At 38.8% G+C, this 224,754-nt stretch overlaps 1 protein-coding gene across 4 annotated transcripts; it reads left to right on the plus strand.

The window, feature by feature from the left end:
* Positions 1–101,830: 101,830 nt before the first annotated feature.
* On the plus strand, positions 101,831–221,472 carry PDE7A (phosphodiesterase 7A). Of its 4 annotated transcripts, none has more exons than XM_030794982.1 (13): positions 101,831–102,531; positions 162,328–162,388; positions 165,367–165,450; positions 187,798–187,949; positions 190,136–190,199; positions 195,984–196,079; positions 200,955–201,055; positions 208,499–208,630; positions 208,833–208,924; positions 210,994–211,057; positions 211,483–211,579; positions 212,210–212,290; positions 216,332–218,144. In XM_030794982.1, exons 1-13 carry the CDS (start codon positions 102,394–102,396, stop codon positions 216,535–216,537), a joined length of 1,368 nt encoding a protein of 455 aa, XP_030650842.1. In that variant the 5' UTR covers positions 101,831–102,393; the 3' UTR covers positions 216,538–218,144. The 4 variants fall into 4 exon arrangements, with proteins under 4 accessions (XP_030650842.1, XP_004090782.1, XP_003268403.1 ...); XM_004090734.3 differs by having other exon boundaries at positions 101,832–102,531; positions 210,913–211,057; positions 216,332–221,472; XM_003268355.4 differs by lacking the exon at positions 101,831–102,531 and adding an exon at positions 156,221–156,280 and having other exon boundaries at positions 210,913–211,057; positions 216,332–221,472.
* The last annotated feature ends 3,282 nt before the right edge of the window (positions 221,473–224,754 follow it).

The following is a 224,754-nucleotide window of genomic DNA, read 5'->3' on the forward strand; positions in this document are numbered from 1 at the left end:
CCAAAGCAGGGCATCCCCATCACATACTTACAGTTCACTTCTAATTCCCCAAGTTCAGATGCAATTTACCGATTAGGGCTCATTCTTATCATAAAAAATGATGCTGGTGATATAGTTAACACTTCTACTTTTTCCAGGCTACCAGGACAGAACTTGCATAGTCAACCAATGTTCAAGTCTCCCAGAAGAATAACAGGTTTTGTTAAACTCTTTGTTCACAAATAGGTGCTTTCATTATCCCTATTTTTCCAGTGAAGAAACTGATGCACAGAGTGTCAGGTAACTTACCAAGATCACATAGTTCAAGATCACAGAACCAGACTCAGGCATTTGGCTCCAGGATCTATGCTCATAAGTGCCACATTGTACTGCTTCAAGCTTTATTTTCTTTTCTTACAGTGGAGGTAGTGTTTACATAAATAGATCCTGGGTTAATACCCCTAGAATATTAAATGATAAACCTGTGGCCACTAAATTAGCCATAATGCTGATTTTATCTAAGATCTTCTCTATTTCTGTGCCCTGGGGGAAATTTTTCAAAGCCCCTAATTTCCATGGGGTGGGGAAGTCCCCAGGATTTCTGGGAACTTATGCCCTCTCACCCAGTCCCCTGCACCAGAACTTACTGTCTCTACTTTCTTACAAAAATTCTGATGCAGAATTTGGCCAGTTTTTAATGAGATTTGATTTTCACAAGAAATCCAGTCACCGCAAGCTTTTTGTCAAATTTTCTGAATGTTCATCAGGTCATAGGGAGGAGTTACCCTGTGCGGTTCATAATATTCCACTGAACGTGGCATTTCTTCATGTCCCTTGTTCTCTCTTTCCTCTCTCTCACTTCTCTCTCAGCGCCACTCTAGTTGCAAACACATTTCTCCATGTCTTCCTTCCTTCCTCAGAAGACCTACAGAGACTTATTTCTCTTAACAGGCTTCTCAAGGCTCTACCCATAATAAAGGTGAGCGCCCCCCCCACCCCAAGAGGAACCTATGTAGCATTTGCCATATAGCATTTTTCTTTCTCTTTATACTGTGATAGAGTCAGCTGCTCAATAATCAGCTCTAATAAGGCTCTTGGGGACTCTATCTGATATCAGCGATGTAATCATCAGAAATGTGTTACTAAAGATATTTGTTTAGTGTCTATTACATTCTTATATTCTACTTTTAATTTTCCTTTCAGTGCAGCCAACTAAATGGTAGAGAGAGCAGTAGCAATTTTGTATTTGTTGTTTAGCTGGGATCACACTTTTCTTGTAAACCTCAAACTCTGCAGCCCAAGAATCATTTTATCCATTTGCTCTACTCTGTGTCATCGAATGCTCATTAAGTCTGGACATAAAGGAACTTCATTTACAATACTTGTCTTTGTTAATATTTGGCCAAAGCTGCAGTTGGCAAATGAACAGACTGAAACATTTCTTCTCTCTTTCTTTTACTAATATTTTCAAATTTCCCATGTTACATAATTTAGGTCAGAACTAAAATTTCCTGTAAGACTTTGTATTCACTAGGTTTTAGTTCAATTCAACTCTGTAAGCATTCTGAATGCCTGTTCTTTGCAAGGCACCATGCTAGGTAATGGGAGAGGTGCCAAGATGACTGTTGGTTTGTCATTGACCTGGAGAAAGCCTAGTAGGACAGGAAACATGAACCCAAATAACTGTGACATCAGGTAGATTATAACCACACTAAGAGAAAGGTGCAGATCTTGTGTTATGGGATTTTCAGAGGAAAGAGTGACCACATTCAGTTGGGAAGATCAGGAGATAGCATTAGGTTTGTCTTTAAAGACCAAGTAGAATCTCGAGAGACTAGAGTGATGAGGATCATATTCAACAAAAGCAAGTGCCTAGAAGTGAGAAAATAAGGGATGAAGTGAGCGATCAGCAGGATGGGCTTGGTGTGATAAGTGGGAAAGATAGGGCATATTTGAAGGATGCTGTCTCTAACCAGGTGCAGTGTGGAAAATCTGCCTTAAAATAGTGAAAATAGTTGAGGCTGGAAAACCTTCCAGTCTTAAACTTACGAGTAGTCTCACCCTCTGGGGTGAAGGCTAGAGTTTACCATTGGGGCCAAACTGCTAAGTCAGTTTTTTACAAACATCGTTTCAATGGGCCTTTTAATTATGTAGGTGTAAGGGCAAGTACTCACTATTTTTCTTAAAGAAAGCCGAAATGCGGTGCAGTAAACCAAATGCAAATGCTCTGGACAGTCTATTTAGTAATGGAAATTGGGTGTATCTTAAGCTCAGTTATGTTCCTGCAGAGGTATAAATTTTTTTCCCTTAATCTAGATTTAGAATTTATGTCTGAAAAATGCTGGCTGTTCTTGGGAGATGTGTTTATGGGTTCTTGTCCAGCATTTGTTTATAGGAGATCAGGAATGAAAGCAGGGCTATATTAGGGTTCATGTGAAAGACCATTCTGCGCTTCACCGCATGCTGGAGAAAAGGCTGTAAAGGAATTGCATCTGGCTTGGGGCCGTGCTTCCAGGCTGCTTCTGGTTGTCCCACATTGCTGTTACATAAAACTGGACAGCCTAACTTTAGTCAGTGTGGTCTGGGAGGAATGGACTTGCCGAGACACAGAAGCCTAATTCTTTAGAGGTGGGTTAGCAGGTAGAGGGAGAAGACTCCTTAGAGTCAGTCTTCCTGGGAAGAAAATCCTTCCAAATCAGAAAACAAAGTGGTCACTGGCTGGGGTAGAGAATGATGTTTTCCCTTCTCCAGGCCTGGGGATCTGTTGGATCCGAACTGTCTAGCATGGACGTCGCAGAAGCACACGTGCTAGACTGAGCAGACCCCTCCACGTGGAGGCAGGCCAGCATTAAGGCAGAAATCATTCTATTTAAAGACTCTCAGATGGTGATTTAGGATGTGGGCTTGAAGAGTAGTAATGTTTAGCAGCAGTTTGACATTATTCTTTGTATTACACTTGTGTTAACCTCAAGCCCTGAAGTTTTATGTAAAAGCCACAGCCTGGCCTGAGGTGTGCCGCGGGCAATGAAGAAGCACCCATCTAATGGCCATGGGGCTGCAGTGCACTTTCTCTGAGGCATGAGAGGATTGAGCAGAAATAGCTGGACTTTCTTTTGCCATGGAGGAGCACAGTGGCCACCACGTGGAAAGCAGGGACAGCGCCAGAGAGAACCAAAGAGACTTACTCCAGATCGCACATGAGGCAGTGTCCAGGAACTCCACAAAAAACCTGGCGAAATACCCAGCCAAACGCAGCTGAAGGACATTCTACACACAGGCTGGTACCCCTCAGGAATGTCCATTTCATCAAAGGAACAGAGAGGGTGAGGACTACTCCAAGGACAAGGACATGAGAGGCATGACAACAAAATTGAAGGGTGTGATCCTGGACTGGCTCTTGGATCAAAAAAATAAACGCCCTAGAGGACATTTAATTATTGGGATAATTGGTGAATTGTCATATGAGGTGTATGTTGGGTAATAGAAATGTGTATTGCTGATAAATTTCCTGAATTTGATTATTGAATTGTGGTTATGTAAGAGAAAGTTCTTGTCCTTAGGAGGCATTTAGAAGTATGATCAGGTATTTAGGAGTGAAAGGTCAGGGTCATATTGTGTGAAAGTTATTTTCAAATGGTTTAGCCAGAAAGTTAATAATGGTTGTGTGTGTGTGTGTATGTGTGTGTGTGTGTGCATAGAAAGAGAGAGAGAAAGGCAAATGTGGCACTAAAGAACAATAATTTCATGAGTAATTACTCAATGCATAATAATTTATTATCAAAAGTGTGACTTTAGTATAGAAAGTAGACTTTATTTACATGTATCAAATGGCATATCTTGGTAAGGTCTGCACCATATACATCTTGTTTATAATCCTTAACATTCAGAGGCACTTTGATAATCATGCATAGCACGTAATATTGCATCCCTTTTTCTCCATCTTGTAATGGTGATTTAGATGTAGAGCTTTCTAATTGCTTGTTTCTTATGTTATGGTGGAAAACGAATGTGTTGTTTGGCATGATTGCTTCACTTGCTACCCTGAAAATATATTGACTTCAATCATTTTTGGTATCCCTAACACCTAGCAATGTCCTCCTAATGGTGGTTAACAAACAAATCTACTGCATGGACTGAATAGCTGTATAAATAGCACGTAAAGGGGGCAACGAAGTACCACCAGGTTAAGAGATACATAGCATGGGCATCTCCTGATACGATCAGTGGACAGACGCCATCTAGAAACATCTCTTTCCACTTGTGTGCCGTGGTATCCTCTTTAATCCAGATTCACAGCTGACTTTAGACCTGGTTCCTCTATGACTTGGAGACACTCTAGTCTTATTCCTTCCTAGTAAGGGATCTCAGCAAATGACTCTCCTTCTGAGCACTCCTTGTTTTGGCATTTGCTAAGTCCATTAGTTCAGTTACAACCCTTGAGTAGGTGAAAATTTTGACCGTCACCATCCAGTTTATTCCCTAAAGCAGACTTTTAAGTTAGAGACAACAATGAGTCAGATGTCAAGCCTATTACAAATTATTGACCAAAACACAGAATTCTTGACTGGAAAGAGATAACTATAAAACCTTCCTGGTTGGGAATGTATCCAGTGGGAGACACATGTTGTAGGCAGAATAGGCAGAGTAGAATGGGTACATGTTAGCTGAAGCCAAAAAAGAGTATCTGTCCATTTTAAGGACTATAGTCATCTTTTTGCTTTTCCTCCTGTTTTTGAGGTTGCCATAAATATGCACATAATTCAAAATTCCTTATGTATCAGCGAGTATTTTTTAACTTACTCTCCTCCCAGTATTCTCACATTATTAAAATTACATCTTAAATATGATTTAGGTTTTTTTGTTTTTAATTTTTTTTATTTTTACAGTCAAATGATAGGCATATTTTTATGGGGTACATGAGATATTTTGATATAGGCATACAATGTGTAATAATCACATCAAAGTAAATGGGGTATCTATCACCTTAAGTATTTATTATTTCTTTGTGTTATAAGCATTCCAGTAACACTCTTTTATTTTAAAATGTACAATAAGTTATTGTTGACTGTAGTTATCTTGTTGAATAAAGATCAAATACTAGATCTTTATTCATCCTATCTAACTATATTTTTTGTACCCATTAATTATTCCCATTTCCTTCTCCCTCCCAAAATGTGATTTGATTAATGAATAAACAAATAAGACTCCAGACCAAGAAGTGCTCAGTTCTAAGTGTGTTACTCCAATGTATGATTGATTTAAATATGACCATCCATTTTATACAGAAAAAGATTAAGGGCAATAAGGGTAGTAATTCATAGTCAGAGATGAAGAATATGGCAGGCATAAATTCATACCTGGCAGCTGGTAAAAAGTTAATGGATAAAAAGAAAAAACAACCAGTCATTTTCTATTTCACCTTGTTGTCTCCCTAGGTGATGTTTATCAGATTCTAAAAGCTAAAACAAAGGCTTTTGTTAAGCCTTGGATGAGAGAGAATTTTATGAGAACTCCTAGCTACCAGAAGCACTGACATAATTGAGCCACTATCTGAAATTGTTGTGAACAAGAAGATAAATATTGGGTGAGGGTGGGCAAATGGGAGATTCTGAGTAATAGAAAGACATTGTTAATAAATTTATTCGACAAAAACTTATTGAGATCCTTCCTATAAAGAGAACTTTGACATGGTTCCCAGAGAAGGGAGACACTCAACAGACAATACAGTAAAAATTTGGAAAGTTCAATGACACTGATTTGTATAGGACATTATTGGGCAACCAGAGCTGTTGTTATCAGCACGGGTTTATAAGTCAGACAGGCTAGAGAATGATACTGGCTCTGCCATTTACAAGCTATGTGGATCTGGAAAAATAATTAAACTACTGTGGCCTTCATCCTCCATCTGGGAGTAAAATCAACTCCATAGGCTTGTGGTAGAAATTCAGTGAGATAATATAAGTAAAGCACTTAACACAATGCCTAGCATAGGGGACACACTCAATAAAATAATAATTGGGAGTCATTATTATATCTTTGAAGTATGTATTGGTGATGTTAATCCTGGGCAAAATTCCAAAACTGATGGTCAAATAGTGCTTTTTTCAGCATCTAAAAAGAAAGCATGTGACCACTGACAGCTACAGTGGGTTCATTAACAAATCAGCTACAATTAACCTCGTTTCTTTTTTGTGTGGTTACCTCCACACCTACTTACTAGCAAGTCATATAAAAAGAGGTAAATAGACAAAGTGCTAGTGGGTTCAGCAGGACACACAGCAAAGTCTCATCAACCACTCTATGAAGTGCATGGGAAACCCAGGGGCCAGTGATGAACAGCCACATGGATCTGCATGTGGTTGATTGTTCGCACCAAAGGGGGAGATTCTGCATGTGGTTGATTCCTCTCACCTGGAGGGCAGTTGGTAGGACCACTGTGCTACCCTTCCAGTTCAAAAATTTCATGGACAAATTAGAAAAGAGCACTGATTTGGTTTGGCTCTGTGTCCCCACCCAAATCGCTTGTCAAATTATAATTCCCAATGTTGAAGAAAAGGCCTGATAGGAGGTGATTAAATCATGGGAGCAGATTTCCCCCTTGCTGTTCTCATGATAGAGTTCTCATGATAGAGTTCTCACGAGATCTGGTTATTCAAAAGTGTGTATCACCTGCCCCTTTGCTTGCTGTCTCCCACTGGCCATGTGAAGATGTGCTTATTTCCCCTTTGCCTTCTGCCATAATTGTAAGTTTCCCGAGATCTCCCCAGCCATGCTTCCTTCAAGCGTGCAGAACCATGAGCTAATTAAACCTCTTTTCTTTATAAGTTACCCAATCTCAGGTAGTTCTTTATAGCAATGTGAGAATGGGCTAATACAAGCACTGATGGCAGTCTGACAAAATATGACTTCTCATTAGATAAAATAAGTCATCTGTCTCATGATGGATTGAGGACCCAAAAAGACCTCTCTCTACAGACCAGAAAAATGAGTCTAGGCCCTTTGAATTTTTTTCTAAATTTAATTTTCAAAATAGATGTGGTTATCATAGACTACATGGTCTGAATTCACAGAGAATACAATAAAGTGTAAGTGTTCTGCTCCATACTAAAAGCAAGGAAATGTTAAACTACCCATCTAACCATATATGTAGGGATATGTTCCTTCTATAGAAAGGGAGGGCTGGGCACAGTGTCTCATCACTGTAATCCCAACACTTTGGCAGGCCAAGGCATTAGGATCACTGAAGCCCAGGAGTTCAAGACCAGCCTGGGCAACATGGCAAGGCCCCATCTCTACAAAAGACAAAAATAAAAAATTATCCAAATATGGTAGTATGCACCTATAGTCCCACCTACTAAGGAGGCTGAGGCAGGAGGACTGCTTGAGCCCAGCCCAGGAGTTCAAGGCTTCAGTGAGCTATGATCATGCCACTGCACTCCAGCTGGGGTGACAGAGCAAGACCCTGTCAAAAAAGGAAGAAAGAAAGGAAGAGAGAGAAAAAAAAAAGACAGAAAAAGTGAGAGAGGAGGAAGGAAGGAAAGAAAGAGTGAGAAAGAGAGAAAAGAAAGGAAGGAGGGAGGGAGGGAAGGAAGGAAGAGAAAAAAGAAAGGAAAAGAAAGAAGGGAGGGATGGAGGAAAGAAAGGAGGGAGGAAGAGAGGAAAAAAGAAAGGAGGAAAGAAAAAAAGAAAAAAGCAAGCAAGCAAGAAAGAAGAGAGATGTAGCATGTAAATCATACAGCTTGTGACTGTGTTACACTAAATATGCATATGACATAATAAGAAGTAAACTCAGTTGCTTGATGTCTCAGTTTTATCCTTTTGATAAATAGTTGAAACTAATACTTGGTGACAAAATATAAGCTTTCTCTGATTTTTCTGATAAGCTTATATATTATAAGCTTATATATATATAATAGGCTTATCAGATTATAAACAGATTTTGACCTCAAGATTAAAAGTATTTTCTTTTCCTAAAACAATAGATTATTCTAACTTTTCTTTAGCATTTTATAAAATTGATGTGTATGTTTGCATAGCATATGCCTTAATAATATATATTTGACTTCTGTTTCCACAGAGTTCTTATAGGTTATGTTGTCTCAAAAATACAGTGTGTTGTCTCAATGGAGAATATAGCATGTACTTAAGTGAGCAAGTGCTTGTTGCAATCTTTCTACTCCTTGGAACTTCAATCACAGCCTTTCCAGATCTGAAAAAACCAAGTGAATCTATATGATAATCTATGTGCAAGCCACCCAAAGGGGCATACTTCTGGAATACATTAGTCCCTCCTTGCATGGGGTTGACTTTGTAAGGGAAAATAACTGATTAGGCAGCAGCCTGGTGCCTTATAATTCAGAACCAGCAGTGATCAACTTTGCTGTGCTCACATGAAACTTTTACTGGGTAGAAGAATAGTGTCCTCCCATCCCCCAAATTCATTTCTTTTCCAGGACCTTGGAATATGACCTTACTTGGAAAAAGGGTCTTGTATTAGTCCATGCTCATGCTGCTATAAAGAACTGCCTGAGACTGAGTAATTTAAAAGGAAAGAGGTTTAATTGATTCAGAGTACCATAGGGCTTGGGTGGCCTCAGGAAACTTACAATCATGGCAGAAGGTGAAGCAAACATGTCCTTCTTCACATGGCAGCAGAAAGGAGAAGTGCAGAGTGAAGAGGAGAAAGCCCCCTTAGAAAACCATCAGATCTCATGAGAACTCACTTACTATCACAAGAACAGCAGGGGGAACCACCCCTATGATCTAATCACCTTCTATGAGGTCCTTCCCCCAACACATGGGGATTATAAATCAGATTACAATTCAAGATGAAACTTTGGGTGGGGATACAGCCAAACCATATCATTCCACCTGCTGGCCCCTCCCAAATCTTGTATCCTCACTTTTCAAAACACAATCCTGCCTTTCCAACAGTCTCCAAAAGTCTTAACTCATTCCAGCATTAACCCAAAAGTCCAAGTCCAAAGACTCATATGAGAGAAGGCAAGTCCTTTCTGCCTATGAGCCTATAAAATCAAAAGCAAGTTAGTTACTTACAAGACACAATGAGGGTACAGGCATCGGATGAATATACCTGTTCCAGATGGGACAAATTGGCCAAAATAAAGGGGCTATAGGCCGAAGCAAGTCTGAAATCCAATAGTGCAGTCATTTAACCTTAAAGTTCCAAAATGATCTCCTTTGATTCCATGTCTCACATCCAGGTCACGCTGATGCAAGACGTGGGCTACCATGGCCTTGGGCAGCTCTGCCCCTGTGGCTTTACAGGGTACAGCCCCACTCTGGACTGCTTTCATAAGCTGATGTTGAGTGTCTGTGCATTTTCCAGGTGCATGGTGCAAGCTGTTGGTGAATCTACCATTATGGGGTCTGGAGGATGGTGACCCTTTTCTCACAGCTCCACTGGGCAGTGCCCCAGTGGGGACTATTTGTGGGCTCTCCAACCCCACATTTCCCTTCTGCACTGCCCTAGCAGAGGTTCTCCCTGAGGGCTATGCCCCTGAAGCAAACTTCTGCCTGGACAGCCAGGCATCTCCATACACCGTTTGAAATCTAGGTGGAGGTTCCCAAACCTTAATTCTTGACTTCTGTGCATCTGCAGGCTCAACACCATGTGGAAGCCACCAAGGCCTGGGGCTTATACCCTCTGAAACAATGACCCAAGCTGTACCTTGGTCTCTTTTAGCCATGGTTGGAATACAGCCCACCAAGTCCCAAGACTGTAGGAAGCAGCAAGGCCCTGGGCCTGGCCCACGAAACCATTTTTCCCTCCTAGGCTTCTGTGCCTATGATGGGAAGGGCTGCCTCAAAGGCCTCTGACATGCCCTGGAGACATTTTCCCGATTATCTTGGCTCCTTATTACCTACGCAAATTTCTGCAGCTGACTTGAATTTATCCTCAGAAAATGAGTTTTTTTTTTCTATAGCATTGTCAGGCTGCGAATTTTTTGAACTTTTGTGCTCTGTTTCCTTTTTAAACATAAGTTCCAATTCAAAACCATATCTTTGTGAATGGATAAAATGGAATGATTTTTATGAGCACCCAAGTCACCTCTTGAATGCTTTGCTGCTTAGAAGTTTCTTCTGCCAGATATCCTAAATCATCTGTCTCAAGTTCAAAGTTCCACAGATGTCTAGGCCAGAGGAAAAGTGCCATCAGTATCTTTACTAAAGCATATCAAGAGTCATCTTTATTTCAGTTCCCAACAAGTTCCTCATCTCCACCTGTGACCATCTCAGCCTGGACTTCCTTGTCCATATTGATATCAGCATTTTGGTCAAAGCCATTCAACAAGTTTCCAGGAAGTTGCAAACTTTCCGACATCTTCCTATCTTCTAAGCCCTCCGAGTCTCTAGGAAGTTCCAAGCTTTCCCACATTGTTCTGTCTTCTTCTGAACCTCCAAACTGTTCCAACCTGTGCCTTTTACCTGATTCCAAAGTCACTTCCACATTTTCAGGTATCCTTATAGCAGCACCCGACTCCCTTGGTACCAATTTACTGTATTAGTCCATTCTCACACTGCTATAAGGACATACCCAAGACTGTGTAATTTATAAAGGAAAGAGGTTTGATCGACTCACATTTATGCAGGGCTGGGGAGGCCTCAGGAAACTTACAATCATTGTGGATGGGGAAGCAAACATGTGCTTCTTCATAGAGCAGCAGGAAGGAGAAGTGCAGAGCGAAGCAGGAAAAGGCCCCTTATAAAACCATCAGATCTCGTAAGAACTCACTCACTATCATGAGAACAGCATAGGGGAATTGCCCCCATTATCCAATCACCTCCACAAGGTCCCTCCCCCAATACATGGGGATTATAATTTGGATTATGGTTCAAGATGAGCTTTTGGGTGGGGACACAGCAAAACCATATCAGGTCTTTACAGATATAACTACTTAAGTCAAGGTTAATTCATACTGGAGTAGGATGAGCCCTAAATCCAATCTAACTGGTGTCCTCATAAGAAGAGGAGAAGAGACACAGACACATACAGAGGGATGATGATGTGAAAACACCGAAATGCACAAGGAGAATGCCATTCAATGACAAAGGCAGACATTGGACTGATGGATTTACAAACCAAGGAACACCAAGAATTGCCAGCAATCTAGAAGCTAAGACTATGTCATGGAACAGATTCTCCCCTAGAGCACTAGAGAGGGCATGGCCCTGACAGCACCTTGAGCCCTGTCTCCCTTTGGCTGGCTAGTCTTCAGATAGAGTTGTCCTTCCTGCCCCCTACACTTTGTTCTCCTTTTGATAGTCAGAGAGATCTTTCTAAAAACGTAAATCTTATTATGTCATTCCTCTGTGTAAAATACATCAATTACTTCCCCATTGCCTTCAGGATAAATCCCTAATTTTCTGGTCTGTCCCCAGCTCACCTCACCTTGGGCCAATCTTCCCCCCGTAACTTCTTGTCCAGTCATGCTGCATTTCCAGGTGCTCCTGCTCATTCTCCCGTTGGCCTTTGCGCCTTTATTCCCTTTGTCTGGAGCATTCTTCCTCCTCTCCCTCCCTAGTGCCTCCCAACATCCCTTCTCCTGGCTAATGCTCTTCAGTCTTGGCTTAGACAACTCTTCCCAGGAGGCCTTTCCTGCCCCTCCTAAGTGCTCTCTGTGAACTTGATGCTTCGTCCAACATTTTTCATCACCCTGTGTTGCAATTGCTTGTTTATTTGTATAGCAAGCAGGAATTTTACTCTTCATTACTCAGGTGCAAAAAAAAATGTCACATTCCATTATTCCTAAAATTAAAACTAAATGTGCTCCTAATTCTCAGCCTCTTGACTCATGAGAATTTAATCTGTGGGCTCCTTCCCCACCCCACACCCTCATGAGATCACCCAAGAATTCTGAATTTATGCAACACCAGAAAACTGTTTCTCCACAGAAAATTGATGCTGCAGTTGCATGCTGGTCTGGTGTACTGGTTCTCTGGCAAACTCAGGGACCACTCCACCCCCACCCCAGCAATCCTCTCCACCAGTTACAGAAAGACCACAGGACCCTCAAACCTACTCAAAGCCCCAGCATGTATTGGCCAGTCTGGACTGACTTTCCATTAAAGCAGAGATTCACCTGACCTTACAAACCCCACCCCACTCCTCAACACTCAGCAACCCCTCAAACTCCTTACCTTCCTTCTGTATAGGGAAACCTGTACTTCCTCCCTCCCCCATGCGTGCACACACAGCTAGGCACTCCTGTCTTTCCCATTTAAGTCTCTTTTCCATGTTCTGAGTCAAATCATAATATTCCTCCTCACCCAGTTAGAAGCAGAAAAGCATTTACTACCACCTTGGATAGGTTGGGTATAAGGTGAGTGGGCCCTATAGACACTATGTAGGGCTCTCCATCTGCTGGGAAATTGAAAAACATCTAGACCCTCATTACTCCACAGCCCCCATCCGTCTACCTCCTATCCACCCACCTTGTGAATTAAAGCAGCAAAACAAAAGCAATACAAATAACAAGACACCAGTTACATCTGTAAAAATGCTCAAATGATTACAAATTGTTTTTCTTCCTCACTAAAAGTAGTTTCCTGAGGAGAGAGAATGCTCTGTTGTATTGGCCATATAGTCAGTGTTTTAACCATTACTCTATACTGGTAGACAACAAACTATCTTTAGAAAATGGACAAACTTGCTAATAATTAAATAGTATAGAGTAGAGGTAAAGAAGCATAGAATTAGAGCTAGGTTTGAGCGCATCTCCTGATAAGTATAAACCTGTGATTTTAATGTATCTAGAATGTTTGACAACTAGAGAGCACCATTTTTGTGTATTTATTTATTTATTTATTTATTGGTATTGTTTACTCTTTTTTCCCCCTTTAATTTTTTTATTATTATTGTACTTTAAGTTTTAGGGTACATGTGCACAACATACAGGTTTGTTACATATGTATACATGTGCCATGTTGGTGTGCTGCACCCATTAACTCGTCATTTAGCATTAGGTATATCTCCTAATGCTATCCCTCCCTCCATTTTTAAAAACATCTTCTCCTCTATACAACAAAATTATTTACTGTACATTCAGGTCATAATTGGTAAATGATCATTATTTTCTTGATTAATGTTTAGGTTTTAAGATGCTTTCTTAGACCAAGTAGCACCCGAGTGCCAAGGCACCTTGGAGGGTACTGAGCCACAGAATCAGCAACGTGAGCAACATCTGCTTGATCTGCCTCTAATCTCTTGGCAAATGTTGGAGGTTGAAAGTGAGCGTGGAGAGGTATCAACAGTGTTTAATCTTTAAGCCTTCCTCTCTGTAAAGTTATAATGATAATTTTTAGCATCTTTTTCAAATGGAATCTATTAATTCTCAGAGGTAGCTCCTGCTTCTGCATCATGAAGGAAGTTGCACTTGTTCCCGCAGAAACAGGATATCATTGACCACATCTGACATGACAACACAGCAAGGAAATGGAGCACCTTTGGTAAGTGCACTAGATCAGCTACTGCTACAAAAGTTGAAAAAGAATAACAAGAAAGAATTAGAAAGCTGGTATATATGTGCAGAGCACACAACAAACAAAATAATTACTGCAGTTTTCAGTTCCAAAATTGACTAGAAACTTAATATCCTTTTGATTTTAATATTCATTGGTTGTAGGGAATAATTTTTTCTCACCCCAGCATAACAGGCAAGCTATTTAGAACATTAAATTCTATTATAAATGATGACTACCGATAGGGATCCTGGGATCTGGTTGCGGTCATATCACCAGAATTTAATAGGAAAATTATTTTTTTCTAAAGAGAAAAAATTTTAAAAATATTGAGACCTGTTGTTCAAAAGAAAGTAAAGACAAGTGATATAAAGAGGATTAGATTCTTATTTGACACGCTATAAATAAATAATCCACAGGGACTGTGGGCAGAAGTTTTTGGACTGAAGGTCATTTTAGAAGGCTGCCATTTGAATGACAAAGTGGGTTTTTTCAGCCCACCTCCACCACAAACACACATCTTTTTTCCTAAGCCCTGGTGTAGGTGTAGGGGGGAGTTTTTGAAGTGTAACTCAAGTTTGAAGAGACAGAAATCATGTGACCTTAATTAGGTACAGGAGTCTTACTAACAAGAGGAAAGTGAAGGAAGAAAGGCAGGAAAGAAGAGTAGGGAGAGAGAGGGAGAGAACGAAAGAGAGGGAGAGAGATTGAGAGAGACCTAAACTACATTTTCAATCTTTTCTATTCAAATTTTGGTCCAAGAACCGCAGCATATCATCACCCGGAGCTCGACAGAAACCCAGGCTCTCAGCTATCCCCATCCCCTACTCTCCAGCCAAGACCCGGGAGTCAAAACCTGCATTTTCGCAAGGTCCGCAGGTGGTTTGTAGCACACTGAAGCGCCAGTAGCACTGTCTTTCAGAACTATGCCAACGCCAGACAGTGGCAGGGACTCAACCACACTCTGCCCCACATAAGGAGGTTGACAGAACGCAGAGAGGGCCCAGGGACGGGCCCAGGGACGGGGCCCAGGCCAGGCATTTGGGGAAACACAACAGCAGGCACAGCCCAGGGGGCTGAGTCTGTGCCCAGCGACCTGGCTGGAAAGCAATCCCAAATCTCTCCCGCTCTGAGGACTCTGTGTGGTTAGAAATAATCTCTGGAAGCCAAAGGGCTAAGTGACACGTTCCCTGTGTGCCTGTCTGGCTATCAGGGACGCCTCTTTGTTGTGAATTCTGTCACTTCCTGTCGCAAGAGAGCTTTGGAACTGAAGTTACTCTTGAGAGCATCAGGTAAAATTTTTGAATTAAAATAAAACCAGCTGGCCAGGCGCAGTGGCTCACGCCTGTAATCCCAGCACTTTGGGAGGCCCAGGTGGGCGGAATCACTTGAGGTCAGGAGTTTGAGACCACCCTGGCCAACATGGCGAAACCCCGTCTCTATTAAAATACAAAAGTTAGCCGGCATGGTAGCTCATGCCTGTAATCCCAGCTACTTGGGAGGCTGAGGCAGGAGAATCGCTTGAACCGAGGAGGCGGAGGTTGCTGTGAGCCGAGATCGCGACACTGCACTCCAGCCTGGTGACAGAATGAGACTCCGTCTCAAAAATAAATAAATAAAACCAGTTGACAAAGGAAGCTGTGCTGGAGTAATATAGATTTTATAATAGGAAGGAGCACATGGGAGGGCTCCTGACTTCTCGAGAAGTGACTGTCATTGTGGAATAGGCGGGACGTTATAAGAGGTGGAGACCCTGCTGGCTACTCCAAGAGCCAGGTCTACCTCAAATCCCGAACTCACAAACCTACTAGTGAGTGCTGAGCACCTCCTCCAGCAGCCTCATACAGGGAGATGCCAGGAAGAACCAACAAGCCCACTCCACCCTGGTGGAAATAGCTATTATTCCACTGGTAATCCATTTAGACCCGAAAAAAGGAAAATAACAGAGGCCGTGAATAGAATGATTCTTTAGCAGGTGTATTCCCAATCCAACATTCTGCTACAGCCGAGATAAATAAACTGAAGTTCTGCTGAACGAGAAGGGACGTCAGTACAACCTAAAATCATTTGCCAGAAAATATGAAAATATAGAATCTTCCTTTTCTGGAGGGTGGTCTCGAAGCCTCTCACCAGAAGAACATACCCGCGGTGGGGACAATGGAGCCCACTGAGCGATGCAAGTTGGGCTCCACTGTCAGAGTAGCCACACCTGCAGAATGGGACACGCTTTGTTTGCCCTAACCCAAGGCCAGATTTCCTTTTAGTTAGAAAAAAAAAATGGTTTTAAGTAAGAATGTTATGCAAGGGATAGAGTGGCGGGAATCGTAGAGGAAGATCACGTCCAACAACCACAGTGCATCACAAGTTCTTGGAACCTGCTGCTGCCTTCATATTTGGCACTAACCAGCCTATTGTCCTGTCTAGACAAGTGCTACAGGCTGAGTAAACAGGGAATTGCTGCATAAAGCCTCTATTCAGCCAGAATGAAAATGTGTCAATGTGCAGCCTTTTAGAGTCCAAGGGGGCCTTTGTACAGAGAAAGAACTGTTTACAGTCACTTTGGTTTTCAATTAGTATTCACTTATTAAGGCTACAAAATTTAAAACCCATCTGCCTTAAATTTTAGGTGCAATTTACAAGGCATTTTATTTTTTTGAAATTCTAATAAAATATGAGTCACTTTTAGTTATTATTTTATTAATACCTGATTAACTTAAGCTAAACAGGCTAAATTCCTTTTAATAGCCATTCCCATTTACCAAGTTAGTTAATCCTCCAAGTTCTTAGTTATTTCCATAAGCATTTTAACTATATTTGCAAATTTCACATATTTAAGGTTCTCTTCTAGGAGTTCAAATGCTTAAAGGGTAAACTAAACATTCCTTACAAGCAATACAATTTTACAATCTAATAAATTAGACTACAGATAGATAGATATTGATATAGATATATTAATGCACCACATAATGACCACATACACCAACGATGGTTGTCCCATAAGATTAAAATGGAGTTGAAAAATTCCTATTGCCTAGTAATATAATAGCCATCATAATGTCATAAGGCAACACGTTACTCATGCTTTTGTGGTGATGCTGGTGTAAACAAACCTACTGAGCTGCCACTCCTATCAGAGTCTAGCACATACAATTCTGTACAGTACATAATACTTGATAATGATAATAAATGACTGTTACTGATTTACATATTTGCTGTATTTTTACTGCTAATTTAGAGTGTACTCCTTCTACTCAGAAAAATAAAAAACTTAACTGTAAAACAGCCTCGCACAGGTCCTTCAGGAGGTATCCAGAAGTTGTTGTTGTCACAGGAGATGACAGCTCTATGTGTGTTATTGCCCCCAAAGACCTTCCAGTGGGACAAGATGTGGAGGTAGAAGACCGTGATATTGATGACCCTGACCCTGCGTAGGCCTAGGCTAATGTGTGTGTTTGTGTCTTAGCTTTTAACATAAAAGTTTAAAAAGTAAAATAAAATAAGTTTTAATTTTAAAAGCTTATAGAATAAGACTATAAAGAAAGAAAATATTTTCATACAGCTGTACAATGTGTTTGGGTTTTAGGCCGTGTTATTACAAAAGAATAAAAAGTTAAAAAACTTTTAAAGGTTTATAAAGTAAAAAAGTTGCCGAATGGGACATGCTTTGTTTGCCCTAATCCAAGGCCAGATTTTAGTAAGCTAAAGTTAATTTTTTATTGAAGAAGGAAAATTTTTAAAAATAAATTTAGAGTGGCCCAAGTGTATAGTATTAGCAGAATCTACAGTAGCATACAGTAACATCCTATGCCTCCCATTCACTCACCGACTCACCCAGAGCAACTTCCAGTCCTGCAAATTCCATTCATGGTAAGTGCCCTATACAAGCATACCATTGTTTATCTTTTATACCATATTTTAATTGTATCTTTTCTATGTTTAAACATGCTTAGATACACAAATACTTACCATTGTGTCATAACTGCCTACAGTATTCAGTACAGTAACATGCTGTACAGGCTTGCAGCCTAGCAGCAACAGGCCATACCATCTAGCCTAGGTGTGTAGTAGGCTCTGCCACCTGGGTTTGTGTAAGTACACTCGATGATGTTCGCACAGTGATGACGTCACCTAACAATGCATTTCTCAGAAAATATCTCCCTTGTTAGTCCAACCATTGTGGAAGACAGTGTGGCGATTCCTCAAGGATCTAGAACCAGAAATACCATTTGACCCAGCAATCCCATTACTGGGTATATATCCAAAGGATTATAAATCATTCTACTATAAAGACACATGCACACGTGTGTTTATTGCAGCACTATTTACAATAGCAAAGACTTGGAACCAATCCAAATACCCATCAATGATAGACTGGATAAAGAAAATGTGGCACATATACACCATGGAATACTATGCAGCCATAAAAAAGAATGAGTTCATGTCCTCTGCAGGGACATGGATGAAGCTGGAAACCATCATTCGCAGCAAACTAACACAGGAACAGAAAACCAAACACTGTATGTTCTCACTCTTAAGTGGGAGTTGAACAATGAAAACACATGGACACAGGGAGGGGAACATCACACACCGGGGCCTATCAGGGGTGGGAGGAAAAGGGAGGGAGAGCATTAGGACAAATACCTAATGCACGTGGGGCTTAAAACCTAGATGAGGGGTTGATAGGTGCAGCAAACCACCATAGCACATGTGTATCTATGTAACAAACCTGCACGTTCTGCACATGTATCCCAGAACTTAAAGTATAATAAAAAAAACTTAAAAGAAAAAAGATAATATCCCCATTATTAAAACCTATTCATAATATTAGCCAAATTCTTATGCCTATCAACTTAGAATTGTCTGAAATTAGTAATGTAGGTAAAATGAACATCATAGAGGTAATCTGTCAGCTTCTCCTTAAGGATTATATTTTAAATAACAAGTATAGGAGATTACCCCCAATGCTTACCTATTCTTGAACTTTACACAAAAACATTATTTGTGGGTTGGTTATTTTTATTATATTTAAAATTATCTAAAACTCCATATAGTTGAGAAGACACATTCTGGACAGAGGTGGAGTCATAACATCCCAGGCAATTAATGAGATTGTGCTGACCATGACTATGACCACGAGATGGTTGATCATCAATTAGATATTCAAGGCAGGATGCAAGCCCTAAGGATATGTGCTTACAAAGGGAACAGCTGTGGCGAGAGAGAATTCTAAGACTGCATTCTTCAGATAGGCTCAGTTTTATAATAACTGTTCCCTGGGTTTGTTTCACCTTCACTTTATTTTTTTCACAGTTATAGCTTGATTTTGGCGGATGGAATTCTACCAACTACCTTTCCCCCTCCCTTCTTAGCCCTAGTGGAATTAAACTAATCCCTTTGTTGCATGATTGAGTCTGCATTCTTTTTAGATGTTTCTCAGATCACAGCTCTCAAGCCCTCCGAATGTCATCCCTTGGATCATGAATTCCTCTCAATTCTCCACGGGGCTCTGTGACCCCAATTCTAAAAGCCATACTTGTGACAAAATGTTACAGCAACCCATTAATACACTCTAAATAAAACCTCCGAATACCTGCAGGCAGATCACTAGAGAGGTTAAGAGCATAAATCTGCACCATATACCAGCTCTGTGGCCTTGAGCTGTGTGGCGTAAGGAATACCAACCCTAAATGTTTAAGCCTATGTTACTCAGGTTTTCTGTTACTGGTCTCTAGACACAAATCTAGTTTAAACAGGCAAGTTACTTAGTCTATGCCTCAGTTTCCTCATATATGAAATAAATATAATAACAGTCTCTACCTCATTAGATTGTAAAGATTCATTGCAAATAATAACAGAAGAATCTAGTGCGTTGTAAATACTCAGGGATGCCTACCGTTGTCATGGTGATCATCAGCATCATGACAGGCACAAGACTGAGGATGACAAGTGTGGAAAGGATGTGCAGTATAATTATGCTTACCTAGTGCCAAAAATAGACCAAATATAGGCCTCTGCCACTTAATTCATACAAGTGTACCAGTTATTATAACTAATGTAATTATAATGTATTGGTACTTCTACCAGAACATAAGTGAATTGTGTAAACTTTGCTAAAACATTGCTATTTTCCCAATACTGCTGTAGTCTTCTGGGAGGGTGGGTCAGTACACAGATGCTGGAAGTTTACACATACCAAAGGAGTGTATTTCATTTTCATTTTATTTTTCATTATATTTATATATACAGTAAGGAAAATGTGTAAAATAAGTAAAAGATTAATTGTTAAGACTTTGCTTATTTTCTTTCTGTTTTTTCTCTTTTACTACATAAAATGTATATATTAAAAAACTCATACATATGTAATATACAAAATTGGGACACGCTGAAATATTTTTCAATTGTACTTTTGTCAGTTGTTATATGACCATTCTGTCATGTCAGTTGTTGTTTTGATCATTCTCACATGAAAAGATACTCTATATCCTTAGCCACCAGGGAAATGCAAATCACAGTCACAATATGATACCATTTCATACTCACTAGGATGGCTATAATAAAAAAAATACAGGTAGCCAGTGTTGGCAAGGATGTGGAAAAATGGAAATCTCTGTACACTGGTAGTGGGAATGTAAAATAGTGCAACCACTTTGGAAAACAGTCTGACAATTCCTTAATGTTTAAACAGAATTACCATATGGCCCAACTGTTCAGCTTCTACATATATACCCAAGAGAATTGAAAGCATGTCTACATAAAACTCTGACATGAATGTTCATAGCAGCATTATTGATTGTAGCCCAAAAAGGTGAAACAATCCAAATGTCCATTAGCTGACAAATGGATAAACTAAAAGTGGTCTATCTATACAGTGAAATACGATTCAGTTGAAAAGAAGTGAAGTACAGATATGTGCTGCAACATACGCGAACCTTGGAAACATTGTGCTCAGTGAGAGAAGCCAGTCATACAAGCTCACTCATTGTATAATTCCATTTATTTGAAATGTCCACAACAGGCAAATCTATACAGAGAGAAATTGATTAGTTATTGCCTAGGCTAGGGTAGGGTGGGGAGAGCGGATTGGAATCTCCATCTTGGACTTCTATATAGGACAGCCAAATGCCTACTTAACCTTGCTTCTCTCAAACCCTCCTAAATTCTCCTAAAGTTATTCATTTCTCCTCTGGACCTCCAAAGTATTTATTTATTACTATTGTCCTCTTTGCATAAAAAATAGCTATCTCACAGCTGTGGTGGGGGCACAAGGGCTTAGAACAAGAGGCTCAAATAGCTTCTATCTGCATATTGCAAGGGAGCATAAACTATGCTTAAGTTGGGAACTTGGAGCAACTAAAGACAGAGAATAAGAGTTTTCTGCAATTTGGCATAGAAGTCACAATTGCTTCCTTTTAAAGATGTTTCCAATTCCTTCTTCTCACAAGAAGAACAAGAAACAGAAACTTACATTCCATCTCTGATGAATCTAGGAAACATCTGTAACCCCAAAACCACACTATATTGGGGGTAAATTGGATGGAGGAATGGTAAGTGACTTAGCAGAACAGAGGTAGGTCAAATCTAAGTGCCTGCAGAGGTGATGGCAGCCAGAAGCAAGCCAATCAACCCATAGGATCCCAGGGTGGCTCAGAAAGTGGAGACATCAGCACTGTAAAAAGTAAGGGCAAGTAGATATCAATAACCAGGAGATGATCTCAAAATCTGTAAAAGGAAAAATTGAGTCTCATATCCTCATTCCCATTTCTCTTAGCCTGGTGACCACCCCTCTGGAAAAATTTGAACCAGAGAAGATATTAACAAAGAGAATGGAGGCATGAAGTGCTAGAGTGAAAACAGGATTTTAGGCGAAAGCCTGCATACTAAAGCCCAAGAACCCTGCCAGCCTCCTTCCTCTGCCGAGCTCAAAACATGAGTGGCCAAGTTTATATTTTCCAGCAGGGGGCTGAAAGATTCGAAACTGACCACACACACCAAAGTCTTTTAGCTATTGACATATGAGATCCACAGTGAGAAAACAGGCTGGCCACCCCTCTACAGCAGGATTTCTCAGCCTGAGCACTGTTGATGTTTTGGACCAGATAATTCTTTGTTGTTGGGGGCTCTCCCGTGCCTTGTAGGATGTTTAGCGGCATCATTGACCTCTGCCCATTAGATACCAGTAGTATTCTTTGCCCATTAATAAGAATCAAAGATGCCTGGGGGGCAGATTAATTAGGCACAAAATTACCTTCAGTTGAGAACCACCATCCTACTATAAATCTCATCAGTATGCCAGCCCTACACAGGGAATTTCTAATAGCTTTATAGCATATCACCAGTTCTTTGAGCATAGTCTGTGACACAAAAGACAGAGACCAAAACAAAAATAAACTGTAATTAATATCTTCAGACAAATTAAAAAATATTTTGCGTATTGAAACAAAAACTGTATTCTATGCAATAGAAACAGAGAAAAAGAAAATATTCTTTTATTTATTTATTTATTTTTTCTGGAGACGGAGTCTTGCTCTGTCACCCAGGCTGGAGTGCAGTGGAGCCATCTCAGCTCACTGCAACCTCCACCTCCTGGGTTCAAGCGATTCTTGTGCCTCAGTCCCCAGGTAGCTGGGAATACAGGCACGCGCCACCGTGCCCAGCTAATTTTTATATTTTTAGTAAAGATGGAGTTCCAGCATGTTGGCCAGGCTGGCCTCAAACTCCTGGTCTCAAGTAATCCGCCCACCTCAGCCTCCCAAAGTGCTGGGATTACAGGCGTGAGCCACCAAGCCCGGCCGTGCTTGGCCTTATTCAACCACCAGTGATTGACTGAGGCTCAGCTGCTGTAATTGACTGAGACAGCTGTTTGTTACAAGAGTATACTCCTAAGGTAGGCTTTCAGTTAGTTTATGTAATAAACTAGGTTGCAGTTCATTATGTAAGGACTAGAGTATGGAGGCATCCTCAGGCCAAATTTAGCTTCGTTTAACACCATGTATTCAAAGAAAACTAAGAAAATTAAGAAAAGTTCTAACAACTGCAGGAAAAATGGGAAAGGAAAGGTAATCATAGTACATTTTTTGGTTCTACACTGAATAATATTTTCATAGTCAAAACAGGAAACACTGAATATAGAACAGGCAAAAATATGCTATATAATATCAAGAGGATGAATGGAGGAGAGAAAAAGAGTGTAAGAGAGATAAAAATCCTCATTTGTCATAAAAAATGACACAGAAATTCCATTTCTGATAACATGGTGGCTGTATGCTGAAAACAGTGGAAAGTCCTGGATAAAAGATAAAACATCTTTGTAAAAGCATTAATGAACTGATAAGGAAGAAAAGAGTTCTCAGGCCTGGTGCAGTGGCTCACACCTGTAATCCCAGCACTTTGGGAGGCCAAGGCTTGTGGATCACCTGAGGTCGGGAGTTCGAGACCAGCCTGGCCAACATGGTGAAACCCTGTCTCTACTAAATATAGAAAAATTAGCTGGGCGTGGTGGCAAGAGCCTTAATCCCAGCTCCTCAGGAGGCTGAGGCAGGAGAATCGCTGGAACCCAGGAGACGGAGGTTGCAGTGAGCCAAGACTGCACTGCTGCACTCCAGCCTGGGCAACAGAGCAAGACTCCGTCTCAAAAAAAAAAAAAAAGTTCTCAGGCCAAGTCCTCAAGTGAGGCTGGAACTCAGGAGGCAAGTGGGGCTGCTCACTTTTGCTGTGAGGGTCTTTGCTGAACTTGATGAGCTGGACCTTCAGTTTTCAAGGACTCAGGATACTGTAGGGACGAAGAGCTGAAGCCCAGGTTCTAACCAGGGTAAGTCCAATTGGTGTTCCTTCTCCATATGGCTGGGACATCAAAAAGCTATACCCTCAGAATAAAGGTAAAGTATAAATAAACCTGCATTTTCTTTTTCCAGGGACTGCAAAGAGAATCACTTATTTTGAATCTTGACAATGAGCAGAATGAGTGTACTCTTTAGATCCCAGCAGGAAACTGCACAACTCAACAAGGGAATTGAACAGAGTTTAATCAGAAGCCTATTTATAAAGGTATGGTCAGGGTTTAGGGAATCCAACAAAAGATGAGGCAGAATCCTGGTGCTGGCAATTGCAGGGAGCTGTTACCACCTCTATGTGTAAACGCATGGTTGCCAGAATCCAGAGAAAGCAAACTATTTGAAGAGGGCTGCCTGAGAGCACAGCCAATCTATAGCCACCCATCATGGAGAAAGCCAGGGGCTCCACTTTCTTCCTGCACTCTCATGTCCTGTAGGTATCTCTCTGTCCAGTCCTGAGGCTGCCACACTGTGCACTTTTGAATGCAGGATCAGACTTCCGGTGAAGCTGGGTAAAGACCAACTACTCTAAGCATGCACAGGAGCCAATTCTCATGCACAGCCAAGAAGCCCCCACACAGAAGGCTTCATTGAAGGCTGCTGCCTCCTGAGCCCAGAATTAGATTCACTACACACTTGACTTCAAATTTTATGATTTCCTTTAGGAAGTTCCTACCTGAGACATGCTTCTAAGAATGCAGCTGTTTTGTAAAGAAGAGATCATTGACATCTTGAAACTAAAAATCTGGCTTTCAGATTTGTCCTCTTACCTAGAATTTCTTTGCTCATGTGCTACCAGGCAGTTATCTTATTAAAAATAGTCATTAGTTACAATCATTATACTTTTATAACATACAATATATCAAGTCATCTGAAGATATTTTGAACGACTGGTATTTTTTCCACTAAGGGAAAAGGAGGATAATTTCCTCCATTCTTTACCTGTATTTTACCTGTCTCATCTCTTTTCCTAACCTGGACTCTCTCTGTAGTCCTGACAGCCAACTGGCTTGCTAAACATAAACAAGTCCCTGTAACAAGTGTTCCACTAATAATCAAATACATAAGGCAATTTGATATTTGCATTTAAAAAATGAAGTTAGATTTGTACACCCTACACAAAAGAATTCCAGATAAATTAAATGAACACAGAATAACTTCGTAATCCTAAAATGGGAGAGGCATTCCTGAATAAGATGGGGCAGGGGGACCCAGAATCCATTTTTTTTCCACGTGCCATGTAAATTTTATCCACCAGGTATTATTGGCAAAGTGCCTGGGGTTGGGACATTTCTCTCTTTTATTTTTTTGCTTTTTTTTTTTTTGAGATGGAGTCTCGCTGTAACATCCAGGCTAGAGTGCAATGGCACGATCTCAGCTCACTGCAACCTCCGCCTCCCAGGTTCAAGCAATTCTCCTGCCTCAGCCTCCGAGTAGCTGGGCCTACAGGCATCCACCATGATGCCCAGCTAATTTTTGTATTTTTAGTAGAGACGGGATTTCACTGTATTGGCCAGGCTGGTCTCGAAGGGGTTGGGACATTTCTAAGGGCCTATGAGCTGTTTCAAACATAAAAATAAAAATAATACTGCCTCCAATTTTTAAAAAATTTTTTAATTTTTGTGGGTACATAATAGATGTATATATTTATAGGGTACATGAGATACTTTGATATAAGCATGCAATACATAATACTTACAGGATGGTTAAAAATGGGACATCCATCCCCTCAAACATTTATCCTTTCTGTTACAAACAATCCAATTATATTATTTTAGTTATTTTTAAATGTACAATTACATTATTATTGACTATAGTTACCCTGTTGTGCTATCAAATACTAGGTCCTGACCAGGCACAGTGGTTCAAGCCTGTAATCCCAGCACTTTGGGAGGCCGAAGTGTGTGTATCACCTGAGGTCAGGAGTTTGAGACTAGCCTGGTCAATATGGAGAAACCCCATCTCTACTAAAAATGCAAAAATTAGCTGAGTGTGGTGGCAGGCACCTGTAATTCAGCTACTCGGGAGGCTGAGTCAGGAGAATCACCTGAACTCGGGAGGTGAATGCTGCAGTAAGCTGAGATGGCGCCACTGCACTCCAGCCTGGGCAACAGAGTGAGACTCTGTCTCAAAGAAAAAAAATTCGATCTTATTCATTCTTTCTATTTTTAATGCATTGTTGAATTCAGTTTGCTAGTATTTTGTTGAGGACTTTTGCATTGATATTCATCAGAGATACCGGACTATAATTTTCTTTTTTAGATCTGTCTTTGTCTGGTTTTGGTATCAGAATAATACTGGCCTCACATAGTGAGTTTAGAAGTATTCCCTCATCCTCTATTTTTTAAAATAATTTGAGTAGAATTGGTATTCTTTAAATGTTTGGTAGAATTCAGAAGTGATGCCATTGGGTCTCAAGCTTTTCTTTACTAGGAGATTTTTGTTATGGCTTCAATCTCATTACTCGTTACTGATCTGATCAGATTTTGGATTTCTTCATGGTTCAATTTTGGTAGATCATATGTGTCTAGAAATGTACTCATTTCCTCTAGATTTTCCAATTTATTGGCACATAGTTGCTCATGATAGCTACTAATGATCCTTTGAATTTTTGCAGTATCCATTGTAATGTTTCATTTTTCATCTCTGATATTATCTATTCGAGTTTTCTCTCTTTTTTATTTAGTCTGGCTAATATTTTGTCAATTTTGTGTATCTATTCAAATAACCAATTTTTTGTTTCCTTGAACTTTTGCATTGCCCTCTTCATTTCAATTTTATTTGTTTCTGCTCTGATCTTTATTATTCCTTTTCTTCTACTAATTTTGGATTTGGTTTGTTCTGGCTTTTCTAGTTCTTTAAGATGCATCTTCAGGTTACTTATTTGAAATTTTTCTTCTTTTTTGATATAGGCACTTATAGCTACAAACTGCCCTCTTAGTACTGCCTTCGCTGTATCACATAGATTGGTATGTTGTGTTTTCATTATCTTTTGTTTCAAGACATTTTTCAATTTCCTTCTTAATTTCTTCATTGACCCACTGGTCATTCAGGAGCATATTGTTTCATTTCCATGTGTTTGTATAGTTTCCTAAATTCTTCTTGTTATTGATTTCTAGTTTTATTCAGTTGTGGTTAGAGAAGATGCTTGATACTATTTCAGGGTTTTTTTTTTAATGTTTTAAGGCTTGTTTTACGACCTAATGTATATAGTCTATCCTTGAGAACAATCCATGTGCTGAGGAGAAAAATGTGTATTCTGCAGCCATTGAGCAAAATGTTCTGTAAATATCTATTAGGTCCATTTGTTCTATGGTATAGATTAAGTCTGATGTTTCTTTGTTGATTTTCTGTCTGGATGATCTGCCCAGTGCTGAAAGTGGGGTGTTGAAGTCTCCTGCTGCTATTGTATTGGAATCTATTTCTCTCTTTAGCTCTATGTATATCTGGCAGCTCCAGTGCTGTGTGCATATATTTGTAATTGTTATATCTTCTAACTGAATTAACCCCTTTATCATTATATAATGACCTTCTTTGTCTCTTCCTATAGCTTTTGTCTTGAAATCTATTTTGTTTGAAATAAGTATCCCACTCTTTTTTGGTTTCCATTACCAAAGAATATCTTTTTCCATCCCTTTATTTTCAACCTGTGTGTATCTTTGTAGGTAAAGTGTGTTTCTTGTAGACATCAGATCTTGGGTCTTGTTTTTTTTATTCATTAAGCCACTTTATATCTTTTGATTGTAGAGTTTAGCCCATTAACATTTAGTGTAATTATTGGTAAGTAAGGACTTACTCGTGCCATTTTGATATTTGTTTTCTGGTTGTTTTGCAGTCATCTTTCTTGTCTTCGGTTTAGTGAAAGTGATTTTATCTGGCAATGTGATTTAATTTCTTGCTTTTTATTTTTTGTGTATCGATTGTATGTTTTTAAATTTGAGTTTACCATGAGGCTTGTAAATACTATCTTATAACCCATTATTTTTAACTGATGAAAACTTGACACTGATTGCATAAACAAACAAGCAAAGAGAAAAGTAATAAAAACTCTACAGTTTGTTCCCCTGCTTTTTAACTTTTTGTTGTTTGTCTTTATATCTTATTATATTGTCTATGCCCTGAAAAGTTGTTGTAGCTATTATTTGTGATTGGTTTATTGTTTAGTCCTTCTACTTAAGATAAGAGTAGTTTTTGAGCAGCTGAGGCAGGAGACTTGTTTGAACCTTGGGAGGCAGAAGTTGCAGTGAGCCAAGATCACACCACTGCACTCCAGCCTGGGTGACAGAGTGAGACTTCATCACACACACACACACACACACACACAAATATATATATATATATATTAGTAATTTGCACACCACAATTACAGTGTTATAATATTCTTTGTTTTTCTGTGTGCTTACTATTTCCAGTGAGTTTTGAGCCTTCAGATGATTTTTTATTGCTCATTAATGTTCTTTTCTTTCAGATAGAGGAACTCCCTTTAGCATTTCCTGTAGAACAGGTCTGGTGTTGATGAAATCCCTCAGCTTTTATTTGTCTGGGAAAGTCTTTATTTTTCTTTTTCATATTTGAAGAATATTTTCACTAGATACACTATTTTAGAGTAGAAGTTTTCTTCCTTAAACACTTTAAATATGTCATGCCACTCTCTCTTGGCCTGTAGGGTTTTCCCTGAAGTCTGCTGTCAGAATTATTGGAGCTCCATTGTGTATCATTTGTTTCTTTTCTCTTGCTGCTTATAGGATCCTTTCTTTATTCCTTTTCTTTTTTTCAGAAAGAATCTTGCTCTGTTGCCCAGGCTGAAGTGCAGTGGCATGATCTTGGCTCACTGCAACCTCCATCTCCCGGGCTCAAGCGGTTCTCATGCCCCAACCTCCCAAGTAGCTGGGATTACAGGCACATACCATGATGCCTGGCTAGTTTTTTGTATTTTTAGTAGAGACAGGGTTTTGCTATGTGGGCCAGACTGGTCTCAAACTCCTAGCCTCAAGTGACTCACCTGCCTTGGCCTCCCAAAGTTCTGGGATTATAGGCATGGGCCACCGCACCCAGCCCCTTTTGTTATCTTTGATTTTGGGGAGTTTGATTATTAAGTGCCTGAGGTAGTTGTCTTTGGATTAAATCTGCTTGGTGTTCCATAACCTTCTTGTAGTAGAATATTGATATCTTTCTCTACGTTTGGGAAGTTCTCTAATATTACCCTTTTGAATAAACTTTTTACCCCTATCTCTATCTCCTCTTTAAGATCAATAATTCTTAGATTTGCCCTTTTGAGGCTATTTTCTAGATGTTGTAGGCATGCTTCATTCTTTATTCTTTTTGCTTTCATCTCCTCTGAGTGTATTTTCAAATAGCCTGTTTTCAAGCTCACTAATTCTTCAGCTTGATCAGTTTTGCTATTAAGAGATTCATGCATTATTCAGTATATAAATTACATTTTTCACTTCTAGAGTTTCTGCTTGATTCTTTTTAATTATTTCAATCTCTGTTAAAATTTATCCGATATAATTCTTTTTTTTTTTTTTTTTTTTGAGATAGAGTCTCATTCTATCACCCAGGCTGGAATGCAGTGGCGCAATCTTGGCTCATTGCAACCTCTGCCTCCTGGGTTCAAGTGATTCTTGTGCCTCAGCCTCCTGAGTGGCTGAGACTACAGGTGTGTACCACCACGCCTGGCTAATTTTTGTATTTTTAGTAGAGATGGGGTTTCACATGTTGCCCAGGCTGGTCTTGAACTCCTGACCTCAGGTGATCCTCCCACCTTGGCCTCTCAAAGTGCTGAAATTACAGGAATCTGATAGAATCCTGAATTTCTTCTCTGTGTTATCTTGAATTTCTTTGTTTCCTCAAAACAGCTGTTTTGAATTATCTATTTGAAAGATCACAGCTCTCTCTTCCTCCAGAATTCATCCCTGGTACTTTATTTAGTTCATTTGGTGAGGTCATGTTTTTCTGGATGGTTCTGATGCTTGTGGATGTTCGTCAGTGTCTGGGCATTGAAGAGTTAGATATTATTGCAATCTGGGCTTGTTTGTGCCCATCCTTCTTGGGAAGGCTTTCCAGGTATTAGAAGGGACTTGGGCCCCAAGCCCAGTAATGCTATGGTTCTTGCAGACTCATAGAGGTACTACCTTGGTGGTCTTGAATAAGATCCAGAAGAATTCTCTGGATTATCAGGTGAAGACTCTTGTTCTCTTCACTTACTTTCTCCCAACAAACAGATTATCTCTCTGTGTGCTGAGCCACTTGGAGCTGGGGATGGTGTGACACAAGCACCCCTGTGGCCACCACTGGGACTGTCCTGGGTCAGACCTGAAGCCGGCACAGCACTAGGTCTCACCCAAGGCCCACTGTAACCACTACCTGGCTACCACTATGTTGACTCAAGGCCCTATGGCTCGGCAATCAGCATGTAACAAAGCTAGCCAGGTTTGTGTCCTTTTCAGGGTGGCAAGTTCCCCCAGGCCCCAGGTGGGTCCAGAGATATTGTCTGGAAGCCAGGGATTGGAGCTAAAAACCTTAAAAATTTACCTGGTATTTTATTCTACTATGGCTAATGTGGCACTCACGCCACAGGACAAAGTCATTCCCACTCTTCCCTCCCCTTTCCATAGGCAGAGGATCTTCTCCCTATGGCCACTAACACCACCAGCCCATGGAGAGTTCTGCCAGGCCACTGCCAAAGTTCACTTAAGGCCCAAGGGCTCTTCAGTCAGCTTTTGGTGAATGATGCCAGGCCTGGGACTTACCCTACAAGGCAGTGGGCTCCCTTCTCACCCCTCGCAGACCCAGAAATGCTGTCTAAATGCCTAGGCCTGGACTCAGGGACCCTAAGAACCCAATTGGTGCTCTCCCACCCTGTGGCCAAGCTGTTACCTGAAGCCAGCATGTCTCGGGGTCTCACCCAAGGTTCACAGTGTACTACCTGGGTGTCGCTCTTAGTTATTCAGGGCCTAAGGGCTCTTTAGTCAGTAGCTGATGGATCCAGCCAGGACTGGTTCCTTCCCTTCAAGGCAGTGATTCCCTTCTTTCCCAGGGTGTGTCTAGAAATGTCATCCAGGAGCTAGGGCCTGGGATGGGGGCCTCAAGACTCTGCCTGGTGTCCTATTCTACTGTGGCTGAGCTGGTATCCAAGATGCAAGACAAAATTCTTTTTACTCTTCTCTCTCCTCTCTTCAAGCAAAAGAAAGGAGTCACTTTCATTGTTGCAAGCTGCACTGCCTGGTATTCGGGGAGGGGTGGCACAAGCATTCCCTAGCCAAACTGTCTGATATCTCACTAGGTCATGTGGACCCCAGTCCATTGGCTCTAAGCCCAGCCTAGTGCTCGGTTGCCTAAACACTTGCAGGCCTTGTGTCCTAGACTGCCTTTAAAGTTCACTTAGAACCCCAGAGCCCTTTAGCTCATGGTGGCAAGGCTTGCCCAGAAACACAAGTTCTGACAGCTGGGATGGGGACTTTTCCTCTGATTAGCTCTGGTCAAAATGCTCCCTCCATGGGTGAGTGCCGGCTGAGTTCAGCACAATTTTGCTTTCCTCTGCCACAGGCAGCACTGAGTTCAATGCAAAGTTCCCCAGTCATTGCGCTCTCCCTCCCTCAAGCACACAGATTTTCTCTCTGTGCCATGCCACTGCTGCTGGGGAATGGGGTAGGGAGTGCATTGGCAATTCGAGACCATCTTTCCTACCCACTTCAGTGCCTATTTTAGCAATATGCAGTTAAAAATCAGGTACTGTGATTGCTTACCTGATTTTTGGTTCTTATGAAGGTGCTTTTCTGAGTGCAGATAGTTGTTAAAAACGTGTTGTTCCCATGGTGGGAATGATTGGTGGAGGCTTCTATTTAGCCATCTTGCTTGGCCATCTCCATGTCAGTGAGCTCTAACTTGGCTCAATGCTTATTTAATTGTATATTAATGTAATTTATATCATGAGAACAAAAATAATAATTTACATTTAATAAAATTGAAAAATTAGAAAAATTATTTTAATTTCTTAAGGCAAAATAGAGCATATTTTGTGTAGGACATGGGGTCAGTTTAATGAAGTTAATTGGATATGGGGAAGGAGATAGATCTTAGTTTGGCTCTAAGCAACTCTGGTTACTTGTAAATGCCATTGTTGTCTCTTGCCAAGAGTCAGCTCCGTTTGGTCCTCATCCATGTTTTCCTCTGAAGATGTTAGATCTCAGTGGTATAGATATGAGAAATGCAATGCAACTTTTTAAAATGTAAAGATTTTTTTGGCTTTGGACTTGCATTGTTCTTCTTAGAATTGCACTCTTTTCCCCTTCAAAGTAAACCTTCTAGAAATTGACTCATGCCATGCAATTTTATGCATAATGCATGCTCAGTAAAAGACAGTAAAGCCCAAAAATATCAGCTTCATTTTCTCTATTCTAATGCTATTTTTCCCTAATAATTTCCTAGGGAAGCATTATCTGATTTTGTAACATTCCTCTGCCAATTATCTTAGTGATTCTACATATCAGCAATTCATCAGAATCTGTAACTGGCAGTACCAATTATTCATAATTGTAACTTTTTATAACCACATTTACATTTACATCATCTCTCTATCCATTTTGCAGTAAGAAAAAAAGAGGGCAAATTAAAAAGAAGTAGCTTCCCTTTTGATTTTCTCCTGTGAGTACAAGAACAACAGATAAAAGATATTTTAAAATCCTGAAAGAACAAGTTGTGTATCTTTTGCACTTAGGTTCTATACATGTAGGCAGTTATTTGAGTATTTGGGGTATATGATATCAAAATGAAGATCTTTCTACCCAGGCTTCTATTATAGCTTTTCTCACGTTGAATTGCAATTAACTTTTTCCACAATCATCTCTCTCATTGTAAATTCCTTAAGAAGTTCTTATTTATCTTTACACCCCTGGAAATAGCACACCCTGAGCTCCCAGTAGATGCCTTAATATATATTACTTGAATAATTAATTTATATAATCCCATTAAATTTATGTAGAAATGATTAAAACATGTCATAATTTGGCTTCAAGAATATATTACCATTTACAGTGCATTTCAAGGCTACTGAAATCCATCTCCAGCAATTCTCCGTGTACTACATCATAGTTTCTATTTCATTGGGATTATTTCCATCAGCATACTGACCCACTCTGATTTCTTCTTATCTTAAAAGAAAAACTATCTCGACCCCTTTTCTCTCTCCAATCATTCCCCAAGTCCCTGTTCCTTTTTACAGAAAATCGCTCTACATGTCTTCTATATTCATTGTCTCCAGCCCCAGTAGGGGACTAGGTCGTGATAAATGGCCTGGTAGGTTACTCAGGGCCTGGAAACAGTGGAAATGGAAAATCAGAGACAAGGTCTGGGGAAGATACATGTGGATGGACTTTAGAGAGTGGGCACAAGGAGTGGAGATCTTTGTGTTTCACTGTAATACCCACCAGAAAACACCAACTGCAGAGGAGATATTCAACAACAAGGCAGACTGAGTAACACTTCTTAGCTGTTCCAGTGCTTGCATAGCATGCTATGTACAAGGTAGCCATGGTGGTGGTGTTAGAGGTTGTGCATGGGCTCAGTATCACAGGTTCTCTTTCACCATGGCTGACCCAGTTATTTCTATTGCTGACTACCAAACTAGGAAGCACTGGGGACCAAATGTGTTCTCAATACAGTACCCCTTAAGGAGGCCAGCTAGCATCTTGGGTAAATGGAATATTTTTCATCTTTTCAATCCTGAAAGGGTATAATTCATCTTTGATGCTAACTTTAGATAAGGTGTGACTTCTCTGCCTGCAGTACCTTTGATGGCACCAGTCTCCAAGGGATTATAATGTAATTTACCAACATGAGATCCTGTGTAACACCTCCACAGGCCAAAAGAGTCATTTTACAGCAAAACAAGATGGAATAGTGGGCACAGGCCCATGGGACCTAGGTCCTATCACATACTGTGTTCCCCAGTGCACCAGCCTGGTACAACTTTGGAAAGGTTCCATTAAAATGCCCATTTGTAGGCAACATCCTGCAGTGGTGCTGCACAGTCCTTCAGGATGCTATATATGCATTCAACAATTGCATGATATTTGGTCCTATTCCTGACAAGTTCACTGCACAGATTCAGGAACCAAGGGGTAGAAATAAGACTGGCTGTACGCTGCATGACTCCCATGATCCAACTTGCAGAATTTTTATTTTTCATCCCTACAACTCTGTGGTCTACTGGATTTAAGGTTCTGATTCTCAGGAAGGAGATAATACTTTCACTAGGGATATGATGTTTCACTAAACTCAAAACTACAACTAATGCTTGGTTGCTCCTCATGTTCATGAACCAACAGGCGGTGAAAATAGTTACTCTATCAGCAGGGCCAACTGGCTCTGATTATAAGCAAGAAATCAGGTTGCTACTACTTTATGGGTCAGGGAAGAGCCTGCAAATCAAAGGACTGATTGGAACATCCCTTAGTGCTACTATTCCAAGTACATAAAAACAAACCGGTGAATGCAGTAACAATGGTCTTATGAGGGGAAGGCAACAAAAACCTCAGTCTAGAGGTGACAGTGTAGGTCATTCCATCATGCAAGGAATCCAGAGAGACTGAAATGCTAGCCAAGGATGGAGAAAATAGAAAATGGGTTATGGAGAGGAGGAAGAGAAAGTATATCAGTTATGGCCTATGGAACAGCTGTAGGAACGGTGACTGTGGCTTTTTCTACTGATCATCCCATTGTAAAACTTTTTCTTTCTAGAGATTATAGCTAGGCCCCATCTTTATTCACTCTTCAGTTGATGGATATTTGAGTATTTCCACTTTGGGACTTTCATGCATATTGCAGTTATGAACATTCATGTATAAGTTTTTGTAAGGACATATGTTTTTAATTCTTTTGAGTAGATACCTAGAAATGGAATTCCTGGTTTGTCTGGTAACTCTAGATATTTTTTAAAATGCCTGAATTGCTTTACATTCTCACAGCATTGAATGAGTGTTCCAACTTTTTTATATCCTTAACAACACTGATTTTATCTGACTTTTTTATTATAGCCATCCTAGTAGGTATAAAGTGGTATCTCATGTGGTTTTAATTTGTACTTTTCTAATGACTAATAATGTTGAGCATCTTTCCCTGTGCATGTTGGCCATTTGTATATCTTTCTGGAAGAAATGTTAATTTTTGTATATGGTGTGAGGTAAGGGTTCCAGCTTCATTCTTTTGCATACAGATATCCAATGGTCCCAACACGTTTGTTGAGAAGACTATTTTTTCCCCATTGAAATGTCTTGGCATCCTTGTTAAAATTCAGTTGACCATAATTTTCAAGGTTTATTTCTGAACCCTCAATTCTATTACATTGATCTATATGTGATCCTTATGCTTCATGCACTTCTTAAATAATATTTGATAGTTGATGAAAAAAATGTAGCATCATCTGATATGGTGCACAATAAATTGTGGCACTCAGGACAACTATATTTAAAGGTGACTATATTTAAATGGAGAGTAAATGTGTCTAAAAGGAAGTACATTTACTACACTTCATTTAAAATGGTAAAAAGTTGATATTAATAGATTATGATAAATTACATGTGTATATTGTACTAATACCTAGAGCAACAACTAAGAAAACTATACAAAGCAATATACTACCAAAGACTATATATAAATCAAAATAAGAAGTTAAAATATTGAAGTAGCATACAGAAAGGTAAGAAAAAGGAAACAAAGAAATGAGAAATAAGAAAAAAATTAAAATAATAAAATGGTAGATTTCAGCCCTAACATATCAATAATTAACTCAAATGTAAATAGTTTAATTACATCAGTTAATGGACAGAAATTGGCAGAGTGGATGAAAAAACATGATCCAACCATATGTTTTCTTAAAGAAAGTCACTTCAAATACAATGATATAGGTAGGTTGAAGGAAAAAGGATGAAAAAAGAAGAATTCATTTTAAAAAGCAGTAGCGACTATGTTAATATCAGAAAAATTAGTCTTCAGTGAAAAGAAAATTACTAACAACAAAGAGGAATATTTTATAATAGTAAAAGGATCAATTACAGGGTAGACATAATGATCCTAAATGTCATGGCACCAAACAACAGCATCAAAATACCTGAAACAAAGCTACCCCAGTTGTCCTATCTTCACTCCAGAAATGAGACTGACTGGTAGGGACTGGTTCTCAGCTAGGGGTGATTTACTCCAAAATGTGCACTGTGTACAGATATTTTTGTTTTTTTATGGCTGGGAGAAAGTGCTACCAGTATCAGTGGGTAGAACAACTTGTGTGGATACAATGGGTTTGGTAATAACTTGTGTGGATACAATGGGTTCATGATAAGACTTACCTGCTCTATCACAGCTGCTTTGCAAGGAGCCAGAAGACAAAAAAAAAAAAAAATCACATTCAAGAGAGAGCTCCAAGGACCAGACCCAAATGTGCATGTCTACAGCAATGGCCACAAGAAGGCAGGCTAAAGAGGAGAATGGAGTCAAGGACTCAGAGAGCTGGGAACATAGAGTACAGAATTGTGAGATGAAACGTGCCAGCAGGAGCATGAATGCCAAGGCAGAGTGAGGGATTTCTTGTTACACTTGAACAAGCGGCATTTCTAGATAGCATATTGCATAAAATCCAGGAATCCATTTAAAAGCTTTAGAACACCATTAAAACTTGTAGATTAATGCCTTATGACCCAGTCTTTTTGCTAAGAAAATTTTCAAAATCACTAACATTTATTAAGCAGTTACTATTTCCAGATGACAATAAATTATGTGCATTATCTCACAATTTTCACAGTAGCCCTGTTGTATTAGTTTTCTATTGCTGCTATAACAGGTTACCACAACCTTGGTGGCTTAAAACACATTTATTATCTTACAGTTATGTAAGTCAGAAGTTTGACATGAGTATCACTGAGCTAAAATCAAGGGGTCAGCAAGGCTGTGTTCTTTCCTTGGTAGGATCTATTTCCTTCTCTTTTCCAGCTTCTAGAGGCTGTCCACAGTCTGTGGCTCATGGACCACTTCATCCATCTTTAAACCCAGAAAAAATAATTCAAGTCATTTTCACATCACATCACTCCAACCTCTTCTGCCGCACCCTTTCACTTTTAAGGACCCTAGTGATTACATTGGATCTACCCAAATAATCTAGAATAATCTTCGAATTTAGAGTCACCAATGCAACCTTAATTTCCCTTTACCACGTAAGGTAACATACTCACAGGTCCTGGGGATTAGGATGTGAACATCTTCAGAGGCTAGTATTATGCCTACTACCTGTGAAATGGGTTTGGTTATCCATAGTTTGACACCTAAAGGAGTGGTTCTCACTAGGGGTGATTTATCCTAGTACAGTGTGAAATGAGTAGAGACATTTTTGTTTTTTAATGACTGGGAGAAAGTGCTACTGGTATCTAGTGGGTAGAGATGCTAAACATCCTACAATGCACAAGGCAGCATCCTACAACAAAAAATTATCTGGCCTAAAATGTCAGTAGTGCTGCTATCGAGAAACCCTCTATAAAAAAAAAACCCTGGGACTTGAAGAAGATAAGTGTAGTAGTCCATTTTCTCACTGCTATAAAGAACTTCCCTGAGACGGGGTAATTTGTAAAGGAAAGAGGTTTAATTGAATCACATTTCCACATGGCAGGGGAGACCTCAGGAAACTTAAAATCATGGTGGAAGATGAAGGGGAAGTGGGCACATCTTACATGGTGGCAGGAGACAGAGAACGAGTGTGAAGGAGGAACTGTCAAACACTTATAAAACCATCAGATCTCGTGAGAGCTCACTATCACAAGAACATCATGGGGGAAACCACCCCCATGATCCAGTCACTTCCCATCAGGTCCCTCCCTTAACATGTGGGAATTATAGCAATTACAATTTGAGATGAGACTTGGTTGGGGGCACAGAGCCAAACCATATTGTTCTGCCCCTGCCCCCTGCTGAATCTCATGTCCTTTTTACATTTCAAAACCAATCATGCCTTCCCAACAGTCCCCCAAAATTTTAACTAATTCCAGCATTAACCCAAAAGTCCAAGTTCAAAGTCTCATCTGAGACAAGGGAAGTCCCTTCTGCCTATGAGCCTGTAAAATCAAAAACAAGTCAGTTACTTCCAAGATACAATGGGGTACAGGCATTAGATAAATGCTCCCATTCCAAATAGGAGAAATTGGCCAAAACAAAGGGGCTACATGCCCCATGCCAGTCTGAAATCCAATGAAGCAGTCATTAAATCTTAAAACTCCAAAATAATCTCTTCTGACTGCATGTCTCACATCCAGGGCATGCTGATGCAAGAGGTGGCCTCCCACAGCCGTGGGCAGCTCTACCCCTGTGGCTTTGCAGGGTTCAGCCCCGATGGCTACTCTTATGGGCTGACATTGAGTGACTGTGGCTTTTCCAGGCACACAGTGCAAGCTCTTGGTGGATCTACATTTCTGGAGTCGGGAGGATGGTGGCCCTCTTCTCACAGTTCCACTAGGCAGTGCCCCAGTGGAGACTCTGTGTGGGGGCTCCAACCCCACATTTTCCTCACACACTGCCCTAGAAGAGATTCTCCATGAGGGTTCTGCCCCTGCAGCAGACTTCTGTCTGGACATCCAGGTGTTTCCATACATTCTCTAAAATCTAGGCAGAAGCTGCAAAGCTCAGCTCTTGAATTTTGTTCACCCACAGGCCCAACACCATGTGGAAGCTGCCAAGACTTGGGGCTTGAACCCTCTGAAGCAATGGCCCAAGCTCTACCTTGGCCCCTTTCAGCCACAGCTGGAGCTAGAGTGGCTGGGATGCAGGGGGTCATGTCCTGAGGCTGCGCAAGGCAGTGGGGCCCTGGACCTGGCCCAGGAAATCATTTTTCCCTCCTGGTCCCCTGGGCCTGTGATGGGAGGATGTATTAGTCTATTTTTATGCTGCTATAAAGAACTGCCCGAGACTGGGCAATTTATAAAGGAAAGAGGTTTAATTGACTCACAGTTCCAGATGGCTGGGGAGGCCTCAGGAAACTTACAATCTTGGTGGCAGGGGAAGCAAACATGTCCTTCACATGGTGGCAGGAGAGAGAAGTGCAGAATTACAATTCAAGATGAGGTTTTGGGTGGAGTCACAGCCAAACCATATCAGAGAGGCTGCCATGAAGGACTCGGACATGCCCTGCAGACATTTTCCCAATTGTCTTGTAGATTAGCATTCAATTCCTCATTACTTATGTAAATTTCTGCAGCTGACTTGAATTTCTCCCCAGAAAATAGGTTTTTCTTTTCTACCACATGGTCGGGCTGCAAATTTTTCAAACTTTTATGCTCTGTCACCTCTTGAATGCTTTGCTGCTTAGAAATTTCTTCCACCAGATACCCTAAATCATCTCTCTCAAGTTCAAAGTTTCAAAGATCTCTAGGGCTGGAGCAAAATGCCGCCAGTCTCTCTGCTAAAGCATAGCAAGTGTGACCTTTGCCCCATTTGCCAATAAGTTCTTCATCTCCATCTGAGACTACCTCAGCCTGGACTTCATTCTCCACATCACTATCAAGATTTTGGTCAAAACAATTCAACAAGTCTCTAGGAAGTTCCAAACTTTCCCACATCTTCCTGTCTTCTTCTGAGCCCTCCAAACTGTCCCAACTTCTGCCCATTACCCAGTTCCAAAGTTGCTTCCAAAGTTCCAAAGTCACGTCCACATTTTCGAGTATCTTTATAGCAGTGCCCTCAAACTCCTGTTACCAATTTCCTGTATTAGTCCATTTTCACACTGCTGTAAAGAACTTCCCTGAGACTGGGTAATTTATCAAGGAAAGAGGTTTAATTGACTCACAATTCTGCATGGCTGAGGAGGCCATGGGAAACTTACAATCATGGTGGAAGATGAAAGGAAAGCAGGCACATCTTACATGGCAGCAGGCAAGAGAGAGTGAGTGTTAAGGAGGAACAGTCAGACACTTAGAAAACCATCAGATCTCATGAGAACTCACTCACTATCATGAGAACAGCCTGGGAGAAGCTGTCCCCATGATCTAGTCACCTCCCACCAGGTCTCTCCCTTGACACTGCAGATTATGGCAATTACAATTTTAAATGAGATTTGGATGGGGACACAGAGCCAAACAATATCAATAAATATCTTGACCACAATCACAGCTAATAGTTATCAGAGTCATGATTTGAACCCAGGTCCACCTGACTTTGGATCCTGGACACTTTCTAACTCTGCCAAACTGCATGCTTTTCCCATGACAAGCAAAACCTAATGTCCTTTTCCATGAGTATATTAATGCAGAACTAAATGAGGACTTCTTTAGCCTCTTTATTCTGAAGATGCAATGCCCAGTTCCCAGAGAATTGTGCCTTGGTGATTTGGACAAAGCAGTCTTGTTCAGTAGTTTTAGCAGCTATAGTTGTTTCATGGAAGGTTTCATTGAATAGAGTTCACTCAAGCCTTAGAGAAAAAAAACACACACACACAAACCCAAGTGTGTGGAGTTACATGTTCTCTCAGTGCTACAGGTAGTTAAGGAAGTGGGTGAAAGATGAGATAGTCTTTCCCTGCTGTTTACCCATCTCTCTACTTACTGTTGCTCCACTTACTGGTGTGCCACTTGCTGAGAATATTCAGAAGTATGTATTATCTATGAAGATGGATAAAGACCAGAGTGTGTACATTCTAAGTGCCCACTAAGCATGAACATTTGAAAGTCATATCTCAGCAGACTTATATATGGATCAGGTATCAAAGCAATACATGATATTTATCATCCAACATGTGAAAAAATAGTGCTTTAGCATAATAAAACAAAAAATAAAATTTCTCAGTCACGGAAGATTCTTTTTGTAACAGTTTATTGTTTTAAACACTCACAACATTAACAACCCATTGTACCTGAACATTAACATTGCATAAACCATCATATTACCAAATAAACACAAAATAATTATAGCAACATTATTATTTTCTATAGCCATATGTTCCCTGAAGCACCGATAATTCATTTGAACATAATTATGGCATCTCAAACTATACAAATATCAGCATGAATTTAAAAGACTTTAGGGAACACCTTTAACTTTCACTGGGTAAACAGTTACATTTCAACATCAATAACAGCAATTTACATAATTACATGTTTATGTACAGGGCTTATATTAAATTATTTAACATTTAAAATCAATTTTACTGCCTTGTAGAGTTTCAAATTTCAGACTAATACAGTATCACCAAAAAGAAAACAGTATCAGCTAAATGGAATACAACATGTATGTGAAGGAAGTTGCACATCTTTTAGAAGTGGTCACTAATGATTTGAGGTCCCTTAAAAATTAATTGCCCTGCTCCCTCCCTGAGTTCCACAGATTAGAAAATTAATGTTTCCCAAGAAGCTCCAGGAAGCTAGTGACTCTCTAAGGGTCACCAAGCTCCTCAAATAGGAAGCAAAACTAAACCTTGAGTCTCTCCCAATTCCAAACTGCTTGAGATGAGCGTTCATGTCTTCCTCGTTTCTGTTCCCTACCCTGAGAGTCTTACGTGATGTCTGCCACAGAGTAAATTATCAACTGAATTGAATTATCAGCTCAATATTTTATTTACCAAGTTCTTGCAAACATCTTGTTTTATGTTGAGACCTGATATTCAGCCTACAGGCTAATTTCTCAGCCTATCTGATCCTCCCCCAAACACTGGCACCTGCCTGTAATTCAGGAACTAAAGAGAATTTATTGGTCACCTGGACCCTGCTACAGGGCTGTGATTGTGGTCCTTTTCCATTGTTGGATGTTCTTTTCATATCTGCTGTTAAGCCTTTGAACATCCCTCTGGTTTATAGCTAAAAAAAAACCTTCAGAATCGACTTTTAGTAAGTTACCTAACCCCTCTTTTCATTTTAAAATGAGTCAAAATAATGATGGTTCCTATTCATAGGGTTGTGAGAATTGTATGAGATAATCTGCATAAGATTATTAGCACAGTACCTAGGATATAATAAGCTCTCAATAAATGTTTATCTATTACTATTACTACTAATATCATCACTATTTTGCTAGAATGCAAGTTCCTGAGGGACAGGGTCTGTTTTGTACATCCCTGTACCAAACATCCCAAAAGCCTAGGATAGTGGCTTGAACATAGTATATGCTCAATGAATACTCATTGGATAAGTGAGCAAACAACCATAGTCTCCATCCAAGCTAATGACAGACTCTGGCTTTGTCTGGGCAACTCAGTGGTCCTACAGCAGTTGATCAAACACAAACACAGCAGTTCAGCAGTTGAACCCTAACCCAAACCCTAATCCTAACCCTATTTGCCTAAACTCATAATGTGGACTTAGAATATACACACCTATTTAAGACACTCAGTATGCCCAAATTCAAGATTCAATACACTTAATAGCTAAAATTATGTCTATGAAATTAGAGTAAGAAAACTTATGACCCTCTGAAACTATGTACATCTATTATGCATCAAATTTTTTTAAAAAGCCTATAACCACAGTAATTACTCTTGGTTAGACTCTTTACTAAGTACCTTAACATGTTTACCAAGTGCTTTCCCACACATTATTGAATGTATACCATGAACTTTAAAAAAGTGTCTAGTCCTTAGAGATTCTGTAGTTAAGATAGCCTCATTTTAGTCAAAAAGTGAGTTATATATGATTTTAATTGAGAAACACTAAAGAAAGCTTAATGCACAATACAGTTCTCTAACCCAAATGCCACAGTGTATGAAATCCATTACTGTAGTAAGGATAATAGCTTTGTTTTTGCCAGATCCTCCTTTTAAATGTGATTACTTCTTGAATTGCTGGTAGCTCAGGCAAAAGGCATGCAATATTTTTTTAAAATGTAAATCATGCCTACTGCCCAAAAAGATTAGAGGCTGCTGAATATGCTGTAAAACAGGAGATCAGGAATAAAAACAACATAAATCACTTAAAAAGCAGAAGAGTAGCAGATACTAGGGTTCAAGGCATTTATAAAACTATTTTATAAATTTCAGCACTAAATTTATTTTCATGTTTTGGCAACTCTGTCAGAAATTGGAAGCACCTTGCGTAACTTGGTCTGTTTCCTGACCAAAAATAAAGCAAACACATTTGTCTGCAAACACATACTTTCTCCTGGGAACAAGTAGAACCAGAAAGATTGCCAAAACTCTTCTGGGTTGATTGTGAATCTCTTAGGATTAACTCATCCACCTCATGAGAAAAGGGTCAGGTGAGGAATTCAGAGACTTCTCACCTAGCTCAGATTCCTGTCAGGATCCAGTTGATCAAATGAAAATCATCCTGCCTGTGCCTGGTTAACTCAGGCCCTTCCCATACCTGCCATACAAAGCTACGACACAGGACAAAGTTAGGCTCAGCTATTACAATAAAAAGTTATTACAATTCTTTTAACATATACAAATTCATTATTTATCATCAACATCATTAACATACAAAATAAACTTCAAGTAATCAGAGTACAAATAATGATAATGGCAATATCGTTTGTATAAAACTTTCTAGTTCACAAAAATATTTTGTAAACATTAAATGCATTGATTTATTCAACAAATATATATAATTATATATATGTATATATGCATATATACATTGTATATATACCATATGTGTATATAATATGTATATTATATGCATATTTTATATTATATATGTATAAATAATATGTGTATATGTGTGTAATATATGTGTATATATATTATCTATGTATATATATTATATGCATATATGTACACATATACATATATTTTTATATATATACACATATATTTTTAGAGACGGGGCCTCACTCTGTCACCCAGACTAGAGTACAATGGTGCAATCACAGTTAACTGTAACCTTTAACACCTGGGCTCAAGTGATTCTCTCACCTCAGCCTCCCAAGTAGCTGGAACTACAGGCATGTGCCACCACACTTGGCTGATTTTTAAATTTTTTTGTAAAGAAGTGTTCTCACTATGTTGCTCAGGCTGCTCTGAAACTCTTGGGCTCAAGCAATCCTCATGCCTTGATCTCCCATAAGTGTTGGGATAACAGGCATGAGCCACTGCACGTGGCCTTATTCAACAGATACTTATTAGACGTTGATTATGTGCCAGATATGTTTGCTAGGAGACAGTAGCATAAAATAAAATATGGTTCTTGCCTTCTTAGAACTTACAGTTTAGTGGGGGAAGCTATACCTTAAAGAAATTATTAAAGAAATAATTAATAAATTACACTTGTGATAGGTGTCATAATAGAGAAATACATGGGATTATGAGAGTGGCCAATGGGAGTCTGAACTGAACAAGAGGGTTAGGGATAGCTTCCCTGAGGAAGTAAGATGCAGGTTGAGACCTGAAGAATGAATGAATAAGCTTTAGACAACAAAGAGGAGAATGAGCCTTAGAGTCCAAGGAAACAGCCTGTGCAAAGGAGCTGAGTGGGGAAGGGGCACAGCCTACTCTAGGAAATGATGACAGCACGGCAGGATGGCTGGGCATCCAGAGCCACGAGACAAGTCATATAAAAGGAGAGAGAATGGGCCAGGAGACACAGGGCCACGTCACGTTCAGTCTCGCAGACCACAGCCTTCTAAGGATTTGGCCACAGAACCTCACACATTCATAAGCATTGGAGGACCAGGCACAGTGGCTCACACCTTTAATCTCAGCTCTTTGGAAGGCCTAGACTGGAGGATCGCTTGAGGCCACTGATTTTCGACCAGTCTGGGCAACATCATGAGACTATCTATACAAAAAACAAACAAACAAACAAACAAACAAACAGCCAAGCATGGTGGCACTACCTGCCACCTGTAGTACTAGCTACGTGGGAGGCTAAGGCAGGAGGATCACTTGAGCCCAGGAGTTCAAGGCTACAGTGAGCTGTGTTTGCACCACTGCACCAGCCTGGGCAACAGAGTGAAACACTGTCTCTAAAATAATAATAACAAAAATAAGTATTGGTCAATAATGTCAGGCAAAGCCAGACATAATACAATGGGTGGGATCCACATGGTTTCATTTAGACACATTAAGGAGAGTAGAATGCCCCAAATATTAATCCAGCTGGCTCCAAACTACAACAGCCAACATCTGCAAAAGAGTTACCTTGGCTTTCTAAGTGTCTAAATGGCTTCAGAGAGTAGACTGTCCGTGTATTGGTGGTTAACAGTTAAGCCTTTTCACCTTAATTCAAATTCTGACTCACTGCTTTATGACTGTGGGCAAACCTTTAGCTACTCTGAGCTGCAGGGTATTTTATTAGCAGAATGAAGATAACTTTTTCCTCACCTGGTTATTGTGAAGATTAACAAAGAAAAGCACGTTGCAAGATAAAATAAATGCTCAGTGTTGATAGCTTTACGGTTCTGAGTCATACCATGTTTTTCTTAGTGAAATTCTTAAGTAATTTTTTTATTCCAAACGGTTTTAGAATGTCTTCTTTCATATGCTTAAAAGACATCTTGGTGTAATGGAAAAAAACTTCTGATTTAAAAACACCCACAGTCAAATGCCAGTCCTGGCACTTCCTAGCTGGGTGACAATGGAATGATTAAGCCTCAGTTTCTTCATCTGTTAAATGGAATCAATAATCTATACCGCTATTGTTATTTTAAGAATTAAATGAGATAATATTAGTTCATATGTCAGTATCTATTGTACAGCAAATCTTCAGTAAATGTTTGTTCTTTACTTTTAACTCTTTCTTCAAGGAGAAAGAAATTCTAGCTGGGCATGATAGCTCATGCCTGTAGTCCTGGCACTTTGGGAGGCCAAACTGGGAGGATGGATTGAGCCCAGGAGGTTGAGGCTGCAGTGAGCCATGATGGTGCTATTGAACTCCAGCCTGGGTGACAGAGTCAGACTCCCATCTCAAAAAAAAAAAAAAGGTAAAAATAATTAAAAAAAGAAAAAAGGAGGCCGGGTGCAGTTGCTCACGCCTGTAATCCCAGCACTTTGGGAGGCCAAGGAGGGTGGAGCATGAGGTCAGGAGATGGAGACCATCCTGGCTAACACAGTGAAACCCCGTCTCTGCTAAAAATACAAAAAATTAGTCGGACATGGTGGCATGTGCCTATAGTCCCAGCTACTCTGGAGGCTGAGGCAGGAGAATCGCTTGAACCTGGGAGGCAGAGGTTGCAGTGAGCGGAGATCGCACCACTGCACTCCAGCCTGGGCGACAGAGCAAGACTCCATCTCTCACACACACACACGCACAAAATTTGTTGCATTTAAGAAAGTAGTGTAGATCAGTACTTCAGTACTTCACAAACTTCAGTGTGCATAGGAAACACCTGGGGTTTTGGTAAAATGCAGATTCCAATTCAGTAGGTCTGAGATTGTGCCCAAGATTATGCATTTCTAATAAACTGATCCAGGAATGCTGTCACCACTGGTCCATAGACCACACTTTAAGCGGCAAGGGTATAGGTGATCTGGCTGGTTTATTAATGTTGTCAACCTGCTATCCATGTCAGAATTAGAGTTAGCTAATATTAGGATGTACCTCCATGCTTCCTAGAAAGATGTAAAGTCTAGGATTTGTTAACATTTGATTTTACTTTTTTTTTTTTTTTTTTAGACGGAATCTCACCCTGTCACCCAGGCTGGAGTGCAGTGGCATAATCTCAGCTCACTGCAACCTCTGCCTTCCAGGTTCAAATGATTCTCCTGCCTCAGCCCCCAAGTAACCAGGATTACAGGTATGCGCCACCATGCCCAGCTAATTTTGTATTTTTAGCAGAGATGGGGTTTCACCATGTTGGTCAGGCTGGTCTTGAACTCCTGACCTCAGGTGATCTACCTGCCTCGGCCTCCCAAAGTGCTGAGATTAGAGACAAGAGCCACTGCACCTAGCCTGCATTTCTTGACCCCAAAATAAGGGGCATATTTCTGCCACAGAAAAATCTAGTAAGGATCATTCTTAATACAGAGGTTTTGATAATCACACATTCAAGGATCTCTCAGGAATGGTAAGAAAAACAAAAATGAATGAGAACAAAAACATGCCTATCACAAGGAAAAACAAAGTTTCTTTTGCTTTTCAACTACAACAGTGATTATAGAAGCCAAGAAGTTGCTTTAAATGTGGCACAAAATGCAATGAGGACAAAATGCCCTCTCTCTCTTTTTTTATTTTGGTCAAATATACATAACCTAAAATTTATCATTTTAACCATTTTAAGTGTGCATTTTGGTGTCATTAATTATATTCACATTGTTGTGCAACCAGACCACAATTCATCTTCAGAACTCTTACATTCATTAATTACCTCAAACTGAAACTTTGTACCCACTAAGCACTAACTCCCCATTCCCTGTTCCAATCAGCCCCTGCTAATCAATATTCTACTTCTGCATTTGTGAATTTGTCTATTCTGGTTTCCTCATATAAGTGGAATCAAACAATATTTATTCCTTTGTCTTTGGCTTATTTCATTTAGTATGATGTTTTCAAGGTTCATCCATGTGGTAGTATGTATCAGAACCTTGTTTCTTTTTAAAGCTGAATAATATCATTGTATGTATATTCTAATTTAGTTTAGCCATTCATCTGTTGATGGACATTTGGGATGTTTCAATCTTTTGGCTATTGTGAATAAGGCTACTATGAACATGAGTGTACAAGTATCTGTTCAGGTCCCTGCTTTCAATTATTTGGGGGTAAACATCCAAAGTAGAATTGCTAGATTATATCGTAATTATACGTTTGTTTGTTTGTTTGTTTGTTTGTTTGTTTGTTTTTGAGGAACTGCCATACTGTTTTGCACATGGGCTGCACCATTCTTTTTAGGTTTTTTATTTATGAGATTCTGGTACATCCATCACTCAAGCAGTGTACACCGTATCCAATGTGTAGTCTTATCCCTCACCATCCTCCCACCATTTCCCCTGAAGTTCCCAAAGTCCAATGAGCCCAAAGTCCATTCTTGTGCCTTTGAGTCCTCACAGCTTAGTTCCCACTTCTGAGTGAGAACATACAATTTTTGTTTTCCATTCCTGAGTTGCTTCACTTAGAATAATAAGAGTTTCCAATTCCATCCAGGTTGTTGTGAATGCCATTATTTCATTCCTTTTTATGGCTGAGTAGTATTTTATGGTGTATGTGTGTGTATGTATATATATAACATTTTCTTTATCCACTAGTTGACTGATGGGCATTTGGGCTGTTTTCATATTTTTGCAATTGCGAATTTTGGTGCTATAAACATGCATGTGATGCATGAGCAATTATGTTTTTCTTATAATGCTTATTTTCTTCTGAGTAGATACCTACTACTGGTATTGCTGGATCAAATTGTAGATCTTTTAGTTATTTAAGGAATCTCCACACTGTTTTCCATAGTGGTTGTATTAGTTTACATTACTACCAAGAGTGTAAAAGTGTTCTCTTTTTACCACATCTATGCCAACGTCTATTTTTTTTTATGTTTTGATTATGGTCATTCTTGCAGGAGTAAGGTGGCATCACATTGTGGTTTTGATTTGCATTTCCCTGATAATTAGTGATGTTGAGCATTTTTCCATATGCTTGTTGGCCATTTGTATATCTTCTTTTGAGAATTGCCAATCCATGTCCTTAGCCCACTTTTTGATGAGATTGTTTGTTTTTTTCTTGCTGATTTGTTTGAGTTCTTTGTAGATACTGGATATTAGTTCTTTGTTGGATGTATAGATTGTGAAGATTTTCTCCCACTCTGTGGGTTGTCTGTTAACTCTGCTGATTATTATTATTTGCTGCGCAGAAGCCTGTTAGTTTAATTCTCATCTATTTATCTTTTTTTGTTGTTGCATTTGCTTTTGGGTTCCTGGTCATGAAGTCTTTGCCTAAACCAATGTCTGGAAAGGGTTTTCCAATGTATCTTCTAGAATATTTATGGTTTCAGGTCTTAGATTTATGTCCTTGATCCATCTTGAGTTGATTTTTGTATAAGGTGAGAGGTGAGGATCCAGTTTCATTCTTCTACTGTGGCTTGCTAATTTTTCCAGCACCATTTGTTGAATAGAGTGTCCTTTTCCCACTTTATGTTTTTGTTTGCTTTGTCAAAGATCAGTTGGCTGTAAGTATTTGGCTTTATTTCTGGGTTCTCTATTCTGTTCCATTGGTCTATGTGCCTATTTTTATACTAGTACCATGCTGTTTTGGTTACTATAGCCTTATAGTATAGTTTGAAGTTGGGTAATGTGATGCCTCCATATTTGTTCTTTTTGCCTAGTCTTGCTTTGGCTATGAGGGCTCTTTTTAGGTTCCATATGAATTTTAAGACTGTTTTTTCTAGTTCTGTGAAGAATGACGGTGGTATTTTGATGGGAATTGCATTCAATTTGTAGACTGCTTTTGGCAGTATGGTCATTTTCACAATGTTGATTCTATCCATCCATGAGCATGGGATGTGATTCCATTTTTTTGGTGTTGTCTGATATCTTTCAGCAGTGTTTTGTAGTTTTACTTGTAGAGGTCTTTCACCTCCTTGATTAGGTGTATTCCTAAGTATTTTATTTATTTTTTGCAGCTATTGTAAAAGGGGTTGAGTCCTTGATTTGATCCTCAGCTTGGTCACTGTTGGTGTATAGCAGAGCTACTGATTTGTGCACATTAATTTTGTATCCTGAAACTTTGCTGAATTCATTTACCAGTTCCAGGAGCTTTTTGGATGAGTCTTTAGGGTTTTCTAGGTATACAATCATATCATCAACAAAGAGTGACAGTTTGACTTCCTCTTTACTGATTTGGATGCCCTTTCTTCCTTTCTCTTGTCTGATTGCTCTGGCTAGGAATTCCAGTACTATGTTGAATAGAAGTGGTAAGAATGGGCATCCTTGTCTTGTTCTAGTTCATAGGGGAAATGCTTTCAACTTTTACCCATTCAGTGTAATGTTGGCCATGGGTTTGTCATAGATAGCTTTTATTACCTTAAGGATGTCGCTTCTATGCTGATTTTGCTGAGGGTTTTAATCATAAAGGGATGCTGGATTTTGTCAAATGCTTTTTCTGCATCTATTGAGATGATCATGTGATTTTTGTTTTTAATTCTGTTTATGTGGCATATCACATTTATTGAGTTACATATGCTAAACCATCCCTGCATCCCTGGTATGAAACCCACTTGATCATGGTGGATTATATTTTTGATATGCTGTTGGATTCAGTTCGCTAGCATTTTGATCTTAGCCAAAAGGTTGAGAAGCAATAGTTCACTAGCATTTTGTTGAGGATTTTTGCATCTGTGTTCATCAGGGATAGTGGTCTGTAGTTTTCTTTTTTTGTACTGTCCTTCCCTGGTTTTGGTATTAGGGTGATACTGGCTTCATAGAATGATTTAGAGAGGATTCCTTCTTTCTCTGTCTTTTGGAATAGTGTCAGTAGGATTGGTCCCAATTCTTCTTTGAATGCCTGATAGAATTCAGCTGTAAATCTCTCTGGTCCTGGACTTTTTTTTGGTTGACCATTTTTTTGTTACCATTTCAATCTCACTGCTTGTTATTGGTCTGTTCAGAGTTTCTATATCTTCTTGGTTTAATCTAGGAGAGTTATATATTTCCAGGAATGTATACATGTCCTCTAGGTTTTCTAGTTTATCAGCGTAAAAGTGTTCATAGTAGCCTTGAATAATCTTTTGTATTTCTGTGGTACCAGTTGTATTATTTCTTGTTTCATTTCTAATTGAGCTTATTTGGATCTTCTCTCTTCTTGGTTAATCTCACTAATGGTCTATCAATTTTATTTATCTTTTCAAGGAACCAGCTTTTCATTTCATTTATCTTTTGTATTTTTTGTTTGTTTCAGTTTCATTTAGTTCTGCTCTGATCTTCGTTATTTCTTTCCTTCTGCTGCATTTGGGTTTGGTTTGTTCTTGTTTCTCCAGTTCTGTGAGATGTGAACTTAGACTGTTTATTTGTGCTCTTTCAGACTTTTTGATGTAGACATTTAATGCTATAAACTTTCCTCTTAGCATCACTTTTGCTGTATCCCATAGGTTTTGATAGGTTTTGTCACTATTATCATTCAGTTCAAATAATTTTTAAATTTCCATCTTGATTTCGTTGTTGACTCAATGATCATTCAGGGGCAGGTTATTTAATTTCTGTGAATTTGCATGGTTCTGAGGGTTCTTTTTGGAGTTGATTTCCAATTTTATTCCACTGTGGTCTGAGAGAGTATTTGATATAATTTCAATTTTCTTAAATTTACTGAGACTTGTTTTGTGGCCAATCATGTGGTCTATCTTGGAAAAGTTCCATGTGCTGATGAATAGAATTAATATTCTGCAGTTGTTGGGTAGAATGTTCTGTAAATATCTGTTAAGTCCATTTGTTCTAGGGTATAGTTTAAATCTGTCATTTCTTTGTTGACTTTCTGTCTTGATGACCTGTCTAGTGCTATCAGTGTTATATTAAAGTCCTCCACTATTATCTTGTTGCCATCTATCTCATTTCTTAGGCCTAGAAGTAATTGTTTCAAAAATTCAGGACCTCCAGTGTTAGGTGCATATATATTTAGGATTGTGATATTTTCCTGTTACACTAGTCCTTCTATCATTATATAATGTCCCTCTTTGTCTTTTTTAACTGCTGTTGCTTTAAAGTTTGTTTTGTCTGATATAAGAAGCTATACTCCTGCTCACTTTTGGTGTCCATTTGCATGGAATATCTTTTTCCACCCCTTTCCTTAAGTTTATGTGAGTCCTATGTGTCAGGTGAGTCTCTTAAAGACAGCAGGTACTTGGTTTGTGAATTTTTATCCATTCTGCTATTCTGCATCTTTTAAGTGGGGCATTCAGGCCATTTACATTCAACATTAGTATTGAGATATGAGGTACTATTTTATTCATCATCCTATTTGTTGCCTGAATACTTTTTTCTTTTATTGTGTTATTGTTTTACTTAAGGTGGTTCTATTTTGGTGTATTTCGAGAATTTGTTTCAAGATTTAGAGCTCCTTTTAGCAGTTCTTGTAGTGATGGCTCGGCAGTGGTGAATTTTCTCAGCATTTGTTTGTCTGGGAAAGGCTATATCTTTCCTTCATTTATGAAGCTTAGTTTCACTGGGTACAAAATTCTTGGCTGACAGTTGTTTTGTTTAAGGAGGCTAAAATAGGACCCCAGTCCCTTCTAGCTTGTAGGATTTCTGCTGATAAATCTGCTGTTTATCTGATAAGTTTTTTTTTAATAGGTTACCTGATGCTTTTGCCTCATGGCTCTTAAGATTCTCTCCTTCATCTTTACTTTAGATAACCTGATGACTATGTGCCTAGGCGATGATCTTTCTGCCATAAATTTCCCAGGTGTTCTTTGAGCTTCTTGTATTTGAATGTCTAGATCTCTAGCAAGGCTGGGGAAGTTTTCCTCAATTATTCCCTCAAATATGTTTTCCAAACTTTTAGATTTCTCTTCTTCCTTGGGAACACCAATTATTCTTAGGTTTGGATGTTCAACACAGTCCCAAACTTCTTGGAGACTTTGTTCATTTTTAAAAAATCTTTTTTCTTTGTCTTTGACAGATTGGGTTAATTCAAAAGCCTTGTCTTTAAGCTCTGAAGTTCTTTCTTCTGCCTTTCAATTGCTTAGACTTTCCAGAGCATATTGCATTTCTCTAAGTGTATCCTTGATTTCCAGAAATTGTGATTGTTTTTTATTTATGCTATCAATTTCACTGATATTTCATATCCTGCACCATGTTTTTTATTCCTTTAAGTTGGACTTCACCTTTCTCTGGTGCTCCTTGGTTAGCTTAAGAATCTAGCTTCTTAATTCTTTTTCTGGCAATTCAGAGATTTCATCTTGGTTTGGATCCATTGCTGGTGAGCTGTTGTGATCTTTTGGGGGTTTTAAAGAATCTTGTTTTGTCATATTACCAGAATTGTTTTTCTGGTTCCTTCTCATTTTGGTAGACTATGTCAGACGGAAGATCTGGGACTCAAGGGCTGCTGCTCAGATTCTTTTGCCCCACAGGGTGCTCCCTCGATGTGGTGTTCTCCTCCCTCCCTAGGATGGGGACTTACGAAAGCCAAAAGGCAGTGATTGTTTTTGCTCTTCTGGGCCTAGTCCCCTAGTGGAGCTACTGGGCTCCAGGCTGGTATTAGGGAGTGTCTGCAACAAGTCCTGTGATATAATCCATCTTCAGGTCTTTCAGCCGTGGATACCAGCATAGTTTTTCAGTGTCTCAGGGAGCCTACAGTGGTGATCCCTTTCCTTCAAAGGGTCTGTGGATTCTCTTGGCTTTCCTGGTATGTTCCTGCAGTAGTTATTGGAGCAAAAGTTCATGATACGAGTCTCCACACACTGCTCTGTCCATCTGAGCAGGAGCTACAAGCTAGTCCTGCTTCCTACCTGCCATCTTAATCCTGTATCTGGCTGTACCATTTTACATTCCCATCGGTAATGCCCTTCTCTTCCTAAAAGAAGAAAACTTATGTTTTGCAACAAGGAATTATTTTGAAAAGATGCTATGGAGGCTGGGTGTGGTGGCTCATTCCAGTAATCCCAGCATTTTGGGAGGCTGAGATGAGGGGATTGCTTGAGCCCAGAAGTTCAAGACTAGTCTGGGCAACATGGTGAGACCCTATCTCTAGAAAAAGAAAAAATTAGCCAGGCATGGTGGCATGTGCCTGTGGTCCCAGCTACACGGGAGGTGGATGTAGAAAGATCGCTTGAGCCTGGGAGGTCGAGGCTGCAGTGAACCATGATTATGTCACTGCACTCCAGTGTGGGTGACACAGTGAGATCCTGTCTCAAAAAATAAATAAATAAATAAATAAATGCTATGGGACTTCAGCTCCCTTCTTAAATAGACTACCCTTTGGGACCTCTATAGAAGTCCCATTTTCTTTACCAATTTATCTGACTGATCAGATAAATGAGTTGGTCTTACTGAGCTGTTGAATACCACATGTTCTCCCCAAATCTTTCTTTTTGTTGCTCATAGTCTCTTCAAATACTTTCCTGTAAAAAGGAAGATGTGATTGTGCTGTGCAGAAGAGGAAGGGCTTTGAAGTTTTGTGTCAGAAAGAAGATAGGATTTGGGGCTGTAAGATCCTGGTGCTGGTCCTGACTCTGTCTCAAACTAGTTGTATAAGTTTGAATAAGTCACTAAATTATCAGTCAGTTTCTTCAAGAATCAACTAGAAATGATAGAAACACCTTCATCACTGATGTGGAGCAAATGGGATCATGTAGGCCGTTGGTTGTCATAGAAGAAACAAAGAACTCCTAGGGAAGCACCTCCCAACTGCTAACACACACACACACACACGTGCGTGCACATACGTGTACACACACACATATGCACATACACACACATAGTGACCTTCAGTAGAGTGACTCCACTTGTATTAGTTTTATATATTAGGCTTCCCAGCAAGATTGGTTTGAAGAAACAGCTCTATGGCTAACACAAGTTGAAAACTGCTGAAATATGTGGACCTTGCTTCTTCTTTCATTTTTTTCTTTTTAAGTAGTTTCAACTTATTTTGCTCTCTTCTGTCCATCTTCATACAAGAAGGTCTCCTCTGTAAAGGAGGGGAAGATGAAACAAGGAAACTTTTCTTTTTATAAAAAAGAAATTTTAGTTGACACATAATAATTGTACATATTTACAGTGTGAAATTTTGATACATGTATACATTGTATAACGATCAAATCCGGGTAACTTGCATCTCACTTTCAGCCTTTATCATTTTTTTGTGTTGGTAATATTCAAAATTTTATCTCCTCCTAAACCTCCCAGATAACCTACAATTTTTGCTACTTCCTTTCATTGCTAAATTCTCTTTTTTGTTTGTTTTTTAGAGACAGGATCTCATTCTGTCACCCAGGCTGGAGTGCAGTGGTGCTATCACAGCTCACTACAGCCTCAAACTCCTGGGCTCAAGAGATCCTCCCACCTCAGCCTCCTGAGTCACTGTGACTACAGGCACATGCCACCACATCTGGCTGATTTTTTTCATTGCTAAATTCTCAAGGAATGATTCCACATTCTGCTGCTATTTTCTTTCTATGGCTTTCCTTTTAGTCCCTTATTATCTGAATTCTGGCTTCTGGTCTTCATTGTAACCATGTACTTTAAGTCGTCTTCTCACTAAATTCCATTCCTATTTTCTCAGTAGCTTTTGAAACAGTTTACTTTCCTCTTTCTTCCCTGAAGCCCTTGTGTCCCTAGTTTTCAGAAAAAATGATGAGACTCAGGTATACCTCCTCCTCCAGCTGTTGCTTCCTTGACTTTTCCTGTTCCAGAATAGTGGTGGGTGTCCAAGTTCCCAGACATCTTCTTCTTTCCCTCTTTATCCCTCCCTCTGAAATCTTGTTCTGTTTCAGAGCACCTGCTGTCACACTTTGAAGACTCACGGTATAACTATAACCTGTCTTTGGCTCCAGTACCCTAACTTCAATTGCCTGCTGGACACTTCATTTCAGATGTCTGACAATCATTGATACCGAGAAATGAAGTCATTAATCTAGTCCCCAAACTCTTTCTCCCCCCAGACTTCCTGTTTATGTTATGGCATCAACAAACCAGCAGCACTAAGACTGGACATTGCCCTTATACTTGTCTGATCCTTTGTCCTCATTTCACTACTCCCATATCTGATCAGCCACAAACTGGGATTGATTTTTTTTTACCTAATGCCTCTGAAATCTTTTCCTCGTTCTTCACTTCCTCCTCTAACATACTAATCAAAGTCTTTAATAGGGCTATTGCTGAAGTCTTCTGGAATTACTTTTCCAGACTTATTTTCCAAGTCTCCCTTACTTAAAAGCATTACTTAACTTTAGTCTAATGTGTAACCTCATAGGTAACTGATTCCATCTCTTGTCTCAGTTCTAAGAAGTAGGATCTCTAAGAAGAGAGTGTCTTAAAGCTTATTTTGAATCAAAGGCCTAGCCCTGGTTTAGTTGGACACAACCTGGGAGTCATGGTTGTGCAGAGGTTTGCCTTTTCTGAGTGTAAATAGGGCAGTTTTTCTATGTAGGAAGTACAGGCAAGGAGAAAATTATTTCTGGTACTAAGAAAATGTTGTCAATGCTGGCATCAGGAAAAGGGTGGTAGAGAGTTTTTGGCTATGCTTCAGACCCATAATAATTAACCTCCATCTTTCTTAATGTACACAGAACATAAATGACACTTGGAATTTTCTCAAATTTAGGCAAACATAGTCTCCTCCCACTTCTAGGCAGGCTGCAGCCTGTAAGCTCCCTGCCTTCCAAGATATCCTAGAGTGGCCACTGAAGGTCTGTACCGGAATGGTACATTTGCTAAATATTTGCCATGCCAAAATTATAGCCGATTTAGGTTTCCTTCTTGGCATATTTCACTTTGAGGCTATAACATATGGTAATCATATTAAAATGTTAGAAACCAAAACTTGATATTCCACACATACAAGATTAGCCTAACATTTTCCTTTCTTGATTGTTTTAGCAATGGTTGGGACAAATATAAAGCCAGAAAGACACTGGTCATGACAACTGGAAAGTCACATTTTTTTCTCTTTACTAAGATGTTTAGGATTCTATACTGTCATAACTAAAAGTTGACATTCATGTCATAGAATAAATATTAAAATTTAGTATAAATACAATGAACCATTTTAAAAGAATGGGGAATTTAATAGGATTTAAGGTTAAGAACTTGAAATAAATTGTCAACAAAAGTAAGAAAAGAAAATGGAATGTCTCCACGTTTCTATAATCTAAAGAAAATTTGGAGAACATCTAAGTTAAGCAAGCTTATTTTTATTTTTTATAACTTTATTGAGATACATTTCACATACCATAAAATTCACTACTTTAAAGTGCTCAGTTCAGTAATTTTGAGTATATTCGGAGTAGTACAACCATAACCAGAATCTAATTATAGAACATTTTTCTCACCCCAAAAATAAAATCATTAGCAGTCATTCCCCAGCCGCAGGCAACTACTAATCTGCTTTCTGTCTCTATGGATTTACCTATATACCTATGTACCATGCATTTCACGTATTTACCTATTTACCATGCATTTCACATATATCATATGACTTCATATGATATATGATCTTTTGTGACTGGGTTCTCTCATTTAGTATATTTTCAAAGTTCATCCATATTGTACCATGTATCCATTCTTCATTCCTTTTTATGGCTGAATAATACTTCATTGTGTGGATATGCCATATTTTGTTTATCTGTTAATCAACTGATGGATATTTGTGTTATATCTACTTCTTGGCAATCACGAATAATGCTGCTATGAACACCCATTTCACCATGGAAATATGTTTCCATTTTTCTTGCATACATACCTGGAAATAGAACTGCTGGCTCATATGGTAACTCTATGTTGAATATTTTGATGAACTGCCAAACCATCTCCAAAGTAGCTGCACCATTTTACATTTCCACCAGCAATATACAAGAGTTTCAATTTCTCCACATCTTCGACAACACTTGTTATTGTCTTTTTTATTTTAGCCACCCTAGTAAGTGTAAAGGTATTTAACTATGATTTTGGGCCACCTTTATTTCTGGCACAAGCAAATTGAAGACTTGAGTCTCACGCTCTAGGTCCCAGCTAGTCAGAGGCAAAATCTGATCTGCAGAGATGTGCTGTTTTAGAGAAAGGTATGGAAGGATATCTAACTAATTGTTACTCTTGGTTCCTGAAAGTAGAGAGTTAAGGAAGAAAAAGGAAAGACACTATTAACTTTATATTCAGCTACTGTTAAAAGGAACATTGTATGAATATGTATTACATTAATAAAGGAAAATGTCAAACAACAAAATGAGAAGCTCTGTGTCTTCTTATATATTTTTTTAAAGACAGGGTCTTGCTGTGTTGCCCAGGCTGCAGCACAATAGCTATTCACAGGTGCTATCATGGTATACTGCAGCCTCAAACTCCTGGACTCAAGCTATCCTCCTGCCTCATTCTCTGGAGTAGCTGGGATTACATACACACACCACCATGCCTGGCTAGCTGTTTCCTGATTTCCAGGCATTTTTTGTTGTTGTTAATTCTTTTGAGAGTTTAGGTTAAAGTCCTTTTGTGCATAAAGATTATGTAAATATATAAATTCACAGATATGTATATATATTATATTAGATAACACATTTATAATATTTTATATATATAAACACTTAAAATACTAGCAGGACCAAAATCTGGCTAAATAAAATCTGAGTATTCTGTGGCAAGTGCTACACTATGGCTAATAATTGGCTGAAATGTTTGAATAAAAGTGTTACACTACCAGTCTTTTCAGACTATGGATCATTTGGCTGGAAGAAGTTTTGTTATTAAAACTTAATTTATTAAGTTAAATTTATTAAAATTTAACTTAATTTTATTAAAATTAAAGTTTTGCTATTAAAATGCATTAAAGATATGGTGGGTCATATTCTCCTTGCAACCCTTGAACATAGTTTAATAAACAAAAAGGTGGCCAGGCGCGGTGGCTCACGCCTGTGATCCCAGCACTTTGGGAGGCCGAGGCAGGTGGATCACAAGGTCAGGAGTTCGAGACCAGCCTGGCCAATATGGTGAAACCCCGTCTCTACTAAAAATACAAAAATTAGCCAGGAGTGGTGGCGGATGCCTGTAGTCCCAGCTACTCGGGAGGCTGAGGCAGGAGAATCGCTTGAACCCGGGAGGCGGAGGTTGTAGTGAGCCGAGATCGGGCCACTGCACTCTGGCCTGGGAGACAGAGTGAGACTCTGTCTCAAAAAAGAAAAAACAATAATAATAATAATAATAATAATAATAAATAAACAAAAAAGGCTTAGGACTTGATCAGCTCAAGTAAGCACAGGTTGTGCCACTTGGCAGATTTGCTGCCATGCTTCTGGGAGCTGAATTTTCTGATCTGGTGTGACAATCTATAGAGAATCACTCACACTTGTTTAACAGTTCACAAACCTCTATTGAGTCATTCTTCCAGTACAAGGAGCACAATAGATCTAAATAATTCCAAATACTCATAGCAGTACAAACATGTAGATTAAATACAGTTCTTAAAGGGGATAAAATTCACATAATTGTTAAAAAGTAAAACCCAATGCTTCTTTTACACAGTCTCTCAAAACTTCAATCTGTTACATAATTTGATTTGTCGAGGACCATGTTGTTCCTTATTGTGTGAGCAAACTTTCCCGTAGTTTTATAGCAAAGCGCAAGTAAGAGACAGAAAGAGACAGAAGCAACAGAGCAGGATCTTAAAGTTCTCTCAATCCAGTTATTACCACTAATCAACTATATACTGCCTGTAAGATTTATACTGGAAAATGCAAATCTAATAAATACTCCAGAAAAAGGGTCTCACTAAGAATGACAAAAATTCAGTGAGTAAGGGGCAGGTGCAGTGGCTCACACCTATAATCCCAGCACTTTGGAAGGTCGAGGGGGGAGGATTGTTTGAGCCCAAGAGTTCAAGACCACCATTTCTAAAAAAATAAAATTAAAAATAAAATTAGCTGGGCATGGAGGTGCATGCCTGTGGTCCTAGCTAATCAGGAGGCTGAAGCAGGAGGATCACTTGAGCCCAGGAGGTCGAGGCTGAGGTGAGTTGTGTTTGCCTCACTGCACTCCAGTCTGGGCAACACAGCGAGACCCTGTCTCAACAAAACAAAACAAAGCAAAACAAAACAAAATTCAAGCAGCAGTGGAAGTGGAAGAGTGTCTCCACGCTTTTTCTGCAATAACCTTCATTATGAAAGTCAGTCAATTGGAAACTAACAAGAGCGAATAGCAGTTTATGAGGGCTTTGGGTATGTGTTTGGGATAGAAAGGATCAGAGACTTCCCATCTTGAAAGGAGTGCAAATTCCAGAGACAAGAATCTACCACCAGCAATATGCCTTTGCTGGCCGCAGAATTTCAGACATTTGGAATGAAGATTAAAATTAACTAATCATCGTAACAAGAATTTATACAGGCAGCACCAAAAACAAACTGGTTCTAGGACAATGTAATAATCTGTAGCTTGACATGTCCCTGACACTAGTTATACTTTCTAAGGAACGAAATTTATAAATATACTTGAGATGAAAAGTATGCTCCCCTGGACAAAGCCCTGGATAAGTAGATAGGAAAGACAATTCAATTCAGTTATTCATTGAGTATCTTACTATACATGTTTTGGGATTGTGTAGATTGGAGAAAATTCCTCTAATATAAATGGAAGAGTCTATTTTTAAAATCTAGCTGGTAAAAAAAAAAAAATGAAACAAAACACAACCCAAATCCACAGCTAGGCTTAAAAAAATGCTTAGCGTTAATATTCTTCCATTGCTGAGCAGCAAATAGGATATTTTAGAATGAGAGAAGGAAGTGGAGCCAAATAAACATAGTAAAAATTAAAATATACAACCAATCCACATACTTTCCCTTAAATAATCCCATCTACGCCTATGCACATCATATCCACCATCAGAAAATATGTTATTTTTAAAAATACACGTTTTTCTCCTTGCCTAGCTTACAGTACTTTGACTATTTTTTCCTTTTCTTCCTAAATTCATTTCTTATTTGATTAATTCATTATGTCAGATACCAGGTATCAGCTTGACTTAGCTCATCTCATCTCATTCAAAGGCAGATCCAAGTTTTGTAAAGTCAAAAGCTTATACAATTTGGGGGCTCTCTTTAAAGAAAATAATAAAAAATTACAAAATACAGGAATATGGAAAATAAGAATGATAATAGAAATCACAATAAATTTTTAAAAATTAAATGCTGAGAAATACCATAAATATTACAAACTCTAGGAACCTTACATAATTTCATTAACTAACTGCCTAACATACCTAACATAGTTTTCTATTTCATTTTTTGGTTTAATGCTCTTTGGTAGCTTCTTTATACAATAGCTATTTTGTAATATCATCTTCTGTAATGTGACTAGAAAAATACTTCAGTCTTTTTTGGAGTATAGTTGATCAAAATTTGTTTTCCATATTGAGGTTTGGGATATATAAGTCATTCAACCTCGTACACAGACATATTTGTTGTTTTTAGTACAGCTACAGGCGTTTGCCCTAAAAATCAAAATATTCTGCTTGATTCTATTTCACACAATTCCCATCCCAAAAGAAAAAGACGTATATTCGTGTGCCGATCATTGTAGACGTTGCATCATCTTACATACTCCAACTAGAATGCTACAGTTATGCACAGGCTTCAGTGCAAACCAAATCCTCTGCTTACAATTTTCTACATCTGAGGACAGGAGGAATTTTTCATAGACTAGCTTATGACATTTTAAACATGCTTCTCTACCCCTTACCTACACAGTCCTGGTAAGAGGTGTAGGTAAGGGGCAGTCCCCAACCTTTTTGGCACCAGGAACTGGTTTCGTGAAAGAGAATTTTCCCATGGGCTGGAGGGGACTGATGGAATGGTTTCATCCTCAAATCATCAGGCATTATTTAGAATCTCATAAGGAGCGCACAACCCAGGTCCCTCACATGTGCAGTTCACAATAGGGTTCGTTTAATGCTGCCGCTGATCTGACAGGAGGCGGAGCTCAGGCAGTAATGCTTGCCCGCCACTCACCTCCTGCGGCACGACTCGGTTCCTAACAGGCCATGTGCTGGTACCAATCAGAAGCCCAGGGGTTGGGGGCCCCTGCAATGGGACACATTCATGATGTACGAACATTGGCTTGGCACCTTTATATCATGGCGCTGGGTGGCTCAGCATAGTGGGTGGTAGAAGTATTCCTGGAAACTATTCATTTGCCAGGACACCTAGCTATAACTACTAATCACAGAAATGATCACAAAGCACATAAATATATCCCATGAAATGCAAATTAAGTATATCACCAACTTAATTTTCTCTTATCAGTACCCTAAAATACACTATGTTCCCTCTCCAACACCACTAAACACAAGGGCAAATCAGAGAGGTAAGAGAGCACTGTTGACTGAGGGTGGCTAAGATATTTTTTTCTGTGCACAAATTTTATAAAAGCATATGACATGTGAACACATTGCTAAGGTCTGTCCCAAAGCCTTAGAAGGAGCTGTTTTTAAAAGGAAACCTGATGCTTCAGCCTCAGCAGTTCAGTACATCTGCTCCTGACCTCATCTTGCCTCACTTAGGGAGCGCCTACCCTGTGAGCAGCACACAGAGAGGCACCTATAACTCCACATGGAAAGAAATCACAGGATCTGAAAGGAGTTAGGGCTGCTTCACCAGAAAAAAAGAAAAAGTTCACTTTCTATTATGGTGAATAAACTTTACACTATAATTAGAGCCATATTCCTGTGAGTCTTCAGGAATCCTCAATAAAGTGGACTTGGGACAATAAAGGGAAATTACCTATTGAAGAGAAAAAGAAACAAATGCCATGGAAATGAAACCCAGGCCCAGTGAATCAGAACAGTGCTCTGAGTGGCCGCCCAGCACTGTTGTTGGCCCAGGGCAGCTATCATGGGTGTGTGACAGGCAGGGCAGCAGCTGGAGACTACAGGAAAAGAGACCTCAAAAAGGGAAATGGAAAACGCCAAACATCCACGGTGCTATCTTGACAGTTTATGCCTGGGACCGATATTACCGGGTGGCTCATGCCTGTAATCCCAGCACTTTGGGAGGCCAAGGCAGGTGGATCAGTTGAGCCCAGGAGTTTGAGACCAGCCTGAGCAATAAGGTGAAAACCTGTCTCTATAAAAAATACAAAAAAAAAAAAAAATTAGCCGGGCATGGTGGCACGCACCTGTAGTCCCAGCTACTTGGGAGGCTGAGGTGGAAGGATTGCTTGAGCTGAGGAGGAAGAGGCTGCAGTGAGCTGAGATTGCACCACTGCACTCCAGCCTGGAGTCCAGACCTGTCAAAAAAAAGAAGGAGAGAGAGAGAGCGAGAGAAAAACAGTCAGACAGACAGACAGAGAGAAAGGTGTTTTAACTCCCTAGAAGAAAGTTGTCCTTCCATGAGATCAAGACTTATTTGTGCCTGAAGGCAGATAATATGGTTTGGCTCCGTGTCCCCATCCAAATCTCACCTTGAATTGTAATAATCCCCATGTGTCATGGGAGAAACCCAGTGGGAGATAAATGAATCATGGGGCTGGGTCTTTCCTGTCCTGTTCTCTGATAGTTAATCTCAGCAGATATGATGGTTTTATAAAGGAGAGTTCTCCTGCACATACTGTCTTGCCTGACACCATGTAGGATATGCCTTTTCTTCTCCTTTGCCTTCCACCATGACTGTGAGGCCTCCCCAGCGATTGAAACAGTGAGTCCATTAAACCTCTTTCCTTTATAAATTACCCACTCTTGGATGTGTCTTTATTAGTAATTTATAGTATATTAATCTCAAATATCTGCAATATTTGTAGATATTTTTATTTGTGATTCTACAAATAAAAAAATCTTTAAAAAATAAAAAGGATAGTTTTTATTTGTAGAATAAAATGCTCTTTATAAATCATATAAGCTGAGCCTTTCAATATTTAAGATGTTATCATTTTCCCACTCAAACAGAAAAAAAGCCATAAGAATTTTAAATGTGCCTTGAAAAAAAACCATAGAAAAATCATCAAAATTGTATTCCCTGATATTTCCTAATAGATTTTTTAAAGTATTTTTTTCATTGTCATGTAAATAGGAATAAAACATAATTTTGCAAGTATGCTTAAGTAATTTGTAAAATCTGAATTTGTAACAGGCAATTAAGCTAGGAAAACCAAAACTTCTTTTGCAGTAAGTCTCTTGATAAAAATTACAGCTTTAATGATCCTTAGAACACTAAACGAGAGAAGTCATGGAACTTCGACGGTACCTAATACTTTCTTTTGCTGGGCTATTCAATCTGTTGGCAAATGAAAGCTTCCCTTTCCTTTTCATTCTCCTCTGTGAATATAATTCTCCAGACAAGGTTCTCACAATCATTGGCCTGGTGATGTCACATCTTCCATGGCAACATTTTGCCAGTTTATTGTGAATAAGCTAAAGCAATTCTTGGTTTGTTTTAAAAAAAAAAAAAAAAGATTACATATCTACTTAAAATATTAGATATCTATTTATTTTCACACAACATTGAATGAAATACTGCAGAAGGGGAAACTTTAATGCGTGAGCATGGAATGAAATTTAGGTCAATCTGGGAAGGCCAGATAACATGCTAGAGATTTTAGAAATCAGTGCCAAGATTATGTAATGATAACACTCTCTATTCTGGTCCTTCGCACTTGGGGTGCATGAACACAGGCTTCATGAAAAGTCACCTACAGAAGTAAACAGGAACTGTGGCTTTTGAAAGGAACAGATTCTAAATAACATTATTTTAAGAAAGAGGATATGAAATTACAACTACGTAAAATAGATTTACCTACTAACAAGACTGGAAAGTTATATGCAAAAATGAAAAAGAGTTGGAGTGCTTTGGGGTGAGAGAGTGATTTTTTTTTTCAAAAAAGTTTTTAATTTTGTTCTCTTGGCATCTCAATAACAGTTATTTGAAAATGGGTACATCCTCGGGTTAGAAGGAGAGGCAGGTAGTCTGTTTGCTGGCAGGGTGTGCCCTTGGCTGCAACATCTGGGCCCTGTGCCTTGGAAAACCTACAGGACAGTGACTTCACTCTCAAAGGAAGAATTAAATCTGAGAATTTATTTCAATAGCTCACTAGGAGGGAAGCAGTCACAGCAATAATTTTATAAGCTTAACGCCTCTCCCAAACTGCCTCAGAGATTCCCTTTTGCTTCGTAGCAGGAAGACTGAGTCTCCTCCCAGCCACAGCCACCTATAACAGGCGCCATAGGAGCCTTAATGCCAAGGTCTAGAGAACCATCTACAAACTTGGGGACTTTGTGAGACTCTGGTAAAACAATAAATGATCAATTACATTCATTAAAGGTTAGAAAAGAGAAAACAGTACTGAAGAAGTAAAAATAGCATAATGCCACTTGACTGAAGTATTTGTATAATTTTGAATTTAAGAAATAATATAGTGTTATTTCATTTAAATGCATAATTGTATTAATCAAGAGTAAAGCCTTGGGATGAGGAAACTATAGAGGAGTTTAAAACATGCTTCATGAATTAGTAGAAATTTGACATCACGAAAGATTCAAAGTTGTGTTTGTAGTTTGCCTCTCAAGTCTTGTCTGTTTCTGGAATACTTCTGATGATTTTATCTCTTGTTAAGATGATAGACTTAGAGCAGCAACACCCTTGGATTTCCTCTCTTTCTCGTATTCTTTCTGTTTTGTCTTTCTCTTTCTGTCCTCCTGTTTTCCTTCCTTTCTTCCTTTTTTCCTCTCTGTCTATACATAATATCCTCCAAGTTATCTCTTCTCTGAGGCAGCATAACATTAGGTTACCACTGTGTGTATGTTAGTGGTTAAGATCTGTGACAGGGAGAAACCGTAATTAAAGCTGAGACCTCTCAGATGTGACTTTAACCTACCCTGTACAGACTCTGTCCGAGACGGTATCTCCTAAGCCAGGATGCTAGACCAGGATTTCTTTACAAAACCACAAATAAGGGAAAATACATAAAAGAGTTTTGAGTCTCATATGAGAAAAATATTACACAAATAAAAGATCAGAATTTCTTTTAGCAGCCTTTGGGTTTTTTATATTAAACAATCTTTATCTGAAAAACAGTACTTAATAATCCTAATGCTATCTATCAAATTTCAATAAGAGCAATTTCAGCATCAACTAATGAATCATAGCTAAACAAGAGATTGATCACAAATACTTTAAAGGTAGCAGCACCAGCTGATGTTCTGCGGAGTCTCTGGGCATTCAGAGCCTGGCTACGGGGAAAACAGAATCAACAGCCCCAGGAGCCAAAGGACCTCTCAGGAAAGGCTGGAAGTTAGCCTTGCAGTCAGCCAGCTTCTGCCTGTTGCCGTCATTTTCTTTCTGGAGCACCTGGAGCACTCTCTCGGTGGTTGTGGTGGCCATGCAGCCCTCCCGGGCCATTTATCATGGAAGAACATCTCCCTCTGAAAGCTGGAAGTGTCTTTCTTCAATTCGTGGGTCAGGTCTTGAGACATCTTCTTATGGCAGTCATGGGTCTGACAGACATGGTTCATGCACCTAGAAAAGTCTCTGGTCAAGGACTAGGAAGTAGGCGTCCTTCTCCCCCGTGGACTCCCACTGAGGCTCCCTGAACCTGAAGTTTTTATTGTCTTCCCAGGAATATGGGTTTGACAAGCCAAATATTGGTCATAAACTGTTTTAGCAATTTAGAAGTCACCACATCAATATATATTTAATTTGGATCATTTTATCATTTCCATGATAAGTCATGGAATGCAGAACTTTTAATAGCAAAAGCTTTAAGGACTCATGGGGATTAAGGCGCCCATCCTGGTTCTCCATGAGTCCATGTTTAACACTGGACTTTTGTCCTCTTGAATACCAGTTGTGTCTCCAATTAGGTGCACAGCACTGATAACTGATGGGTTATCACAGGTAATTTAAATTAGACCAGGGAGTTCATTCAAATTGTGTATCTAAACAATTTCAGTATTGGCTGATTTAGCATGAAAATCTGGCAAAATATTTTCTTTGTATTAAATTAATTTTTGTTCTGCTTGGGTTAGTAGTTTTATAAACCAGTGAGTCTTTTCATTAACGTCCCAGGAATTCTTACCCAGTCCAAATGATATGATTCTAAAGTTATCAGAAACCTGTATTTAAGAGTGCTTTTCAGAGTCTTTTCCACCCTTTCATGTACCTCCTTAAAGATGCCATATTCTAGAATTTTCTGTGCTTGTGAAGTTTTCAGAAACTGCATCAGAATTAAGCAATTAGCTATAGAAATGATTTTATTTATTTATTTATTTATTTATTTATTTATTTTTATTGAGATGGAGTCTCGCTCTGTCACCCAGGCTGGAATGCAGTGGTGTGATCTCGGCTCACTGCAACCTCCACTGTCTGAGTTCAAGTGATTCTTTGCCTCAGCCTCCTGTGTAGCTGGGATTACAGGTGCACACCACCACACCCAGCTAATTTTTGTATTTTTAGTAGAGACAGGGTTTCACTATGTTGGTCAGGCTTGTCTTGAACTTCTGACCTCGTGATCCACCCGCCTCGGCCTCCCAAAGTGCTGGAATTACAGGCATGAGCCACCACACCTAGCTCAGAATGACTTTAAATAGTCATAGTTAAAGACACAATTGACAACGAAATGTTATTATTTCTGTGGTCTACAATAACTTAACCTAATAACCATAATTATTATTGATAGCATACATTCAGACATATTAGAATTTTAGAAATCCCATACAATTTTGAAACACGTTAATCATATTCATTAAAATATAAGCTGAAGAAGGTTAAGCATTTTTTATTTGTCAATGCTTCCCATGTAAACTTAACATGTCAAATAATCCTCTTTACTTCTCTTTTGGATGCTTCAGGGACCCTCTGCAGCATCCTAAAGTTAGGGGTCAGAAAAGAATTTTGAAGCTAAAATTTGATTTTGGGAAGCCTGTCAAATATGTCAAAGGTTTAAAATACTTGACCAAAACAGGATCACAGGCCACCAAAAAACAAGTTATTTATTTAACGAAAGTGATTTTTAAAAACAAAAACCTGTACTCTTTGATAAAGGAGACTCAGTTTCCCAAACAGTCAACAGACCTAAGACAGAATCTGTCTCTTCTTCTTTTCTCTCTCTTTTTTTTTCCTTTTTGCAGTTTACTCAAAAGGTGAATGCAAATATTTCACTGTGTCTTATTAATACTACACAGAATTTTTATTCAATAGAGAAAACCAAGTTTTACGTTTTTATTAGTGTATTATCACACTAGTTTTAATAAAATATAAATAAATTGATCAAGTCTGTCATCTTTTAACCACAAGATTTCCATAATACTTTTGTTTTATATTTTTCCTTTCTATGTTTATCTTGTTTTATCTATCCTTTTACTTCTTCAATTTGAAACCTTTAAGTAACTTTAAACCAGACGAGTTTTAACACACATTTTTATGCCTTTATAATTTTCCTTACCAAATGCGTATTTTGCTTTTGCTTATACATTATGCATACAGAATTGTTTCTCTCATATCTAGTAGTTTTTAACTCTTAGTAACCCTAATTTTTAGTGAAAACCCTAGAAAGTAATTTTGAACGGTTTCATATCAGTATTTGTAGATAAAAACCATTTTATAATGTTTTAGAAAAATAATATGGGAGGGTGGCAGGGAAGTGCTGGGTAGAGAAGGGCAGGGTCCCTGGTGAAGGCTCCATGCTCAGGCCTGTGCTCATGGACCTAAGTGAGGACAGGCACTCCTGTTTCCATGCACAAATGTTGCATTTCCCAAGACCACTCTGGCCCACTATGTCCCCCATCCTGCATCTATAAATACCCCGAGACCCTAGCAGGCACACACACAAGCAGCTGGACATCAAGAGGAGCAGAGAAGTGAAAGAGCACACTGACAGGCACCAGCAGATGCCAGCAGGCCATAGACAGCAGAACAATGTGAAATTCAGCCAAGAGCAGTCGAGGGAGAGCCTGGTTGCTGAGCAGTCCGACTCCAGGGGAAAACAACCTTCCCACTCCATCCTGCTTCTGGATCCCCATCCGTCTGCTGAGAGCTACTTCCACCCTTCAATAAAACCTCTCACTCATTCTCCAAGCCCACGTGTGATCTGATTTTTCTAGTACACAAGGCAAGAACCCCAGGATACAGAAAGCCCTCTGTCCCTGCAATAAGGCAGAGGGTCTAATTGAGCTGATTAACACAAGCCACATGCAGACGGCAAAACTGAGAGAGCACCCTATAACACACACACTGGGGCTTCGGGAGCTGTAAACACTCAACCCTAGACACTGCCATGGGGTTGGAGCCCAAAAATGCTCCCCACAACCTGCCCATCTGCATGCTCTTCCTAGAGGTTTGAGCTCTGGGGCACTGAAGAAGCCAGCCACTCCCCCTGCCACAGGGGGTAAGGAAACTCCTGTTTCAATAGTTCTTCAAAGTATTGTTTATTAACAGATCTAAATATATCTAGCTTTTCTAAACTATATAAAAATAATATGTCAAGGTATACAGACTTAAACTCGTTTAATAATTCATATTTCAGTATCTTCACTTACAAATGATTCAGATAGTTTATGTATTATTTAATTTAATGTATCATGACTCTACGATTTTAAATTACTGAAAAGAATTTTGAAATTATCACACAGTTAGCTTCCCTGTCTTCCCCCAGTAATTCTAGGTCCCAAGTAGCCCTGTGGCGCCCAAGAGGATTATGAAGGTCAGGGCCTGTCTGAGTCCATCAGAACAGAAGACAGAGCGGTGAAGACTATACCTGCGTTACAGAAAAGGGGTCCCGATCCAGACCCCAAGAGAGGGTTCTTGGATCTTGCAATTCCACGGAGCAAAGCAAAAGCAAGTTTATTAAGAAAGTAAAGGAATAAAAGAATGGCTATTCCATAGACAGAAAAGCACCCAGGGATGCTGGTTGCCCATTTTTATGGTTATTTCTTGATGATACGCTAACAAAGAGGTGGATTATTCATGCCTCCCCTTTTTAGACCAGAGAGGGTAACTCCTTGACATTGCCCTGGCATTTGTAAACTGTCATGGCACTGGTGGGAGTGGAGCAGTAGGATGATCAGAGGTCACTGTCTTCACCATCTCGATTTTGGGGAGTTTTGGCCAGCTTCTTTACTGCAGCCTGTTTTATCAACAAGGTGTTTAGGACCTGTATCTCATGCTGACCTCCTATCTCATCCTATGACTTAGAATGCCTTAACTGTCTGGGAATGCAGCCCAGTAGGTCTCAGCCTCATTTTACTCAGCCCCTATTTAAGATGGAGTTGCTATAGTTCACAGGCCTTTGACATCTGGAGGATCCAACTCCTCCCAAAATAGCCAGAAGGCAAAACAGGGAAAGCAGAGGAAGAAGGGGTCACATTGGGCTTGATTCTGGCTTGTAGCTGCTGGTCTAGGCAGTAAGAACATGTCTTCAGACCTCACCATGGTCACTAGCTAGACCCCTGAATCCAGAGACTCTTTTTTTTTTTTTTTTTGAGACAGAGTCTCACTCTGTCACCCAGGTTGGAGTGCAGTGGCACAATCTCGGCTCACTGCAAGCTCTGCCTCCTGGGTTAACACCATTCTCCTGCCTCAGCCTCCCAAGTATCTGGGACTACAGGCGCCCACCACCGCGCCCGGCTAATTTTTTGTATTTTTTTTTAGTAGAGACGGGGTTTCACCGTGTTGGCCTGGATGGCCTCGATCTCCTGACCTGGTGATCTGCCCGCCTCAGCCTCCCAAAGTGCTGGGATTACAGGCATGAGCCACCGCACCCGGCCTCCAGAGACTCTTAAACCAAAGACATAAACTCTCAGTCAAATCAAGCAGGTATCTAATTATATTTAACTGATAATTTTGAAACCACTTTTATTTTACCAAAAATTTAAACACTAGGTTTATTTACCAAATATCACATACCCATTACACATATGGACATACAAATACATAGAAGCAGATCTTACAGCTGTCATAAAGGATTTTCATTTGCCGGCTTTTAAATAATTTTTCTTTTCCCCATTCGGTCTATCAATCTTAACAATTATTGATTTCATTGCCCTAAGCAATTGTTAATTAGGCAAAAAATTAGCATTTCTAAAAGGACAACTCTTAGGTGGAACAAAAAAATTATATTTTATAAGCATAGAGCTAAGATTTTAGGCCTAAATATTGCATCATTATTTGCTTAAACCAAGGGGAAAAAAAACCACTCAAAAGTTCACTTAGGACAGGATGGCCAGAAAAGCACGTTAAAGAAGGGTGTGACTTCTTATGTAAATTTAAAAGCATGTGGTAAGAGTTTCAAATGTACATAGGCAGACATCCTTAAAAGTGGAGATTTTCTTTATAGATGTAAATTTCTTTTAGAAAAGAGATTCAAGGTAGCCAATTAAATTCCAGAAAGGTGTATTTTGCTTTAATAGGGTGTTCTTCTTAATTTAGCTACTGTGTTTTAGCTAAAATTACCGAGTTCAGGCTAATAGGTGGAGCCCATTAACAAACAGGGCCAATAAAGCACTGGATGCCTGGACTCAGCATGGATAGATCTAAAAAAGAAACAAGCCTATTTTACTTGAGGCCTACCTTTTATAAACACCTTATCTAGGATAGCTTTCTTTCCACCTTTGAGGCAGGATAGTAACCAAACCAAAAGGTTAGCAGACTTAATTTTTTAAATCATTTAGCCACTTAAGGTTTTTATTTGCCATTTATAAATTTTTTAAATAAAAATGTTGAAATCTTTTTAGAAGCTTCTGCGTATCAATCGGCATCCCAAGATGAGACTCATTTGGGAGCCTTTGTTTTCAAATGCAATTCAGTGCAGTGCTGTTCATTTGGAACATTTCACTGTACCTTTAGTAACATGTTGCCATTTCTGTAAGACTTTGCAGCTTCTGGGGCCTAATACTTATGCATGCATAAGCTGGAAGAAACTCAGTTCTTCAGAAATTAAGGATCCCATTTTTACCTCAAATATTGGCTTTGGCTCTCAGGTTTCCTAGATCAACTTAGCCAATGATTTTTTTTCAACCTAAGCATGCAAGAAAAATGAAACAAAGAGGTAGAACACAAAAATCCCTGCAAATTTCCAAAAGCCAAATGTTACATCCCCTGCAATATTGCCATTTACTACGTTTCTGACTCAGTCAGAAGTAAGAGGCCTTTATATGGATCCAAGCCAGTTCATTACCAGATCAAATCCAATCCTGGCCTCAGTCCAGTTTCTGGGACTTTCAAACCCCATTTGGATCAGAAATTTGCTCAGAGAAACTCGGAGAGCTTAAAACAGAAATCCATGGAGATTTGGAATCCGAGAGAAGACTTAACCATGATCCCCAGCTGCCCTGAGACGGCAATGGACACAATGGGCCCGGCGGGTACCTTGCTCGGTCACTCAGTGCTTCAGGGGATCATTTGAAGCTCTATTTCAGATCCCACTTCTGATGCCATCTGTTAAAAACTTTAGCCAAATTAAATTTAAAAGAGTTTAATTGAGCAAAAAACAATTTGTAAGTCGGGCAGTCTCCCAGGCCAGAATAGGGATGCCCATGTAGAGACTCCAGTGCAGCCACGCGGGAGAAGATTTATGGACAGAAAAAAGAAAGTGAGGGACAGAAACAGCCAGATTGGTTACCGCTCAGCGTTTGCCTTATTTGAACACCGTTGGAACAGTTGGCCACCTTTGAATGTCCAAACTTGGTGATTGGCACAATAGTAGACTACAGTCTGTATACAAGTCCATTTAGGTTATAGTTCGCAATGTACAGAGAAACCTTTAGGGCAAATTAAAAATATGTCAGGAGACAGCTTTAGGCTAAACTTGATTTAACAACCCCTTAGGAAAGTCCTTGAAAATAAGTCATTTGTGGCTTATTTTAGAAGCAAAAACAAAAATGCAATGTCTGTTAGGTAACAGGAGCACCCTAATGGCGCTGGTTCCAGGTTCTTCTTCCTCCCCAACACAGGCCCGCCAAAAGGAGCCAATCAGAGGTCACGCCTTCCCGCCTCAGCCTAGACCCAGCCCCTCAGCCAACCAGCGACCCCCACATAACGTCCCTAGGCATAAAAGATGGAGGCTGCAGAGCCCTCGCTCTCTTTCTTCTTCCACTTTGGCTCTCCCTCGGACTCCTCCAATAAAGATCTCTTGACTGCAACCGGTGTGGCGTGGTCTGAGTCTGAGCCTACAGAGTCACCCTTTCAATGTCTATGCACATTATAGTCAACAGATTATTTTCATGCACGTCCGTGTAAAGAGACCACCAAACAGGCTTTGTGTGAGCAACATGGCTGTTTATTTCACCTGGGTGCAGGTGGGCTGAGTCTGAAAAGAGAGTCAGCGAAGGGAGATAAGGGTGGGGCCGTTTTATAGGATTTGGGCAGGTAAAGGAAAATTACAGTCAAAGGGGATTTGTTCTCTGGTGGGCAGGAGTGGAGGTCGCAAGATGCTCAGTGGGGGTGTTTTGGAGCCAGGATGAGCCAGGAAAAGGACTTTCACAAGGTAATGTCATCACTTAAGGCAAGGACTGACGATTTACCCTTCTTTTGTGGTAGAATGTCATCAGTTAAGGTGGGGCAGGGCATATTCACTTCTTTTGTGATTCTTCAGTTACTTCAGGCCATCTGGGCGTATAGTGCAAGTCACAGGGGATGCGATGGCTTGGCTTGGGCTCAGAGGCCTGACAATTATCTTTTCCAGAATTATCTTACTGTAACATGAAGTATCCTAACCTTTGATGAGTAAAAATTTGCTTTTCTTTGGGATAACTACTTCTATAAGGCCTGTTAATAAAAGGGACAATTTCAATAGCTTTTAATTTTCTACTAAAAAATAATTTTCTGGCATTGAACATCATTTCAAAAGCAAGGCCAGGCACAGTGGCTCACGCCTGTAAACCTAGCACTTTGGGAAACCAAGGCAGGAGGATCACTTGAGCCCAGGAGTTCAAGACCAGCCTGGACAACATGGTAAAACCCTGTCTCTCCAAAGAATACAAAGAAAAATTAATAACCAGGCCTGGTGGCACACACCTGATCCCAGCTACATGGGAGGTTGAGGCCGGAGGATCACTTGAGCACAAAAGGTCAAGGCTGCAGTGAGCCGTGATCATACCACTGAGTTCCAGCCTGGGTGACAGAGTGAGACCCTGTCTCAAACAAACAAAAAAAGAAAGAAGCCCAAGTTATTTAAAATACTACTTCTAACGGGTAACTTTTTTAATGAAATATCAGCCAGAAATATCTTAACTGAACAAAATGTCAATGAAATCAGAAAAGTAAATCTCATAAAATCAAAAACAAAATGCATTTTAGAAGCAGAGAACAGAAACAATAGCTTTCTTTTTTCCTACCCAAACTAAACCAAAACAAAATCCTCTTTGAGGGAAACTTTATGTTGAAGGTGCAAGGCTCTTGTATCAGTTCAAACTCTAAGAGCGCGCCAACAGACAGCACCAGGCAGTGTGGAGCAACATGCTGTTTTAATAAGCACCTAGGTGCAGACGGCCTGAGGCCTGAAATGGCATCAGTCCCAAATGAGAATGGGGCAGGGGTTTTATAGTCCTCTGTAAACAGGAAGTGTCCCAGTCTGACGTGACTTCTACATAGTACTCAGACAGCCTCCCTCTCGATCTTCAGGGGGTATGTATCTTCTGGCCAGCTCTCTTCCTGCTTCTGCTATCTTGCTGATGCACGCTGCTGATGCAAGTGGCCTTGTGCCTTGGGACTGGGCCTGAGGAGGGAGGAGTTATTCATTCCCTTAAGCTTTCAGGCCCCGGGGAGAATCTTTCATTCCTATTTGGTTATAGAAAAAGGAAAAGGGACAACTTTCTCCATAACTACTTCACACATGACATAGGGGTGGCGTGGGTATCTTGGAAAAAGAAAAACTTAATTTTGGGGTATTCTTGAGAGATGGGTTGGTATCCATCACATCGCTGTAGCAGGAGCATCATCTGGATTGTTTGGCCTCTAACTGTAGTTTCAACAAGAGTTTTAATGGCTTTTATTATCAGTGGGATAATACAGGGGAGAAATAGGAGGAACCCAATGATGAAGATTACTGTCCCTACTAGCGTTTTAAGTCCTCTTAGAGAAGCATCCTCCTAGAAGGTTTGTCGGGTCCCATCCCTTCCAGGTTTGGACTGGTACATGGCCTACTTTTCTGATGTTTGAAGCAATTTCTAAAACTGCTTTTCTGTTATCATCTGTGTTAAGACAACAATTGGAGATATTAAACTTGCCACAGACCCCACCCTCTTCTGCTAATAAGTAGTCTAGTGCTAGCCTGTTTTGATAAATTGCTGCATGCATTTGGTTTTGTTGTTGCATAAGCATTGCCAGAGCTGAAGTGGTTTGGTTAGTGATTATCTCTAGAACCATCTGTAGGCTAATTATTCTATTTAGCATATATATGGGAGTGCGATAACCCCACGAACCATCCTCAGCCCAAGTGGCGGGACTGTAATGTTTGATGATCCGTTGTGGAGGCCATTCATCCTGTTGCCATCTTTGGCTTCCTCCTACCTTTAAGGATTTTGTTTGTTTGTTTGTTTCTTTAGGTTATTATATACAGGGACTCTGAGGGTGTTGTCCGCTGTTAATGTTTTGGAGGAAGGAGTAGACTTAGGGGTGTGCTTGACCCTGGTGCGATGGATCCAGTGGGGGAGATCTTGGACTCTCACTGAAGTTGGCATACTGAGTATCACAGCGTAGGGGCCTGTCCACTTCAGTTGTAGGTTTTTGTGAGGGTCGAGTTGGCAGATAAACACTTCTGTGCCTGCAAGACAGTTATGTTGAGAGGACAAGGAGGTGTTGACAGGGAGGGGCATGGCCTCATTTGCTGTTTCACGAATGAAAGACCGTGTCTGGATTAAGAAGGGGAGGTAATTCTCGAGTGGCTCCGAGTCTGGTAAGGGTGGAGGCTCCAAGATAAAAGTTAGGCCATACATTATTTCAAAGGGACTATAAAAAGAGGGTGACTTTGGTGTTGTATGGAGTCTCATGAGGGCGAAAAGGAGATTTTTTGTCCATGAGTGGCAAGTTTCTAGAGCCAGCTTGGTGAGTTGGGCTTTAAGGACAGAGTTAATTTTTTCAACTTTGCCTGAAGATTGAGGCCTGTAGGGTGTGTGGAGAACCCATTTTATACCTAATGATGTAGAGACACCTTGAGTAATTTGGCCAATGAAGGCGGGCCTGTTATCAGACTGGATGGATGTTTGGAGTCCAAAGCGGGGAAGTATATGCATGGTGAGAGTTTGTGTGATGACATTTGCACCTTCTGAAGTTGTTGGGAACACTTCTACCACCCAGAGAAAGTACAGACAAAGGCTAAAAGATAGCGGAGCCATTTATTGGGCAGGATGTGAGTGAAGTCTACTTGCCAATCTTGCCCAGGTGCCTGGCCCTGGGCTTGGTGGGTAGGAAAAGGCCATGGCCAGAGGGAGCCCTGGGGTGACACTGAGTGGCAGATAGAGCAGGACTGGGTGATTTCTCGAACACGGCTGGAAAGGTGAGGACAAGTGACAATAGGGTGGAAAAGTTGTAAGACAGGTTTGTAACCGACATGAAAAGAGTTGTGGAGACTTTGGAGAATAGGGATTGTTTGAGAGTGAGGAAGAACAAAGTGCCCTTCCTTGACATACCATGGTCTTTGCTTTTGAAGGTTTGGGGCTCAGAAGTCCTCCTTTTCTTCTGAGGAGTAAAGAGGCAAGAACAAGGACAGGGACAGAAACTGGCCTTGCATGGGTTGTAGGGCTACTTGTTTGGCTACCTGATCTGCTAGTGCATTTCCAGCCGATATAGGATCGTCTGGGGTTTGGTAGCCCCTGCAATGAATGACGGCAACTTTCTGCGGGAGCCTGGCAGCTTGAAGGAGTTTGCTGATGAGAGAGCCATTTATGACAGGCGTGTTTTTGCAGTTAGGGAACCTCGTTCTTTCCAGATGGTTGAGTGTGAGTGCACTATGTGGAATGCATAATGAGAATTTGAATATATGTTGATCTGTTGTCCAGCTGCTAAAATGAGAGCTCAAGTGAGGGTGATGAGTCCAGCTTTTTGGGAGGTGGTGCCTAGGAGGAGCAGATTGGCTTCAATAGTGTGCATGGGGCATGACACTATAGTATAGCCAGCATGCCGGCATCCTTGATGTAGGAAAGCACTGCCATCTACAAACCAAGTAAAGGAGGCATCTGGAAGGGATTAATCGGTTAGGTTTGGAAAATGATAAGAAAGGTTTGAACAGTGTTCACACAGAAGTGTGTAGGGTCTTGGGTGGTTGTAGCTTTGGGTAAGAGCATGGCAGGGTTTAGATGGGAAATGGTTAGCATGGTGATATGGGGAGTTTCTGTGAGTAAAGCATACAGTTGGAGGAGCTGTAGGGCAGAGATGAGACTTAGTACACTGTGGTGAGCTAGCATGTCCTTGATGTTATGGATTGAATAAACTGTTAGGTTGGCATAGAGAGATGGTTTTAGGCTTTCAAGGGTGAGGACAGCAGCAGCCACCAATGCTCAGAGGCAGGCAGTCCATCTGAGAACTGTGGCTTCAAGCTGTTTGGAGAGGTAGGCCATAACCTCCTGGATGGTGGGTCCCTTAGACTGTGTTAGAACACCTAGGGCAACTCTACGCCATTCGTCGGTATAAGGGGAGAAAGGTTTGGTGAGGTCTAGGAGAGTGAGGACGGGGGCTGAGGTGACAGCCTTCTGGAGTAGATGGAAAGGTAGGGTAACAGGCTGTGCAGGGTTTGAAGGCTCATGGAGAGGGCCTTTAGCGGCTTGGTATAATGGTTTTGCAAGTAGAGTGAAGAAGGGAACCCAGAGCCTAAAATATCCCACCAGTCCTAGAAAGGAGAGAATTTCTTGCTTAGTCTTGCAGAGATGGGAGGGATTGGAGGAGAGATATGTGGTCAGTTGTGAGCCCTCAGGTTTGTGGGATAAGAGCTAGGCTTAGATAGGTGACTGAGGGGGTGCATATTTGTGCCTTTCTTAGGGGAGACTCGATTCCCCCGTTCTGCCAAGAAGTTTTAAAGAGAGATAGTATGGGCATTGCAGTCTCTTTGAAAGGGGCTACACAGGAGCAGATCATCAACATATTGAAGGAGAGTGGACGGTTTTAGGGATAAGGTACAGAGGTCATGAGCAAGGGCCTGTCTGAAAAGATGGGGGCTGTCTCTAAAACCTTGAGGTAGGATGCACCAGGTAAGGTGACATGAAAGGTGGGTGTCAGGGTTTTCCCATGTAAAGGCAAAGAGGTTTTGGGAATCAGGGTGTAAAGGAGTTATGATAAAAAGCATCCTTTAGGTTTAGAACAGAAAAATGGGTGCTATTGGAGGGAATTGCGGAAAGTAAAATACATGGGTTAGGAACTACTGGACATACTGGGAGTACAGCTTGGTTAATGAGCCTGAGGTCCTGGACTAAGTGGTAAGTTCCATCTGGCTTTTTGACAGATAGAATTGGTGTGTTAAAAGGGGAGTCCGTTAGGTAGAGTAGGTGACTGCTGAGGAGGCGAGAAATGATAGGATTTAGGCCTATGAGAATTGCTTGGGGGATGGGATACTGCTTCTGTGATAGGAACTGGGTGGGCTCTTTAAGGGTAATGCGGACAGAGGTGTGGTGTTTTGTGTATTTTGTGACTGAGGGTGTGGAAGTATTGCAAACAGCAGGGTTAACTACGGATGGGGGATAAGGAAAGGTTCCATGTTTTAAGGTGGGAGGTTGGAGGAATAGAAGAAAGTTGGAAGCCCTGGAGAGGTCTGGGTTGATGCGTTGTGTACTATGGGGAATGTGGAAGTGGAGAACAGTGTGGAGTTTTGAAAGAATGTCTCTGCCTAGGAGCAAAGTTGGGCATTAGGGCAGGACTAAGAAACAGTGAGTGAAGGAAAAGGTGTGCAGGGAGCAGAAAAAAGTAGAGGACGGGCTCGGAGTTTGGAGACTTGTCCATCAACTCCCACAGCAGACTTGGGAGGACTGGGTGGGTCCTGAAAAATTAGGTAAAGCAGAGTAGGTTGCAGGGGTATTAATTTAAAAAGACATACTGGCCTACCTGCCACCACGAGGGTTACCCTTGACTCAGAGGAAGAGATGGTAGTTGCCAGGGCATCCGTTCCAGGGCACCATCAGTCTTCAGTGGCAAGGCTGATGAGATCCGAGTAGGAGAATTTGGCTGGCTCAGGAAGGGATGGGGGCGGTCCTTGTGGGGGCCGCCCACAGTCTGACTTCCAATAGGGTCTTCTGTAGAGGGGGCACGGCCTGGTGGGCTTACCTGGGTTTGGGCATTGTCTGGACCAGTGGCCTTCATTGCCGCACTTGAAACAGGCGCCAGGTGGAGGTGAACGTCTAGGAGGCTTCTGTGTGGAGCTGCGGCCCTGTGGGCCTGCAGGGCTCCTGATTGCGGAGGCAAGCATTTGAAACTCTGTCTGTTTTTGCCTTTTGCTTTCTTCATCATGATTGTTGAAGACTTTGAAGGCTAAATTAAGAAGGTCTCATTGTGGGGTTTGAGGGCGGTCGTCAAGCTTCTGAAGCTTGCGCCGAATATCGGGAATGGATTGGGAGATGAACCGAAGGTTTAAGATAGTGGTTCCTTCCGGGCTGGCTAGCTCTAGGTTGGTATACTTTCTCATGGCTTCAGTTAAATGAGAGAGAAAAAGGGCTGGGTTCTCATCGGGACCTTGGGTGATTTCTGAAAGTTTTTCATAGTTGACTGCTTTAGGGCACCCTTTTTGAGTCCTGCAAGGAGACACAATCATGTGGTCTTGATGGTGGTGTCCAGGGGCCCCGTCTTCATAATCCCAGTGGGGGTCCTGGCTAGGGACTACCTCTGCACCAGTAGGCTGGGCAGGAGCTTGGTGATGGATTATATCAGCATGTGCCTGAGCTAGGGTCCAGATACGGTCCTGGTCTTCTGGGGTGAGGGTGGAAGGCAGGATAACGTAGAGGTCATGCCAAGTTAGTTCATAAGACTGGGTGACGTATTGAAACTCTCTAATATAAAAGGTAGGGTCTTCTGGAAGTGAAACAAGTCTTTTGTTAATTTGAGAGAAATCAGTGAGGGAGAAGGGAACATGAATGCTAACGATACTGTCAGTTCCTGCTACTTCCTGAAGGGGGCACTCTAGTACAGATGCTGAAGTAAGGGTGGGGCATGGGCCAAAGATGGCGCCTGAGAGAGTATGGGCAGGAGAGAAAGAAGAACATGGAAGTGGTTCCTGCTGAGGGTTTGAAGGGGGAAGAGGGGTTGAGTTAACAGGCAGTGGAGGATAGATAGGGGCGTAAGGTGGCAGGATGGGTTTACAAGCCTCAGGAGAGAGCGGTGGGGGAGGAGAATGGGTACAGGCAATACTAGAATTGTCCTGAAGAGGGGACAGCGCAGGAAAAGAAGTGAATACTGCTTACTGGGAAGATGGCAGCTGGGAAGACAGTGGCTGAGAAGATCACAGCTGAGAAGATAAAGAGGAGGCTTGGGGGATTAAAAAAGACGGTTGAGAGGGAGAGGTAGGGGCTGGGAGGAGTGGACAGCAGTCTACTGGATCTAATGAGGAAAAAGAGGTGGGGTGGGGAGGAGAAAAGTGATATGCGCAGCGAGAATGGAGAAGGATTTGAATAGGTGAGCAATAATTGCAGAGGTTGGGTTTTGATCTGAGTGCAAAAAGGCCTGAACATAAGGAATTTCTCCCCATTTCTCCAGTCGTCAACAAAAATTGCTTAAGTCAGTTAAAATTGTAAAGTTGAATGTTCCATTTGCGGACGATTTGGACCTGTTATCTAATTCATACTGTTGCCAGACTGAATTGCAAAAAAAGACAAGGTGCTTAGGGTGTATATCTTGCCTGAGGCCTAAGGTTTGCAGGTTTTTATGAGGTAGCCTAGAGGGCTGTCCTTTGGAATAGAAGACTGGGAATTTCCCATAGGGGGCGTAAGCTCCAAAGAACAGGAAAAAGGAGGCTGTCCTGGACAGCCAGAGGGAGACAATAAAAGGAGCAATTGTCACTGCTGCCTTTTTCATTGCCGGAATGGGATCAAATGGCTTAGAGGCGTCCCCCTAAGACCAGATGATCAGCGAGTGCCTGGCACACTCTGGAGTCTTCTTGGACCAACGTTGGATTTTTGGACCAGAGAAACCAGTAGGTGATATCAGTGACCGATGTGCATGAACAGAGAGGCCAGCTGGAGGCTGCAGAGCTTTCTTTGTCTGGCTGCTATGGCCTGCTCTCCCGGATGAAGGGGTAGGTCCCTGGAGGACATGGACCAAAGCCCCTACTGAGTTTCGGCACCAGATGAAAGGCTCTTGTATTGGTTCGAACCCTGAGAGCGCACCAACAGACAACACGAGGGGATGTGGAGCAACACGCTGTTTTAATAAGTGCCTGGGTGAAGATGGGCTGAGATCTAAAATGGCGTCAGCCGCAAATGAGGATGGGGCAGGGGTTTTATAGTCCTCTGTAAACAGGAAGTGTCCCAGTCTGATGTGACTGCTACATAGTACTCAGATGGCCTCCCCCTCGATCTTCAGGGGTATGTGTCTTCTGGCCAGCTCTCTTCCTGCTTCTACTGTCTTACTGATGCACGCTGCTGGTACAAGTGGCCTTGTGCCTTGGGACTGGGCCTGAGGAAGGAGGAGTTATTCATTCCCTTAAGCTTTCAGGCTCCCGGGAGAATCTTTCAGAAGGCCACTAAAACCTGGGTCTGGCAAATCAGCAGTTGGAATGAACTTCCACGGGTAGAGAGGGAATTTCTCTTGAGAATTTTGCTGTGCCATTTCTAGAAGGTTCCATTTTGAAAGGCAGTGTCTACAGCATACCAATCTTCATTGCTTTGCCGGAATTTAAGGTTAAAGATGATGATTCGCCATAATCATCTTAATGACTCTTATCAGTAATACAACAATTCTTTCCTTGAAGAAAAGAAAAGTTTGGTTTATAACACAGGTCTTATGGGTTTTTTGTGGTCATAATTGGATTCTAAAATGTCAAAATATGGTAGCCGGACATGTTGCTACTATTATTTAGAATGCTGATATAAACACTTTTTATAAAATGTCTTTCAGCCCAGTACCGCCTTTGAAGTTATTTCTTGAGGTTTATTCTCCAGTGTAAAATGACTGGGTCAAAACAATATAAATATCAATCGTTACTATTAATTGTGTTCCTTTTATGTGTCAAACATACTCCAGATATTATTACTTTTATCCTAAAGACAGCCGTGTGTAGTAGTTATTTTTTATTATCACATTTTGCCCACAGGCAAACTGAGACAAAGAAAAGCTGAACGAGGTCCCTATAGCAATAGAGAAAATAAGCGTTAAAGATAGAATTGTAAACTAGTTTCTTCCACATGGCTCCAAAGACCATGCTCCTTCCAAAACACACTACTGTTCACAAACATTGTGACCTCAAGACTCCTTTACACTCTTAAAAATTATTTAAGGGGTCAGGCATGGTGGTTCATGCTTGTAATCCCAGGACTTTGGGAGGCCGAGGCGGGTGGATCACTTGAGGTTAGGAGTTCGAGACTAGCCTGGCCAGCATGGTGAAACCCCATTTCCACTGAAAATAGAAAAATTAGCCAGGTGTGGTGGTGCGCACCTGTAGTCCCAGCTACTCAGGCAGCTGAGGCAGGAGAATTGCTTGAACCCAGCAGGTGGAGGTTGCAGTGAGCTGAGGTCACACCACTGCGCTCCAGCCTGTGCGACAGAGAGAGACTCCATCTCAAGAAAGAAAAAAAGAACTTAAAAAAATTATTTAAGAGGAAAAGAAGAAATTCTACAGAAGAAGAAATAAAAGTCAAATTAAAAGGTTATGTTCAATTATTAGTAATGAACAATTGGAATTTGAAATTAATAACACAATACCATTTATATTAGCACCAAAATCAATGAAATACTTTGGTATAAATCTAAATAAAATATGTTCAAGATTTATATGACAAAAACCATGAAACTTGGATAAGAAGTCCAAAAAGACCTAGAAAAATGGAGAGATATTCCATGTGCATGGAAGAAGACTCAATATTGTTAAAATATCATTTCTTCCCAACTTGATCTATAGCCTCAATGCAATGCTACTAAAAAGCTCAGCAAGTTTAGTTTGTGAACATCAACAAACTTATTTGAAGATGTTTGATAGAGAAAGGCAAAAGACAAAATAGCCAATACATTGAACAAGGAAAATAAAGTCAGAGAACTGAGACTACCAGACATTAAGACTTACTACAAAGCTACAATAATCAAGACAGTATGGTATTGTTAAAAGAACAGAAAAACACATTAATGGAACAGAATATAGAGTCTGGAAATAGACTCATACAAATATAGTCAACTGATCTTTGACAAAAGAGCAAAGGCAATACAATGGAGAAAAGATAGTCTTTTCAGCAAATGATGCTAGAACGGGACATCCACATGCAAAAAAAAAAAAAAAAAAATCTAGACACCATTCATAAAAATTAACATTGAATGTAGACCTAAATGTAAAATGCAAAATTATAAAACTCCTAGAAGATAACAAAAAAGAAAATCTAAGTTAATTTGAGCTGGTAATTACTTTTTAAACACAACACCAAGTGCATGGTTGATGAAAGAAAAAAGGTAAGCTGGATTTCTTTAAAATGAAAAAAACCTTCTGCTCTGTAAAAGCCAATGTTCAGAGAATGAAAAGACAAGCCACAGACTAGAAGAAAATCTTTATAAAACACATTCTGATATAGGATTGGTATCCAAAAAATATATAAGAACTCTTAAAACTCAACAATAAGAAAACAACCAATTAAAAATGGGCAACAGGCCTGCACACCTCATCAAACAAAATAAACAGATGGCAAATAAGCATACGAAAAGATATTCCATATAATATGTCATAAGGAAATTGCAAATTAAAACAACAATGAGATACCATTACATATCTGTTAGAGTGGCTAAACTCCAGAACACTGACAACACCAAATGCTGGCAAGAATGTGAAGCAACAAGAACTTTCATTCATTGTGAATGGAAATGCAAAATGGTACCACCACTTTGGCAGACAATTTGGCAATTTCTTAAAAACTAAACACACTCTTATGATACAATCCAACAATGGTGCTCCTTGGAATTTACCCCAATGAGTTGAAAACATATGTCCACAAAAAACCTGCACGTGAATGTTTATAGTGGCTTTATTCGTAATTGCCAAAAGTTGAAATCACCCAAGATGTCCATCAATAGGTGAATGAATAAACAAACATGAAACATTCATATAATGGCATATAATTCGTTGCTAAAAAGAAATGAGTCATTAAGCTAGAAAAAAAAAAAAACAGGGAGAAATCTTAAATGCATGTTGCTAAGCAAAAGAAGCCAATCTGAAAAGGCTGTATGATTACTATATGATACTACATGATTCCAACATGACATTCTAGGGAAGGCAAAACTAGATAAGACAGTAAAAGGACTAGTGGTTGCCAGGAGTTCAAGGGGAGGGAGGGAAGAATGAGTAAGTAGAAGACAGGAAATGTTTAGGGCAGTGAAGCTAGTCTGTATAATATCATAATTGCGGCCGCATGTCATTATATATTTGTCAAAACCCATAGAATGGGTTTTGATAGAAAGAGTGAATCTTAATGTAAAGTGTGGACTTTGGTTAATAATATTGTATCAGTATTGGTTCATCAATTATAACAAACATACTACAAAAAAAATAATACAGGAAATTGTTGGGGGGCAGCATTGGGGTGTGTGTGAGTAGGAATGAGGAGTTTTATGGAAACTCTACTTCCTGCTTAATTTCTCTATACACCTAAAAGTGCTCTAAAAAAATAAAGTCTATGAATTTTTAAAAGAGTAATAAAAAGGTCATATTGAATAACAAAAGAATATTGTGGATCTCAAAGAGCTCTCATTTATGTGAGTTATATCTATCAATATTTATCATATTAGAAATTTAAATTTTTAAAATATTTAAAAATAACTATAATAAATCTATTACATGTTAACATAAATAACACTTTCGTAAAAAAAAAGAACTGTATTTTCCAAAACAGAACAAAAAAAATAGTGAAAAGAGTTGCAATGTTTTACATTTTTGCAAACACCCTTAATATCTGATTTAATAGAAGACAGCTAAATGTACATATCTGTTTCTGCATTCAAATTGTTGCAATATATTGTTTTGGTTGACTTATGTGAAGAAAATCTAACCTCACTTACATACGCAGTTGGAAAAGGCGGTAGTATTTTAATAGGCTTTTCATGTGATTGTGGATATTCTTTGATACAACACCCAAACTTGACAAATGGTAGTTTCTTACAGATTTGTTGCAATGCAAAATCTGAAACTTTATTACAAATGTTTTTTTCTTATTCTGTTACATTAAAATCCACTGGGCTCTCTTGAGTTCTGAATGTGTCTTTTTGTCATTGCATACTTTTGCAAATTATACATTCATCATTTAAAAATTATTGTTTCATTTTGTTATGCAGATTTTCCAAATGTTGCCACATTTTATTACACAATATAAAAAATTATATTCATTAAAATCACCATTGATCTCATCAGAAACACATTAAGAATTAAACTCATGGTAGTAGATAATATTTTCCAAAATTCTAATATTCACTTGAAAGTTTGGACTTTGTCATTGATGACAAATCCTGTCAGTTGTTTACCTTGAGGTAAAGTTGTATCCCTTTTAGAGAAAATGTCTGTCAAATACCAAAGTCTTAATAACCCTAATTTGTCTGTCAGTCATTGTTTCAGGTAAAATGGTATTTCATGAAAAAAACAGCTGCTTCAGTTCCCAGTACAAACAATGGCACAAGTGTTTTCCTTGAGACAAGCATCGAGCAACATAAGTGCTGTACACACACTTCTCATTTCATCCCACAGAATATTAAGAAGATGTGGACTCAAGGGTTGACATATCATCAAACTAATAATCTTTACTTCGAGGACATTTGTAAGCTAAAACTGGCATTTTTGAAATGTGAGTACATAGCAGTGAAGAATGAAATGACTAGTAGCACAGTTTGCTCTGTGCTAAGAACCAGCAGTTTTACCCTTTCTTTCATACCATCATTGCAAATGTCATCACAGTGTAAAGGACAAATAATGCCTTTGTATTCTTAGGAAAGTGTTTTGATCTTGTAGACCCTCTGAAAGAGTCTCTAGGACACCCTAGAGTCCATGAGCCACACTTTGAGAACCCGTGAACCACATTGTATTAATAATGATAGTATGAATATAATTGCTACCATTTATGTGCTTGAGTCAGACATCCCTGTAATTTCTTTTTTTATTATTATTATACTTTAAGTTCTAGGGTACATGTGCACAACGTGCAGGTTTGTTACATATGTATCCATGTGCCATGTTGGTGTGCTGCATCCATTAACTCGTCATTTACATAAGGTATATCTCCTAATGCTATCCCTCCCCCACCCCCCACCCCACAACAGGCCCCCATGTGTGATGTTCCCCTTCCTGTGTCCAAGTGTTCTCACTGTTCAATTCCCACCTATGTGTGAGAACACGTGGTGTTTGGTTTTTTGTCCTTGCGATAGTTTGCTGAGAATGATGGTTTCCAGCTTCATCCATGTCCCTACAAAGGACATGAACTCATCCTTCTTTTATGGCTGCATAGTATTCCATGGTGTATATGTGCCACATTTTCTTAATCCAGCTTATCATTGATGGACATTTGGGTTGGTTCCAAGTGTTTGCTATTGTGAATAGTGCCGCAGTAAACATACATGTGCATGTGTCTTTATAGCAGCATGATTTATAATCCTTTGCATCCCTCTAATTTCTTAAGCTGTACTACTTATCATTTCTTATTAATCAGTTTGTTTGACAAATATTTGTGTGTTGGGTACTCAGTGAACCCAGGAAATGGTTGCTGCCCGTAAAGATCATAGGAGGTGTTAGAGAATATAAAAATGTAAAGCAGACATCAGAAATGTGATCAGTCTGAAAATTTGAAGGTGCTATGGAGTAGCTTAAACTAAAAAACTTTCAAACGAAATAGATATGATAAAAAAACCATTTCCATTTTAGACTTAGTGAGTTTGAGGTTTAAAGGAGCAACGCAGTGCATGAACTTTCAGCAAGAAGAAAGAAATGCTTATAACAAGAAGTGAGAAATTAAATGAGGCACGTATAGTTTAAGAAATAGATTGATGTTTTTATTCTTAGCTATTTTGAGTAATTAAATGGAAATTTGATTGAGAAAAATTATAAAGTAGGGTTTCTTAGCCCCAGGAACTGAGAACAGAAAATAAAGGTGCATGGTTAAGTGGGGGAACTGAAGATTTACCTTTCGATAACAGAATTTGAGTGCTTTGTTAGTTTTAAATGTGTTCATAATTGTATTAAGTGCTACAGCAAAAAACAGCTAACAAACTGGTCAAAAGTGAGTAAGAAAACTAATGTATGTAAAACACTGTGGCTTCTTTGCTTGCAAGGAGCATCATTCATTTTATTATTTGACAAATAGTAGGTGGGTGCAAAAGTAACTGTGGTTTTTGCCATAAAAGGAACGGCCAAGGCCGGGCACCGCGGCTCACACCTATAATCCCAGGACTTTGGGAGGCCAAGGTGGGCAGATCACTTGAGGTCAGGAGTTTGAGATTAGCCTGGCTAACATGGTGAAACCCCACCTCTACTAGAAATACAAAAATTAGCTGAGTGTGGTTGTGGGCGCCTGTAGTCCCAGCTACTCAGGAGGCTGAGGCAGGAGAATTGCTTACACCCAGGAGGCGGAGGTTGGAGTGAGCCGAGATGGTACCACTGCACTCCAGCCTGGTGACAGAGCAAGTCTCCATCTCAAAACAAAACAAAACAAAAACGACCGAAAGTTTGAGAATCTGAAAAATTTCAAGTGGCATGGAGTAGCTTAAACTAGAAATTTTTTGATGAGATGGATATGATGAAGTAATCAGAAAGGAACTATCTCAACTAGGAGAAGTCCAAGGTGCTTTTCTAGGAACTTCAGTGAACACAAAAATGAGTCAGACAAATTCTGCCTTCACGGGGCTTAAAATCTTGCAGAAGAGTGGAGACGTGTATGCTGGAGGACACTTGTTGGACCTTTGGACATTGTTGCTTTATTTTGGCTTCCCGGTAACTGAATTATTTTGTAAATGTAGGGACTCTTCCATTGTATGGGTCTTTGGGAGAGGCAGAGTCTTGCCATCTACTATGAAAGTCAAGGAGTCAGATATTCCATGTCCTTGAACCCTACCATTTTGACTGTGGGCACTTAACTTAGGATTAGCAAATGTATGTACCCACCCTGGACTTCAAATCTTAAGCAAGTGGTGAAAGATGAAGGACAGGAAGAAGAGATCGTATTGGCTCCTAGACCTAGCAGCAGCAGTGGGATATGGTGACAATAAGGGTGGTGGCATCCTTGCCAGATTCTTCTGTTTGGCCTACAGATAACCCCGCCTGCTTTTCAGCCATCCATTTTGTGAGTCTCCACCACATTTATTCAATAAATCATTTTTGCTCTTCTTTTCTTCAAAATTATCGGAGTTGGCTACTATTGTTTGCAACCAACAACCTTGACTAATACAGACACATGAAATCTGTCTCTGCGAGAAGACCTCATAGAGGACAAGCATTTGAGCTGTATGTTGAAGAATACTACAAATACTGGCAAGATGGTACAAGAGCATTCCAAGATAAGAGAATTGCCTGAGAAAAGGCATTGAGGTGGGAAATTTATTCATTCATCCATTCATTATTTTATTTTGTATTTATTGATTTTCCACTCTAGATAAAGTACTGTTCTAGATACTGTGGATACAGTGATGGACGAGATGCAGTAGTAGTTGAAGTATGGGGCAGAGAGAGATGGGGTAAGTAGAAAGGGTTAAAATTACAATAATATAACAGAAATGAAGTTGGCAAGGCTTTGTAACTTATTGGATGTGGGCAGTGAGGATGGTTGGGGAGTTTTGCACCCAACTGAACAGGATCGTATTGTTGTGATTAACACAAGGAGATCAGAGGAAGAAAGTTGGGCAGAGAGGGTGATCATTTCCATTGTAGACTTAGTGACTTTGAGATTTAAAGGGGCATTGTGGTACAGAAATCTAGCAGGCAGTCAGAAATTAGCAACTGAACTTTGGGAGAAAGAATAGAGATTTTGGAGTCATGTTCACAGAGGTAAGAGATTGTGAAGCGGTGGGGAGGATAGTCATGGTGGGGGGATATGTGTGTGTTTCTGTGTGTGTGTGGATGTAATGTAGACTGACAAAACAAGGGGCTCCAGCACTGGTCTTTGGAGAACATCTGAATTTAGGAGTCTAGAGAGATCCAAATATGTATACAAAGAAATATAATACAATATGCAGAAAGGAAGGCACCTTAAGGGAAGTGCGGATGGTCCTATAGGACTTCATAAGAGAGAGATTTTTTCCAGCTGAGGAGTTCAGGAAAGGCTTTACTAAGAATGGGACATTTAAACTGGGTCAAATTTTATTCATGCATGTGCAAACTTTTTATTTCTATTTCTTCATGAGCTTTCATCACTGCTACATTTATTATAGGTCTGAACAGTGTGATCTCACTGATGGAGTGAAGGAGGGTCAACTGAGGATTCTTTGGCAGGTCAAACACTCTATAGGTTATGAAAAATAATTCTTCCAGTTATCTCTTTTATGTGACTGGAACTTGTCTATAGTAAAAATAATTTGTTTCTTGTGGCTTTGTTTCAGAATTTTTTAAAGATATTTTTTGTAAAAAAAAAATGTTCTACTTGTAAAGTATTCCTTTTATTTAAATTGTATTATTTTTTGTTTACCTTATGGTTTATCTGTTCCCTTGTGTGTACTACAGTTTGACTTGCAGAGAGGCTTGTAGTCTGTGTGGTTTATCATAATTGCCATCAGGTACATTGCAATTATTTTATTTTGTCTGCTGGGGTTGGATAGATTGCTTTAATCAAGGAAACAGACGCCAAGAGTTGAGTTTCAAGACAAATTGTTGCCAACAAAATGTATAGGCACGATTGGTAACATTCATGTCCCTTACAACAGGCTCAATCTGAATTAAAGAATCCACGTATAGAAAGTGTCAAGGAAAATAATAAGTGAACAAACTTCGACTTGGTGAATGACTCCTTTTTTCTTGGTCAACTCAAAATATTTGAAATAAAAAGAGAAAGTGTCAGAATATCTGAAAAGCTTTTTCAAGGCTTTCTGGAAAAACAGTAGAGGGAAAAAGTATGATAGGAACTGTGATGAGATGTATCACAGGCTCTGGCACCTGTAGCAAAGGAAAATCATGGTCATGCTCTGAGAATGTGAGCACTGGGAGACCAGAGGGGCTGTGCCTTCCAAGCCAGTGTGGTGACCTGCCTCTGTGGGGGTCTCATTCCAGAGCTCAGATAAGAGTGGTGGGCCAAAGAAGTGAACTCTCAAAGAACATATTTGGCCCTATCCTTTCTACATCTCCTGGGGTGGGCCAGGGGAATGGTTTGTGGTAAAATATTCCTAACATAAAATTTACCATTTCAGTCCCTCAGAAGTGTTCAATTCAATGGCATTAAGTACAATCACAGTGTTGTGCAATCTTCACCACTATTTCCAGCACTTTTTCATCACTCCACATGGAAACTTTATACCCATTAAACACTAACACCTGTTTGTCTCTTTCTCTAACCTCTAGTAACTCTATTCTACTTTCTGTTTCTATGAGTTTGACTTGGGCCCAAGTTGATCCTCCCACCTCATCCCCCGGAGTAGCTGGGTCCACCGGGTGTGCCACCACAACCAGCTGATTTCTGTACTTTTCATAAAGACGAGGTTTCACCGTGTTGCCCAAAACTCCTGGGCTCACGCAATCCACCGGCCTTGGCCTCAGCCTCTTCAAGTGCTGGTGATTACAGGTGTGAGCCACCGCGCCCAGCCCAATGCCATCTTCTTAAAGCAGCCTTCCCTGACCTCTGTATCCCACTTTCTAATACACTTCTCTGTTTTGTTTTTCTTCATGGCACCTAACACTGGCTTGTTTTGTCATATTATGTAATGTCATGCACAGTCATGTGCCGCATAACCATGTTCCAGCCAGCAATGAACCACATATACCATAGTGGTCCCATAAGATTTAATGGACCTGAAAAATTTCTGTCTCCTAGTGATGTTGTAGCCGTCTGGACGCCATAGTGCAACACATTACTCATGCGTTTATGATGACGCCAGTGTAAACAAACCTACTGTGCTGCCAGTCGTACACCACACACAATTATGTACAGTACATATTTTATATTTACATAAATGACTATATTACTGCTCTATGTACTTGCTATACTCTACTTTTCACCATTATTTTAGAGTATATTTCTTGTACTTATTAAAAAAAAGTCAACTGTGAAACAACCTCAGGCCAGTCCTTCGGGAGGTGAGGAGGTATTCCAGAAGAAGGCATTTTTATCTTAGAAGATAATAGCTCCATGAGTATTATTGCCCCTGAAGGCCTTCCAGTGGGACAAGATGTGGAGGTGGAAGACAGTGATATTGATAATCCCAACCCTGGGTAGGCCTAGGCTAATGTGTGTGTTTGTGTCTTAGATTTTAACAAAAAACTATAAAAAGTTAAAAGTATACATATGTTTTAATAGGAAAAAGCGTTATAGAATAAATATAAAGAAAGAATATTTTTGTATAGCTACATAATGTGTGTTTTAAGCTGATAGTTATTATGAGTCAAAACATTTTTAAGACTTTATGTCTATAAAGCAAAAGAGTTACAGTAAGCTAAGTTTAATTTATTATTGAAGAAATAATTTTTTAAATAAATTGAGTGTAGCCTATGTGTACAGTATTTATAAAGTCTACAGTATTGTACAGTAATGTTTTAGGCCTCCACATTCACTCACCACTCACTCACTGACTCACCCAGAGCAACTTCCAGTCCTGCAAGCTCTATTCGTGATAAGTGTCCTATACAGGAGCATCATTTTAAAAATCTTTAATGTAATATTTTTACTTTACCTTTTTTATGTTTAGATATATTTAGATACATAAATACCATTGTGTTACAATTGCCGACAGTTTTCAGTATAATATGCTTTACAGGTTTGGAGCCTAGCTGCAATGGGCTATCCCATGTAGCCTAGGCATGTGGTAGGCTGTACTTTCCATGTTAGTTATGCTAACCTATGACAGTCGCACAATGACAAAATCATCTAAGGACACTTCTGAGAACGTATTCCTGTCATTAAGCAATGCATGACTGTATTTATTTGCTTATTTCCACTCTCCTCCATTAAAATTTTAACATCATTAGGGGAGGGGCCAGTCTCTATCTCATCTCTAGTGCCTACCAGAGTGCCTAACAGATAGTAGTCATTCAATAAATATTTGGTGAATAAACAAGTGAATGAAAAATTGATTTGAAATTTAAAAAAAATTAAAGACTTTTCAAAAATTTTGATTAAAACCCTGTGTATTAATTTCCTGGGGATTCTGCAACAAAGTACCACAAAGTGGTTGGTTTAAAACAAGAGAAATTTATGATCTCACAGTTATAGAGGTCAGAAGTCCAAAATCAAGGTGTCAACAGGGTTGATTCTTGCCAGCACCTCTGAGGGAGAATCTGTTCCATGCCTCTCTCCTTGCTTCTGGTGATGGCAGACAATACTTGCCATCCTTGACTCATAGATGCATCAATCCAGCCGCTGGTGTCATCTTCACGTGGCATTCTCCCTGTGTCTATGCCTTCACATTGCTGTCTTCTCATGAGGACATCTATCATAATGTGTAAGGGGATTATGCTGTCTTCACATCATTGTCCTTTTTTTTTTTTTTTTTTCGGAGATGGGATCTCGCTCTCATTGGCCAGGCTAGAGTGTAATGGCATGATCTTGGCTCACCACAACCTCTGCCTCGCAGGTTCAAGTGATTCTCCTGCCTCAGCCTCCTGAGTAGCTGGGATTGCAGGCATGCACCACCACGCCTGGCTAATTTTGTATTTTTAGTAGAGATGGGGTTTCTCCATGTTGGTGAGGCTGGTCTCAAACTCCTGACCTCAAGTGATCTGCCCACCCGGGCCCCCCAGAGTGCTGGGATGACAGGCATGAGCCACCGCGCCCGGCCATCATTGTCTTCTTATAAGGACATCTGCATAGTGCATCCTAATCCTAATCCTATGGTCTTATCTTAATTCAACTAATTACATCTGCAATGACCCTTTTTCCAAATAAGTTCACGTTCTGAGAATCTGGAGGTTAGGATCTCAACATAGATATTTTTTGGCGGAGTGGCGGGGCAACCATAATTCAACCCATTGATGCAAGACAGATGAGCTTCAAAATTGGGACTTAGCCTGGGAGAGTTCTTGGCTTCACCCAGGAAAGAATACAAGGGTAAGCCAGTGGTGTTAAACAGCAACTTTTATTGAAGTGGCAGTATACAGAAGCAGAGGTACTGCTCTTTGCAGAGCAGGGCCACCCTGTAGGCAGTGTGCTCAGAGAAGCAGCTCAAGGGCAGTTTTGCAGTCATATTTATACCCACTTTTAATTATATGCAAATTAAGGGGTGTGCTTTGCAGAAATTTCTAGGAAAAGAATGATAACTTACAGGTCATCAGGTCATTGCCATGGAAAGGGGCAGTAATTTCTGAGCATTGGCATGGCAATGGTAAACTAACATGGCACACTGGTGGGCACGTCTCATGGAATGCTGCTTCACCCCAGCCCTGTTTTAGCTAGTCTTCAGTTTGGTCCCATGTCTGAGCCCCACCTCCAGAGTTTAGTCCTGCCTCCTACCTCATCATTAAAATACACTATAACCAATTGGCTTAAGATCTTAAATATTTCATTATTTAAACTACTTTTTTTTTTTTTTAGATGGAGTCTTGCTCTTATTGCCCAGGCTGGAGTTCAGTGTCACGATCTCGGCTTACTGCAACCTCCACCTCCTGGGTTCAAGCAATTCTCCTGCCTCAGCCTCCCGAGTAGCTGGGACTACAGGTGTGCGCCACTATGTCCAGCTAATTTTTTTTTTTTTTTTTAAGTTGAGACGGGGTTTCGCCATGTTGGCCATGCTGGTCTCGATCTCCTGACCTCGTGATCCGCCCGCCTTGGCCTCCCAAAGTGCTGGGATTACAGGCATGAGCCACTGCGCCTGGCCCTATTTAAACTACTTTTAAGCAGATATTTAGACAGGGGGCACTGGAATTTTTTTTTTTTTTTGAGACGGAGTCTCACTGTCACCCAGGCTGGAGTGCAGTGGCGCAATCTCAGCTCACTGCAAGCTCCGCCTCCCGGGTTCATGCCATTCTCCTGCCTCAGCCTCCCGAGTAGCTGGGACTACAGGCGCCCACCACCGTGCCCAGCTAATTTTTTGTATTTTTAGTAGAGACGGGGTTTCACCGTGGTTTCGATCTCCTGACCTCGTGATCCACCCGCTTTGGCCCCCCAAAGTGCTGGGATTACAGGCATGAGCCACCGCGCCCGGCCAGCACTGGAATTAAGAGTGTAGAAAATGTGAATAATACAGGTGCTTTCTTTAAATCTGCCACTATTTTATATAAAAATTATAATTAAGCTCAGAGATATTTATTAGTGCAAAAAATTGTTTAGTAATTGATTTTCAGCTTCACTATAAAAGATTTTGCTGTTTCGAGTAAGATTTATTCTGTTCAATATTTTATGTTGTTATCGTATGGGGTGTCAGGTAAAGGGCCCTTTGTTCTTTACATTCTTCTTCAGAGATAGCAGGGAAACTGAGGGGTGTTTTTAAAAACAGAAAGTCAACTTCAGACAGGCATTCACTTCAATATTTATAACTAGCAACTAAAATTTGTGATTCCATATCGCTAGTCCTCCCACATCCCTTAATTAAACAGATGGATTTTCTACTGTGCCTCAAAAAAAACTAAATTGATTAGTTGTTGTTGTTATTGTGTTGTTTAACCTCAAGTGTAGAAATGAATTTAGAAGAATTGACCCTTTGTGAAACATCTCCTGCTCCAATTCAGATATACAGAATTAACATGATTATATTAGTGTCCTAAGGCTGCTGTAACAAATGACCATCAACTGGGTAGATTACAGCAACAGAAATGTATTCTCCCACCGTTCTGGAGGTCAGAAGTTTAAAATGGAGGTGTTGGCAGGGCCAGGCTCCCTCTGAATGCTCTAGAAGAGAATCTGATCGTGCCTGTTTCCTAGCTTCTGGTGGTTACTGGCAGTCCTTGGTGTTCCATGGCTTGTATAGTTCCCACTTGAGCCTCCAACTCTGTTTTCACATGACTTTCTTCCCTGCATGTATGAGTGCCTCCAAATCTCCCTCCTTTTATAAGGGCACCATCATTGGATATAGGGTCCACCCTTATCCTGCATGACCTTATCTTAACATGGTTGCATCTGCAAAGAGCCTATTTCCAAACAAGGTGACACATACCAGGAATTAAGACTTCTTCATGTCTTTTGCGGGACACAACTCAACATAATATGATTATTTTTGTTTTTTGAATGAAAAGCACAATGCATGTACGTAGCTTTTAGAGTTCAACGTTGATGATGTCGTAACAAACCTAGCAGCATCCTGTCCCATCCCTATGCACTATCAATTTTTGCTCTGCTATGGCAAGAATATATACTGCTTTTAGTTGTTTCTTACAAGGATTTAGTTTCATATTATTAAATCACATGTCAGCCGTGCATGGTGGCTCACGCCTGTAATCCTGGCGCTTTGGGAGGCTGAGGTGGGCGGATTACCTGAGGTCAGGAGTTCAAGATCAGCCTGGCCAACATGGTGAAACCCTGTCTCTACTAAAAGTACAAAACATTAGCAGGGCATGGTGGCGGGCACCTGTAGTTCCAGCTACTCAGGAGGCTGAGGCAGGAGAATTGCTTGAACCCAGGAGGTGGAGGTTGCAGTCAGCTGAGACCATGCCGTTGCACTCCAGCCTGGGCAACAAGAGCGAAACTCCATCTCAAAAAACAAACAAATATATATATATATAAATATATATATATCTCACATCTCAATTTTTTATGTTATCTATTAATATTCTACTGTGTAAGATGAAAATTTGGCTCTCTAATATCACCCAAGGAGACACACACCTTTCATCCCCTTCCACCTCTCAATATATTTAGCTGTAACACCATATTTTTGCTAAATCAATATTCAGTGATTATATTGTTGTGAATATGTAATGAATAGCTTATTTATAAACTAGCCATATAATGTATGATGATTAAATTTCTTTTACAGCTTGTTTTTCTCAGTGTTATAATTGAAGTTTATTGCCTTAATTTTCTATGTCATCATAATAAATGTATTCCCAAACTCTCTGCCAGAGCTTCTCTCACTGTGTTTAGCTACTACAGGTCACTTATTAGTTCCAGTTTCTTCCCAGAGCTTCCATCCTCCTGCTCACATGTGGCCTTGTTGCTGTCTCGGTCTTCTCTGGTGCTGTGACTCAGGGACTATCACTTAGGACTTCCTTCCCCTCTCCCCTCTGTTGACGCCCCTGTTCCCTTTCCTGGTATCCTTCCTCCTCTTTCTAGAGTACATTACCTAATAGCTTCCTGAGAAAAGGTGCAGTGGGAGCTACATACTGGAGTTCTTCAATGTCTGAAAATTATCTTTATTCTGCTTTCACACTAAATTGATAGTATGGCCAGGTATACAGATTCCTAGATGGAAAACCATGTTTCTTCAGAATTTCGAAGGCTTTCATTACCTTTTAGCTCCAAATTTGCTGTTTAGATGGTCTTTGCTATGCTGAATCATGGTCCTTTGTATGTGGCCTGTTTTTACATATATTCCCTGGAAGATGTTTAAGTTCTTAATTTTGTCCCCATTATTCTAAAATTTCACAACGCTATCCCTTGGTGTCTATCTTTTCTCCATCCATTATTCTAAGCACAGACTTGGCAATCTCCTTCTGGAAATGTGCCTTCCAGTTCTGCTAAATGTTCTTAAATTATTTCCTCCCTATGATTTTCTCAATTCTCTCTTTCTGAAATCATTATTATTTGGACATTTAGCCCCCTGGACTGGGACTTTAATTTTAATATCTTTTCTCACATTATCTTTGTCTTTAATTTTTTGTTTTACTTTTGGGAAGATATATTTAGCTTTATCATCTAACCTATTCATTAACTATTTAGTTTTTTGCTATTATAGTTTTATTTTAAAAGAACTATTTTGTTTCATATCATTCTGCCCTTATACCTTATAATTTCTTATCTCTCTAAGAATATTATTGGTTTTTTTGAAGGGATTTCTCTGTATTGTTTCTGTTTCCCCTTGTTTCTTTTTTCTGTTCATTTCTATCATCTCTCATGCTATAGGATTTTTCAAAATTCTGATAATGCTTGATTGTTCTTTCATGTTTAAGAATGAGATGCTGTTTACAAGCTCCCTGTGCATGGGTGGGGTTTACTTTAGAATTATGTGTGGACCCATTTATTTGGTTGGAGGACTCCCAACTGACAGCACCAGCAAAACTTCCATTTTTTTGAAAGAGGAATCTTCGAGGCTCTTGCCTGGAGGATATAAACTTGGCTGTCACCAAGTATGCAGACTTTCACTTATGCCACCTCTTTGCATATGGTACTCTCCCCTCACTCTCAGCTCTGCCTGGTGAATCCAAGTCCAGAGCCTGTTTGGGTCAGTCCATCCAATCTTCTGCTGAGGTGAAGAAGAGCAAGTCGCCTGTCTGCACAGCTTTGGAGAGGAGATCTGAGGTTCTGACCACTTGTTATAAAGAACTTCAATTGATCTTTTCTTTTTCAGCCCGCGTGGATCCTTGCCTTGCAAGATGGGTGGGGTCTCTAATTTCTGATACTTTCCTGTGTCTCCACAGCAGATATCAGCTGGATGTAGCCCTCTCCACTTGTGAGCTTGGGGTTTAGCTTTCTGTTTTGCTAAGACATGTATAACTTACTCATCACCTTCAGTTTCCAAAACGTGAACTTCTTATCAGTTTTCATTTCTCCTTCTTTTCTCTTCGTCCTGAACTAACGCTTTATTTTCTTCTTTCAGTGTCATTTAGGGGAGTTTGAGGATGAAACAGACCAATACATGTATACAATCTGCTGTGTTTAGCTAGAAATCTTCTGACTGGTTATTCATTAGTGTACTACTATAGAAGTGCTTGTTGATTAGTGTTGGACTACTAAATAGTCTGGAGAACTAACCCTCAATGAATTTTTTTCTTCAATTACCCTTTTATTGTATTGTGTGTTTATCATCACATTATAGACATTTTATTTTTACTCACAGTTTATATATTTAATAAATAACTGGGTTTTTTTTTTTTTTTGAGACAGGGGCTTGCTCTGTTGCCCAAGCTGGAGTGCAGTGGCACAATCACAGCTCACAGCAACCTCGACTTTTGGGACTCCAGTGATGCTCCCACCTCAGCCTCCCAAGTAGCTGGAACTCCAGGCACATGCCACCACACCTGGCTAATCTTTGTATTTTCTTTGGAGAGACAGGGTTTCACCATGTTGCCTAGGCTATGAATAAGTTTTGTTATAAAATAATATAGGTTTATCTTAGAAAATTTGGCAAATATAATTGATTAGGATAACATTTTAAAAGAAAAGGAAAAACCACAATCCCATCACTTCTAACATTTTGGCCTATAACCTTGGAGACTACTTTTGGGGTTATATAGAGCTTAGTTGATAAGATTCATCAGGTAAATAAATTGAATTAGTCATTTAAAATCTTCCCACAATAAAAAGTGCAGGTCCAGATAGTTTTACTAGTGAACCCTGTCAGATATCTGTGGAAGAAGTAATCCCACTTTTGTACACCAACTCTTTCAGAAAAATAGAACTGTAATGAAACCTTTCCAGCTCATTTCATGAGGCAAACATTGACCCGACACCAAAGCCAGATAAAAACAGTACAAAACAAAACTATAAATCAGTAGGAGCAGAGCAAGACTTTTATTTGTAATGCTCTAACCTACTAGGGAATGCCTGAAGGACTGGTCTCCGCTTTGCCTAACTCAGATCTCAAGCAGGGAGAAGCAGTGGCTGCTGCTTGGGAAAGTTGCAGGGAGACTCGCCCATAGACACCTGGGGTAAGACATTATGGGTAGAGACATATAATAGACCACCAAAGGCCTCAAGGAGAGACTCATTTGGAAAATAAGACATTAAAAAGCAGTTGTGTATACAGAGAAATTTAAAAAGCCACACAATGGCCCGAGCAAGATGCATGCTCATACAAGAACTTGTAAGGTCTTAAGCTTTCTCCTTAAGCTGATCCTAAGGCTTAGAACCATGGACCACCTAATTAGTGAAAAACTTCCCTGGCACAGGGCCAGTGTGCAAAGACTGGAGGAGGTATCTGTTTTCTCAACTGCCCAATTTTCAACAATAACAACAAAACTCCCACAAGACATATTTTAAAAACCCAGAAAAACATGTCCCTTTCAAAAAGAAAATAAAGTAGCAGTTACCTTCCCTAAAAAAACACAGACATTAGACTTACTAGATAAATACGTTAAAATAGCTGTCCTTAATATGCTGAAAGAGCTAAGGGAAAATATGGACAGAGAACTAAGTGGAATCAGGAAAACAATATGTAAACAAAATTAATCATTGGCAAAGAGATAGAAATTATAAACTGGAACCAAATTCTGAAGCTGAAAAATACAAAGCCAAGTTGAAAAATCTATTAGAGGGGTTCTCCAGCAGACTTGAATAGGCCGAAGAAAGAATCAGTGAACTTGACTATAGGACATGCGAAATTACAAATTCTGAGAAACAGAAATAAAAAGGAATAAAGAAAAGTGAACAGAGTTTAAGGAACATATGTGACACCATCAAGCAGACTAATGCATGCATTATGGTATTTACAGGAAGAGAAAAGGGAAAGAAGCAAGAGATTATTAGAAGAAATAATGGCAGAACACTCCCTGAATTTATAGAAATCATATTTAGATACCTTAGATCAGCCAAATTCAAGGATGACAAACCCAAAAAGACCCAGACCAAGACATTATCACACTGTTGAAAAAAAAGACAAAGAGAGAATTTTGAGAGCAATGAGAGAAAAGTAATTCTTCATATACATGGGATCCTCAATGAGATTATTATTTAATTTCTCAGCAGAAACTTCGGAGCCAGAAGGCGTCCAAGGCATCTGGTCCCCTATAACCTGTTGAGAAAAATATTTGCAACTGATTTACAGATAGTTCTGCATTTTATGGTGCAGACAGTAGACAGCTACAACATGATGGCCCCTCTCTGTGGTAGTTCTAGAGGTGGTCAAGAGAAATACTTCCAGTCAGCAGAACTTGGAGTTGCATACCTGGTTGTTCATTTTGTCTGGAAAGGTGAATAGCTACATGTGGAGGTCTATACTGATTCATGAGCAGTATCTGACTGCTTGGATAGATGGTTTGGACCTTGGAAGGAATATGATTAGAAAACTGGTGACAAGGAGGTCTGGGGAAGGAAAACATGTTGAAAAGATTAAATGGGCACATAATGTGAAGATATTTGTGTTTCATGTGAATACTTTCTAAATATTCAAGTTGGCTGTTATATTTCAACCATGTAAAAGCCTCCTTTATAAGAATTTTGCGGTTTTTGCTACTTTTTTCTTAGGTACTTTTCTTTTTGTTGCAGAAAGTAATAGCATTTTTTTAAGTTTAACCTTTGTTCCCTGTGATAGTTAATTTTATGTATCAACTTGGCTAAACTATGATGTTCAGCCATTTGGTCAAATACTAGTCTAGATGTTACTACGAAGATATTTGTGGATGTGACTACCATTTATAATCCATTGGTTTTAAGCAGATTACTCTCCATGGAGTGGGTGGACCTCATCCAAAGAGGTGAAAGCATTAAGAGCAAAGACTTAGGTTTCCTGAGGATGACTCAGGTCTGCATCAAGACTCCAATGTAGAAACCCTGTGTGAGTTTTCAGCCTGTGGTTCTGCTGTGCAGATTTCAGACTCAAGACTGCAATTTCAACTCTTACTTGAATTTCCAGCCTGCTGGCCTGCCCTACAGATTTCAGACTTGCCAGCCTTCACAAAAACATAAGCCAATTCCTTAAAATAACTCTCTCTCCCTCTCTCTATATGTACATACTATGGGTTGTGTTTCTCAGAATAACCTGATTAATGTGCTGTAAAGAACACTGTAAACAGCTGAAAAACTCTGGTCTTGAGATACTGTGTGGTATGGTGGAAAATGCATGGCTCTGGAATCATAGACCAGAGTTCTCTGGGACAAATGACTTATGGTCTTGTAATCTGATTCTTCATCTGTAGAATCAGGATAAAATTACCTGACTTATGTGGCTATTGTGTTGGGTAAAGTTAAACATTGTAAGTAGAATGCCTGTCATGGTTCTTGGCTCACAGGTGCGCAATAGTAACCAACTATGTTGAAGGGGGATGCATTTTTTAGTTGTCTGCTTAGTGCTCTGAGTGTCATTAAATGATTTAATCAACCTGAGTCTCTTAGATGTTATTAAATGTAATATAGTTATTTTATTTGGTACACAGTAACATCACACCAGTATCACCTCCTGGATGGTTAGATTTACACAGAATTCAAACATTATTTGAGGTTAGTTCTTGCCACTTACCTGTGTAAGGTCTAGGGCAAGTTTGTTTCCATGAGCCTATTCTCAATTCAGGTACTAATAATTACCTCATGAGGTTTTTGTGAGAAGTAAACGTGATAACGTAGGAAAACGTGCTCAGTATAATCCCAAGCATACAGTAGATGCTCAATACATCTACTAGAAGTTGTGGGAGTAATTTGGATTTCAAAGATAAGTTGGATCAGTTGTACTAAAGAGGAGCTTACATCATCTAATGAAGACAAAATCCACAAGACCACGTTGGAGGTTACAGTTCTTTTAATAGTAGAAAGCAGACAGGTAGAAAAATATCCACGTAGGAGGTATAAAGTTTCAGCAAGAGAAAAGAAACAGATGCCACGGGAAGATGATAAAAGGTCTACTTTTGCTCATTTACTGGACTGTGTGCATTTGGTACGTGATCTCACCATCAGTGGAAGCTATGCAGTGCTTTCAAAGGCCTTCCACCTTGTCAGTGGCTAGTCATCTCAAATCAGTAGAAGGGTGGGTGCCCTAAGAACTGAACCAAAGCAACAATTTTGCCAGCAGGGGAGAGGTTGTTCAGGCTGAAATCCCAAAGGCCGGCATGCATTAGAAACAATCAGTTGATGCTGAAAGCTTTGACAGTTTAGTGAGAAATGTGACAAAATGAACACTCAAATTACATATCTAGCTTACAAAACACGTCAAGAGCTCTTTATCTTTTCTCACTTTCGAAAAATCGAAAGCCAACAAACAACACTTTTGGTAGAGGGGCATGCAGTCTACTTTTTCCCTTTGTCTTCTCAGTATCATCCTTTCTCATTCTTTTCACCCATATTCTCACTTCTTTCTCAGTCTTGGTTTTTTCCCTTTGTCTCCGGGACCCCTTCTCACTTCCCAATTCTCGGCTCCCCTCTCCGCCCCTCGGGCTCGGGATGGCCCCGGGGTCGCACCTGCCAGGGGAGCACTCGAGCCCGGCCCCACCGAGGGACTGGCAGTGACGTAGCGAGGAGGACGCTGCCCGCGCGGCCCGCTGACGTCACTGCCGCAGCGGTCTCTAGCGAAGCCCATGAATGGGAATTCAAGGAGAGAAAAGCCAGCAGTGACCCCGCGGTCAGGGCTGAGGACGGCGAGTGCGCCGCGTGCTTTGGGTTTCTGGGGTCGGCAGGCCGGAGCGGCGCCTCTAGCGCGGGATGAGCACACCCCATAGCCTAGGCGCGCTGAAACGCACGAATTTAGCGCTCAGGGGGATGCCCCGAAACGGTGGGGCCTCGTGCGCACGCGCCTTGGCTGGCGAGGAGCTAGGGGAGGGAGTTACGGCGGGGCGTGAAGGGAACTGCGGATGAGACAGATGGGGGAAAACGTTTGTCGGGCGGGGACTCCGACAGAGTTCCGGGGTGCAGAACACAAGGAAGGCTACTGTCGCCCTCGGCCGCTGGCCAGTCTCCCTGGGCGCTGCGGCGGCGCGGAGCGCTCGGCCTGCGGCGCGGCGTCGTGACGTCACGGTGGCGGCAGCCGCGGTTGGCGCAGGGTCCGCGGCTGCAAAGTGTGAATTACGCCGGGCTCGCGCCGGCGGCGGAGTGAAGTCAGGCTCCGGGGGAGGGGAGGGGCAGGACTCCGGCGGCGGCGGCGGCGGCGGCCCGAGCTGGTCGCTGCTCCTGAGTCCCGCGCGCCTTGGGTCCGGCCGCTGGCTCCAGCTGTCTTTTCTTGCACCGCTTTGCTCCGTTCGTGCTCCGCTCGAACTCTGCAGTCCGGGTACCTGCTCCTCTTGGCCGAGGAGCCGCAGGGCGGCGGGGTTCCCTCTTCGACTTTGCCTGTGCTGGCCCCGCTTGCACCCCGTTCCCCCTCGCCTGGAGCGAGGCGCGCGCCGGTCCTAGTAATTGGCGCCGCGGCCGCCGCAGAGCCTTCCCGCCGGCGGCCCGAGCGGAGGGCTGGGGTTGGGGAGGCGTGAGCGCGGCTTCCCGGCCCGGGGTCAGTCCCCGCCCGCCCTGCCCCTGTCTCGGCCCGGAGCCCCCGAGCCGCGGCCCCCTCCCAGTGCAGGGGCCGGCGGCCGCGGCAGGGCGGGCGCCGCGCGGAGGCAGGGCGGGCGTATTCAATGGAAGTATGTTACCAGCTGCCGGTACTGCCCCTGGACAGGCCGGTCCCCCAGCACGTCCTCAGCCGCCGAGGAGCCATCAGCTTCAGCTCCAGCTCCGCGCTCTTCGGCTGCCCCAATCCCCGGCAGCTCTCTCAGGTAATCGCCGCCGCCGGGCCCACACTTGAGGGCTTCTCTCTTTTGTTTCCCTCTGCCCACCCAGCTTCACCTCCGCGACATCCCCCAGCCCGCGCATTGTCCATTGTCTGGGGATTTCTAGGCTGGCCTTTCGATTGGAGAGCCTTTTCTTTAAATCTTTCTGGCTGTCCCCTCTCAGTTCTCCAGCCTCCCCCAAACCCCACCCTGGTGGGCTCCGGGATCCTCTCATCAGACCCTCCCCAGGCTCGTCACCTTCTGTGCCCAGCAGTTTAAGCCTCAGGAATGACCGCCCTCGTCTTTTTCGGTCTGGAAGTTGAGTCTTTATTCCTTAGTTGTGGCCCCAGAGTACGCCTGTGCTCCCCCGCCTTGCAACATACCTGTCCCCCTTCCCATACACACACCTGTACGGGGTTCGCGCCTCTCCTCCCCCAGCTCCCGCGCGCCCCGCGGCGCTCGCCTGGTCCTGCGGTTCCCTCTGAACAATAGGCCTAGATGCCCGGTTGCTGTCCTCTCCCCGACTCCTTCGTTTCTGTGGTTGGGCTGTACTGGGTTTCAGAGGAACAAGTCTGCAAAGTTCATAGCCAGGAATCAGTTTTGTTAATTTGATAAGGAGATTTTAGGAGAGAAACTACTAATGTGAACTCATGGGAAGACTTTGAGTGGTCCAATACCAGTTGCTCCTGAGCATTTCTGTTTTTTTCCTGTGGTGATGCCGTTGGCCCAGTTCCTTAGGTTTGGCTAATTTTGATTGCCAGACTTAAAACAGAGAGGTAAAAAGAATTTTGTTTACATCTGAACTGAGTGCCCTCACTTTCTGCTGCCAGAAGTTATGGCTAACGATCACTTTTAAAATCAAATATATTTTTCCTATTGGTTAATATTATCTTTTATGGGAGTATATTTTTTCTCTCCAGTTATATTGTATCTTGAGCAAGGTGTGTGTATGTGTGTGTGTGTTTGCAGGTAGTGTAGACAGCACCTGGTAGAGATTTTGCGTGTAATAAGTGTCTAGTAAATATTTGTCATTTACTTCTTTGCCTAAAGTGTTTGTAGAAGGAGCATGAGCCTATATTTGGGTTTCTTTCTGAATCCTTTTTATCTAAACTAAAACTTATTTCACAGCACAAGGTAGTATGCTAATGAAGTCAGAGCAGACTTGTGAAAATTACTATAATGTGTCATTTAGAATAATATTACATGGTTATTTATTTTGAAGGTTAGACCTGTGATCTGCCTTTTTAGTACCACTTAAAGCATGTTCAGATTCCAGAATTAATGTCGAGGAAATATTAATGCACTAATGCACTGCTGAAGGAGGTTTTTAATAGTAGTAGTTAAAAGTTTTTAATGGTAGTTAACTTTTTCACTTCTAAATATTATTTTACTTCCTCAGATCAGCAGGCACATGACTAGCAACTCATTTCCAGTTATGTCTGAATAATAAAGGCAATCACTGATTATTTATACAATTGTAAAACATGAATAAAGTTCTTGTGCTCTCTGAGGAGAAAATGAATGAGAAGGAAGATTCCAAGGGATTAAAATGAGGCTGATGCCAGGGGTTTTTGCTGATGTCTTAATCCACAGAGACCAATTTTAAGCTCCACTTCTTGATTCATTTTTCCAGCCTTAGGTTTAAATGGGTAATGGAATTTTAAAAATATGATTGTGGCAGATGAAGCAAATATTGTAGAATTACACCATATTTTGCTAACCCTTACAACTTTTAAAAAAATTTCTGAACCCCAAAGTGAAGTATATAGGAACTTCTTAAACTTTGGACAGAAATTTTCCTCAGTTAACGTTTTTTTTTCTATTAACATTGTGGTAAATGTAAACTTAGTGGATGCTGAGATGGACATACTTACCATTATCAAGACTTTGCATATCATTTAATAATAAAGCATATGTTGATATTGATTTCTTTAGGCCTAGATGGGAATTTGTAATAGGAAAAAAAAAGGAGACAGAAAACCTTGGAATCCTGCTCAGGGCTTGTAAAATAAACATTTAGTTTAATCAAATGCTTTCTTTACCCTTAAATTTTTAGTTCCTAAGCCTGAAGGTACAGAAGTTATAAAAAGTTTAACTGGTTTTGTAATTTTAAGATACTTAGGAAAAAAAAAACCTTTTTTAAAAAAAAAGACATTAAGTAAAATAGTTACAGTTTTTGTACTTTAAAATATGCTTAAAACTGGCAACCTTCCTTTTCATTTCCTTATTGTCACCATAGTATTGGAGGCCAGCTCATAGTAGGTACTTAATAAAATTTGTTGAATGAATGAATAGGTAATGAAATTATCTCTGACTGAGCATCAGTTTTAAATATGAAAACAATACGGAGCATGAAGGTACAGCACAAATTCATTTATCCAAAACTTGGTTTGAAACTTGTAACTGCAGACCGTAACAATTCCAGGAATACACAAAAAAGACTGAGTGGCCAAAATTGATTTGGAGATCATCTCAAAGCAGGTGTGTTTTAGGCAAAGTTCTGACACAACTTGTTTTCCAAGTAGCAGCAAATTTGAAGTGGGGTGGAAGGCTGCCAGAGTCAGTTCACACTGACAGCAGCAAAGATTGACAGCAGACACACCAAAAGCCGGGGATCAGAAGAAAAACTCTTAGAAGCCAGCAACTTTTACAAGCACCCTGGGACATTTAGTTGAGGGGCTTGAGTGTTGTACAACACAATAATTTTTAGTGAGAATAATGTTAATAGAGCCTGTTTTTAAAAGTTGAAAGATTTGTACTTTTTTTTTGTTTTTTTGTGTGTTTTTTTTTTTAAAAAGATTTCCATGCCAAAGAGTTTAAGTATTGGTGCTGAAATGGACAAGCTTGAGTTATCTGGAAAATTCATTTAAGTGGAACACCAGCTCTTCCAAGGATGCCAAGTAAATGAGGCATTAATTTTTTGTTTTAAACTAGGATGTGTACTATTTCAAATGGTTAATACGAGTTTTTTGAATTAGTGAATGATAAAGTAGATGAAGCCTGTTCTTTGTCGTTTTTGGATATCTATTGTTGATAGCTGAGTTTAAAGATTTGTCTTTCAGAATAGCATTCATATTTGGAAAAAAAAATTGTGAAGGCAGAAATTATGTCTCGTTCACCATCATATTTATGGTACTTTGCATAGGTAGGTTCTTGGTAGATGTCAAAGTTGAGTGAGTATATTGATGGGTATGCCAAAGCACTGCAGTTAGAATTATTCAGTCAGATTGTCTATGCACTGGAAGCAAATCTTATATGGGTTAGAAATTTGAGTTTTAATTTTTAGAAATCTATCATTAATTTATGTTGTTTCTAAGTTAGCATTTGTCTTTTTTTTAAGAAATATTTCACAAATATATACTCATAGAATAGCTTCTTGTGAGTGAGGCTCCTTGTGTTATGCATTGAGAAAATGTAAAGAATTACAGGCTGAGCATCGCTAGTCTGAAAATCCAAAATGCCCTCAAATGGAAACTTTCTGAGTGCCGACACGGAGACAGAGAGCCTGCTATTATTTGTTGCTGTTGTTGAGCAGCTGATGCAGTTATTCTGGGGCTGCTACTGTGCTGCCTAGTTACCCTAAACACATTATTTTCTCACTGTATTAATGGTATGTCGTATTGGTTACTGTTAAGTGCATTTGTATGAGTAAGTGTGAGAAATGATTGCTTATCACTAGCATATAAATTCAGAGTCAGAAATGATGGTGATGCCAAACAAGTACAGATTGACCACACGGGTGATGAGGTCGTCCACTTGGGTGATGAGACGCCTTTGCTTTCTGGTGAGTCAGTGTACACAAACCTTGTTTCATGCACAAAATTATTTAAAAGAGCGTGTAAAATTACCTTCAGCCTATGTGTATAAGGCGTATACGAAATCTAAATGAACTTTGTGTTTAGACTTGGGTCCTATCTCCAAGATATCTCATGATGTATACACAAATACTCCAAAATCCAAAAAAGTCTGAAATCCAAAACACTCCTGGTCCCAAGCATTTTGGATAGTGATACTTAGCCTGTAGTAGTTTTTTGTTGCAGTTGTTGTTTTAATCGTTTGTGACACTGCCACCCTAACCAAGTTTTCCTTTGTATGCATACCCTTCCTTATACACAACCATTTTTTAACTACAGTCATTATTTCCATTCCCTCTTTAGCAGTGTTCTTAGTATATGACAAATTATCCAGGTCCTGTGAGTGCCAGAATAGTTCAAAGCCCCTTGGATAAAAGTTGGTTCCTCCTTCAGGAAGCTTACAGAATTGTGATAGAGAAAATGGTATGATTATATGTGATGTAATTATTATACTGGAGTTATCAAAGTGTTATGAGATGATAAGGGATGTATGCCTAAATTTCTGGTTTAAATCAGGGTTAGCCTTATGTAATCGTTGAGGCTTGCTTAGGCCAAGGACTGAAGGTGAAGCAGTTGTTTCTAGACAAATGGGTGAATGTAGGGGGAGGAGGAAGGAGGATGGCCCACGTGGATATGATCAGAGATGTCCAGTAGAACTTTCTGTGACGATGGAAATGTTTTTGCACTACCCAATGATAGTCACTAGCCTTATGTGGCTAGTGGGCACTTGAAATGTGGCTAGTATGACTGAGGGAATGAATTTTTACTTCAGTTTTATTTAAATAGCTACATATGGCTAGCAGCTTTTCAACTGGCAGAGCAGAGGTATTGTCTTACTTAATAAACTAGAGTGAAGTCATGTTAATCTATGAGCAACACATTCTCTGAATGTTGAACATTTTTGTTTTTAGGTTTTTGTTGATGTATGCAAAACTTCATTTAATAAATACCTTCATGCATGCTTGATAAAGTCTTTAAAATCACTAGGTTGGGTCAAAAGGTAAGAACATCTTTGAAATTCTCAAAAGGATCTATCCTTTGATATTACCAAAATAGGTGATCCTGTCTGTTTCATCTCCAATCATATATTATTAGACATTTTATAAACACTTTGCTACTATAGTAGATGCACTGTGGTACACTGAGTTTGTTTTAAATTGCAGTAAGCAAGAGTGTGCTTTCTGAAGTATTGCTTGTGCTATTTGTATTTGCTCTTTTGTGAAATTTTATTTGCATGTCCCGTGCTCATTTATAAGCGCTCTTGTATACCCAACATCAGTATGTAAATGCGCATTATTCCAAATTACTGTTAGCATAATAGTTGCCTCTTTGCAAACTTAGATACAGAAGCTGATACAGGGAATAGTGTGGCCAGTGAGTGGGATACCCCAAGGGAAGTGGTGATATTTATGAGACCTTCCTACCTGTGTATTCTCAAAACACCTGTTTTGTTGGGACCTTGGCTTCATTTCTGTTTTCAGAAATGCTTCATACTTTGATTTAAATTTAATACTACCATACTTTAGCTTCCACTTCTGAGCTAATATATGTTTATATTTCAGATACATGCTCAAACATAATATTAATGTAAATCCATAGTGTATTTGGAGTGGGAGTGTAGTTCTAACAGGGTGTTCAAATTGCTAGTTTATAGGTTGTCAGGAACACATTCAGTCTAGGAGATGTGATTTATATGCCGAGATTTTACTGCTTTGTTGCTATGCCTAGAGTTCCATCAGCTGTACATGCTGTCTACCCAAGAATTCCTTCTTAAAGACAAAAGTCTGCAAGAGGTAAAATATTAAGCCCTTCACAGAAGTTAGGAAGAGAGGGAGCTCACTTTGGGTGGGAAGAGGGAGAGGTGCCCTTCATTCTCTGAGGCAATTTTCAACTCTTTTCTTCTTTTCTCTTCCCTCCTCTTCCTTCACTATTGACCAGAGCAGTTATAGAGAATTGTGTTGTTTTCTGAGGATGAATGTAGGGGCAAGTTTGGGAAGAGAACAGCCGAAGAAAGGGGGAGTGGACGAAACTTAGGTTCTGTCTCATTTTTGTCTAAGATCGTTAACAGTCATTTAACTGGATTAAAGACCTAGTAAATTTAGATTATGAAGAAGCCTTATTGCATGCAGGCCCTCTTAAGGAATTTAATTTTCTTTGTTTTCTTAATTTTCTTTGTTTGACTTTATGGGTCACATTTGTTTATGTGTTTATATAAAATCTATTTCTGATTTTGTTAGAAGTCTCTTGACTAAAGATCTTTTCAGATCTAGACATTCTTAAATTCCCTGTGTTCACTACAAAATCTCCAATTCGTTTTGAATCTTCTAATTTAAAAATAATTCAAAACTTAAATTCTGGCTATGAAGTTGCTTATCTTTTATGGTTAATTTGAATTGAGAGAAAAGTTTGACTTTATTCTCTTCCACATTTAAATGGCTTATTCTTGCCTAAAAGTAACATAGACTCTGTTGATTTTTTTATATTGTCGCCAAACATGCTTTTCAAAAGGTTATTCACAAATAAGTGATACTTTTGCATATTTGCATTCAGGTATAAGTGTTCACAGGATCAGCATATGGGGAGAGGAACAAAAACTAGATTTATAGATGAGCCTTCTAAACTTGCAGGGCTGTATTTTGGCTGCTGGTAGGTTCCTTTTATAAGGGAAGGGACTGTGCCAATGATTGTATGGTTGACATTGAAGCATCTCCTGCTTATAATTTTCTTTGAGTCGCAGTTTTGGAACGCTGCTCCATGCCTCCACCTGCTGGTAGGGATGGCTCTTCATTTTCAGAAAGTGATGGCTAGAGGGAGATGGAGAAGACCAAGGCAAGTCAGGGTAGAATTTGGGGGAGAAAATTAGTTGTTAACTGGATAACTAAATTTCAGCAAAGTCTGCTTTACTTATCAGAATTTTGAGTAAAACAAACTGTAGTTCAGGACCATATAAAGTACTTGGCAAGTGGTGCTTAATAAAGATGCAATAGTTTTGCTTTAGTAACAATTATAATTACAGCTGACCCTTGAACAATGCAGGCTCCAACTCCCCGTGCAGTCAAAAATCCACATATAACTTTTGACTCCTCAAAAACTTAACTACTAATAGCCTACTCTTGGTGAGAAGCCTTACTGATAACATAAACTGTTGATTAGCACAAATTTTGTATATGTATTACATTCTGTCTTACAATAAAGTAAGCTAGAGGAAAGAAAATGTTATTAAGAATATCAGAAGTAAGAGTTTGCTATTAAGAGAAGATGGATCATCGTAAAGGTCTTCATGAACCTCATCATCTTCATGTTGAGTAGGCTGAGGAGGAAGAGGAGGGATTGGTCTGTCTCAGGGGTGATGCTTTGCAAGTTTTTTTAAATTTTCATAAATCTTCACAAAATTTCTTTGTATATTTATTGAAAAAAATCTGCTTGTAAGTGGACCTTTGCAGTTCAAACCCATGTTGAATTGTCAACTGTATTTGTCTCTGTTTTTGGAGTAACTCCTATATGACAGATACTTTTAATTAGTGTGGTGTTTTTTTGTTTTGTTTTGTTTGTGTTTTGAGACAGGGTCTTGTTCTGTCTCCCAGGCTAGAGTGCAATGGCAGTATCTCAGCTCATTGCAACCTCTGCATCCCGGCCTTAAATGACCCTCCTGAGTAACTGGGACTACAGGCATGCCCCACCATGCCTGGCTAATTTTTCTAGTTTTTGTAGAGATGGAGTTTTGCCATGTTGCCCATGCTGGTCTGGAACTCCAGGTCTCAAGTGATCTGCCCACCTTGGCCTCCCAAAGTGCTGGGATTACAAGCATGAGCCCCCATGCCTGGCCCAGTTGGTGTTTTTGATGTTTACAAAAACTCTGTGAGATAAGTAGTATTACTCCCATTTTTACCAAAGAATAAACTGAGTTTCCAGATATTAAGTTGCTCAAGGTATTATATGAACTTTCAGAAAGGCCTGTTGTGCTCCAAGACCTTCACTTTTAATCTGGCCTGCCTAATCAGGGAAGATGAGTGGACTACAGTTAGAATTTTGAGTTTACAAATTATAAATTTTGTTGTCTTATGGATGTGGATTAGGAAAACACATTTGACTGATTATTTGATGTAGTTATTTGAAGTAATAGCTTTCATTCTGATCTTTTCAAATCATATCTGGAGTATTTTGTTCTAAATGCCATGTTCTAGGAGGATATAACTCAGCTAAATTGTTCTCTGAAGATAATGAGCAGGTTGGTAAGGTGATTTGAAACCACTTCTCTGGAGAAAAAAAGTCTCAGATTTTAGCCAGCAGGGATAGAGATGGAGATGGAGAGTTGGTGAGAGGGGACAGAGCATTGCTGTCTTCCAGGATTTAAAGGACTGCCATGTGAATAAAAGGAAGAAGAGGGTTAATATGTTATAGATTTTGATTGGTTGTGTGTTGTTGATTGCTGTGCACTGTTCCTACTTTGTGTTAAGTGGTCTCTAGTTTGGAGAAGATATAAGTTTAAAGCTGTCATTTGTCCAAGGTAACACAATTAAGTAGTGGAAATGGGTTAAACTCTAGGTCATGCTGACTCTAAAGCCTGTGTACTCTCTTCTACTTCCTTTTGCCACGTGGGAAAAGGACGTTACCTCAGAGGGTAAAGTAAGTACCAATAGCTAGGAACAGTAGGGAAATAAGGAGATCTTGTGTTTAACCATACTAGTAATCAAAGAAATGCATACTAAAAAATGTGATACTGGCTGGGCATGGTGGTTCATGCCTATAATCCCAACACTTGTGAGGCTTAGGTGGGAGGGTTGCTTGAATTCAGGAATTTGAGACCAGCCTAGGCAACACAGAGAGATCCTGTCTCTACAAAAAAAAAATTTAAAAAATTAGCCAGGCGTGGTGACACGTGCTTGTAGTCCCAGCTAAGCTGGAGGCTGTGGTGGGAGGATCTCTTGAGCCCAGGAGGTCATGGCTGCAGTGAGTTGTGATTGCGCTACTACACTGCAGCCAAAGTGAGTTTACAGCTTGAAGGTTACACATACACAATGCTAGTAAGTTTTTAAAAATTAATACTTAAATTAGTATTTGTGATCATTTGCTTTTGGGAATCTATTCTGAGGATATGACTAAAAATGTAGATAAAGGTTAATCTTCAAGTTTATTCATCCCATTGTTTATCACTGTGAAAAATTGAAAACATAATTTACAAATGATTAGATTATAGTATTATGTAGTATAGTATTTTTCATTATTTCTGTATTATGTTAGCACTTAAATGCCTTGAAAAATTTAAAGGATATATAAAAATATAGTTTACAAATGGCTCAATGGATTCTAGTATTATTTCTATATTGTGTATCCACTAAAATGATTTGAAGAATTTGAAGAATCTTTAATCACATGGAAGAAATGCTAGCAACATAATTAAGTGAAGAAAAAACCCAGAGTATCTACAGATTATCTTAATTGTGTTTAAAAAATAAATCACAAAATACATACATATCTATACACCATGCATGCTTGCCAAAAAATAAAAAAGAGAAAGCTAGATGTATCCCAAAATGCTAACTGAAGCTATCGCTGGGTGGTGTAGTTATAAGTTATTTTTAACTTCTTTATAATTATATGTAATTTTATTGATATTCTTGTATTAACATGAATCTCTTTTTTAACCAAATTAATTTAGGACTAATAAGTCAAGTGAGTTGTATTTGGACCCAGATCTTTGGCAGAGCTGTTCATAAAGTGTGGGCAGCTCATAAGATTATAAATTCTCAACCTGTGACTGTTGAGACAACAGCTTTAAAGATATTTAGATAAGGATAGTCTCCAAGGGTTTGACTGATTTCTTCCACCTTCATGATTCTGTGATTTTTTTTTTTTTTTTTTTTGGTAAGTCATACATATGCAGTGACAGGTGCACTTGCATAGCTCTGATTATTGTAAAGTAATTTTACTTTCCATGGGAGATCCTGGGAGGTAAAATTAAGTATAGTTATTATTTTGAAGAAAAGCTATTTGATGGCAGCTGGTGAAGAGATCTTCAACAATGGCAGTGGTGGAAGGAAGAGAGAAGTTAGGAGTTAGGTCCTAGGAACCGATTTGCTTTGGGAGGTAAAAAGTATTCCTACTTTTTTAGTTTGGAAAGACCAGGTAGACTGTGAAGCTAGTAACAAAAATGCAGATAGGAAGAAGAGGCAGGTTTGTTTTTCTTTCTTCCTTCAAAAACAGATGTGTGCATTTGTAGAGGGAGGTAGATAAGTTTACTTCGAATATGTAGAGTTCAAGTGTCTGAACATCCAGATGAGGATGTCCATTAGCACTAATGATATATTCTGACCTTTAGTATAAGGGTTTTCAAATATTTTGCTCATATAGCCTTTCAAAGAACTTGAAAAACAACTATATACCTTCTCCCACATCTTGAGTTTTTCATCTAAGTTTTAATATCTGTAAATGATGTAATTTCTGGTAGTGTTGTTCAAATCACAATTTTAAATGTATATGAGGGGATTTTTAACAATTCATTCATTAAAAAATATATGAACAAAGTTAATTTTAACAGAATTTTTTATAGTCTTTTTTTTCTCTTTGAACTGTTATTTTTGTTTTACTTTCTCTACATATTATCCTAATGTATTCTTTTATGCTGGAAAGCATTTTTATCAATCATGTTATATTTTTCTGCAACAAAAGGAAATTCATTCATGAATTTAGTAGATGGGAATAAAAAGTGCTTTATTTTAATGGTCACTCAGTTCTGAGTTCTGTGGACAGTTATAATACAAAAATACGAAAATTGTGTATGTCCATATGCTCTGTGTCATTTATTTTGGATTGAGTTATCAGTTCAGTCATGTCCAGTAGACAATCAAAACAACATATGTGAATTACAAATTTTAGTAAGTATTAAAGTAAAATTTTGTCAAATGCGTTTTCAGTGGGATAGATGGGGCTGATTTATTTCAATTATTTTATCCATTTCTAAATATTAGAAAAGGTGGGGTTCTGCTTGATTCTGTTCCTTTTTTACTTTAATATTTGAAAGTGTTGAGAAACCTCACTTATGAATTTAGTAGACGGTCATTAAAAAGTGCTTTGTATTAGTAGTAGCACCCGTTCTTCTAGGTCGTGTGCATAAAACAACAAAATAATCCATAATCAAAATTATTTTTAATGCTTTGTCAGGTAGCAACTGGATTTGATTCTCCTTTCATTTTCATGGAAGTGGTGACACTTTGATTTGAAAAAGAACCCTGAACTTAAAATAAATGTTAAAAAAAAAAGAAAGAAAAAGGTTTCCGTGTTTTTAGAGTAATTAACTATCTCAACATGAATATATTGAAATGTCCTTTTGGCCACCTGTATGTTTTTAGCCCAAAGACAGTACTCGACAGCAAGTTTCAGAAAATGTGAGAGTTACAGTTTTCTTTTATGAAGTGGCAGAGGGGAAAGAGGTAAAGGGAAAGAGGAAGTGGGAGTAAAGGAAAACAGACATGCTGTGTCAACACACAATGGTTCTAGAAAACTGTACAGATGGAAATTGAGAACCTAATCATCAATTCTCTTGAAACTCCATGCTCATACGCTTCCAGGGGTATGCACGACCCAATTTGTAGACTGCTGGTTTACTGTATTCCCTTTGTTACTTGTTGCTACCTTGTTGCTGTATTTTACTGCTCCCCATAGCTATACAGAAATAATACCTTATACATCTGTCATTTTTTTTTCTAGGTTTTTGATTGTTACTTAGTTCTGGGTTTCCATACTTCATCACTCTGTGGAATCAGAATATCAATGCTTGAAAGGGACTTTATAAATAATTCCATTCCCAACATTTTAGAAATTTAGCAGCTGAGGCTCAGAAGATTAAATGATTTGTCCCAGATCACACAGTAAGAGAGTGGAGAAGTTAGGGCTTTAAATTTAGTTCTTCCAACTTTTAATCGGTTGTTTTTCTCACTATATTCCCTGCTTCCTTATAAAAGGATTGAGCTGTAGGAGTTCTTTCAGTTGCCATCTTTCTTTAATGGACATTATTTGGGTGGCATGTCTTCTTTAATACATTGAAGCCATCTGTTTATGGCCCAGTAATCATTTGAAAAAAGAGTACAAACACACTCAGTTCTAAAAATATCTGACTTTTAATTAGCATATAATCAGAGATAAAGCCATTATCAAAAGTATAATGGGTCATTTGGGAAGATAGCATTTGATTTGTTGAAATGTGATTTATGTGCAACTTAACCTTTTATAAGAAAAGACAAATCTTACTTGCCTTTAAAAATTAACTTATGAATGAAGCCATTTTCACCTTGGGGAACAAAAGTTAATATTCATAACATACAGCGAGCTCACTCTCTAGCACTGTTATGTATGAAATGGTGAGTAGTGGAATTTTTTAGTAGTTTAAATTTTTTTAAAATTTTACTTTTTGTGTAAACTCTTCGTAGTGAATATATATTTTAAGAAAAACAATGAAGTTATTCTAAAAAGTAAAATGAAAAGGTTCTTTTAAGGATAATACAATCAAATCCCCAAGAATGTAAAACTACTCAGTAGAAAATTAGCAAAATACTCGAATATAAGACTACTCAGTAGAAAATTAGCAAACGACTCAAGCAGTTCCAAGAAGAAATATAAATGTAGCAAAACATGTATAGCTTATCTAGTAATAAAGGAAATGCAAATAAAAGGTGGTTTGGCTTTGTTTTGTTTTGGCAGAAGAGTACTTTCATATTGGTGAAGACTGACAAAATCCACTGTTGGGAAGGATATAAGAAAATGAGTAATCTTATATGTGGAGTTGGAGTATCATTTGAGTCAACCTTTTGAGAGGACAGAAGGTCTATCTATACAGATGAAAATTTTAAATGTGAATACTACCCTTTCTGCAGTCCTGGAATTTGTCCAAAGGGGCAACTGTAAAACTTTGCTAAGATGTATGTATACAGATTTTTGATAACAATTTGCAACATTGGTAATGATAGATATTTTAATTCATTTCAGTATTTATCAGTGGGGGATTGGATAAATTATGGATATTTTAATTCAACAGAAAACTCTGTATCCAATAAAATGATGCCAAATAGCCATATTTGTCATAGAAAGATATACATAACAATTTTGGAGGGAAAAACTAGTTGCAAAATGGCATGCCTGTCAATCTGACACATGCCATGTAATGCAGCTTTCTACATCTGTATTTTTGGATAAAATCATGGAAGATATTATATATGAATGTGTGAAAACATCCAAATCTGGAAGGTTATTCAGTATAATGTTAACAGTGCCTATCTTTGGGTAGTGAGATTTCTGATAATTTTTACCATCTTCCTACTTCTCTGATTTTTTTAAACAATGAGAATATATCTATTTCAGAAATCGACAAAGCTATTTTTTGAAATAGTCCCTTTAAAAAAGTAACATGTCTGTTAGAGTATCATATAAGTGGACTTTTTAAATTATGAAGAGACTGAGGTCTAGTTAGTTAATAATTTAATGATTTACAAGTATGTGAGTTGGAAGTGGGTTATTCACTGCCATAGCCCTATGTGCCTGGCACATAGAAGGTGTTCAGAGGTATAGTCTGTTAAAATGAAAGTAGAGTCATGTATCGCTTAACGATGAGGATACATACTGAGAAGTGCATCGTTAGGCGATTTTGTCATGGTGTGAACATCATATTTACACAAATCTAGATAGCATAGCCTACCACACACATAGGCTGTGTGGTATGGCCTGTTGCTTCTAGGCTGCAAACCTGTACCGCAGGTTACTGTACTAAATACGTAGGAAGTTGTAACACAATGGTATTTGTGCATTTAAACATAGAAAAGATACAGTAAAAATACAGTGTTATAATGTTATGGGTCCACTGTTATACATGCTGTTTATTATTGAACAAAATGTGGTTATTTGGCACATGACTGTATAGTGTTGTAATGTTTAGAGGAATATGCTGCATTCTTAATGAAAAATGAAGAAAATTAAAGTGAGTGTTATGGTGGCTAGTTTACAAAAAACATTCTACCTACTTCAAAGCTAAGAAAATAAACTTTCTGCTATCATTTAAATTTACTAAAATATTTGAGGGTCTCTATATGCCTAATATGTTTGTAAAATCTAAGAAGTTGTCAAGAAAAATTATGGCTTAAGATCATAGAATATTACTATTAGACTGTAAACTTCTCATAACATACAGATCAGTAGGCTGAAACTAGAGAGGTTAAAGGACACACAAAGGCAATACAGAAATCTCTTCTGTTGAATGTTTCTGATTTTGACTATTCAGCCTTATGGAACACTTTTGGAACGGGAAGGTTACCACTTTATAAGGCAATGCATTGTGGTGTTTAATGGTGTAGTGGGGTTGAATGGTGTTTACCAACAATTCTTGTTCACCAGGAATCTCAGAATGTGACCTTATTTGGAGTAAGGGTCTTTGCAAATGTAGTTAAGATGAGAATATATGGGATTAAGACAGGCCCCGAATTCAGTGAGTGTACCTCTGGAGTCCCAGAAACTCAGACACACTCAAGGATGAAAATCATGTGAAGATGGAGGCAGAGATTGCAGTGATGCAGCCACTAGCCAAGAACACCAAGGATTGCTGGGAGACATGAGAAACTAGAAAGGGGCAAGGACGATTCTCCTCTAAAGCCTTCAAAGGGAGCATGGTCCTGCTGACTCTTTGATTTTGGACCTTCAGCCTCCAGAACTATGAGAGAATATATTTCTGTTGTTTTAAGCCACCCGATTTGTGGTACTGTGTTATAGCCCTAGGAAACTATTACAGATGGTTTTGATTATTTCAAATTTATTTGTTCATTCTTTCAATCAAATTTACTGAGCACTTATATGCCAAGCACTCTGCTAGGTATTACAGAGATAAATAAGACATTGTTCCTGCCTTCATTCTTGGGGTTTGACCCAGTAGAAAAAGCAGCTTTGTTAATAGACAGTTGCAATACATTTTGATACATGTTTTCACTAGAATGTTGTATGAAGTTAAGTGATTGCACCTGAAGCTAGGAGAACCTGGCATGTTTTTACGAAGTGAGATCTTTGTGTTTGGTTTCAAAGATAGAGTTGAAATCAGCCTCCATGGGAATTCTGTTTTATTCTGCCACTGCAGCGCTTTCAGTCCTACCTAGTTCAAAGCATATTTAGCTGGCTGCAATAGCCTCCTGTCACTAGAATTCTACCTCCACAGTTTGGTTGAAGTAATTTTTAAGATGCAGTAAGATTGTGTCAGTCTATTGAAAACATCAGTGTGTTCTCATCACAGTAAAACACAATTCAAACTCCTTTTGATGATATAGCCCCATGTGATCTGGTCCCTGCTACCTCTTCAATCTCTTGGCCTTTCACAGTGGTCTCCCTGCTGTTTGTGAATATGCCAGCTTTGTTCTCGTCTTTGTCTTTGCACTGGCTGTTTTCTCAGACTCAGGCTCTTCCCGTGGCTCCATGTCATTCAAGTGTCAGCCCAGTCTTTGCAGAGGAGCCTTCCTTGACCATGCTCTTCAAAATAGCACCCATCCGCCATCTATCCCATTACCTGTTACACTTTGTTTTATTTATGACACACCTCACTAATTTGATTTGTATGTCTCTACCTGGCATTCACCTCCACCTCACCCCCCACCTTCACCGCCATTGAATATGTGGTCAGCAAACAGGAGTCCTGTTTACCCTATTCACTGCTGTGTCCCTAGTGTATATCACATAGTAAGTGTTCTTTACAAAAGAATAAAGAGAAACTTACTCATTTAATCTCATGCTTACCATGTCAGAACATATGTCACCATAACTTTCCTTTGGATGAATCCCAAATTGTATTCTTCCCACCTACCTCCTCCAAGATTCCACCTTCATCTTTATACCCTTTCTGAATTGCCCTTTGTAATATTGGAACTATCTTAATCTCTAAATATATAAATATAATATATGCAAGTCTTATTTAAGAATGTGTTGAAGTTTAGAAAAGTAAGGTGCCCAAAGTAACACAGCTATAAGTGGTATTTCTAGGATTTAAACTTAGATCTCTCTCTAACTAAAACTCCTCTGCTATGCTGGTGTGGAGGCTGATGTTCTTGGTAAGTGGGAGGTATAAATCCAGAATTAGAATAGGAGCCCTGTCCATTGGAATAGAAATAGCAAACATTCATTATTTGTTTCTATAAGAAGAACTGGGTGATATTTGTTAACAGAACCTTTAAAAAGTAACTTGAATTTTTTTGGACTAAAGTCAATGTACGCTTGTTATAAAATACTTGGAATATATGAAAAAATATAAAGAAGTAAAGATCATCCATAGTTCTTAAACTGAGAGATAACCACTATTAACATTTTAGAATATTTTAATCAAGTATTTTTTGTGCAGAAATATTGTGATGATTTTTGTGCATAAATCTTGAATTTTGAAATCATTTCCTAATGTGATTACTAGATCAAAGCATATTGTCAAATTTGTTTCCAGAAAGATGATGCCAATTTATATTTCTAATGTATTTAGTTTCCATTTCTGGAATTGTTTAAATATTAAACTTGTAATATATGTTTGTTATTAATTACCTGCTCTATCTATAGGCATACCCCAGATATTGTGGGTTCAGACTATCACAGTAGAGCTAATATCACAATAAAGTAAGTCACGTGAGTCTTTTGGTTTCCCCATGCATATAAAAGTTATGTTTGTGCTGTACTGTAGTCTATTAAGTGTACAGTAGCATTATGTCTAATAAAAACAATGTACACACTTTAATTTAAAAATACTTTATTGCTAAAGAAGGCTAACAGTCATCTGAGCCTTCATCAAGTTGTAATCTTTCTGTTGGTCGAGGGTCTTGCCTCAGTTGATGGCTGCTGACTGATCAGGGTGGGGGTTGCTGAAGGTTGGGTGGCTGTGGCAATTTCTTAAAATAAAACAACAATGACATTTCCTGCATTGATGGACTTTCGCTTTCGTGAAAGATGTTTCTGTAGCACGTGATAGTGTTTAATAGCATTTTACCCACAGGCAGGACTTCCAAAATTGGAGTCAGTTCTCTCAAACCCTGCTTTATCAACCAGGTTTATGTAACATCCTGAATTCTTTGTTGTCATTTCAGCAGTGTTCACAGCATCTTCACCAGGAGTAAATTTTAACTCAGGAAACCACTTTCTTTATTCATCAATAAGAAGCAATTCCTGATTAACTTTGAGTGTTATATGGACAAGTTTCATGGTGCCCCAGACAATTACAATAGGATCATTAAAGATCACTATCACAGATTACCATAACAAATATAATAGTTAAAAAGTTTGAAATACTGTGACAATTATCAAAATGTGACATAGAGATAAGAAGTGGGCAGATGCAGTTGGGAAAATGGTGCCAGTAGACTTGCTAGATGCAGAGTTGCCACAGACCTTCATTTTGTAAAAAAAAAAAATGCAGTATCTGAAAAGCACAATAAAACAAGGCATTCCTGTATCTTCTGTGAGTTGTTTCTATTGGCTCTTGTTTTTCTGTTGTCAACTTAGTATTTTTTATATCAATTTTTGAGTTGTTTTGTATTGAGAATGAACATTTTATCATATTTGTGGGAAACTTTCCTCTTTTTTTGCCTTATTTTTAATGTGCTACTTGTACTGCCGAATCTTAACTAGTAAGTCTTTAGTTGCTGTAATGATGTAATGGGAGTAAGTTTATTATTAATAAAAGTTTTTAGTGTTTTATAAATCTCCCACATGTAAACCTTTTGTCTTCAATATACTAGTTTGATAAAGATTTTAATATATTGCATTAGCTAATTGTCAGTAATTAATGACTAGTTATCTCTTCATGTTTTTAATATATGGTAAAGAAAGGTGACAAGATAAATAATTTTCTAGACCTGAGAATCTGGAATGGGAGAAAAAATTTTTATGCATGTAACTGAATGTACTACAGAAGCACTCTCAGTGTTAAAGAAGTTGCCACACATAATCTCCCCCAAATCAAGTATTTTTAATTTTGTGATGTTATAGTAAGAAAAATAGAAAATAAGACCCATTTAGACAGATTACTTTTCTAAAACTTTTAAGTTTTTAAGGAGAATTTATATCTTGCAAACATTTAAAGGGATTTTTAAATAATATTAACATACAAGAGGACAATTTGAAGGTACAAGCAGAACATAGATTACCTGAAATCTGTAGAAACATCATTATTCAGTTTAATGTTTTCTTTGTCTCACAATGAAAATTCTCCAAATTCATTTTTGGAGAAAAACTTTCTGGAAGTGACTTTAAGGATTTTGGTGGTTGGCTTCAGCTCGTTTCTATTTGAGGTGTGGTTTTTCAAACTTTGTAGAGGTTTTCCACCCTCTTCTCCCCATCAGTGGTATTTTTAAATGTCTTTATTTTAATGTTAGGACACCTTAGAGCAGGATTCAAGTGGGCTGTGCAAGAAGAACTACTGGAAATAGAAAAATAAAACTTGAGGATTTTACTTGTATTTATTTTTAACTTTCATTTTTTTGATCCTAGTTTTATTTATTTTCCATAGAGTGTGTGTATATATATAGATAGATAAGTTAATAGATAAGATAATAAGATTGATAATAAGTGCTTTAAAATTTTGGAGACTACTGCCTCAGATAATCTGTTAATTACTATGCATTATTTCCACCTCCTCCAAAAATGGGAGTGGGGGAGCCTGTATAGAAATGTTTGTAACACTTCAAGGGTTTTTATGGTTTTAGGTCTAATATGTAAGTCTTTAATCCATCTTGAATTAATTTTTGTATAAGGTGTAAGGAAGGGATCCAGTTTCAGCTTTCTACATATGGCTAGCCAGTTTTCCCAGCACCATTTATTAAATAGGGAATCTTTTCCCTATTGCTTGTTTTTGTCAGGTTTGTCAAAGATCAGGTAGTTGTAGATATGTGGCATTATTTCTGAGGGCTCTGTTCTGTTCCATTGATCTATATCTCTGTTTTGGTACCACTACCATGCTGTTTTGGTTACTGTAGCCTTGTAGTATAGTTTGAAGTCAGGTAGTGTGATGCCTCTGGCTTTGTTCTTTTTGCTTAGGATTGGCTTGGCAATGTGGTCTCTTTTTTGGTTCCATATGAACTTTAGTTTTTTCCAATTCTGTGAAGAAAGTCATTGGTAGCTTGATGGGGATGGCATTGAATCTATAAATTACCTTGGGCAGTATGGCCATTTTCACGATACTGATTCTCCAACCCGTGAGCATGGAATGTTCTTCCATTTGTTTGTATCCTCTTTTATTTCATTGAGCAGTGGTTTGAAATGCAAATCAAAACCACAATGAGATACCATCTCACACCAGTTAGAATGGCCATCATTAAAAAATCAGGAAACAACAGGTGCTGGAGAGGATGTGGAGAAATAGGAACACTTTTACATTGTTGGTGGGACTGTAAACTAGTTCAACCATTGTGGAAGTCAGTGTGGCGATTCCTCAGGGATCTAGAACTAGAAATACCCATTTGACCCAGCCATCTCATTACTAGGTATATACCCAAAGGACTATAAATCATACTGCTATGAAGACACATGTACACGTATGTTTATTGCGACAGTATTCACAATAGCAAAGACTTGGAACCAACCCAAATGTCCAACAACAATAGACTGGATTAAGAAAATGTGGCACATATACACCATGGAATACTGTGCAGCCATAAAAAAGGATGAGTTCATGTCCTTTGTAGGGATATGGATGAAGCTGGAAATGATCATTCTCAGCAAACTATCGCAAGGACAGAAAACCAAACACCGCATGTTCTCACTCATAGGTGGGAATTGAACAATGAGAACACATGGACACAGGAAGGGGAACATCACACACCGGGGCCTGTTGTGGTGTGGGGGGAGTGGGGAGGGATAGCATTAGGAGATATACCTAATGCTAAATGACGAGTTAATGGGTGCAGCACACCAACATGGCACATGTATACATATGTAACAAACCTGCACATTGTGCACATGTACCCTAAAACTTAAAGCATAATAATAATAATAATAATAATAAAAGAAATGTTTGTAACACTTCAAAGGGTTCTTGGAAGTTCACTCATCATACCCCTAGGATGCCATGTATCCATAACTTTCTTTGCTTCCTGAGTCCTGTTGGCCTCAGCTTTTTCTCTACTGATTTATTTGACTTTATTAACCAACTCTGGTTTCAGTTCTTAAGGTTACAGCCCAGGATTAGCTCTTAGCACAGCTGACCTTGTCCGCTGATCTGTTCTGACTTCAGTATGTTTGGTTAGAATATGTGCTTCTTAAGAGTGGATACTGTTTATTTCACTTTTGTAAGCCCAGTGCTTCACACCAAGTAGATATTCAGCAAATACAGAAAGTGAATCAAACCATTATCAAGTCCTGTCAGTGACCCAGTCCTACAGAGAGTCCAGCTGTCTGCTCTACCCACACTTCCTCCTTTTTCTCCTTACCACAATGCCACCCCTTTCTTTGCTGTGGCATTCAGTCATTTCTGTTTTAAAGTACCATATGCCATCTCAAGGTGGCTACTGTTTTTTCTTAGAATGACAAAGGATTTCTGGAGAGCTTCTTGAAGTGGTATAGCATTCAGTCTCTCATATAAAGCTGATGGATGGCAAGGTCAGAATGAGGGGCAGGTTTCCAGCCCTTAAAGACTTTACAAAGGTCTCTGGATTTCTCGTGGGGCCTTCTTTCTTCTAATAGATGGGTCCCTGTTGAGTAGCGGGATGACTATAGGCAGTCCATATCTTTGGTAATCTGTGGGACATATTCCCAGGTCAACATACGCTCTTTGTTTTCGGCATGAAAGTATGGGACTAGCGAGTACTAAGCCAAAAGGCAATGGTTATAAAATTCTGCCTGTTAGGAACTGGATCAGCTCGTTCAGGTATGACACCATTGGTGTCCAGTAGAAATATACTGTGAGCCACATGTGTAATTTTAAATTTTGTTGTAGCCATATTTTAAAAAGTAAAATGAAACATGAAATTAATTTTATTTAACTCACTGTATGTAAAACTTTATCAATTTAACATGTAATCAAAGTTACAAAGATACTGATATATTTTACAGTTTTTAGATAATAAGTCTTCAGAATTCAGTGTGTATTGTCTACTGGGAGCACATGTTGATTCTGACTATCACCATTTCAAGTATTTCATCTATAGCTACAGATGGCTAGTGATTCTCATTGGACAACACAGCTCTAGAAATGAACATTTATGGCACATATTGCTCGGGAGTCGGGGTACCACTTCTATAATTAGACAGATTTGCAGTAGCAATATATTACAGGGTTGTACACATTTCTTCCTGTTCAAAACTTTAATCAGTGGGGAATATCAAGATACTGTATAAATTGGCTATATTTTTAGAGGGATTATATAGTTTCAAATATGAGAGGATGGCAAAGCTTTTACATTTATTTCGCTTTCTTTGGGTTGGGCTGTTTTAGTTTCTTGGTTTGGGGAGGAGGGAATTTTAACTTTAAATTGCTATTTAATGAGAAGCTATGCTTTTCACAGTGGGAACAGCGCTCATCCTTCTTTAGACAGATTTTTAGGTTAATGGAAGCTTCATAAAGATTTTTAGGTCTGGTTCTCATATCTCCTTGCATTGAGGCATTGTTTTCTCTTAAAAAAATACAAATATGAAAAAAGAGTTTTTTAAGAAAAAAAAGTCGAAAGGCCTATTTAGTTATATGGAGGTAGTCTTACTGGTTAAGGCTACTAGCTAGTGCCCTTGAGAAATATGAGTAGATAATTCTTATTAAAGAATGCAAATGACACTGATTTGCAGACCAAGCACCTTGGATTTGGAATATTGGCCAGAGGACCCATGTTTTATAATATGAAAGTCAATAGGATAAAAATTTCTTAAATCTATTTTGGAACTGCTTTTCACTGTTTTATTATTTATATCCTCAGTTGTTTAAATCATCAGTTTCGGCCAGGCATGGTGGCTCACACCTGTAATCCCAACACTTTGGGAGGCTAAGGCGGGTGGATCATCTGAGGTCAGGAGTTCGAGACCAGCCTGGCCAACATGGCGAAACCCTGTCTCTACTAAAAATACAAAAATTAACCTGGCATAGTGGTGTGCGCCTGTAGTCTCAGTTACTTGGGAGGCTGAGGCATGAGGATCTCTTGAACCCTGGAGGCAGAGGTTACAGTGAGTCAAGATTGCGCCACTGCACTCCAGCCTGGGTAACAGAGTGAGACTCCATCTCAAAAAACAAAAACAATTTCAACTCTTAAAATTGTCAAAGTAATTTAAACAACATTACTGAAAGTTTGATAAAGAATAATTAATAATTCTACCACCAAATATTATTTTTATGTATTTCCTATGTTTATATGCATATTTTAAGGTAGTTTTGATCATTTAGTACATTTAATTTTATAGCTTTGGGGGATATAATTCCTTTTTTTTTTTTTTTTTTGAAACAGGGTCTCACTCTGTCACCCAGGCTGTAGTGAAGTGGTATGATCTCGGCTCACAGCAACCTCCGCATCCTGGACTGAAGCAGTCCTCCCACCCCAGCCTCTTGAGTAGCTGGAACTACTGGCATGTGCCACCATGTCCCTCTAATTTTTGTATTTTTAGTAGAGACAGGATTTTGCCATGTTGGCTAGGCTGATCTTGAACTCCTGGCCTCAAGTGATCCACCTGCCTCAGCCTCCCAACATGTTGGGATTACAGGTGTGAGCCATCACACCTGGCTGTGTAATACTTTTTAAAATGTGGATTTTTACGGTTACTTAGTCTTCATAATAAGATAACATTTTATTTTGCTGTCATGTAGTAGGTTGGAGATATTCTGTTCTGCTCCATGAAGTAATACAGGGATCCACTTGTCATGGTTGTAGAATTTCACACTTCAGTCTGTGGGAGGAGAAGGAGGAAATTCAGGACAGTTTGCCATTGAGGAGATGAGCAGGAAGTTCTGCTATTTCTTTTACTCACATTGCATCATTGGTGAGAACTTAGTGACACGGCTATGCCTACCTATAAGGGAGGCTGGGAAATGGAGCCTATGTGACTGATTATATGCTCAGGAAGAACATGAGAATAGATGTTTTGGGAGACAACTAGTAGTGTGCCACAATTTGAATAAAATTAATCTTACTAACTTTTGTCAATGGGAATAATTAAGAAGAAGTTTACAATGCAATAATTTTTGTACTTTTAACTTTTAAGGATTGTGTAATGTATCAGTTGTGTGTACCATGGTTTTATTACTATCTAGCTCTGTTAAATACTTACATTGCTTTAAATTTTTTGCTGTTAACAATAACTTTGTAAGGACATGCTAATTACAGCTTTCTCCATATTTTGGTATTATTTCTTTAAGGATGGTTTTTATAAAAGTGGAATTATTGGTCCAAACAGTTTGAACATTTTAATAGAATTTTTATTTCTTAAGCAATTTTTTTTTTGAGACAGGGTCTCGCTATGTCCCCCAGGCTGGAGTGCAGTGGTGTGGTCTGGGCTCACTGCAGCCGTGAACTTCCGTGCCTAAGTGATCCTCCCTCCTCAGACTCAGAGCAGCTGGGATCACAGGCATGTGCCACCACACCCAGCTAACTTAAAATATATTTTTTTGTAGAGGCAGTGTCTCACTATGTTGCCCAGGCTGGTCATGAACTCCTGGCCTCCAGTCCTTTCACCTTGGCCTCCCAAAGTGCCTGCATAACAGACATGAGCCAATACACCCACCATTGCATTACTTTTCTAAAGCAGCCATTTCAGTGCTCTGGAGATTGACTAAAGGCCAATTGTATAAAACTTTGAAAAATGTTATGCTCTTGAATTTGGAGTGAGAACAGTGGGAGTCAGTGGCCATTCTAGCTTGAGGCTACTCACATTCCCCCAATTCTGTCCCAGCTTGGTTGGCATGAAGGTACTACCAGTGAGAAGCAGGACATAAGGACCTCAGTTTGAAGGGGGCTTAGTTCTTTGGAGTGGTGGGTAATGTTGTGGATATGAATTTCCAGAGGTGCAAGGGAAGGCCAGGGGCTCAGCGCAAATAGCCTGAAGATGCAGTAGTGTTTGGGGCAAGAATATTCCTGGATGAGGCTGTGCATGTGCTCAGCAGAGACCTTAGAAAGCCTAAGGTGTTCACATACTTTTGGCTGGTTCCAAAGGTACATGCTTGCACATAGGAGACTTGAAATTTCTCCCTATGGGAAGTTCAACTCGGAGCAAACTTGAAAACAGACTGCACTTTGAATGCACTTCCCTGCCCACACGCATGCCCATCAACAGAGATGGAAGCCTTGCTATCTTGAGGTATTTGAACACAATCTGTGTTCACTTGTCACAGTGACTACTAAATTGTGCAAAGGGACAACTAGGAAGGCAGACTTAAAAATAAAAAATGAGAATATATTAAAAAAAAACTGAGCAGAGATATCAATGATTGTGTATAACAGAGGAGACAGATTTCACATACTTGTCTTGATCATGATGCTAAACAAAAAAGAAACAAAATGGCAACACCACCTTAAATGGGGAAAACAATCAGAATTCTGAGTCGCTACATTATCTAAAATCTCTAGGTTTAACAACAACAAAAAATTATAAGACGTAAAAAAACAGAGGGTGACGCATACACGAGGAAAAAAAAGTCAGTAGAAATTGTCTCCGAATGTCCCTAATTATACTGGATTTAGTAAAGACTTAAATTACTATAAATATGTGAAAAGAACTAAAGGAAATTATATTTAAAGTATAACAATGTCAACAAATTGAGATTCTTAACAAGAATATAGAAATTATTTTTTTAAATAACAAAAAAACCGACTGGGCGCAGTGGCTCACGCCTGTAATCCTAGCACTTTGGGAGTCCGAGGCGGGCGGATCACGAGGTCAGGAGATTGAGACCATCTTGGCTAACATGGTGAAACCCCGTCTCTACTAAAAATACAAAAAATTAGCTGGGCACAGTGGCAGGCACCTGTAATGCCAGCTACTCAGGAGGCTGAGGGAGGAGAGTGGCGTGAACCCGGGAGGCAGAGCTTGCAGTGAGCAGAGATAGCGCCACTGCACTCCAGCCTGGGCGACAGAGCGAGACTCCATCTCAAAAAAAAAAAAAAAACCAAAAAAACCACTCCTTGATATGATGAGATATGACGAGAGGGACTTCACCTCTGTAGTGTTCTCCCCTAAAACCTATAACCTGAGTCTAATCATGAGAAAACAACAGATAAAGCCAAACTCAGGGTAATTCCATAAGAGCACCTGACTAGTACTCATCAAACCTGTCAAGGTCATGGAACACAAGGAAAAACTGAGAAATTATTACAGGGCAGAGGAGATCAAAGAGATACGATGATTAAATGCAATGTGGCATCGTGTATTGAATCATGGACAGGAAAATAACAATAGAAAAACTAGTGGCAATTAAATAAAGTCTATATTTTAGTTTTGTTGCACCAATGGAAATTTGTTATTTCTGACAAATGTACCATGGTTATGTAAGACATTTCCATTATTGTCTGTTAATGTAACTGTGTTATATATAGACATATTTGTGTATTTGTAGATGTATGTTTATATATGTGTATGGTATGTAAGTATAACACAGTTATGTAAGATTAATTAGCATTAGGAGAAAATGTTGACATTAGGGAGGCATATATAGGAACACTGTACTATCTTTGCAACTTTCCTGTAAATTTATTGCAAAGTTAAAAGTTTTAAAAATCAAATGGAAATTCTAGAGTTGAAGAACACAATATCTGAAATTAAAAATTCACTAGAGGGGCTCATAGCAGATTTGAGATGACAAGAAAATGAATCCGTGAACAACAGACAAATAGAAATTATTCAATCTTGAAAACAGAAAAAGGACAGAAGAAAATTGAACAGAGCTCAGAAATCTGAAAAACATTAAGTGTACTACAGATGTGTAATGAGAATCTCAAAAGGAGAAAGGGTCAGAAAAATGACCTTTTGGATAACTTCCCATATTTGATGAAAAACATTAAACTACACATCCGGAAGGTCAGTGAATGTGACTAGGATTAATACAAAGAGACCCATGCCTAGACATAGTCAAACTCCGGAAAGACAAAGAGTATCTTGAAAGCAGCAAGAGAAAATCAACTCACTACACAAGAGGGAAGCATCAGCAGTGACTAAGGGCTGCTTTCTCATCAGTATTGGTGGAGGCCCAAGGCAGTGGGGTGACATATTCAAAGTGCTGGAAGAAGAAAACTGTGAAGAAGTCTATATTTAGCAAAACTAGCCTTTAAAAATGTAGGTGAAATAAATACATTCCTACACAAAGACAGAATTTGTAGCTATCAGACCTACCTTATAAGAAATACGAAAAGATTAAGTTCTTTAGGTTGATAGGAAATGACACCAGATGGAAACTCAAATCCACAGGAAGAAATGAAGAGCACTGGAAATGTCAATATGTAGGTAATGTAGAAGACTATAAATATGTTTTTTCTCATCTCTTCTTTAAAAAGCATTGAATTCTATCTAAAAAACAAATTTAGTATCTAACATTCACCTTCTGCACATTCGTCGTATTTGTTTGCAAATTGCTTTCACCTCTCTGCCTTTTGATTCATGGAATAGACTGTGATAATGATTCTCAAAATTTTTTGTTTCAGGATTCTTTTCCACTTTTATTATTCTGAGAATTCTAAAGAGCTTTTGTTTATGTGGGTTTTATATACTGATATTTATTGTATTCGAAATTAAAACTGAGAAAAGAGCTAAATATTATTCATTTACAAGAAATACCAATTACATGTTAACATAAATAACATGTTTTAAATGAAAATAGATATTTTCCAAAGTGAAGTAGGAGAGTGGCATTGCTTTACATTCTCAAATCTCATTAACGTCTACCTCAATGGAAGACAGCTGGATTTCACTTTAGGCTTTGCACTAAAGTGCAAAGTTACACTAAAGTGCAATTTGTTACAGTGTGTTGCTTTGGCTGAAGTAAGTGAAGAAAATCTGGCCCCACTAAGATGTAGTTGGAGGTGTATTTTAGAAGCCTTTTCATATAATGGTGAATATTTTGTGATATGACAGTAAAACTCAAGAAGTGATAGTTTTGTAAAAGTTAGTTACAACATAGGATCTGAAACCATATCAACGAATTTTTTGTACTGTTACATTAAAATCCGTTATTCTATCAATGGATCTTAGCAATGTACAATTCTATCTCTAAGACCCTTTGAAAAGGTATTGGGTCTCCCTGTAGCACACTTTGAGAATCATCTGACTGTTCTTTCATTTTTAACATTTATTGGAATTTTAGTATAAAATTAACACATCTCTTTTCTTAGGAAAGGTTTTAGAACAGTTAAAGTTGCTTCAGTGAGCACAGATATTTTTTGTGTCATGATTGGGAGTTAGTTTTGCTTATCTTTTGCCTATTTCTTAAATCTCAAATTTTGTTTCACAAGTTGGTAATCAGAGACCAGATCCTGTCTCTAAAGTGTAAAAAGGTAAACAAAGGTTTTCTGTCTGAAGTAATTAAGATTTGAAAAAAACTGCTAGGGTGATTGAGCCTTGCATTAGAATGTAATTTAAATGGTTTAATTAGTATTTGAGATTTCTAAATTTAATGGCTCTTATCAGTTAGGGCTTAGTTTAAACTCTTGAAAGCTGGGATCACAGATTATCTATCATTACTATGTATTTAATTTAAAACCTAGTTATATCATCAACATCACCATTACTGTAAATACATTATTATAAATATTGTCAACATTATTGTAAATGTGTATTATTCTTTGTGGCAAAATTAATTTTGTTTTTTTGGTTTTTTTTTTGAGATGGAGTCTCACTCTGTCATGCAGGCTGAAGTACAGTGGCGCAATCTCAGCTCACTGCAACCTCTGTCTCCTGGTTTCAAGCAATTCTCCTGCCTCAGCCTCCCGAGTACCTGGGATTACAGGTGCCCACCACCATGCCCAGCTAATTTTTGTATTTTAGTAGAAATGGGGTTTCACCATGTTGGCCAGGCTGGTCTTGAACTCCTGACCTCAGGTGACCCATCCTCCTCAGCCTCCCAAAAGTGCTGGGATTACATGTTGGTCAGGCTGGTCTCGATCTCCTGATCTCAGGTGATCTGTCCTCCTTGGCCTCCCAAAAGTGCTGGGATTATAGGCATGAGCCACCACACTTGGCCAAAATTAAATAATTTAGAAGGATATAAAATACACTTAAAGGTAACTTCTTCTCAGCAATTCCCCAGAGTTAAGCAATGTTTATAGTTTCCTGAATGCTTTTTCTGAAAATTTGTTCACATATAAAGATAGACATCTTCATATGTATTATATATGTATGTATTATATATATACACATATGAAAGTCCTTTTTAAGCAAATGGAATCATACTACATATTGTTCTATAAATAAATGTATCTTGAACATCTTTATATCAGTATAATAGGTCGTTTTCATTTAATCATCTGCTTAGCATCTGTGTTACTACATTGGTTATGTTAGCCAAGGTCTTCAGAAAAAAAAATTCAGTAATGAAAACACCACTTTTAAAATTAGTTTCTACTCAAATGTTGCTCCTGACCATTTATTAACAATTTTAATAAAAGAGAATAAAATCATTTGCAAACTGAAATTGCTCATCTTGCAAAATATGCAGGTGTTTATGAAGTTCATGGGTGTGATATTAAAGAACTCAAAGCTATTGACAGTTGAAGAGAAAATTATCAAGGTTGATGATATAATAGATGGTGTAAGGGAGCCTGATTTGACTACCAGATGATTAAAGAGAGGACCTTAGGAAAATGGATGGAACCCTTCAGAATTTTTGCGAGAATATCTTCTTTGTAATTGTCCCATAAGAGAAAAACGTGAAGGATATCCAATAGTGCTATTATACAGTTTTGTCAAAAAGATTACATTAAAAAATAAAGTCAATGCTTGATTCATTCTTTTAGTCTAAGAATTTTGCAGTCGAAATTATAACTTAAATTTTGTCAAATATAAAATAATTTGAACTTGTTTTTATATTTTTGTCTTATTTTTCAAGTCAAAATTGGAAAATCAGCTATCATTTTCAATATTTACAATTACATTTTGGTTCCTGGTCTAAGAAGATTCACTAAATGGTCTTTTCCCAGTACATACCAATCATCTTTGAAAAACTAGGATTTCATAACTTTCTATGAATGGACTGTAATTTAATCAGGTCCCTACTAATCAAGATGCTTAGGCTGTTAACAGTTTTTTGGTTGTTGGGTTTCTTGTGTTTTTTTTTTTTTAATAGTACTTTCAAACAGTGCTGCAATAAATATCATGCATATATATTTACATTCCTATGCTAATATATCTGTGACATTCATTTCTAGAAGTGGTAGAACTTGGGTCAGAAGCTATGTGCATTTACAACTTTGATATCTCTGAAAGGGTTATGCTAACTTACATTCTCACTACAAAACTGTATGTTTTGTATTTTTATTTGTATTTTTCACAGTGCCTACTCCATCCAAATCTTTTCCTTTTCTTGAATTAGCACAGTGAGTTCAAATGGTGAGGGATATGGTGTTATCCAAATCTGTTTAGTTCCTGAGCAAGTGTAGGGACAGTCCAGATAATGAGGGTTCATTTGAAAATTTATTCTAATGTGTTTGGTTCCTGAGTTGGCTAGTGAGCCTTTGAACAATGCGGGTATCTGTTGTTTCTTTCTCATTATCTTACTGGCAGTGTGATATTATCAGTCTTTCTAATCCTTGCCAGTGTGATAGGTTAAAATAAAAAGGTATCTCATTAGGTTTGTTTTGCTTCTATTAACAGTGGTGCTATGCATGTTTTTGTGTTAATAGCATTTGTATTTTTCAAAAAATATGTGTCTAGTCATTATCTTGTTGCATCGTAAGAGTAATATAAGAAAAATAAGGTTTTATTACAATATTACCAATATTTTATCTAATCTCTTGTCTTTTGACTTTTTATGGTAGTTTTTTTGTGTGTGGTGGTTTTATTTAATTAAATGTGTCATTTTTTTTCCCCTTTTAAGGCTTCTGGTGCTAGATCATGCTTAGAATATTATCTTTTCTACTTCAAGATAATACTTCCATTGTTGTGTTCTTATACAGTTCTTTTACATTATTCTTTATGGTTCTGCTTCCACAGTTTGTTTTTCATGTTTTGATCTTTGCTCCATCTGGAATTTATTGTTGTATAAGGAATAAGGCAGGAATTTAGCCTTTCCTCCTCTATTTACTAGCAAGTTTCTCTGAAATCATTTATTAAATACTGCATCTTTTCTCCATTTATTTGAAACACCACCTCTATCACATGTGAAATTCTTGTGCATGTATTTTGTTCTATTCCTGGACTTTTTTTTTTTTTTTCTGGTTTTGAAACAGAGTCTCGCGCTGTCACCTAGGCTGGGGTGCAGTGGTGCATTGTTGGTTCACTGCAGCCTCCACCTCCTGAGTTCAAATGATCCTCCCACCTCAGACTCCTGAGTAGCTGGGACCACAGACACGCGCCACTCACCTGGCTAATTTTTTGTATTTTTTGTAGAGATGGGGTTTTGCCATGTTGCCCAGGCTGGTCTTCAACTCCTGGGCTCAAGTGATCCACTTGCCTTGGCCTCCCAAAGTTCTGGGATTACAGGTGTGAGCCACCGCGCCTGGCCTGGACTTTCTGTTCTTTTCCATTGACCTGTCTATTCATGTTCCAGTATCAAACCATTTAAATTAATAGTTTAATAATTTATTTTTGTATTTGATAGGACTATTTTTCTCTTTTCCCCGTCCCTGACCTTGCGTGTATGTTTATTATTCTAGAAGAATCTATCATTTGTCAAAAACTCCCTTCTTCCCTCTAACTACACACCAAGTATGTTTACTGGAATTGTTTGAATTTGTAGTTTAGGGCTAATTGGCATTGTTAGACCATGTGAGAATTAAAAGGATTAATCCAAATAAAGTGCTTAGAGCAGTGCCTGGCATAAACAGTCAAAGGAGAATAGCTGCTGTGCTGGATATTCCTTTTATCCTTCAAATATATTCTCCACTCTTCATCTTGCTCTCTGCTGAAAGAGGCTAACCTCTGTGGAATCATCCAGCTTCTCATGCCATCTGGCTTCTGGTTGGGTTGGCCAATGGGAGACCTAGCAGGAGATGGGCAGGTGGGAGGAGAGAGAGTTTAGGATAACTTTCCCAGCTTTTCCCCCCCGGAGGGCTGTGTTTGTTTACCTAAGGCCACACTTCTTGTCTTCTCTCCCACAGTGAGAGTCTTCACTAGGGTTCAGTAGTAACAGCTTCCCACTATTGCTAGCCCCTAGGTGCTGCATCCTGGCCAGACCTCAGTAAACAGTCCCTTCATGAAGTTCTCTTTAGTTACCTTCTTGAGTTTGTCATCAGTTTCCCGCTGGGAACCTGACTGGTAAAGTTGCTCTCATCTTCCTCCTTTTTTTCTCCACTTCCTCCTCCTGTTCATTTTAACTGCTAGCACTGAATGTTCCTGTTCCAGTCTTCTCTGTCCTTCAATAGAGATTTAAATTTTCTTCATAGAGTCCTTTACAATTTTTGTTGTTTACACCCAGATTTACTTTTATTTGGTTGCAGATACAAATTTTTTCCCTCATTATGTTTTCTACCTAATTGGTTGTATGTCGGCAAACTATTAATTTTTGAATTAATTTTGTAAATCAGTTTTATACTAAGTTTATTGTTTCTAATAGTTTTTCATTCCCTTTTCTTGTCTGTTTCATAATCACCTGCAAATAACAGTTTTACCTTTTTCTTACTTTATTAGGAAATATTTATTTGGGAATGATTGTTTCTTAAAATATGTTTGAATATTAGGAGTATTTCTATGGGAGTGATTGTTTATTTTATTCACATGATTTTGGGTCATTTATTGAGATACTTTAAGTTTTTCACCTTTGCTCTAATATAGTAAATTACCTTAGTGGATATTCTAATATTAATTTATCCTTAAAAAATAGGATGATTTTTACTTGGTTAAAATATATTGTTCTTTTAAAACAAAAAAAAAATGTATTATTCTATTGATGACTCTACTTGCTAATATTTTATTTAGGGCTTTTACAGCAGTATTTCTTTTTTTTATTATACTTTAAGTTCTAGGGTACATGTGCACAACATGCAGGTTTGTTACGTATGTATACATGTGCTGTGTTGGTTTGCTGCACCCATTAACTCGTCATGTACATTAGGTATTTCTCCTAATGCTATCCCTCCCCCATCCCCCCACCCCACAACAGGCCCTGGTGTGTCATGTTCCCCACCCTGTGTCCGAGTGTTCTCATTGTTCAATTCGCACCTATGAGTGAGAACATGTGGTGTTTGGTTTTCTGTCCTTGCGATAGTTTGCTGAAAATGATGGTTTCCTGCTTCATCCATGTCGCTACAAAGGACACGAACTCATCCTTTTCTGTGGCTGCATAGTATTCCGTGGTGTATATGTGCCACATTTTCTTAATCTAGTCTATCATTGATGGACATTTGGGTTAGTTCCAAGTCTTTGCTACTGTCAGTAGTGCCGCAATAAACATACGTGTGCATGTGTCTTTATAGTAGCGTGATTTATAATCCTTTGGGTGTATACCCAGTAACGATATTGCTGGGTCAAATGGTAATTCTAGTTCTAGATCCTTGAGGAATCGCTACACTGTCTTCCATAATGGTTGAATTAGTTTACACTCCCACCAACAGTGTAAAAGTGTTCCTATTTCTCCACATCCTCTCCAGCACCTGTTGTTTCCTGTCTTTTTAATGATCACCATTCTAACTAGTGTGAGATGGTATCTCATTGTGGTTTTGATTGGTATTTCTCTGACCAGTGATGATGAGCATTTTTTCATGTGTCTGTTGGCTGCATAAATGTCTTCTTTTGAAAAGTGTCTGTTCATATCCTTTGCCCATTTTTTGATGGGGTTTGATTTTTTCTTGTAAATTTGTTTAAGTTCTTTGTAGATCCTGGATATTAGTCTTTTGTCAGATGGGTAGATTGCAAAAATTTTCTCCCATTCTGTAGATTGCCTGTTCACTCTGATGGTAGTTTCTTTTACAGCAATATTTCTTACTGAAATCAATCTATAGCTTTCTTGGCTTTTCTAGTGTCATGTTGTGGTAATGCTAATCTGTTGACATCATCCTTGGATTTTTTGAGGTAAATTAAAAAGAGTAAAGCAGTAAAGAAAATATTTTTAAAACTTTTTTTTGATACAAAGATCTTCAAAGCACTGAGCAAATTAACCTGTTACCAGAGAAACTGGCATCATAACTTCCTGATTATAAAGCTGTTTTTCTGTATCAAAATGGAACAAAATACGGTTGTTATAAGACTTGTAATGTTTATGTAATGAAGCAGTGGCATATAATACCATCTTTCATTTGATAGTCTTCATATACTTTATCTCATCCTGTGAAGAGGAATGGGTGTTATTGGCTCCATTTAACAAATGAGATTTAGGTTCAGAGAGATTGCTCCTTGCCAGAGGTCACATGGCTAATAAGGTTTAACTCTAGAACCAGAAACCAAATCTTCTGACTCTTGGTCCAGTGCTACTTCACTTTACTATATCCTCTTTAGGAGTAGAGGTTATGGAATTTCATGAATCAGATCACATTTTTTTTTCAAAGCGATTATTTGTGAAGAATACAGCACTTTTCTTATAATGCATATTGTAAGTCAATTTATGACTACATTTTCTTGAGGTAGAGAACAAGTTTATAACTTTGTATTATAAATAGCAACAAAGAATCACCCAGTTTAAGAACTAGTGCTACCTTCCTACCTGCAAGGAATTGTATAGGTTCTTCCTAGATAAAATGGAAGGAAAAAAAGTGTCTTCTTGTGCTCACGGACGAAAATTACTATATTTTACATTTCTTCCTTTTGAAAATATGAATTATATTTTTCTTTATTACTCTTAATAAGTTAATACATGTTCATCATTAAAAATCAAGGGAAAGAACATGCAAAAATATAAGAATCATCTGTAATGTTACTACCCAGAGATAATAACATTGTGAACATATTGATGTTTAGCTCAACAGTCCTAGTATCTGTTCATTCAAATAGATTCTTTCTCCTACTGTGTGTGATGTTTTATAATCAGTTTTTATAAAAAAAACTTATAATGTCAGTGATTTTCCATATTCTGAAATATTCTTTTATAGAAATAAATACTGGAGACTTTTTTCTAATAAGGTCTTATTAGAAACCCAGATATATACAGTATTTTGTTGGTAAAATTCTTATTTTAATAACTTATTTATTATTATTAACTTTATTATGGGAATAAAAAGGTAGATTTGATGAAAAGAAAACTTTGAAATAGAGTTGTATCCAGTGGTATGCTGCTAAATGTGTAGCAACTGGATCTCTGAAAGAAAAATGGTGCTTACCAATTTCTGCTCATTTTAACTACTAGCACTGAATGTTCCTATTCCAGTCTTCTCTATACTTCAATAGAGATTAAATAGTGTACATCCTGTTACCATGGCTGATTTGAAGCTGTCAGTGCAGTATCACTGAATGGGGGTGGGGAAGACATGTACAGAACTGGCTTTCCTGAAACAATGTGAGCAGGCTCCAGCATGCCACTCGTTGTATCAGCCAGAATTTCTTTAGTGGCAAGTAACAAAAAACTTGTTCCAAATTCTTGTATACAATAAGATTTAACTAGAAGACCCAGGGTTTAGTGGCTCCAGATATGGTTAATTCAGCAGCTCAAAATCATCATCACTGACCCATGTTCTGTCTCTTTTGCTATTGATGTAATACAACATGTCAGTAGAATAAAAAAAGCCGTGTGCTCATCTCAGTAGATGCAGGAAAAGCATTTAACAGAATTTAACACCATTTTATAATAAAACCATCCAGAAAACTAGGAATAGAAGGGAACTTCCTCAACCTGATAAAGGGCGTCTACAAGAAACCCACAGCTAATATTGTGCTTAATGGTAAAGACTGGATGCTTTCCCTGTAGGACCAGGAACAAGGTAAGGATGTCTGCTTGTGTTACTTGTATTCAGCATTGAACTAAAGGTTCTAGCCAAGTCAGTTAGGCGAGAAAAATAAATTAAAAACATCCAGATTGGAAAGGAAACAGTAAAACTATCTCTAGTCACAGATGATATGATTATCTCTATAGAAGATACTCAGGTATCTACTAAAGAAATTTTAGCACTAATAAATGAGTTTAGCAAAGTTGCAGGATGCAAGATCAACATACAGAAATCACTTGTATTTCTGTACCCTTGAAGTGAATAACCTGAAAATAAAATGGAAACAACTCAATTTTTAATAGCATGAAAAAGCATAAAATACTTAGGAATAAATTTAACAAAGAGAGTGCAAAGTGTATTGTCGGAAAACTACAAAACAATGTTGAAAGAAATTGAAGATGTAAATAAATGGAAGAATGTCCCATGTTCATGGATTGGAAAACTTAATATTGTTAAAATGGCAGTACTCCCCAAATTGATCTACAGATTCAGTATAGTCCCTTTCAGAATCCCAGCTGATTGCTATAGAAATTGACAAAGTGATTTGAAAAAGTATATGGAATTGCAAGGGACCCAAAATAACACAGACAATCTTGAAACAAAGAACAAAGTAGGACTCACATTTCCTGATTTCAGAACTTAGTACAGAGCAATGGTAATCAAGACAGTGGAGTGCTGGCATAAGCTTAGACACATAGATCAATGGAATAGAATTGAGAGTAGAAGAATAAACTAATGTGTCTGTGGTCAGCTGATTTTTGACAAGAGTACCAAGGCCATCCAATGGGGGAAAGAGTAGCATTTTCAACAAATTGTGCTAAAACAACTGGACAGCCACATGGAAAAAGAATGAATTTCTGAAATGTGCTCCAACTTGGATGAAGGCCAGTGCAGAGCCCAAACTTTGTGAATCAGTAACACGTGTATGAAACATTCACTTACATGCACAGAGGTGCCAAGGGACAGCCTAATTTAAGATTCATATAAACATATTTATCTGGCAACATAAGTTAATATTGTGGTAGGAGTCCCACCAAGTTAAAATTCTAAAGTGTTTGAATATGTGCATTTTTAAAGAAATAATTTGCATACCATAAATTCACCCTTTTAAGTGTACGATTCAGTGGTTTTTAGTTTATTCACAAAGTTGTGCAACCTTTACTACTATAATTCCAGCATTTTTTTATCACCTCAAAAATAAACTCTATACTCATTAGCACTCCCCACTCCCTCCTCCCTCAACCTGTGGCAATTAATGATCTACTTTCTGTCTCTATGAATTTACAAAGTGAATATGTACATTTTTTTTTACTACAAATTTAAAATAGTTAAAAGTGTCCAAGAATTAAGGTATTATCAGTTGGGAGATAGTTTGAAAATTTATGTTTTGCAGCATTTACTTCAAATGATTGTAAATATTTCATATTTCTACTTTTATAATCAGTTAACCAGTCATTCCTTATTATTGGATATTTAGAGTGTTTACAGTTTTTCACTATTATAAACAATGCTGTAATGAAAATCTTTGTTGCTAAATCTTCATGCTCATCCATGATTGTTTCCTTAAGATTCCTAGAAGTAGTGTAACTAGTTACAGTGCTAGGTGCAGCTTTAAGTCTTTGATAAACATGGCCAAATTACCGTCCAGAAGTTTGCACCAATTTTTGCTCAAACAGTGATATAAGGCTCATATAGGTTTTAAAGTATAATAATACAGTAAGTGACTGTTCTGTGGTGGGCAGGTCTGTGCAAACCTACCCCCCAAAGTTTGAGAGAGCTGAGAAAGCGGCTAACTTATCCAGTTTCTCAGAAAGAAGCATTTAATAGGGACTTACGAACAGAAGCCATGCCTGTGTCTTAGGCAGCAGCAAGACATGAGGGTAAATCTGCAGCACCATTATCCCTCAAACCAGGGCTTATACACCATAGGGAAGGGCTGTATGTGATTCAGAAGGAATGTGTAGGACAACTGAAAAACGATAACATGAAGGTTGTTTTGACCTAAGAGCAAGATTGATGGTAAGTCCATGCTGTTACACAGGAGATAGATAAACTGGAAATCTTAGAGGCCTTCCCAGAACAGGTTAATCAGAAGTCAACATGGTAGATTAGCATCCAAGATGGAGTTGCCTTAGCCTCTACAGCACCATATTTTATTTTCTTTATATAAGGTAATCTCTGCTGCTCAATTAAATGTTTACTTGACTACTTTTGAAAATTGTTTTCTGCTCAACACTTTAGTAAACTTTTCAGTGAACATGAGTCATAATTTTAAAATCAAATGTACTTGAAACATTACCTCAAATAAGCAAAGCTACTGTGGTACCAGTTTGTATCCCAGGTTCTAAATAAGGGGCTCTTTAAATATATATTAGTCATCACCCATAAACTGCTTGTACTATATCCAACTGATTCTTAACTGTTCATACAATGAATTAAAACTTTCAGCTTTGGCCGGGCACAGTGTTATACCTGTAATCCCAACACTTGGGAGGCTAAGGCAGGAGGATTGCCTGAGTCCAGGAGTTCCAAATCAGCCTGGCCAATATAGGGAGATTCCATCTCTACCAAAAAATTTTTCAAAAATTAGCTTGGCGTGGTGGTACACAGCTGTGACTTCAGCTACTCGAGAGGATGAGAGACAGGAGGATCACTTGAGCCTAGGAGGTCACGGCTGCAGTGAGCCTTGATCACACTACTGTACTCCAACTTGGGTGACAGAGCAAGATCCCATCTCAAAATAAAAAACTTGGCTGGGCACGGTGGCCTATGCCTATAATCCCAGCACTGTGGGAGGCCGAGGCGGGTAGATCACTTGAGGTCAGGAGTTTGAAACCAGCCTGGCCAACATGGTGAAACCCTGTCTCTACTAAAAATAGAAAAAGCTAGGTTGGTGTGGTGGCACGTGCCTGTAATCCTGGCTACTTGGGAGGCTGAGGCAGGATAATAGCTTGAATCTGGGAGGCAGAGGTTGCAGTGAGTTGATGTTGTGCCACTGCACTCCAGCTGGGCAACAGAAACACTGTCTTCCAAAAAAAAAAAAGCAACAAAATGCAACTTTTAGCTTTCTCAAATTACTTATTTTGGGGTTTTTAAAGCTTCTCCAGTAAATCTTGAAATAAGCAATTCCGGTGTCCAAATATGACTGAATTTCATTTTTCTCTTTATACCTATGTGTTAGAGATATTGAAGTCCACACGACTTTCTTGGGAGGGAGGGAATTCATTCTAAAATGAGGAAATAAATTGGGTAAAAGTGTGACAGTGGTAATGCCCAAGCCATGTTCAGGAAATCATGAGTAACTATTTGGCTTGAATTAGGGTAGGTATAGGGTTAAAAAATGAAATATTAGAATTAAATTTGTGCCATGAGAGACACTTTAAAAATGATATTCTGTCTTTGTAATACAAAATACCATGCTGTTGGCTAGAGAAGGATGTGTGATAAAGTGCTGGGGTATGCAGTTTGATAAGAGGGTTACATATTGTATGTTCTTTGCTGTGTCCCCTTTTAAACCTTGGTCATATAGATTTTTCTTACCATATTAGTTTGAATTATGTCAGCATATTAAAAGAGATATGTTGGTATACTGAATGATGCATATTTTTTCTAGAATGTGTATGTGTGTCTGTGTGTAGGAGAGGTGCAGGGAGGGATGCATATACACACACCTTGCCTGTGCTGGTTTGTTCTCCCAATCTTATCCTATGTCCTATGGTTCCCAACTGCTGGTGGCAAATCCCAAGAGAATTTGGGAATTGACAGGAGCTTCATGAATCCGTGTGTATTTCAAAAAGTAAACTTAAAAACTCTCATACATATATATATAAGCATATCTCAAATATAAATACTGTTGTGATGAATTAAATCCATTTAAACGTAAATTCACAATAATGTTATGTTATTTTGTATTTCACAGTCAGTGGATACCAGAAGAAAAAGGCCTATCTTGTGGCTGTGTGCAAACTACTTTGCCATTAAAAGGGGTTTGTCATTCTTCAAAAGATTAAACACCATCTATGCCGGCTATGTCTTGTCTCCTAAAAGTGAATTTGTGATTTAGACTCTCAGACACTTGGGAAAATTTCTGACTGGTTTAACATTGTTAAATGCACACCTGATTATTGATGCAGATGACTGAAAATTGACTATTACATTGAGTACCATGAGTGCTGGCTAGCCAAAACTTGAAAAGGGGAGCACTATGGTCAAACTTTCACTTGATAATGAATCTTCAGTTTACTTCTTTTTAAAGTACCATGTCTGTCTGTTTCTGTAACTTAGAGAAGCTGGCCATTTAAATGGGAGCAATGGGAACAAGGTTGAGTAATGCCTGCTCTGTAGAGAGGCAGAAATCATTTTAAAGAATTGAATCAAGTCATCGATATGCCTGAATATATTTTCAGAGCACTGTGTATTAGGCTGTTCTTGCTTTGCTACAAAGAAATACCTGAGACTGAGTAATTTATAAAGAAAAGAGGTGTACTTGGCTCACGGTTCTTCAAGCTTTATAGGGAGCATGGTGCTGGCATCTGTTTGGCTTCTGGTGAAGCCTCAGGGAGCTTTCAATAATGGCAGAAAGCAAAGCAGGAACAGGCACATTATGTGGCAAAAGCAGGAGCAAGTGAGAGTGTGGGGAGGGGGAGGTGCCACATACTTTTAAAGTGACCAGATGAGTGAACCCAGAATGCTCACTTATCAACAAGGGGATGGCCCAGACCCTTTCATCAGGGATCCACCCCCATGATCCAAACACCTCCCACCAGGCTCCACCTCCCACATTGGTGATTCCATTTTAACATGAATTGGGCGGGGACAAATATCCAAACTATATCATACTAGTTAAAGAGAGATGATTTTTAAGGTTCGCAAATTTTAATTGATGACTTTATTTGGACTTGTGAGAGAATTGGATAAAAACACCTTGGCTATCTTCCTGGATTATTTTTATGAATACCATCAGTATCTATTTTAATCCTTGTAACAACTGTCCAAGTACTTCCCCATTATCCTGGTGGAGAAAACTGAGGTTTAGAATATAACTTGTATGAAGACTCTGTAGTTAGGAAGAGTAAACACTGGATTTGAATCAGTGATCAGATGACCCAAAGCCAATGCTCCCCTGGTCCAATTTTAAGAGCATATTTGTTTGAATGAATTTCAGACTAGAGAGAATTCCTAACTTTAATGAATTACATGAAAATACTTCTTTCTGTTGCATTTTTTTATCGTGGTAAAATATGCCTAACATAAAACTTGCCATTTTAATGATTCTGAAGTGCAGAACTTTGGTAGCATTAAGTACATTCACAGTGTTGTGCAGTGATCACCATTATCTGTTTTCTGAACTTTTTCATCATCCCAAACAGAAATTCTGTACCCCTTAAACAATAACTTGCTATTCCCTGCTCTCCGCAGCCTCTGGTAACCTCTATTCTACTTTCTGTGTTTGTGAACAAAGTATTTTCTTAATGAGAAAGTTTGTTGATGTTAGATGATATGGCTTAACTTTTAAATTTCTTTGTAGAGTGTTGATCATAAATGAATTTCTTTCAAACAAGAAGTACCATGTACTTCAATGCAAATTAAGTTATTTTTGCCTTCTTAATTTTTTGTCTCTTTTATTTTAAACAGCATGTTATAATTACATACGCAAAATACAGAAGGCTTCGTGTCCTCTTTATTAAATGTAAACAAATGGTGTTAAGAGAAAATAGTTTTTTTCTGAACCTTACTAAACTGCTTTTTATACACTGTTCTAGTTAGAGTTCCTTAAGTTGCATTGCTGTTCGTCTGAATTGCCTTTGCAATTAAGCTCATCAAAATGGGTAACAAATCCAAGAGATGACTATCTTTTTGCCAGCCTGCATAAATTTGTATCATGTTCTCTTAGCTGATGGTTATCAAATTGCACATGATTTGATTCAAGCTTATTAATTCTTTCTATTTATTTATTTACTTATTTTTGATTCAAGCTTTTTTTAAAAAATGAGTGTAGAATGTAATGATTATTGCTCATCGTATTCCATTAGTAAGAGTTACTGGGAGGTGCTCTATACTTTGGCCAGATCCTTGGCTTTGTCGGTTTTTGTTCCATTGACCCATGAGGTTGTGAAAATCCTAAAACTCAGGTTCACCCCCTTTAATTTGACCTTGAGTTGAAAGCCAGCTTCGTTACTTTACTTGTTGCATTCCTTCTTTTACTGTTTTTGTCAGAATAGTTATTTTCTTAACTGCTCATGGATTCATTTCAGAATATATTTTCAATATTTTCCAGCATTTTTAGTTGTTTTCAGTGGTAGAGTTGCGTTTCTAAACTAGTCCATTGTTGGAAATGGAAGCATTCTTAGAGACTTTGCTAAATAGATTCATTCACTCCACCCAGTTAATAGTAATAATAGGAACACAGATTTTGTTTTGGTGTCTTTTTTATTTTTATTTTTTGTAGCATTTGGGGGTCTCACTGTGTAGCCCAGGCTGGATTGGAGTCGCTAGTCAAAGGTGCGATCATAGGCCTGAATTTCTGGGCTCAAGTGGTCCTCCTGCCTCAACCTCCTGAGTTGATGAGACAAAAGGGGTGCACGACTCTATCTGATTCTGCCACTGTGTAATTTTGACCACTAAGTCAGTGCCTGTTCTCTATCTGTTTTAGACCCGAATGAAAGAATTTTTTATGTTAGCTGCAATGGCTTGCTTTCATCTTCTGAAGGTACTAAAGGAGCAGATGGGGGGATGGAGAGGGTTTGAACCTAATGTTCTTTTTCTAGCCTAGCACTGGACGAAACTTAAAGCCCTAAAAGGAGATTCTGTTTGATGTTTGTCGAGCAAGGGCCTTCTTGTCACTTTATTTTTATATTGTATTCAAAGTGGCTTCTTTCTGGTTTTAACCTTACTGAGGTCTGAGAGGGAAAGGAATGTTACTGGTATGTATGTGTGTGAGAGAGAATGTTATAGAACCAAACTGGGGCCTACTCACCTGGCACAGTAAAACCAAATACCCACATAGAGGAACACAGCAATAGGTGTTTACTGCAGAGTGCTAAGCAGGGAGGACAGGCAGCTAAATGCACAAATCCTGGCCTCCCCAGTGGCTTGCAGGCAAGGATTTTTAAACACAGGGGTGAGTTTCAGGAAAGCCGAAGCTACAGGCAAAATCATACATCAATACAGGGAGATTACACATTGGTTTAAGTTTAAAAGGTTGAGATATCTTGAAGCAAGGGCTTACATGTTGCAGGTAGATTCAAAGATCTTCTGATTTGCCATTAGTTAAGGAAGAGAAGCTTTGTTTAAAAATTTAGGGTCAGTAGAAAAATGTTAACTGGCTAGGGGGTGTGACTTTCTCCAAGCACTGCAGGAAGAAACTTAGAACAAAAAGCAGTTATAAAGTTTAGTTTTCACTGTCTCCTTATCTGGACTCCAAGTGCCAGTGGATCTGTTAGGTGAGGGTCCGAGCCTCTGAAAGACAATTCAGGGACATATGTTCAGATGTTATTTTTAGTTTCTATAGGGAAAGCAAACATCTCTGGAGCTTTAACTTCTTTGGCTATTGTCTTAGGCTACTATTACCTTCTTGTTCTAGTTAAGTAGTTACCTCTGGGGCTAGCTAGATGCCTGGAATTTCCCTTGAAGGAACTTAAGGATTTTCCTTTGTGAGTCCCTAAAAAAGGGAGTCCCTGCTGTGTCTCAAAAAACAGCTATCTTCAGGGGCTGCTGTTTAGTTTGAATAGTTACCAGCTGTGAGTTTTGGCCTTTGGCCCTCCCAGTCCTTTTCTGTCTGTGAGCCTAAAGGTTTTGGTTTTAGCTATCTTCACTTCTCTCCTTGGGTAATCCTACTTACCAGTCTTGATTGGCAGAGGATTACTCCAAGTCCCTCTCTCCAGCCCAGCTCTCTCTTTCCAGGCCTTGAGACCCATGCCCAGCCACGAGTGAACATTTCCACTTAGTTGTCCTTAGTATCCAGACACTTAACCTCTCCTAACATTAAAGCAAATCAACCTCTTAAATCCCATCACATTTCTCTATTCTCCTGTTTACTACCCTACCCTAGTCTAGACTATCTTCTCTTCTGGATTAAGGCAATAGCTTTCTTACAGATCTCCCTGAAGACTGAAGTCTTCTGCTGTGTTAAACCATTCCACTCTGGGACCTAGAGTATTTTTTCCAAAATGTGTATTAGTCTCCTGGATGAAACCTCTCAGTGACTTCCTTTTGTCTTTGCATGCAATTCAGACTCCTTATTATGGTTGACAGTTTTGATTACTCTTGTGGTGTCAGCCCTCTTGGTGCTCCCAATTTAACTTTAAATTCTATTAATAATTATGCTAAATTTCCTCTGGGGGTTGGGGGTGGGATGGATTTTGCTCCTCTTTCTGAAATTCAGTTTTTTGAGGGATTATTGACACATAGTTTGATTAATTTTAACAAGCAGGTACACTCATGCAACTAGTACTCCAATCAAGATGTTGTACTCTTTAGTCACTCCAAAAAGTTCTTTTGTGGCCCTTTGCCATAGGTTCCCCCCAGCCCCTGCCCCAGACAACCACTGATCTGACTTCTATCACTATTGATTAGTTTTGCCTGTTAGAACTTCATATAAATGGAATCATAGAGTATACTTTCCCTTTCCTTGGCTTCTTTCACTTAGCTCAGTGTTTCTGATATTTATTTATTTCATTGCATGTATTAGTAGTTTGCCCTATCTTATTGCTGAGTAGTATTCTGTTGTATGGATATGCCACAATTTATCCATTCATCAGTTGATGAATGCTTATGTTGTTACCAGCTTTGACTTTTAGGAATAAAACTGGTATGAACATTTGTGTTCAAGTTATTTTTCAGAGGTACATTTTAATTAGCATGAGCATTCTAATTGCTCCACATCCTTGACAACACTAGATATTGTCAGTTTTCAATTTTAGCCATTCTTGTGGATAATAGTATCTTGTAGTTACATTGGTTTGCATTTATCTGATGATTAAACATGTTGAGCATCCATATGCATATTGGCTATTCGTATATCTTCTATTGTGACTTGTCTGTTTAAATCTTTAGCTTGTATTTTTAAATTGGGTTATTTGTCTTATTAAGTTATAAGTTTTTAAATATGGCCAGGCAACAAGGTGGCTCACACCTGTAATCCCAGCACTTTGGGAGACCAAGGCGGGTGGATCACCTGAGGTCAGGAGTTCGAGACCAGCCTGGCCAACATGGTAAAACCCCATCTCTAGTAAAAATACAAAAATTAGCCGGGGATGGTGGTGCATGTCTTTAGTCCTAGCTACTTGGGAGGCTGAGGCAGGAGAATTGCTTGAACCTGGGAGGTAGAGGTTGCAGTGAGCCGAGATTACGCCACTGCACTGCACTCCAGCCTGGTTGACAGAGCAAGACTCCATCTCAAAAAAGAAAAAAAAAAAAAAAAAAAAAAAAATATATATATATATATATATATATATATATACACACACACACACACACACACGTGTGTATATTTCTGGATACTAATTCTTTTTTTCTGCCTTTTTTTGGTACAAGTTCTTTATCAGACTTACATACTACAGATAATTTTCTTTGAATCTGTGCCTTTTTATATCTTAACACTGTGTTTTGAAGAACAGGTTTTTAGTTTTAGTGAAGTCCAATTAACACATTTTTTTTTCCTTTTGTGATTAGTGTTCTTGTGTCTAGAAATTTTTACTTAACCCTAGATTACAGATATATTCTCATATATTTTCTTAGAAATTTTATTATTTTAGTCTTTATGTTTAAATATGTAATTCATTTTTAATTTTTTGTGTGGCATGAGATTGTTAGATTCATTTTAAAATTTATTTTATTCATTTAAAAAATATTTATATAGTTTTTCCAGTGTCATGTATTGAAAAGACTATACTTTCCCCTGAATTACTTTGGTACCTTTGTTGAGCATCAAATTTCTAAAAAAATGTCTGCTGGGATTTTGAGACTGCATTGAATTTATGGAACAATTAAGGGAAAATTGACAATATTGAGTCTTCCAATCCATAAACATATATCTTAGTAACTAGAGCTGTTAAAACAAAGTATCAAAACCTAGGTGGCTTAGAACAACAGAAATTATCTGTCTCACACTTCTGGAGGCTGGAAGTCTGAAATCAAGTTGTCAGCAAGGCCTTGCTCCCGGGAGGCAGTTGCCTCTTCTAGCTTCTTTTTAGTGGTTGACAGCAATCCTTGGTGTTCTTTGGCTTATAAATAAATCACTCCAATCTTTGCCTCTATCTTCACATGGCCTTCTCCCCTGTGCGTTTGTCTGTCTGTCCAAATTTCCCTATTCTTAGAGGGACACAGTCATTGGATTTAGAGTCCACACTAACCCAGTATGCCCTCATCTTAACTTGATTACATTTGCAAAAACCCTGTTTCCAAATGAGGTCACATTTACAGGCACCTGGGGGTTAGGACTTTGACATATCTGTTGGGGGGATACAATTCAACCCACATACTATGTTTTGTAGTTTTCATTGTATGGATCATGCATATATCCTATTGATTTTATCCATAAGTATTTCATGTTTATGGTTATGATTGCAAATGGTATTTTTAAAATTTCATTTTCCAATCTTTTTTACTAATATATAGAAATACAGTTGATTTTTTTAATATCAAACTTGTGTCTATTGACTGTACTAATTTTTATTAGTTCTAGTAGCTCTTTTGTAGGGTCTTTAGGATTTTCTACATAGACAGTCATGTTGTCTGCACAAAAGACAGTTTTTTCTTTGTTTCTAATTTATATGCCTTATGCTTTTTCTTTTTGTGGCCTTAATGTATTTATTGGCTTTGACTTTCAGTACCATATTGAAGTGGTAGAGCAACTTTGCTTGTGATCTTAGGGCAAAAATATTTAGTCTTATTGTTAAGTACAATGATGGCTATGGATCTCTTTAATAGATGTCCTTTATATGGTGAAGAAGTTTTCTTTTATTCTTTTTTTTTTTTTTTTTTTGAGAAGTGGAGATTATCCTAGGAATCTAAAATTGATTTAGCATTCAAAAAACAATAAACGTAATTCAACATTAATAGAATTAAGAAAAATCATACCATCAGTTCAATTAGTAAGAAAAATGCATTTGACAAAATTCGTCATTATAATAAACAATCTTAATAAACTTTTATTCTTAGTTTATTAAGATTGTTTATCATAATGACGAATTTTGTCAAATGCATTTTTCTTACTAATTGAACTGATGGTATGATTTTTCTTAATTCTATTAATGTTGAATTACGTTTATTGTTTTTTGAATGCTAAATCAATTTTAGATTCCTAGGATAATCTCCACTTCTCATAATGTATTTCCTTTTTATATGCTAATGGATTTGATTTACTAATATTTTCTTAATGATTGTTTTATCTGTGCTTATAGGGGATATTAGTCTATGGTTTTATTTTCTTGTAATGTCTTTGCCTGCTTTTGGATTTTCAGCATTTGATTGCTATGTATCTAGGTATAGTTTTCTTTGTGCTTTTTTATGTTTGGAGTTCGTTTAACCTGCTTTGACATACGGATTGATAGTTGTTATCAAATGAGAAAAATATTTCATCATTATTGCTTCAAGTATGTTTGCTATCTTTTACATTCCTTTTTGGAGTCTAGTTACTCCACTGCTTGATGTTGTCCCGCAGGCTCACAGGTTCAGATTCATATTTTTTATTTTTATTTATTTATTTATTTATTTATTGGCTTTCTTTTCTCTCTGTGTGCATCAGGTTATGTAATTTTTATTGATCTTTTCTTATATTGTGTTTTGTTTGCTATTAAGCCCAACTGTGAATTTCTTAGTATAGATACTGTATTTTTCAGCTATAGATGATCCATTTTTTTAGTTTCTTTTTTCATTGTGTACATGTTTTCCTTTAAATCTTTGGACATAGTTACAATAACATTTAAGAAGTCTTTCTCTACCAATTCTATTATCTTAATCATTTTTGGGTTTTTATTGAACACTCCCCTCCACACCAATTTTGAGGTGACTTTTTTATTTTTCCTACTAATTTGTAATTTTTGATTTGTCATCTCTTAAAGAATGTTAAATTCTGTTCTGGTAGGCAGTTTAGTGACTTGCAGATCCACCTGATCCCTTTACGCTTATTGTAAGTTTTGTTAGTGTTTCTGATAGAACTTTCTACACTGATGGACGAGTACCTCCTAATGGTACGGCATTTCTGGAATCTCTATGGAATGTCCCAGGTATTCCCTGAGGTCTCCTCTCTGTGGTTGGTTGGGACTCTGAACTCTCTTGTAGTTGTTCTTTCCCTGGTAGTCATTATTTTTCTGGCCTCATGGAGTCTAATCCTACACATACTCAGCTTAGTATTCAGCCAAAGATTTAAGGGGATCCACCCTCAGACTTCTGGAGCTCCTTGTCCTCACAGCTCCCTCCTCTCTGGCATTCAGCCCTGCAAATTCCAGGTACCTCAGCCTCCCTGAGCTGCAGTCTCTGTCTCCTTAGCTTTGTGAGACCACTGTGCTCTGCAGGATTGTGCCTTGCTTTCAGGTTTGGCGACTGCCTATAGGAAGGAGCCTGGGCAATGTTAGGGCTTACCTTGGTTTTTTCCATTCTCTCAGGGATCAAAGTCCTGCAGTACTTGCTGTCTAACATCTGAAAACAATGTTTCATGTATCTCATATTGAAAGCTTAACTTTTTAGTTGTTTATATAATGGGAGAGCTAGTCCAGTACCAGTTACCTTATAATTTATTGAATCTTGTTTATTTATGTTTTTCACTGGCGAAGATTTAGCTCACCTCTGATAATTTCTACATATTGCTCTTTCTGCCTGGGGCTCTTTTCCCCACTGCCTGTACCTGACAAGCTCTTATTCATCATTTTTAAGGATGAGATTACGTTGTCACATTTTTCCTGGTAGTCTTCTTTGATGTTACCAAATCCTGGGTTAATTGTCATACTTGGTACTTATAGCACTCTGGATTTACATGTAATGGTAATTACTTGTTCTTATGCTGATTGTTTGTAGCCCCCACAAAAACTTAAGCTGTGTAAGGGCAAGGACTGTGTCTCATTCACATTATTTCCCTTGTGCCTAACACAGTGAAGATCTCAATCTCTGTGTGTATGTCTCTCCCTTTTGCAATGTTATATGTGGAGATGAAACAGTACTATTCAATTCAAAGTGCCTCAAGTATACTTCAGAAAATTTTTGGACTTCTACTCTGGTTTGGAGACAGAGGCATTTATGGACAGTTACCACTCTTATTCAGAAGTCTTCTTTTAAAATTTATCCTATTTCTGCCAAGATTGGTGTTTTTCTCCTTAATGTCTATGTTATAATCTATATTTGCCTACAAGTATTGGTCTGTTTATAATACTACTTATAGGTGAAGTTTTTTTTTCCCTCACCTACAAATCGGTCTTATTAAAAAAAAAGTATCTTTCAAGATAAACACTGTAACCACTTAGTTGCCATAGTAGTTTTGAGGAAGTTCATGTGACTTGGTCTTGTGGGGTACGGTGGTGGGTGCTGGGTGCACTGTCCCATTGAGGAGCCTTTGATAACAGTAGCTTTCTTAGAAAGACTTCTTTCATTATTAAATTGAAGGAGGTACATTCATGCCATGCAAATCTCATTTATCTTTTGTGTATGGAAAAAGAATGTTTCCATTTTTCATTTCACAGAGTTGTGAGTGATAGCATTTTCAGATTACTAGTACAAAAATTTGTCATGATTTGGTTCAAGTTTGCCATAAGTTTAAAGTTTAAAATTAAAATTGTTAGCCTATAAGCACTTATGAGCTGTCAGTTACATTACTATAGAGCCTTAGAATTGGCAGAGACCTTGAAAGTCATTTGTTCTAGCCTACCCGAAAAGCCCCTGAACAGAGGCTAGTGTGAGGCAGATCCTTAGGTGATTTTAATAGTAGAAAGTTGTAAGAAACTGTAGAAAGTTCTTAGGAAGTAAGAGTCAAATTCTGTTTTTAACAAACTTGTGCTGCTGGTCCTACTTCTGCCTTATGTAATTTCCCAAAATAAAGTTAAACTTCTTCTTAGGTTATTTTATGTTACAGCAGTTTAACACCTATTCTCTCCTTCTTTTTGTTTCTTTGCCTTAAGCTTCAGTTGTAAAACTATTCCTTATATTGTATCCTTGTCGACATTAAAATATGTCATGTAATCATGTATCATCCGCAGTGGTATTCAGAACTAAATTCATTCTTATCTGGCCTGTATTGAAGGTAGTGGAGCATCCTTGATTTGGAAACGTACCTGATCCCATTGTCTCCTAAGATTGTCTTCACTTATTATCTCTCATTTAGAATTTAAATATCTTTGCTTTTTTTTTTTAGGAAACTTTAAAAACTTATTTTCATTGTTTTATAGGTATGCAATTTATTTTATATCAAAATGCAGACAATTTTTTTTAGTTTTTGAAATTCAGCGTACTGACATACCTTTAATTTTTTTTAATTTTGTAATTCAGCATGCTGATATACCTATTGTGTTTTATATGCAGATTTGCTATATGTTTTTCTGATCTACACGCCAGTAAATAAACTGGAACAAGACAAGATCCAATGAAGAGTCTTGTTGGCTACTTCTAGAATTCTTCCACTGGTTTGAAGAATTGGGTGGGAAAGTATTTCTGCCCAAATACTTTATCTCTGGGTGTGTTTGTTCAGCTAGGAGTGTGCCTAATTGTAGCATGGGGCTCTGTTTTGTTCTTAAGAATGTCACCAGAGACTTTCTAAGTGCTTTTAGTGTCATAAGATGATGTTTTCTGGACCTGAAGGCTTGAATTGTTGGTAAAGTGTCAAGATTGTTTTTTTACTTCTTTATACTAGGAGGAATCACATGCCATTTTCATCAAATATTCGGATACTACATGACAAAAAATTCAGAGCTCTAAGTCAGTATTACAGAAAGGTCTTAATTGAATGGCAAAACTCTCATAGTACCATAGCTTTTAAATAATTTTTTGTTAGTTATGGAAGCTTTTTTCCTAGTTTCATGTCACTTAAAATTCATACCATTTGAAGAATAATAAGCCTTGGTTTTTAGTAAAAGAAATAAACCAAAACCTTACTCTGATTTATTACTTGTTATTAAAGTGGGCTGGAATTCAAAACGATGAGAGCACAGTTGGAGGGTTTTTACTATAGTGTTCACATTTTTTCTGTCATAAATTTGGTTATAGTTTTCTACAGACACTACATTTGTATAAAGAACTCTGTGATAGACTATTTCTGTCCATGGGATTCCAAAATTATAGACACTGATGTCAATGCAGATGAGGTTAGCCTAATTTGGGCAAGAGAGGGACATGCTGAGTCTCTGTATGGATAGCTAAAGGCTATTGCCAAGATTGACAGGTGTCCTGTGAGTGGCAGAGAGCCCCAGGGATAAAATTTTCTCTTGGATTACTTCTCTAAGAAACAATGAACATAGTCATATTTTTTTCCTATTGATCACACTCATAAAATAGTGTGGTCTGCTTTTAACTCAGCTTTTCTGATATTAGCCTTATACACCCCAGAAAGGTAAAAAGTTTTATACTTTCTTCTTATAGTATCAAATTCTGTTTTTGAAAATTTTAAGTGTATCCTATGCATTAATTTTTCTAGAATAGTCACCTGATTTATTACTTTGCCATGTTTCACTAAGGATATGAGACAACTACAAAAACAGTTAATGTAAAAGAATATATTTGTTATTAGTGTAAAAGAGGTAACTTTAGAATAATAAACTACATGATCCAACTCTGGAAAAATAAACTTTTAGGAGAATTATCTAAGTTATAAGCATAATATTTATTGTAAAAGAGATTTTGTACTAATTTGAAACAGCATTTGTTTTTATTTCATCTTATTGAAATTTTATTATTATTAAAATTTGATTATAAATCACCAAGATAAGTAGTACTAAATGTATCTCAAAATAAGAAAAAGTCTTACAGCCGTTAGGTTTATGACATTGAGAAAGCTGAGATTACTACTTTAAGAAAAACTGTGTTGCCTGAGATTTTTGTAAGATTTGAGCGTTGTAAATGTGTCATTAGCAATGAAAGCTTTATGACTTCAGGCATAAACTCCGTAGCTGTTTCTGTTCTAATAGGAAATTTTCTGATCTGGGGGAGTATTGTGTCTTGATTATCTCTGTATTACCGTGTCAGACATTAGTGGAAATTAGGAAGTGGATGCTGGGGCAAGCATTTTAGGGAGCCAGCCTATTAACTAGTGTGAGAAATGAAAGCCAAGAGCCTAGTCCTGCTGAGAATCGGAGGTTTCTCGGGGCCCTTGCAAACACAGTGCAAGTTCCCTTCATGGACCATTGTGATTGCAGTTAGGTCTAGAGTTAAGGTGAAGCTAGAGTGGTTAGGGCATTCTCATTTCTAGGTTTTAAATACAGTAGAATTTAATTCTAATTTAGCAAAAATTTGTTGAGAGTCCACTACGAGCTAGCTATTCGTTTATAGATACCACTTACCTCCCATGAAGGGGAGAAAAATTAAGGCACAGAGAAGTGGTGATTTGCACATGGCAGTAAAGCTGGGAAATAAATCTAGGCTCTCAACTTCAAGCACAGTAGAGTTTTAAGATGGTAGAAATAATCTAGATAGAAATTCATTTCAGTGAGACAACTTTTAGAACTGCCTTTCTTACTGCCTCTTTTTAAATCTTCATCTCAATTATGATTTTTCAAGTATTGTACCAAAAATAGCCATCTTGTATTCGCTTTTCAAAACTTGACTGTTTTTGAGCAGTTGATTGGAAGAGAAATGTGAAGGTGGGAAGGGTAGTATCCCTGGGCCAAGCATCGAGGTAGTAGGCTGGTTTGGAGTGTATAGCCCAGGCCAGAGTGGCAGAGAATGACCTCGAAGCCCGGGGCCCAGGCTGTACAGCCTCTTACAGAAAACCGCCGGTGTTTCCCTGGAGCATTGGCCTAAGATACACTCTGCGGCTCTGTCTCATGCTTAGGCATCCTTCAAGTTTCGTTGCTAGAACCTTACTGGAAGACAGAGTAATCAGAGACCTTGACAGTCTCATATTAAAGCTAGTCTCATGGCAAATATAAAAATGTTATCTGGATTTGTGCAAAGATGAGTATTATAACTTGTTAGTTCTGTAGCAGGAAGTGAAAATTTTATGGCCATGTGTTAAGAATGGTTTCAAGTTAGGAAAATTTAGATTTACACCTATAAATTTAATTTGCACTTCATTTTGACAAGCCTAGAACTGACTTCTCTTTTAAATAAGCTCTTTGTACTGAGGATTAGATAATGAAAATAATATTATTATTTGAACTGTTTTGGTTCTTTTCAAATATTTTAGGATCATCATTTTGTACATTGATAATCAGATGACGTTGTCTTGTCATGGACTGCAGTCACCTCCTGAGTGTTTCTTCAGTCAGCCCAAGCTATCTTCACCTCTCTCCAGGACCCCTGCAGTGGTGGCCTGACTGCCCCTCCAGCCCCTACCCCACCTCCCTATACTTGACCAAAGTGGTCTTTTTAAAAAGCAAAATCTGCTATAGTACTTCAGTAGATTGAAATTCAGACAAGACACCCCCAGGTAGCCCGCGTAGGGCCTGGCCTCTGCTCCCCAGGGCTGCAGCGTCATCTGGCTCCTCCTCCCTGCACTTGAGCCGCCCTGGTCTTTCTGTCTCTCAGACTTGCTTGGCTTGGTTTTGTCTCACCCTTTGGCCCTCATGCCTGTTCTGCCTGCACGATCTGTCTTCTGTCTTCACAATTCTTGCACCATCACACTTTATCTCAGGGTCATTTCAGAGATTCTGGAAGAAGTCCTTCACCTCTTAACTAGGTCAGATTCAGGTTTGTTGGCGTTTCCTACCTCTGCTTCATCGCATTTGTTACAGTTTCAATTTTGTGTTTATTTACATAATTTGATTAATGTACACTCCAACTAAATTGCAAGCACCACAAGGCCAGGAACCTTGTCTGCTTTTACTTGATGCTTATATCCCTGCCTTCTGGTACAGAGCCTGGTACATATTAGCAGCTTAATAAATAATTGCTGAATACTTGAATGAAAGTTTCACAAAAGGCATTTTCTCAGCAGTATTATCTGCAGCCTCTCGGTTATGAGGATGGATGAATAGAAGCATACTTTGTTATTAGAAAGTTCACTTACAGCTATGAGAACAAGATCTGTACCAAAAATCTAAGTTAGATTGCAGTTAATGCTTGAAAATAATATGTCCTTAATTATTTGAAAATGCACTATTAGACTAGCTTTTTTTCAGTAAGTCCAAAATGAGTGAATTATAATGTTAAGAAGCATAGATAATATGACAGCCTCTAATATTCATAAAGTAATCTATCCCTAAAAGAAATAAAAAGTTGAACAAATTTCAATTAAAAATTGAAAAGATGGAATAAAATGCATTAATATTTTAAAATGTCACAGGACACTGTGCTTGTGAAACAGTTCTATGTGAAAAGAATGAAGAAATTTTTAGTACTGCCACACATTTTTTGAAAGTTGTTTTAAGGCACTCTGTTAGTACTAAGATTGTAGAAGTGTTTGGGGCTGGCCTGAGGCCTCCTTTGCCTACATTTTGTTAGACTGTTAGGTCAGCGCTCACTAAAGTCTTTTCCCTCCCCTCTTCCAACATTACTTAGGCAGTTCTACCCCAACCCTGGGGTTGTGGCATGAAGCATGCGCTGGGTAAGAAGGCTGGCTGGGTAGTGCATTCCCAGAGGAGTCAGGTGATCACTGTTGGAAGGCAGCTGCTTGAGGTCCAAGGCAGTCAGTGTCCCCTCTCTTTTGCCTCGGGACAGCTGGTAATTTACCAGACTCCTAAGAAGTCTTCCTTGCTCCCTAGTAGAAGAGAGAGATTATGCAGCGGGCTTTTGATTGATCCAATGGGAATTACATTGATCTGGTGTCTGGCCTTGGTTCTTATCAAGTGGATCACCTCTAAGGTAGGCCATCCTTATTTTTAGGATGGTGACATTCATCATTATTAGTTTACATATTTGATAGGAATTAAATAGCTCGACGATTTTCTCCTCTTTTTGCCTCAGTTTTTATTCTCTGATTAAAAGAGCTGTGAGTTTCATCTGTCAGCCAAAGGGCTTAAATTTACTACTTGTAGTTTTTATTCTTATCCCACATTATTTCTTCTTAAGGGCTTTTTATAGCATCTTTCCTCAATATCAAAGCAGCATTCCTCAGTATCACTGCCTTAAAGAAGTTTTTATGACTAAAGAAGTTTAACTTTTAAGATTATAAAATTAAGTTATACTTTTGGTGTATATATTTTAAACATTCTCTCGGAGAAAATTTAATAACACTTGTGTATTTAAAGTATAATGTTGAGGATTTCTAAACAATTATAAACTTTTTAAAAACGAAAAACCACCGTCTGTCATGTTTTCTCCTAAGGTCTTGCTGCTGCTAAAATACGTGCCTTAGCTATAATATAATGACATAAATGTAGGATTACATATATGTTGTTTTTGAAGTTGAATTCTAAATGTCAGGCTTGAGAAATTCTTGATAGAATGCTAGCTAGCCATTTGCCATCTGGACAAGGGTCTAAAACTAAAGTAAAACATATTTAAAATTATACTCTTTGAAATTATTTTTTCTATTCTATAAAAATGATTATATCTTTCATCCACCACACAGCTTTTTTTCTTTCTAGATTGAGAAACTGAATTTTTAAGGCTATCACTTAGAAACAAAACTTCTATAAAGTTAATTTTCTTTCTCAAGCAAGATTTTAATACCTGCTATGTAATTTTCCACGTTTAAACATAACGTTTTAAGCATAATTATCTCTTAACTCGGTCTTCTTTTCTTAGTGAATATGATTGAAGAAATCTCTTAAAGAAAAATAATGTATTTAAATTTTAAAATCTTTGTGTTTTAAAAGTTAATAATTAATTTTGTTGCAGTGACAGCTATTTTCTTGTTTTTAAAGGATTGGCTTGCCAAGTTATTGAATCAAGGTCAAGTTAATGTTAATAATGCATTAGTTGTCTTGTGGGTGTTTTCAGAGACTTTACTTTTTTTTTTTTTTTCCCCCTGTAGCGATGAGGTCTTACTCTGTTGCCCAGGCTGGTCTCAAACTCCTGGGCTCAAGCAATCCTCCTATCTCAACTTTCCAAAGAACTGAGACTATAGATGTGAGACAATGCACCTGGCCTCTAGACTTTACTCTGTTAATTACCACCAAAAATTTAAATTGTTTTTAAACAAAAACAATGCTAACATTTTATTTTTAAAAAAACTGTTGAAAAAAGGAAGAAGAATGGGAAGGATACTGTTTGGTAGATCACTGCAGTATTTGAATACTTTAGCCACTCAAGTACAAGCATGTTTTTCTAGCATATGTAAGATGACTACTCTGAAAAAGCTCATTTTGCTATGTCAGAGGAAATTGACTTCACAACTTTGGCTGGGCTTCATCTTTTGCTATATTATTATTTTTTCAGTAATGTTGCCAAAAATTTTATTCAGTGCTTCCGTGTTTAAGCCCTTTAACCATCAGTTTATGAATCTGCAAAATGGAACTAATAAAGCCTACCTTATAGAGATCTTGTGTGGGTTGAGTGAGATTTTGTGTGAAAACCCTTGGAACATTTTTTTGGCACAAGGAGCACAGCAAGTGTTAGTTAATATATTATTACTCTTACCATGTAATGGAAATGCACTTGCTTTTGCTAATAAATCATTTAGTGGAAAACTTGGAACAAAATAAAAACAATGACACTTAAAATATCTTTGCTGGGTTTTAAAACATGTCTGTCTTTAAAAGTTATGTATTAACTAATATTGGGAACAACTTTTACACATTTTATCATTTACCTTCAAGTCAAATCTTTTGTGGAAGAATGATTCACCCTAATTCAAGGTGAGTCTTACCAGGGCACTCAGAACTCCTGTTAGTGAGGCAGTGGGTCCTTTGGTGCTTTACAGTTTAACTTGTTTGTGCTACTGCTGTCAGTTTCTGATTAGCTCAGCCTCGCCCATGTTTTGACCTATACTAGTTTGCTTTACAAGCTGTTCCCAGGATGGCTAAATTAGAAAAGTCACGAGTAGAAGCCTCTCAGTTATTTCCATTCACTGGTGAAGTGAGGTGGGAATGTGGGTGATAGCTCTGAGAGTTTTATGACTGACAGTGTGACACAGGATTTTGATGAAATTTTTTTTACTGTTATTAAAAAGAAAATTCTAATAGTATATGGTTTTTAAAATGATAATCTTTAAAGAAATCTTTTTTATATTTGCAGCAGTCTTATATAAAAGTAGATATAATTATTTTTAAAACAACATGATTCTAACACGGAGGTCAAATTTTTATTGTTAGAACTCATAATTTATAGTGTTTTTTCCAAAATGAGCTACTGTAGATTATTCTACCTACCTGCTTTAGATTATTCTACCTAGTGAGAGAACTTAATATTCATTTTAATTTTAATTCTTAAGTGGGTAGGTGAATGAATTATCACTCAGGATGTATTTGTTGATGGGTTCAGATATATATTTTAAAGTCCCTTCTTTAAAAACAGTTTTGGTCTCATTTGGATTTATTTCATAAAAGCTATGTCTTGTGGTTCAGTATAGCATTTAAGCTAAGTATTTGTAGACTAGCCTTACTTAAATTAGTACCTTATAATGAATAGAATAACTTGGATATTTTGCACAGACCTATGTAATTTATATCTATTTTAAAATTAAACTCTGCCTTTTTTGCTTAATAAATTAAGATTAATACAGACCCTACCATTTTAATATCTAAATTAGTGCTTCTGTAAATGAGGCTAAAATGATTGCCTTAGTAAGTTTAGTATGCCATGGTGTTATCTAGACTATGTGCATTACCCAGTTTTTGACTTAATATTATTTTGTGATATTTAACAGAGAGCTAATATTGGTCAGTCTTTCAAAATCCTTAATGTGTGAAGTGATAAATATTTTACCTTTCTAAATAGCAACTGTTATAGTAAATGCTCTTCCTACGTTAAAAAAATCATAATGTCAACTCCCCTCCTAAAGAGAACTGTTAGAGATAACACCTTAAAATTTATTTTAACAAGTTATTTATCTGAGTTGTTACTGGACACTATCAAATTGATAGGTCATGACAGGTTATTACATAATATCTGCAGTTTCATTAATTTGCTTTAGCTGATAGAAATATTTATTGCCACATATGCCCTTCCTAGGCTACTAGGTCTACCCCTAGATTGGTGGTATTGAGGAGAGACCTGTAATCTAGTAAGCTAAATATGTTGGGGAGGGGATTTGCACAGTAGCTGTGAGTGGTGCCTTTTAACAGTGGCTGTTTGCTCCAGAATAAATACCATGAAACACTGCAGGAGGCTTCCTTAGGATATTCTATTAGTGGAAGACACTTTAAGCATGATGCCAGAAGTGTAGTCTATATGATTTGGTCCCTTGGGATTTAAGATCATGCTTTTCTTTGTAGTAGATTTTTATTTTACTTTTCAATTTTAATTTTATTTTGTGAATATATGATAATTACACACACTGCAAGACTCAAAAAGTGCAAAGATAAACATTGAAAAGCCCCTCTCCTACCTCTGTATCCCTCAGCCTCCTTGGAGACACCCAGTGGTGATAGTTAGAATTTTATCTTTGTTTGAAATTTTTGTTCCCCTTACATTTCATGAACTGTGTTTTTTTAAGAACTTGTGAAATCATGTAAGATTTTAATTGATATTTTTCTCTTAAAAGATAAGCATTAAGGATATAATAACTTAATGTTTTGGGTAGTTCTTTTGCACACTAAATCCAAGTGAGGGCTTTCAGTAAATTTTCAATATAATAATAGTAAAAAATGTGATTTTTTTTTTTTTGAGATTTGTACATATATATTGAGGAGTTGTAAATCCCATGCCAGAGTTTTGTGAGGGAAGATGGTCATTAATCTGATAATGTAAAAATACAATCTCATTGCTTTAATATGTATTTCTTTTGTTAATGAAGTCAAGCATTTTTTTGTATTTTTTTTTACCCTTGTGAATAGTGTATTTATGTCTTACCTATTTTTCTACAGCTTTTTAGTCTTTTTCTAATTGATTTGTAAGACACTTTAAATTTTTTTTTTTTGGTGGGGGGATAGTAGAGGAAAATTAGCCCTTTGTCATATCAGTTGAACTCACTTTTCTGGGTTTGAAGTTTATCCTTTCCTTTGTTTGTGATATCTTTTACCATCATAATTTTAAGTGGCCAAAGTTGTCAGTGTTTCATGACTTAGGGATTTTTACAGGATAGTTAGAAAGGCCTTCCTATTTAAGACTTTTTAAGATACAGTCCTGTTTTCTTTTAATACTTCCATGCTTTAATTTTTAACATTTGAATCATTGTTCCATGTGTAATATATTTTGGAGCAGGAAGGTAATAATATAGCTTTATGTTTTTCTAGATAGCACCACTTAATCTAACATTATTTATTAAAAATCAATATTTCCTCCACAGATTCTAAGTCTTGTATTTATCATACACAGAATCACTCTTGAAGTTGCTTCTAGAGTCTCTATTGATTATTTTCCCTATTTATTTGCAATGTCACACTGCTTTGTTAATATCCCATGGTGCTAGTCCGTTTCCCACCCCCGCCCCCCTTTTTTGAGACAGAGTGTCACTCTGTCTCTCAAGCTGAAGTGCAGTGGTACCATCATAGCTCACTGCAGCCTCCAACTCCTAGGCTCAAGGGATCCTCCTGCCTCACCCTCTGAAGTAGCTGGGATTACAAGTGTGTGCCACCATGCCTGGCCTATTACTACTTAAATTTTTTTTTTTTTTTTGCTTGTTAATTCAACTGATTTTACTGATCACTTTTGACATGCTAGGCACTGCTCTAAATGTTGGGATTTATCTTAGATCTGGGAATATAGCAGTGACTGAAGACCCTGCCTCCACAGAGCTTAGATTCTATGTCTAAGCTCTGGTTTGGTCAATTTTATCTTCCTCATGTTTAAATCTATTGTTATTTATATCCATTCTGTTAGTCACTAATTTGTTCATTTATTTATCAGTTATTATTAATTTGCAATAAGTCCATTTAGTCATTTATTTACCAAATTTTTATTTAGAACTTACTAAATAATAGGTCCTGTTTTAGAGACCAGGGATGCAGTGATGACTAAGATAGACAAAATTTCTGCTCTTGTGGAGCTTTTAGTAATACGGAGACAAGACAACTTCAGCTGCAGCTACACAGAGGTAGGGAGCTTTGGAAGGGGGTGGCTTCTAGGTGGCTGTAGATTTGGTAGTCAGGAAATCCGTTTCTGAAGAGATGATGCTTTGTCTAGAAGCTGCATGGTAAGAAGGGAACAGTGAAGCAGTGATCCAGGACGAGGGAACAGCACTTGGAAAGGCTGTATATTTGGTGTAGATGAGGAAAAGCCAGGAGGCCGGCTTGGCTGTCTCCTAGCAGTGGGGGACGCCACAGTACAAGAGGGCACAGAGGTAGGCAGGTCACAGAGGACTCTAGAAAGTAACGTTTGGGGAGCCCCAAGTGTGATGGAGAGCCTTTGGAGGATTTTGAGCAGGAGCTGAAGTGCTTGCATTTGCTTTTATGTGAAGCATGGAATGGGGACCAAAGAGATGCAGCAGGAAAGCCAGTGGATTGTCCTTTCCTTTCTTTTCTATTAATATTTGGCAACTCCTATCGATCCCTTTTGAGTCAACACAGATGTCACCCCAAAACCTTTACTGGCTTACTCAAACAGATTAAATTTCCAAAGAGAGGCTGCGTATGTCTCTCTTTGTATCCATTTTTATGGTAGTTCTTAACCATACTGTATTACAATTATTTGTTGTCCCCGTACCCCAGAGATTTCAGGAACAGGTACCATATCTAATTTCATTTTGTATATCCAACTTCTCTTGCACAGTGCTTCACAAATAATAAATGATGAATACATGTTTGTTGAGTTGAATTTTATATCATATTTAATCGTCATGTATTGTAATTCGTATTTTTTTTTTCTAGAGGCGTGGAGCTATTTCCTATGACAGTTCTGATCAGACTGCATTATACATTCGTATGCTAGGTAAGCATTATTTATTTTATACCAATATCAGTTAATTTTGTTATTATCTGTTGTTATTTGAGTTTGAGGTATCTTTCATTAGGTATCTTTTCATCACTGTTTGTAGTAGAAATAACCTATTCATGGAGTTTAGAATCTGGAAACCAATATCGAATGTGATGTGAATAAAGAGGTATTTTAGAGTTATAGGTAATTGAGAAATCTTTGGCCTAATAACTGGGACACTGTCATTAGTACACAGTTTCAAATTGCATCTTGAACATTCTTCATAGAAAATGTCTTAGATTTGTAGAGTGGCTAAATACCAAATAGATGAATGCCAGCATGGACAAAGGTGAGGCCATGAAACCACCTGCTCAGATAGTCCTGTCACTAGACGTATTTTGCTCTCAATTGGCTGGCAAGGAAGACCATTTGACTTCTTCTAGTTCTGGTGCTTAAATTTTTTATGTATTAGTCAATTCCGCAAGGTAAAATGAATTTAGATATGTGCATATATATGTCTTAATTTTCTTTTTCTCTTTTTCTCTGTGCCAGATTTCTGTCTTCATCCATGTCTCCTTTATCCTTGCACTTTAACTCATATTATTAAACATGCATATTAAGATTCCAACAGGCAAATTTACTCATTTTTTGTTAGAAGACTCTCCCACGACTCCTCCTCAGCTCAGAATTCCTCCCTCAACTTTATGATACTGATCCATCCTTATTCTTCACCTACTTTTGTTTTCTTCTTTGCCACCTTCACTAATTCCTTTTCATACTTTTAAGCTGAAATGTTCCCCAGAGTTCTATTGTAACTCCTATTCCTTTTTGTCCTCTTTATTTTATCTTGTGTATCTTACCTGCCTCAGTTCTTTTCTACTCCAGTACATATTTTTCCCCCATGAATGCGCAGCCTTTTTCTCTTTGCTGTCTCCGTCTTTCTCTAACAAACATGTTCAGGATTCCGCTGTCCTTAAGACAGAGCTTTGGATTCATATTTTGTTCAACTCTGTAGAACATCTCCATGTAAATGTTATGGATATCTCAAACTTAACATGTCTAAAGCAAGACATTTGTGTTCCCCATGTCTGTCTGTTCTGCAGTCTTTTGCCATCTCAGTAAATATAACTCCATTCTTCCTGTCATCAGATCAGAAACCTCAGAGTCATTTTTTTACCTCCTATTTCTTACACACACCATATGGAATTCATCAGCAGATCCTACTGGTTGATACCTTTAAATACACCCAAATCTCACCACACCAGTGCTGTTACCATCACATTTATTACTTACTCCTTAACTGGAGGCCCTGCGTCTACCTGTGTTCCCTGACTGTTCTCATCACACCTAGAGTGAACCTTTTCAGACATAATCATCTGACTCCTCTATTCAGAAGTCTCTGATGGCCGCAAAGGTCCAGCATGATCTGACTCCACTGCCTCTCCATCCCACCCCCACCAGTTCCCCTCACTCACCTTGCTTCTACCACGCCAGCCTCTTGGCTTGCCATTGACTGTGCCAAGCATGCTTCTGTCTTGGGGAGTTTTACGCTGGCTCTTCCTCCCTGGCTCACTGCCTCGCTTCCTTTAGGTCCCTGCCCAGATGCCTCCTTGTTAGTGAGGCCTTCTCTGACTGCACTAATGAGTCACTCTCCCCTGCTCCTCTCTCGCTATTCCTCTTACCTTTAGTTTTCTCCATGTAACTCATCATCTTCCATAGACTGAAATTTGGTATTTATTATTTGTGTCATCACACAAAAAGATAAGCTTCATGAGGACAGTGACAGGGACTTTATGTACTTTGCTCACTGCTGTATTTCCAGTGCTTTACATGTTAACATTTGTTGCAGCATGAAGGAATGGCCACAGGACAGGTGACTAGTCATTGTGGGATGGAATTATAGTCGATGAAGTGAGCCTTGGAGGAAGTCATGGTCCTACTGAGAGAAACAGAGTGAGCAGGAGTGCCCTCTAGGCAAGGCAAATTGCAAGAGCAAAGGAATAGAGGCTGAAGATTTAAAGGTTATGATCTTGGAGGCTATGAAAGTGTAGTGAGAAAAGTACTGTCTTTGGAACCCATGGAGCTGGGTTTAAATCCTGACTTACCCTTTGTACTAGCTTTGTGGCATGGAGCGTGCTATTTAACTTCTCAAAGTCAAGTTTTTGAATCTGTAAAATGAGGATTAAGATTCCTATCTCTGAGGGTTGATGAGAGAAGAAAATAAAATAATGCCTGTAAAACACAAAAAAGAGTGTCCACAACATGGTTGCTATGGTTATGTTGCTGTATAGAAAAATAAATCTGGAAGTAATGTGGGCACACGTAGGAACGACACTGAGCTTACAAAGACCAAAGTTTAAGACTCAGCTAAAGGCCTTGGATGTACCCACTGTCAATGAGAAAAGAGTGATTAATCGGATTGACTTTAAAACAAAGTCTTCAACATTTTAAGTTTTTACACATTTATGAAATTGTAAACTGCTTGAAAATAATTAATGTATTTTCCATTTTTCATATCCCTTTTAGCCCATAGTATAGTGCTAGGCACAGAGTTGGCTCTTAATAAATATATTGCTTCTTTCTGCAGCTTTCTGAAGTTTTGTGCTGAGGATTTTCAACCTCCTGTAAAACAAATATTGCTTCCCAATGGCCTTTTTTAAAAAAAAAAAAAATGTTGCCCATGTGAATTATATATTAGGTCGTCTTATCATACACTTCAATCCTCTTTCAGAAGGCTAACTTATTAAAATATAGATTATAATAATTATTGTAGGGGTAGATTTAAAAAAAATCCTCCTCATTCAGCCTTACAATTCATTACTAAGATTTTCTGAACCCTTTTGAATAAATCAGCTCTTAACTACCTGTTCCACATATATCATCAGTGGGCTATTATTTATGAATATGATACCACATGGACCTTTGTTGCATATGGAAGCTTCTTCCCGAATGACAGCCTTCTAAACTTATGTTTTATTCTTGATTCTGTCCAGGAGATGTACGTGTAAGGAGCCGAGCAGGATTTGAATCAGAAAGAAGAGGTTCTCACCCATATATTGATTTTCGTATTTTCCACTGTAAGTGTTGGTAGACATGATGTTTCTCTCAGAGTTTCACTACAAATTTTAATAAAATTACATAGTTTTCCAAGGGAAAAAGAATACCAGAAAAAAAACTCTATTATGTTTGGAATGTTTTTAAAACCTAGGTCATGTAAATGACACTATTTCTAGGTAATCTTAGTAAATACTTAGAGACAATTAGAAGAGGAAGATACTAAAATATGAAAGTTGATATAGCTTTTCTCTTCTCTAATTTATTACTTTATTTCTTTAAAAAGATATTTTTTTAAAGTTGTTTTATTCCAAATGGTTAGGCTTCGCTACTTCAAATGAAATGTTTTTGTGCAAATGATATTTTATAAAGGTATTTCAGTAGTTTAACAGTGTTATCTTTTAGGTTTATTTGAAAATGTATATCACCTTTAAGGATGCTTGGTAGAATGCCTATTTCAAAAACAAGTGTTCTTTGTGGATTGGGCCTATAGTGGAGGGAAGGGAAAAAACAGAACTTCTAAACGCCTTAAATATTAAACGTATTAAATCTGTTTCTGGAGGAGTTCCACTTTCAGTAATGTTGACTAAAGTAATTTGGATTGATACTCTAAAAAATGAGAAAAACTATTCAAAATGTAAAAGACATGTATGTATTCAAATGTATCTGAATGCCATTGAGGCAGAGAGATAAGTCCAGAACTTCAGGCCACTTTTCTTCTTAGTAGCATGTACTGATTCTGGGAAAGTTGGATTAGAAGATAAGCAGAGCTTTTTATGGACACTTAGGGATAGAGAAACAAAAACAGGTGTTTAGAGCCCAGCAAGGCTGGAAGGTTGGTGCTGATAAACCATTCAGGCTTCAGTTGGAATCCTAAAGTTCTGTGCCTTAGAAATAAATCCCAACTTTGAAATATCTTACTCACCGAATACATTAAGGTGATCTGTGACTCATGTTTCTCGCCACCTGCAGGACAGAGATGTTACTCATCCCTTAAGTTTGCTAGCTGCAAACAGAGCCCTGGGACATGTCCTAGGCAAAGAGTAGTCAGGGCTTTGTATTCTTGAGACATCAGTAAGAATGTGTAGGGACACTCGGGGCTTCGGAGGAGGATTACCTCTCCCAGTGACAAATGACCCCAAAACTTACTGGCATAAAACAACCACTATTTTTAATGCTCATGATTCTGAGAATCAGGAATTCAGTCAGGGTATATCAAGTTTGGCTTGCCTGTGCTCTACAGTGTCTTGATTGGTCTTTGATTGGAATGGTTCAGACAGCTTAAAAATGGCTGGGATAGTGACACTGGAGCCTTATGTCCAGGGCCTTGGTCCATCTCATGTCATCTTCCAGGGCTGGAACCTCCAAGATGACGTCTGCACTCTTAGGTGTGGTGCCAACATTTTTCTCTCTCCATAAATGGCAGTCTCAGGGAAGTCTTAGGGTAGTTGGACTAATTACATGGCAGCTACTTTCTCCCAGAGTAAGCATTTCAAGAAAGAGGAAGTGTGAGGACTCATAGTGTCTGAAGATCTGGGCCCAGACCCTGGCATAACATCACATTTCCATATTCTGTTGATGAGCCGTGTCACACAGCTTGCTCAGGGTCATGGAGAGAGGACACAGCCCTCTCCCAACCCTGGCTGTCAAGGGCATGCAAGGTCAAAACCTTTTTCATCTCCCATCTGTAATCTGGCACAAAATGTTTTGAAAAAGTAATTAAGGTCCTAGAAGGAGAGGAGAGGGAAAAATGTAGCAGGAGCAGTCTTTAAAGAAGCAATGGCTGAGAAATCTCTAGAAGCTGGTAAAAGACATTAAGGCACAGATTCAGGAAGTATTATAAATCTCAAGCAGAGTAACATTAAAAGAAAATCACACCTAAGTGTACCAGAGTATAACTATGAAAACCAAAATCAAAGACAAAGAATTAAAAGTAATGAGGGGTAGTGGAATATTACTTTCAAAGGAGCAATTATGAGATTGCCAGAAACAGATTGTTTCATTTTCCACAGAAACTAAAAAGGTAGAAGACAAAGGAAAAATAGCTCTGATGTGCTAGAAAAAAATAAACTGTCAAACTAAAAATGTCATCCACAAACTCTGAAAAGGACACACTTCACAATTTGTTACGTAAGGCTAGCGTGTAATCTTGATACAACAACATGACAAGGATGTGGAAAGAACAAAAAATAACAGCCAAATTGCTCATGAATATAGAGGAAACATCCTAAATAACATATTATCAAATTATATCTATAACACAAAGGGAGGATTAATATATTTTGACCCAATTAGTATTTTTCCAGGAATATAAGGTTGGTGGTTTAACAGTGAAAAATCAATTAGTGTAATTCAGTATATTAATAAAATGAAGGAGAAAAGTTGTGGCTCACACTTGTAATCCCAGCACTTTGGGAGGCTGAGGCAGGCAGATCACCTGAGGTCGGGAGTTCGAGACCAGCCTGACCAACATAAAGAAACCCTGTCTCTACTAAAAATACAAAATTAGCCAGGCGTGGTGGTGCATGCTTGTAATTTTTCAAATTCTGAAATAAGTACTTCTTGGGTCAAAGAGGTAGACCATAAAAACGTGATAAGCAAACGTGATAATTAAAGACTATATAGGAAAATCTATGAAATTCAGCTAATGCAGTGCTTACAGGAAAATTCATAGCCTTAAAGATATTTAACATTCATAAATGAGAAAGAATGAAATAAGTCAACTAAGTAGTCCAACTCAAGAAGTTAGAAAAATAATATCAAAATACACCTAAGAAAAGATAAAGTAGTTGTTAAAGATAAAAAAACAGCAATCAATGAACTAGTAAACTAAAATAAAAGTAGAACTCTGTAACTAAGAGCTGGTTGTTTGCAATAAAACAGGTAAGTTGCTAGCTAACTTAAAGATTGAATGGAGCTAACTTGCATACTCAAAAAATAAGAGGGGAAAACACCACAGATAAAGAGAAAATAAAAGAATCAAAATGGACTATTTTGCTTGACCCCAAAAATATATTTGAACACTTGTATGATCCAGAAAATTTTCTTAAAAATTACAGTTTATCAGAACTGAATGTAGAAAACATAAATTAATCCAGCAGTACTCAAAGTGCAGTCTGGGATCCTCAGGACCCTTTTGGGGGTCTGTGGTTAAAACTATTTTCACAGTAATACTAAGATGTTATTTGCCTTTTTTGCTTTTATTCTCTCTCAAGGATACAGTGGAGTTTTCCAAGGCTGCATGATGTGTGATGTCTCAGTACATTCAGTGTATTAGCAGATATGAGAAACAGCCGGACATTTCTCATTAAATTTTTCTTTGTTTTGGAAAATATAGTTATTTTTAATAAAAATGTTATTTATGTTAACATGTTATAGGTTTATAGTAATAAATTTTTAAAATAAATTTAAACAATATTTAGCCATTAAATATTTTCAAATAAATTTTGTTTTATATATTTTTAAGTTAAATATTTAAATATTAAAAATTTAATTTCTATGGTAAATACTTAATTTCTGTGGTAAATATTGATAGCTATAACCCATATAAGATTAAAGTTATTTGGGTTGTCAATAATGTTTAAGAGTGTGAAAGAGTCCTGAGAACCAATATGTTAGAGAAAGTCGCGTTAAGAGTTCTCTCTCTAAAAGCCTGAGGGCCAGAGAATTTTATAGGCAAATTATTTAAGATCATTAAAAGGTTGATGATTAGTTTCAAAGCTCTTTAAACTTTCAGATTATAAAGAGGGAACCATTCAGAGTAATTTTATAAAGCAAATATAACTTTTTATAAGTATAATATTCTCACTATAAATGTCAGTACAAAAAATCTTTTAGAAATATTTATTAGCATAAGGATTTCCAACAGCATGAAAGAGTAATACTTCAGTGATAGTGGGGTTGTTTTAGAAAAGGAAGCAAGAATGATTCAATACATAGTTTTTCTGCAATAACGTAACAGAAACTGGTAACATTGGTTGCTTCCAGGATGGAAACTGGGTGTCTTGAGGAGATGGGAGGGGAAAGAAACTTAGTTGTAGACCTTTTGAATTTTGACTCATGTGAATGTATTGCTCATTAGAAAGTCTAAGTAAAAATATGTTTTAATGTTGCAATAAATAAGGATTGGCTGTGGGTAAGGAAATCAGTAAAAGAGTTAAGTCTAAATATTGATATTTGTATAAAGAAAAGTACAATTGTATTTGGAGTCTCCAGCCTACCCCCTAACATTCACTGAATTTAGTGAAATAAGAGAAAAATTTGAAAAATATAATTGTAAGAAGTTTTAAATAGGGGGCATAATGGGACGTTTTGGTGGGGGAGGGACATTAAAAATGATTAGATTGTTAGAAGTACCTCTAATGAAATTAAAGTAGGATATGTACTATCTAAATCACTAGGAAACCAGGAGCAAATAAAATAAATATAAAAGACAAGAGAGGGAAGACCAAACATATCAATGTTAGTAAGAAAGATAAATGGGTTAAATGTTCCTTTTAAGAGATAAAGAAGGTCAAAATGGATAATAAATGAAACTTAATGACAAAAAAAATGGTTCAAAATAATATGAAGCAGAACCGGGCTTGAGGTTTTGGTAGCTATACTTATATCCTGATCCAGTGATGTGGAAGCTTTGTAGTATGATATTTAGAACATTGGAGGCAGCTCAGTGTTAAGGGCAGCAGATTATCCTCTCGATCTTATCATGCTGTTCATAAAAGGTGACAAATGTGTAAGCTGTAGTTGAAAATGGACTCTTGCTGTAGAATTGGTCCTGTAGTTATTACAAAACAAGAATATGTCTCTTTAAGCCACCATGATAATATAATTTAGAGGGTTTTTTTAATAGAGAAAAATGCATTATTCTTTGCTGCTTATAATAGGTTCTGCTTATCACACAGCTTAGAATTCTTTTTGAAATTGTAATCTAGTGTGTTTTGTGAAATGTGATCTAATCAGAGAAATGAGCACATGCTCCTGCTATGACTAAAATCTGTTAGTCATCTTCAGGCCTTCCCTTCTCCCACTGACTCGTCTGATTGTCCTAAACGTTAGCCTGAACTTGTTCTCTGCAGGAGTTAGCTTACAAAACTTTTTCTTAATTTTTTTTTTTTGAGACAGAGTCTCACTCTGTCGCCCAGGCTGGAGTACAGTGGCACGATCTCAGCTCACTGCACTCTCCATCTCCCAGGTTCAAGTGATTCTCCCACCTCAGCCTCCCAAGTAGCTGGGATTACAGGTGCGTGCCACCACACCTGGCTAATTTTTTTTTTGTATTTTTAGTAGAGATAGGGTTTCACCATGTTGGTCTTGAACTTTCACCATATTGGTCTTGAACTCCTGACCTCAAGTGATCTGCCTGCCTTGGCCTCCCAAAGTGCTGGGATTACAGGCATGAGCCACTGCACCCGGCCAGTTTAACCCTAGGCTTGAGTTTATGCACAGTAAAGTTGATCTGCCTTGGACTTAATGACCAGGAGGATTATCCTTCTTTTCTTTCCAGTTATGAATCTTAAGGTTTCTTCCTTGTGGGGTATTTCCTTTCTCCCTTGCAGTAGTTGAAGGTATCAGGAGTTTATTTACCTGGAGGCAAAGTTGTCCTTTTTTACCCCTCTTCTTCCCTGTGAAGTTCCTTGGATTAGGAACTTGTGATTTATGCCACAAACCCATTCACTTCCTATAATCTCAGACTTGGCAAAGATACAAACACTAAAGCAACCTTGCAGGATGTGTTTAAACCTTCAGAGGTACTGAAGCTTTGAAAGACTATAATGTGCCCTCTACCTTGTATAGAATTAAAAATAAGAGTATTTTCCCTAATGATACAAAAATTTACATGCGTGCTGAAATAAAAATAGTTCCTAGGTGTTCTGATTGCAAAATTCTGGATATGTGTATTAAATTCATTAACGCTAGAATGTTCTCTGCTTACAGCTCCTCAACCCACTTATTTTGTGCACCTGTTTACTTTTACCCTAAACTCACTGTTAATTTCCCTGTTGTAAAATTGTTGTCTTTTTCTGTTCTTTCATTGCTTAAATCCAGTCTCATTAAATCCTTTGGGTTTTTGTATGCTTACATAGCCTATTCTATTCATCTCTTTTCTTCCTCCTTATCTCTTACTGTCCTTGAACCAGTCGTTTATCACCAGTGTCTGAGGTTATTCTGGTATTCTCCTAACTAACCATTATCCCTACTTTCGGGATATTTCCTTCTTTCTTCTTCTTCTTCTTCTTTTTTTTTTTTTTTTTTTGAGACAGAGTCTCGATCTGTCACCCAGGCTGGAGTGCAGTGGCTCAATCTTGGCTCACTGCAGCCTCTACCTTCCAGGTTCAAGCGATTCTCCTGCCTCAGCCTCCCAAGTAGCTGTGATTACAGGCACCCACCCCCACGCCTGACTAACTTTTGTATTTTTAGTAGAGATGGGGTTTCACCACGTTGGCCAGGCTGGTCTCGAACTCCTGACCTCAGGTGATCCGCCTGCCCTGGCCTCCCAAAGTGCTGGGATTACATGCGTGAACCACTGCATGGGCCCAGCCAGGATTATCTGTTCTTTGATCCATCCTGTACCCTTTACCCAGGGTCAGGTCTTTTTAAAGAGAGAGAGAGCTTAAAATATAGAGGGAGGTCGATATCAACAGGTTAAAGACATATGATGTTAGTATTATTTATTAAAACTTCATAATTTTTTATTTCTTCTATGTGCTGTATCTGTGGGTGCTGCTGAATTTTTTTTTGATGTTGAAATATTTTTAACTTATTTCTGGAGTATGATTTTCTCCATGTTGAACATACTCTGTTTACTAAATTTACCTAGAAATTAGACACCTACATTGCAATATTGAACTTTTCTTTTAAGATTTTTTATATGTACAATTTATTATAAGCAACGTTTGGGTTTACATTATGAAGATACATTCTCCTGTGAGCCAGCTGACATCTAAGATACCTGACCAGTTAAGGAGCAATTACAGGCCTCAAAATTAACAAGAAGGACCTCAACCATTTTATTATGTAGATGCCACAATATTTCCTACCATGAATTATTGTGGTTTGGATTGTTTTTGTCATAGTCCGTATTCTCTTAAGGCCTATAAATTTATCTTCAGTAGGATTTGCCATAGGCCTTCTCGTCCAGCAGGTTCTGGCTTTTACGAGTCTTTCTGAAAGGATATGAAGAGGCAAAAGAAGAAAATCAGTTGAGCACAGAAACACATTAAACACAAGAAATAATGCTCAACCTCACATCTAAACAAATTCCTATCAAATTTAGAAACTTAGGCAATCAGCTAAGGAGCTGGTGGAAGAAGTTCAAATTGTTACAGACTTTCTAGAGGGCAGTTTGGTAATGTGTATCACCTTTAAACTTCTTTTTCTCTTTGATTTCACCACTAGAAATGTATGCAAATGGAGTAATCATATATAAATGTTAATGTATGTGCAAAGACATTCACTTTCACCTTGTTTATAATAGGAACATGTATTAAGTTATGGTGTTATTCACTGAAGTGTTTAGAGGTTGATATGGTTTGGCTGTGTCCCCACCCAAATCTCATCTTGAATTGTGGCTTCCATAATTCCCATGTGTTCTGTGAGGGGCCCAGTGGGAGGTAATTGAATCATGGGGGCAGTCCTCCCCCACACTGTTCTCGTGGTAGTGAATAAGTCTCACGAGACCTGATGATTTTATAAGGGGTTTCCCTTTTGCTTGGCTCACATTCACCCTTGCCTGCTGCCAGGTAAGACGTGGCTTTTGCCTTCTGCCCTGATTATGAGGCCTCCCCAGCCACATGGAACTGTGAGTCCATCAAACCTCTTTTTCTTTATAAATCACCCAGTCTCAGGTATGTCTTTATCAGCATCGTTGAAAACAGACTAATACAGAGGTGAAGGACTAGAGTGCTTATAACCTACCCTCAAATGTTCAGAAAAAAGAATTAGGTGTTAACACACACACACACACACACACACACACAGAAGTATACTGCAAGTAATAAGACAAATGTTAACAATGCATATCTGAGAAAAGAGTGTTCTTTATACTATTTATTTTTGTAACTTTTTGTATGTTTGTGTTTTGAAATTATCTCTGGACAAAAATTTTTAAGAGTATGGTATTATGAAATTATTCACCTAATTAAAAATCATGGGTTTATACTCAGATCACATATTTGTGGGGTTTTTTTGTTTTGTTTTTGTTTTTTTGAGACAGAGTTTCACTCTTGTCACCCAGGCTGGAGTGCAATGGCGCAATCTTGGCTCATTGCAATCTCCACTTCCTGGGTTCAAGCAATTCTCCTGCCTCAACCTCCTGAGTAGCAGGGATTGCAGGCAATCGCTACCATGCCTGGCTAATATTTGTATCTTTAGTAGAGATGGGGTTTCACTATGTTGGCCAGGCTGGTGTTGAACTCCTGACCTCATGTGATCTGCCTGCCTCAGCCTCCCAAAGTGCTGGGATTACAGGTATGAGCTACCGCACCCAGTCTAGATCACATATTTGTTAATTAACTGAAATTAGGCCAGTTCTGTAGTTATTTATAAAGAACCGAGAGAGTTCAAGCTTTGGGAAGACATTTTGAAACTAACTTGTATTCGTGGTTCCATAAGATAGAGGGATTTTGATGATTATGAATTCTTCTAGCCAAGAAGTGTTTCTCAAAGATCTGGTACAAATATGCTCTCAGGGTTAGTTTGGCAGCTTTGTTGCAGTAATTCTGATTTAATCAATAAATTCTATAATTTTTAAGTTAAGTCATTTCTCAGATGGCCGTATCATGCAGACTTTCATAACAATTTTTTTTAAAAAATACGTGCTTGCATCTGTTACTTTTTTGTTTTTGTTTTTGTTTTTTTTTTTGAGACTGAGTCTTGCTCTGTCACCTAGGCTGGAGTGCAGTGGCGCGATCTTGGCACACTGCAACCACCAACTCCCTGGTTCAAGCAATTCTCGTGCATCAGCCTCCCAAGTAGCTGGGATTACAGGCGCCTGCCACCTGTAGATTCGGTTGGATGTAGTGGGCCAGGTGGTGTTGTTGTTGTTGTTGTTGTTTTGAATGAACAGACTGATTTCTGACAAATATTTAAACTGAAAATGTTGGCATTAATACTTTTCCAAGACCCATTGAGAAACTTCCTCAACTCTCATCCCATTTTAAAAAGATTCCTGATCCTCAGACTTGCCCTATATCTAAGTATTACACCCATTAAGTTACAGATTTGTGGTCCTCCTGCATTTAATTAACTGATTCTTGATGCCCTTTCATTCAGCTAATGTTAACCTATTTGGTCTCCTGACTGATGCCGGGAAAATTTAAGTTTGAGGCACTTAATAACAGTGAGCAATGGGTAGCCCCAACAAATTGGAAGGAAAAGATAATGGAGGAAGAAGAGAGAGGGGGAGATAGAGAGAGGTGATTCATGGGAGAGAGGAAGAGACTGACGTCCATGCTGGGCTGACCGTAGAGTGGTTTACACTGAAGGGTACCCAGAGCTTTCTAAGTGTCTCTCTAACTTAGGCTCCCTTGCTCCTAAGCATCATTTTTTACTGTGGCGGTCTCTCCTTACTAGGCTTCTCAAGTTTCTGCTTTCATTCAACTCCATAAAGATAACCAGGAGGCTCCTCATTTAGTTTCCCTCTTTTGAATAAGTAACTTCAGTTGGCTAAAGTAAGAGTCTCAAATATTCCTGCAGAGATTTTCCTCTGTTCAGTTAGCCATATACTTGGTCTCTTGAAATAAAATATTTTGAGTCCTAAATTAAGTGAACATGAAATCAATTCCATATTGATTTTTTTGTCAAAAATTCATCTCGGCTGGGCATGGTGGCTCACGCCTGTAATCCCAGCACTTTGGGAGGCCAAGGCGGGTGGATCACCTGAGGTCAGGAGTTCAAGACCAGCCTGGCCAACGTGGCGAAACCCCGTCTCTACTAAAAATACAAAAATTAGCTGGGCATGGTGGCGGGTGCCTGTAATCCCAGCTGCTCGGGAGGCTGAGGCAGGAGAATGGCATGAACCCAAGAGGCAGAAGTTGCAGTGAGTCTAGATAGTGCCACTGCACTCCAGCCTGGGTGACAGAGTGACACTCCATCTCAAAAAAAAAAAAAAAAAAAATCATCTCTTGTCTGCTTTAAATTTGTCTCTAAACTTAATAAATCATTCTTTAGTTACACATTATTTTTAACATATAAGAGATACTAATGTCTTAAACATTAAAGAATTATTATAATCCCATTCTGCATGCCCATTAGAATTTCTAGTCTGATGTGTTCTTTTGAACGATTCTGGCATGATTATTAAATAGTAATGGAAGTTGTCAGCTTGACAGTTCTCTTCATGGAATTTGCCAAAGCTCATTGACGTCATCCAGACTGGAGGGCCTGGTCTCTCTGCCAACGTCCAACAAGATGTAATACAAGGAATATGTTTTCTTTCAGTGTTTCTCATGTCAACACAAATGCAGTTTTTTCCATTTTCTTTTTACTCTTGGGACATGGTAATGTTCCAGTCCATGTGAGTATGTTTTGCCCAATATCTTGAGCTCCGTATTCATTTTAACAGTTTACTTCATCCCATGCTAGGGCAGCAGGAGGACCTTTCAGGATATTTACATTGTAGCCCATAAGCTCTTCACTATAGGCTTTTAGTTTTATTCATCTTTTTTTTTTTTTTCTGGTCTCTGGCAGCTTCTGGCTCATAGTAGAGACTGAGTATATTTTTATTGCATTGAATTGACTATGGCTGTGTATCTCCTACAGTTAGATTTTACAGGGGCCTGTTTGTAGTTCTCTCCATATAATCTGTATTAACTGTTAACCAAGTTCAGGCTGGTTGCTGCCTTTCTGTTGAATCATGTGTCTCATATTGTTTTTATTACAATGACTGTATGAAAGCATACAGAGTTTTCCCTAAATTTCCCTTAGTTCCTCATATATATTTGATTTGGAGTTGTTTCTTGTTTTTCTGATAAGACTGTGTTAGACTTTGATTATTTGTTTCATACTTAGTTGTACTATGACATGAAAGAACATGTTTCTTAAAAGCTCATATCGTACTGATTATATTGTCTTAGTTTATCTCAGTCTTTAATATCTAGTAACTCCCATACAAGAGTAGATTCTGTTATATTTGGAAGCTTTTAGTGCTTTTCCCCTTTTCTTTAGGTGTACAAATAATTTGCTCAGCATTTCCCTCAGCCATGCAGCTTTCTTCATTATAATATTTTTCTCTTATCTAACTTTCATACTGTACTGCATGGTCATTAGTTTCCTATTCACAAGCATACTTTTTTCCAACCATTATCTGTTTGGTCTGCAAAAGCAGCTATCCATCATTTGTAATTTAGTCTCTCATTCAAACTTGAGTTTGCCAGCCTATGCTTGTAGCTATGGTATTGTAGACTAAGATCTTATTTGTCTGGAGTGTCTATTAAATTTTAGTTTCTTCCCAGTTGTTCATTTCTCTTGAAGTCATATCGGGTTGTTTCAAAGCCAACATTTCTTAATAGTTTATGGCGATATCCCAGGAAACAATAATCCCATGTCCCTTTTTCCTGTCTTTCCTATCACCCATGCTCCTGTCTCCTTTCTACTGTAATTCCTTACAAAGTGGTGCTTGTAGAGATTAGCACTGCTGTATTGAATTGCATTAGGACACAGAGAATTCTGCCCCATGTATGTGTAGTTTTTTAAAAACTTTTACCTAGTTTCCAGGTGATTCACAAGTGCCTATATTTAAGAACCACTAATCTTTGTTTCTTGTTTGTCCTGAAGTTGAAAGAACATAATGTTCTGCCTTCTAAATATCTTCCCTAACTCGATAGCATAAATTAGGAAATTGACTGATATGTATTGGACCTTAATCTTAATACAGTTTAATGGTAGTTTAATTTTACTTGTGCTTTGGCAAGTTGGTGAAATTGGAAATTCAGCTTTATTTTGTATGTTAAGTTTTGAAGGAACTGCATTAAGACTTTGTGTACTTTCTTTTTCATCTTTCTTTCTCAGCTTACTTTAATAAGGGAATTAAGAATTTAATGACTGAGGAGCTATGCTATGTTCAGCGTCTGAGTTTCAGCATAAGAGGGATCCAGCATATCCCATATCCCAGCTCTGAAGAGTAAAAATATGCCTAATCCATAACAATAGAGTAATCAATCTTTGTTTTTTGAGACGGAGTTTCACTCCTGTTGCCCAGGCTGTAGTGCAATGGCATGATCTCGGCTCACCTCAACCTTCACCTCCTGGGTTCAAGTGATTCTCCTGCCTCAGCCTTCTAAGTAGCTGGGATTACAGACCTGCGCCACCATGCCCAGCTAATTTTGTATTTTTAGTACAGACAGGGTTTCACCATGTTGGTCAGGCTGGTCTCGAACTCCTGACCTCAGGTGATCCACCTGCCTCAGCCTCCCAAAGTGCTGGGATTGAGAGGCATGAGCCACCGTACCCGGCCGAGTAACATTTTTTTTTTTTTTTTTTTTTTGAGACGGAGTATCGCTCTGTCGCCCAGGCTGGAGTGCAGTGGCTCAATCTCGGCTCACTGCAAGCTCCGCCTCCCGGGTTCACGCCATTCTCCTGCCTCAGCCTCTCCGAGTAGCTGGGACTACAGGCGCCCGCCACCACGCCCGGCTAATTTTTTTTTTGTATTTTTTAGTAGAGACGGGGTTTCACCATGGTCTCGATCTCCTGACCTCGTGATCCGCCCGCCTCGGCCTCCCAAAGTGCTGGAATTACAAGCGTGAGCCACCGCGCCCGGCCCCGAGTAACATTTTTATAGGGTTATATATCTCCCATATCCCTATTGTATTAAATTTTTTCAAAGTGAACATTGAATTCTGCACAATCTAAAAATTAGATCAATTTTCTGTGTTTAACAAATGTTCCCTCCCTTAAGCAATTCTTTTGGGAGGGAATATTGGTTATATACGTAACATTGATCTAATTTTTAGATTATGAGTGGCTAATTTATTTCTTTGGTTCATACTGAAGTTGAAGCTGTGTATTCATTTTATACACACACACACACAGACACACACACACACACACACACACTGTTTTTATATAAATATAAAGAGATGGAGGCTCCTTATGTTGTCCAGGCTGGTCTCGAACTCCTGGGCTCAAGCAATCCTCCCACCTCGGCCTCCCGTAGTGCTGGGATTATAGGTGTGAGCCACCATACTTGGCCTATATATTTGTTTTACGGTAATGAAATTGTGTGCTTATTTTGAAATATTTTAAATGTTTCCAATTATTTCTCTAGCACATTAGTTTTCAGGATGAAGTTATACTGTCATGAAAAATAAATCTGGTTTTGTTAAAAAAATGGTATGAAGTATTTAAAAATATTTGATATTCATAATAATGACCATGTCTATTAATTTTAAGTGCTTTTTCTTTGCCAAAAATGTGCAAAGACATACTGCATATATTATCTCATTTAATCTTTGTAACAGTCTTGTGGGGCCTATTTTACAGATGAAGCAACTGAGGATTAGAGACCTTAACTAACTTGTTTAATGTCACAAAACTAGTAAAAGTGGCAGAATTGGGATTCAAACTCGGATGTGTCTAATTCCTAAGCCCCTGTGTTCTCATGTACTTTGCTTCTCTGCCTCTTCATGTCAGCACGTGCTGCTCTACTAAGGACCATTGCTGCAGACACCTAGCTGATTTTCCCACATTCATTCATGCATGCTAAATATAAAATTTTTTCTAAGAAAATGTGTCCCGTAGATGTAGGGTAAGTGTAATTACCCGATGTTAACAATAGGCTTTTAGATACCACTCCTGTTCTTTTTGAGGGAAATCAAGAGAAAGAAAGGGAAGGTTAGAATATAGAACGTCTTCAGGTTTGTTTTAATACCAGCGCCATTCAACATGACCTTGCCCTAGATTAGCGTTAAAACCTTATAGGACTGAATTAAAAAAATTTTAAACAATAATCTCCAAGGGTAATTCATGATTGGTATCTTCATGATTGTTAAGGTGGCAGATACAGTGGCTGCAGGGCTCCCTCTCGTGGACTGTTAAAGCAAGTAGTGGTCGGGTCTCAAGAGCCAGAGGCTTTTCTGTTAAAGGCCTGTTGTGACATCGGTTGTGGGAAAACATGCGATTTGGGTGATAGAAAAGAATCTGTGGAAGAGTTAGAGTAATACTGCTCCAGTTGTGTTGGTCCTCCAGCTCTTTTGTTTCCTTGACCTAGGACTTGTATTTCCTGTCTACTTTCTAATATGAGGAGGGAAAAGCAAGAGAAAAACATGTCTTTTACATTTGTCTCCTATCCCACTTTTTGTGATTTGGCTTAGAGAAGCTAAGAATGATTAACTGGAAGTAATACCCGTGATCAGTAGTCACAGTGTTCATTTAGTTTTGGTGGAGGCTGGTAGTTTGTTCATGGTCACATAGTGAGGTAATGTGATATTTTAGAAAAGAGCCAGCAAAGCCAACTGCTCTTTAATAGTAACTTGATTAATTCACTGAGCCCTGTTGGCTTTCTAAGCTGGATTGGAATGTAGGTAACCATGTAAACTAGCACAAGCCTGGGACTTAAAATAAATAGTCCAGGCTTGATGGAAGCGGAGCTTTAATAAAGGCAAGTTTAATCTGTTGTGCATTATGCTGTGAAATAAATAATTTGTCTCATGTCACAGAGTGAGCTCATGAGAATATTGGTAAGAGGGCCGGGTGTGGTGTCTCATGCCTGTAATCCTAGCACTTTGGGAAGCCGAGGTGGGTGGATCACGAGGTCAGGAGTTCAAGACCAGCCTGGTCAACATGGTGAAACCCCATCTCTGCTAAAAATACAAACATTAGCTGGGCATGGTGGTGCGTGCCTGTAATCCCAGCTACTCAGGAGGCTGAGGCAGGAGAATTGCTTGAACCAGGACCTGGGAGGTGGAGGTTGCAGTGAGCTGAGATTGCGCCACCGCACTCTAGCCTAGACCACAGAGCGAGACTCCGTCTCAAGAAAAAGAAAAAAAAAATATTGGTAAGAAGGTCAGATATCGTGTAATACAGCCAGAGGGTGAGCTTTTTAGTAATTGTTCGGATGAAAGTACTAGTTAAATTCTCATAGTCACTCTTGTTCCCAGTTCCTCATGTATCCTCTCTCCTGTATTCCTAAATGATGTTAATTATTCAGCTTGATATCCTTTCCTCTCTGTAGTGGCCTCTATTTGCTTTTTTCACTCAGGTTTTGCTAACCTGCTGACAGAACACCTGGGTGTAGCCTTCCCAGCACTACCCTCCTTCCTTTCTGCATAATAGGAGTCTATAGGCTTTTCCAAAGTAAGAATTTTATGTGTCATTACTCTAGGAAAACAGTGTCTGTGTGATGAGGGGACTGGGGGTGGGGAGTAAACATGAAGAAACTAAAAATTTCCAATAGTCTTAAAGTGATCTCATCATGTTTTATCCTTGATTTATAGTTCCTGATCCCTTTTCTTAGATCATATTTTGGAAGCAATTCTAGGACAGTTCTGGAAATCTCTCTAATTTTCTTTTAGAACTTAGTCTCCAGTTTGGCATGGGTTTTAGACACTATTGAAGTGCACTCCTATTCCTTGTTCTACTTCTGAACACTTATTCTAAGGGAATGTATTAGGTTGTGTACAAAAATTTAGTTATAAGGATCTTTATTGCAGAATTGTTTGTAAGCAAAATAGAAGTTTGAAACAGTTTTATAGCAAAAAGATTAAGTGATGATAATTTCATACATTAGACTAATACATGGCTAGTAAAAGTGATGTCACATATATTTATTGGCATGACAAGATAATAGATACATTTTTGTTTTGTTTTGTTTTGTTTTGAGGAGTCTCACTCTGTTGCCCAGGCTGGAGTGCAGTGGCACGATCTTGGCTCACTGCAACCTCTACTTCCCAGGTTCAAATGATTCTCCTGCTTCAGCCTCTCGAGTAGCTGTTATTACAGGTGCCCACCACCACACCCAGATAATTTTTGCATTTTAGTAGAGATGGGGTTTCACCATATTAGCCAGGCTAGTCTTGAACTCCTGACCTCAAGTGATCTGCCTGCCTCGGGCTCCCAAAGTGCCAGGATTATAGGTGTGAGCCACCGTGCCCAGCCGATAAATTCTTATGTGAAAAAAATAGTATTAACTTTCTTAGATGAAAGAAAAATTACATGTATATATCCATATAGAAAATAATTCTTAAAAAAAAAAATCTAGAGTACCAGGGTGAGGTGTTAACAATGGTTGTTTCTAGACAGTTAAGCTCTCACATGCAACCTTTCCCCATTCTCAAACCTAGGCTGAGCAAAGGAGAGGGTTTGGGATGTCTCATCCCAGAAAGGACCTTTAGGAAAAACCCCTTTTAAAAGAAAGGGGTGAATGCCATTCAAAATGACAGAGTAAGAACCTCCATGGTTGATCTCTCCACTGAAACAACTACCCAAGTAGAAAAAATGACCAGAATTAACTATTTCAGCACTCTGGGCCCTTATTGGACACTTAGAGCCACCAAGAGAGTACTTGTTGAAGGGAGAGGCCACTGTTTTTTGGCAGGACAGCTTGGGTGAACCAGTAACCATCCCCCATTCCTCAGCTCTGTGGCCTGTGGGGATATGGCCCATATGCCTGCAGTATCTGGCTGAAGCCAGAGTGGGCAGTGGGGACCCTGGTGTTCTTGTCATTCTGGTGGATCCCTGAGGGACTGATGCAGATGGTTTCCCAAGATTTGGCCCTCTTGGCCTCAGGGGTTTCCCCCAGTGGCATCTGTCAGGAGATTTAAGGAGATAGTACTCTCCCGACCCTCTCATCCCCATTTTGGAACCAGACACTTAAGGAAATCTGTGCCACATCACTGGCTGACTGCAGAGATAATGGAACAGAAACTTCAGTGATTACATACAAGGAATAGAAAAAGGCAAACAGGCAAGCAAAGGCAAAAACAGTTTGGAAAAGACGTAAAATGCAAGCAAGTATCCCCGTGTGCCTCCCTGAGGTCCATGGAATGAGTGGATCGGGGGTACTGCAGCAGTGTAGAGATGGGCTGAATCAAGACATGTTCCTTTTGCCCCCTCTCAGACACATAATAATGGTAAGAACAGTTCTGTTTCTCCGCAAGAGAGACAGAGGGTGCCTATGGCTATGGGACAGATTCCATGGTAGGAACGCCCTGAACATAGCTGGCAAGTGAGACTGATGCTGGTGGCCCTGGGGGGCTACACGTGGGATAGACCTGATTCTGGATTGGGCTTTGCTTACCTGTGGAAGATGCAAATGCTTAGAGTGCCATTAAAGAGCTAGAACAGAAGGTACTGCATGGATTTGGATGGTCAACTGTTGTCAGACAAAGGAACATACTGTACAGCCCATAATGTCCAGCACTGGGCAGACAGGTAACCTCTTCACAGTATAGTTTGAAAGATAAGTAGAACTGGCAATTGAAACCCTGTCCATAACAGAGGGAGATGAAAGCACAAAGGGCTGGCTTAGTCACCGTCACGAGTGTGTGCTTACATTCAGCATGAGCGGGACTAAAGGAGTGTCCCCACAAGATTTTTGTCTTTTTCTGGTTGATCTGGTGAATAGGGGTTGTGGAGGATGCTGATATGACTATAAATTCTTGCCAAGGGAGAAGTACACTGGTATAACAACTATAGTTTTTTTCTTTCTTCCCCAAATCACCTAAAAACATTTTTTCCCCCTTACCTGATACAGTAGTCCTAGGACTACAAGTGCTGGAAACAAGGATTATTTCTAAGCAAGAAAGTATAACTGTATTTTTAAGCCTTATGCCAGAATTCCTGAGGGCCTGATGGGGGTGGGTTGTGCCTTCACCCCGTCTGGCAAAATTGGGGCTGAGAGTGAATACAGCGGTTACTGTCTAGTGGTAAAAATGGTTCACTAGTTCAGAACCTTTGTAACCCTACCCTCTATGAATGGGAATGGACACAGGAAAAGGCACTTGCTAGACTAGTGTTACAACCAGCAATCTGGACTAGCACAGAGACCAAACTTAATGCTCCTTCCAAATGTGGAAACGTTTGAGTAAAAATAAATGACAAGTGGAGAAAAGGAGGACTAATAACTGAGGGTAAATAAATGAATAAGTGGGTTATAAATTGAGGGAAATCAAATATTACATTAAAAGTCTTGGAGTTGGCTGGGTGTGGTGGCTCATGCCTGTAATCCCAGCACTTTGGGAGGCTGAGGCGGTCGATCACGAGGTCAGGAGATCGAGACCAGCCTGGCCAATATGGTGAAACCCCATCTCTACTAAAAATACAAAAGTTAGCCGGGCGTGGTGGCACACACCTGTAGTCCCAGCTACTCGGGAGGCTGAGGCAGAAGAATCACTTGGACCCGGGAAGCAGAGGTTGCAGTGAGCCCAGATCATGCCACTGCACTTCAGCCTGGGTGACAGAGTGAGACTCAGTCTTAAAGAACAAACAAACAAAACAAAACAAAACAAAACAAAAACAAAGTCTTGGAGCAAGAGACAACATTATCTCTTAGCTCAATTATTCCAGATGCCTGAAAGGATAACACTGTATGTTTGCCAAACTACTGCTACTTTTGGAACCTGACAAGATCTAAAAAAACCCTACAAACCTGAGTAGCCTCACCCTGGGAGACAGTCATGCACTATGATGGACTGGACTAGTTATTAATAATTGTGTATATTCTTTTGATGTAAAGGATCCGTGTTTGAAAACCAGGGGATGTCCTGTGATATTATATGTTTTTGCCCACAATTCCTGGCTCATAACTTCCATAGCCCTTGTTACAGTCTTTTGTTGTAATGTTGAGTGTGTCAGGCCTCAGGAGCAGGCCTCAAGAAAAACAATTTCTCTGACCTTCTCCTGCCCTCCTTTCACCTGCCCCAAGGTAGGACTCTACTGTCTCCCCACTTTTCTGATTGTGGGTCCTAAGACCTTCCCCAGAGAGAGTCTTGCCCTATACCTTGGGGGAAGGAATGCTGACATTATGAAGCTTCCATAAAAACCCAAGAGGACCGCATTCAGGGAGCCTCCACATAGCTGAATACCTGCAGGTTCCTGGAGAGTGGTGCACCTACGGAGGGCATGGAAGCTCTGCATACCTTCCCCCATACCTTGCCCTATACATCCCTTTATCTGTTTCCTTGAAATACCCTTTATCATAAGCCAGCAAAGTTTTAAAAATAAACAATCCTGGAGGAGTAAAATAATTCAGTTTCCAGAGCTTCCCCAGTGTAAAACTTGGAATGTTCAGTTTCCAACAAAAAAATACAAAACATACAGGAAAATATAGCCCACAGGAAAAAAAAGAATTTGATATAAACCACCCCGGAGGAAGCCCACACATTGGAATTACTAGTCAAAGATGTTAAATGAACTATCTTAAATGTTTACTGAACTAAAAGAAAACATGGACAAATAACTAAAAACAAATAAGGAAAACAATGTACGAACAAAATGAGAATCTCAGTAAAGAGAAAGAAATTGTAAAAAGGAAGCAAACAGAAATTCTAGAATTGAAAAGTAGAATAACTGTAATGAAAAATCTGCTGTTGAAACCTTTGAGCAGGGAGAAGTAAGGATCAGCAAACTTGAAGGCAAGACAATTGAAACTGTCCATTCTGAGGAGTAGAAAGAAAAAAAAAGAGATGAACAGAGCCTGAGAGACTGGTGGCACCATCAAGTGTACCAATACATGAATCACTGGAGTCCCAGAAAGAAAAAGGGGCAGAAAAAAATATTTGAAGAAATAAACTTCCCAAATCTGATGAAGACATGAATATGCACATCCAAGAAGCTCGGTAAATTCTAATCAGGACAAACTCAGAAATCCACACTGAGACACACTATAGTCAAATTGTTGAAACCCAAAGAGTAAGAATTTTGAAATCAGCAAGAGAGAAGCAACTTGTCTTGTACAAGGGATTCTCAATAAGATTAATAGCTGATTTCTCAGTGTGTTGGCTCTAATGCATTCATTGTATTGCATTTTTACCTTGGTTTCTAAGGCTGTATTTGTAAAATGGAGATGATAATCTTTGCCTTCTTCACTGGATGATAATGATTACTAAATGGGATAGTGGATGTGAACATACTCTTGTAAAACTGTGAAGTGCTTTACAAATACAGAGATGGTGGTGCTAGTGTTACATTAATTAGATCTTATCTCCTCCCCACATATTCATGCCATGCCATTCTGTCCCTTGCAGATCCACTTTTTTCTAGTAATAAAGTTAGAAGAGTCCGTTATATACTTAACATTCCTTTGCATTAGCTTTTCTCCTTCTGTTTCTTTTTCTGTCCGTACCTTCATCTGAAGTAAAGACTATTTTGAATAAGGATGTACACAGAATTTTGTAACGGACAGTAAATAAACAATATTGTAGAGATATAATTTAAAAACCCGTGTGAGTAAATAGGCTTTATAAACAGATCTGTGTTTTTTAATCCAGGTGTCACCCTATATTGGGTATGTGACCTTAGGAAAGTAATTTCTTGTAGGCTCAGTGTTCTCATGTGTAAAGTGGGGCATACTATTTATCTTCTGAAGTTGTTGATGACTAAATGAGATTCTTTTTACAAAGCACTTGGAACATTGCTTTCATAGAATTTAATCTACCCAAATTTCTTCAAACAGACCAATTCTAGTTTAAACATAATCATTACTTGATGTTAATAGTTTTTACTATTTTGGTTCTAGTCCTTTTTATAAAGTAAGTTACATTAGTAAAGATCAGAAATTTAAGATTCACAATTGTTTTAGATACTTGCATTTTACTCACTGGAATGAAAAATGGAAGAAGTAAATCACGTAAGAGTGTGCATTATTTTACTTCTTGTTTGTTTGTGTGTATGGGAACCTCAGAGCTCATCAGATATTTTAAAAATAGTATGCATTTATTTAATATATTTTACAATTACTTACTATATGCTTTGCATTACTATTAGGCTTTGGAATACAGAGGTAAAAAAGATAGTTCATGCCTGTACTGAAAGTCATCATTTGTTCAAGGAGACAAAAAAGTAATTATAATATCAGAAGTACTATTATAGATGAATGCACAGGGAGCTTTGGGAAGCCAGAGGAGGTACTTCCCGCCTCTTCAAGATAGGGGCAGTGTACTGAATGTGCTTCCCAGGGAAGGTGACAGCTGAGTCAGGTCTACAAAGAGCCAGACTTGGAGCGTGAAGCCTTCTCTTCCAGGCTAAGGAAATGAAGTTCATATTAAGATGATGAAGAGCCATGAAATGCTTTTATTCAGAGCAAGATGAGCAGATTCAGAATTTCTGATAATTACTGGTAGCATACCTGCAAGCAGTGGGAGCAGCGTCAATTTTACCACCCTCGACATGGCTACCATTTAACACCTGCTGTGTCTCTGACTTGTATATATATATTGTCTCATTTAATCCAGCACCCCTTAAATTAGATATTATTGTCATTATACACATAAGGAAACACAGGGCTAGAGGTTAATAGAGGAGTGAGTGACTGGATATGCAAGAGAGAATATGTTTGATTACCTTCATTTTCACCTGGTGATTCTAAATTAAGAGAGATGATTTATTGATCCTCAGTCTTGATTTTCCTGTTCTATATTGTGAACATTTTACTGAATTTGGTTTGATTTTAGAATCTAAAGATAACGTATGTTCCCTGCAAGACAGATTTTACCCCAGATCTGTCATTTCATCTGGTGCCCAATCCAGGGAACTCTGGTTTATTCTAACACTAGAGGGAAAAAATGGCTATGTTAGATTCACTGAAAGAGAACATTCCAGTCTCCAATGTAGAACTGCATCTTTTCTAGAGCATATCACCTTAAATAATTTTTATCCCTATCCTTTAGAACACTTACAGGATATAAACCACTTTGCTCCCCCTTCTACCTCCTTTTCCTCTTAATTATCTTAAGTAAATATTTGAAATGATACCTCATTGGGATATGAAATGTTTTACTTGTGTAATTTTAAAATCTCATATGTAACTTAGGACCTGGCTTTTCTAGTAGTTTGAAACTAGGTTTTTTCCATGTTTCTGCTCCATGTTTATGTGGTATATTGAAGCAAAAGAGTAAGAGGTGATAGTATTTTAAAGTTAAAAAAAAAAAAAAAACCCTGATTATTAATCCCGCCAGTCTTCATTGGCTTTCTAAATGCTGTCAAAATTGGCCATTGACCCTCATCCTTAGTTCTTTCATTGAAAATAGAAATATAATAGAGTGAGAACTCACTTAAAAAAAATAAAATTGAAATAAAGTATCACTTCTCTCATGGAAATGTGGTATAATTATTTAAATGAATTTTTAAAAATACTTGTACGTAACTAAAAGTGGTATTGCAAAGATAGCATGTGTATAATTTTAACTTGCTATACTCACCTTTTATTCTTTTTATTTCAGCTCAATCTGAAATTGAAGTGTCTGTCTCTGCAAGGAATATCAGAAGGCTACTAAGTTTCCAGCGATATCTTAGATCTTCACGCTTTTTTCGTGGTACTGCGGTTTCAAATTCCCTAAACATTTTAGATGATGATTATAATGGACAAGCCAAGGTGTGTATAGTTTTTTTAAGAAAACATTAATTTTTTGATAAGTTTACTGAAGCCCTTTATTCCCCATACAGTAATGATTTATAGAGTCTTTTTTTCTGTCTATGAAAAGCAGTTGAGCCCATTTTCCAGGTTTTTTTCTTTAGAGCAGCTGTTTGTTTTATAATTAGATATTACAGAGCAAGGGAAATTTCTGAAATAACTAAAGTAGTGACAATGTTTTCGTCTATTATTATAACATTACGTAACAAGGAGATCAATAGAACGTTAAACTACAAGATCTCACAGAATTGTAATGCTGGGAAGACTCTTAGAGATTACCTGATCTAATCATGTCCATATTCCATCAATAAGGAAACTGAGTCCAAGAGAGCACGAGGGACTTGTTTGCGCTCACCCAGCTAGTTAGAGGTAAACCCAGAACAGAAAGTTAGGTCTCTCTCTCTCTTTTTTTGGTGTGTGTATTAATAACATCTTTTCACAAAGGTCTCGTGACTTTAAATCAAATAAGTCTTCATAGTCTCTTGCACTGAGAGAGATTTTTGAGGGTTTAGATGTATCATAGTTAAACTTGTTGATTGTGAGCATTATTTACTTCATCTTTATATAATTTAAAAGAAATGTCTTACTGAACATCAGGGTTAAATGAGCTTGTTTTTAACCAAATGAGGATTTTAAATAATATTAAATTTCCAATGTATTTTAAATTATTCTTTGACTTAGTATTTACAGACCAGATTTTTGGGTTTGCGTAGATAAGTTTTTGAATTGTGTAGGTAAAGCTGGGGTGTCTTCTTTACAGTTACATGAAAGTGAAAAAAATTACTTCCCTGTTTAGTAAAAGAAATCAGTGGAAAGTGTTCATACCTGCTGTAAATGTTAAAACGTTTACAAGTTCTGCCTTTTAGAATGAGAATATTGATCTCTGTCATTTGTTATTAGTACTGTTATAATTAATGATTTCTACTAGTAGTATCTTAGTGTTGCTCATGTCAGCGTGTTCATAAATGTATACAACAGTGAACTTTTGGATATAAAATATAAGTTTTTTTCTAGAAAAATCCACAAAATGTTCAGGTTAAGAATGTATGGTATAAAAAATATTTGGTTTTTAGGGTCTTTGTAGGATTTATTTGCTTGACTGAAGTACACATTATCCTAAAAGTTAATGTAGTAAATTGTGTTATTTTATAAGCATATTTAGATAATATAAGTAAATATCCATAAGTTAGAAGTGTTTTTTTAAAAACTGAATAACAAATAATTTAAGCATGGTGTGGTATCAGTGTCAGATGCCTAGGTTCTAGAAACAGACTACCTAATTTAAGATCCCAGCTCTATCACTTTATAGCTGAGCAAGTTAGTTATTTTTTGCTTGTTTCTACGTCCCTAAAATGAGAATTGAAAACAATGCCTGGGCCAGGTGCAGTGGCTCATGCATGTAATCCTAGCACGTTGGGAGGCCAAGGTGGGAGAATCGCTTGAGCCCAGGAGTTTGAGACCAGCCTGGGCAGCATGGTGAGACCTTGTCTCTACAAAAAAAAAAAAAAAAAAATATTAGCCAGGTGTGGTAACACACGCTTGTAGTCCCAGCTTCTCGGGAGGCTGAGACAGGAGGATTGCTTGAGCCCAGGAGGTCGAGGCTGCAGTAAGCCGTGTTGTTTGTGCCACTGCACTCCAGCCTTGGTGACAGTGAGTGTGAGACCCTGTCTCAAAGAAAAAAGAAAACAACATCTGATAGTGTTGTTCTGAGTAGTAAAAGAGTGAGTAAAGTAACTTATAACAGTACCTGGAATATAGTAAATACTCAGTAGTGTCACTTATTTTTATTAGATTGTTTGCAATTTAGTTTCTAAACCATACAACATTTGAACCACACTTCTGTGATGTTAAGTGATACTAGAATTCTTAAAGGTTTGCAAGACTGTAGCGATAAGCTGGGAAACATAACCTTCCTGTGCATTCATTAATTAAAAAACAAAATAATGTTTCATTTTTCAAATGGAGTTTATCCCTTTGGCATTTTTTTGGAGCCAGTTGAAAAAGTCATGATTAAAAGAAAAATGATACTTGTATTTTTTAAAGTAAATCAATCACTTTACATTTTCTTTAACTTCTCTATGGAATATCTCCAAAAGACAATGTTATTGAAATTAAATTACAGTAGAAATGTTTGGTTTTCATTTCAGTGTATGCTGGAAAAAGTTGGAAATTGGAATTTTGATATCTTTCTATTTGATAGACTAACAAATGGTAAGTGAAGAATTTGACTTGCTCAAGTTAATGTAGTCTAGATTACTGCATTGATGGTGCAGCCACTGGTGCGTTGCTTTCATTTACTGTACTAAGGTTGTGAGCCCTCTGCTGGAAGAGAGTGTATTAGTCCGTTTTCACGCTGCTGATAAAGACATACCCTAGACTGGGTAATTGATAAAGAAAAAGAGGTTTAATGGACTCATAGTTCCATGTGGCTGGGGAGGCCTCACAATCATGGTGGAAGGTGAAACACACATCTTACATGTCGGCAGGCAAGAGAGAAATGAGAGCCAAGCAAAAGGGGAAACCCCTTATGAAATCATCACATCTCGTTAGGCTTATCCACTACCACAAGAACAGTGTGTGGGAAAGCACCTCCGTGATTCAATTGTCTCCCACCGGGTCCGTCCCACAACACATGGGAATTATGGGAACTACAATTCAAGGGGAGATTTGGCGGGGACACAGCCAAACCGTATCAGGGAGCATCACTTTTTCTCTTTTTAAATGACTTTTCTAAAAGCCTACAGAATCAATCTCATAATTTTATGTTTTGATTATTGTCCTTAAAAGTAATCAGAAATCATCATTATTATCATCATCATCATGACTTGGCTGATTGGTTGGCAATTGCTACTGCTGTTATTAATAATAACCCAAAGTAAACATTATTATCTCATGTTTTTTATTTTTCCTTTTTGGTTTGTTTTAGATTATGGCCATTTACAATGACATCTGATGTTGCAAGCCTGTTTCCTGACTAACAGCAGTGGTTCCTTGCTTTCAGATAGGGAATGGGGAAGAGCTGTAGCTTCTTTAGGAGGTCTCACCAGAATCTACAGAGTATGGGTGGTTTGGGGAAAAATGCCCACAGGTGATTCTAACCACTCCTGAGTTTAGTTTGGTTCTGGATGGAGGGGTCATGTTTTCTTATTCTCTTTGGGGACAGGAACATGCTCTGTAGGAAAAGGAACAGGGAATCACTCTTATTTAGGGTAAAATTGTGGGCGTAATTATTGGTGGTACAATTGAGGACCACTAAACCTTAGGCAGTTCTACCTTTTAGTATATTTTTATTTGGGTAGCTTTTCTAGAAATACAATTTCCTTTATCAAGAAAGTGTTCATTTCCATTTCCATTTTTTAAAAAGTTCCTTCATGCCTGTTTTTTTTTTTTTTTTTTTTTTTTTACACAACTAAGCATCTCTTATTTGAAATGTTTTGTTGATTTGTGTTCTTATTCACTGGTAAAAGCAGTTGAACTAGGCCAGGCGTGGTGGCTCATGCCTGTAATCCCCGCACTTTGGCAGGCCAAGGCTGGTGGATCACATGAGGTCAGGAGTTTAAGACCAGCCTGGCCAACATGGCAAAACCCCATCTCTACTAAAAATACAAAAATTGGCTGGCTGTGGTGGTGCATGTCTCTAATCCTAGATACTTGGGAGACTGAGGCAGGAGAATTGCTTGAATCTGGGAAGTGGAGGTTGCAGTGAGCTGAGATTGCACCATTGCACTCAAGCCTGGGCAATAGAGCAAGACTGTCTAAAAAAAAAAAAAAAGCAATTCAATTAATGTTTTGCCCCAGAGCAGAAAGTGCACTGAGAGGAAGTCAGTGCTGACTTTAGAATAATGAAATCACTGCTGTACTTTGAAATCACCTGCTTTTTCTTATTGCTTTGGAATGAAGCTCCTTTGATAAGGATGCCAAATATGTAAAATGAACAAGCAAATTACAACTTTATTTTTCTTGAGAATCAATGTGGGTCTTTTAGTATCACTCCATTATTCTCTGTAAGCTGTATGGCAATGCCTAGTGGAAATACCTTTGTCTGTACCTTCTGTTTGCTTATGCACTGTTGACAGAAAATAAACTGGACTGATCCTAGGCAAAATTGTGAAGACAGTGAAGTTTGCCTTTATCAGCAGAGCCACCCTCCTGCCTCCCTGCCTTTTTATTCCTCCCCTTTGCTATCTCTCCTCTACTTTTCCTTTGCCCTTGGTGATTAAGTGTTCTGTTCTTCTCCCTGCCCCCACCTTGGCCTGTACACACAGGAAAGACTCTGATATCATTTACACAGTTAGCCTTCCCTTGGCCCTTCTCCTTTTTGAAAATATAGGTAGTGAAATATCAGGTGGCCCACCTTCTTCTTGCTCAGGGAAATTCCCCTTTCCTAACTTAACACAAATATTACTTTAGGTATTATCTCAAGACAAACATAGATGAAACAATGCCACCCTTAACACTTTCAAGGTTTAGCCTTACATAAACTCTCACAGCTCATAGCCTATTATTAGTCTACTGGGACACTTGTCACTCATTGAAATAGTTGATTGTTCTTCTCTAAATTTTATTTTTAAAAAGTACATACTCTGCTAGTTGGGGGCATGGTGATGAAAGCGGCGTGAGCTCAGCAGTGCACTGGATGGGCAGAAGAAATAGCCAGCGGTCCACAGTAGTTAACTAAGCACTTCGCTTTCCTTTTGATCACCTCACTCCTTGAATGGGATTTGTGGACAGGGTGGCTAAATAGTTTCCCCTTAGGGTTCATTCCAGATCATTAGGGTTTAGTAGAAACCACTCATGGTTAGCTACCCACCTTTGATTTTAGAGGTGGAGATTTATACATTTAGTTAACTACAGCTATTCAAAAGCTCAGGAATTTTCTACTTAAAGAGATATTATTGGGGAACAAATGGGCAGAAGAAAATTCATTTAGCTTATATGATATAATGAGAATGGCTTTCCTTTTAAAACTGCTTCACCTGAAATGAATTCTGGATAACATACATTCATGGTATCCAAGTGTATAGTTTTCCCTTCTTGCTTATTGATCCAATGCTTTATTGTGTTTCTTATGCTGATAATTTCCCAGATGATATTGGGGGAAGAACAGGAAGGCAGAGGAGGAAGCAAAATGCAGTGATTTGTGCCAAGACAAATGGTCCCCAGCTTGTCTGCTACAAGGAGGGAAGTAGTTATTGTCTGTAGATGCATTTGGAGTTCCTTTTGTAGGATTGAGGGAGTTAAGTGATGCAACATAGCAAAAGCTTGTCACTCGTAAAGCCACCTGGTTTATGAGGACACTAGCTGCCAGGCCTGCGTTGTCAGGGTGGCCTACTCCTTCCAGCCAGATCCCATCTGGGATCACCTTCTAAAAATGATTGAGGACCACTCTTCCATAGGCAGTTCTATCTTTTGATATATTTTTATGAGGGTAGCTTTTCTGAAAATACAATTTTCTTTTTCAAGAAAGTGTTTGTTTCCATTTCCATTTTTTAAAAAGTTCTTTTGTGCCTGGTTTTTGTTTAACACAACTGAGCATCTCTTGTGTTGAAATATTTTGTTGACTTCTGTTCTTACTCACTGGTATTATAACCCTCAGTTGGTATCTTGCATGCAGCTTTTCAATTACATATGGGTAGTACACTTTAAGAGACTGGTTCTTGTCAGATTCCTTTGGTGGGGACATTACATGTGTTTCTTCACTGCACTTTGCCTGAATTCCAAAAGAGGGTATTTTCCCATTAGATTGTAGCTTTCTTAAAACTTACTCTACGTACTAGAAATGGGTAATTTGTTACATTTGAAAAACAATTTGGAGAGAACCTTATGATAATCTAAATATACAGAGAATGAATAAACATTCTAAAATATTTATATACTCGAAGATGGTTGTTACAGCAATAGTAACAGCCACGTTGTTCACTTCTTCAGAAATGGCTCCACACCACATGGACTCGTGTTTGTACCAATAGAGCATATCAGGACCTGAACACATTTTAACATTTAATTTATTTAAAATGTAAGATTTGAAATGTAGGTGAAATGAAGGTGATACGTCAGGCAGTTTTTAAAAATAGTCTCTTTTGGCCTGCCACATCTTTTCTGTCATTGCTCATGCAAATAATGCTCCAATTAATGTACTTTTTCATCAGCTGTGGTCTTTTGTTGGCAGTTGGTTAGCCAGTTTTAGATAACAAGGTTAACCAAACAGTCCTTTATTATCCTTCATAAATATTATTATTATAAATTTTCAATTTGGGACTAGTATGTCTTTTATACATTTTTGTGAGTCATCATAGACTATGGAATACTAGAATCGTGTATTTTATTGCATTATCTGAATGTTGGCAGTAATTTATGAGTCTGTGTGAAGGATGTAGTCTACTTAAAATAGACTCTTTAATATGTAGCCTATTTAAAACGTGGTCTATTTAATTGTTAATATAGTATATGTGTCCTATGGAAGTTTACAAAACTGAGAAATATAATAGGAGGTATAAAAAATGGAGAGTTACACCATGGAAGGGAAAACGAAACATCATAAAAATGGTAGTTTTTCCAAATTTAATTACTATTCTTGGTGTGACTCCACTTGTCAGTGACAAAGGAGTGGACGTTGAGGACGAAGACAGTCCCCATCGCGTGTAGCAGCTCTTTCCAAAAACTCAGCTCTGTAGGGGGATGGAGCAGGTGAAACTGGAAGGGGCCAGGAGAGGCTGTGATTCTTTATTGTTTCAGAGATGAGAGAATCTACAGCATGTCTGAATGCTGATGCTTATTGAGATAATATAGAAAAGAGAGATTGGTGGGGTGGGGTGGGGATAGGTGTACCTGATAGAACAAGGAATATCTCTGAGGAGGTGTGGATGGGTTGGCTTTTGAAAGAAAGGGAAACTTGGCCAGGCGTGGTGGCTCACGCCTGTAATCCCAGCACTTTGGGAGGCTGAGGCAGGTGAATCACAAGATCAGGAGTTCGAGACCAACCTGACCAACAAAGTGAAACCCTGTCTCTACTAAAAATACAAAAAATTAGCCAGGCTTGGTGGCGGGTACCTGTAATCCCTGCTACTCAGGAGGCTGAGGCAGGAGAATTGCTTGAACTCAGGAGGTGGAGGTTGCAGTGAGCCAAGATCGCACCATTGCACTCCAGCCCGGGTGACAGTGCCAGACTCCATCTCAAAAAAGAAAGAAAAGGAAACTTGAGGGCTTGTATTATTTCTGTGACATATGAGGCTGTGGAGAATGAGGGGGTGGATGGGAAGTAAGTATGTTGAAAGTTTAAGAAGAGCATAAAGGCTTGAAAATAGGCATTTTAAAAAGTGAAAGAGCAATTTCACTGGAAAAACAATATGATTGCTGGGCAGTGTTGACTATGAGTTTATGGTGATATTCTGCCTAGTTTTGTGATTCTCCCTCCCCACCCCACAAGCAACTCTCAGATTTTCTGCAGCTACTCTGGAAAAGCAAGTGGCTGAGTTCAGAGTTTTTAATCCTGATGATCATGAGGTCATTGATGCCTCCTCCTAACCCTGTATGGATGAGAATAGACACATTCTCCATCTAACAAGGCTGCAGCCGAGGAAGTGTGCTCTGGGGCAGTCTGTTTCAGTGAAAGCAAGATGGCAGAGGCAATGTCAGGAGGGAGGTCAAGTGCAGCCACACTGAGTTAGGTTACTATGTGGGACAATTTTTAAAGTTTTCTATTGTCTATTCTAATTATTTCGGTGTCTTTAAAAAATTAATCTATTGGAAAATGTCTAGTTTTCAGTTATTTGGTTGTGGAAAAGTAAAGCAACAAAAATTAAATTTTTCTTACAATGAAACAAAGATGTGACATATAAAGTTCATAACTGGTAAGAAGATGCATATTTTTGATAGACAAAAAGTGGGAATTATTACTCTTTCCATGTTTTATATTCAAAATCCATATTTCAAAGCATAATATAATTGTGTTGACTTGTATTTCCTACTAATGTAATGTCTCTTCTTTCTTTTTAGGAAATAGTCTAGTAAGCTTAACCTTTCATTTATTTAGTCTTCATGGATTAATTGAGTACTTCCATTTAGATATGATGAAACTTCGTAGATTTTTAGGTAAGTGATTCTAACCCATTAACGGTAACAAGATTTACATTTATACAAGAACCTGTTTAAGTTTTATCTCAGTTATATCGGTTAGCTATTGCTCTATAACAAACCAGCCAAAGTTAGTGGCTTAAAACAACACACAGTTACTTAGCTCTTGCATCTGTGGGGCTGTGAAATGCTTCTTTTGGTCTGGGTGAGCTCATTTGTGCACCTGCAGACAGCAACAGGTGGGCTGCATGTTGGTTTTGTAGAGCCCTCAGCTAGGACACCAGGCCTGACCCATCTCGGCTCTACATAGTCTTCAGTTAAATTTAAAAGAAGCGGAGGAGTTTGGCACCATAATAGATTTACATTAAAAACAAAAAAGAATTATTTATTTTACAATTAGCTGAGCTTGTTCAAACAGTAGTGGCCGGTTTCCAAGAGAGCTGATGTCCCCAGGCCTCTGGAGCCCACCTTCACTTCTGCAGCAAGTGGCCACAGCAAGTCAGACCAGGGATGCACTACACCTGCTGGTGCAAAGGCTGCAAAGTCACAGAGCCATAGATACAGGAAATCATGAATACTTGATTTCATTTTGCGGTGTTTCTTACATTGGCCACAGATTGCTGACAAAGATGACACAATTTCTGTACTTTACTAGATTTTTGAAGGTTAAAACTTTAAAAGATCAGGTATATTGCAGTTAGGTTTCTTCTTTTTCTGACCCCTAAAATCTCTTTGACAGTAGGCGTTAAAGATTATTTGGGGCCGGGCGCGGTGGCTCACGCTTGTAATCCCAGCACTTTGGGAGGCCGAGGCGGGCGGATCACGAGGTCAGGAGATTGAGACCACAGTGAAACCCCGTCTCTACTAAAAATGCAAAAAAATTAGCCGGGCGTGGTGGCGGGCGCCTGTAGTCCCAGCTACTCGGAGAGGCTGAGGCAGGAGAATGGCGTGAACCCGGGAGGCAGAGCTTGCAGTGAGCCGAGATCGCGCCACTGCACTCCAGCCTGGGCGACAGAGCGAGACTCCGTCTCAAAAAAAAAAAAAAAAAAAAAAAAGAGATTATTTGGGGCCAGGGGTGGTGGCTCACTCCTGTAATCCCAGCACTTTGGGAGGCTGAGGCTGGTGGATCACGTGAGGCCACGAGTTGGAGACCAGCTTGCCCAACATGGCAAATACCCCATCTGTACTAAAAATACAAAAAAATTAGCCAGGCATGGTGGCGCATGCCTGTAATCCCAGCTGCTCGGGAGGCTGAGGCACAAGATATCAACTCTAGTCTTCCTTCTTGTAATATGTACCAATTTCTCCTGGTTGGTTCTACCTGAGAAAGGAATTCATGGTTCCTGATAAAGTCTTTGTCTGTCCTTTAGATGGACAGGAGAACTTCAGAGAACATCCTCTCCTGCATTTGCTGCTCTGAGTTTGCAGTCCAAAGCAGCATATATTGGGGTCTCATTTTCTGACCCTCATTGTGATATTTCATATAGTGCCCAGATCAAGAGATAGCTTAATTTGTAATTTATTTTTGGTTGTATACAACTTTGCTTATATACAGCAAAAAGGTTACAACTTAATGAAGGTTCACATAATCATTAGCATTTTATAGCAACAAAGTCTTTTAAATTAAGGTGTATACGTCGGGTTTTTTTTAAAGACATAATGCTATTGTACATCTAATAGACTGTAGTGTAAACATAGCTTTTGTAGACACTGGGAAACCCGAAATTTTGACTTGCTGTATTGCAATATTCACTTTATTTTAGTGGTCTGGAACTTAACACTAAATATCTCACTGCTATGCCTATACTTAATAGTGAGAGACCATCACATTGATTTGATATCCTTTTTAAAATCTTTCAATTTTAAGTAGAGAGAAATTACAAATTATTCAGGAAGTAATTTATTACTGTAGGAAAATGGTAAAACTGTGGAACTATAAAATAAGGAAGTTAAGATGTTGCTGGTGGAGACATTTAATATTTCATACATGCTGGGCATGGTGGCTCACGCCTGTAATCCCAGCACTTTGGGAGGCTGAGGCAGTTGGATCACTTGAGACCAGGAGTTCGAAACCATCCTGGCCAACATGGTGAAACGCCGTCTTTACTAAAAATACAAAAATGAGTCAGGCGTGGAGGTATGTGCCTGTAATCCTAGCTACTCGGGATGCTGAGGCAGGAGAATTACTTGAACCCAGGAGGCAGAGGTGAGATCGAGAGAGAGAGAGTGAGCCGAGATCGCGCCACTGTACTCCAGCCTGGGCAACAGAATGAGACTCTGTCTCAAAAATAATAATAATTCATATAACCATTTTTGCTAATCTGCAACTGCTTTATCTAGGTAAACAGAAGCCTGTGTGACTCTACAGATATAATTTTGTAGTAAATTCTCAAGTTTATAATTAAAATAGTGTGAGTAGCCCCAGTAGCTATACTGGCAATTATAAACATGCATATCCCACTTTGCACATTGTTCATATGAATACTTGGCTGTTTCTCCCCTCATCCTGTTGCCGCTAATGTGGAAGCCACTAGAACAGGTTTATGAGAGAATTAAGCCTTAAAGCCATAAGGAATCCATTGGCTTCAATGGGTTATCTTCTGTGCAATGTATTTGGAATGGCTTCGGCTCTATACTGTCCTTGGGAGAATTGAGAAAATAATAACTCAGGTGTTTTTAGTTAGTTTGTTTGTTTGAGACAGGGTCTCACTATATTGCTGAGGCTGGAATGCAGTGGCATGATCATGGCTCACTGCAACCTCAACTTCCCAAGCTCCAGGCAGCCTCCCACCTCATCCAGGCTGAGGCAGGAGAATCACTTGAACCTGGGAAGCGGAGGTTGCAGTGAGCCGAGATCACGCCACTGCACTCCAGCCTGGGCAACAGGGCGAGACTCCATCTCAGAAAAAAAAAAAGCCTCAATACCAAGAATGTACAGCCAAATGAAGAGCTAGAAATATTAATTCAGACTTCAGACTTCTACTTAGAACTCTGGCAAAAAAAAAAAAAAAAAAAAAAAAAACCAGATAAATTTATTACATAGGGCCTTTGAGAAGCTTTTTATCTTGGAGAGTCTTGCTCTGTCACCTAGGCTTGAGTGCAGTGGCGCAATCGTGGCTCACTGCAGCCTCAACCTCTCGGCTCATGCGATCCTCCCACCTCAGCCTCCTGAGTAGCTAGGAATATAGGTGTGCACCACCACACCAGGCTACATTTTTATTTTTAGTAGGGACAAGGTCTTGCTAATGGCCTAGGCTGGTCTCAGACTCCTGGCCTCAAGCAATCCTCCAGGCTCGGCCTCCCAAAGTGCTGGAATTACAGGTGTGAGGCAGTGCAGCTGGCCTTGAGAAACTTTTTAATGTGTATTAATTATAAGTAGTATGCCTGAAATACTGTACAGTAGTCCCCCTTTATCTCTGGTTTTGCTTTCTGTGGTTTCGGTTACCCGTGGTCAACTGTAGTCTGAAAATATTAAATGGACAATTCCAGAAGTAAACAATTCATAAGTTTTGAATTGCACACCATTCTGAGCAGCGTGATGAAATCTCATTGCATCCTGAACCGTGTTGGTTATCAGATCAGCCGTGTTGGTATCACAGTGCTTGTGTTCATCACCATTATTTTACTTCATAATGGCCCCAAAGCGCAAGAGTTGTGATGCTGGCATATTGTTATAATCGTTCTATTTTATTTTAATTATTGTTAATTTCTTACTGTGACTAACTTATAAATTGTGCATTATTGTAGGTGTGTTTGTATAGGAAAAACATAGTATAAATAGGGTTTGGTACTATCTGTGGTTTCAGGCATCCACTGGGGGTCTTGGAACATATCTCCCAAGAATATGAGGGGACTACTATACTAAAATATAAATTATAAAACACATATGGCCGGGCGTGGTGGCTTACACCTGTAATCCCAGCACTTTGTTCAAGACCAGCCTGGCCAACATGGTGAAAGCCCATTGTGACAAAAATACAAAAATTAGCCGAGCATGATGGCAGGTGCCTGTAATTCCAGCTACTCGGGTGGCTGAGGCAGGAGAATCACTTGAACTTGGGAGGTGGGCATTGCAGTTAGCTGAGATCATGCTGTTGCACTCCAGCCTGGGTGACAGAGCGAGACTCCATCTCAAAAATAAATAACCACATACAAAAATAGCTTATTAGGTGGGGCACAGTGGCTCACACCTGTAATGCTAGCACTTTGGGAGGCCAAGGCAGGTGGACTCCTTGAGCCCAGGGGTTTGAAACCAGCCTGGGCAACATGGCAAGATCCTGTCTTTACAAAAAATACAGAAAAATGAGCCAGGCATGGTGGCATGCACCTGTGGTTCCAACTACTTGGGAGGCTGAGGTGGGAGGATTACTTGAGCCCAGGAGGTCAGGGCTACCGTGAGCCATGATCATGTCACTGCACTCCAGCCTGGGCAACAAAGTGAGATCCTGTCTCAAAAAAACACTATTAACCAAGGGTATCGAAAGGCTATTTTAAAGGATGGGACGGAAGCAAGTGCAGAATTCTGATGGTCTGTCCCACTCATTTGGTGATTGTGTTTCCCCACCACAGGTAGGCTCGCTTTCCTTTGAGACCACTGGATTTGTGTGTTATGCTGCTAGGACCATCAAGTAGGTTGATGGCAGGGGGCACAGCTGGAGCTGTGTCTGTTTGAAGCCTAGTCTGTTCTTCCATGATAGCATAGAGAGTCAAATTGATATTGATTCTTTTGGTATACGTGTGAGTTGTGAGGTGATTATCATCTGCCGGAATCAGCACGATTTTAGCTGATAGCTACATGAAAAGTATGAGTGGGTAACTCATAATTATCACAATTTTTGTCCTTGTATATGTTGCTCATTTACAATAAAATCGGAATCTCTTTCTTTGATGCAGTTATGATTCAAGAAGATTACCACAGTCAAAATCCTTACCATAATGCAGTCCACGCTGCGGATGTTACTCAGGCCATGCACTGTTACTTAAAGGAACCTAAGGTAAGAGGTTGACATTGATTTCAGGTGAAAATCATAAGAAAATTCCTTTTGATTTACTTTCACATACTTCTCCTGAAGTTACTGCCTTGACTGAAAATCACAGACTTCCTTCACAAGGATGAGATCTTAGCGCCATCAAGTTTCTGAATCTGGCTGTGTTTCAGAATGCAACAGCTAGAGAACTGGGTGGTTGTTGAGAGAGAGGCTGGAGAAGCCCAAGCAAGGGCCAGGTCATTTGAAACCTTGACTGCTGGCATTTACACTGAGCTCCACATGGGCTCCATGTGGGCAGGGACAGCCTTGGTCTGACTAGTGAATGAGTGGGGAGCTACAGAGAGGAAGCAGGAGACTTTAAAAAATTATCCTGGCTGTGGTGTGAAGATAAATCGTATCAAGACCAAAAGCCTGAACACCTGCCAGGAGTTACTTCAGTGCTCCGTGGAAGAGAGCAGAGTGGCCTTGGTGAAGTAGGGATGTGGATAGTTTGCAAGTTCTCTTGGGAATTAGAATGAACAGGATGTGGTGGTGAATGCACTTGGGGGAAAGAAACAGAAGTCAGTGAAGACTGGTTTGGGCAGTTGAGTAGAAGGTGGAAGTCTTCCATGAGAGGAGGAATGTAGAGCAGAACAAGTTTTGGGGGTAAGGCTTGTAGAGACAGCACCATTTTGGATCCTTGGTGTTAAATGTATTTGACATCGTAATACAGAGGTCTAGTATAGAGTTACATAAAAGAGTCTGAAGTATAGGAGAGAAATCAGACTTTATGTATGGGTTTGGGAATCATTGTCTGCAGGTGTTAATGAAAGCCATGTTTGCCCCTGGACATTTCCTATCCCTGGCAGTTCTGCAATTATGTCTGCCTACCCCATCTCTACTTCAAAACTGCTCTCTCCCTAGATCTTAGTTCTGGCTAAGGTGTTAGGCGGGAAACAGGATGACCAAACTGGCTTGTGCCCATTGATGCCAACTTAAGAACACAGCTAGTCTTCTGATTATTTAAGAGATCATGGAATATGTGAAAATGCCCCAGTTTTTTAGTATATATATCATGACTTTTAAAAAATCGACTTATTGTGGTAGAACTTATATGCAGTAATACAGTGCATACATTTTATGTGTACGGTTTTGACAAATGTATACTCCCAACCACCCAACTGTTTTTTTTTCTAAGAGACAGGGTTGCCAGGCTGGAGTGCAGTGGCGTGATCATGGCTCACTGCAGCCTCGACATCCTGGGCTCAAGCTGGAGGCCAGCTAATTTTTTTAATTTTTTGTAGAGACGGGGTCTCACTCTATTGCCCACCCCAATTTTTAATTTACACTTTAAAAAAATCTCTGGGCCAAGACTGCATCCTCTGTTTGAGAATGTCGTGGGAGAGATTGATGAGCAATCACCATACAATCTGGTAAGTGAAAGATGGTAATAAGTTCTCCGCAGCACACAGGAGGGTTAACCTGGTCAGTGAAGGCTTCTGCACTCCCATCTCCCTCTGGGCACACCCAACCCAAGCCAGGGGCAAGGAAATCTGGGTGATGCCAGGTGAGCAGGGCGGGGATGCATGTGGACAAAAATTAATAAAACCATGATTTTGAACACTTTTTGCCTGTGGAATTCTGATAATACTTAAACACTTTTCATCCTTAACATACTCAGTGAACACTTTACCCAAGGCTTCAATTAAGGATATAGATAAAATCACAAAGCCCTACAATGCAAGCATTTCCCTTCTCCCTTATCATAGTGAACATTTTAAAATGGAATCACCCAGGACTGAGCGTGGTGACTCATGCCTGTAATTCTAGCACTTTGGGAGGCCGAGGCAGATGGCTTGCTTGAGCCCAGGCGTTTGAGACCAGCCTGGTCAACATAGCAAGACCGCATCTCTTTTATTCAAAAAAAGAAAGAAAAAAAAACAGAGTCACTCAAAGTTTTAAAAGTGAATTCTAAAAAATGTGAAGTAGGTCCAAGTGTGGTGGCTCATGCCTATAATCCCAATACTTTGGGAGGCCAGGGCGAGAGGATCACTTGAAGCCAGGAGTTTGCGACCAACCTGGGCAATATAGCAAGACCCCATCTCTACAAAAAATAAAAAGTTAGTTGGGCATGGTGGTGTGTGCCCGTGGTCCCAGCTACTTAGGAGGCTGACTCAGAAGGATCACTTGAGCCTGGGATGTCCAGCAGAGAGTAGTGATAGTGCCACTGCACTGCAGCCTGGGTGACACCCTATCTTTAGATAGATAGATAAGATAGATTAGATAGATGCCTGAAGATTGTATCTCTTTTACTCCTGAGCCTTTTCATAGCATCACATGTTTTATACTCTTTGAGCATCTGCCACGTGCCAGGCTCTATCCTGGTGCTAGGAACGTGGTGGTGAGCAGGGCAGGAATGATCCCTGTCTTCATGAAGTGTACATCCTAGTGGGGGAGGCAGTCATTAAACAAACAGATAAATAGAATTTTGATCAAAATAATATGTTAGTGGCTGGGCATGGTGGCTCACGCCTATAATCCCAGCATTTTGGGAGGCCGAGGCTGGTGGATCACCTGAGGTCAGAAGTTTGTGACCAGTCTGGCCAACATGGTGAAACCCCGTCTCTACTAAAAATACAAAATGGTGGCGGGTGCCTGTAATCCCAGCTACCTGGGAGGCTGAGGCATGAGAATCGCTTGAACCTGGGAGGCAGAGCTTCCAGTGAGCCGAGATCACGCCACTGTGTTCCAGCCTGGGCGACAGAGTGAAACTCAGTCTAAAATAACAATAACAATAATAATAATAATAATATAGAGAATGACCAGGTGGATGGCAAGAGTTTTACACCTTTAGATAGGGTCATCAGAAATCACTTAAGTGGACAGTACATAACTAAGGAGTCAGCCATAAGAAAGTCCAAGTACAGAGGGAGTAGTAAATAGAAAGACTTAAGTATATCTATTTTGTGAGAAATTTGTTTTCAGTTTTTATACCTTATAATTTATATGGAAGAGCTAATTCTTGGACTCTTGTCTATGTGAAAAAAAAATATTTCAAGCCAAAGAAATTACTGGAAATTTTGGAGACAAACTCATCTCTCTATATATGCGTTGTCACTAACCTGAGTATTTATTTTTTATGTCCTCAAGGCTGAACTCATGTGGATTATAAAGCATTTTGTTCAAGTTGAGTCCAAAGTCTCCTTGATTGATTGACACTGGTAATATTCATAGTTGTCAGCTGAGGAGATTGTGATTTTCCCTTTGTTTCCTATTTTAATGTTTAGTTTCATGTTTCTATCATGAGTTTAAATTAGTTATTTTACTTAATAACTATACTTAAACTAAGTCTGGATAAGAATTACGCTTACATGTCCCAGACATAAACCCACTCTGACACTAACCTTTAAACCTTGCTCTAGTTGTCCCTGGCACTTGACAAAAGAGCCTGGCCCCCCACGTCCCTCCCTGGCCCCCACATCCTTCCCTTTGATGTCAGCGAGACTGGTAATGGTTGCATTGCCTTTCTTGCGGATGTACACTTATTCATGCTCTGAGTAGATGCTAATTGCTAGTGACAAAAATATGAGTAAGATAGGAATTTTGGCCCCCAGAATCTTACTTTTAAAACATATGGGAACCTGACGTGGAAACTACAGGAACGTCAGGCCTCCAGGGCAGGAATTTTTGTCTGTCTATTCCCTAATATTTACCTGTCCCCTAAAACAGCACCAGCACATGGTAGGTGCTTGGTCAATATGAGCTGTTAATGAATGGTACTGTCTATGGGCTTTATCATTGGCTGGGTTTACTCTAACTGTTCTCTGTTTTTATGTTTTTGTTTTGTTTTGTCTTGTTTTTCAGATGGAGTCTCACTCTGTCTCCCAGGCTAGAGTGCAGTGGCACGATCTCAGCTCACTGCAACCTCCACCTCCTGGGTTCAAGCGATTCCCTTGTCTCAGCCTCCCAAGTAGCTGATAGGCCTGTGCCACCACGCCCAACTAATTTTTGTGTTTTTAGTAGAGATGGGGTTTTGCCATGTTGGCCAGGCTGGTCTCGAACTCCTGACCTTAAGTGATCTGCCTGCCTTGGCCCTGCAAAGTGCTGGAATTACAGGCATGAGCCACCATGCCCGGCCTAGTTCTCCGTTTTTAGACCTCTAGAGCAGTGGCCGCCAACCTTTTTGGCACCAGGGACCAGTTTCATGGAAGACAGTATTTCCTTGGATGGGGAGGGGGATGATTTCAGGATGAAACTGTTCCACTTCAGATCATCAGGCATTAGATTCTTATAAGAAGTGTGCTGGCTGGGCGTGGTCGCTCACACCTGTAATCCCAGCACTTTGGGAGGCTGAGGCAGGCGGATCACCTGAGGTCGGGAGTTCGAGACCAGCCTGACCAACATGGAGAAACCCTGTCTCTACTAAAAATACAAAATTAGCCGGTCGTGGTGGCGCATGCCTATAATCCCAGCTACTTGGGAGGCTGAGGCAGGAGAATCGCTTAAACCCAGGAGGCAGAGGTTGCAGTGAGCCGAGATTGCGCCATTACTCTGCAGGCTGGGCAACAAGAGCGAAACTCCATCTCAAAAAAAAAAAAAAGAAGTGCGCAACCTAGATCCCTCAGGTGCACAGTTTACAATAGGGTTTGTGCTCCTGTGAGAAGCTACTGCTTCCAAGGCAGAGCTCAGGCAATAATGCTCACTGGCTGGCAGGTCACCTCCTGCTGTGCACCTGGTTCCTCTCAGGTTCCTAACAGGCCACGGACCAGTACCAGTCCATGGCCTGGGGATTGAGGAGCCCTGCGAGGACCGCCTTGTCCTTTTGCCTTCTGTGTGTGGGAGGTTCATTTCTTTCAGTAATTTCTCAGGATGGACATAATGTGTCAAGAATCTGTCTTCACTAGGCAGGGCATGGTGGCTCATGCCTGTGATTCCAGCACTTTGGGAGGTCAAGGCAGGCGGATCACCTGAGGTTAGGAATTCGAGACCAGCCTGGCCAACATGGTAAACCCCGTCTCTACTAAAAGTACTAAAAAAAAAAAAAAAAAAAGTCAGGCATGGTGGTAGGCGCCTATAATTCCAGCTGCTCAGGAGCCTGAGTAAGAGAATTGATTGAACCTGGGAGGCAGAGGCTGCAGTGAGCCGAGATCGCACCATTGCACTCCAGCCTGGGCGACAGCAAGACTCTGTCTCAAAAAAATAGAATCTGTTTTCAGAGGTAGCATCATTAGGAAAAATAAAAATACAATATTGATTCAGGACATTTTATGTCACTAAACTGCTCTCCTCCATGATAGTGCCACCTCCTCTTTACCCTCAGTAAGCCACCAGTATCTCAGGTACCTTCTTTCTGCTATTTATTTCTACTATATTTTTGATTCGCCAATTTAGCCAAAAAAAAAAAAAAAAAAAAGCTACCACCAACGAAACTCACTGTGATAACCATTACAATGGGAAATCATAAGGGCCGGCAGGCAATGAAAACAGTAAGCTTTTCCCTGAACACAGCAAAACTCACCACTTAATAGTTTCTATTTTATTGAAGAAGAACCCTAATGATGGCTTTGCAGATACAAGTAAAATCTGACCTTCACATACGTTAAATAATTTGTAGTTTCTTTTTTGGACATTTCTTTGTTGTCAGCTCTTACCAGATGTAATCACAGAATGGAAATAACATCTGTCTTTTAATCCACCTTAAAAAGTTAAGTTATTGAAGTCCTTGTCTTTGTTATAATATTGAAAATTTTCTTTCTGATGAAAGGTTTTTTTTTTTACAAGCAGAAATGTTACATTTTTATATCGAATTTTTTTTGCATGTGTGTTTTTAAAGTTACTTTCTCTTCACAGAATTTATGAGAATTCAGTTGCTTCTTTTCACGTTCCTATTTTTAATGGTTAACTCTTTAATATACCTGAGATTGTTTTGATGTCATGTGCAGTCATACGTTAATTTTTTAAATCAGTCTAATTGTGGATTATTGTATTCTCCCAGGATGTCTATTCTTCTGCCAATAAGAATGTAACCCCTTTGCATACTGCCTAATAAATTACATGTTCATAAGACATAGACACCCATGCCCATTCATGTATATGTCAAGGAGAGGAGATTGCCTTATATGCAGTATGCTTTATATCCTGTGCATTCTGTTCATCTTGATTAGTAAGCAGCGCTTTAGAATGCTTTATTTTTTCAATGCTTTTGTATATCCTAAAAAGGAAATAATTTTCTTCATCTTCTCCTATTCAGTGACCTTCTCCATGTACTAATAATATGCGATACAAAAATAAATAATATGCATCTCTGCTTCCAGGTAGCTTACAGTTTTCCAGGAGATTCAAGCCCTCAGACAGTGATTTCTCTGACTGAGATGAACTTAACACAGGGAGTAGAAAGAGATGATTGATTTGTTCTAGCAGAGAAAGAAAATAATAGAATTTGAATCTAAAATTATTTTTTATCTCATTTTTTACATTTTCAGTTTTTATCTTTGTTGTATAACATGTAAATGTTAGTTCAGTATAATAATCTATAAGTACATATACTTAATATTAGTGGTGTACGCTCAAAAGTTTTCACTGTCAGAGCACAGGATCATTACAGTTTAGTCAGCACTGTGCTAACATAAACCTAAATAATACCATGCTCTGATGAGTGGTATTGTGGCAGACCATGAGGTGCTGTGGGAACGCAAATCTGGCCAAGTTTGCCAGAAAATGAGAGGCATTTCGTGAAGAGCAGGTGATGCAGTCAAGGTGATCTTTTTCATCATTGAGCATTTGTCAGCGAATCATAAACTTTTATTTATTGTGATTATCATATCAAATAAGTTTGGTAATCATTATTTAAAGTTACAATTTCTGGTGTGCAAGATTGCTTTCCCTGACATGAATACATTGTGTCATTGTTATGAATGTATCCATCCATTGGGGGAGGATTTTATCACAGACTTGACATAGACTTCCACTTACGATTACTCAGTAGCCTCCTTAAACATCAGGACTAAAGGAATAACCTTACATTTTAGATTACATTATTGAAATCCAATAACCAATTTGTTGATAAATAAACACTCTTAAAATTTTAGGTCTTTTGTTCAGTAATGGCTACAGTAATAAAAATGTGCCAAACTGTGTTTGTCATTTTAAGGCCATTATTTCTCAAAAAGAATGGTTTATGCTTTAGCTGCCATTTTAATTAAGCTTGTTAAAAATGAAATGGCCTAAGGATAAACACTGTAAACTCCACGCGGGCAGGGCCACTGTTGTATCATGCCTTCGCCAGTGTGCTGATGAGACCAGGACCTGGCAGATGTGCTTGGTGGACCTAATGAACAACCGCCTGAAGAATGACGTGAAGGGGGAGGAGATTGCCACCACTACCATTGGCTGCTAATTCGAAACTACTGTGATGGCATAGAGCTTATTTTAGATATATCTGTGATTCATTATTCTTTTGTCACACTTCAGCTTGCCAATTCTGTAACTCCTTGGGATATCTTGCTGAGCTTAATTGCAGCTGCCACTCATGATCTGGATCATCCAGGTGTTAATCAACCTTTCCTTATTAAAACTAACCATTACTTGGCAACTTTATACAAGGTTAGTGCAATTTTATCATCAGGATTTTTTATTTTTGCATTCTAGAAAATGTTCATATTTTGAAGAAATGAAAGTAATGAAAATAAATTCTCAATGAATGTTAGAATTTTAACCAGATTAATATTGCTAACAGTATTGTTAGTAATGATATGTCCAGAAAGAGACGTATCATTAAGTAACTGAGAAACGTCCTTTGTTGTAGAATACCTCAGTACTGGAAAATCACCACTGGAGATCTGCAGTGGGCTTATTGAGAGAATCAGGCTTATTCTCACATCTGCCATTAGAAAGCAGGTAGGTTGGATTAAGACAAATTTAATTTGTTACTGGTTATAGAAGTTAAGTTGGCAAAGTAATTTTATAAAGTTTTAAAAATTGTTATGTTCAGGTTTTCCACAGTTTTCAGTGTTTGTCAAATTTAGTAAATTAAATACAATTTTAGTAATTTAGAGCTATCCTACTATATAGTCGGTAACATTTTAATGGATAGTTATTTTTATGAAAGACTATTCCATGGGTTTGAATACTATAAAATTTACTCCAAATACACAATGGCTCAGCCATAGTTTACTATTTAGTTACATAAATAGATATTACATATTTCCATACTCAGCTGAATAAAACCTTAAGGTCTACGTATAAAGGTAAATTGGATGGGATGTAAACATTCTATTATATTAAATAGATTCATTAAAATCTGTTCCCAGAAGTTTTCAAAACCGAAAAGAAAGTAAAGAGAGTGCCTTATATCCTCAATAGCATAATCCTGGAGTCACACTTCTGTAGCTATAGGATACAACAATGAATTTAAGAAACCCTAATATTTTAGAAAAAAAAAAATAAGTGGGCTATTTTAGAACCTAATAAAAAGCATTAATGTGAATAAGGCTAACATGATGGTGATGGTTTACAAAATCTCACGTCATTGCCGTAGTGTGGTCCACACACAAGCTTTTTAGTAATGTTGCACTGAGGGAAAATGCACGTCAGCAAACCTTGAAAGTGGATCGAAGCCATCCACGTCAGGAAAAGTGGTGAGGCATAAAAATATGTTTGAGTATTAAAATTTAAGTTCCACTTGCTGTTCTCTGGTTTCCCTTTCATAATTTAAAACAACTATATAAAAAACTGTTTTGTGTAATGACCGTGAGAAAAAAGCTGGACTTTATTTTTTATTTTTTTAAATCTTTATTCACGGATACCATTTGGAGTATGACAATACTTCTGGTAAGTAAAATCATTTTTTGCTGTAGTACAAATACAAAAATTGCTTAAACACACTGTATATGTAAATTACGGGTTCTTAAAATTAAGAGATTAAAATGTTTGCTTCATTATTCCCTTTTTAAAAACCATGTTTTTCATTTGATGATTAACCCTGTTGAGTTCTCAGATTTAATAAAAATGGAAATAAGGAATACTACCTAATAGCATTATTTAATGTTTTCTTCATTTAGGATTTGTTTTATTTAACATTCAATATTGTGAGTCTTTTTATCTATTTGACAGCTCTTTACTGATCATTATACAGAGATAGTGTTTGCTGTGACCCATTAAAACAAAAGGCAAGAATTTTTTTTAAGTATATTTATCTTGTTAATTGATCTGAGGCAGTTTTATAAGTGATGTATGTATTTGCTGTTTATATTAACATGTTACCTTTTTCCTTCCAGAAAAGTTGGATATTCATTTATGGATATTCATTTACAGATAACTGATTGGTTCTTGAGTTTAACCTTGAAAACACAGTTGAATCTAAACTTTATTAAGTTGCTCAGGGGAATTGCAACAGGCATCTTAGTCAAAATGTCTGTAGGAGTAAACTGTTGAATGGGCCATTATTCTTTCTATTTGAATCTTCCTTCTGCCTTCAGATCTCAGGCACCGAAAAGCAAACCAAAGCTGTTTACCCTCAGCACGAGAGTTTTCCAGGAAAGAATCCCAGCAAGGAACTTTCTCAAACAACATACCAATGTTATGTTGATTTTTTTTTTAAAGCAAATAATACCACCTTGGCTGGCAAAGTAAAGACTCTCCTTTTGAAATGTTTGCATATTGGTATTTTCCTACAAACTCTCTTGGTTTTAGTTTTATTTTAATGGCTTTTTTTGAAGCATTCTATAAAACTCATTTTTTTTGTGTGATAAATTTTAAATGGAATGATAATTGGCTATTTTAGGGTTCTATAAAGCCTTCCGATTATTATGGTTAAGAAAAAAAATCAAGAAGTAAATAGTTAATTGAAAGTCTTATATTTTCTCTTTATATTTCTCTAATTCCAGGCAACAAATGGAGACACAGATAGGTGCTCTGATACTAGCCACAGACATTAGTCGCCAGAATGAGTATCTGTCTTTGTTTAGGTCCCATTTGGATAGAGGTGATTTATGCCTCGAAGACACCAGACATAGACATTTGGTTTTACAGGTAAAATGGGGCTTGGAAACATTCTATTTCTAGGATAAATTATGTGACTGTCAAACTAAAAAATGAATATTCTAGTGTAGTTTTTCAGAATGGTTAAATCTTGAGGGCAAGCTAAAGAATTTCCTTCAATTAGCGTACACCCCTTCCAGAAGGAGATCACTGGTGAATCTGCTACCTAGGAAGGCATCATCGCTTACGTGTTTTTCATACTCAAGATTTCTGATGAAAACAATTTTTACAAGATTAGGGTACCAATTAAGAAATGGCATTTTATTCTCATAAATTCTTACATCTAAAAATAGGAGAATTGTATTTCTGGCTTATTTATTTATATTTACGGTTAATCCAGTCCTTGCACTTGGTTCTTTGGTATTATTGTCAAGTGTGTATATATCTTAAAACAATATTAATGTTTTGTTTGCTAGATGGCTTTGAAGTGTGCTGATATTTGTAACCCATGTCGGACGTGGGAATTAAGCAAGCAGTGGAGTGAAAAAGTAACGGAGGAATTCTTCCATCAAGGCAGGTTACAGTATTGAGTGATAATTAATCTATCCAGTTCATTTTTTTAACATTATAAGAATAAAATAACTCAATAATTTATATGGGTCTAGCAGTAGAGTCTTGCTATTTTTAGTAACAATTCACAATAGATATACATATAATCAATACTCTACAAATTAAGCATCTGTTTTGAAAATTAGAAGTCCTCTTTTGGAATGATCAGATGTATTTATGCATTTATGAGTATAGATTAGGTTGGGAATTTTGCTGTACAGAAAGATTTCCCTGAACTTTCTTTATCTTTGTCATGTGTGGAGGGCCATATGAACGTGTAAAACTTTTGTGTGTGTAATTTAAAACCCAGATCCAGGAATCTATTTCATGAACCTTCCTTTCAGGTTGTATGTTAATGTGTTATAAATTACAGTCTTAGGGTAACACTTTGCATTTAAATAAAAATATCAGCTTGACAATCTCTTCTATGTGTGAATAACTTAAAATTTTAAAAAGAACTAATTGCGAAGCTTTCCTCTCATGAGGATTAAGTATGTTTTTCCTAAGAAATGCACAGGTATGTTCAAGCCTTTAATTATATATTTAACCAATAGATATTCTTCATATTAATACTTCTCTTTTTTTAATTTATAGGAGATATAGAAAAAAAGTATCATTTGGGTGTGAGTCCACTTTGCGATCGTCACACTGAATCTATTGCCAACATCCAGATTGGTAACTATACATATTTAGATATAGCTGATTAGAAAAATGCCACTGTTTTTATCAAGAAGGGAAATATATTTGAAATATAAAATATTAAAATTGTGCTCATTTCTATTTTTAAAAATAATTTAAGAAATTTTACCCTTGTTTTCCCTTGTTATGGCTCTTCTAATTCTCATTTAATTTTAGGATGTAAAAAGCATATTTTTGCAGAACAGGCAGCAGCAATAATTTGTTTCTGTACTTATGTAAATAAGAATCCATTATTCGCCCATGTGGAAGCTTCTTTTGCATCATTTGGGACTGCCATTTAAAAAAGGATAGGTAAACAAAGAAATGACAGAAATAAAATAAAATAAAAATGGATAGGTGGTGACCCACTGAGCCTGATCATAATACATAGACCAGCTTCTGCCACTGCCTTTCTGGACTCTTACCACTGCCTGTTGATTAAATCTAACTCTTCAACATCCTAGACAGGCCCTTATAATCTAGCTTCAAATGCTGTGCAGCCATCTTGCCTCAACCTCCCTCTCACTTGCCTACAGCATCTCGGGACGCTTCTGAGTTTCCCAAGTCCACGCTGTTCTTTCACTCTTTGTACCTCGCCAGTGATTTCCATGTGCCTCATAGAGTTCTTTTTCTTGAAGAGCCAGCTCAAATGTCACTTTCTCCAGAAGCTGCTCTCCACTCGCTTTAGGCAGAGTCAGTCGCTTTTCTTCTAGATTCCAAAGTGCCTGATCCACTTGGTTGTGGATTCCTGGAGCCTAGCACCACACTGGAAGCAGGAGGCCCTTGAGAACTGTGTGCTGAGTGAACTAATAACGGTATTATAGAAAGCAAAATTAAAATGTCCTGTGACTGAAGTATGTGTAGCTTGTTGCAGAAGTTCACAGGAAGGTTGACCAGGATTGAGTGTGTTGGGCTTTGGGTATAAAGGAGGGGGATTCTGCGGGGGCAGTAGCTCAATAAGGAATAGAGGGAGGAGTGTAATTTTGGTACCTGGTGTTGAATAGGGCCTTTGAGAATCAGACTGAACACAGTGAAATATGTGCCCAAAGTTCAGAAAGATGAGGTTTCCAGAAACTCAGAAAGTAGCACAATATGTGGCATCATACTCAGAAAGGAAGACCATGCCATGGGGCCAGAAATTCAGAAACGTAATTCTTACATTGTGATTGCAATGGATACTCGTGGAAGAAAGTGGGTAGTGGCCGATTTGACTTCAGAGTGACAGGTAGAGAAGGGAAGAGCGTGTAGAACTGTGGCCAGACTTTAGGAGTGTGAGGGATGCTGAATCTCCCAGAGATCTCATACTGGCCAGGAATGCTGAGGGTTGCAGATGCTTTTCTTTTGGGAGGATAGTAAAACAGTTTAGAACCAGATATGCTTTATCCTGATTCTCAAGTAGAATAATCTTCAAATGCAAAAGAATACATTAGAAATGGACAAAAGTGGCCAGGAGCGGTGGCTCATAACTGTAATATCAGCACTTTGGGAGGCTGAGGTGGGCTGATCGCTTGAGGTTAGGAGTTCGAGACCAGCCTGGCCAAAATAGTGAAACTCATGTTTCTACTAAAAATACAAAAATTATCTGGGTGTGATGGCCACTTGGGAGGCTGAGGTAGGAAAATCACTTGAACCTGGGAGGCAGAGGTTGCAGTGAGCTGATATTGTGCCACTGCATTCCAGCCTGGGCGACAGAATGAAACTCCATCACTCCATCTCAAAAAAAAATGGACAAAAAGAGAATTGAATCAAAGATAGGTGAATGGGTAGTCAAATCAGTTACTTTGAATATTAAATGTCTTTTTATCTGAGTAAACTACCCCCTTGCTTAATGGGAGAACTTGCAAATGAGATTTAAGAATTGTAATTTTTATAAGTTAACAGAAGCTAGATCCCTTTCACTGTTCATCTCAAGCTATTGATCTTGTCAGTGTTGTACAGATCTAGGATGGGTTGTCAGGGATAAGGTCACTGATCTGATGGTGATTGTTGACATCTGCTGACTCCACACAACAACCCTAGGGGACCGGCGCTTTGAGCATCTTTATTTTCAGAATAACTGTTAACTGCCCACTTCATGCAGTTAACAGGTGTTGGTGTTGGGCTTCAAATCCAGCTCTTTCTGACATCAAATCTCAACCTCTTAACAACTCACCAAGCAGTGATTACTACTTCCCAGCATAGGGGCAGTATGTACAAGTCATGTTGAACTAATACAGTTTCTTTCTTTGATAGGAATACTAATTTTGTTGAACAAGAAAATATCATGTACTGGATAAGAGTAAGGCATTTGACAAGGTGTCCTGTGAAATCTGTGAAGATAAAGTAGAGGCTTGTGGGGCTAGTACAATTAAATGGATTCACAAATGGTTGAACAGCTGTGTTCGAGGTACTAATTAACAGAGTCCTGCCCTCCGAGAGAGAGGCTGGTCCATGGCCCTGGTCTGTTCATTTTTATCAGGTATTTAAGACCTAAAAGAAATTTTAGGTTAACATAGAGCCAGAAGTGATAGCTAATTTATTGACTGTTGGAGGTAAGATCCCCAAGGATCTCAACCAGTTGGAACAGTGAGAGGGATGAAATAAGATGAATGGTGTGAAACCTGTAATAATAAGGGCCATGTGGGTAGATAACTCCAGTGGCTCATGACTTTGTGGCACGTAAGAAAGACAGGGCTTTTGGTGGCTGGCTCAACATGACACTGTAGTGTGAAGATGGCTGCCAGAAAGCCGCTGTGTGCTTTGACTGTAATGACACTTTTCTCTGTTTGTTATCTCTTTCTCCTCACCAGAACATAAGCTCCTTGAGGGCAGGGATCTTGTCTGTCTTATTCACTGCTGTATACCCAGCCACTGCGGCATAGTGCCGGGGACATAGTAGGTTCTTGGTAAATATGTGTGGAGGGAACGGATCAATGAAAGAAAGAAAGCCTTATTGTACATAATTAATATTTCAGATACCATAATTATGTACAGTTAAAAAATTCAGCCATCAGACCATATATAGCTTTCCTGATTAAAAGTAGTGGATGCTGGTTGCTTTAATTCTGGTGAGACTCTTATGTTGGATAAATGGAACCTATGTTGTCTGTGGTCCACATGGTCTTTTGCTGCAACGAGAGTCTTGGATATGAAGAAAACTTTAAAGCAGTGATAGAATCTGAATGTATATTTTCCCCATTCTTAACAGATCAAAATGTGAGAAAGATGTTCTTTGTTCCCAGTATATAATATGATTTGATTGACAGCTATTTTCTAGAGGTCTTCTTTTGCCCTTGTGTTAAGATACTACTTAGTATTAAGTCAGATCTAATGTGCAGTGGAGTGCTGTATAACCTAAAGATGCAACAATCCTGAAATCACTCATTTTCCTTTTCTGACTGTGAATTAAGGGAGATTATATGAATTGTTTATAAAATAGGTCTCTGGTGCACATTTGGTGTTCACTTTAATGATTTTTTTTCACTAACCCCAACCTGTTATTTTTAGACTGACTCTTATCATAAGTTTTGCCTTTATAAATTCTGAGTTAAATAAAATGACCAATTGTAATCATGACCAGGCATGAAGAAGATTCCATCCCTGAGGGGTAAAGCAGCAGACTACTGCCAGCTCCACTTCAGTTCAGGCCACATCACCCTCAGTCCTGAAGGAGATCCCTTCTCAGCCTCCAGTTGTTGCACTGCAACTCTGCCTCGAATTGGGTTGTACCCGAGTATCCTCGGAGTTTATATGGCCAGTGTATTTTTCCTTAAGTGGAAGAATGTAGTTGTGCCACCGAGAAGGATAACTGGAAAAGATTGGATATATTTGTCAGTTCACTTTTACTTAAATTTCCATTGAGTTACTTAAGAAATCAGTTCTTCAAAGTGGATATGTACATTACAGACTGTCACCTACACACACACAGGAATCTTGAAAAAAAAGATCTGGGTAATACTGGAGTAGGATGTAGGAAGGTTGACATTGTATAGATGATGTTTTAAAGATAGAGTTTCAGCATATATGTTAATAACTTTTTCTCCTTTTTATTTTCTCAAGGTTTTATGACTTACCTAGTGGAGCCTTTATTTACAGAATGGGCCAGGTTTTCCAATACAAGGCTATCCCAGACAATGCTTGGACATGTGGGGCTGAATAAAGCCAGCTGGAAGGGACTGCAGAGAGAACAGTCCAGCAGTGAGGACACTGATGCTGCATTCGAGTTGAACTCACAGTTATTACCTCAGGAAAATCGGTTATCATAACCCCCAGAACCAGTGGGACAAACTGCCTCCTGGAGGTTTTTAGAAATGTGAAATGGGGTCTTGAGGTGAGAGAACTTACTCTTGACTGCCAAGGTTTCCAAGTGAGTGATGCCAGCCAGCATTATTTATTTCCAAGATTTCCTCTGTTGGATCATTTGAACCTACTTGTTAATTGTAAGACCCGAACGTATAGCAATATGAATTTGGCTTTCATGTGAAACCTTGAATATGCAAAGCCCAGCAGGAGAGAATCCGAAAGGAGTAACAAAGGAAGTTTTGATATGTGCCACAACTTTTTCAAAGCATCTAATCTTCAAAACGTGAAACTTGAATTGTTCAGCAGCAATCTCTTGGAATTTAACCAGTCTGATGCAACAATGTGTATCTTGTACCTTCCACTAAGTTCTCTCTGAGAAAATGGAAATGTGAAGTGCCCAGCCTCTGCTGCCTCTGGCAAGACAATGTTTACAAATCAACTCTGAAAATATTGGTTCTAAATTGCCTTGGAGCATGATTGTGAAGGAACCACTCAAACAAATTTAAAGATCAAACTTTAGACTGCAGCTCTTTCCCCCTGGTTTGCCTTTTTTCTTCTTTGGATGCCACCAAAGCCTCCCATTTGCTATAGTTTTATTTCATGCACTGGAAACTGAGCATTTCTCATAGAGTACCGCCAAGCTTTCACTCCAGTGCTGTTTGGCAATGCAATTTTTTTTAACAATTCGTTTTTAATTTGGGGTGGGAGGGGAAGAACACCAATGTCCTAGCTGTATTATGATTCTGCAGTGAAGACATTGCATGTTGTTTTCACTACTGTACACTTGACCTGCACATGCGAGAAAAAGGTGGAATGTTTAAAACACCATAATCAGCTCAGGGTATTTGCCAATCTGAAATAAAAGTGGGATGGGGAAGTGTGTCCTTCAGATCAAGGGTACTAAAGTCCCTTTCGCTGCAGTGAGTGAGAGGTATGTTGTGTGTGAATGTATGGATGTGTGTTTGCGTGCATGTTTGTGCATGTGTGACTGTGCATGTTATGTTTCTCCATGTGGGCAAAGATTTGAAATGTAAGCTTTTATTTATTATTTTAGAATGTGACATAATGAGCAGCCACACTCGGGGGAGGGGAAGGTTGGTAGGTAAGCTGTAACAGATTGCTCCAGTTGCCTTAAACTATGCACATAGCTAAGTGACCAAACTTCTTGTTTCGATTTGAAAAAAGTGCATTGTTTTCTTGTCCCTCCCTTTGATGAAACGTTACCCTTTGACGGGCCTTTTGATGTGAACAGATGTTTTCTAGGACAAACTATAAGGACTAATTTTAAACTTCAAACATTCCACTTTTGTAATTTGTTTTAAATTGTTTTATGTATAGTAAGCACAACTGTAATCTAGTTTTAAGAGAAACCGGTGCTTTCTTTTAGTTCATTTGTATTTCCCTTGTTACTGTAAAAGACTGTTTATTAATTGTTTACAGTTTGTTGCAACAGCCATTTTCTTGGGAGAAAGCTTGAGTGTAAAGCCATTTGTAAAAGGCTTTGCCATACTCATTTTAATATGTGCCTGTTGCTGTTAACTTTTGATGAATAAAAACCTATCTTTTCATATTTTTATCTTTGACATTTACCTTATAACTCAATCCTTTGGAAAACACAATGCTAAATTACAAGGAAATCAAAGTTAGCTTCTTGCATTCATCCCTCAGATGTTTACTCAGTCTGAGCTTATCTACTAATGACTCACCTTGCAAGTGCCAGCTAGGGCTGTTCGGAGTCCTGACTAACACAGGGGAGAGGTCAGCTTTGAGCCAGGCCTTTTGTTCCCACAATGGTGAACTGCATAAGACATCAGCAACTCTTGCAAGTACTAAAATACTAGTTGTATTTATTTCTATCAATCACTGGCCTTTTTAAAGTGATAAGAAAAGGCCACTCCATTCTACTTGATTTATATCAATGTAGAAAAGGTACCACTGTGCCATTCCTATAACTTCCCAGGTCCAACTCATTAGAAGGGATATGGTGCAAACTTCTAAATCAAACACATTAACATATTATTTGTACAGAAGAGTGTTGATATCCAATAGAAACAGAATCCAAGCCACATAATTTTCGGTTTTCTAGTAGCCACTTTTAGGAAACATGGAATTAATTTTAGTAACATCTATTCCAATACATCCAAAATATTGTATCATTTTAAAATGTCAGTATAAAAACAATGAGATGTTTTTACATTCTTTTGGGGGTACTAAGTCTTTGAAATCCAGTATATATTGTGTACTTACAGCACATCTCAATTTGGACTAGTCCTGTCTCAGGCACCCAATATCCACATGTGGCCAGTGGCTACCATATTGGACAGTGTGGGTATAGAGGTCTGAGGGTAGTAGAGGAATACGATCAGCTGGGCACTCTCGTGAGATGGCCATACCTTGGCCAATATTTAATGTGTACAGAAAGTCTGATAACTCATAGACCCTTAAAAACTCAGGCCCAGTGTTTCAGTACATAGAGAATGGAACTATCATGGCAAACCCACATTAACCAAGCTCACAGTAACTATTTTTTTAAAACACTATCAATATTTTCATTTATAATGAGAAATGTAACTATCAATTATTCTCTCCCTTTAGGCAAATCTTCCTGGGAAGCCAAATTATGACCAGCTGGTGAGCATGGATTCTGAGCAAGGGAAGCAAGTTGCCTTGTGCACCCATGTCCCTTTGGGTGCACAGAAGACCCATGTCTTCTGTGACATTCGTGTTTGTGGACCAGGGTACCCTCTTCCCCTGGAAGGTACTAGAGATTCTCTGCCAATAGTTGCTTCTCTACATCAGCTTCTGATTGGCACATGCATTAAATAACATCATTACCTCAAGCCTTGTTTCAGTTGAGCTCACCTGGGCTCCATTCTTACTGTATACATGATTGCTTCTGCTCTGATCCATTGTTTGTCTTATAGTTTGAAACTGAAAAGATCATCCTATTTACACATTCTCAGGGGAACCGTGGGTGTGGCTCCCATTTCCTGCTTACACATATAATAAACCTATTGAAAAGTTGTTTTATTATGTATATGTGGGAATCACCTTCTATAGCCCTACATTTTTTTTTTTTTTTTTTTTTTTTTTTTTGAGACAGGGTCTCGCTGCTAACAAGGCTGGAGTGCGGTGGCATGATCACTGCAGCCTCCACCTCCTGGGCTCAAGCGATCCTCCCACCTCAGCCTCCTGAGTGCCACCACACTGCCCAGCTAATTTTTTTTTTTTTTTTTTTTTTTGAGACGTAGTCTTGCTCTGTCGCCCAGGCTGGAGTGCAGTGCCGTGGTGATCATGGCTCACTGCAAGCTCTGCCTCCCAGGTTCACGCCATTCTCCTGCCTCAGTCTCCCCAGTCCCTGGGACTACAGGCACCCACCACCACGCCCTGCTAATTTTTTTGTACTTTTAGTAGAGTTAGGGTTTCACCACGTTAGCCAGGATGGTCTCAATCTCCTGACCTTGTGATCTGCCCACCTTGGCCTCCCATAGTGCTGGGATTACAGGTGTGAGCCACCATGCCCAGCCAGCTAATTTTTTAAAAACATTTTTGTGGCCGGGCACAGTGGCTCACACCTGTAATCCCAGCACTTTGGGAGGCTGAGGTCGGTGGATCACCTGAGGTCAGGAGTTCAAGACCAGTCTGGCCAACATAGTGAAACCCCGTCTCTACTAAAAATACAACAACTAGCTGGGTGTGGTGGCGCATTCCTGTAATCCCAGCTACTCGGGAGGCTGAGGCAGGAGAATCGTTTGAACCCAGGTGGCAGAGGTTGCAAGGAGCCGAGATTGTGCTACTGCACTCCAGCCTAGGTGACAGAGAAAGACTCCATCTCAAAAAAAAAAAACTTTTTTGTAGAGACAGGGTCTCACTTTGTTGGCTTGGCTGGTCTTGAACTCTTGGGCTCAAGCAGTCCTGCCACCGTGGCCTCCCAAAGTGCTGGGATTACAGGTGTGAGACACTGCATCAGGCCTATAGCTCTACTTAAATAGGACCTATATTACTGGAATTTTTTTTTCTAGAAAAATTTTAGGAAACAGTTAAATATTTAAAAGATTACTTTTTTAAAAAAGTAAGTAAATAGAACAGAATGCAAAATGTATTTTACATGGGAGACTAAACATTTTCACACACATGCCCACCCTTCAGGCCTCTTGGCTTAACATTTCAGGGGCTGAGGGAGTCTCTGCTCTAGGAGTAAAAGGTCCTTGGAGAGAAAATTTTGACAAGTCCTAACTTTAAAAAAGAAAAACAAATTGGTTCCTGGTCAATATTTGTACTCACTTTAAATGTGATGGTTTGTAATGATACTCTTTGTATAAAAGTAAAAATCATATTTTATGTCCTTTGCAAACAAATATATTTGTACCTGAGGTACAGATTAGAGGTGCTAGTGATTCCTTGAAGATTCTGAAAATGATCTTTTTTTCCAAAATGCTTTCTTGGTTTTTATTAAACTTTCTATTTCCTTAAAATTCTCACATCAGGTATTTCCAGTGTTTTCAAGCATGTATAAATATTTTAATGTATAAATGTTGTTTAAAATCCCCTAGATCGGTAGTATCTCCTGATTGAGAAAATACACAGTGACCAATAGCTAATAGGAATTCAGTATTGCTTTCAAAGAAATGTGCATATTAATCACTGTAGCATCGGCATACGTTTGAAACACGGAGCAGTATACGTCTGTGCAAGAATTAGCAGCTGTTCCTTGCTAATAATGACTTGTGTCATCTGGAAGGCCCCCAAGAGCCCATGGTCTACAAGTGGAATGACCACCACTTGGGAGTGAGCTGATGGAGAGCACCTAGCAGGTATCCTCCATCTTCCTGGTTCCTATGCTCAGCATAGGGCTGGTGTACATTGGGCCATTAATAAATGTTTGTTGAACAAATTAATTTTGAATTAATGTGTTCCCTTTTTAGCTATCAATTTGTTACTAAGAGATTATGTTGAAACTCTTCCGTCTATACTGGAGTCATGTGGTAAGCAGTATCCAAGTTTCTGTTGTGTGCAGAAGATGGCACTAGATATAATAAAGGGGGTATTAAAAATTACAAACCTTGGATTCTGTTCTCAACATGTCTGGGTGACAGAATAATAAGTGCAGCATGTTATATAATATGGCGGGTTTGTGTATGGTATAAGTAGTGTTGGGTTGTTTAGGAGAATGTAGGGTTTCATTCGGGTAATGATAAAAATGACACCATATCTAGTAATTCTTGTATTTTTAAGATTGTTGGCTGGGTGTGGTGGCTCACATCCATAATCCCAGCTCTTTGAGGCGGACAGATCACCTGACGTCAGGAGTTCGAGACCAGCCTGGCCAACATGGCGAAACCCCATCTCTACTAAAAAAAAAATACAAAAATTAGCCGGGCACGGTGGTGTGCGCCTGTAATCCCAGCTACCGGAGAGGCAGAGGCAGGAAAATCACTTGAACCCAAGAGGCAGAGGTTACAATGAGCTGAGATTGTGCCACTGCACTCCAGCCTGGGCGACAGAGTAAGACTGTTTCAAAAAATAGTTAACATCTATGACCGATAAAGTTACTTAGTCTTCAAATTTGATTCTAAAATAGTTTTAAATGTACAATATGCTACTTTAGGTAAAATACTTTCCTCAATTACATATTTTAGTCTTATACCTACACGTCCTAACTTGTCCTGAAACCCACCTTAAAGTCTGATAGGATGGTGGGGGAAAGAGAGAAACACTTTTTTTGTTTTTGTTTGTGTGTGTGTGTGTGTTTGAGATGGAGTCTTTGTTGCCCAGGCTAGAGTGGAGTGGTGTGATCTTGGCTCACTGCAACCTCCACCTTCCGGGTTCAAGCAGTTCTCCTGTCTTAGCCTCCCGAGTAGTTGGGATTACAGGTGTGCACCACCATGCCTGGCTAATTTTTGTATTTTTAGTACAGACAGGGTTTCACCATGTTGGCCAGGCTGGCCTTGAACTCCTGACCTCAGGTGATCCACCTGCCTCAGCCTCCCAAAGTGCTGGGATTACAGTGTGAGCCACCGCACCCGGCCGCTCCTGTTTTTAATATTAGATTTCTTGGCTGTAATTTAAAATTGAAGCACAGTGATGTAATTGGTTTACTGAAGCTTTCCACTGGTCCCATCAATAAATCTTTGCCAAGACATTCCATCTTGTATTACAACACCTATCTTTAAGCTGTACATTTATTTACATGACATTTCTGAACACAGATTTGAAGTATTTCTTTATTGTTGAGCCACGTCCTGTAAAGAAGCAGGAGACTGTAATGATTTTCCAAGTTCCCTTAACTTAGTTGAAATTAGTAAAAGTTACAGATCTAAAGATGAACTTTTTGAAGGAAATGTTAGAAAGGATAGTGCTTGCCTTAGTCCACTCAGGCTGTTAAAACAAAGAACCAGGAACTGGGTGACTTATAAACAACAGTTATTTCTCACAGTTCTTGAGGCTAGAAATCTGAGATCCAGGTGCTGGAATGGTCAGTTCTGGTGAGCACTGTCTTTACAGCTTGTCAGACCTAGGTTTGGGTCCTTAGGCAGGTTACCTAATCTTCTGAGTGGCTCCCTAACCTATAACATGTCTGTTCCTTAAAGTAAAATTAACTATTGACATATGGTAAGTGCTAAATCAAAGGTCACTATGGCTATTAGTTGATTTCTTGATAATTTCTACTTACTTATATAAACGCATGGATACAATTGTACCTCATGATATCTTTATTTGAGCTCCTGGCACTGATTCACTCTAGAGGCTTCCTGCTCAAATTCATGAGGGAGAACCTGATTGGAACAGCTCATCAGGGCTGTGTCCTGGGTTACAGAGCAGTCCCTGCATTATCAGGCATGCCCCTTGCAGAAGGGAAGGCAGGGGTTGGGGGGATCTGGACAGCCCAGCCCCCCATGGTCAGTGCCTTATGCACTTCTCTCCCCTTGTACTCACGCTAGTATTTCAGAATGATTTCCAACCATGCTCTAGTTGTATCCTTTTTCACCCTTAAAATGATACCTAGTTTCCACAACACAGTACCTGGGGAATACACCTTCTTTCACCTTTCGATAAAAAGCGTATTTGGCTAATGAAGAGGGGTGACCATTAGGAAACATTAACAGAATGTTTTTATACCTCTGGTTAAAATCTTGTTTTGAAGAGTCTGGCCTTTCTCCCCAAATCAAGGCTTTTCCAGTTGGGTTATGAAGGACTGCCCTGGGATAAACATTTGGTATGAACAGGAAGCACTGTTTGAACTGTCTTAACATGTACCCTCCTGAAAATGTCTAAAGGGCACTTGTGTTCTACTCTGCCCTTATCGAAGGAGCCCTCTGTGACCTTAACCCTCTGGCTAGAGAATGTATCAGAGAAGTTCCAGCTTTAGGAACATTAAGGCTTCTAGACCATATGAACTGGACTAAGGATAATAATAGTCTTGGAGGGAAGTGTGCAAAAGTTCTAGATCCTTAACTTGGTTATGCCATTTTTATTATCCCATCCTTACAGGATCGCTACCAAGACCAAGGAAGAGCTAGATTGTTTATATGGTTTACATGGCAAGGCTAAGAATCCTAACAATAGGATCAATAGGGTAGCAGAGAAGAATGCAAAATCTCTAGGATGAGAAAGGGAAAGAGGACACAGAAATAGAACCCTACTGCAATTGAAACCAAGTGTCATTCTGTCTGGCAACCCCAGCGCTGACTTTGTTGGGCAAACTCCTGAAAGTTTAAACTTCTGTCTGCCAGATTCTATCCCACAGAGAGAACTTCTGTTTCTGGGGAAGTTATCAGAACTATGGTTTTTCCAAAGTAAGTATTTGTTTCTGCTAGTTATTACCATGTGTATTCCTCTTCACCAGAGACACAGACACATAGGCATTCCTAATATAGACAGAAGACACAAGTCTTATGCAGAAGGGCCTGGCACTGGGGAAACCACCAGAACTAAAGACTGCAAGTCCTACCCCTCCTACACCAAGCCTGCACAAGCAAGTGCATAGGACGATGCCTTTCACAGGTGCCAGGGACCACCAGAGAAATCATTCTATTGGAAACTACAGAGACCCTGTGTAAAATAATGCAAAAGTAAAGATAACTTATTTAACGGGGGATCATGTAAAGCTCCAAGTCCAGTGTTCTCTGACTCAGATCTTCTCATTCTGTCTCATATGCTCTCTCTCTCTCTATATATAT

This window comes from Nomascus leucogenys, chromosome 16 (assembly GCF_006542625.1).
Source record: "Nomascus leucogenys isolate Asia chromosome 16, Asia_NLE_v1, whole genome shotgun sequence".
Lineage (NCBI taxonomy): Eukaryota > Metazoa > Chordata > Mammalia > Primates > Hylobatidae > Nomascus > Nomascus leucogenys.

Bases quoted from the DNA above. Each gene is read 5' to 3' on its own strand.
- PDE7A (XM_004090734.3), top strand. From the start codon at position 102,394: ATGGAAGTATGTTACCAGCTGCCGGTACTGCCCCTGGACAGGCCGGTC. The intron at 162,389-165,366 runs GTAAGCATTATT...GATTCTGTCCAG, and splicing joins ATTATACATTCGTATGCTAG to GAGATGTACGTGTAAGGAGC. The intron at 201,056-208,498 runs GTAAGAGGTTGA...GTCACACTTCAG, and splicing joins GTTACTTAAAGGAACCTAAG to CTTGCCAATTCTGTAACTCC.